General features: G+C 33.7%; 8 protein-coding genes across 12 annotated transcripts; 5 read left to right on the top strand and 3 right to left on the bottom strand.

The window, feature by feature from the left end:
- Positions 1–19,650: 19,650 nt before the first annotated feature.
- Positions 19,651–22,408, bottom strand: SmF (small ribonucleoprotein particle protein SmF). The gene is made up of 3 exons (XM_072533035.1): positions 22,251–22,408; positions 21,863–22,171; positions 19,651–20,275 (listed from the first exon to the last, which is right to left on the bottom strand). The coding sequence occupies exons 2-3, from the start codon at positions 22,035–22,037 to the stop codon at positions 20,184–20,186; spliced, it is 267 nt and encodes an 88-aa protein (XP_072389136.1). The 5' UTR covers positions 22,038–22,171; positions 22,251–22,408; the 3' UTR covers positions 19,651–20,183.
- Positions 22,409–23,064: 656 nt separating this feature from the next.
- On the top strand, positions 23,065–79,498 carry DPCoAC (dephosphocoenzyme A carrier). Of its 2 annotated transcripts, none has more exons than XM_072520948.1 (7): positions 23,065–23,225; positions 45,843–46,038; positions 56,224–56,403; positions 60,595–60,727; positions 62,470–62,602; positions 75,435–75,609; positions 79,034–79,498. In XM_072520948.1, exons 2-7 carry the CDS (start codon positions 45,863–45,865, stop codon positions 79,191–79,193), a joined length of 957 nt encoding a protein of 318 aa, XP_072377049.1. In that variant the 5' UTR covers positions 23,065–23,225; positions 45,843–45,862; the 3' UTR covers positions 79,194–79,498. The 2 variants fall into 2 exon arrangements, with proteins under 2 accessions (XP_072377049.1, XP_072377048.1); XM_072520947.1 differs by lacking the exon at positions 23,065–23,225 and adding an exon at positions 41,636–41,793.
- Positions 23,917–41,482, bottom strand: LOC140432823 (uncharacterized). Its single transcript, XM_072520949.1, has 4 exons — positions 41,344–41,482; positions 41,256–41,286; positions 28,814–28,944; positions 23,917–24,591 (listed from the first exon to the last, which is right to left on the bottom strand). Exons 1-4 carry the CDS (start codon positions 41,344–41,346, stop codon positions 24,307–24,309), a joined length of 450 nt encoding a protein of 149 aa, XP_072377050.1. The 5' UTR covers positions 41,347–41,482; the 3' UTR covers positions 23,917–24,306.
- Positions 79,499–92,232: 12,734 nt separating the features above from the next.
- Positions 92,233–96,133, top strand: LOC140441997 (uncharacterized). The gene is made up of 2 exons (XM_072533023.1): positions 92,233–92,553; positions 95,217–96,133. The coding sequence occupies exons 1-2, from the start codon at positions 92,352–92,354 to the stop codon at positions 96,029–96,031; spliced, it is 1,017 nt and encodes a 338-aa protein (XP_072389124.1). The 5' UTR covers positions 92,233–92,351; the 3' UTR covers positions 96,032–96,133.
- A 3,892-nt stretch (positions 96,134–100,025) lies between these two features.
- Positions 100,026–133,678, top strand: LOC140432821 (signal transducer and activator of transcription 5B-like). Of its 3 annotated transcripts, none has more exons than XM_072520946.1 (14): positions 100,026–100,048; positions 102,022–102,150; positions 108,080–108,247; positions 108,359–108,527; positions 110,801–110,882; positions 111,663–111,948; positions 112,023–112,235; positions 118,652–118,905; positions 120,987–121,198; positions 124,641–124,897; positions 124,956–125,080; positions 129,822–129,977; positions 131,114–131,258; positions 131,413–133,678. In XM_072520946.1, exons 2-14 carry the CDS (start codon positions 102,032–102,034, stop codon positions 131,522–131,524), a joined length of 2,298 nt encoding a protein of 765 aa, XP_072377047.1. In that variant the 5' UTR covers positions 100,026–100,048; positions 102,022–102,031; the 3' UTR covers positions 131,525–133,678. The 3 variants fall into 3 exon arrangements, with proteins under 3 accessions (XP_072377047.1, XP_072377045.1, XP_072377046.1); XM_072520944.1 differs by lacking the exon at positions 100,026–100,048 and adding an exon at positions 101,524–101,682; XM_072520945.1 differs by lacking the exon at positions 100,026–100,048 and adding an exon at positions 101,531–101,672.
- Positions 133,679–143,075: 9,397 nt separating this feature from the next.
- Positions 143,076–206,338, top strand: LOC140432820 (signal transducer and activator of transcription 5B-like). 2 transcript variants are annotated; one of them, XM_072520942.1, is made up of 14 exons: positions 143,076–143,228; positions 143,523–143,654; positions 159,358–159,531; positions 163,573–163,741; positions 166,081–166,162; positions 166,770–167,055; positions 167,119–167,331; positions 168,017–168,273; positions 170,328–170,539; positions 174,143–174,399; positions 175,101–175,225; positions 175,306–175,461; positions 177,823–177,958; positions 191,058–206,338. In XM_072520942.1, the coding sequence occupies exons 2-14, from the start codon at positions 143,536–143,538 to the stop codon at positions 191,176–191,178; spliced, it is 2,307 nt and encodes a 768-aa protein (XP_072377043.1). In that variant the 5' UTR covers positions 143,076–143,228; positions 143,523–143,535; the 3' UTR covers positions 191,179–206,338. The 2 variants fall into 2 exon arrangements, with proteins under 2 accessions (XP_072377043.1, XP_072377044.1); XM_072520943.1 differs by lacking the exon at positions 191,058–206,338 and adding an exon at positions 178,916–179,333.
- A 17,878-nt stretch (positions 206,339–224,216) lies between these two features.
- On the bottom strand, positions 224,217–243,579 carry LOC140432819 (solute carrier family 25 member 44). The gene is made up of 5 exons (XM_072520941.1): positions 243,177–243,579; positions 242,879–242,971; positions 230,865–231,049; positions 229,963–230,146; positions 224,217–226,673 (listed from the first exon to the last, which is right to left on the bottom strand). The coding sequence occupies exons 1-5, from the start codon at positions 243,370–243,372 to the stop codon at positions 226,354–226,356; spliced, it is 978 nt and encodes a 325-aa protein (XP_072377042.1). The 5' UTR covers positions 243,373–243,579; the 3' UTR covers positions 224,217–226,353.
- Positions 243,580–250,391: 6,812 nt separating this feature from the next.
- Positions 250,392–262,888, top strand: LOC140436917 (uncharacterized). The gene is made up of 3 exons (XM_072526085.1): positions 250,392–250,537; positions 255,942–256,283; positions 262,433–262,888. Exons 1-3 carry the CDS (start codon positions 250,425–250,427, stop codon positions 262,824–262,826), a joined length of 849 nt encoding a protein of 282 aa, XP_072382186.1. The 5' UTR covers positions 250,392–250,424; the 3' UTR covers positions 262,827–262,888.
- Positions 262,889–288,358: the final 25,470 nt, after the last annotated feature.

The following is a 288,358-nucleotide window of genomic DNA, read 5'->3' as shown; positions in this document are numbered from 1 at the left end:
CTAAATTTATGTTTTCACTCCATTGCCTACAAAATATCAAGTTTTTGTTGAAATATTGATATCAACTAAACAAAATTTAAATATTAGGGCTATATGTCATTTACAGTAAGTTAAGGTTGGTACAATGTAAACTGTTAACTGTATTTACTTTTGGAACAAAATAAAGTCAGTCTACACTATAGACCAGTGGTTCCCAACCTTTTTCCCATGATCGCCCCCTTAGACAGGTTTCACCAGTTATAAATACTACAATCGCCCCCCCACCCAATTAAATTGAAACAAATAATGAATCTATACAAAAGGTAAGTATCCATATTTATTTATTTTTACATTTCGTAAAATGATAAATGGTTATATGTGTGTAAAAGAATTGTTAATGGCTTCCTTGGGCCTGGTGTCTCTCATATAATTTCTTTATGTCTGGCTCAATGTTGGTTAATAACAACCTCAAATCCCCTCTTTCTATTATGTCGAGCCTATTTCTTTGTCTGTTTTTTAATATACACACAGAACTAAAACTTTTCTCCACTAGATATGTTGTGGGGAATGCCAATAATAATAATTTGATTGCATTCCACAAGATTGGATACACTTCTTTTATCCGCGGCCAAAATCTTTCGTACCCACACTCCCGAAACAAACTTTCAATTTCAACATCATGAAGAGAAGAACATACCGTTGAAACTTCCACGCTGAAAGGATTAATAAACCAAGTTGGCACTTTCAGACTAGCCAAATCTTGGATTCGGGATGCAGATCTTCTTTCAGTGTTTGAAGGTGGAGGCAATATGTTTGAAGATTCTCCGAATCACCACAAGAAGATTTCACGTTGGGGAATTTGGTGCATATTTTCTTCTCTCTCTTCTCTGCATATTTTCTTCAAAAATAGATAGTTTGTCAATGAATGCTCCGACTACTCCCTTCGCTTTGGCCATATTTATGTTCTTGCCCTGTAGTTGCAGGTTCATTTCCTTTAATTTTTGAAAAATATCTGATAAGTAAGCGATGTCATTTCGCTTCTCTTGTAGTTCTGTACTCAGTGTGGGGTCAGTAGTATTAAGAAATGCAATAACAGTATCCATGAGACTGAAGAACCGCCTTAAGCAATTGCCTTAAATATGTGTAATGTATTAAATATCTCATCATTTTCTTCACAAAGTGTACGAAATATTCCATCATTCTTTGGTTTTGCTTTAATTTTATTTACCGCATCTATGACAAGTCGAAGAGAATCGTGCAACCTCCCACTCAAATTCTTGGCTGCCAAATGCTCTCTGTGAATGACGCAGTGAACACACAAAATTCCAGGTACTGCTTGTTTCAGATGTGCAATAAATCCTCAATGGCGTCCTGTCATTGCTGCTGCATCGTCAGTAGCACAGGCGATCATATTTAATAAGGGAATCTCTTTTTCCTCAAAAAATCTCTTAATGACTTCAAATATGAAAGATCCTTTTGTATCAGTAATCAGACTTCTAACAAATAGCATTTCCTCGGCCATTTCTCCATTGTCGTCAATGAATCGGACATATGACAGCAGCAAAGCTATGCTGTCACTCAGGGTACTCTCGTCAAGTTGCACAGTAAACTCTCTGCTTTTCAATTTGTTGCAGAGAACATCTTCGACATTCGCTCCCATTTCATCAATCCTTCTGGAGACAGTATTATTGCGGAGAGGAACTGCATCTGTTACTTGGCTGGCCTGACTGGGTACCAACATAGTATCAACTATCTCTTTGACAGCTGGGAGGATGAGTTCTTCTCCAATTGTGTGCGGCTTGCCACTTTTTGCTATTAAGAATGATACCTTGTAGGAAGCAAGTAAACCCCTGTCGTTTTTCTTGGTAGCTTTTGCAATCAATGACCCAACAATAACTCGCCTTTCATACTTTGCCTTGAGCTCCTGTAAACGAAAGAAATACACATTCACTTTAATTATTATAAGTAATGGTAATAAAGTTTAAAAAAGGTTTTCTTTCAGTCTGACTTTTGGTAATAGAAAGTAAAAATAATTATAATATGTTGATACCTAGGTACAGTTACGATCACTAAATAGTTTACACTTTAATTTTTACATTGTAATACTTTTGACGTAAAAGGAGCGTTTAAACGGGGTAAAAATTAAAAAAATAGGCTCCTAAATACGTAAGTCTGTAAACTATTCAATGATTGTAATTGTACATGGAAAAATTACATCCTACAAACAAAAGAGACTTTTACTCACCGCAAAATATTGGACGGGTCTGTCTGACTTCTCTGGATGAATCCTCTTCAAGTGATCCATAAGACGAGGCGGCTTCATGGATTCGTTTGACAAAGATTTTGCACAAATAAGACACAATGGTAGATTCTTATTTCCTGGTAATTCAATGAATCCATATTTCAAATACTCCGTTGAGTACTGCCGGCACTTTTTTTTAGGTGCTGACATTTTGAGAGCAAAACAAAAGAGTAATTAATTACAACTTATTGAGAAGGCAAAGAATAAAAACACTATCTTGCAATTCTCAATAAATAATTATATTGCCACGCGTCGACATCTCTGTCCGAATTCTAACATTGTGACTAATAATGATTCTAATATTGTGACGCCTCGTGTTCGACAAGATCTGTGACTAGACGAGATGTTTGTGTTATTATTACCTGCATTGGTATACATATATTTACTTTTTATTATCCTATGGATATCCGATCGAAAGTATTATATTTTTTTCTCTTTTCTTATTTTTCTCAATTACCCATTTCTCGTTTTCCGGATGCTAAACGCCCCCCTTATCGCTCCCTTTTCTCTGTCGCCCCCCATATCGCCCCCTTCGCTCTATCGCCCCCCTGAATATCTCAAATCGCCCCCCGGGGGGCGATCGCCCCCAGGTTGGGAATCACTGCTATAGACCACACTGATTCGTTTCATTTAAAAGTTTTAACCGTTTTATAGTTCAAAAGCATATTTTTTAGTAATCGTATGCCTTACGTCCTATAAAGGACGTAAAACTACTTCCCATCTGAAACCGAAACCGTAAAAACATTTTCCCTTTTAGATTTTATTCCCATAGAAGGATTAAAAGTTCCCAAAGAAACACATATTTTTGATAGCGGCATTATCTAAAGCATAATGTCACCGAGTTTCTGTTAATTCTGTCACTGTAAAAAAAGAAATAAATTCAAACTAAGAAGGTCGTGTCTAACATAAAATAAAGAAATAAAGGTCAATGGCATTATCAGCCGATGAATCTCGACGGATAATAAAAATCGATTGCGGCACGCCACTGGCAGTTGCGTTTTTCCTGACTCTGCAATAAACTTATACGGAACAACGTCGGGAAATAAAGCAAAATCGAAGTAGATGTCTGACTTTGCATTTTGTGCAACTAGTGTTTATTAGTTACCCTTGTTTTAACCGGCAAATGTAAATGCACTATGGAATATTCAAATTCTCATAGGTAAACAAAAGAGTTGTATTCCTACGTTTTATTTTTGCATCTTAGCATGTCACAGGGGGTTGCCGTTATGTTCGGAAATAAATATGTATAATCTCTTGCTCTTGTTTTTTAAATCTTGAATTTTTCTAATCTTATGAAGCATAAACATCGTCTTCTTTTTGCTTCTATTCTTGAACGTATCTTTTTTATATCCATTATTGAACGGAATTTATATAAATAATAAAGAATAATACAAGGTTAAGAGATTATTTAGAACTAAATTAGGGATACAAATTTATTTTCAGAAAACTCTACGAGTATTTACAGGTTTTTTAGTTGTCATGTCATCCGATTATCTCATATTGTTGCTATTAATTTTGCTTAATATAGGGGAGGCCTGGGAGACTTTGGACAAATTTTAGATATACTATCAAAACAAGGATTAGAAAATTAATTTAAGCGCATACTATATTTTACCAAATACATTACATATTAACTAACGTCTAGGCAGTTTTTCATTGTGTTAAATTGAGTCCTTGTGGGAGATTATAACTCACAGAGGTGCTTCTGTCCATAGTCTCCTTACCCTCAAGGAGACTATCTTCTTCTTCTTCTTCAAGTGCCCTGTCCGTTGCGAACGTGGGCTATTAACATGGCAATTCTGATCTTATTTGCGGCGCTTCTGAATAGTTCGACCGATGTGAGCCCGAACCACTTCCTCAGATTTTGGAGCCACGAGTGTCTTCTCCTGCCTGGCCCTCGCTTACTGTCTATTTTTCCCTGGACAATCAATTGCAGTAGACGGTACTTATCGTGTCTCAATATGTGGCCTAGATATTCAAGCTTTCTTTGTTTAATTGTATTCACGATTTCTTTCTCCTTTCCGATTCTTTGGATTACCTCTGTGTTGGTGACATGTTCGGTCCAGGATATACGAAGAATGCGTCGGTACACCCACATTTCGAATGCTTCTAGTTTTCTCGTGAGCGTCTCCGTCAGCGTCCAGGCCTCCACACCATACAGTAAGATCGGAAAAATGTAGCATTTAACTAGACGTAGTTTTAGGGGAAGAGACAAATCCCTGCTTATGAGGAGCTTTTTCATATTGCTAAATGCTGCTCTAGCTCGTTCTATTCTCGCCTTAATTTCTGTGGCCTGTTCCCATTTTGCATTTACGTTGGTGCCAAGGTACACATAAGATTCTACATGGTCAATTAGTATGTTACTTATCCGTAACTGTCGAGCAGGCTGTTGCTTCCTGCTTATCAGCATCCACTTTGTCTTCTTGAAGTTGAGGCTCAGGCCGTATTCCTCACTAATTGAATAAACTCTTTCCATTACCTGCTGTAATTCGTCTATGGTACTGGCAAGGATCACCGTGTCGTCGGCATATCTTATATTGTTCGTTAACTCGCCGTTTATTTTTATGCCCTCATTTGCATTTTCCATACATTTATTAAATATTTCTTCGGAATAAATATTGAATAGAAGTGGGGATAATATACAACCCTGACGGACACCTCTTTTGATCTGCACACTTTTAGTGAGTTCGTTGCCAATTTTTGCTCTTGCTGTTTGACCCCAGTATAGGTTTGCCACAATTCGAATGTCCTTGTCGTCAATACCTGTCTTTCGCAGAATATCTATCAATTGTTCATGATTGACATTGTCAAATGCTTTTCTAAAATCCACAAAGCACAAATACACGTCCTTATCAACGTCTCTACACCGCTGTATAAGCACCTGGAGAGCGAAAATTGCTTCTCTAGTTCCAAGTGCTTTCCGAAAGCCAAACTGCGATCTATCAATATTTGACTCACATTTATCATATATTCTTCTATGAATGATCTTAGTGAACGCTTTAGTGACATGATTAATCAAGCTTATAAGCCGGTAGTCATCACAGATCTGGGCATTTGGTTTCTTCGGGATTGTAATAAATGTTGACTGCAGCCAGTTCTCCGGGATTTTACCGCTATTATATGTTGTTAAAAAGTTCAACTAGATTATCAAGGAACTGTTTGTCTGATTTACATAGGATCTTTAATATTTCGCAGGGTACATTGTCCGGACCTGCTGACTTATTGTTTTTTAGTGCTGCAATGGCATCTTCTATCTCCGATTTAAGGATTGAAGGTCCTGTTTCTCCTTCTCTATATAGGTGATCATCAGTCCTGTCAGATGCAAATAATTTTTCTATGTATGATTTCCATGTTTCTAAGATCGTTGATGGCTCCGAGATAAGATTTCCATCGCCATCTTTTATGCTGTTGGGTGACTTATTGAATTTCCTCTTGTTTGTCATTGATTTTATTTTTTTGTGCATATTGTAACTGTCGTATTTTCGTTCGTATTGTTCTATTTCCTTGCATTCGTTGGAAAACCATTTTTCTTTGGCTTCTCGAATTTTCGTTCTTATGATTTTGTGGATCTGCTGGTATTTTTCTTCATTTTTATTCTTGAATTTACGTCTTTCATCCATCATATCCATTATCTCATCAGACAGGAGACTATGGCCAACCATAAAGGAGATAATGGACAATGCATTTCGCCAAGACAATCTTTATTTTTAAGAAAAGCTAAAAAACTATTATATATTCAGAAACGCTTACAAAATCGATATAATACTAATAATTAATGTAAATTGTATTGTAATAAATCTGTATTAAAATAAAACATTCCATCAGATCTTGCTCTATTATCTTTAATTGGAGGGAGTAGAACTACTACAATGTCACTAATACTCACTATAGCTGTAGGCTCAGAAGCGAAACTGAATCTATTTGATGGCATATTTTTCTTTAAGAATCTGACCTCACAATCATTTTGATCCACATTATCAACTACTGCCACAAAATTTCTAACACGTTTTTCCCAAAAGCTTTGGTAATAATGTAATCGCCCTTAGAAATTTCTGTATTTCTGTAATTCTGTATTTCAACGAATTATCGTTGTACTCTACTTCATCACTCTCGGAGTCCGATGATTCCTCCTGTAGGATTTTCTTCTTAACTTGTTTCTTTTTCGTATTTGCGGCTATATTTTTTCCCTTCCAAGTTTCCTCAAGTAGATTTTTCTCCGGTGTGTCGGTTGCAATCACACATCGGCCTCTTTTCCTACCTCTATTAGAAATTTTTCTAGCAGACGCTTTTGGATAGGGCTGAATAAGTTCTGGAGATATAAAATTATGTGTACCTTGTAATGAGTTGTTTTTAGGTGGTGGCGGATCTGAAATTTCCTGATCTTGAACCTAACTTGTAGATGCAGAAGCCATATTGTCAGGTATAGGACGATCTGTGAGAGATGAAGATAGAAAATCCTCTTCAGAGAATATATGTTTATCAAATGGAACAATCCCTGTAGATCGAAAACCAGGTTTGATACTAACTGAATTAGACTGTCCCAAGACTGAAAACACATCAAAGGTAGATCGTATATGCTTAGGGTTTGTCCAGGATGAGAAAGCATGCATGAATCTGCTGCCTGATTAAAAAAGTTTTAAATGGACCAAAAACAGTTCGATCCAAAGGTTTGAGTTTATTTGAGGTATGCGGGGGAAGCTTAAGAATTACGATTCCGTTGGCTCTGCAAAACTACACGGCCTCCAAGGATATATGCGACTTATGGTTGTCCATTACAAGCAAACCCCGATTTTCTGGGGAACATTTTAAAACTTGAATAAAGTTTTCACGTGTCATCCAACCGCTGGGATACGCTAAACCTGAAGGTCCGTCATCAGGAACTGACTTCATCATTCTGAAAACATCAAATCTTAGCCGCGAAAAAATCCAAACTGTTGGTAAAGCATTCCCATTTGCACAAATAATACGACTTTTCCTATTGATGTTCACCTTTTTGCCTACTACCTTTTGAACACGCTGGAAAGTAGTCAATTAATTTTGCGCTCTTGACGTAAATTGCTAAGCGGCTTTTGGTCACCCCATAGTGCTTAGCGCTCTTCCTGATACCCAAGTTATTTTTTATTACAGCCTCAACGGCTTGTTTCATAATTAAGGGGTCAAAATCTCTATTAGTTTTTTTGTTGTAAATGTTTGGCATTTTTAACGGACTATCTATCATTTGGATTACTTTAATACTGTTCTTGTCATTGCATCTTCAGATGTTTCTTTTTGAACTACTGATCTACTGATCTTTTGGCCTGCACTTTACCTTCCAATATGATTTGGAGTAATTCATATCTTCCAACACAGCTTCTTGTCTAAATATAATCCATGTATTTAGCAGAATGTGCAACAGTAGGCTGGTACCGTTCTTTTTTATTGATAATGTTAACAAGAGCCGATTTTTTTATACAATCTTTTATTTTATATACTAAAGTCTGCAGTTTATGTGCAGCTTCTATATAATTTTAGTCCATTGATAATACAGCTTTGGTCTGCAAATATCACTGTTATATCTTCTTCCAAGTGAGGGAGACCATTGGTGTATAAAAGGTAAAGTATCGGCCCCAATACACCACCTTATGGTACTCGTGTCTTTTAGGTCTGGCTATACGTCCTCTTATTTGAGTCCAAACAAATCTATTTTAGATGTAGGATTTTAGTATTTGAAATATTCTTTTTTATTTATAAATGAAACCATTATGTCATAATCTATCAAAGACTTGCGCTTTATTCATTAATATGGCTGAACCGAGCATTTTCTCTTCTAGTGCTTTTTCTATTAGATATGTTATTTGAACGTTGTCTATAACAGTGGAGTAACTTTCCTATTAACAATAAAACAAATAAGATAAAACTTCAAAAGAGAAGATTACTATTGTATGTTTTGGTAAAACAAATAAGTACCAGGAAGAATTAAAGCAAAATATTTTTACAACCCTTTGCAAGTACTGAAATTTAATTTCTTATTCATCAAACTATCAAACTATCATCTTATCAAACTACTTTGATCTACACTCTTTTGGTAGAGTAGCCTGAAGTTATTTTTTATCAAAAATGTAATAAACAATAGCTGAATCCTCTGCCACTGGAAGTCAAAAAAGTTTTCCCGATCCGAACGTTACCTCATTATCGAAAACACAAAACAAATACTCAATTATTTGTTCACAATTAAAATTTCAGGCACATTAACCCTTTAACCTAACATTTGTTAATCCCGTATTTGGACAAAAGGGAAAGGGGTGGGTCGGGGAATGGACGCCGATGCTCGTTCCTCACCGACGCCGGCGTGAATGTGAATCCGGCTCTAATTAGGAAATAGTTTCCATTGTATTTGTTCAAACAGAAGTAAAATGCACTTGACTGCAATAAATGCGGGAAACGTTACCTATTTCGATATTGAATATGTTATTCGTGGTATATACTGATATTTCGATTAACCATTTAATAACTGTTAAGAAATTAATTTTAAAAATCAATCTCAAGTGCATAACTAAAGCTAAAATATTTTAAACAAATTCCAAAAAAGGGTGTAATAAAGGAGGCGAAAATCTGGAAGACAAACAAGATGTAAATCGAAACAGTTCAAACATTTTTAAAAATATATACCTACAGAAAATAGTTTGAATGCAGTGCATGAAAGAAATATTAGGAGATAAGTATAAGGAGTGTGAAGACGTCTAAATCTGTGGAACTAAAAATAAAATAATTGAAGATAGGAAACTGCCAATCGATATTTAGAAGTCAATTGGAATTAATAATGCGTCCGAAAGGATTTTAAAAGTAGTTGCAAGATCTAATCCAAATAAATCACGTCAGATAAACATAATCTGTTGCGGAAAATGCCCTATTTAGGCATATCAAACAATATTACACTTTACGTGTTCAGCGGTAATATAACTCGTTTAGCTGTAATATTGTACCTAAAATAGAGCACGTGATCAACTTAGAAAATGGAAAAAAAATGGAACAATTGTTACATACATACATACAGTTTAGTAGAAGTAACATAATATGAGTGGCTCAGTCCCAGATGTGCCTATCCAACATAGTAATTTTTAAGTTCAGTGCACCTCTGCAAATTATATTTTTTTCTAAACAAAAGCCACACTTGCCTATACTTTAAATAACTTTAGAACCCGTGTTGCCATCTATTAAAAATATTGCAAAACACGAATATCACTTCCGTTAACCGCCAGACGAGCCTATACAGCATTCAAGATGGCCGAGCTGTTGAGTGATGTTGATTCTTTTTCCGATTTTCATGAAGAAGAAGAGTATAAGCCTAGTGAAAGTGATAGTGAGACAACAGGTATGTACTTTGTATTATTAGCGACCAGACCAAATGATTTTTTAATAATATTTCTTTAAAAAACTGTATTAATACCTATATTGTTGTATAGGCTATTCTGCCTCTACGTTATCATGAATTTTTTGAAGAAATTAGATGATTCACGATAGGCTTTAATTTAATAATACCATTTTTTTATTTTATTTTATTTCAGATAATGACAACGACCGTGTGACATCTAAAACGCCGTCCAACACTCGAAAACGGAAGTCAAATCCTAAGTTGTCCAAAAAGTTAGTAAGAAAGCAAAAAGTTATGAAGGGGGAACAACATGTTTCAGATAAAGGTAAGACTGTTTGTCCAAAAATATGCAAACCAGGAAGTTGCTGTAGAACTTCTAATGCAAAGAAACAATGGAAAGGAAATAAATCTAAAAAATTTTGTGTCTAGACACAGTTTTTCAACTTGTGATCAAAATTTTTTTGTCATTGACAAGGAAAAAAAATATCAAGAAAATGTATTTATGCCAGACGACTGGATAAACGTAATAAACATCTCAAAGAAAAAGGAGCCTAAATTTTGTAATTATAAAATGGAAAAAAATGATTTTTTCAGTACCAAAAAATTGGAGCACGACATTGTAAATAGAAAGAACGCAATTACAGGAGAAAAAGTAGAATGGCTAAAAATATCCTGGATTCAGTTACGACAATCTGAGTCGAGCAAAATGTATTTTAAATATACATAACTATAACACTGATAGTTATTTTTCTGAAGTAGACTTCATGAAAAAGGTACGTGGCCGTCCTTCAACAAATCCATACATGAAGTTAGATTTATTATTTCCCGAAGGAAGAGGGATAACAGTAGAGAAAAAGAAAGATCTAATATCATTGTTAAAGTACGTGCCTCCTATACACCACGACTAGTTTAAAACTCTCAACTGTACCAATGAGATGGATACAGGTCTAGCACAGATTCAAGAGGAAGAGGAAGAGACAGAGTAATACTTTTTTTTCCGGTTCACAATATTTTTCAGTTTTGTTAGTGCGAAAAACGCATATTATACAACATTTTTTTCCTTTTTACAAAAACCCCAAAATGTAGTTATGTTACTTTATTTAGAAATTTATATAACCGATTAACTTTACCCTCAATTATCTTAAAAGAGTGAATTTGTTGTATAGTCACCTCAGGTTCTGAGCCACTCATATATTCTAGAACGCTTTAAATGCAGCGACGTTTGATACCTTCTCTTTCACAACCGACCGGTTGCGTATGCGAAGTGTTTAGAAAGCAGTTCGTTTGTAAAGTGTAGAGTGTTGTTTGCTGAAATTTAGTTATTTTGAATAGCCGTGTGGCGTCTGTGGGACAATGTGGTTGAAAATATTCCGTACGATAACAACACTGATTCTGAAGAAAGTGCCAGTGTCAGTGCCGGTGTGAATGTAATTCCTGAAAGAAAAGTACCCGTAAAGAAGATTTGAATGCTTTTAAATTGAAACACAGCAAGTAGGGGAGACCGGGGCAGCGAGGACCAGCTAATCAAAATGTCTATAATTTCTGTTTATTGTGGTATACTTATAAAAAAAATACTGTGTAACTCTATGATATAAATATTTTATTCTGTTACGAAATGGAAAATAAATTTTAAAATCTGTAAGAAAAAAAAATAATAAAATTGTTCCATGTCTCATGTGGTCCTCCATGCCCCATATGTTGGGGCAAGTAGATCCACCTTATTAAAAATAAGTAAGAAGGTAATGGAGATGGTTAACATAAACACCATTCACAGATGAACTCATTATCGTCCTCTTCTGCCTCCGCACATTCTTAATAGTTATAATCCATCCTTCGCCTTGTTTGCTTTCTATGTAGGTGCTATGACAAGAAATGCACAGGCAATCGTCTTCATTGTCGCTTTCACTATTGCTCCTTTGATCACTTTTCTCAATCATTTTTCCACTTTTCTTCCTCCTCATTATTTTATTTGTGTTTAAAAGTGGCTTCTTAAAAATATTTGCTAAGCTTTTTTCTTTTTTGGAGTAAGGCAAGAAATCAGATTCTTCGAAAACATCCGGGTTAAATAGATAGATGCCACTTCCTTCAAAATTTTTGGCAGCTTTATCTACTGCCCCTTTCTGGAATGCTCTACCGTTTAATTGAATCACGTCGAATATTGTGGCGAAATAGATCAGTTCTCCTTTATGGCTTGTCTGTCATGTAGAAATCGCATTCACGAGCATACTGAGCCTTGAATAGCCAAAAAAATGTTAAAACAAGTGGCTGCATTCGGTGACTGCAGTGAGGTGGGATAGTCAGCATTACTATATGACTTTATCTGGCTTTCAACAAACCCTCAAGCTGCTCATGGTAAATCTGGCCGTCCAAGTTTAGTAAAACTAGCTTTTCCTTGCTGATATAGACCCAGGAAAATGATCAAAAAATCTCACAGGCTTTTTGTGCCGTTTTTCTTCTGGATCCTGGATTTATTCAATGATTGCTGACAACTAATTTAAATTCTTCAACAATGGAAGACTATGAATCTCTTATTTTTTGTAAATCTTTTAGAAGCCCTGATATATTTGTAATCTCCATATCCATAGTTATCTGATTGCACTGTAATGTTTGACTCCTGTGATTTACTGCTGTTAAAATTTTAAACCAAATTGATGACATTAGTACACATTCAATTTGTTAATGTATTTTTTATTTGGTTTAAATTTATTTTTAATTTTGCTGTTATATTTAAATTTAAACATCTTCTACATCTTTATTAATTTCAGGTAATTTTTGTGTTTAGTAAAAATTAGTTCTTTGGTCTAGGAGAGTGGTCCACAGTGAGACGGTTTTTAGTCATTTAAGATTTTTTCACAACTTTTTCTATATAATATACTGAAAACACACAAATAATCCTGTAAATTGGCCTTTATTTTACAAAAATACACAACAGAAATAGATTTGAACTTAAAAACATAAGTGTAAAAAAATCTTTTTGACGTTACAAAATGTCTCACTGTGTCCCACAGTGGTCCACAACGAAACATCGTTCATTGAACATGTAGTGCGTCCAAATCCACTTCGAATTGAACACAATTATTTTGCCTCTATGGTTTTTCATATAACACTGGTCCAGGTAAAATCATCACTACGTCTTGCGATAAAACACTAACAACTTCAGGAACGTTTGGATAAAAGAACTTGTTCGACTTATTTTTTCTGCTCAGGTAATTGATCTCATATTCGAAATCATCGGAAAGATTAGTCAAAACTTTGACAACAAAATATTTTACTGACTTTTACAAGAACATAGTCATCAATGACTGCATTTCTATCCAATTCTTTGAATCCTGTTATTAGAGCATCAAAGTCGGCATCATATTCAGATGAGATGTTCAGGGATTCTGCTTGGTCACTTAAAGAACTATTTTCGGATTCGATAAATCGTTTTTTTACTGTCTTAGCTCTAGCTTTGCGTTTTTCGGCGTTCTTTGATTTAAGTTCAATTTTTTCTGGAGTGTTTGTTGGAATGAAACTCTTTCCGCGTTTTCTCTTCTGCACCCGTTTTCTTGGAGCGGCTTTGGGGTAGCTTCGCAACTCTTATGGTCAATAGTAAGTGTTGTTATCACAGTATCAAGTTTCGAAGTAGGATCCTTTTCTCCATGTTTGTCATTTGTGCAGGAATCTGAAACTAGAGATTCGACAGTATCATTTGAAGATATTGACTGTTCAGGCCGATCTGCGACGGAACTAGGAAGAAAATCTTCTTCTGCAAAAATATCCCGATCATAAGGGAAAATACCCGATTTATGGAATCCTGATGTTATATTAATAAGAGTCATTGAATGCTGAAATGCTCTCGTAATACGTTCTGGTGTATCGTATATGGTCATTGGAACTCTGGGCTGGTGCATGAGTCAAGACTCGACAGCTCTGTTATAGTAAGCCTTAAATGAAAAATAAACGCCAACATTTAATGGTTGTAGTTTATTACTGCAATGGGACGGAAAGGTTAAAATAGTCACTCCATTGGATTTGGCTAAATCTACACATTCAATTGAAAGAGGACTTTTGTGGTCATCGAACAACAGGATTGTTGGATTTTCGATTGAGGAATTACACTTCGGTATCAGGGTTATTCCTTTATTTCTTCACGTATCTGAAATAGAAAGATTATTGTTTATTTAAAAAATAAAATCTTTTACGCGAAACCTAATCAATCCTCATTTCCTTTATAATCTACCGTGCTAAAGTCTGAAATGACACCCCCTTCAGTTCTGCTGCTTTTCGCAATGAAAATCCTTCTTTTGTAACTAATTCCACAGCTTCTCTCATTTGACTGTCAGAAAAAGAAGCAACGTTAGTCTTTCATTTTTTCTATTCCTTGCCATGATCTACAAAAAAAGAAACAAATAGTATGAGTTTGTATTATCCAACTAACGTCCTCGATGGGGTACAGTGAGATAAGTCTCAGTCTGCCCTACTAAGGATTGTCTCACTATACCCGACAGGTACAATTTCACCAAAGTGTGATATTATTTGAAATAAAAATAACATCGCTACGTAATTACATGCAAAAATACCTAAGCTTTACTTACCATCAATATCAAAGTACTAACTCAATGCACAACCGAATAATATAGGTCGATGTGAGGAACAATCGGAACAATATAATTACTTTAGGGAGCAAAAATCACACTACCGGCTGACACGCAAAAGCAAACAAGCGAACTGAAGGTCTGAAGCTCTGAAGTCTGAAGCTAAGATTTGCTGGTAGACTCTACGACGTGTTGAGACCACATTATGGCGGGGATAAAATGCAAAACGCTGTTGACATGTCCTCAGAAAATGTTTCACTGTGGACCATTCTCCACTAAGAGATAAATATTTTTACTTACATATTTAATTACCAGAACAACCAGCTCCCGCACTATATTTTAAAGCAGAACTATCAAAACCTACAAATCTAAATGTTCTAGTATATTTGTTACCACAACTATATCAGTGGCTAATGCCCTAGCTGCAACCAATACAGAGAAGGGGCAACACTTATATAAAAACCACGCCACTAGTGGCATTTTTGCTCATTTATACTTTATTTAATTTAAAAATATAAAACGTAAATCTAATTTGAAACACGGTTAAAAAAACTGCTTAAAATTACAACAACAAAATTTTTTTTTGTTAATACACATATAAATACATTTTATAATTACGAATAATCAATCTATATATTGTTATTTGCCTATTAAAGCCAAATATCTAAAAAGCAAGTGCTGAAATATTCTGCGACAATTTATATTGACTCTTGCTACGATAGGTATAATACACCCTTGGGGTCGCAACACAAATAATGGTTGTCATTCGGGGGAGATTAGCTAACAAGTCAACATACTGTGCAGCATTCAAACTGTCGTAATAATGATCATATTGTTCTCGTTGGAAATGGAGATTCTCAGGATCATGCTATATCCCTTAATATTAAATTCGATATTATTAAAATGAAAAAAATGAGTTTAATTTATTTGCATACTTATAGGTGTAAATATGTGTTATCTAACGCAGAAAAGGGCATAAGAGCAAGAAAATATTATTGAACATTGGTTAAAAAAACATATAATATGCTATTTAACTAAGATCAGTCTTGTTTAAAAAAATTTAAGTGGATATTTAAGAATTTAAAAAAATAAATCGTGATAAGTATTTCTTTTCTTTCTTCTTTTTCTTTTTCTTCCAAGATCTCGCTTTCCAAATATTTTTCCTTGCAGGATGGCTAGAAAAAGGGCATATCTGGATTCACTTCACTTACTGTGTCCGAAGTCCAGTGGCTTTCCAGATTTGATAGTGTTCAGTACCTCTAGGCTTTTCCTCATTATTCTGCGAACCTCTTCATTTATATTTCGGTCAATTCACGGAATCTTGAGTATTCTCTTATACAGCCACATCTCAAACGCTTCCAATCTCTTATCTATATATCTGTACATATCTTCGTTCAATATCCACGATTCAACACCAAAAAACAGAACATAGAAGACGTAGCATCGCAGCATTCTTACTTTTTTATCTCCTGGTTGTTTGACAATTCTTGGTACCGAGGTAGTTGTAGTGCTTCACTCTTTCTACTGTGATTTGGTTGACGTAAAGTTGACCTAAATATTCTTTCAAGATAGATATTAAAGATTAGAGGAGATAAAATGCTGCCTTGCCTCACTCCACGCATGATTTTTACGTATTCGGTGTGCTCACCTTCAATTCTGACACTTGCGGTTTGATTCCAGTAGAGATTTCGAATTATTCTCACATCTTTGTTGTCAATTCCTGCTTCTTTCAGTATTTGCATCATCTTTACGTACGGTAGTCGATCAAACGCTTTCTGGTAATCAATTTTTGTTTAAAATTCTAATCAACGTTATTAATTGTCCCCCGTTATTGTGATGTACTGTTTTAATGTACCTACAAATTTTTACTGTCTAATTGTTTATTTGTTATTGTTTTGATGTGTCAATCTATACTTTTTACTATTTGTTGTATTTTATTACCGTTGAACTAAATAAAATAAGTATACATCGCAATTGACGCCTCTGCGTTTTTGGAATAAAACCTGTACTGAAAACAGAGCCTCTCTCGTACCAACAGCATTTATGAACCCGAACTGGTTGAGGGAAATTTGACTCAGCTTGTAAATTTTAATATGAATTATCTTTAGGAAAAGTTTAAGGTGATGACTCATGAGTATTGCTCAGAGTTGTATATGTTATTGAGAAGCTTTGTAATTGTTGCTATTGATTCGTTGTCCACTAATTTGAGTAGTCCTGCTTGTATATTATCGGGGCTTGTTGCTTTACTATCCCTTAACTGTGTTATTGTAAAATGAACTTCCTGCTGTAATATTCTTGGCCCATAACTTACCTCCTCTTCTAGATCAAAGATGTTATCTCTTTGGTCTTCAAATAGTTTCTCTTCGTATTCTTTTCATATTGGCCTTTTATATCTTGAAGGAATTTGCCCAATAAGATTAATTACGGAAAATGTTTGAAAAATAAGTTACATCATCACTACATTGCTTTAGTTTCCTTATTAATTCAAAAATCATTATAGTATAGTAGTAAACTACATTCGTTTTACATATTCCCATCCGTCAACAAACGCACGTGAAAGCCAACCAGGGTCGTACTGAGGTATATATAAAATGTGCTAAAATAAAATATTCATTAACTGAGAGATACATAACAAAATAAACATTTTGAATAAAAAAGCAACACGCTATAATTTGAATTTAAACAGACTGGCAAGTTTGGATCTGTAACATGAGAATCCTTCTGGCTTAAGGCAATAAATTATATTTAATAGCCTTTTGACGAATCAGAGGGTGAATATCAACACGTGCTCATGTTTACAGATGGGAATTTGCTAAACGAATAAACTTTAGTCTATAAAATTCGAGGATTTTGCTTATTATTAAACCCTTAATTGCTATTTAAATCTGTTCTAGGCTATAAACCTCTAAGATACTGTTCATGTCTCAAGTTTTTTTTTCTGGGTTTCTTTCAACAGTAAGTAGTAATGTGTAGGGATAAGATACGGGATAAATTATTCCTTCTGAAGAATATATTTTTAATTTTATGTGTGCTGTCTTGTTTTTTTTTTCGTCCAAAAACCAGAAAACAGCTATTTTTTTATTTTTCCTATTCTTGTATTCACTATACAATAATTCTACATGATCGTCCCATTATGGTATGGGTATATTGTTCTGAAGCTATTTTCTTGTGGCATTTTAATAATATTTGCTATTTTTATTGCTATTTAACTACAATTTAGTGTAAAAAAGTTTATTTTGATGTTTCAATTTCCACTTCGGAAATTGTCTTGTTGGAGGTCAAAATAAACTTATTAAAGATACTTTTAAATAACTTTATTGACATACATAGTTTTCATTCAAGAGACGTATGTGGATAAAGAGGACAAGCTGAAGACAGGGGGGAGAAATATAATATCTCCCAACTCATTTATAATATATATATATATATATATATATATATATATATATATATATATATATATATATATATATATATATATAGTTAAATATCTAAGATCTAAAACATTTTCTATAATTTGTAGTTACATATTTAATTTTGTTATTTATATTTTGTTCGGTCACTAATAACCTTTTGGTGGATGCAACTTTTTTTTTTAATAAAAAAAAAAATAAAACAAAAAATGACCGAAATAGTATGAAGAGGCCCCTAAAGAAAAATATTTCAAACTTGGTAAAAAAAAAGTTTTAACCTTATACTGAATACACGCTCCTCAAAATTCCGCATATTGAAATAGAAAGTATGAGACGGACTAAAAAATTTTTCTGATAAAATAAAATGCACTACTATTACAAACACTGATTTATTAATTATTTTGCATGTTATACCGTTCAATCAACGGTTATACACATGCATTACAAATATTTGTACAATGTTGTAAACACATATATTTTCCACATTTAACACATGAATAATTGGTCGGAAAAGTCTTTTTTCTGTCGCAGTAACTGTAGCGTCCCTGTAACTGTAATTCTTAATTTCATTGATGATGGTAAAGAAGAAAGAGTAGCAACAGCATAAAGGTGATTATCAACTAATTGTCTAGCTTAACTTTGTAAAAAAAATCTTCTGCTGGTTCCATTACCGAGATTGTTGCAATGAAAAATGACATTTGCATTAATACCTGCAATATTTAGCATCGAATAGACAACTACCATTGGCCATCTCCTGGTATTTCTTACAGTGTTATAGGCAACATACAGTTTGTCCATGGTATCAACACTTCCTTTAGTATTGTTATAATCCATTATGATTTCGGGTTTACCTATTATTTCATCATTTTATTTTTGGAGTTTAAAAAATAATTTTTTCTGTTTATTTCATATATATTGAAATTTCTGTAGGTGATGTATCTCTTTCACAGGAATAATTGGGTGCAGTTGGAGCAATATGCTGATTTGTAATGCTTCCACTTCAATATCCGAAATATCTTGTTTGCTCACTGAATTATCACTTCTTTCTTCTACATAATCCTCTTCTTGGTGATCATCATCATCATAGAAAGGTTTTTCTTCCTCATCATCTAATAATGCTTCCTGCATCAACTTTTGAAGGCGGTTCTGCTCTGATTCGTAAGACGCCATCTGGAAAAAATAAACTTAGTCAACAATTGCCTTACCTTCTAATTATTTACAAAGATTATTTGTTTATAAAAAGAAGTGATTTTGATTGTACGATTATGCAGAAAAAGATTAATTTACGCATGAATATTATGGAAATATATGCTCACATACTAACTAGAATAATAGAGAAGTTAAAAAAAAATATGATCTTACCTTTTGTTAATTAAATACTCCAATAAACTTCTCAGTCTAGGCTAACATAAAGCTACAAGCAGCTGAGTGGATGAAAACTTACAAAGCGGCTACAGAAAATAGTGGGAGGTATGCGAGAAATTATATATTTCAATCAAACGCGAACTCTCAGTCCGCGTGCGTGTAGTGGAAGGTTAAGTACCTAGGAGCAGTATTATAGAACAGAAGTGAAATAGATGGGGATGTTTTTAATAGAGTAGAGTGCATAAAATGGAAGGATATGAGTGGTGATTGGTGTGTAAAAAAATCCAATGAAATTTAATAGACTACAAGACTGTGTAAGGCCAACTATGCTGTAAATGTTTAGCGGCTAAAAATAAAAAACAGCAATAGATACATGTAGCAGAAATGAAATAAGAAAATGTATATTCATGAATGGGTGCCAAAAGAGGATAAAATTGTAAATCATCTTATTAAATTAATGCCAAACAGACAGAGGATAGGTTAAGATGATTAGAGCATTACTAAAGCAACATGGCTATAGAGGCAAAGATAATGATAATGATTGTAATAATCTATATTCATATGTTGTAAGTTATTTGGGAAATTTTGATACATGATTTTAGATCTCCAAAAAATCTATTTTCTATTAGTCTTAAAAACACGAATATAAAAAAGAAACAACCCTTACTTACTTAACTATTTATTTCACGTGTAATTGATATTATAAAAATATTACATTTTTAGGTATAGAAATAAAAACTTCCAATTTGAAAATAATGTAATCATAAACATACAATACAAGATATAGTTGAAATACCAGCCTGTTCCCCAATACGACAGAGGAAAAGGAGTCCCTGCAGTCTATTTTGTATTATATGTCTATGAATGTAATACAACCTTACCTAACCTAAATTAATCTACATATAAAATATTACAAATACATATCTGCATATTAACATGTCTTCTTCTTAAAACTAGGTAAGAAAAGGGGTATGTAAGGACTATTACATTTTAGTTAAGATAAGGCCTGAACATATTTTATATTTTCAAAACGATTAATCATAAAAACAGTTAAGAACAGAGTTATTAAATCTACACAGTACACCAACGTTCTTTGTTTCATCCATACATTTATAAATAATAAAAAAATGTTTTGACATTTCAATATGAAAGTATGAGTGTGATTAAACTATAACTTATACACAATAAACTACATATTATTCCCTCATTTCTCCCTCTTCATCATCATCCTCTGCACCTCTGATATATAAAATATTGTTACACCTAACAAGTACTTCCCCTAAGGTACCTAAAAATATATATATTATTGAGTAAAATGGCAAAAATTACACAAAACTGAAATTTAACAGTAGATATTGAAACAAGAAAAGATTGATAACAAGGATGTAAGCTTTTACCTATCTTATTTCAAATATAACTTAAACATATCAAAAACTAAAATTCTCTAATGTATGCGTACTACAAAACCACAAAGCTCTATATTATATAATCCATTTGCTTAGCTCGGGCATATTTTGACAGATTCATTGTAGGAAACCTACAACACAACAATTCCTACTTCTCAGTATTAATAGCTCAAGTATACTACTATTGCAGACTTCTTTCTTTGAAAAAAGAAGAATTATTCTAAATAGTGGAAGTGTATACTAAACCCATAACATTTTGGGTAGTATATATTTAAAAGATATATTTTAGTTGTTATAATTTAACATAACTATTTATTATATATGGTGCAAATAAATAAATATTGATTGTTGGTAATTTGTAAAGTTCTATTTTATATACTATTTAGTTTGTTTACTATTAATATTAGCTATAAGTATGTGTGCTTGGTTGTATAGTAATTTTCAGCCACCCGAGTCTGTCAAAAAGTATCTAACTTCAAAAAAAATTAATTACTAAATTCACTAGACAGTTCGGACTGGAGATAGCGAACCGAGTATATCAAAGCATACTACAATCAAAAAGTCGATTTTCTCACAATCCTTTTATTTTGGTTGATGCAAATAATTTCAGGTTCAAACTCCTTCCATTGATCTCCATACTAAACAACATACTTCCAATTTGTTCTGGCTATTCTTTTTGTCATCTACCCATCTCGTCTATGGTCTTCTTCTTTATCATCTACCTTTGTAAGGTCGCCAATGTTGTATTGTGGCATTCCAAAGGCCAAAGGATTAAAAAACATCCTTTTTAAGTGATATTTAAAATAAAAAACTGGACAATCAATTAGGAACTGAACACTAGACATAGTAATTAAAGAAATAATACTGAAATATAGATAACAGAGACTAAAAGGCTGTTAAATGATATTGTATGACACAAATATTACATAAAACAAACAAAAAAGATAATTATATACTCTACAAATAAAGTTGTTAAGGGGTCTGATGAATAAAGTCCAAAAACGATAAATATGCTGTCAGCAAAACAATGAACTGTTAAACACAATTAAACTGATTCAGAAAACAAACCAATTCATAATCAAAATTAAAAAAAAACAACAAATGAAACAAGAGGAAAATGCCATAAAAGTTGAACACACTGCATCCAGATATATTCAATAATGCTAAAAGGACCAAAAATAAACTCGATAACACAGAATCCCAAACCAAATTATAGACCCACAATTAAATTGGCTATTTTTATCTCTTTCCATCTAGTATTTCAATCTTCAAATGAGCATTTATCCATTTTTGTATCTAGGAATTATTTGCCATATAAATTATAAGGCTTTTTAAAAAAATTTTATGATCATTTTGGACATTAGCACATATTCTATAAGGTTAACAAATAAAAAGTGGCGAATAGACATAGAAAAAACACAATAAAGATAATTTTGATAGGTACTGGTACTACATTGAATTCACTGTACCTGTAGGTTTTCCTTCAATATATTCTTCAGTATTGGCCAATTGTAAATTCATATATCCATCAGCCGAAACAAGGTAGCCTTTATATTCGTGGCCCCATTTTAGTTTTACTATGACTGCTTTTCCTGTGAGACCATTAAGGAATGGTTTTGGATTTATTGGCATAGCAGCAGACATCTTGATGTAAATTAAGTAACTTTCACCTTAAAAATACAATTGAACTAAATACCGGTAGACCTTTGTGTTGGTGTTACCCTCAGCAGTGAAAACGCAATTCTTTAGTCTAATTCCTTAACCAAACGTTTGGTAACCTAAAAACAACGAAGTATTTAAGTTTATTACAAATACCAAATAGTACTTTGATCATTTTTTGTGTGTAACGATACCTACTTTTGTCAAATAGGAAATGGACAATATATTATAACAAACTGTACACTAAAAAATCCGCATTAAATCTTTCTGTTTAAAATTCAGAGGTTATGTGTACGAAATTGGTAAGAAACGAAGACCAACGATTATAACGTATGACATGACGCTCTTCGTGGATAGAAATCCACAGAACACCAAATTAATGACAATGCAGTGTCGCCACCCATTGAACTACCAGAATCGAATTTCAATCACGAAATTAGTAAAGAAATTTGTAAACAAATTAAGTAAATAGGTAAATAATTTTTAAATTAAAATAAATTACTTGAATTTGAAAAAAAGGTTTTTAAATATACGCATATATAGATGAATATGAATTGGTTAAAGGAGTGTTGACCGCAACATTTACCAGTTCAAATTCAACATTTCTCTTTCTTTTTATAAGCCCTAAATAAAAATTATAAATTTGATTATTAATAAAATCTAAATCCAATTTAATTGTTCCCTACTCGGTGGACATCGCGTAATCTACGCTCATCAAAGAATCACAGAATAAATATTATTCTTTGAAAGAATATAGAAGGTTTATATTTTTACAAACTGACGAGATTTAGACAAGCGGCGAATAGTTTCACTACTTAATGTAATTAAATTCAGCAAAATCACATAAATTATTTTGTAGCTTCTAATGAAATATTAACACTTTTAATACTTTTAATACTCTTTGTTACTTAAAATAACATTTTTGAGATGTTTATTTATCCGTGCGGCGTTTCCTTAGTCATTTTTTCCATTTGACAGCAAATCCTTGACATTTTTTTGCGTTTTTTGAGTAATTTTGCACTTTGTACAAAATCATTTGCGAATTTAAATGTAATATAAAGCATCGAGTTTTCAATTTATATTTTATTTTACGATAGTAATTAAGTTTAAGAGTATAATGTAACAATAAATAGTAAAGTCCTGTTTTTTTATTAAAGGAAGATCTAGAAAAAGGTAAGATCACTTCTATATTTAAGATTGTTTTTACTTTAGGATTATTCTGGATTATAAGAAAAGGTATTGTTTATTAGGCAATTATGGACGATTTTCACATTTGGTCCCATTGAAGATAGCTACAATTGACTGTCAATTAAAGTTCATAGAACGAAATGTTGGCGCTTGACTGTGTTGCCATGTTTTTTTAATAAATCGGGAAATAGCATGTGATTTATAATTAATAAAAATCCAATAGAACGCTAACAAACTAACAGTAAAAAAGAAATTCTTTCAAAAAATAATAAGAATAGTATTCAGGTACTTTCCACATACATCTAGTGACCATCTGTAACAATCTGGCAACTGGTGGTTTGAGGATTGCCAAATCTATTAGCTTATTATCAAAGACAAATGCCAAAAAAATGTTGTAATAATTAACTTCAATTAATATGAGAAGAAACGAGTATTTATTCGTTCGTGTTGTGTATAAAAAAATAAAAAAATTGCATAATTCATACAATAATATAATAAAAATGTATTTTTGAAAGCTTCTCTATTTGTAATTGAAGCCTACAACATATACATTATAAAGACATGACAACACAGTCAAACGTCAAAAATTTGTTTTGTGAATTTAATTCACAGCTCCTTTGTAGCTATCTTCAATGGGACCAAATGTGAAAATCGTCCGGCAATTATTACTACCAAATATATTTAGAATTGTTTATTGTAAAGAAATATAAATATTTTTAATACTGACAATCAAATTGAAAATTTTTTAAATGATCTAACAATTATTGCCCTAGGAAAATGGGTTCCTAATACAATAATTTGTAAACCACTTAAGTAAAATATAAATATAATATTTGTACCCACTAGTCCCCATATTAAAATTATAAGCCTTAAATAGATGTTATAATATTAAAAAATCCAAGGTTATACAATGGAAGATGATTAAATACAAGGACCTTGCTCTGATTTAACAACTTAAGTACATTTCATAAAAATAATAATGTGCGAATGATAGTAAGCAAAAATAATTTTAGCTACTTTTAAGTCCAGTAAACTAAATGTAAAGGTATGTTTATAATTTTATCATCTAATAATAATCTGGAACTGGAGCACAAGAAATCTTTACAAAATCTTCATATCGCACCATGCTATTAGCTGTAACATTGGCTTCTCTAAAAATCCTATCTACTTCTTTTGGTGACAAGCATTCTCCCCAGTTTTGTAGTAAATAGCGCAGTTGTTTTGCAGGGATTTTTCCAGTATTTCCAGGGTCTGCAGCTTTGAATGCATCGACAACTTCTTTAGGAATGTTCTCCACCTTAGAGTGAATGTACATTACTTCCAAAAAATCTGGAAAGGACATTTTTCCTCCCTTAAACAAACACATAATTATTAAAAAAATAGGAAATACAGTAAGGAAATGTTTCTATGACTCCTAAGTTTGCGTCTTTGCTAGATATCATTGACTAACATATAGTTATAGTTCGAAAAGTTTGTTTTAGTACTTGTTTTAAGGAGTATATAGACATTTTTTCTAAATACCCTTATTTTTTCTTTACCAAGTTTAAAAAGTGTCATCTTTATGTGACGTTTCTACTGTGTGTATGTACATTGCTTTATTAGCTAATTTGTAGCAATTTGCACAATGTTGAAATTCAGGACCTGCTAGTAAAGTTGTGTTTTCTTTTTAAAATCAAAATCAATCAAGGCACTTTGGTGCTTATTGCTGATATGTATGAATTTAGTACATCGACAAGTTGTGGAAGTAATTTTGATGATTTCTCGATAAAACCATTTCAGATTCAATCTAATCCATACCCACAAATGAAACTCTTGACATATTTTGAGTGATTTCTTTAGGAGCTAAATTTTTGAAAAATATTTGAATGTAGTGAATAACATAACATAACAATATCTTTATTTTTAGAAAATAATATACATTCCGTGAACATAAAATTGTTTAAAAAAACAGTGTCACAAATGAAAATATTTACTTATTCCTAACCGTTACATATACAAATAGTCCTCCACAGAATATGGCTCAAGAGCTACCAGTAATTTAAATATTTGATGTTTATACAAACTTAATCTTTCCTCCCTTTTAATAGGTTCAGGCAGTTTATTAAACAATTTGATGCAGCAATAAAGAGCGTTTTTTTCTGTTATACTTAACCTGTGTATTGGAATTTTATAATTATATAACCTGGTATTTACTATACTATTTTGCTCAAAGTTCCTAAAGAGTATTTTATTCTTATATAGAAACAGTAAGCATTCTTGAATAAATACAGCGTAAACTGTTAAAATATTATTACTCCTAAAATGCCCTCTACATGATTCCCTACTTTTTAAGTCAAACATAACTCTGATTATTTTTTTCTGAACCAGAAATACATTATTTATGTCCCTACTGTGGCCAAAATTTATTAGACCATATCTAAATTTTGCTTCAAAATTAGCATGATACACTGTTTTTAATGAGTTACTATTCATGTATTTTTTTAGAACTCTAAAGCTGTAAATCACTTTACTCAAAGACATACATAACTGGTCAACATGTTTATCCCAACATAAAAAACTGTCAATATATAATCCTAAAAATTTGGTACTGCGGCTAATATTTAAAGTGTTATTATTTGCAATAATACTGTTTGGCATATCTGAATGTGCATAATTTGTCTTAAACAAAAGAAGATCTGTTTTATTTTGATTTAAAACCAACCTATTCATAGAAAACCAGTCTTTAGCTTTCTGGAACTCTAAACTAGCATTAATGCTTAGAACAGACATGTCTTTACCACTCACTAAAATGTTTGTATCATCTGCAAAACTTGTTATGCTGGAAGTAGTATTAGCCACTAGACCATGAAGATCATTGATATAGATCACAAACAGTAAAGGACCAATCACACTTCCTTGTGGTACTCCAATATTGATAGTGCTTTCAGATGAGATGCCTATTTCAGTGTTTTTATGTATTTTTACTAAATGTCTCCTATTTGCCAAGTAGGACTTAAACCAGTTCAATGCTGGTCCACGTATACCATATTTCTCCAATTTATCAAATAATAGGTCATGCACTAAACAGTCATATGCCTTTGATAGGTCCAAAAAGAGACCCAAAGCCATATGACCAATCTCAGTACATTTCAAAATATCCCAGACAAATTGAAAAATCGCAGTCTGAGTTGATTTTCCCTGTTGATAACCATGCTGATTTGCACTAATAATATGACATTTTGTTAAAAATTCTGTTATCCGCCTATACATAGTCATTTCTAAGATTTTTGAAAAGGAACATAGAAGGCTAATAGGTCTATAGTTATTAATTAATTTAGGATCACCCTTTTTGTAAACAGGTGTTACTATGGCAGTTTTCAGGCATTCAGGAAATACACCAGATTTTAGTGAATTATTTATGATTGTAGTGAGAGGATTCACTATCTCCTTTATACAAAGTTTAAGGATTTTAGTGGGTATTTCATCAATTCCACAACTCATTTAGTTTTTTAAATTTTTAGTTATATCCATAATTTCAGTTTCTGTCACAGGTGCGACAAACACTGAATTTATGTTACTTGCAATGTTGTCTTTATATTCAGTGTATTGTAATTGAGATAAAGTGTTATTTAAAGTAGTATTTAAGTGGATCATGTATTTATCAGCAATCTCTTGAGGACTACCCTCTACTTTTATTGAATTTACACTTTTTAATTGACCATTAATTTCACTAACAATTTGCCACATGCATTTATTTTTGTTGGCAGCTTCAGACATCATGTTTTCATATAGCTTTGATCGTTTTGTTATTAGTTTCTTATTATATTCTTTTTTTACCTGTCTATAGGAATCATAGAATTTATGGTTAACTCTGCTCATTGTAAACAAGATGTCTAAACGAGTCTTACATTCTATTATCTCTGGATCATCTCTTTTATTAAGGCCTTTTTTACGTTGCCTAGAATCTAACTTTTTAAAAGGAAAGCACTGATTGAATATATACAGAAACTGATTTAAGAATGTATTCCATTGATCATTTACACATTTGTAACTTAAATTAAGCCAGTCATGATTATGTAATTTACTTATAAAGGTTTCAATATTATTTGTACTAAAATGTCTTTTCATTTCAAGAGTATTCGTTTCTGCTTCCTCTACCTGAAAAGTTAATTTTTGGGCAGAATGATCAGAGATTCCAGCGTGCAAGACTTCTACTGACACATATGATTGCATATTTGTTAGTATGTTATCTATACAAGTTTTATAGGTGGCAGTTACTCTAGTGTAGTCTTCAATTAGGTACATGACAAATATTATATGAGTTAATTAACATACAAAATTTTACTTTATCTAATGTGTTATTCTTAAGATCGATATTGAAATCTCCCCCTATAATTATAATTGTGTTTTCTATCATAATTCTTCCCAGTATAATATCAAATTTGTTTAAAAAAACTGCCAGATCGCTACCTGATGGTCTGTAAACTGATGCTATAATGAGTTTGTTATTACCTATATTAGCTTCGCATACAGCACACTCTATTACCCTATCTACTGATAACTCTTGTATATCCTTTCTTTCCTGGCCAATGATGTCTTTACTAAGATATATAGCTGTTCCTCCATGTTCGTTCACATTATTTCTACAATGACTAGCTGTCAGCACAAAATTGTTAATTCCATATTCACTTAATTCTTCTTTAGTTTTCCAATGTTCTGTTGTGCACAATATTTTACAGTCACTGTTGTTTGTTAGAAGTTCTTCTATTTCATCAATACAATTTCCTATGGATTGGAGGTTCTGGTGGATGTTACTTATATTCTTTGCTCGTGTGACTGTGTTTTGTATTTCAATTTCCTTGTGTTGATGTGTCTTGTGCTCTCTATTTTCTCCTATGAAATTGGATGAAATGAATATTATATGCTTTCTTTGTTAAAGGTTTTTTCTGAATATAACAGATCAATTATAAACAAAAAATTCACTGATATAAATAGGTAAGATGAGTACTATAGAAATATGTGTGATCAGAAACGAAAACACTCAAAGAGTGTTGTTAAATGGTTAAAGTATTGTCAACATAAGTAGGTACCTGTACCATTTTTTATAATATCCAGTGTGCGATAGCGTAGAGCAAGAGCCAAACAATCTAAGAACAAATGTATGCTGTAGTGGTTATAAAGTATTAAATTTTTAACAGAAAGACAGTATTAGAATTAGTAACAGAAAGACATTAAGAATTTTTATTGTAATGAATGCCATGTGGAATGCAAATAGATTCCCTTGTCAACTAATTCTTCAATCTGCCTGGTTTGCAAGTTGTAGAAAGCACAGTGGTAAAAATTTGAATTTAGTTTCGCCAAGTAGGAAATCTTAGGATCCCTAGTGTTGTTATTAAATTTTTTTTTTGTAAAAAATATATTAAGTACAACTCTTTTTGATGTAGGTTCGCCATATCAAGCATTATTGAATATAATTATTACTTGTGGGATTTCATCACTGAATGGGTGAAATTTTCCATTACAGATTATAAAAAGTTTTGCTAAGAATTTTAATTAATTTTTTAAAATATGGTTAAAAAGAAATTTCAAGTTACCTTTTGTTTTAAATATCCACTCATTTCAGACTTAGTTGGTGATAATCCCAAGCTTCTCATTATGACAGTTAATTCATCTAGTGTTTTTATAGTTCCAGAGCGGGCAAATAAATAAAAGCATTCTCTGAATTCTAAAAAAATATAAAATTTAAAGATTATATGTATATTAAAATTATTATATATTAATGTCAGATTTAGGGATTTTATTTATTTTTATTTAGCGTATGGACTTTCACAGTACGATAAATATACAAATACAATAATATATACATATATATTAAATATATTATTTAAACACTAAAGATAGAATGAATGACACTAAATATTAATGTCCAATTTACATAGCCATTTAATTGCTTATGGGGAACATTCCGCAAAGTCCTGGAGGTTTCCACGGTAGGCTCGATTCAAGCAGTCTGAAACACAATGGCTTATGGTCTGTCTAGATTGTCCGCAATCGCACTGTGGACTTTCTGCACGACCCCACCTGAACAGCGAATCAGCACATTTACCATATCCGGTACGTATACGATTAAGCCTTGCCCAAGTGGACCGGGGCAGATTTGATCCGGTGAAACCCTGAGTTGGGGTGGATATCTTAATATAGTCCGATTCTACTGTTGGCATCCATCTTGTTGTCCATTGCCTGTGTATATCATAGGAATTACCAATTTTTCGGGCAGATCGTATTGGAGGATTTCTAGATCTCAGTCGCTGGTGCTCTTTTGAGATGTCTGGGATATCTTGATGTATTGGTAATTGTACGTTGGCTTCAATTTTCTGGTACTCTCTCACTAATGCTGCTGTGCGGCGTAGATCTGGTGGAGCAATATTGCTCAGAGTAGGCAGCCATCTCACTGGCGTTGGTTTTATTGTTCCAGTGATTATTCTCATGGTTTGGTTAAGTTGGACATCGATTTTGCTTGTATGTGCACTATTTAGCCATACTGGTGCACAATATTGTGCCACTGAAAAAACCAAAGCTAGAGCAGAGGTCCGAAGAGTATCTGCAGAAGCACTCCAAGTTGTTCCAGCAAGTTTTGATATTAAGTTATTTCTTGTTCTTAGTTTACCGGCTGCGTTTGTAAGATGACTTTTGAAGGTGAGTGTTCTATCAAGTGTAACGCCTAGATATTTGGGGTTGTTGTTATGTTTGATAGCTGTATCATTTAGAGTTACATTGAGAGTATCGCCCGCAAGTTGATTCGACAGGTGAAAGAGACAGGTTTCAGTTTTGCCTGTGTTAGGACGTAAGCGCCAGTTCTTAAAATAGTTACTTAGTGTAGTTAAGTCCTCGTTTAGAGCTCGTTCTCCTGCTTCTTTACTATTATCTTGGAAGCCAATGGCCAGGTCGTCAGCATAAGCAAATTTTCTCGATTTTGTTTCAGGTATATCTGCTGTATAAAGGTTAAATAATAAAGGAGCTAGCACTGAGCCTTGAGGTAAGCCGTTGTTAAGTTTTCTAACGCTACTCTGTGCATCATTCATATATACCTGAAACAGTCTGTTAGTCAGTAGATTGTCAGTAGATTTAGGGATAAGACCACTGTAGACTTTTTAAAAAATCGATATTTTTTTGTTATTGGCTTAAAATATCCTTCGTTGACTGAAAGACTTTGGTCAATGTCTTTTTGGTATAGTATCAATAAAGTATATTTCTCTCTCTATCCTTTGAACTGTTTAGAAGAAAGGATAAAAGGATTATACCTCTAAATGTTATACTTTGAACTTGCAACCTCTAAAAGACATGAAGTACATACTATTTAATTGAGAAACCACATTTCCATTATCACTTTACACTACAGCTAACAAAACTTCTCAGCTTTTCAAATATCTTAAGTTGTCTATACCATTCCGTATATTTTATAGTTGCTTTTTTTGTCGTTTGTTACTCCATCTATTTATATAATTATTTACCCTTTAAGTTAGGTATCTATTTCTTGCAAGATATTATTAACAGCAGAAAAGTAAAAGAGAAATGGTTATGAGAAAATGTCAAGAGATAGAAGAAGAAGAACAAAGACATGATATAAAAAGATTAAAGAGTACTTATACTTACAAGAAAAGATAGCTTAGATGGTTAGTAGACAAGAGCAGCAAACTTGTAGACAAGGAAGAACAGGTACAGACATGAGAAATTTATTTCAACAATTTTTTATGGATTAAGTAATGTAAGTAAACCAACGAATATTCTTGAACTTCATCGACCAACTCAAGTACAAATCAGGAAATTTATCTCATGTTTATAGGCATCCATTAAGCGATTATACTGTACCTATTAGTAAATTACTCCAGGAATTAGCAGGAGAAGCAATGTTCCAAATAAAAGCAGACAATAAATTATTACAACCATTTTCCATCAATAAACATATATGTTGTAGTGTTGTTTCCCACAGACTTTCTTTAAAATATACATTGCAAAGACACATGGGAAATTTCAAAAGAAAATAAATGTAAGTAAATGGTTGTGTACCTTTGGGGTATTAATGTACATACTTTATAGTTTGTTGATGATCAGTTTATCAGAGCTTATGACAAAAATGCCCTTGATTATATGCTTACAAAACAAGAGGAAGAACTTAATATAAATCTACAGGAAGGTAATGTTTAGGAGTCCTAAAGAAATCTTTTTTCCTGGTACGATAATTGTGTACATCTGAATTTGATTTCAATCTATAATATTACCTTTTGTATACAGAATACTTCTGTATATAAAAATTGAGGGAACAGTGAGTATTTGATATTTTCTAAAATGCTCTCTACACGTATGTCTATATGGTAAATTAAAAATCAAGCGAATTATGCGCTTTTGGGCTATAAAAACTTTCGAGACATTTGTTGCACTGCCCCATAGAACAATATTATATGACAAATGTGAATAGATGATAGCGTAATAAACATTAAGTATCTGTTCCGTTGTAAATAAGTATTTGAGTTGCAAAAGAGCATAGTATCCAGAATTAATTTTTGAACATACATGGTTAATATGTACCTCCCAGCTCATATTACTGTTTAGATGTAGTCCTAAAAACTTTGTAGTGTCAGATAAAGTGATAAAATCATTGTCGACTTTGACAGAGAAATTTTCCTTTATTGCAGTTTTTATATAAAATTCCATACATACTGTTTTACTCGAATTTACTATTAAGGACTTTTTTTCGCACCAAGACGTAAACTCATGGGCTAAGGTATTGAGTTTTAACCTCAATTCCTCAGCATTTTCTGCAGATGCCACCAAAGTCGTGTCATCAGCATACAAAAAAATATTTTCCGTACTCATATATTTAAGCATATCATTGATATAACAAAGAAATAACAAAGGACCCAGTATTGATCCTTGTGGAACGCCAAGATCAACGTCATACAAATCTGATTGATAATGACCGACCTTGACATACATCTGTCGATATTCTAGATAGGATTGTAACCATTTTAAAAAATTACCTCGAAATCCAAGTCCGTTTAGTTTACAAATTGCTACATTTAAATTTATAGAGTCAAAAGCTTTAGTTAAATCAAAAAAGAGGGCTCCAACAAATTTCTTTTGATCTAATGAACTATAAATGAATTTAAAAAATGTTGTTGATGCACTCTCGGTTGATTTACATGGAAGAAACCCATTTTGATATGAACTTATTATGTTATATTTACTAAGAAATGACAACATCCTTTTATGAATGCATTTTTCAATAACCTTACACAAGACAGTTGGTACGGTAATCGGTCTATACTTTTCTAACATAGTGTTGTTTCCTTTTTTAAATATTGGGGAAACGATACCAATTTTCAAATCAGTGGGAAAATACCCATCTCTACAGATTTATTTATTAAATCAGTTAACGGTTGAATAATGTACACTCTCATATGTTTAACTAGCTTTTTGGAAATGCAATCAATACCCACTGAAATTACATTTTTTAAGGATGAAATAGCTTCGGCAACATCGTTATAGTCAATAGGATAGAAGAAGAATGTTTGGTCAACATTTAAGGTCGTATAGTTTTTAAATTGTGCATTTCCATATTTGGCATTTAATGCATTTTTTGAAAATGATGAAAAGAATACACCGAAAGCATTTGCTATCTCTTTTTTATCGTTTATGAAACTTCCTAAGTGTTCGATTTTTTCTATGTTTTTATACTGTCCTTTTTTTCCAGTTTTGATATTAACTGTTTTCCAAATAAATTTTTGCTTTTGATGGTTATTTTTGTTGTGAAAAGTATTCTGGAAACAATGCTTTTTTGCTTCTTGAATTTTATCAGTATACTTCTTTTTGTCTTCTTTATATTTTAATTTTACATCAGGGTCTGTCGAATTTTTTGTCAACCAGAAAAGGTTTTTTAAATCAACTCCCATCTTTAAGATTTCGTTAGAAATCCAGTTGTTAGTATTATTTTGACTTGATTTTTTTACAACCATAGGACAACATATATCAATATGATACAATATAATATTTACAAAAACAGTATAAGCAGAGTCAATATTGTCGAGATTTTCATAAACAACCTTAAAATCCTCATGATTCAACCTTGTTTGCAATGTTGATATACTTGGTTCAGACAAATTTCTAAATGTTATAGTATTCGTTATGTCATTTGTGTGGTGATTTGCTATTGAATTTATATTTGGTATTATAAGTTCCAATCCACTATGATCTCCAAGATGAAAATCTCTAACTGTTTCCTCATATGGTAGGGAATAATATGGTTCCTTTGATTCATTTTAATACACAGATGGACTGTGTTCCCTCTTACAAAACACATAAGTTTATGCGGTTGGATCCTGAATGCAAATCACAAAACGATAGTTACGTAAATGGTTATTGATTCAAACTATTATAACACAAAATATTGATGCTGAAACCTTTGGTTCTTTTTTTTTAAGTTTGAACCTTAAATATGCCAATATAAGCAATAATATCAAATTTTGTATTTTGGTAGTTGCTTTCTTCTTGCATAACTACGTACATGTGTCAAACGACGATCGTTTTTATTTAAAACAAGTATTTTGAAAACAGCTGTTATCTGTAAGTCAAAACATCAATAATAACTTGTTTACTTTATAATTTATGTTTCATTTCCAAGAGATATTTAAAAAAGGAAGTCCATCCTTTTTATCGAAATACTTGTTGAATTAAACGTGACTCCAGCACGTTTTTAAGATCGCTAAGTAGGTATCATTGGTTCTAAAAATTTACAAACGCAATAAAGCTAAACAAAACTATTCTAATGATCATGTAAGAGAGAAATAAATCTGATAGAACAAAGATGAGAAGTTAGAGATTATTTTAGAACACACTAAATTTTCACCCAATTTACCGTAAAAAAAATAGAACTATTTAATAATATATAACATTTTCAATCATAACAACTCAAAATTAATTTCATTTGACGTCAAAAACCTTTTCCCTAGTATTCCTCCTTAGAACAGAAACTTTAGTTATAGTAAAACACCTTTTTTAGACCATAACCTTAAAAATCCAATCATTACATCTAAAATTTTACTTCTTCTTGAACTTGGCATAAGCCAGGACTACAACGAACACACAATAAATACAATTTTAAATCAAAGACTACATAAGAAAGCCCTGAAATTAGTATTTCCACCACCAGAGAAAAACCCAGTACCTTCTACTCGATTACATATACAGGCAAGATATCAACAAAAATAGCCAAACACATAAAAAAATAAAAACTGGCTGGACCCTGGTCTTCCTGGCCTGAAAGGCATACGACCGTAAGCGACTCCACTGCCCCTACGAGTCCGACACCAAATGAAGGTAGCGCTATGTATAAAGCATCGCGGCGCTCCACCCTCCCCGTAGTACCTGTGTTGCGATTACTCACACCCATCCGTTAGTCCCCCCGGGGCTGAAAGGTGATGCAGGCAGAGGAATTCCACCTCGCACGTAGACAGGTCGCCGCCGAGGATCTCCTCTACCACTCTTAAATCTCCAAGGTGGGTACGTGCTGAGACACCGGCGCCCCTAATGGTGGTGCGGGCCGAAAGAGGTGCTTACGGGCTCAGCTCGTTCAACCTCACCTGGTTCTTATGGAATGAGAGTAGAGTGGTCACACGAGATAGAGAGTAGAGTGGTTCCAAGAGAGTCTCGTCTCGGATACTAGGAGTGTAGATCGGTGACCGTGACGTCTAAGCGCCCCGAGTGCGTTTCTACAGACCCGATACCTCAAGCGACGGCTCTCCACCTCTCGATTCCTATCCATTAGTCGCCTCTTACGACAGGCAGGGCTTTCTGGCCTCGGCCGTATTCTTATCTCCACGAGCCGAACGGAGAGCTTTTAGGACAAACAACAACTTAGGTAAGTATATTAAAAACAACAAGAGCCAAAATAAAAAGCTCTTACACAGTGTTGTGTACAAACTTAAATGTGGCGACTGCTCAAAAACTTACATCGGTCAAACTGGTAGAACTTTTAACAAACGTATAGCGGAACATAAAAGCCTTTCAACAAAATAGGGATTCACGTATTGTTGGGATAAGTGACTGGATCTAGAGGTGCACAAGAAATTGGCGCTTGTTTAGCATCATGGATGAAAATTGAGTGGATTCGCCATTCACAATACTCTTTAAGGAGACTCTTTCGGATGAAATACCATTCTTTGAGCTAGACCTAAAGCCGGAATCTAAAAAAGGACGATTAGTATATTTAGCTAATATATATTAAACAAAACTATACAGCGGACCTCGACTGTGACCAAAGAGAAGAAAAATGATATGAAAGACTTTTATCATCCCTATTTTGAGAATCTGTTTACTTCAGAAGATGTACAAGACATAGAGACACTACAGTTGAGATGTCAATATAGAAGATGAGTAAAAAACTATGTAAATAAAGCGTTGTTAACTACAATATTAAATTAATGTTAAATAAAATGGTTAATTTTAACAAACCTTTCTTAATACATATACGAAAAACAATTAATTATTGTATTACTGAATTTTTTATAACAGTATTAAATGTATGTTAAATAAAATGGTCATATTTTTATCAGTAATAAATAAAATAAACTTTCTTAATACATTTTCGAAAAAAAAACTTATTTATATAAAATATTATATTGCGGGTTTTTTTATAACAATTCCAGTAAAACATTACATAACTCAAAACAAGATTAATGTGAGTTACACCACTTGTGCTTTCCGAAGATTATGACAGATCCGTCACGACGGTGTCTGGAATTCTATTGTTGTCAGTTTGACAAACGTCATTGAGGCGTAATCAATGTTGGACAGATATAATGAATCCAGACGAAACATCAAGATTTGCATGCCAATCAGGCGAAGAAATAAAAAAATTGGTTTCGGAAATCCGGGGCGAGAAATGCTTTTCAAAATGTGACAGTATTACATTACAATCCAATATCTCACTGTAATGTTCCTTATGGAGGTTGAATCTACACCCTAATTGTAATCCGTTTTTATCTATAAATAGACTATTACTTTTTTACATTATTATGTATAAAATGTAAACAAAAAACATTTAACTACCCATTGAGATGCATATTTTTTTCAAAATTAAATGATTTACGGTGTATAAATGATAATGAGAATAAAATTAAGCGGAGTAAGATATCATCGCCTGTCTTAAAAAATCCTCTTATAAGTGAAAAATGTTGGTTTAGTATCTACAGATGTTATCAATGCGTGAAAACTTCCCGAATATATCCGAACGATTAAACATAAAAAGCTTGACAAGCATCAGTCAGATTTGACAAGTTTGTCAAAGTGAATTTTTGTTTGTCAAAGATGCCACGTCGGTTAAGTCATTTTGATAAAACGAGAATAATTTCAAAAATAGAAGATGGTTGGTCTATTCGACAACTGGCTCAAGAGTTAAATAGAAGCAAAACCACAATCCACAACATTAAAAAAATGGGAAAACGAGCAGACTTTGGATAGAAGGAGAGGGAGTGGGAGACCAGTTATTACTACAGCCCAACAAGATGAAACATTAACTAATTATTTAAGAGCGTATCCCTTCCATACGGCAAGGCAAGCAAAAATTAATGCTTCTATAACTACAGCATTAAGGAGAATTAGAACAGATTTAAAAAATTGTGCAGCCGCCCGAAAATACAAATTTAGCGAGAAACATAAACAAAGTAGACTCCTATCTATCTATCTATCTATACAGCCCTTGCTGTCCAATTTTGGTCATATGATTCCTCTTCCTTCTTCCACGCCTCTCTAAGTAGACTCCTATTTGCTTTAAATTACGTTTTAAATGATCCAGTCAATTTTTGGGACCGTGTAATTTTTACTGATGAAAAAGTATTCCAGTCTCATTATGATGGCCATATTAGGGTTTATAGACCGCCTCAAAATACGTTTAACGAAAACTATATTTTATCAAGTGATAAGTCCGGACGGTTCTCTGTTTGGGCTTGGATGTATAGACGAGGTTTACGAATGTGTTGGAGAATTGAAGGACGATTCAATACTGAAACCTATTTACATATATTAGATAATGTGATGTTGCCATCGGTTAGGGAAATTTTCCCCAACAATAATTTTATTTTCCAGCATGCCAACTGTTCAATTCACACAGCCCACAGTGTACGGAATTACCTTATGGAAAATAGCATTGAAGCTCTTCCATGACTCTCTAAAAGTCCAGATATTAATCCAATAGAGAACGTTTGGGGACTTATGATCAACAAAATACAAAAATTAAATGTAGTTCCCCAAAACAGGGATCATTTATGGACCATCATTGAAGAAACCTGGAAAAGCTTGGCCGAAGATGAAAATTTGTCACTAAATTTAATAAACTTAGTTCCCAGAAAATTACAAGAAGTGATTAATAATAATGAAGCTATGACAAAATATTAACTTTTCGAATTGTAATACATATATTTAAATTCCACACTTGTTCACTGCAAAAATTATTCTTTTTTATTAATTTAAAATTTTTCCAGTGGGTTTTATTTACTGTGGTATTCCACAGCTCAATACAGTTTTGTGCTACACTTTACGAGAAACCAATCACACCTCTGGATTTGAAATTAAACATACTAATTTAAAGTCATGTCTAGATTTATTATGTATCATTATTTTTGAATTGAAATATTTTCATAAATTATAATAAAACACGAATCAATGTATGGGTACTGAGATAATGGAAAATTTCAAAATTAATAGAATTTTTTAAGATGTATGTTTAAATAAATGTTTAAATATAAATGTGACTGACTGATCGAGAATGCTCGATATTGTTTTAGTTTTTAATATACTAAAAACTTGCGACCTGTCGCGCAGCCCTGCTTTTAGCTGGTTTGATATAATATTTTCGTTGAACTGACAACGTTGCCTTCGAAATTAGAATGACACATGTGAAAAGCTCAACTTACACAACTTGAAAAACACGATTTTCGGTTATAAGAGTTGTACCAGTTTTTTATGACGCGAACGGTACTACCATAATGGAACTAGCAAAAATTCCCGAGTGTTATGCCTTTAACATAAAAAAAGGCAATGGCGAAGACTATAAAGAGTCGTCTGCAAAGTTAATGTGGAATAATACAGCTAAATGGTACAAGAAAATATTTTACGGAATACGGCATAAAAAATCGACCCTTTCACAGATATATCTTTCAAATGTGCAAGATTGGCCAGAGATACCAAGCGAATGCAGCTTCAAAGTGTTCAAGAAAAAAGAAAACTTAGTTCAAAAGTATTATCCACCGAAGAACTATTAAAAATTATCCAAAGCTTTGCTCATTTGAACTTGCTTGGAGAGGCAATGAGGTCATAAACTGCAAGATTCAATTTTTCCAGAAGGAATTTGATGTTACAGGCCGAATTGAATACAACAGCATTTTTTCCAAAACAAATCAAGGCGGTTCGAAAAGTTTGGCAAGCAGCAAATGGCTGGTAAGAAATTCATCAAACGAAAATTTATGCCCAGTTAGATTATTTTTGAAATTAATGGAAAAAAGGGAACCAAAGATTTTATCAGACAGACTTTTTCTTACCGTTCACCCCAATTGGAAGGATGGATCTTTGTTCAAAAACTGTTCACAAAAATGTCAGCTGAAAAAATTGGAATAGACACAAAAAAACATAAAATAACAAACCATTCTCATCTGGGCAAACTACTACAGCTTATAATAATAATTGTACATTTAATATTGTTAAGAAATAAATTAAAATGGGACAAGAAATCACCTCTCCTTTTCAAACAACAAAGGGACTAAGACAAGGCTGCTGTATGTAGACACATGGAAATAACGGTGGAAGAAAACACGCTATATACACTTTTCTTTGCGGATGACCAGGTAGTAATTACCGAAGACAGCTACGATCTTAGCTGTATGGTAAGAAAACTGCAAGAAGAATATAAGGTGGCAGGTCTAAACATGAATATGACAAAATGTGAATATCTCTCAGTGGGAACAGATGAAATATGTGACCTAGTCTTGGAAGACGACAAAATCAAAGGCGTGCGATCCTGAAAATATTTGGGGGTCATTTTCAACAAGAAGGGAAATAGCGCAGATGAAATCAGGGAAAGAATAAACAAGGGCAGAGCAGCGACCCGTGCCTTAAACTTTCTTCTCTGGCAAAAAACAATTCGACGAGAAACCAAAACACATTTACGGTAGTATAGTCCAAAGTATTACACTTTACGGTTCGGAAGTATGGGACGTCACCAAAGCTAATAGAAACAAACTTATGACGACAGAAATGGATTATCTGAGACGAAGCTGCGGTAGATCGAAACTCGAGAGAGTTAGAAACGAACAAATAAGAAACGAAATGAAAATGGAGCGAAATATCAATGATGACAGAATGAAAACAATTAATCTGGTTCGGACATATTAAAAGAATGCCAGAGTACAGATGGCCTAGAAGAGTACTGAAATGGATCCCTCCTGAAAGAAGAAAGAGAGGACGACCACTTAGAAGTTGGCGCAACGATATTGATGAAGCAATGGCGGCAAGAGACTTAGAAGAGGCAACTGCATATGACAGAAAAATATGGAAATTGGGGGCGGAGAAGCGGCGACAGCCGTAATCAATCCGTTATTAAAAAAAAAAAAACAAATAAATAAAGATTATGTTTCGTTGATGGTGCATTAATTGTCTTGTCGAATTACATTCGAGAGAAAATTATTTACCGGCAAAGTGTTCTTCTCGTTTTATTCAAGTTGTTGCCTTTTGGTAACTTTCGCTTATGAAATTTTGACGAAATCACTCGACTAACGTCTCGTGATTTAACTGTCAAAATTTAATTCACGAAAATGGCCAGGCAACAAACTTTCATACCAGTCGAAAATATTGCCGGCAAAATTTTCTTTTTTATGATATTATCCAACGACAAATATTCTTTGCCTTATTTACTTCTCATTTAATGTCTGTATTTTGTTAGTTATTTTTTATACAGTTTTTATTTTAAACCTACTTAGAATAAATATATCATAACTAGAAACGAATTGATCGAGAGTAGTGAATCGATGTGACGACGCCATCTTGTGGCACTAGTTTCGTGACGCTCGCCTCAGCATTTTACTACGGAGAAAAAAGTAATACAATGCCAGTATAGAAGCTTTGTTTCAAAAGGAAAAGAACCGTATAAACAACAACAATGTTTCCCCTCAAACAAAGCCAAAACCACCACTGGAACCAAGGCATTGAGAAATGACGAAAAAAAAGCATTACATGAACACATTCATGAGAAAACAAACGGACTACACAGGGAAAGAATAAAATAAAAAGAGCTGGTCACAAAGGCGTGCACATATTAATCAACAGTTCATCTCCTTTTTAACAGAATAACCAATTCAATGTGAAGCTACTTATCGGTGTGCAAATATATCGTTGTAACACTATCCTTATCTGTCTGTGCATCCCGGAAAACTTAAATTTTGTCGCTCTGATATAAACAATTTCCAGTTATATAATATATACACTAATTTAATACCCTGTATACGAGACCGGAAATAAAATAACTCATCTTCAACTAACTGTAAAGAACAATAATTTGTTAAAACCAAATTACCTATTTTACATCATAAAGGAGAAAATTCGGAAATCTATAAAGTAAGTACCTATCTGTTACTGATAATTTTATCACGACAAATCGTTCAATTATAGATAATTAGGTCATTGACGAAAATAGTCCTTTGCATTTAGTCTTCCTGCATTTTATGAACAGAAAACATTGCAACTGTACTGTCAGCTTTTTAAACGGGTTTATTGTATTAAATACAATGGCGACTTCATCTCTGAAGAGATGAAGAACAACACAATTGTTTTTAATAAAACTATTAAAATTGCAATTAGACTAAAAGAACCTTGTTAAAATTAAAAAGTTTCTGATCCATACAGACTTATATATAAGTATATGCCTATAATACCAAAGAATCGATTTTATTGTCGATATTTATATCCACAGTTAAAATGTTTGTATGAACTTACCGTCAATATCCTTTTCTTTAAAATAGTGTGCCTAGAAAGAACGATTTTATTAATGATAAATAATAAACAATATAAATGAAAACCGTACCATCTTTTACTTCAAAAGAGGCAGACTCCACTATTATTTTCAACAGAAAGATGTCTGAATGAAACACGTCAAACGATCAAATGTAGATAACGGAGTCGAGAGTACAGGTAACCAAACAGGTGTAACAGCTGAGACTGTTTAGTACATCTGCGCAATAATAAATTCAACGATGATCGGCGAATAAAATAATTATTACAATGTTTTATCATCGCACGGTTATCTACAGCTATTTTATTTTTTTAGTTAGTTGTTTACATTATGTAAGGTCACTAAAAATGAAGGATATTTTAGTTTAGTGAATAACAGACGCGGTAGATGGTATATTTTGACCAATAATGATATAAATTTAATTGATAATATTAGTGATTGCTTCGTTTTAGACTTGTACTTTGTTATTGCAATATTTGTGGCGGATACAAGTGTTTTAGCGGTATCATAAGGTGTACGAAGGTCAGTATTACTTACATATAGAAGACACTTGTGGAATTATGGTCACTAAATGCATACTTTTAATGTGTAGAAACTTGATTTTATTGTGGAGAGTTACTCTTCCTCTATTTGAATATTCATTTTTCTATAAAAGTTTGTTTTAATTTAAATTTAAACTTTGTTTAACTTCTGAATTGCATTTTAGATTTCTTTATCATAAATTATCTGTATTTATTAATCGCCCAGTCTGGTTAAAAAAAGGTCGAAACATTTTTCGCAGATATCTGAAGCGTTTAAGGCATAGGTGGGGGTTACTAGATGATGAATACATGAAAAAGTACTCGTATTTTTACCTTGCGTTTTTTTTTAAACAATAATTTATGGTCACTATTTGATTTTTTGTCCTAAAGATTTTTCCTAAAATATTTTACATAAACAATATTTATATCATTTTTTATATCAAGAATATCTTTATTTTCCCTTTTTTTAAATTAAAATTGATAAATAATTTACGGAGATATTTGCAAAAAAGCAGTTTTTTTACACTAATTTATAAATTTTATTAATTTTTTTATTAACAAAATAAAATGTTATTAATACATTTGAACATCGATCAATTAAGTACCGTCTTTTAAATTTGTGCGAAATTTCCCCCCGATCGCGATCGGTCAAATAGTTTAAAAGTTATTTAATTTATTTATCCCTGAGGCTAAATATTTAAACTATTGAACTTGCTCTATTAATGATGCTAGACACATTTAGCAAATTTTATAGGATTCTTTAAGACTTAAACTATCTCAGAAGTTAAATGCATATTGCGTTTTCATCAAAATTATTTACAAAATAAACGTTTGAAAAAGGGGTATGTTTTTTACTGATAAACAATTGTAATAACTTCTATATTTTTCAAGCTACAGACTTGTACGAACAACCATTGGATACCTGGTAAAAAAATTCACATTAAAAAAAACCTTCTATAACCAATAGGAATGGAGTTAGGGACTATTTTTAAAAAAATCATATTTCCATTGTTTATAAACATTAAGAAGTAAAATTTGCGCAAATTTTGAATGAAAATCTAAACTTTATATTGAAACTTATAGCTATAAAATTCATCCAATTTTTAGAAACTTACAGCCCTTCGAAACGAAGGTACTTTCGAAAGATCGACATAGAAAAGTGGAGGGGATAACTGTTTCAGCTCCGTTTTTTTTTCGAGATCGGAACTTCAAATTGAAACGCGTAGGAAAAATCTACATTATCTCGACTTCCATTGCAGCTAGAAGCCTCTTTTTTTTTAATCTGGAGTAGCTCGTCGAAATATGAATAACTACATAGTTTTCACTGGCCGGGAAATATGGGAAACCTCGAAAAAATTAAGTCCGTTTGAAATTCACCGTAAAAACTTACTTTTTTTTAATTTGGCTGAAATAGTCTGTGGTAGTATTAATAATGATGACATAATTTTCAACCGTCCCCCCCCCCCACCCACCCCCAAAATCTCGAAAAATCCCGAAAAATCAACGTATTATATTTTTTTTTCATTTTATATCAATGATGTAATAATACTTATATATTTTATAAATTAAATTTCAGGTAATTTTTTACACATTATATTATTATATTCCTTATATTAATTATAATTATGGAAAAACGGGAAAATAAAGATATTCTTGATATAAAAAATGATATAAATATTGTTTATGTAAAATATAAGGGAAAAAACTCAAATCAAATTGTGACCATAAATTATTGTTTAAAAAAAAACGCAAGGTAAAAATACGAGTACTTTTTCATCTATTCGTTATCTAGTAACCCCCACCTATGTCTTAAAAGCTTCAGATATCTGCGAAAAATTTTGCCGTGAAATTGATGATTTTTGCATAACCAGACTGGGCTATAAATATTTCCCATCTTAATGTTGGTTTCCATATGATTTTGTTTTCTGCGTTTTTATAGTTTTAACGACATTTCTTCTTCTTTCGTGTACGTGGGCTTTAAAACATGTTTCTTCTTCAATATTAGCCTCCTAAATTGTTTAAATTATCGCACCATCTTTTTCTTAGTCATTGCCAATACTTCTTCGTCCATTTGGTGACTTTTCTCGTCCTATTCGTACAATCCTTTCCTGTCATTCTACTAATGTGTTCGTTCCACTCCTGTTTCCGTATTGTCACCCATCCATTTATGCCTTCTATATTGCATGCTCTTCTTGTTTTCTCTTCTCTCCCTATCCAACAGACTTTTCCCTGATATTCGTCGAAGTATTTTCATCTCTCTTGCTTCTAGTAGTCGTCTCTATGTGTCAGGTCTTGTCTCCGCCGTGTATGTTACTATATGTCTAATTGCTGCTTTATAGATTCTTGTTTTTGTGTTTTGTCTTAGGTGTTTGTTCTTCCACATTGTATCATTAAGAGATCCCGCCGCTGTACTTGCTTTTATGAATTTATGTCAAATTACGCAGAAAGAAAGAGTGCTAGATTCGGCGTGACCACAGAAGTTCAGCTGGATCTGTTTAGTGTTGCGCATAACGTCTCTCTAGCCCACTGTGTTGCCCAAGATCTTGAGATGACTAAAGGAATCTCATCTGTATTCTATAGGAAGTTCGGTCGTTTGGACGAGTTAAAAAACCAGCAGCCTAAAGTTGGAAGAGTACTAAGATTAGAAGATGGTTCTCGATCTTTGCTGTATATGGTGACCAGGAAGTCGTATACAGACAGGGCAACCTACGAGGATATATGGCGTGCTCTAACTAATTTGAAGAAAATTGTGTGCAATTATGAAATCAAGAGTTTGGCCTTACCCAAGATAGGCCATGCACTAGAAAGTCTGGACTGGAAGATTGTCAGAAGCATGCTTGAAGTAATCTTCCGAGAAACCGGCGTACGCGGTTCTAATTTATATAAATATATTTACTCGTATTTATAAGTTTACAGTTCGATAGTATCTTATTAACTAACTCTACTCTTAACATCGTTACATATATATACCAAAAGTATTGTTCTAGAATCATCTTGAGTAGTACCACCTCTAATTCGTTGTTTGACGAGTCGACCTCTCCGGCACTTGAGACATCTGTCGAAAGTTCTCGGCGCTTTCGAGATGCAACCGTTACATGGGCCACGCCGAATTCATGTTCGTAACATTAATAATATTCGACGCTGTAGTTTTAGGAATATTAATTTTATCCGCCACTTCAAGGATTGTTTTACTGCGGCAATAATTTTTAATCAACAACTCACGCATTTTTGAATTTGTTGAGCTACCAGGCACCATTTTATTAAAATAATACAGCGATTCACTCAATTTGACAAGATCTTAATTTTAGAATACAGTTTGACGTTTGCTAGAGTGCCCCACTGCATTATTTTCGCAGCCTAATTCTCTTATCTTGTGTAGGCTTTAGCAGTTACTTCATCCTATCCCATTATTTAGTAGTTACTAATTTTTACATATTTTGATTATCCTTGTGGCATTATAGGTTATATATGCTGTGTAAAACAATATTAATTACGTTTTATGATTATATACCATTTAAAATATTGCTTATTTAGCATTATTACCATAACTATTAAAAGAAGTAATAAATTAACAGTCAAACGCCTAAATTTGTTGTATAGTTTAATTTGTCCCATTATATAGTTGTTAGGGCTCATTAACAAAGATTATAGGAGTATAATTTTACAAAAAAACCAAATTGGTTCTTGTATCTGTTACATCGTGTAACACAGTACTAGGTCTCTGGGTATTCAAACAATCGAAAACACTCGAAATTCTTCCGAGCCTGCTGAGGTGACTCAGGAGATCTTTTGCAAATTAGAGAGAGGACAAAAGCATTCTCAACTGTTGGAACCGTATCCTATGGAGCAGTCTGTGGTGGTAAAATCCACGGTATATATACTCCAGTCTCTCGATTTGTAGATTATATCAAAAAATATTTGTGGCCACGACAAATAAAGTAGTTGATAGTTAAAAAAAACTTTAATCGCTATCTAAAAACATTTTATTATTTGTAATAGTCATACGCCTGATTATTAGCGTGTATATTTAACGCATATTTTTCTTTACAGATAAGATAACAATTGCCTTGATGTCCAGGTCTTCCAATATGGTATCTGCGGACAAAAGTATTAAAAGTCATACTGATCATAGTCTAAGTAACACACACCTAGTTATAACTAGTTTTACAGCGGGTGCAATCGCTGGTGCTTTGGCAAAAACAACAATCGCACCCTTAGATAGGACTAAAATTTATTTTCAAGTAGGGTAAGTATTATTTTTATATATAAATGAGATAAGACACATCCGTGTTAAACACCATCGTTAGTATTTATTTCAATGGTGGCCGTAATCGTTATCCACTTAAAATAAATCGATTTGACTCTACTACGACTTGACTTTACGATTAAACTGTATATTTTAATAGTTCACCGGCGATTTACTAATTGATAAACCTTCTCCAGCCTACAATCAAGTTCATTATCACCTAGATCGTTAGCTAATTTCAATTTAATACCGCGGAGAATGAACAGTTTTTAACACTGTTGTTGTTTACTAAATTTCATCATTGTTTTTGTCTACATAATTGATTCATTCGCGAATGCCAACTCAAAGTCAAAGACCCAGTTTGCATTTTATGCTATAACGCAGGGCTCACCAAACTTACTCGTACTGTGACGCCCTTGGGACTTTGCTATGTTTTTGCGACGCCTCCTCAACCTAACCCCCAATAATACTTATCAATTTTAGTACTAGCCTAGTAACAGGTTATAGTTATAATAAAAACACTATTTGAACATTTATATTTTTTATTACAAATTAAGAACGAAATCAAAACATAGGCACAAAAATGAATTGATGTAACTGGCTGGTTAATGTGAGGAATGTGCTTGCTTTTTTAAGCACAGCTTATGAAACCGGGGCTCCCGTTTGGAAAATGCCACTCTAATTTCTTTTTCCAAGTTTATGTTTGACCTGTACTTGTTTTTAATTATTGCAATTGCAGAAAATCCCATTTCGCACAAGTACGAAGTCGCAAATGGTAATAAAACCTTTAATGCAGCAGTGCTGATGGGATGATATTCATGAAAAAGTGAGCTCCAAAATTCAAACAGTTTGTCCTTGTCGTATTGAAGCTTTAGGTTGGAATCACAGGACAATTCTGTCAGTTGTTCTTCCTCTGTTGAAAGTGCCGATGGTGCGGATGACAGGAAAGGGTTTCTGACCCAGTCATATTGCTCCATATCTTCGGGAAAATGTTTCTTAAAGTGTTCGCTCAATGATAACATGTGTTGTGTAAACATATTTTTTAAAGTGGGAAATTAGGGAAACAGCAATTTCTTGATCTTCTAATTTTCTCTTCCATAAAAGCAACTTCTACTGAAACCCAGTAATTTTATCTGCCAATTGCAGGATATTTTTTCCCTACAAAGACTTATCATCATCATCAGTGGCATTACAGCTCGTTATGAGCCAAAGCCTTCTTCAGAACAATCTTCCATTCGCCCCTGTCTCTGACAACTCTTCTCCATGCTTTAACTCCGATGGATTTTAAATTATCCTCTATGTTATCTTGATACCTAAGTTTGGTCTTCCTCTGGCTCGTCTTCCGACTGGTCCTCTTCGGTCGAAAATTTTTCTGATCGTTGCATCTTCATCTCGCCTAATTACATGTCCTATCCATCGAAGGCGTGCTAATTTAATACATTTTACAACGTCAGGTTCCCGAAAACTTCTGTATAACTCAACACTTAATTCAGGTGTAACGTTGTTTGCTGCTAAGGCCTCTCTATGTACGAGACAATGTGTCCATTTGACACTTGGAGTCTTGGTTTTGATGAGAGCTTGTAGTCTTCCATACTGTCCAGACATCGCTCGGGCACCATCCGTACACTCCTACACAGTTATCCCAGTTAATATTATTTTCAGTCATATATGTTCAAAATCTCGAATAAATGAATAGCTTTACAACTTTCACATATTTTTATGCAAAATAACAAATCCTCACATATATTTGTTTCCTGTATGTACCGTACATAACATTTCAATTGAGAATCATCATTACTATCAGTCGCCTCGTCCAGTTGAATGGCAAATAAACCTGAAAGTTTCTCCACAATTTGCTCATTAATATCTTCTGCCATGTCGTGAATACGGCGACTAACCGTATTGTTTGAAACACGTACATTTTTTATTTCTTTAGCTGCCGATTCTCCAATCATCACTGTTACCATATCAACCGCTGCAGGTAAGATCAGTTCCTCATCGATCGTATGTGGTTTTTTACATTTGGCAACACGGTAAGATACCATGTAAAAGGCGAGCAATGCTTTGGTAGGAACTTATGCTCTTGAAACCAAAGCCGTGGTGTGATGTCTTAGCTCTAGCAATTTTCTTACAAAGAAGTCTTTTGGCTTACCTTGTAAATGACTGAGTTGATTCCAAATGCCGTTTTAGTTTATTAGGAATCATACTTCCAGCTGCCAACTCTTTGTGACAAACAACACTTTGTGGAAGTTCTATATTCCCTTAAGTAACAAAGGTAAATCCAAAATGCAAATATTGGTCATCATATTTCCTATATTTCTTCTTTTTACTTAAATTAACATTACTGCTCTCGCCTGATTCTTTACTTCGTTTTCTATTCTTTTGAATATAAGTATCCATTGTTGATAGCAAAAAACTCCGCGTGCGTACTAAACAAAACAACAGCTACTGCTGACATAACATAAGCTGACTAAATGACATAACACGCGCGACAGTAGGGAACACGGGGACGGGGGAGCCGACCGGCGAACAAAATGCGCCTGGCGACCCGGCGCTCACTCGACTCCAGTGTTGCCAATGTCCGGATAATTATCCGATTTTCGAATAATTTAGTGGACCTGTCGGCAAGGTAACCAATCACGACAAAGATTGATATTTTGGCCGGCCAACCACAGCGCTCGTTATTAACTGCGCCGTCATTGGCCTCTCGGCGGAAGTGTGCTGAAAATTCTCAAACACGATGTGTATAAAAGAGCAGCACATCTTCCGATCGGAAGCCAGTCGTCATACACTACTAGCCCCGTAAGACCTTGTTGGTTCGGTGCGCTACCAAGCTACCTTTGAGTTTTATTAATTAACCAATATCCTGCTATCGTCGAAGACGTCAAAATTGAAGAATAGTTATCCAATAATGGTTATCCAATTTAGAAGTTAAATCATCAAGTGTACAAAAACCGTCGTGTCGACTACAAACGCTTCCTGACAGTAGAACACGACTTTCTGAGATAGAAAAGACTTAGATCTATTTCAAATCGTGTCGAACTGACCACAGCGTTATTTGAGCCTGTCACGGTAAAGAGCGAATGAAAATGAAAGCCCCGACGGGGACTTGTAATTGCTTTTCCGATCAGGTTGAGCTGCAATAACACTTCGTCTCCGAAACCTTATGTAAATATTAACTATAAGAATTACTGTTAAAAAATGGTAGCTATACGAAGCGACTGGCAGCATGAAGAGTCGACATTGCCGGCATTCTTGTACCTCTCTCGAGGAGAGGAAACGCGGCTACACGAAGTGAGAAGGCCGACATCTCTGTGGAACTTGAGGTATACACCACGTATCAGAATTCTAACACATATTAAGTCATTGTAAGAATATTTTGTCTGTAAGAAAGCTCGAACTGTTAGAGAATTCTGATTACCGGTGTCCCCTCACCTACCACAAAGGCTCGGCGGAACTTCTTGCCCGTAGAGGCCGGTATCTCAATTTAACTCCTTAAAACGAAGATGGACTCTCGAAACTTGAGATCCTCTTCGAGAGCGGCGGTCATAGATCGTCCAGAAACCCCTGAAAACCAGGAGGACGCTACGGCCGTACGACAGACCATCGGATAATTTTCGTATTGAATAATTTCGGATAGTTCAAGGGTCTATCGACTTATATATTGTCTGTACTAAAAGTTAGCGCTGACACGGGACGACACTGAGACAACGCAGCGACGCCCCATGACGTCGCGACGCACAGTTTGGGAAGCCCTGCTATAACGATTCCTTTTTTTGCATTTATTACACAGTTGCCGTACGTATTTTACCACTATTCCATTCTACTCTTTTATTTCCTTGCATCTACGTCGTATATCTGTACTTTTATCTCTGTCCCATAGTGTCTTACCATCAATTTAATAATTATATTCACAAGAAACAGAACACACCACGCCTAAGCAAATATAGAATGTGGAACAAATAAAAATACGCAGTGTTGAAATTGTTACGATTTTTATTGCAATTTGTATATAAGTTTTTAAATACCCTGTACAACATAAAACAACTTCATATTTTTGCAACGAGGAAGTGAATCGGATGTTAAATTTAAAATAAAATACAGGGTGTTTCAATTAAAAAGACGTACGTTACGGAAGACCGTGTATATTTGTGATGTATGATTTGTGAAGTAAATTTTGATATCTCCTACGATAATAGATATAACGAACTTTGTCACAACAGTTAATCACCCTGTATGTAAATTTTTATCGTCAATTTTAGTTGTTTTCAGAATTTCAAGCAGTGAAAAATAAGACTTCTTTGGTTTTTAGTTCATTTCTAAAACCAAATTGTATGCCAAATGTAATTGTCGAAGTTTAACAAATTGCTTCATAAATATTGTTCCAATGTATATTTTCTAACATGATTTCGTCAGATTTTCTATTGGCTCACGTCCAAATTTGTTAAAACAACATACTGCTTCATTTCTTTCTTATCTATCTGCACTCAAAATAAATAATGCAAAATATCCAATATGTAAATATCTATCAGCAACTCATTATCGTGTAAAAATAACACAAACATCTGAAACAAACAATAATAAAATTTGGAGGTAAACACTTTATAATCAAATTATTTAAATTTACCAAATAAATAATGCACGGCATATCTACGATAATAGATGTTTATTATATATTTCGATAGTTTATTAAAAGAATGTTCTTCTTCTTCCTCTTTATAAGCAATTCTGCTTGTTCATTGGTCGATTAATACCTCTATGGAAGGTTGTCACTTCATCTTTTGCGCGGTCGTTCGTTACTTCTTCTGCCGATTGGTGACTTATCTCTTACTATTTTGACAACACTGGTCTCCTCCAGTCTACTTATGTGGTTATTCCATTCTTTTTTTCTATTTTGTGACCATTTATTTATACACTGTACGTTACATTTTCTTCTAATTCGATCTCCCAGCGTATTTCCTGTAATTCTTCTCAGTAATCTCATCTCTGCAGTTTCCAGTAGCCTTTGCGTCTGTGTCAGGTCTTGTTTCTAAGGCATATGTCATTATTGATCTTATACTGGCTTTATAAACTCTTGACTTTATCTCAGTGTTAATGTGTCTGTTTCGCCATATAGTGTTATTAAGGCATTCTGCCAGTCTATTTGCTTTTTGTACTTGATCTCCCACTTCTTTGTCCAGGTCTCCATAGCTAGACAGTGTAATTCCCAGGTAGTTTATTTTCATTACTTGTTCAATACTGATGCCATCAATTTCTATTTTACATCTGGTTGGTTCTTTGCTGACTACTATAATAGTGTTTTAGTTTTCTGAGATGAGATTGTCATATTAAATTTTGTGGACCAGTCTTTGCAGACTATCTTCATCTTGGGCTATCAATATTGCGTCGTCTGCGTAACAGAGTATTTTTATTTCTTTGTTTCCCATTCTGTATTCTCTTCCTTTGTTAACGCTTTTGATGATTTCATCAATGATCAAATTGAAGAGCATGGGGCTCAATGAATCCCATTGTCTTATAATAATATAATATAAGGTAACATGGCCAGTGCTACGCTTCAACCGCCTATTATTACCCCTGCTTTTACCCAAGGTACTCATTTTATTCAGGCTGAGTCGACCTGGGGCCTATAGACATTTTTAAAAATGTCTAGTTGTTCTTGCCGGCGGTAGGATTCGAACTCCGGACCACCGGCATGCGAGGCAAGCATCCTACCGCTTGCGCTACATAGGTCCTCCCATTGTCTTATTCCGCAGCCTATTTCTGTAGGTTCTGTAAGTTGTCTATCTATTCTCTCTTCCATTTTGTTGTTTTGGTAGATGTTTTCGATAATTTTTATAATATTTAGGCGAACTTTTCTATTATACAAAAAGATGGATTACATCTTTGAGTCTTACTCTGTCAAACGCTTTTTTTAGGTCTTTTATAACGAATATTGCATCTGTACACGATCTTCCACTACGAAAACCCTATTGTTCATCTGCTAAACTTTTCCTCTGATTTATTAGCACTTGTAAAATTTTAGTTTTAAGTTTTAGCGTAGTATTTAACAAGTTTATGCCTCTGTAGTTTTCTGGCTGTTTTTTATCTCCGTTTTTGAATAATAGAATTAGTTCGCTCGTTCTTAATTCTTCCAGCATTTTATTGTGTTTTCTAATTTTATTAATTAATGTTGTTAAAATTGTTCTGTCATTGCTGCTCCAGCTATTTCAGTAATTCGTTTGGTATCCCGTCTTTACCTGCTGATTTTCAGGTTTTCAAGTATTTTCCGAACTTCCTATTCATTTATATTAACAGGTTCAGTGCCATAGCGGTCAAATAGGCTGCTTGTGCGACTATCCCCACGCGCAATGGCGGTCATATAGGGCGCTGCGTCATTTGACAATAAATCTAGCAGAAACACTATTCTGACCGCCGCTTCCATTTAAAATGCACGTGAAATGTGACTGCTTGGCGTGTACGACTATATGAGTTTCCATATTAAATTAATAATTTTACAACATTCCTGGAAATCAGGCAAAACATAATAAATCAATTTTTATTTAAAATAACACTGCGTAACAAGTATTATGGTCAATAAAAAAGTAAAAGTAAAAGAAACATTTAAATTTAAACAGAATGTAATGCATTAATTTTTTAAATGTTTTGCATTGAAGCGGGGAACGTGGTAACCTTTTTTACTCTGGTTTTGGGTATCTCCCTCTCCCTCTAACTTTCTTTTCGTAGCATCCTCTACAATATTTTCTTACACCAGCAGCCACTCCTTCCTTTTTCAATAATGTATGGTTTTTTATACTTTTTCTTGTAATCGGTTGCCGTGGGACATCAGCATGTCTATTAGCTTCTAAATCCCCTTTTAGTACGTTTGCGACACCAATCTCACGAAACTTGCTTATTGTAATGTTTGTATTAGATAGTTCTTTGAAAATTATATGCGCATTTACAATAGTTGTGCCCAGTATGATTTCCATTGCGATCTTGCGATACCACTTTAGTGAACGCCGCAAAGCAGAATTATAACTGGTCAGACAAATCGATTGAAGCTTTGCCAGCATTGTAGTCTATGATAGCTTCTGGTTTACTTATAGGGCCCGTGAATCTTTCAATAATTTTAGAACTGTCAGTATGCTTAGTTGATAAAATCAGTACATCACGCTTATCATTCCACTTAATGATACAAATACCCCTGTCATTTTCTTTAGCAAAAATTTCACCCTTTTTAAGTTTTTTACTTAGAACGTCTTTAGGGTTTCCTCTACGGTTTGCCCTCAAAGTTCCCAGCAAATACGTACGGTTATCTAGAAGAAGGTTAGCCAATTCAAGGCTTGTATAAAAATTATCGGTAATAATTGTACGACCTACATTTAGAAGGTTTCTTGAAAGATTCATTACCACATTTGTAGGAACTGAAGCTCCCCTGCCCCTCTCTTTTCCAGCGTATATCTGAAAGTTCCAAGTGTAGCCTTTCCCGCAACACAGCTTGAATAGTTTCACCCCATATTTGTGTGTTTTCTGGGATATATATTGTTTTATGACGAGTCTGCCTTGAAACGGGATTATACTCTCGTCGATGCAAAATACTTCTCCCGGAGTATAAATTTCTTGATATTTTTTGATAAACAAGTTCGATAACGACCTAATTTTGTGTAAGCGGTCTCCTTCTTCGCAATCGTTGTTATTAGAAAAGTGCCACATTCTAATCAAAAGCTCAAAGCGATTTCGGCTCATGGAACTTGGTGCAATATCATTACGGAATAAAGATTCTTTACTCCAATAATGTGACAATGAAGGCATTCGAACTAAGCCCATGTATCCAAGTAGGCCAATAAATTTCAACATTTCCTCCCTGTTCGTAGGTTGCCAGTCATGTAACCTTGATTTTGTGGAGACATTTATTGAAAGCACTTGTTGCGTTCATATAAGTTTGTTTGGTCGACCATCAAATCGATAATATTGAAGTCAAGAAATGCAAAAACAGGAAACCGGTGTTACTTGATCTAAAGAAATAGCTGCTGCATAATTTGGATTGAGATCGAAAGTATTATCAAATTTGAATCGTTGGTGATTCCGACTGGGTTCGTCCATTGTTGCTGATTAGTGATTTCATTATCTTGAGTGTGTACTGGATCTTCCAACAAAACATTTTCAATATCCGTCTCATTATCAGACATGATTTTCGTGAACAACAACACTAGTTTCATTTTTTCGCGTAGTAGTATCTTCGTCTGATTGGTGATTGCCAACTGGGTTCGTCAATTGCTGCTCATTAGTGACTTGATTGTCTTGACTGTCTATTGGGTCTTCAAACAAAACATTTTCAATATCCGGCCCGTTATCCAGACATCTGTTTTCATGTACAAAAGGCACGGGTTTAAATTTTTCGCACCTTCTTTTTTGGAGTAGTATCTTCATCTGAAGTAGACGATAAATCAATATCTTCTGAACTTGAAGGTACATACAAGTCTTTCTCAGAATCCAATGTGTCCGAGTCGTTACCTTCCTTGTCAGTTTCTAAAATAATTCTAACCTCACTTTCAAGCGCTAGTAAATAACAAAAAAACTTACCGTTTTCTTGTAGTTTTTCCCTTGCTGATCGTAATAAATATGCACCACGTGAATTTGGCAGCATTTTCAATGAATAATTCCTCTAAAAAACCTATGAAAACCGTAATAACACGCAACACAACACGTGTACTACAACACAAGTGCGTAAGCTCTAGGTAACTGCTGAACCTGTTACCTGACCCGTGACCGCTCGGCGTACGAGGCTATTATCCACTGCTGGCGCCGAAGCGGTCAGATCGGCCGATTTTGAGTTTTGAACGGTAACTTCTTAATTTTTTTGTGGAAATTATTTTGCTTTTGTAAAATATTATTTTATTGTCTCCTTATTGCAATATTCACTTTGGCGCCAGAGAAAAATTTTGCGGGGCCGGGAGCTACTTCACTAATTACAGTTGTCTATCATACTAGTATATAGCTAAATTATTTAAATACTTTGGGACTTTAAATGTCAATAATTGTCTTACAAATATAAATGAAGGGCTCGGGTGTAAAAAATGGTATGTGACATTTTTTAAATGTTAAAGGAGACACTCATGTTTTACACATACCATTATTTACGCAAATTCGATGTCACTTAGCTGCCATTTGCAACTTATTTACAGCGCCATCTGTTAAACTAGTAACGAAATATCAACAGATTCCCGTTTAGAACTGCATATATCATTGTTTTCATGCAAAAACTTAATTTCGACAATTTTGTCAGATACCGTTATTTACACCCGAGCCCTTCAAATATATACATTAAGGTAAGTGTGGCAACTGCGCTTTATTTATAAGTTATTGCAATGCAGTTATAAACCTTTGAATGATTTTATCGTGGGCTATGTCCACCGGCAAACAAAAATGTATTATTCTAGAATTAGTTAAGCACAAATAGATAATTCATTTAAAGAAATTGAAAGAAATTTAAAGAAATTGAATTGTATAAAACTAGAGATGGGAACAACAATTATATAATTTTTAGTCCAAAAATGACATCAGTAAAAAGTCAAAATGACTCTTATTTATAAATAATTTACTTAAAAACCTAACTATATACAAAAGATAGCCACTGTCTTTAATTAACAACAGTAAAATTTCAGATTCTAAGGTGCCGATTATCGCATTTTAGGCTATCGCTTAGTGTGATGGGATATTGGCATGGACTAGGGAAAGCGCAGTTGCCACACTTACCTCAATGTACAGCGTTACCTATGTCCAGCTGAAAGATTTACGTAGTGTATGATGCAGCTTCATAATAGCCCTCAGGCTACACTTTTGAATAACAGTTCGCTCTTCACTTTCAGTCCTTCATCAAATTTCGAACGATTTATAAAATATTTGTTTCATAGCTTTAAAAAATATATTTTTTTAAGTACTTTCGCGGGCCATCCTTTGGAACCTCCTGATTAAGATCGTTCTGCAGATGTAAGTCATTATTCAAATAAAACTGCAGTAAGCGAAATATTCGAGTATTGATTTGAGAATTATAATTTGCACGAAAGAAACATCGACCAACTAACCATAATTTTTGTGGTTTATTCCATGTATACAATATTCAATAAAAAAACAGACCATAAGGTCCATAGTAACTTTTGTATTTAAAATTGTCTAAATCTCATTCGATTTTTTTTTCATTTCCAGACATAAACCTTACTCAACGAGGAAAGCTTTTAAATTTATTTTGAAAACCTTACGGACGGAAGGAGTCCTCGCATTATGGAGGGGGAACAGCGCTACCATGGCTCGAATAATACCTCACGCCGCAATCCAATTTACAGCTCACGAACAATGGAAAAGAATACTCAACGTAGATCACGGAGGGTAAGTAATTTCAAAACCAAAATTATTTGTATATCTTTCCGTTTAGTACAAAGTTGGCTAATTTTAAAATTGCTTATAATGTAACTTTACGTTACTTTTGCGAGCATTGTTTTCTTATCGCGGGCTAGGGACTGGATTGCGCACAAGTATGAAAAAAATAGAAGTGACTGAAACGATAAAATGTAACGATCGCGCGACCATACACTACATGGAATAGTAAACGCAGTCCCGTGAATAAAATAAAACAAATTAAAATAAATCTAATCGAGTTGAATTGAATTAAATTAAAAAATCATCGCGCCGTACGTAGACCATAAGAAAGCTATGCTTCCCCTCCTCGGATACTCCTGGAGTGTCACAGTGGAGTTTTGTAATATTTAAAACAGTGGAAACGTTTTAATTTTGTGTGTTAATAAAGGAAAAATGGAGGATTTCTAATGGAAAAAAATCTTCAAAGTGTTATTCGGACTCTGCTCATGAATCCCATTTTGAGTGCCGGACTAAGGCTAAAGTGGGCCCTAGGCAACATTGTAATTGCAGGTCTACTTTTCTGTCATGACACATACTTTGGGTTTGGTAGTTTATTTTCAAAGCATATAGTATGTAGTTCTATTAATTGTCGGATTACTGATAATTACTGAGAATGATATTTCACTGCTTGCATTGCTTATTGGATGGATTAGAGCGCATATTAAAAAAGTGGTCAAAGTAGAAATCTTTGGGACTAAAGTGGGTCAGACTGAGTGTGTCAGACTGTGGGGAAGGAGGAAATGCTCGGCTGGGAGTGATGCCGTACTAGGAACGATGAAGGTTCCACGCGCTACCTGGAATGGGATTCCTCTCAAAAAAAGCCACTTTTTGGGACAAAAAAAGGGAAAATACTAGACGCCTCCTTGCTGAGAGTCTGTGGATAAATGCAGGTAGTGCTTCAGAAGTGATGCTCAGCATTACAGCGGCTATTCCGCTTCCGAATCGCTTAATGACAGAAGAGGGTCTGGTTTAGCAGGTAGGCGTTCGCCGTAGACTTGAGGACGAGAAGACGTTTTAAAGTACATCGGAAACTATCTCCGGGACTACGAAGAACGAATCCTGTACTAAGTCAGTTGGGCGACGTCCTGGACTAAGATGTTTTATGAAGATTCCAGACTCCCCTCTATAAAGATGAAAAAAAAAAGATATTAAAGGGATCCAGATTATTGCAGGATTTCTTCTCTTAACTTAGGCAATGTGATGCAACCAGCACAATAATATATTTTGCGTTTTAAAATACGATTGCTGGTATTTGTGAGAAAGTTGTGGGTTAAAAAAATATAAAAACTGTACTGTATAATTTTTAATTTTATACCCAATATCACTTGGTATTAATTATATATAACCTTGAACTGGTAATTACTTCCTTAATAATTACTTCCTTATATACGTAATAATATAATATAATATCTCCTTGTCACGGCATATCTTTAAAAATAAACCAAAATATTGTTTATAAATAACAAATGGATATTTTTGTACAAATATTTTAAACCATTTCACCGGATTATTTTATTAATAGGTTTGACAGTTATTGATACATGGTTATAAAGTGATGATGATTTTTTTTAAATACTATTACGAATAACACTCAACTAATTTTGTTTTTAATACTATTTCAATATCTCTAGCTCGATAAGAAAGATTGTGAAAATTAAACAGATTTTTGATTATTAATTTTAATTAAGAGATAATGTAACATGTTTTCCGATTTATTAACACGTTAAGTGCCGGTGATGTAAAGTGTCACACTCCATTTTGTTCTTAAACCTCCGCAACACACATGCTATGTCGCGCTTCTAGAAGATCTAATTTATAGTGCAAGGAAATATATAAAGAAAGTGACTCGGCGAATTACAAAATGAAATCTTTCAGCTCTTGTTTGAACGATGGATCCTGAAACGAATGTTTTTCGACATATATGAACGATGTTCGCTCCGTGCGTGACCATGGTAGGGGTACCTTGAAACGATGCCAGCGTGCGTAGTGGCGAAATATGACAAAATTGGACCTTCTTTCTCTGAATCTTTTTACGCACAGATTTTATCAAAAATAGGTGCAAATACATGTTGCGTATTTAGTTGTACTAATAATAGCAAAAATAGTAAGTGTAGTTTTTATAGGTTCCCAAAGATTACATATAAATTAGAGAAAAGAAAAAGATGGATCCGTGCTATTAATATGAAAAAGGAAATATCACGTAACCTCATTTTTATGCAATTGAAATATTTAAATAATTTACCTTAAATGATATTTTATAAGGCTTCAAGCTAACTGCAGAGTGCCTGTTGACTTTAGCTTTTATATCATAACTTTTACTTTTACTGTTTTTAATTATATGCTCTTTCACGTGAAAAACTTGGTTTGCCAGTACTAGATTTTTAACTTTTCTTTTCCGTTTGGGCTTAAAAAGATATATTATGATGAATTTTGAGAAACCCAGTTTTTAATACTACATTTATTTTGTACATAAACTGAAAAAATATAATTAAAAAGTTAATTATTATTAATTGTCAATTTCGCCTGTATTTAACAATGTCAAACATATGTCATTAATGTCATATGTTTAACCTGAAAATTGGTAGGTCCAAAACTGTCAGATGAAGGCGGTAGGTGTCGCGTCAGTCACGCACGGAGCGAATATGGACATCATATCTGGAGGAAAATGTACAAGGTTACCATTTTGAATGACATGTATGATTTGACATTTTTTTGTGAGAAAGTTATCTAAAAATGGTATTCAACGTGTTTAGACTATCTTGCTTTCTTTGAAATTGCATTTTAAAGAAATCAAACAAATGTATATATTGTCTACGAAAGGTTATGTTAATTTATTTTGAATGGGAGTGACTAAGCATCCAAAAGAAGGAATGTTGATTCCATGGCCTATGTCAATTATGATTTTTTTTCGACACCGTGTTATATAACAATTACTAACACGTAGCAGCTGGTGGAAAAAACGTGATAACTTTTATAAAACACTATTTAACGCAAAAAATTTGATTTACGAGGTGTGTTAAAAAAACATCCGGAATTTTATGTTAAAAAAATATTTATTTATTCGTCTACATTAATGTTGTCATCTTCAAAGTAGTCCCCGTCAGATATTATATACTTGTGCCAACGCTTCTGCCAATCCTTGAAACACTTCTCAAACTTGATCTTTCGGATAGCCTTTAGTTCTATCAGCGATGCGCTTTTAATGTCATCTATGCTTGTGAAACGATAGCTCTATTTCTCTATTTTTGTAAATAAAAAGTCACACGGGCCCATGTCTGGCGAATATAGAGGCTGTGGCATCATTACAGTATTGTTTTTGGCCAAAAATTTACAAACAAGCAATGAATTTTGAGCTGGTGCATTATGGTGATGCAAAAGCCGTGAGTTATTTTTCCACAGATCCGGTCTTTTTTTTCGGATTGCTTTTCACGTAAACGGGATGCCTCCACTGGGAAAATTGAACCTTGGTTTCGCCGTCATATCCATAAACCCATGTTTTGTCACCTGTTATAACCCTTTTGAGTAAATCTGGGCTTTTGTTTATGTCATTTAGGATTCCATTCACCGCTGTTTTTGTTTTGTCATGATATGAGCCAATTCATATGCCAACTTCATTAGCGACTTCCCTGATTATGATTCGGCGGTCGCACATAACTATTTCTGTCACTTTTTACGTTTTAATCGGTTCTTGATGTGCTGGTACGTTCGGGGCGTTCATCATCTTCAACGTCTTCACGGCCATCTTGGAAATGCTTATACCACTCGTAAACACTTGTTTTTTTCATAGCATGTTTACCGGAGCCTTTGTTATAATTTCACACACTTTGTACATTTTTATGCAAAATTTAATTCAAATTCTTTGGCTCATAAAAACTGTCGAATCTTAGCGGCTGCCACAAACAAGGTAAACAAACTTATCAAAAAAAATTGACGATCTAAACCCGCGAAATTTCAAAATTCCTGGTATTTTTTAACACCTCGTATTAACTGTTTTCCTCCATTTTTTTTCGTGTTTTTTGCAGTTAAAACGATCTTCTTGGGCACATTCTGAAAACTTACAACTTTTGTATTATTTGTACATTGTCAGCTATGGAACGTGCAGCGTACTGATACTTTTATTTGTCGTATTGTCTGATATTTTAATTCATCTTTACGTTGTAGGAGCACGCCTGTTCGACTATTTTTAGCCGGTTCTCTTGCCGGAGCAACATCACAATCTATTACCTACCCACTTGATCTTGCTAGAGCCAGAATGGCCGTTACTTCTAGGATGGAATACTCGACATTAAGACAGGTTGGTTAAAGAGTAATATTTTTTTTAACTTATTTATGACTACTTAACTTTATTTATTTTTATACTTTAGACATTAAAAATGCAACATTCAGTAAACGCAGTATATTTTTTTGATAATAAAATTTGTGAGACAGTGTGACGTCATTGTCGGTAAGCATTGAATCTTAGTCAAGACCGGAAACATTTGTTAACTGTCGGTCAGTCAATTCATCTTCGTCTGTCAACTGTCAATTCTTCTTCTTTGCCGTAGCTAATGTCAGAACGAAGCTACACCGACGCTGGGGATATGACACAAGCATGACAGACATATTTGATGTTTAACGATTTGAGACTGTCACACGTGTGGAAACCATAACAAGTTGCATACTATATTTTATCTACAACGAACAAGTAATTCATTTTTAAAGTTGTTATTGTACTTCCGGTCTCTGGCAAGAAATATGTAGTTCATAGACGGTTCTTTGATAGCCATCACGCAACAATTTCCCTTGATTATGTTTACAAAATATACGGAGTGCGGTGTATATCTGATTTAAATGACATACTTCTTTTCGGTGTATATTATATTTAATAATAATAATCTCATTTCGCATGTGTGGATTATTTAAAACGTGGGAACACCCAAAAGTTAGAGGAAGCTAAATCTGGCGAATTGGTTGGATGGTGCAGCAATCTGTACTTTAATTTATTGCTTTTCGCAGTAGCTTTTTGAGTCGTGTCAGAGAGTGTGTTGGCTTGATGAAATAATATTTTTTTCTCTGAACCAAATTCATTCTCGACAATTTTTGCATTCAGCTGGTCTAAAAAGTAATAATAATAGTCTGAGTACCAGTTATAAGCTAATTCGTGAGTAAAATTTCTTTTATATTCCAAAAAAATATATATAATTTGGCCAATTTCTGGACGCTACTTAACTTTTTAGTAGAAGTTTACATCATGATTGGCCTCTTGTCCTGATGTTGAATCATGTTGGCAGACCTGAATGTTCCAAATGTTGCTGAGAAAGTAACGAATGCGGCAACAACTATGTTCGCAGCTCCCTAAAACCTGTCTGTCTGCCCATATATGTTAATTGGGAGAAAGGTCTGATGATCTTGCTTACCATGGAAGAACGGTGACGGAGAAACAAGTGGCATCTGCTGTGTAAAGCCTGGCGTTATCTTGCTGGAAAATAGGACTTACTAGTTCTTTCAGATGGGGCACTGTAACGGGTTGTAAGATATTATCAATCTTACCATTGAGGTTCCTGTTTCTTTCCAAGTCTGGTAAGCGTTGACTCACGTTACATACAAAAGTCAAGTTCTTACCTTTCTGTGCATCTTCGGCCATCATTGACTTACAAACAGAGTCACACTCTTCGTATTCTTGGCACCACTGCAGTCTTGCTGACTTATTTCGTTCGATTAAGTGCAAGATGAGTGAGATAGGATTGAAGACCAAAAGCCGTTATTCTCCTGTAAATTGATCTCATACTGAGCTGTCCTATTGACCATGCATTGATTACCAATTAATCTAGTGGTGCTGAAGCGGTTGTTAAGAGCATTTGTTCTTATTAAACGTCCGTGTTTGTATTCTTCAGTCCAAGTATTCTGAATATTTGTAATGTTGTCTTTTTTTATGTAGTATTTTTTCACTTGTCCTCACATCCACCATGTTTTTTGGTTTACTTCTTATTTGATAACTTGAAATCGTATTAGTTTCTACAAAAATTTACATATCACTTTAATCCTTTTTTGTTTTAGGTATTCTTTAAAATATATTATATTGAAGGAATGAAACATTTTTATCGAGGATATATACCTACAATTTTAGGAGTAATACCATATGCTGGAGTCTCATTCTTTACCTACGACACTTTAAAAAGGCTGTATAGAGGTTAGTAGCACTCTACTTAATATTAATATGCCACGTTACGCAACGACGTGACATGTGACCTCACGTGATCATTATTTTTGACTTTAGATCGAGGTATGTATAATTTCAGTGGACTTTGACCGCCCTTGTCGATCGACGGTAAAAAATTATACGCAGTCAATTTAGTAAAAGTTGTGAAAAATAATAATTTAACATAAATAAACTTAAGCGAAATTTCATAAAGTGATGATTAATGTGTAAACTAAGGTACAAATATTATAATACTATCCAACAAATGGGGGTAGACCCATTTTCATAAACCGTGTCTAAAGTAAAAAAAAATCAACGTTTCTTTTCTTTCAAAATTTTCTTTATGCAATATAATTCATCGGGTATGAAATTTATGGTTATGAAACAAAAACTTCCTTTAGCTTATTGCAATATGTTATGATATACAGTAGACTCCCTCTTAACCGGTCCGGCAATAACCGGACGTCGTATTAACCGGTCACTCCCCCTTCCTATTGTTTTGCGTACGAGACGATTATCAAGCGCCGCTTGGGAGGAGGATTGAATTCGTCTTTTGCGAAAGTGAGTGAGAAGCGTAAACTTGTGGTTGTGACGATGGAAAAACGTCTAAGTGTGCTTAAAACGATTGACAAAGGTGAATCGGTAAATAAAATTTGTTCAGAGTTGAATGTAGGGAAAAGTACAATGAATGACGTGCGAAGGGATCGGCGTTCAATCGAGGATTTCTGTGCCCAAATGGAATCAGATAACAATCTAAAAACTAGATGCACTAAAAAAAACGAATTTCGAGATAGTAGCTGAAGCTCTTTGGTTGTGGTTCCTTCAAGGGCGGCAAAGGGGCACACCTATTAGCGGCCCGATTTTAAGAGAAAAGACTTTATGTATACACAGCAAAATTATAGACGGAGGCGAATTTATTGCAAGTGAAGGTTGGCTGACTCGCTGGAAGGCACGTCACGGAGTTAATTATGCACACGTAAGTGGAGAAAAAATGTCTGGTGACGCTTCAGGTGCAACTGATTTTACCTCCAAGTTTGTAGAAATTATAAAAACGCAAAAATTAAAACCCGAACAAGTATGTATATAACATGGATGAGACGGGTCTCAATTTTAAAATGCTTCCAGAAAAAACTTTTTTGGAAAGTCATGAAAAATCGGCTTCTGGATTTAAAAAGAATAAAGAGCGGATTACAGTTGCTGTTTGTTCAAATGCAGCAGGAACACACAAAATTCCTCTGTTCGTTGTTGGTAAGTCCGCTAAACCGCATGCATTTAAAAATTATCTATCGTCCCTCCCCGTATTCTACAGATCACAAAAATCAGCATAGATGAGCGCTGATCTATTCAAAGAATGGTTTGAGTGTGAATTTGTTCGAGCTGTCGAGTTGTTAATAGCGGAAATCTTCCCACTAAAGCAGTTCTACTTCTGGATAATACTCCAACTCATCCTGGAAACCTAACATGTGAGACAGATGACATAAAAATTATCTTTCTTCCTCCTAATGTCCGAAATTTTACAATGCGCAGAAAGTGAAAAGTGAAGATCTGAGTCTTATTGATATCATCAAAAAATTAACTTATAGGACGTAATTTTACATGTTAGCTTCCGCCTTCCAAGAAATTTCTGCTTCTCCTTTCGTTAAGTCTTGGCGAAAACTTTGGGCCAATATTGAGGAACTTGTTGAGTGTCTACAATCACACGAAGAAACGAAAATGTCCAATTGCAAGCCGAAGATATTGAAGAATGGATGAACTGTGACGAGGAACTTGAAAACGAATTTTTGGCAGACGACGAAATAATTACACTAGCAACACATGAAGAGCCCTATGAAAATGAGGAGCCTGATGATGATGATGTTGACGGAGAGGAAAAGGTCGGCCAAACCGAAGCGAGGGCTGCAATGGAGGTGGCATTGAAGTATATTGAACAACAACCTGGGTCATCTTCAATAGACGTCTTGTTTTTAAAAAATGGAGAGATATAGCTTTCAAAAATTCACTTAATGTCAAGAAACAGAAGAAAGTTACCGATTTTTTTAAAACAAGTTTGTACAATATTTAAATATGTATATGTATATGTACATAGAAATAAATAGTATTTTTCAACTGTATACTCCGTGATCTTTATTAATATACATCTTCCTGTACATGTGTTTGATATATCTATGTATGTATGTACAGACTTGATTTTTCTCATGAAAATGCCGTTCACATCGGATTAACCGGCCATTTGGTCAACCGGACAGGCTCTGGTGACATAAAAAGAGTGACTTCAAATTGGATTCAGATGGCGCAAAATCGGACTAAGTGGAAAAGCATGCGAGAGGCCTATGTTTAGCAGTGGACGTTAGAGGCTAGTTGATGATGATGATGATGACAGGCTCTGGTCCCGAGGTGGCCGGTTAAGAGGGAGTCTACTGTAGTTTAATTTTAAAGTATCAATTTGAAATGGTGAAAATTAAGCTAATGTGAAATTGCATACACGTGATTAATTATATATTTATTAAATAATTAGACAGTTGTGCTTCTAAAATAATAGTTTATGTAGACCTTTTTTTATAAAAATTCATTTTAAATTCGTCAGAAACGCACCAGATCAATTGCATCCTTGGTCTGCCCGTGATCTGCACCAATTTGATATTGAATTTAAAGGAGTCTATTTTCCCTCTTTTTAACACTTGCACGTACCAGTTCCTCTACTTAATTCTATTTTCTACCCATTTTTGTATTATAATATTATATTATTTCTATTAAAAGCAACTCCAAATCTATTTTGAGATCTATTTCGTCACTTGCTGTGCAATTTTTTCTATATAATTTGTAAAAAGCTTCTTTAAAATGTAAAACTATAAGAAAGTGAAGTGTATTCGTTTATAATATTCATAAATTCCTCACATAACGTGCTTTAAAATATTTTTTGCTTGACAGATATATTTATTTTTATGTATTATTTATTTTTCTTTAATTTCTGTTTTCTTCCGTTTAATTAATCTTTCGAAAAAGTCTAATATTTATTTTTGTAAAATATCTAAAAGTAGTTTCAAATGTACTACTTTGGGAATAACAAGCCACTCAGTTACGTCCTGCCTTAGACAAGGAAAGAGAGAGGACAGGTAACGTTCATTTAATAAATCTTCGCAAAGTGAGTCCAGTTTCGATGTGACCGCCATGTTTTGGTGCCTGTACGTTGCCGATTACTACCTCTCGCAGGGTTACCAGGTCTACTGATTTTTCAGTAGATCTACTGATTTTAACTTCTATTTACTGATTTATTGAAACACTATATCGATCTACTAAAAAATATTTAATAATAAAATCATTTTCAAAAAGTGATCATAATATCATAAAAAAGTTATAAATTTTGAAAAAAATCTATTGATATATATCCATTATTCTCAATCTACTGAAGAAATAAAATATGACCTGGCAATCTTTCTGGTGCCGGTTTAGGCTTCAGGCAATTCCATACGATTACACGTCCCCTCTCGTTACTTGTTTAAGCTTCCTCCACATATAGCTACAGATGTAACCTGACCTCGTACAGCAATCGACAATTGAAGACACAGGTGCAAAAACGGGATATCCATTTTAGCAACTGTTTGACTACGAATTCTTGGTGAAACTCTAGTACTTGATATACAGGGTGTTTCAAAAAGGTATGTCATAAATTAAATCACGCATTCCGGGGACAAAAATAAATTGATTGAATCCAACTTACCTTAGTACAAAAGTGTACACAAAAAAAGTTACAGCCCTTTGAAGTTACAAAATAAAAATTGTTTTTTACATTATCTCCTAAACTACTTGACATTTTGTAATAAAAATGGACACGTTACTTTCTTGTTCTGAAAGAATTTTTCATATAAAAGAAACAACAAAATCTAAGCGCACAGAAAAATTTTAAGGGAAGTGTGCAGCCCTAAATCCCCCCAACTTTTGAGCACGTTCAAATCAAATGAATTTTGTGGCATCATTAGTTTAACACATTATTTTTAAAACTTTTTTGCCTCATATCACTTTTTCGAAAAATAGTTTTTATTGAGTTACGGCCCTTTTCATTAACCTTTAAAAAATTACGTGCAACTAAATAAATGGCTTAAATGAATTAACAAGTACAAAAAATGTCTATAACCTCTATAAATATGATATTACAATAAATGTTCAAAATGTCCCCATTTTCTCCAATACACATTCGGTATCGTTTTAATAAGGAAAACCCAATGCGCTGAAAAATCATTTTTCTGACAAAATTGATTTGCAGCTTCAATTGTTCTAACCCTCAATTGTTGTTCGTCCTCTATTGTTACAGAATACACTTTTTCTTTCATAAACCCCCAAAAGCAAAAGTCCATGGGGTCAAGACCTGGACTTCTGGGTGGCCAAGAAATAGGTGCGTCACGACCCCTTCCAATCTACCGACCAGGATACTGCCTGCAAAGGTATTCCCGTACTTCATTACCGTAAGGCGGTGGAGCGCCATCTTGTAGAAACCATATATTTTGCCTTATTGCAATATAATATATACTGCATTTGCTATACTGCTATTACAATATCATCATCCAGCCTCAAGAGTCCACTGCTGAACATAGGCCTATTCCTCATGTTTCCAACCCCGTCTATCTTGCGCCGCTCTCATCCAGTTTTTATCGAATCAATAACCTCTTTGTCCCTCGCCCATCTGTCATTCTGGCTATGTGTCCTGCCCATCTCCATTTTAGTCTGGCTATCTTCTCGATGATGTCAGTCACTCCGGTTCTTCTCCTGATGTCTTCGTTGGTTATTCTGTCTCGCAGAGTTATTCCTAACATGGACCGCTTCATTCTTCTCTGCGTGACTCTCAGTTTGGTAGCTGCTGCTTTTGTTAAGGTAAGTGTTTCTGCTCCGTACGTCAAGACTGGGAGGACGCACTGATCAAATACCTTTCTCTTTAGGCATGTGGGCAGCTCACTTTTAAAAGTTTCTCTCAGTTTTCCAAATGCTGCCCACCCAAGGCCGATTCTTCTCTTCAGTTCATGAGTCTGGTTATCCCTGCCAATCATAATTTCATGTCCCAGGTATTTATATCTATCTACGAGTGTGATGGGTAGCTCTTTCGGGGCAACAGACTCAGTAAAACACAGGTTTGAAATAAAAATAAATCTATTAAGTATATATATATAATAAATAAAAACTAAAAAAAAGGAATTCTACGTTGTATACTTATAAAACAAAAATAAAACGAATTCTACGTTTCCGGCTGGGTCCCGCGATGAATGAATTTCCCGGCAAACGTCTATAAAAGAAAAGAAACTAATTAGTACTACTAATATACTCGCTTTCGCTTCAATTCAGAGAAAGCTCCGTATATGCTCGCAAACAAAATATTTAGCTGTGCAGACCCACGGCAATGTTCAATACACAATGCCGACGGGTTCCGCTTGGCTAAGGACAGAGTATGATCCTCAATACGGAAATCTCTGTCCCGATTGGTTCTGTGCAGATCCACGGTAATGCTCAATACGCAATACCGATGGGTTCCGCTTGGTTATGGACAGAGTATGATCCTCAATACGGAACTATCTCTGTCCAGAATGTCTCGCTGGTTCACTACACCGGCGAGTCAGGGAGCCTAGAGCGCTAGCTACAAGACTGTCTAATTCCGCTATTCACACGCCTTAAATAGCCGTTTGAATCCCACTACGCCTTCACGTTGTAGAAGTGGATGCGCAAATATTGACACTCCCACGGTTCGAACTGTTAAACGATCAGAGCGTCGTTACACCCCCTTCTCTTTGAGAAAAAAAAAGTAACATACCTTTTTTTTTGTGTAGATGGTGTCTACAGCCTCGTGATGCCATCTATCCCTCTCGGTATCTTTATTACAATCTTCCTCCCATTGGTTTTAAATCTTTTACATGCGCCGTCATCTGCTTGCGGCTACTACTATCGGCCAATTTCAGTTTTACTATTACTGGTGATATCACTGACGTTACTATGTATGGTCCTGAGTACTTCGGCGCTAGTTTGCTGGTGAAAGCTGCACTAGCCGATGATAGATGGTGTTCCTTTTTCATGACTCGATCTCCTGGATGTGGCCGAGAGTCTCTTCGTCTTAGATCGTAATGTTTCTTCTGGTCCTCGAAAGCGTGTTCCATGTGCACTTTTGCTAGTTCTCTTAACGCTTCTAACTTGTTTAAGTTTTCTGCATACCCCTGTATATCTTGTCCATTTGTCGCCTCTGTTGTGTCTAATTCCCTTCCGAAATTAAGAAGCGCTGGTGAAAATCCTGTTGAATCGTGTCTTGACGAATTTATGGCGTAGCAGAATTCTGGTATGAATTTGTCCCAGTCTTTATGGTTATCCTCCACGTAAATAGCTATCATCGTTTTCAGTACTTTGTTCGTTCGTTCTACTGGATTGCACTGAGGTGAGTACGGCGGTGTTAGAATGTGATTTATGTTATAGGACTTTAGGAACGCCTTAAAATTTCCGCTTGTAAATTGCGCGCCGTTGTCCGAGATGATTTTCTTCGGGATACCGAATTGCATGACTACTTTAGATCGTAGAGTGTCGATGATTGAGTTCGTAGATGCTGCTCTTATTGGCTGGGCGACGACCCATTTGGTAAACCGGTCTTGCACGACTATTAAGAAAATGTTTCCTTTTGCAGATCTTGGGAATGGTCCCATTAAATCAACTGAGACAGTATGCCAAGGCTTTTCTACAGTGGACGGTTGCATTTTCCCGGCTGGTTGCATTTGAGACGGTTTATATTGGAGGCACTTCGTACAGGCTCTAACGTAGTCTGCAATTTGTTTAAACATCTTAGGCCAATAGTACTTTTGCGCTATTCGGCAAATTGTTTTTGCAATTCCTAAGTGGCCTGCTGTGGTCGAGTCATGATTTTCCTCCAAAATATCTTTCCTTTTATATCTTGGTACGCATAATTTCCATGGGTTATTAAACTCTGGGTCGGCTAAATTACGGCTGCTCCAAACGTGTTTATATAATTTCCCGTTTGATATTTGTAAATCCGGGAAATCGTCTGGGTTCTGGAGTACATTCCTATATAAATTATCGTACCAACTGCATGATTCCAGTTCTGATGCTAATAATTCCGACTCTGGTTCTTCGCTCTGGTTTTCTTGTGGTTGTCGTGACAAAGCATCTGCTACCTTGTTGAGGACTCCCTTTCTATATATTACCTCGAAATCGTACTGTTGCAGTTCTAAACTCCACCTGGCTAACCGACCTGACGGGTTTTTAAGGTTCTTCAGCCATTTGAGGGACTGATGGTCTGATATGACCTTAAAATTGTATCCTTCTATATACGGCCTCATTTGCTTTAACCCGTACACGATGGATAGACATTCTTTTTCCGTTGTGGAATATTTTGTCTCGGTTGGTGTGAGGGTTCGACTAGCATATGCAATTACTTTATCCTGGCCGTCGTATTTCTGTGTTAGTGCAACTCCAAGTCCACAGTTCGACGCATCTGTTTGCAGGTAAAATGTTTTCGAAAAATCGGGGCATGCTAATACTGGGGCCGATGTAAGTTTTGATTTTAGCTCTTCAAACGCGTTTTCCTGCTTATCGGTCCATTTCCATCTTATCTTCTTCTTCAGAAGCATGTTTAGCGGTCCTGCTATTGTCGAATAGTTCTCTATGAATCGGCGGTACCATGATGTTATTCCTAGGAACCGGCGGAGTTGACGCACGTTTCTCGGTGCTGTAAGTCCGGTTATAGCGTTGGTTTTCTCCGGGTCAGTTTTTATTCCTTCTGCTCCAACCACATGTCCTAAGTATCTGAGTTCTGACTGGCAAAACGTGCATTTTTCAAAGTTCAGCTGTAATCTGGCTTCTTTCAGTCTTCGGAAAACTTCATGTAGGTGATTTAAATGCTCTTGGAGCGTTTTAGATATTACTACGATATCATCCAAGTAGGCAAACGCGAATTCCATATCGGGAGGTATTACCTTATCCAGTAGGCGTTGGAAAGTGGCTCCTGCGGAATGCAGTCCAAATGGGGTGGTTTTGAACTGAAAATGGCCTTTTCCGGGTACGCTGAATGCTGTCACTGGGCGGCTTGTTTCTTCTAGGGGTATTTGAAAATATCCCTGCTTCAAATCGAGGGTCGATATAAAATTTGCTTCCTTAAGTCTATCCAGAATTTCCGATATTCTGGGTAACGGATATGCGTCCTTATCTGATAGTTCGTTGACTTTTCTAAAGTCAATGCAAAATCTGTACGAGTTATCCTTTTTCCTAACTAGTACAATCGGTGAACTCCAACCACTTGTGGAGGGTTCGATGGTTCCTTCTTTTAACATCTTGTCCACTTCTTGGTTGATGATCTGTAGCATTGCGGGATTGTGCCGCCTGTAAGGCTGCTTGACTGGATCGCACTTTTTCTTCAATTTTATTTCGTGTCTTATTAAGTTGGTGGGTCCTGTTATGTTCTCAAACTCCCTTAGTTCTTTTCTTAGGAACCTTTCTAACTCCGTATTTTGAGTGGAGTCTTTTAAAGTGTTACAAGCCTCTTCTTGATGTTGTATGTATTGTTTGGTCGTATGTTTATTGAATTTAAGTTCGATAGAATGGTTCCTGAGGAATTCCACTCCTATTAATGCATCTTCCGTCAACCCTGGCATTACTATGAATGTTTGTTGGGTTTGTAACTTATCGATCTCGCATTCAATTGTCAACTTCTGGTTAAGCTCAATTGACGCTCCATTTGCTAGTCTTGTTCTCCCGCTGTAGCTATCTAGAGAGTCCTTGTATATCTGAGCTATTCTATCCCCGACGTAATTTTTAGTAGTTCCTGTATCGATGAGCGCTCTGTATGTTCTTTGCCCTATTTTTAGTGATGCGAACAGTCGAATGTCATTGCTTGCTGGCTGTGTAACGGCGAAAACGAATGGAGTCGAATCTTGTTTTACAGACTGGGACGACTCCTTGTTTCTCCAGTCTGTAATTCGTTTCCCTGACGCCTGAAACAGCAGTCGCTGCTGTAAACTCCTTCTCTGCCGCAACGCGAACAAAACTTTTTCCATGGGTTTTTGCAGTTTTTACGGCTGTGACCTGGCATCTTGCATCTAAAGCATGCCGTTTTCGCATCGTACTCTGCTTGGTCCGTGCGTCTCCAGTTTCCACGGCAAATCTGATTTGCTCGGGTCTTTTCGTCTTCTAGAGCTTCGTATTCTTGGGCTAAATCCTGTAATTCGGCTAAGTTTCCGAAATCCCGACGGCGAGCATAAAGCTTATATTCTGGTAACAAATTTTTGTATATCCTTTCGAGTTCTTGGTTTTTAGAAAAAGATCCTTCTCGTCTGATTAATGTTTGAATCTCCGTGATATATCTATCTACTGGTTCGTTCTGTCTCTGTTTTCTGTTTCGGATTTCCTCTTCTAGTTGTAGCAAATATCCCCTGGGATAGAAAGCTTTTTTAAAATTTTCGCTGAAATCTGTCCATGACTTCCAATTTTTGTTATTGTTTCTGTACCATAACAAGGCGTGGTCTCCTAATAATTCTGGTAATGCTCTTAGTAGATCTTGTTTATCGATCTCGTAGGCCAAACTTAATTCGTCTATCCTCTCTAAGAATTCTATTGCATCCGAATGTTTCTTGTCGAAGTGTGTGTTCCACTTTCGTACTTGATTTAGCAATTCTGGTTGCCCCATTTGTTTCGTTATTGTTAATTCCTGTAGTTGTCTTCGGATGCCCGAAATTTCCTGGGCCAGTGTGTCGGATTCTGTTCCCTTGGAAGTTTTTTCTTTTGGGATTGTTCCTGTAGCTTCCTCGCGATTTTTAAAATAGGTTCTGAGTCGTGCTCTCAATTCGTCGACGGTTCCCTTGGGATCTAGGCCGTATTTTTCGGCCTCGCTCTGCAATTCCTCTTTGCAAAGTCGGTTTATCCACGACGTACCTGTTACTGAGTCTGTGTCTTTATCTGTCGGCATTTTATTAATTTTTGCTCGGGCGCCAGTTTGTGATGGGTAGCTCTTTCGGGGCAACAGACTCAGTAAAACACAGGTTTGAAATAAAAATAAATCTATTAAGTATATATATATATAATAAATAAAAACTAAAAAAAAGGAATTCTACGTTGTATACTTATAAAACAAAAATAAAACGAATTCTACGTTTCCGGCTGGGTCCCGCGATGAATGAATTTCCCGGCAAACGTCTATAAAAGAAAAGAAACTAATTAGTACTACTAATATACTCGCTTTCGCTTCAATTCAGAGAAAGCTCCGTATATGCTCGCAAACAAAATATTTAGCTGTGCAGACCCACGGCAATGTTCAATACACAATGCCGACGGGTTCCGCTTGGCTAAGGACAGAGTATGATCCTCAATACGGAAATCTCTGTCCCGATTGGTTCTGTGCAGATCCACGGTAATGCTCAATACGCAATACCGATGGGTTCCGCTTGGTTATGGACAGAGTATGATCCTCAATACGGAACTATCTCTGTCCAGAATGTCTCGCTGGTTCACTACACCGGCGAGTCAGGGAGCCTAGAGCGCTAGCTACAAGACTGTCTAATTCCGCTATTCACACGCCTTAAATAGCCGTTTGAATCCCACTACGCCTTCACGTTGTAGAAGTGGATGCGCAAATATTGACACTCCCACGGTTCGAACTGTTAAACGATCAGAGCGTCGTTACACGAGTTCTATTTCTTTTCCACCAATACTGATGTTCTGGTTGGGTACCAAATTGGTCATGATTTTTGTTTTCGAGATATTTATATTTAAACCTACACTTTCTGTAGCCACAACGAGTTCCTGTACCATCTCTCTTGCCATACCTAGATCTTCAGCTATGACAATATATACTGCAAATAATTATCACCATTTAAATTGTTGGAAGGAAATACTGGACCTATTAGATTGTTATCCACAATTCCTGCCCAAACATTAACTTTGAAAGTCCTTTGGTGATGAGTCGCTTGTTTGGCGTGAGGATTTTTGTCGGCCCAAATGTGCTCGTTATGATGGTTTGTTATTCCATTTCTACTCAAGGTAGCCTCATCGGTAAACAAAATATGTCTAATAAAATTAACATTTCGAGTGTTTTCCATTAACAACCAATCGCAAAATCCAATCCTTTTCGGATAATCTTCAACCAATAACTCTTGAACCCTTGTTAAGTGATAGGGTTTAAGTAGCTGATCCTTCAAATGCCTCCAAACCCTTACGTGAGGAACATTTAGTTGAGGAGCTATTACCCTTGTACTTGTTCCAGGGACTTCTTCAATAATTTCTAAAATGTCTTCATCAGTTCCATCCATTATTGGACGACCACTATTGCCAGCAACTTCCGGTTGGAATGTACCCGTTTCCCGTAAACGACGATCAATGGTCAGAAATAATCGTCTATCGGGTGTATTTCGATTGGGGTATTTTACTGCATAACGCCTTGCGGCTGCTGCACTATTTCCTATGTTCACTATATATTTCACTATTTTCCATTCACCTACGATATTCCCGATAGTTTATTGAAATCATAATTTAATCTGATCCAACTTAGCCAAAGTTAAATGCATATCTGCCATTTTCTGAAATGTGTAGGCCATTGTAATATCAAAATTTTTAATATTAATCTTATTCACACAATATATGATAGCTTCAAATTATTGACTATTATTGACGGAACTGTTTCTAATTATTGTATCCGTAGAAACTAATTGTAGTTTTATGGCCAACTAGGAGAAAACTAGTTTTTCGAAAAAGTGATGAGGCAAAAAAGTTTTAAAAATAATGTGTTAGACTAATGATGCCACAAAATTCATTTGATTTGAACGTGCTCAAAAGTTTGGGGGGATTTAGGGCTGCACAGCCCCTTAAAATTTTTCTGTGGCTTAGATTTGGTCTCCGGAATGCGTGATTTAATTTATGACATACCTTTTTGAAACACCCTGTATAATATACTCATAAAATGAGCTTATTGGAAATTTCATTGGCTAACAATATAAAAGAGAGAAGTTTGGAACTGTTTACTTTTTGCACTAGAGAGCAAAACAATGTCAAACACAAATGTATAAGCAATTAAAAAAATACTATCTAGAATAATAAATTGACATAAACTATCATCCGTCAAGCTATTTTCTTCTGCCTGAATAGATTTTTCTTCTCCTTGATACTTCAGCTAATTATAAAACCACATAGAGGTAGAAGAGAGATATTTTATGATATAGTCGACATTTTACAATTAATTTATTATTTGGCAAATTATAGCTTTCACACAATGCACATAATAAAACCGTGAACTGAAAACATTTAATAATGTACTAAACAAATATAGCATGCTAGCTGACAGGACGACGTATTTCAAAACGACGACAAAACGCTATAAAAGAACTAAAAAACGGTAGATCTCCGGGACCAGGAGGTAACGCTGCTGAACTGATAAAATGTGGAACAGAAAAACTTTTTGAAGCTCTCACTTGGTGCATAAATCAATACTTAACAACCAATGGAAAAATGCTTATATATCATTTATTCATAAAACATTAGATAAGCGCGATAAGTAAGCGAACTATAGAGAAACAACCAATGGAAAAATGCTTATATATCATTTATTCATAAAACATTAGATAAGCGCGATAAGTAAGCGAACTATAGAGAAATATCAGTGACCTTACGGACGATTAATTAGAAACCTCATTGAGAATGATTACGAAGAACAAGAGGAAGAAAAGCAAGCCGGTTTTCGTAAATGAAACTTTTTCTGCTTGAAACAACGTACATATAGAAACAATTTAAACACAAATCAAATATAATTTCCATGTTTCACTAAGACGGTGTAATGTCAATACCAGTCTTGAAATTTCAGAACATATAGAAGACGTGCCAACTCCTCCGCCTATCGCGTCGTTGTTGTTCGGTGCCGTAGCAGGGATGTTGGGACAAAGCTTCACTTATCCTTTGGACATAGTTCGAAGAAGGATGCAAACTGATACTAATGGACGATATCCCACTCTTTGGACAACTCTCACGTATGTTTATAAGTAAGTTACTGAAATTATATACATTTATACTCCGATAGATAAGAGGTATAGGCAAATACATTAGGATTTGATTTTTTTGGAATCGTGTTTGCCACTTTTGCTGCAAGTTAAATGGTCTAATAACCCTTTCACCACTGAATTCATTTTTACATGTTAAGGATGGATACTATTTACTTTTGTAATCAGAATAATTAATTTTAGACGCATTATGTACAGTCCCTGCTCAATTTATTAGACTTACCATAAAAATTTCAGTTTTTTTCATTTCAATCGCACTGAAAGTATGTTCATTTGGATACTAAGGTGTTGAATGGGTTGCATAACTATTGGGAACTTAGTTACGTAGAAAATGGTATAAATTTTTCTTAGAATTGTTAAAATGTTCGTGTGTTGGATATTATAATAATTATTCAGTGACGCGTACGAAATACAAATTCTGAGTTTCTATTGGTCGCCCGAACAAGGTGAGTTTGGGACTGATAGATGCGATGGATACGGCAAGTTATGAAATAATAACCAGTTTGGAATGGAGCTCTTCACTTATCATATTGATTTTTAAAAGCACGCTTCTTCTAATAGCTCAGATTTCAAATAGGCAGTGATACTTATTTATGTATTAACGGGCAATTGCCCAATTAAAATACAATGTAAACATTATTGATAAATTACAGAAGATTCTTAACGTAACCTGCTTAAATTAAATTTAAAATTTTTTAATCATACAAAAAATAAAAGTAGGAACAGTAAATAACAAACATTCACAAAGAATGTACAAAACACAAGGACATCAAGCTAATACACACAGTTCTTAAGCTGAGCTTTAAATTATTTTGGAATACTATAACAATCCAACCTTTGGGAATATTGATTAGAAAACCTTGGTGTTCTAGATGTGAAGGAATTGAGTCCGTAGTTTGTGCGATGGGTCTAACATAAAAGGGTTGATTTATCCTTGTTTGTCTACTGGGAATATGGAGATTAATTTTTTCCAATAGTTGAGGACCAAAAATAATAAGAGTGCAGTATACTATAAAACATAGTGATCTTTGTGCATGCGTCGGATTTGGAGGAAAATTATGTTGAGGGACCCTTCCATATTTGAATAGTTAATGTCTTCCATCCTCTGGTTTTGTTTAAATGCAACAAATATTAAGAATTTGTGTTGAACTCAATAGCTTGAGTATGGGTGTTATAGTGAAGAGACCAAACACATGAACAGTAATCTAGGTAGGGTGAACAAGTGAACAATAGAAAATTTTTATGGATGGGATATTTATAAAGTCTTTAGCACAAGGTTTGATAAACCCTAAAAGTTAAAGTGATTTTGAGACAACAGATGAGATATGGGGGATTTAGGATAAGCTGGAATCGAGCACAACACCTAGGTCTTTTATCTGAGATACACAATCTAAAGGGCAACCATTAATAGTATAGATATGATTTGTAGGAGTTTTATTCCGACCAAAAACCATTAAATGACACTTATTAACATTAAGTTCCATTCCATTGCTGTCACACCAATAGCTCAACTGATCCAAATCAGACTGTAGTTTTTGATAGTCACCATCATTCTCAATTTTCAAATCTAATTTTAAATCGTCAGCAAACATTAGGAAGGAAGCAAAGAGGAAACAGGAGGCAATGTCATTAACATAGTTATTGAATAGAAGAGGTCCTAGGTGTGATCCTTAATCGGAAAGTACCTTAATCTCAAATGATTGAAAACCCTGAACATGTACTATTTGTATTCTTTCAGTTAGGTAGGATAACAACCATTCTAAAAGTTCACTCTGGATACCCAGACTCCTCAACTTATTGATTAAAATCTTGTAATTTACCCGGTCAAAAGCCTTTGTAAAGTCTGTCTGTCAGCATGAACCTGAAAGCCATCTTCAAGAGATTCTATAAGGAAATCAGTAAATGTCAATAAATTAAGTTAAGTGGAGCGGCTAGAGAGAAATCCAAATTGCTGGTCGATAAAACAGCCTTTTAAAGTTGCTGACAAATGACAGACAAGGCTCTCAAAAACTTTGGGAATACAACTTAGAATACTAATAGGCCGATAATTGTTCACTTGAGAATTATCTCCAGATTTTAGTATTTTGCTAATAAATCTAGTTTTTCAGTAGACCGGGAACATTCCTGTCTTTAATGACAGGTTAAAAATGTGAAAAAGAGGTCTAAAAAGTAAAAAGCTAAAGTGTTTAAGAAAAGAAGGTGGAAGACCATCTGGACCTGACCCTTGTTGCTCTCCAAAATGGAAAGTTTTTCATATATAGACGAAATAGAAATGCTTATTTGTGATAGGTTGATGTCTCCTGTTAAAAAGGTTTCATCCTGCAAATCAAAATCTTGATCACTATAAGTTTTAGAAAAGTATTCAGCAAATAAATTGACAATCTCCATGCCAGAAGAGCCAGAAATATTATTATAGTGCATAACAGAAGGAATATTGTTCTTGTTTTTATACTGTTAACAAATTTCCAGAAATTTTTAACATTATCTTTCATAGAGGATTCAGTTAGAGCAACATAATCAAGATAGCATTGTTCTTTCAGTTGTTTACAGTTAGCTCGTAATAAAGAAAACTCATTATAGTCAGCAAGTAATTGAGATTTTAGATATTTTTTATGCATTTTCTTTGCTCTGGAGAAAACCAGACAGGAAACTTTTTTGCTGAATACTTTTTCAGGGGAGCAAAAATATTAATTGCAAGGTAAATAACATCATAACACATGTTGATCATATCATCAAGACTTTTATCTTTAAACAAATCATCCCAGTTAAATTGTGAAAGAAAGTTTGTTACTTCCCGTACACTCATTGAGCGAAAATCTCTATAAAAGCCATCTCCAATCAATCCTGACTCATTGAAATATTGAGATTCGCATTTAAAACCCAAATGAGAGTGGAGGATGATGCCTATCCTCTGGGAGTAGGGCACTCTCAGATATCTCAACCTCTCTAGATACCTCAACCTCTTCACCTTGGACCATGACTAGATCTAATAAGGAGTTGTTTTCATTTTTAACAGTGTTTACTTGATACAAATTATGAAAGGAACATAAAAATGAGAGGAATTGAACGGATACGATGCATTTTCCATTAAATTGACATGCCTACGAACATTATTTGGGAAATTTGGTATTATCGTCTCGATAAACCATGATTCAAAATATGCGGCATCGATTTACGCTGTGTGTCAGTAAGGAAACCTCCTGAAAAACCTGCGTGCAATAAAACATATCGTGAACCTCGTTTGGTAGGTGCTTCTAACCAGTAATTTTTAATTTCTAATTTTTGTTGCTGTAATGTTTTGTTTTTCCCGAAAGTCCTAAATTTCTCGACTAATTGAGGACTTTCGATACACTTACTCTGTCGCTTGCGTAAAATTTTGATTAATTTATTGTTTTTTTGTTTTTAGGACTGAAGGCTTGATAGGTGGTTTGTATAAAGGTCTTTCAATGAACTGGATCAAAGGGCCCATAGCTGTCGGCATTAGTTTCGCAACATACGATAATACAAAAGATTTCTTGCGTAAGGTTGTCGTAAAATATAAGACGAAAGTATTACACATAGAGTAGATATTTGGAGTTGTGCGAATAGACCGAGTAATTACCTGCAAAATATATTTTTAACGCCAGAAGCAGGTGTAGCTAGTAAAGTTGTAAATTATTTTTAGATTTATACATCGATGTTGCAGTTTTAGAAGATATTTACCGTTTTAGAATCATATAAAGATTTATGTGTCAATTTGATGTTTATACAAAGTATATTTTATTCATTACTACAGTCAGCACAAATTATTGTTGAGAAGATTAATACTGATTTGAAATTTATATAAAAAAATGTTTATTTCACGTTGGGATATTAAAACTGAATTAAATAATTGTAGAAATATATGGCATTTATGATAGAGTAACCAAAAAATGATAAGATCGGATTTATTTTACTTTAAATTTATTTGATAACTATAAATAATCACTTTGTGTTTAGTATATCCATTGCCAATTGCACCGATAAATAAAACGTACGCTCTACTGGGTGTATTTTTCTGTAAAATGATTATACTCGTAGCAAGAGCATCCGTTTACGGTGTTAAGGGATTCTTCTTTTATAAATGAGCCTCCTACATATTTGACAGCTACCAAAATACGTTTCTTTTAATTTATACAATCGCTCAATTCTTTCATAGTCTGAACCGTTCATCCTGTCCAAGGTCCAAATAATTAATTGACTAAGTACTTAGACTAGTCAAAAGTTACAGTTTGTGTTATAAACGAAATATAATTGTTTTCCTTTAGTTTTGTGCTGTTCGTCCGTCAGTCCGTCCGTGGCTTAGTGCAGCCAAAACTGCAACAGATACAGAAAAACATTAATTGTTGATTATGGATTGGAGGAAGTTTTTGTTCGTTGACGAAACACTTAGCTATCTAGTAATTCTTGGAGGTTTTTTTCCAAACGACAACTGATTACGTCCGAGGAAAATTCGATATCGTTAATTGAAGAACCGTGTTTTTTTTAGAATAAATTGTATTTATAGCGCAAAAGATATTTGAAAATAAAACATTTTACAGGCGGCTTTGAAAATGGCCGCCCAAACTCGTCCAATTTGGTGGTGTCATCATTTCTTGGAAACGAATCATCCGAAAGTAAAAAAACAAAATGGTTTCATATTTCGTATCGACTTTGCTATTTACCAAAACAACACAATAAAAGTAAAAGTAAAAGATGAACTAGACTGACCATATTGAAGCTGGCAATGGGATAAGATAAGGAGATTCTCTGAGTCCTTTATTGTTCAACCTGATTATCGATGAAATAATAAAAAAGTAAGAACTAAAAAAGGATACCAAATGGGAGAAAAACAACTTAAAATAATGTGCTATACAGACGACGCAATATTACTCTCTCAAAGAGCTAATATAACCGCCAGAAAATTGAATATGTTAATTTCCCCGAAAAAAGACAAAATATTGTTCTGAAGCTATTTTCTTGTGGCATTTTAAAGTAGATACTATTTTATTGGGAATAAGCCACAATTGAAGGTTAAAATAAGTTTATTGATGTTTCAATTTCCACTTCGGAAATCGTTCTCAAAATACAGATATTAATGAATTAAAAAAATGTTGTTTTTCGTTACTTACAGAAAAATTCTTCTACTAATTTAATTTTATCTGACTCATTTATATTGACAATTCAGACATATATTATACATTTTAAAGTAGATGACTTTAAAATGATATTGCCAATATTGCTGAGTTACGTTCCTGGGACGACTTTATTTTAAGATAAGTTCATTCGATTACATGAAATCAACTATAACTTGAGAGTATCCGTCAGAACAAAATCATAGCATGTAATTCGTCTTTAAAAAGACAACCACATGTCATGATGACAGTAAAATTCTCCTGTTAATGATTCCTAAATCATGAGGAAAAAACCTCATTGTACTATCCCGACATGGTAAGGATTTGGTCTTACATCTAGTTTACTCTCAATAAATATTAAATAACAAACATATAAAAAAGGAATTTGGTGTTTATTGAGAGAAAACTAAATGTAAGACCAAATATACGGAATAACACAGTTAAAGGATGGCAAAGCGGCAGACATTGATAATATACAAGCAGAACTACTCAAACTAACGGACAACGAATCAATAGCAATAATCGCAAAGATATTTAACAGCATATACAACTCTGGAGAAATACCGACAGAATGGCTGGAATCTGAGTTTATTGCACTTCCAAAAAAAAAGGAGCCAAAAAATGCGAAGATTACCGTACTATAAGCCTCATGAGTCATCTCCTAAAATTGTTCCTAGAGATAATTCATAAGAGAATCTATAAGCTGTGTGAAAGTCAAATTTTCCCAACCAGTTCGGGTTCACAAATGCGGTTGGTACTAGAGAGGCTTTGTTCTCAATACAAGTCTTATTCCAGAGATAAAAAATACTAAAAGAAACAGGAATTAACAACCAAGATCTGAAAATAATTAAAAATCTTTACTGGAATCAGACAGCAAATCTCAGAGTTGAAGGTGAACACACTGACTATGTGAAAATCATGCGTGGAGTGAGGCAAAGGCTGTATTTTGTCTCCTCTAATCTTCAATCTGTATTCTGAAAGAATATTTATAGAAGCTTTGCACGAAACTGAAAAAGATATTCTACTAAATGGTTACCAGCTAAACAACATCAGATATGCAGATGACACCATAGTATTTGCGGACAACTTAGAAGATCTACAAGTTCTTATGAACAAAATCACGTATTACAGTCAACAATATGGACTCAATATAAACGTTAAGAAGACGAAGCTTATCATAATTAGGAAGAAAAGGATAACAGAAGGTTAACTCTACGTCAACCAATCCCTACAGAAAGAGTGACGCACTACAACTACCTCGGCACCATAATAAATGAAGAATGGACCAACAACCAGGAGATTAGAGCACGCATCTGAAAAGCTAGATCCACCTTCAATCGGATGGGGGCCTTCTTCAAGAGTCACAACCTCTCTCTTGATACAAAAGTAAGAATGCTGCGATGCTACGTCTTCTCGGTCCTTTTTTATGGTGTTGAATCGTTAACCTTGAACGAAGATATGTGCAGAAAACTGGAAGCATTTGAGATGTGGCTATATCGGAGAATGCTTAAGATCCCGTGGACTGATCGGGTCACAAATGAGGAGATCCTCAGAAGAATGAATAAGAACCGAGAGGTACTGACCACCATCAAATCTTGAAAGTTACAGTTCTTCGGACATATTATGCGAAATGAATCCAGATATGCTCTCCTTCAAGCCATCCCGCAAGGAAAAAGATTTGGAAAACAAAGTCCAGGAAGAAGAAGAACATCTTGGTTAAAGAACCTCAGAATCTGGTTCAATACAACATCTGTGCAGCTTTTCCGCGCTGCTGCCGATAAGATAAAGTTTGCCATGATGATCGCCAACATTTGTAACGGATAGGCATATCAAGAAGAAGAAGAAGACCAAATATTTACCATGTCGGGATAGTATTATGAGGTTTTTTCCTCATGATTTACTATGGAATCACTAACAGGAGAATTTTACTGTAATTGTGGCATGTGGTTGTCTTTTTAAAGACGAATCACATTTAAAATTATTTGAAGAATTTTTCACCAAGTAACAAAAAACAAAATGTGTTTAATTTATTAATGTTTGTATTTGGAGAACGATTTCCGAAGTGGAAATTGAAACGTCAATAAACTTATTTTAATCTTCAATTGTGGCTTATTCCCAATAAAATAGTAATTAAGATTCTCTCTGAACAGTCTTTCTTTAAGTTTCTCTTCCATTCTTACAAAGGCCACGATCACCAGAAGGAAGACAGTTCAGCGGCATCCACAACTAGTATCAGTCAGCTTAGAAAAGTGAATTCTAGAAGAGATAAATCCTTACACCATGCATGAAAAAGTCATAAAATAATGCACTCTGTGAAAGACCTGGAAACTTTGATATTGACTCAAAAATCTCTAAACTGCATAGACATCTTTAAAAGATATGTTCTGAGACTTATCCTAGGCCCTAAAATGGGAAAAACAGCTGGCAAATCAGATACAATTATTATGAGCGTCTTCAATTCACAGCCCATGTGTTTAGGATGGAAGAAAACAAGCTTCCAGAAAAACTGTTGAATGCAAGAATGTAGGGGAAGAGGAAGCGATGGGAGGATGATGTGGATGAGAAAGGCAGAAATCTCCTTACTAGTCGATCGTGGAGGAGAATGGCTACAAACCGAAATGAATAGAGAAGTTTGCTGAGGGATGTCAGGACTCCAATTGCGCTGTAGAGCTATAGGATGGATGGATGAAAAAGAAATGCTTATACAATATGTTGAGGTCTCTGTTGGACTATTGATAATTGAGGTAATGATAGTTTTTGCTCCCAATACATCACTTATAATGGGAAATAGAACATTTACAGAGAAAAATAAATTAGAAAGTATTTGGTTACTGGCTTACTACTCGTGCTATAACTAGACACTATAATAGTCCAATATTAAACTGTTACAGCAAACACCAATTATGCTAATGTATGCGAACAAGTTCTAAAAGTGCCTGTTTTACGGCTGTAAATGGTTGATTGCTTAAGTAAATAGTAGTACAGAATTTGTCAGAGATACGCCACTGAGTGAATGGCGAACTTCCAATCGTTTCGCTTGTGGGAACCATCAGCTTTACCATACTTGATGTTTGCTGTAGATATGATATGGACGGTTGTAGCCATTTTCAAATTGCTATTTATAACTTTTGTTAAAGCGTAATGCATTTTATCGCTAGCTGTAGAAAAGTAGGTATTCAAATGAAACAGCTGCTTTTTTATTTTACGATGAGACTTTATTCAGTTTTACAAATTTTAACTGCTGTTGTTGGATTGTTGAAGTTTTTGTTAATAAAATAATTATGAAAATGTGTTTTTTTTTTAATCAGAATATCTTTCATATAAGGAATCAAAATGTAAATGAAGAATGCCAGACAGATATAGACTCCTACTGGAGCGGAATAAAAGAAGACATTGAAGCAGCAGCGAAAGTGGAAATCATTGGTTTGATGATGAATGCAAGAACAACACAAGAAAAAAATGAAATCTACAGAGATATGCTTACCCGACGAACTAGAACAACTATAGAGAATTACTAGACAAAGAGAAGAGAAGAAAAGACGATACACAAAAGAAAAAAACGAAACCACCTAAATGAGGAACTTAAATATATAGAAAACCTCAACAGAGAAAAATAATTCAGAGCATTCTAGAAGAAAGTTAACATCAACAGAAAATAATTCAAGGCAACCACAAGACAACGCAAAAGTCAGAATGGCGACCTATTAACAACAAGGAAATATGTATAATAGATGGATGGAATACTTTAACCAGGCGCTTAATATAGAGGAAGAAGAAAACCTGGAAGACGAAAGAGATGAGGTAAGGGGAACAGACGAGAGGCAAGAGGAACCACCAACGATTCTTGAAGTTGCAGTTAAAAAACTAGCTGCAAACAAAACTTTGCACCATGCACAAAAAAGGAGATATCTTTGAATGCTCTAACCGAGGAATTACGCTTCTAAATGCAGCGTATAAAATATTTTCCATAGTACTATATCATCGTAGTATGGTACCATATGCAGAACGGATATAGTACGTCCACTCTATCTTTTCCCGTGCGTCATGATTCATTTTCAAACAAGTTAAATCAAAATATTAAATGAAAAGTTACTTTTTGACAGACTAGAAGTGGCTGGAAATTACTATACAACCAAGCGCACGTGCTCATAGCCCATAGATCTCATAGCCTATTTCGTTGACTATTTTGCAAACTTATACTAATATTCCATTATTCCTACCAGAAACTAGTTTTGGACGACCCGGGATTTTACTTTTTTTTTATCTAACGTACTTTATTATGTGAATTATATAACACAATATTGAGTACGTTTTGTGATTATATATCATTTAAAATATTGCTTATTCAGCGTTATTTTTATCACTTTTAATAATATAAAACTTTAATATAACGATAATATTAAACTTTATTCGTTTATTGAAACTATTCTCAAGAAACTCGAGCTAAATGCTACCACAAACTTTAAGTTGGTTGCCTACATTTGGCGCAACTTAACGATATAAACTAAATTAGCCTAACTTCTTTATAAAATATATTTTTTTATATATAATAGAAACTTACTTTCTTCGAAAGCGAATTTGATTTTTGACGCTATCATTTAAGTCAGTCGTTAATTTCCTTTTGCGATTTTGCTTCTTTAAAGTGAGGGTTGTATTAGGCCCAACTTTATATTTACGCACACTTTTTTCTGAGACTTTCAGACATTTGGATGTTAACTGAAATGTTTTTGTTATTAAGAACATTTGTAACATTTAAATAATTCGATAAATACATAATAAATACAATGATCAACTTACCTCAACAGGGTTTTTATTCGGCAAATAATTTAAAAAATGATAGGCATTTTGAGTAAACCTTTGTACAGTTTCATTAATATTGTTCTGAAGCTATTTTCTTGTTGCATTTTAAATTAATTACTATTTAAATGGGAATAAGCCACAATTAAAGGTTAAAATACGTTTATTGACGTTTCAATTTCCACTTCGGAAATCGTTCTCAAAATACAAATATTAGTTTGTATTTTGAGAAACATTCACTAATGTTTGTATTTTGAGAACGATTTCCGAAGTGGAAATTGAAACGTCAATAAACGTATTTTAACCTTTAATTGTGGCTTATTCCCATTTAAATAGTAATTTACAGTTTCATTACCTTGTAATTTAACAGCATCATTACTCATCTAACAATATTAACTTTTAAAGAACATTTTATCATATTTATTAAATAAAAACTTACCAAAGCATTAGCTGATGGAACAAATGGAAAACTTCCATTTGTTGGAATATCCATAATAATAAAATTCAAAATAAAACTAATTAATTAACTAAATAGAACTAACAAAAGAATTACACAAAAATAATAAAACTATATTAAATAAAATAAACAACGCGAATAATACAAATATTTACTACAATATGTTAAAATGTAACAACTCAAATAATATATTTTAAATATACAGGGAAAATTTTATGGGTTTAATATATACTTCCACTATTTATTTCTTCTTTTTTCAAAAGAAGACGTCTGTAATAGTAGTATATTTGAGCTATTAATACTGAGAAGTAGGAATTGTTGTGTTGTAGGTTTCCGACTATGAATCTATCAAAATATGTATGAGCTAAGCGAATGGACCTTACATTTGTTTTTCCTGTTTATAAGTTGAAATGACAATGGTTCAAACATCGATTGTCTTATCGGACTTTTTTTGTTTTGGATTTCTAAACCTAACGGGGATTCCCCTTAGATTGATGGAAAGAACCACAGATTTACACAAACACATACGTCAATACCGATGAAATAAGTAAATTATAATGGAATTTAGCAAAATTCTTCCTAAAAGGTAGGCATTACGATATGGTATAGCAGATCAACTGCTTATTTTTCGACTCACCCATTCGACAACAGTTTATTTTTTATCAGTCACAGTTTTCTAGGCTTCCGATTGGATGGTGAAATATTAATTTTGACCATGTGTTCAGATGTTTACAAAAGTCATAATCAGAAACCGGATGTAAATGATGTAATAATTTTACTTTATACAGTGTATGCAAGTGTAGGGCTTTGCTGTGGTTCACTAAAGTTATAATAGTAAACAGTTGTTGGAAAATTGAAAATTAACAAAAAATACAGTATAATAGCAATATTATTATAAATATAATAATAATAATTACACTGCCGGTAAGTTTTGTTTTATGTGTGTAAATTAAAATTATTAGCTATACTTTTACTGTACGATTGCATTCGTCATTAAATAAACTTATTACAAAATATTATTTCCGTTACCAATCACTTCCATTTATCACGAACCGCGAGCCGAAGGCCAGAGTTAAGTAGCATTGCTGACTAAGCATAAAATGCTGTAGATAATAGGTCGCGGGCACGTCGCGGGGGGGGGGTCGACGGTCGAGTACAGTGGTCAGTGGTAGTTGTAGGTACAGTGTAGAGTACAAGTAGAGCACAAGTAGAAAATAGAGTACTCAAGACGATGAGTTGATAGCTGATATCTCTAAACGACGTAATACGTTCATATTTTTGCTATTAAGCCGCGGCCTTATTTTAAGTTATAGTTACTGTTTACATTAGTTAGTTCTATATTCCTGTAATTTATGAGTTAAATAATAAAGTGTTTGTTTTAATTCGAATCGACCCGTGGCCATTTAATTAAACCCTAGACAATAAGAGAAAAACCCTACATTACCATTATACATATACTCTCAAGTTTTTTCTTGGAATATTTTGTGACATTTTTTTGATCTTGTTAGAAAAGATCATATGCAAAATCTACACCTTGTTGTTCATTATTTATAAGAGTGCTATTAGTTAACTGATTTTATTACATTATTACAACGATCTACGATTTGTAAGATTAATTTTTGTGATTTTATTTAATTAGAAAATGGTTGAACGCTCAAGATGCGCTCGTTTTGTAAATTTACCCAAAGCCACAACCCCAGACGAACTAATACAACATATACAGAGATTTCTCCCAATAGCCTACATCGAAAAGGTTTATATGAGTGAGGATTGGTATGCACAGAAAATATTCGCATATGTCATATTTAAATGTCATTATGAAGCAGCAATGGTGGTTAGTCAATTAAACAAGACGAAATGGAAAAATCTTTGCCTAAATGTTGAAACCATTAGTCCAAATGTCACATATACTAAGTACAGTATTGAAGAGGAACCTCGCCTTAAAAGATCCTCAAAAAAAAAGGCCCTGCAATCAAAAGAGAAATAGATCTAGAACAATATGATTCAGAGGATGATATGGACGATTTCTATGGAAGATAAGAGGATGATATGGACGATTATCGACCTACTTATCCGACGTATCATTTCAAGTTCTAAGTAATAAGGTCAGACACAATTCAATGTAAATCAAACCAAATAATATTTCAAATATAAAAACATTTATGTAAGTATGACATTCTAATTTATCTTTTCTATGTACTATTTGATACATTGTATTTGTTGTGAACAAAGTGATGTTGACCTGCAGAAGTTTCTTTTGTCCAGTCCTTTCTTTTCTAGTTATTGTATTATTTTTTTCTTTCTTTCCTAGTCCCGGTGCTAAGGTATAAGATACCCGCGTGCAAAACTAGTCCAGGCGCCCTTCGTTTTTAATCTGTTTAATCTTTTGGCAATCGTACAGTCTAGTAGGGTAGACTACCCAGTGATTGGCCTTTATTGGATCTATTAAGGGATTAAATCATAGAATTATGTAATAAATGTTTATCAGTAGGAATATTACGTTCCTCCCAATAAAAAATCAGTTGTAGTTTATACAAAACCAAACATTTCTAGTCTAGAATTAAATTTAAGTTCCAAAAAATCTTTTATAATACCTGTCTGTCAAAAATTAGTTATTGGTATGGCTCCTCCAGTGATTGGCCACTAATTTGTCAGTTATTGGCCAGGACGGATTATGAAACTTCTAGTGATTAGCCACCAATCAATCAGTTATTGGCCGAAAAAGATAATCAAAAATTAAACAGGCTTAGGTATTAATTAAAATAATAATAATGTAGTATTTATTCACAGTAAAAAAAGTACACAAAATTAAAATAATCCCCTATTAATATAATTCTCTTTTAATATAAAAGTAAAAAATGATACATACGTACCTATAAGACTTAAATAATTTTATGTTTGTTTTTTAGACATATATTGCAGCTAAATATTTGTGAATTTGATTTATGCATATTAAGTCTTTTTTGGAAATTTTGCTAACTGTAAAAGCCTTCTTTTCCAAACGTTGTCTTTTTCTCTCCTCCTTCTCTGCAGCAATCTTTTTTTTATTCCTCCTCCTCAGCTTTTCTTTTAATCCACTGGGTAGATGTAATTGCGTATGTCATTTTTTTTGGTGTTTCTGTTTCCTTTTCGTTTAGGTGTCTTTGCAAACTGCAAAGTCTCATTCAGATTTGGAGGCCTTTGTTCGTTTGTGTTTTCAGTGATAGTTCAATTTGCTCCGTGCCTGTAGGTTTAAAGGGCATATCTTGGACGTTAATAATTTGAATATTTTCATCCAGCAGTCCATCTAATATTTGATCGTGATTTACAATTACAGGAATCTCATTAATGTTGAAATCGGAAGGTTCAGACTCTTCTGTATGGGCAGTGCTATCGGTAGGCATATTAAAAGTTTGCTGTTCCACCAGAATCACTTCTATGGCCTGAGGAATGTGTTTCCTTGTAACTTTTCCATAACTTAAACAATAGTGGTTGTTTATTTTCTGTGACATCATTGTAATCATTGTTAAATTCTTCAATAATGTCATTTCCTACTATGCGAAAAAAATCTTTGTAACTTAAAAATGTGTTACTTAGATTTTCTGACTTTGTTTCGGATTCAACTGTCAATATTTTTTGTCCTCCAAGACACTTGGAATAATCTAAAGCATTTGGATTCCAAGGGTATAGTCCGCAAGCCTTGAATCCACTTTTTATTGTTTCTGACTTTCCAGTTTGTTCCACGGTAATTTTCAGAACATTTGCAAAATGCTCTTTTGATAATGTCTCTGAAGGATGATCTCGTCTCCATTGTATAACAGCCTTCTTCCATCCACTTTTGATAGACTTGAAAGCTGACACATCTGCCGGTTCAAGAAGTCTCGAAGAGGTAGGATATAGACATATTAAAACAATATTTAGTTTTTTACACAAGGTACTAAGGTTGTACGTCATGTCTGTTCGATGGCCGTTTAAAAACAAAATGATCGGAAAAGACGTATTCACCTTTTTTAAATGCGGATAAAGTATGTTTTCAATATAATCACACATTAATTCTGCTTTCATCCAGCCCGTATCAGAAAGGCCAATGCCCCATTCACCAGGAACAGACTTGGCGATATTCACAGGAAGCCGCTTATATGGATACACGACCATCTGTGGTGTTATTCCTCCAGATGCTGTGAACAAATCCCCTTCGTTGGCTCAGTGAAGATGTTCGTTCAGTTGTAATGGAAACACCAAATAATAGTAGCAGAGTTTATTGTAGAGACGTACACTATGGGTGTAGACCCGGGATTACTTTGAGTAGAGACTGATGAAGTTGATCGTTGAAGACTATCAAGTTCGTTGAGTGAATATTGATTGAATGCCTCTCTAGGCAAGAGATCTTAGTTTTATATAAACTTTAATTGGGTCAATATTTTCGCGGACCTCGCGTGACATGTGTATTTAATTTATGTAAATAGTTTAACTTTGTCAGCACTTTTGACTGATGTCCAAATTATATTATTGATAATTGACCAAATGTGTATGTAACCTAATTAACTACGTGTGTGTATTTAATAACAAATAGATTCATTCGGTCTACTGGGTGATAAAATTATACTGTCCAATTTCGGATATGAATTCTAAAGATTTGATATTGGACATGCTGTAAAAGTAAACATCACAGTGATGGTAGATTTAGACGATGCATGTTCCACTTCATAAACATTTGATGCCCCCCTAGGCGCTAGAACTTTACTGTTTTTCGGGCACAGATTAAAACATGTCTCATCTGCATTCATAATACGATAGGGGCACTGTAACACTTCCGTAAGTCTCGGGATTTCTTCGAAGGAAAGCTTTGTACCAAGTTGCGCCAGGACGATTGTTAATAAAAGGATTATCTCTGGGATTGCTATCAAGAAACTGCTCCTGCACATCTTCCTTTCGACGTGGAAACCTGTCTACCTTGTCTAATAGAAAATTGTACAGGCCTTTTCCAGTGCTATTAGTTACTGGAAAAAATCCAAGAAAAAATTTTAAAATACCTACCTTATCATTAGTAGTTTGGAAACACCTAACTCGAACGTGTCAATGTGTGTAAACAGTAGACAATAAAGGGCTGCTATGCTATTGAAAAAATGGGACGTAGGTATTTTGATCTTTTAATAACTTATGATTTTATGAACTTATAATGAAGTAGTTTTGTTTTGAGAAATACGTGAAAAATTTGATTTTTTGATTGATTTATTGATAGAAATAGATACGGCCTGTGGCTGCCATTTGTTTTGGCCGCCCGCGTGTGATGCACCAACTGCTAGACTCGGCCCTGAAACCAATATCAGCAGCTTAACTAGGAAAAGAACCAAATTAACATTCAGAACAAAGACCAGGCTCATCAACAGCGAACAGAAAGAATATACAAGCTGTCCACAACGGAGTACTAGGAGAACCAGCGAACGTCCCTCTGTACATAGCAGAAAGATTCCTTTTCGGAGACACCCAACAGATAAGAGTATTAGACCAGACGGATGACATTGCCAGAACGAAATTCGCCGAATTAATGGACCATTCCAACCACATTCTGTAAAAGATCATAAGATATGATGTCTTCCACCAATGGAAACAGAAGATCCAAATAGCATCTACTTGACAATGACTAAGAAGAGATAGCGTGTAAGTAGCTCTTCAATGTAATGCTCTACCAACTCCAGATTATAAAAAGTATTGTACCCCTCTTTCTTCTTTACTTCGACCTGATCCAGTTGTCGGATCCAACTAAATTCATCATTCCAAAAGTCAAAATGAATTGGTTAACATTTCTACTAACTACAGTTAGTTTTTAGTATTTAATGAAACTAGACTTTCTTGTTCAAAATTACCACTCTTTTTGTTTCTTTAGCTATGTTGTCCTTATTTAAGTTATTTGGAATTAATATGTTTTGAAACTATTTTATTACAGCATTTTCTTAAAAATGTACTTTTTCAAAGCTTCCTCTCAGTACATTTGAAGCATACAACCTATACATTACAAGGACATGGCAACACTGCCAAACGCAAATATTTCGATGACAAAATATTTGTTCCTTTGTTCATTGTGTCTCTATCTTACATCAAGTAAGTATAGTAGCATCTCGTTTTGGTCGGAAGAGAGAGAGGAAAGTTTCAATTTCAATGCACTAGAGAGAGAGACAAACAAACGCAAAAGATGTTATCGTTACTGCTCGTTCTGAACGCACCCAATGTTTTGACATTTACATTTTACAAATAAAAAAAGTAACAGTATGTTTGAACATGAACACCTGATTCTCGTATTTTAACTATTTTCAATTTTTAATTTATTTTTCTGGTAGTTTTTAATCCCGTATAAGGTTATGGAGTCTACAGATGTGGTTTCTTTCGAGCAACTGGAGTTGGCGCAAGACAATGTAAGGGATATTAAGGTTGAAATTAAGGAAGAACTTGAGGAATATGATTATCAATTAACTAGTACAGACATAAGATACATGCAGAATGAGTTATCCAGAGAAGTAGATATTGAAGATATTAAAACGGAAACAAATGAAAATGACTCAGGTGAGACTCATAAGAAAACAGGATAATTAAATTAAAAAAGGCTAACATTAGTAAGGTTAGCCGGATTAGTTCTTTTACTTAATACCTCATGCAATGAAGCATAATGAAGTTACTGGATTAGTATTGCAGTTATACTTAGCACTGTGATATACTGTAACTCTACTACACATTCGAAATGAATTCTTAATTTTCCATCCCTAAATTTGATCCCTAATTGCAATTATGTCATTGTTGCCACAAAATAACTGAGGAAACAATGACATAATTGCAATTGGGGATCAAATTTAGGGATGAAAAATTTAGAATTAGAATTTAGTTTTAAAAAGAAAAAATTAGAATTTAGTTTTAATGATAAAATTTCCACAGACATACTCATTTTGTAAAATTTTTTGTTACCTAGCTATATAATTCTCAGTTATAAACAATACCATTGCTATCACAAAAAACAAATGCCTTGTATCCCCATTTTTTGGGTTTGTTCTTTATATATTGTTTTAAAGAATGTGCCCCTTTGAATGGTATCATTTGTTCATCAATACACAATTTTTCACTCATTGGAATACTCTGAAAATTTTGAACTAGACCGTTGATGAATTGTCTAATTTTATATAACTTATCATTATTGTTGACCATATTTTCGTTATTATTGAAATGAATTTTAGTTTTTATTTCTTCCCAGCGATTCCTAGATATAGTGTCAACTATTTGAGCAACACATGTTTTCTTCTGTCAAAATGATCTTGTCCTTGGCAAGCCATATATTGACATCAGGAGAACAGATCCAATAAATTGGTTTAATTCTGCTAGTGTCATATTCAATGGTTTATTTATATTCTTTTGCAGTGCATACAAATTACTTTGTTCTACTGTTTTCCAGCATATTCGTAGGTATCATCTTTTTAAAATAATGTAGAGGGGATTCCGGTTCTAATAATTTGCATGTCAGTAAATTACCTTTCCATTCTGGAATTGGAAATACTGTTCGGGACCACTCTTCCGCTGAATGTTTTTTTCTATCATTTTTGACCTTTTGAACACATTTTGTTCAGTGTGTTTTTCTGTTTTACCGGTATCATCTTGATCTTGGTCTAAATCTAAATTCGTATCCTGGTCTAAATTTGCTTCGTACAAATCATCTTCATTTTCCATTTCATTTGATCCTGGATCGATTGATATCTGAGTACCTATAGAAAATTCATTATCACTCTCTTTAAAGTCAGAGTCTTTGGATTCCTCGGATTTGTTGGGAACTTTTACAAACAATAACGGATATTTACTGCTTTTCCCGTAGAACGTTTTTGTATCCATCCTAAAAAAATAATTTAAAATGATATGGTCCAGTGTGGATTCAAAACAACATACCTGTTTTTTATCACAGTACTGAAACAACACAATAAAATAAACAAGTTTCAACGGCAATCAATATCTAAATGCTGATATAATGCCATATAATGTGTTTTTATATAAATTGTACACAATTTATAACAATAAATCACGATCGAAAATACAAACTAGTAAGGCAGCCATGTGCATTTGACATACTGTTAAAAATTTCTATATAGGTTTCGTCATAGGTTCATAGATGGCACTAAGTGTATTAAAATGTATAACCAAATGTTGACTGAAATCAACAGAGGGCATCTTAGAGTCGGAAATTGTTTTAAAAAAGTTTTCTGCATCAAAAACTCCTTTGTTGCCTTGAGTACACACGGGGCTATAGAGGGTTAGAATTCTTTAGGCTTTTCTTCTTTTCTTTCAACCAATTATCCACATTCCTTTTTCTTTTTTTTTCCTTCTTGACTAAGAGAGCATTACCAAGTGTTGGTGTTTGGAGATCTTGGTGTATATTTTACTTACTTAAAATGCACTTATTTCAATGTTGCCTCACAATAAGGAAAAATCCAGATGAAAAATGACACAGAATACAGTTACGTCAATGTTTCCACGTATTTGTGAAAAAACCTTAAAGCAACAATAACATAAAATACAATTGCGTCAATGTAGCACCGTAGATACAAGAACACACTCGACCTATCGAAGCACAACTATACATTCTGTCATTGTTTCTCCGAGATCGGCTGATTTTTCAAATATGACGCATCTGCTCCCTGGTGGCTAAAAGCTGAACAACACGTCTGATAGTGATCTGACGAATAGGGTAACCAAGTTTGGACCCAATGACGACATAAACTCATTTTCGATAAATTTGCAGTTACGTCAATGTTCCACCAGGACAGCGATATTTTGACATAAACTTCAAACTGCATCCGCCATTACATCTGCTGTCAATGGTAATGATGTGGGTATGCGTCGTGCATACTTTTTAAACCAATGTTGCCACACTTTTCAAATATATTGTTTATTGCGAAAATATAAATTTTCGAGTACCTTCATAAAGGAATAATGATAATTAGTATCATTTCAGTTTCCTGTTTCTAAGGGAATCATATAACTGTATTTTATTTGTTAACTTATGTTATTATATATAGATTAGATTTAATTGCTCTCGTTTAGGATTATTATTATCTTTTATTTATGTTTAATTTCTTCATTTTGATTATCATTATATTTCATTATAATGGATTAAAAAAAAAACAAAACACATATAAACAACGATCAGATTTGTTGTATACTAGTTCCTAAAAGAAAAATTTTCATTTCAGAGTTTCTTCAAGAAAATTCTTTAGAAGAACAGTACAACCCGTCTGTCACGGGTGAAAACCATTTTCAATGCGATGTTTGTAATAAGCAAGTCTCGAGCTTACAGTCTTTTAAGAAGCATATGCGAATCCATAATGAAAAAAAAAGTTTAAAGTGTGCATATTGTCCTAAGAAATTTTTATCTACGATTAACTTAGATAATCATATGATATTTCACACTAAGGAAAAACGTTATGAATGTGAAATTTGTTTAGAGCAGTTTTCGTACTGGAGTACGTGGAACAGTCATATGAATCGACATCGTGGGCGGAAACCTTTTAAGTGTGAACTTTGTTCAAAGAGGTTTTTACACAAGATTAGTTTGAAGGGTCATATGGAGTGGCATTCTGGGGAAAAAGCTTTTAAATGTGACCTTTGTTCAAAAAGATTTATGAGGATGAATGTTCTAAAAACTCATATACGAGCTGTTCACACTGGGGACAAACCATTTCAGTGCTATATTTGTTCTAAGAAATTTTCTATGAAATCTGGTTTACAATGCCATTTGCGAACGCACACAGGAGAGAAAAAATTTACTTGTGATATATGTTCTAAGTCATTTAGTGGAAAAAACTCTTTAAAGTATCATAAAGGAACACACGTTATAAAATGTAAGATTTGTTCTGAGCAGTTTTCCGAAAAAGATGATTTTAACAATCATATGCTATCGCATAACGAAGAAACGCGTTTCGAGTGCCAAATTTGTCTAGAGGAATTTTTAACCAATGATCAATTAAAAAAGCATATGAGATTTCACACTGGAGAAAAACATTCTTAACAGTGTGTTGCAACGTTGCTAATTAATGGTTATTTATGAATGTTTATTAGAAAGTGTTATAGGTGCTGAAATCGTAATATAAGTTGATTATTTTTATAAAAATTTTATTTGATAAATCCTTACACTAACCTTTAAATGAACCGTAATTGATTGTAATGAGAATTATATTTTACCTAAAAAATTTGACGTGTCGATTTCCACTCCGGAAATCGTTCTCAAAAAAGATTATTAAATACTTTAGTTTAAAAAACGTTGTGTATAACCACCAAGATTGTTAACACGGTCAGCATATTCACGGATCTCACAACTTACGACATTGGAAAATAAATACGAACCTCTGATTGGTCCTAATTTAAACGTCGAATCACCCTAACCTGAAATTTTTATGTTTTGTTATATATATACAAGGATTTCCACAGTTTTCACTGTATTCCTTCACTCAACCGTTTTCTCCAATTTTTCCTGTTTAGCCAGTCCCCTTACTGTAGGTTTTTTCTACTCATTGCTTCGTCCACTTCATCTCTGAAAGATCTTCGGGGTCTGCCTCTCTTTCTTCTTCCTATCGGGCTTCACTCTGTTATTCTATTTATTCACCGATTTTGGTCTGCTCTTCTGACATGTCCGTACCAGGTTAACCTCTTCTGTTCGATGTAGTCTATTATGTCGGAGTTCATTCCCATTCTCCTCTTAATCTCCATGTTATTTATTCTATCTCTTCTTGTTACTCTGCAGCTTCTCCTTAGAAATTCCATCTCTGTTGCTCTTATTTTGTTTTTGGTTTTCTTATTTATTGTCCAATTTTCACACCCATAAGTGAGGATACTTCTTGTCATGGTATTATATATTTTTTTCTTTGTTTTCATGCTGATGTTCTTATCCCATAGTACCGGGTTCAATTTTCGTATGCAGTCTCTTGTTTGTCCTAGTCTATTTTTTATATCTTCCTCCGTTGTTCCTTTGTTTGATATTATGATTTGTTTATGTTTTGTTTATTTTCTAATTATATTGAAATAGTATTACTACTAGTACTACTTGTCGGTTTATAACGTTCTCCGCCATTTTCCGACTTCCAATCGTCACTTAGTCCGGTTGTTCCATAGGTCTTCTTCTATGGCCCTCTCTCTCAGTTCTTTATTTATTCCTTCGCTCCAACTTTTTCTCGGTCTACCTCGTTTTCTCTTTCTTTCTGGTTGCCATTTTAATATTTTTTTTTAATTCGTTGTTTATCCATTCTTTGTATGTGTCCGAACCAGATAAGTTGTTTTGTTGTTAGGTCATCTGTGATTGTTCGTTTGATTGAGACTCTCGAAAACGAAATCTGACACCGTAAATGGTTCGAGAACATTCATATTTCCAAGGTGTTGATAGTAACTGTCATCGTGTTGGATAATGCATCTTATCACAGCTGCCTTGTTAAACACATTACAACCATCATTGGAAAAATCGCCACGCGGAGCTAACTACGAGAAAAATGCATTCCACTTACAGAGGATATGGCCAAAGCAAAATTAATGACATAAAAATCAAGCAGTATCTGAATAGATATCGTCAATATATTGTTGAATTCAATTGAACGCTCAATTGAAAAGGTTGGAAAATACATCTTTGCTTGCATTGGCTTCCCGACTTTTAATAATAATACGCCGGCAACAACTGCGTACAGCTAATAGTAAGAAGAAAAAGATCAGACACCTTTGGGCTCGCAGGTGGCTCTTACGAAGAAATAGTGGACGGGGCGTACCAAATTTAGTGTTTATATTATATCAAATTAAAAATAATTAATAAAGAAACTAAACTAAAATTATGACTAAGAAGACTATAAAACACTAAACTAAGAATAAAATAAACTAAATACATATTAAAAGAAAAATACGACACAATAGCACATATTAGATAATAGGCTCAATATCAATGCAACAAACAATAAATAAATAAAGGATGTTGTCTCTCGGTAAGGAAATGTCGCTGAATTGACATAATGCAGTCACACTATTATCCTAATACGCTGATCAGCTTAAGTCACTAACTTCCTAATGTCCTAATCAGCTTAAGATGGAATACTGGTTACTGTTATGACATTGTGAAGTCACACTCAACTTCTAATACGGTGATTGGCTTGGGTCACTAATTGCCTTATATGGTCACGAGTAGTTCGGTGATGACACATAAATACAGCGGAACGAGAGATAATAATTTGGTGTGATTTAATGATGACGATTGTGAACGAGTTTGATTTAATTTAATAAAATAGCTATATTTACGTAAATACGTGTTTTAACTATTTTAATAGACGATACTATTTTAATAGACGATAATAAGAATAAGGCGCGATATTTAAATATGTTGGTGTTACTTGTATTATTACCGAAAATCATATGATTTTATCATGCGGAATTCTCCGCATGTCCTATTCTCCTGCGACAAGCTATGACGAGCCGCATGACAGTGGTTACGACAAATCACACAGTGTAAACATGTAAATTTCACTCTATGACAAATCACATGATAAATCATGTAGCGTAAAGTCGACTAGGTTAGATTTGGTTTGTTGGTTTACATTTTTATTTTTAATAATAGAAATATGAAATTTTATGCTAATAAATATTGTGGGATTCACAGAGTAATTTATGTATATATAATACATATAGTATTTCAAATAAATCAATATTGGGTGATTCATTTCTTGTTTGTTCGTCACGAAAGGAAGATAAAATGGAGTGTGGTGGGTGGAAAGTTTCGCATTTTGTTTGAATAACGGTAGTGCCCTAGATTTTATGATCAAACACGGTGTTATTAAAGACAAAATGGTGTGTCGGTTAGGCAACGAGTTGCGAATTGACGCCAAAGGTAGGTTTAAATGTAATAAAGTTGTCCCAAGACAAAAAAAAAACGGGTGTGGCAGTCCAGTGGGACTGCCGGTGGAAGTTACACTTCTATACACGCATTCGCCGTTACAAATTTATTTGGGAGTCAATCTGTACAATCATTACATATGTAAATTTATAGGTAAGACATAGCAGAAAGAGAAACAGAATTAATAACAACTTACTAACAATGAAGGATTGAATCAATATTTTGATGAAAATGTATATTTTTATTTTCATATATGTATGAAAGGAGTTGAATGCAAAATTTTTTTACACAGACTCTGCAGTAAAATTCATTGTTTATTTTGTTATTAATATAATAATACGATAAAAATTAAACTGCAATATTCATAAGTATTTAAAAATGACAATAATATACATAAAAAATACACTACAGTACAGTGCAACATAATTCCATATATAATAATACAATACAAATTAAAATGCAATATCCATAAGTATTTAAAAATGACAATAATGTAATAACATTAATAAAAAAGTTCTCCCCGACTGGGAATCGAACCTCGGTCTCCCGCGTGACGGGCGGGGATACTGACTACTACACTACCGAGGACATAACACAAATGTATTTCAAAATTGACAGTTCTGGATCATACAGTGATTTATTGAGATTATTATTTTGAAATACAAAAGAATAATATAATTATGAACATTTAATAAATAATACAAAACATATCACATAAATAATAATATTAATAAATATTTTATTATATGTATAATATTATATGTATATATATCTTTATATATACAAAAGGAACATTTTTATATTCGAGAGAGGAAGAGAGAGAAAATATATCTTCTGTCTCTCTCTTACTCATTATCTTACATATGTAATGGTTTCACAGATTCACTCCCATACAAATTTCCAACGTGGAGGGCGCGTATAGAAGTATAACATCAAAAACACAAAAAGTGTGAATTTAGTCTATCGGCAAAGAAAGAGACCTATTTGGAAGCAAGTAAATTGCCGGCAGAGAAAATATTTATGTTGGTGGCAACTTTATTATATTTTTACAGCCGCCTAGGCAAGAATTCGTAAATAACGAGTTCGGGATTTCTTTGAAGACGATGGTTAACTGGTACTCGTTTTGCACGTGGTTATTAAGATTGCATCCACCTGTTTATTAAGGTAAGTAGTTTTCATGAAATTTTTAGATCTTTTACAGGTTAAAACTGGCAACAATGTCAAATGTACATAAAATTTAACTTCTGCGCATGGCCGCCATATTGTTTTGAAATATTAAAAATCTTGATTATTTTAAACAATTGTCCGCATTTTTTCATAATTTATCAGTAAAAAACAGTGATATTTAATATGTTTTAGTTATGTTTTTATTAAGACATGTATATATTCTTTTCTTTGCTTTTTATGTAAATTTTTTTGGTTCATAATACTTTTTTTATTTTTTCTGTATTTTTGATTATTTGGGCACTTTTACTAGTTTATCGCAAAGAAAACATTAAAATTTAAGGTTTTTTCACTGTGGACAGAAGTCCACAAAAAATTGGGCATTTTTGGGGAGTTCCGGCTTACCAAATAATTACCTTTTTGTTTAAGTCATAAATTTTACCGCAAAATAAAATATAATATTTCTTATTCTGTATTTTTACTGTTTATTCTTTTGCGTATCCTTTATCCAGTATATTTCTCACAATCGGGCAACGTCGCATAATTTTAGTTGTGTTGTATCTTGCATCAGAGAACAGACGAACAGACCAGGGCTGCCAGGTCTAGGGATTTATCCCGAATCTAGGGATATTTCAGTATAAAAGGGACAAAGGGATTTTTTTGATATTTAGTGTATAATCTAGGGATTTTTGACCGGCTCAAATATTTACCTACATAGGCCTATTGTAATAACATTTTCTTTAATTCATGTATAAAACCACTGCGTATTACCAGTATTAAATAAACGATCTTTCATTACAAATAATTAAGCTACCAGTAAACTACTTGTATTGAGGATTTTATTATCAGATGTCGCTAACTGTCCACGTTCTGGGAATCTTCATTTTATGCTACCAAATAGATTTCTGCTAAAAATAGATTCCTATATATTTTCAGAAAGGAGAAGCAAATTCTGGAGCAGGAATTAGGGGATTTACAAAAATCTTAAGTTTTATAAAATAAATAATTAGGGGATTTACAGTAGGAATCGGGTGAATTACAGGATTCGTTGAAATATATAAATAAAATTCTATGCTTCACCTTCTCATTTCTCTTCGAAGTTGTATTTTGTATTAATTAGATTAAGTGAATAATACATAAGAATATAATAAATAGAATATTCAAAGCCAAAAATAAGTACGTTATTCTGTTTTTGTTAAATTTATTCAAATCATCGCTATTGTACCCTATAAAAATTTAATGTTTTTGAAATAAAGGTATAAAACAACAATTATTTTTTTTATATCCATGTTAATATATTAGGCAACCATCAATACATCCCATCATTTTATTCAGAATTAGGCAACCATATATACATTTATTCCAATCTAGGGATTTCTAGGGATATTTTAATGTTCAATCTAGGGAGAACAAAAATTTTCACCTGGCAACCCTGGAACAGACTTGTGTTCGTCTGTTCTCTGCTTGTATCGTCATTGGTCATTCGTCTATCGTCTATTCGTCTCGTCACCTCGTCAGTAGGCTGTCACTGTCTGTGAGTGAGTGTCAGTAGGTTGTCAGTAGTCAAGTCAGTGCTGTTTTTTGTGTCTATATTCGCTAGGTTAATTGCCGTTTTGGTTTATTGGTATGTGGTGGTAGGTTTATTATTGCATTTATTTTTATTTATTACTAACTAAAATATGAAATTACACGATTCTTAATAACACAATGTTGTAGAACTACTTCCAGTTTGAACGTTAATTTTAACATACGATTTTATAGATAAACGTTTATGTAAACAAATAATTATTGTATGCACCTATGCAATATTTAAACAAGTAATATGTAAATAATATGGGTTAGGCTCATCGATAAATAGCATTGGATTATTTAGTATCTATGAAACTGATATATGTATTTTCAAATGTTATACATTTCAACAATTTAAGGAGGATTGAAGGTTTGTTTTATGTATATAATTTTTTTCATTTCAGAACAGACAAGATGTCACTTTGGGCTAAAGTACAACAACTTCCACCAGTGAGTCTACAACAAATTTATGGCGATGTATTTCCGATTGAAGTGAGGCACTATCTAGCTCATTACATTGAAGAAAAGTTTTGGTAAACATTGTTTTTTAATATTTCAATAATGATTCATAAATATTACCGATTTTGTTCTGTTCTGAATAAATCAAATTTTAATACAATCATAAGAGTGTTAAACATGCTAACAAAATACATGACATGTTTCAATTATTATATCATTATCATACAAATATGTATACAAAATATATGAATTTTATAAGAGTAATTACATAATAAGGATTATTAAATTATAAAGAAAATAGGAACAGTTGGAGGGTTCAGAATCTATCAATCAACAAAGTATACATGCAAAAATAAATATTATGTGTTCAGGTATATGCAATGAAAACATAGTTTGGTTTCACATTACAATCTGCGAAAGAGGTTAATTTTTATAGATATTATAGGGCTTTTTTTTAAAACATTGCACTATTTAGTATCTATAATATGCAGATATCTGTACCAGCCAGTACAGTACATAATAATTTGTATTTGTTATTTCCTGACCTTGAAGTGTCAATAAAACTTTATGTAAAATTCCTGGGTTTATCCACCTGGGACTAATAATGTTGGGTTTAACTGTCTGCAATTATAAAACAATTTCAGATGTTTCAACTACTTACAATATTAAATATATTTTTTAATTTTCTACATGTCTTAAAAATTTTAATTGCAGTGACGGAAACACCACAAGTATATCATTGGCTTATAGCCAAAACCGCCCAACTTTAATTATTTGTTGATTTTTAGTTAAGTACTCCTTTGGACTTAAAATTTCTCAAAGAATGCACTGACAAAACAAAATAGATTTTAAATGTGAGAATAATAAGGGTAAAAAAAACTAACTCCAATAATGACACTTTTATTAAGCAAAAAACAGATATGCGCAGTTGTCTATTAAAATAAATAATATGTTATTTGTCATATCATTAGGTTATGATTACGGTCACAGGGCTCTAGGCAGATTAGTAATGATTTATCAGTTTTCTCAACAATTACCAGGTTACTAAGCCACTGCATAGGACCATCAACCTTTGCTATGATTCCTCGCTTTTCAAGATTACTTAGTTGATTATTTTAAGTTTATGCTTCATTGTAAGTGGGACTCTACGAGGTGGCCTAACCACTGGCACTGCATTTTCTTTAAGCTTTAAACTACATTTTTTCTGAAATTTACATAAACCTGAAAAAACATCCTTATTCATTTCTACAAATTTTTCTTTAGAATGTAGTGTTATGTTATCAATTTTATTAATTAAATCAAGCTCTATGGTAGAACATAAACCCAAGATAGGTGTTGATCTTTCCTTTACTACAACAAAATCTAATAAATGATCAATATTTTTATATTTACAGACAAGTTCTATTATACCTAAAGGAATGATCTTAAAACCACCATATGTCTCAAGTGTGACCTTAGTTTCTTTTAATTCATCCATTTTGCAAACTTTTTCAACAAAAACCTTGGGTAAAAGGTTAACCTGTGCCCCTGTATCTATTTTAAAAGGTATATCAATGTTATTAATTTTTAAATTTTCCATCTGGTCTTTATTATTTTTATTCTTAATTTCATTAACAGTGATTGATGAAATCATGAAATTGACTACTTCATTATTTTCACTTTCTTCCACTTGTACCTTTCTTACTAACCTACCACGATAACACACTTTACCAAAATGCCCATATTTACCACATTTTCTACACTTTTTTCCTTATGCTGGACACCTTCTTGGTCCATGGACACTCCCACAGTTTCTGTAGTTAAATTCACCTCTAGAAGAACTTGCACCCCTGACTGTTTGGACTGAATTATGCCCTTGCTTGACTTTACTTCCAATTGATTCAATTTTCACCTTCTCTAAGCTGTTTTGAACTCCTTTTATTTGAGATTGCGATACTTCATGCATTTTACATATTTCAATAGCTTTAGTTAGATCTAAATTAATTGTTTTTAACATGCTTTGTTGTGTATCCTTACTATTGGTGCCTAATACTATTCTATCTCTTACCATTGAAAATGCTTCAACACCAAACTCACAATTTCTTAAATTATTTTTTAAATCTGTTAAAAAGTGGTCAAAAGGCTCTCCTTCTTCTTGAATGCGCTTAGAAAACAAATATCTTTCATAAACCACGTTTTTTCTAGTGGTGACATAAGACTCAAATGCTTCCAATACATCTGCTAGCTTTCCTTGTTGGACCTCTGTTAATTCCAAACTGTTATAAATGCCAATGCCTTCTCCAATTAAATTGAGTAAAATTTCTACTTTAACTTCATCACTTTTTCCTGATGCCATCAGTTATATTTCAAAACTTTGCTTAAATTGTTTAAAATTTTTGGCCACATTGCCTTCAAATGATAATGGATTTGGTAACCTTGCTTCCATGATTTTCATTTAATTTCCACTAGACTGCGCCAAGTAATAATATTTCATTGTGTTTAATACATTTATTTAAACATTCTTTTTAACAAAATCTGCAAGAATCAGCAATATCCAAAAACCCATGTTCTAACAATGATCTCTGACAAGTAGTGACAACTGACGAGTCTCTATACATTGTGCCTAGAGCCCCGTGACTGTAATCATAACCTACTGATATGACAATTATTTGCTTATTCTAATTCTGCCAAAACAAGACAAGTGTCAGTTAGGTTATTTTCACTGCACTATTTTGGTATAAATGCAAAGATTTCATGTTATGACTGTACTTAGTCCTCAACATAAGACGATCTTACAACGCCACTAAAAAAAATTGTAGAGATTTATTTCTTAAAATTATTTTAGTACTTTGATATATTTCCTCTATCATTTCGATCATCATAATTGAAATTTTGTACTTTGAATTATTTGTTATTTGAAGTCACCTATAATTACTGTTAAACAGATTTTATATTTTTGCATTGTTTCCATGGTGTCTCTATAAATATGTACATTGTCCCTATATTGTTTATATTAAATAGTAAAAATTTAGTACTGAAAATTATTATTTTTCTGAAAGTATGTGATATTATTGTGATTTAAGTGGAGGGTTAAGGAAGATATGATTAACATTTTAAAAATATTTAACTACACATATCTATAATCTTTACAGCAGATAAGATAAGAAGATTTACACAATTTGCACCAAAAGCAATATCAAAAATATTAACTAAAACATACAATTTCGACAGTAGCTATGATAATATTTGAAAATTTTGTTTGTAAAATTGTGTATTAACTTTGTAAAGGAGTTTCGCATTATTTTTATTGCAAAAATATTTTTAATTTTGTTATATCTCGATTAAAAAATGTAATTTTTGGCAGATTTCAATATTTTATGTATCATCTGTAGTTCCATATAATACATAAATTTTCTTCGTTTACTACTCTTTTTTACTTGCTTCCGTATATTTTTTTATTACACTCAGATGCAAAAAAATGCAACAGAAAATTTTGGTCAAATTCAAAGTATTTCAGTTTTTTATTTTGAGCCCTATTTTGATAATTTTTTTAGCACAATGTGTAGAAATTTATAAATTTTAATTTAGTATAGTGAGGTTTTTAATAAAATTTTGTATTTGACTTATTATACAGGGTTAATCGAAAGGTGGTTTTTTATCTTTACTTTGAATCATCCTGTAAAATAATTCCGTTAGCGGATTTTCGCAAGACCTTGTTTTTCGGTTGCAACCATATCTTCTAAGTATTATGTTTTTTGTTTTATGTCAAAATATGGATTGGTTCATTTTTAGGAACGAAATGACTTTGCCACCTACAATTTACGACTTTTCCTATTATTACCATTATCTTTTGTATTAATTTGTAAAGGAATGTCATATCGACATTCCAGGAGCACTGTATTTAAATAATGATTACAAGCAACGACATGATCTTGGTTTTAATGAACAATGATAACAATAACAAAACATAAAAAATACAACTTAAATGTAACTTAACCTAAGTATGAAAATAACAAAGAAAAACTACTAAAAATAACTTAATACTTTGTATTGCGTCCCCTAGCCTCTATAACTACCTGTACACATCGGCTCATGCTGTCTATGAGGTTGTGAATATCATCTTGCTGAATGTTTTGCCATTCCTCTCAATATACCGGTGTGCAGTCAACAAACCCTCAATAAATACCAATTCAGTGTGCGCCTCTCGGGATATTCCTGTCCATACCATAATACCATCACTGAACCCCCTCCATGGCTAATGCGGGGACTGAAAGCGCACTCCACAAATCCCTCTCCAGTTCGACGCCATACTCGTTCTCTTCCATCTGATAAGTGAAGATAGTATCTCGACTAAAAGAACATTACTCCATTGTCCTAAATTTAAATGTAAATGTTCTCTGGAAAATTGTAGTCTACCGACTCTGTGCCGTGGAAGTAATTTGAGCCCAGTTGCTGGTCTGCAACTTTGCAAACCAAATTCATGTAATCTTCGACGAACTGTAAATACACTTAAATTATTGCCTCGAACCTCTTGAAGCTGATTTCTTGTTTGCACCGCTGTTAAATGACGGTCCCGCAAAGCGTTGACTCGTATAAAACGATAATCTAAAGCGGTCTTCTGCTGCTTACTATTCTGATGAAGAAAACTCCTACAGCATACACTTACCTATAAATTGTAGTATATTCACAGGCGAGACCACAGCTATATTAAACGAGTTAAACTAAATATTTTTTTAAAACGAGTAATACGATGAAGTATGAAGATCATCATTACAAATTCACTTAATAATGCGTTATTGAAATTAATGCAAATTTATACAACAAATCCCATTGTACAAGCTATAAAAAATGAATTAGAAACACGTCATTCCATGGGAAAGGACACAGTTTTGGGGAAATGAAAAAGCAGATCAACTAGCAACTACAAGCCATATCAACTTAGAAGATACTACAAAAATTACAAAATATCCTTATAGTGACATGAAACATCTGATTAAAGACCATTGCAATAACTGATAATAATTTGGCAAAATTACTTAGAAAATTCAGTAACTAAATTAAACCCAATATGCCCAAAGGTGAACAGCTCTTTTAATAACCCCCCAAGTAGACGAGATCAAGTAATCATAAACCGGAAAGAAAGGAAAAAGACAGTTAAGATTTGATTTCACGTATAGTGCGTCTGTATATCCGCTTATACGTATTTCACCCTAAACGGGATCTTCAGAACGGCTATTCACAGACGCTCTGAACGTGAAAATAAATCTTTTCTGTCGTTTGTGATATCATGATTTTCAAATATTTCTAGTGCATTTTTCCACTTGCAAAGAGGGTGGATTACAAGCTGGCCGCGCCGCTAATGGCCCCCTTTACCTTCATCAAGCGAACGTCTCATTACGGTGCAAACTGACTTAGAATATGACAAGCAGAGGAATCTTTCTATGCATTTTATTTGAAAGCAAATTTAGTTTTGTAGAAATGGTAAACTTTCTTTAAGTAGAATCCAAGGCTCTTTTATTTAAAATTTGGGCATTTAGATATTCATCCTCGATTTTGTCTTGATTCGCATAAATTTACCAAAATAAAAAGATGATGTATTAAGTGAGCTGGTACACTGCTGCTGGTCTGTTCCAGGCTAAATCAAGACTCAGTAGTGGTAGGCATGAAACAGTCAGGGAGGGGGGGCGGGGGGGTTTGAACCACCGACACGTTCCCTCTGGTTTCGCCAGTGATATATATTGCACTCTTCATAAAATTATAGAATTCTGTAAAAAACTGTGTTTTTCTTTGTAATTTTTTTTTATTTTATTCTGTCGTTTTTGGATCCTGTGCTCTAGTTGTATTTTCGGTTTTCTACTTCCACGTGTTCCATTTCTCGTAAAAAAATTGTTTTAAAATTTCATTAGCGTGGCATCTAAGACAATAGACTTCTATCGGTTATTTAAATATTTTTTAGAGTTAATCTATATAATTGAACAATCTTATTAATAATTAAAAAATAACGTAATGCGTTATTTGTTTCAGTTGTGATATTGATCCAGACAATCCACAACATGAGCAGTACATTTCAAGCTTGATCAACTCTTTAATTAAAGAGATAGAGGACAAAGCATCAGTTGTAACTGATTCAGAATATTTCCTTACAAAACTAAAACTTGCTGAAGCCGCAAAATTATTTAAGGAAAGATACAGGTTTGTATAATTTCATGTTCTGTAACATAATTACTGATCTGTCGTCTTAGTTGGTGAACATAATTATTAGAACAATTAATAACGAATATTAATTAAAAATATCTATTTCAGTTCTTGTCCAATGCAACTTTTTACCCTCATTCGTAGCTGTTTAGCCGCTGAAATGAGACTGCTCCAAGCTGCCGGTGTGGGAAATTTCAATGGTTTTTCAAATCTGATGATATCAAACAGCAGTGCAGAAGTTTTACAAAAGATCAATGTTTTAAGAAATAGAACTCAGGTAAATAAATCTTTGTATGGAGTAAGAATTGTTTTGGTTTTTTAATTTTCACGAAATGCTGTTTTAGCATAAAACGAAGGAGTGGTAGTTATTTTGTGGTATTTTTTCCAGTCTGCAGATCATACAAATTTCCTCTATGGCTTTATTTAATATTTCGAATTATCTAAATCTAAAAATCTTCGAAAAGAAGCACTTTAAGAATTGCGTCTTAAAATTTCAGACGAAAATTAGCATAATCTAAATGTTTATTTATAACTCTATGTATTTCTTATGGGATTTTACATTGAAAATTACGCCGAACTGTTGCTGTCTAATTACTTAGCCCGCTTAATATCCAATATCAAAGAACATTGCGTGAGAATCGAAACATATTGCAGGCCGATGCCGCTCAAGATTCAACGTCGTAGAATATTACGTTTGAATTAAATCGTTGAATGAAAACAGGCGGTAGGGTGGGAAAAAGGAAGGTTAGGAGAATTAGTATCCCAGCGAGAAACTTTTCACTTTACTTTCGATTTTGGTGCACTTTTTAATTTTTTTCTGCTTTTTGACGTGACAACGTTTTAAATTAGGTTGTGGCTCGGAGTCATTCATGAAAAAGTGTAACGCCCGCTCACGTCTGTTACAGTGAGTCACCGAACAAGAGAGAGGCCCGCCGGACCGGCGAATGCCTTGCGTCTCTCTCCCACTCAAACATGATCGGTCCGCTGCGCGCGCAGCACTAGAGAATTAGGCGCGTTGAATCGGTGCATGCTTCCGTGCTTGTGTCTCTGTCAGTGTTGTTCCGTCTACCGATTTTTCGGTAGATCTACCGAATTTTATTCCTATCTACCGATCTACCGAACTGCCCCTTGAATCTACCTAATTTTAAAACAAATATCACAATGACTTGAAAATAAATTCGGATAATACAATTTATCTTTTTATTTCTGTTACCATCAAAAAACTTTTCAGTGTAACCTAATACTTGGTATTTTTAATACGTTTGTATTAAAATTCATTTGATACTTCCCTATAGTGTTTAAAAATATATTTGCAAAGATGCAAAGAAAGCGAAATACCCCGAGATTCAAGTTCGTAATTTTATACCTAATAATAACATATTGTATAAACATCATTCCGTAATCATAATCATTCACACACGTCTCTTCAATTCTCAAAGAATCTCAAGTATCAAGTGATAAATTATTAGCTAAATGACGGTGTGTGTGCTGTCGGTTTTCTTTGACTGCCGACTTAATCCATTAGCAGATAATGGTTGTTACATCTATTTGAACCAGAACGTTTTAACTTTCTGTAAATATTATGACCTATAACTATTTCTCAAAATATTATTAAACCTTATTTGTATCATAATAGCTGATGTGAGCATTTGGTCCCAATAATTTGATTCTTTATTTATTAAACAAAATTCAATGAATTATGGTTATTTCTAATAATTAGTTCAGCATAATTATTTAAGGTCTTTAACTTTTGAACCATTAAGTCGCCACCATAATGGGAAACTTTTCTATTTTTAGTTTTATGGAAAAAAGTTATTCTTTCTAAAAAGTTCTGAATGATCTAAAACTTAGAATACAATCATCAGATATTAAATTTTTTTAGTAATATAGGCAGTTTATCAAAAAATATGAATTTTATGTTCATATTTTTTGACAAACCTCGTGTATATGGCTCAAAAAATTTAATTGATGATTGATTTTAGGTTTTAGGTCATAAAACTAAAAAAAAATTCCATTATGGTGTTCACTTAATTGGACGCACTGTATTATAATATATATATATATATATATATATATATATATATATATATATATATATATATATATATATATATATATATATATATACGTCATTGCATATGATCTACCGAAATCTACCGAATTTTGCCGAAGGCATCTCCCGATATTGGATAAGCTCCACGACGGAACATCACTGGTCTCTGTCTTTCTCGAGCGTTCTTGGCGTTCAAGACACATTACAGCAGAAACACTTCCTTTCATTTCATATTTCTCCTATCATCGTCCTATCCTCAACAAAATCACTCAAATAGAAATTAGTTAAGTTTAAGTTTACATGTACAATGTTTTAGTAAACAAAATATATTTCTATAGTTAAAATTTGTGCAATTCTTATTTTCATTCAATTCCTTGTTCCTATTGTGCAATTTAATAATATTCATATCAATAAATATTCTACCGAGAAAAAGACGTTGTCACGTAAAATCTTCGCCCGTAAAACCGACTTTACAGGCAACCGATTTTTTTTTGTAGAGTACAGCAGAAGACATAAGAAAAATGGAGGAAGAGTTGGAGTCGTTTGCATTACAATATCACGAATGTCAGAAAATTACAGGTGAGTCTATATATTTATGTTTTTATTTTATTAAAGTCTTTCTCTATCTTTCATCTATGATCACATTATAGTAAATTTTTAATTTTACGCAAATAACTGTTTAAGCTAACCAAGCAGATGCACTTTTTTTTTCGAAAAAAAAAGTTATTTTGAACCAATTTTTGGAAAACAAATTCCAAGTGTAGTTTGAACAACGTTGGTTATCGGCAACATTTGAAGTTTGTATAATTTCTAATAGTTTACTTATTTGGGACACTCGCTACTTTACTAAGCCAACATATAGTTTTGTTTCTTGGTTACAGAAATTCTCTGCTAATTATTACAGTTGCTTTTGTTCACTTTTTGGAACCGTAGCTTTCTTATCGTGGGCTACGGACGCTATGAAGCTATGAAAAAAATAAAAACGACTGACACGATAAAGTGTAACGTCACCATCGACGGTATAAATGAACCGTCCGCCCAGTAGCAGTAGTGCATTGATCAGTGATCAGTGTAGTAGTGTCTGGGGGCTCGGGAAACTGAGACCTCGAAAGCCCTGAAGAAGACATCAGAGAGGATGTCGAAAGCTCGGCGTAGTCATAATCGACGCGGTTAAATCCGGAAGGCTGTTGAGTTTAATATATCACACAACTTTTTCTGCAACAATTAGAATGCCACCTCTCACATCCAAATGTAGTCGTTTTTTTCACAGATCCCCCTGGTCTATGTATTGACTATAAAAATTGCTAATTAAAAACTGTATACAAATAATAGTCTTTTTATTTTTGTAAATATTTTCAGCACATTTACAGCAGATGATTACCCAACAAAACTCCCAAATACCTAACAATAATGCTACAAAACTTCAAAAACAAAAGGAGGCAGTAGAAGCCAGTCTCAATCAAAAGTTGGCTGCTTTGTTGCAGTTGAAGTTAGCTTTGGGCGAGAAACTAAAAGAAACATTTCAATTAGTGGCCCAGTTGCAAACGCATGTTTTGGACGAGGAGCTCATTAAATGGAAACGAGATCAACAGTTAGCTGGAAATGGAGCTAACTTCAAAAGTAATTTGGACACTATACAGGAGTGGTAAGCCAATTCGTTTTATTGTTTTCAAATTTTACAGAAATTTGCAATATTTTATATAACAAATATTTTTATAGGTGCGAGAGTTTGGCCGAATTAATTTGGTTGAATCGGCAACAAACTAAAGAGGTGGAAAGGTTGAAGCAGAGAGTACCTATGGTAGATCCCCCTGTAGTAGCCGATGTGCTACCACACCTACTCCAGGAGTTTACACAGTTGCTGTCAACGCTAGTTACGTCGACTTTTATCATCGAAAAACAACCACCACAAGTTATGAAAAAAAATACGAGGTATGTAAATTATTTTTTCTGAAAGATCATTTCATTGTTCATCAAGTTTCACCATGTTTCAGCAACATTTAACTTAAGGTTGATCTGCACCCCCAAAAGACAAACTCCAAATTAAAAAAATTTGAGAAGGTATATGTGATGACTAGAAGTATTTTGACAACTTTTAAGCAAACTTCAAGTTTTCGTTTTTGAAAAAACTCAAAAAAACTACTTTTTTCCAAGTATAAAGCGGAAAAACCAAACATAGGATTTTGTTAATTTTTTTACAGCATCAAGATATAGTTATAAGAAATACTTATGAATTTTTTGAAAATTTTTGAATTTACAGTTTTGTCCCAATAGGAAAAAATAATGTTTCGGCTTATAATAAAGTTACCGGTAAGAAACTGAAAATCTTTTTAATAACATATAAAACTGTAAAAGTGGAAAGTATTTGCAATAAAACGTTAAATATTTTTTTCTAAATATATGAAAAATCTCGTTAAACAAGAATTATGTCTTGAACTGCCGCCTTCAAATTGTAATACAGGAAGATGGCTCCATCTGAAACAATGGTAGTATTTATCATCGATAGATAGCATTACGTTCGGCTTCGAAACGCTTCAAACGAAACGTCATACTAACAGGGTTGCCATATCAATTACTTTGTACAACACTTTGGTAGATTATAACAAAATTTAATATAAATGTTATCGGTTTGAATTTTGAACCGGTCATGCTGAAACTTACAGAGTTACACAATAGTAACTTTTATTTTGAAAGTACGATATTATAAAATTTACACTCTATAAGTAATATATCTATAAAAAACATATTTAGTTTTACAAAACTATTTAGACGTTTTTAGTTAATTATTTTAGTATTTATAAACAATAGTGCTCCTTGCATAACCAGTGGCGTACTCACAATTTTTCTGAGGGTTGGGATTTGAAATTTTTTTATGCTACCTCCATTGTGAGTCCCTAAAATTTGGGTTTTAGTTTAATTTAAAGTACTAAAGATAGCAGTGCCAAAGATTCAGGTATTTATTATCTCGCCTACCAACTAAAACCACCCTCACTTACTTGTGTGCATTTGACTGTCGCACGTACCGTACTCCGAAAGGGGTGTGGAGGCACGTACCGTACTCCGAAAGAGGTGGGGAGGTCACTGTAAGACTGACGACACTCACTTTTTGGAACACTCCCTTCTCTTATCTAAATCTTATCTATTGTTCTGAAGCCGTTTTCTTGTGGCATTTTAAAGTAATTACTATTTTAATGGGAATAAGCCACAATTTAAGGTTAAAATAAGTTTATTAACGTTTGACATTAATCTAACTTGTAAATACAATACATTTGGAGACGGCTATCGCCGTATTCCCGTTCTTCTCCGCCAATCCTGCCGGTTTAAGGCATGCTCCTCATCCAAATCTTTTGATTCCATCGCTCTTCTAATTCCTTCATTCCATGAGCGTCAAGTTCTATCTCTTTTTCTTCTTCCAGGGGGCTTCAATTTGTGAAGTTTTTGGGGCCAACGTTCGTCAGGCATTCTCAATAGGTGTCCAAACCATTTTGAACCTCTTCTTTCTATTCTGTCAATGACCGTTTCTGTAGCATTCATCTTATTTCTTATATATTCGTTGGTCTTCCTTTCCTGCCTTGATGTTCTAGCACTTCTTCTCAAATAATCCATTTCAACGGATAACAATCTTCTCTTCAGGTCTGCATTAATTGTCCATACTTCAGAGCCATAACAAAGAACTGATTCAACCATGGTTTGCCCTATTCTTTTTTGTTCCTTTTGGAAATGTTGCGATCCCACCAGTTCAGACATCCTACAATTTTACGTCCCTGATAACTTCGGTATTTAATTTCGGTTTCTCCCAAGCCGTTCTTAGCAATGAGTGCACTTAAATATTTAAATTTTTCCACTTGTTTGATTTCCACGTCCTCGTCGATAAACACTTCGGACCTTGCATCTGAATTGATAACTAAATATTCTGTTTTTTTCATGCTGACTTGTAACTCCCATTTTACAAATTCTCTGTATAGACGCTTCATCATAAATTCTAGATCATAAGAATCTTGAGCTAGGACGACTTGGTCATCTGCAAAGTTCAGGGAGAACACTACGTCATTTCCTATGTGGATTCTCATTCCCTGGCAGTGATTTTTCCAATTTTGGAGGACTGCCCCAATATATAAATTAAACAGTAAGGGTGACATACTGCATCCTTGTTTTAGTCCTTTAGTTACTTTTATTGGTTCTGATCGTAGTAAGAAGCCTAAACAAAATTAAAATAAAAATACAATCAGTCCCATTAAAAATAACTGATACGGAAAGCGAATCAAAAAGGATTTTTTGTTTACGGACTGTAAATTCAAGTAAATGATTCATTGTAAAATTCAAGTAAAATTGCTTGCTATTTATATTATGAACTAATTTGATGAAGAGGAAAACATAGTAAAATGTATTAATCCATAAAGACTGAGATAGTATAAATATTACATAATACCAGATCATTTAATTTTTAACTATCAACAAAAATGTAATATAATATGATGTACCAATTTAATGGTAATATGATATTCACAGATAAAGCCGCAATAATTTCTTTGTCGATAAAATTGTTTAGATAATTATTATATTCTGACTGACACAGCAGACCAGTAAAGTATTATACATAAAGATAGTGTTAAAGATATCTTTGCTTACTTGGTCTACTAGTATTATAAGTTATAGCATAGGTATTTGAAAAAATTACTGTTTACACAACTTGGCAACTCAGCCAATTGATATAATGATAGAAAACTGCAATTTTTGTTAGGGTTTAAAAATATTACAGTCATCATGTAGAAATCTACGATTAAGTTAAAAAAATTACCACAGTAGTATTCCGCAGTAGAGCCATCTCTAGGATCAGAAACAAATTAATCGAGGGTGAAGACCAACCTTAAATATGCAGGGGTCAGGGGAAAAACAGTTTCTCAAATTTTTATTTTTTTTGAACTGACAATGCAGTCTAAAAGAAAAGTGCCGTATCTGTGCTCTGTAAATACAAACAGGGCTATAACGTCTAAGGCCACTGAGTTGTGTAAAAATAACGTATGTCCGAATCGTTCCGAAAAAAAACCAGCCTTTGTCCATAATCAATTGACTGTCTTCTAAGCAAGGGATACACCAGAGAAGCAGAAGAAGAATGGACAGTGACATTTTAAGGTTTTTTTAGCACAATGACGAATAATATATAGGCCCAGCAGCCGGCTATTCTTGCTATAATATAATCGGGTATCATAGATAGATTCTATCGCTTGTAAGTTGAAGATATGTTTACTACAACAATGGCGTCATCGTCTATTTTATAATGAGTTTATATTTAGTTAGCAAGACCTAACAATTGTCATGGGTGACTTCAACGCCAAAGTTGGGGCCAGCAAAACATCATCTGCAGTTGGACCATTTGGACTAGGAAACCGGAACGATCGGGGAGATATAATAATGAACACCTGATTAAGCTACACCCAAGGGAGGTGTACACCTGGAAATCTCCACAGGATTCTGTGAGAAGCATTGTAAGAAATCAGATTGATTACATGCTAGTAAATGAGAGGTATAGGAACAGCTGTACATCTGTCAAAATATACCCGAGAGCAGACATAAATTCTGATCATGTACCAGTTTCAAGTAATTTCAAAGTCAGAACAAAGAAGGTTATGAGTTCGAATACAAAGATGCTAAAATGCAGAAATGCAGGAACTATAGAGGAAAGTCTGACCATCATACAAGAAACAGTTAGAGAAATAAAAGAACAACACCTGAAGAAAGATACAGATATAAAAGAATACATACCATCGTCAGAAGAAAGATAAGAGAAGCCAAAGAGAAACAAAAAACAGAACATTGTCAAGAAATAGAGGAGTATCAGGGTCGGTATGATAACTTTAATGTCCATCAAAAGCTGAAGGAAATAGCTGGAAAGTTCCGTAAACGCAACAGCGGAAAAATAACAGATGATAAAGGCAATCTTGCCATAACCAAAGAAGATAGAAGACAGTATGGAAAAAATACTTAGACAAACTTTTCCACGACCTTAGAACAATACAAGAACCCATCATTGAAGAAAATTCAGGTCCTGAAATCCTACCAGAAGAAATAACGGCAGCCGTCAGACAAATGAAGGATGGAAAGGCACCGGGACTTGATGAAATTCCTACAGAACTGCTGAGGCTATTAGATGCAGAACAAATAAAAATAATAAATGAAATATTTAATGAAATATACATGGCAGGAAAAATATCAGTAGAGTGGCTCAAATCGAGGTTCGTACCAGTGCCCAAAAAATCAGGAGCAAAAGTTTGTGAAGAAAATAGGGCTACATAAGCTTAATGAGCCATCTGCTGAAGCTGTTTTTAAAAGGCATCCACAAAAGAATTTACCTGAAATGCGAGGAACAAACTGTGCCCAATCAGTTTGGATTTGTGAACGCCGTTGGTACGAGGGAAGCTTTATTTAGCGTGCAGGTATTGTTTCAGAAATGTAGAGATGTCAGCTGTGATGTTTTTGCATGCCTGATTGACTACAAGAAGGCTTTCGATAGAGTCAGACATGAACAAACGATGAAAGTGCTGAAGAGGACAGGAAGCCTGACGGAAGAGACCTAAAAATAATAGGATGGAGAATATACAGATCAGGTCAAAATGTTAAGGAGAGTGAGACAGGGGTGCATAATTTCACCACTGATATTCAATCTGTACTTGGATCACATTTTTGAAGAGGCTCTAAAAGATATTGATGAAGGCATCTCAATAAATGGAGTCAAGCTCATTAAACTGCGGTATGCATATGATACAATAGTGTTTTCCAATACCATAGAAGGGCAAAACTTAATGAACAAAATAACGGAAACAAGTAGAACATATGGACTGGATATAAACACCGGCAACACCAATCTAATGATCATCAGCAAGGAAAACATAACTGGAGCAAATCTGTATGTGAACCAAATGAGAATTGAATGTGTCTCACAGTACAACTACTGGGGAACTATAATCAATGAGTCGTGAGACAATACCCAAAAGGTTAAATGTCACATCGGAAGGGCAAAAAGTGCATTCTTGACTATGAGCTCTGTGTTCAAGAGCGATGACCTCACCCTAGAAACAAAAATGAGGCTCCTTGAATGTTACGTGTACTCAGTGCTTCTGTACGGAGTAGAAACGTGGACATTGAAGGCGGAAACTCTATAAAAACTTCAGGCTTTTGAGATATGGTTATACAGAAGGATCCTGAAGATACCATAGACAGACAAAGTCACGAATGAAGAAGTACTACGGACATAATATAATGTACTTGGGGCATATAATGAGAAATCAAGGCAGATATGAGTTACTCTAATGCATTTTGCAAGGTAAAATTTAAGGAAAAAGGGCCTCAGGACGAATAAGAATATCCTCGCTAGCTAACCTGGGAGCATGGTAAACTCCATTCGCTTATCTCGGGCATATTTTGACAGATTCATTGTCGGAAACCTACAACACAACAATCCCTACTTCTCAGTTTTAATAGCTCAAGTATCCTACTATTGCAGACTTCTTTCTTTAAAAAAAGAAGAATTATTCTAAATAGTGGAAGTGTATACTAAACCCATAACATTTTGGGTAGTATATATTTAAAATATATATTTTAATTGTTATAATTTAACATAACTATTTATTATATATGGTGCAAACAAATAAATATCGATTGTCGATAATTTGTAAAGTTCTATTTTATATACCATTTAGTTTGTTTACTATTAATATTGGCTATAAGTACGTGTGCTTCGTTGTATAGTAATTTCCAGCCACTTCGAGTCTGTCGAAAAGTAACTAACTTCGGAAAAAAATAATTACTAAATTCACTAGACAGTTCGGACTGGAGATAGCGAACCGAGTCTATAGATAAAAAAAAAGCTAGTTAAAAAAATTAATTTTTAATTTTTATTTTTTAAAAAACAAAACATTTAATTTAAATTGTTAAGGGGTTACATAGGTCTTGTATTTTAAAAAAATTGATATCCATATAAAAGTATAGTACTTAAAGAGTATTCACACCAAATTTGAAGTAAATTCTAGCAAAATTACCGGAGAGAATTAAGGAAGTCACACAGCGTTGACGAAATTATTTCCTTCGCTGAAACATTAATCGTAAATCCGTAAAAGTTGTACTTCTTTAAAGCTTAAAAACAAATTCTCGTGGAAGCATAACAACATTTACAACCAACTTTATAATAGTGTATTATGTTATGGTATATAGTATTATTTTTTATTATTTTCTTTTTAACTTAGTATATTAATATATATATATATATATATATATATATATATATATATATATATATATATATATATATATATATATATATATATATATAGTTATAATTCGTTGTTTTTCAGATTTACCGCTTCTGTTCGCCTCCTGGTTGGAGGAAAACTGAACGTTCATATGACGCCTCCGCAAGTTAAAGTTACGATCATATCAGAATCGCAAGCGAATATGCTTTTAAAGAATGACAAACTAGGTAAAAATGAAAGTTCAGGAGAGCTTTTGAATAATATAGGCACAATGGAATACCAACAAAGCTCCAGACAACTTGCAGTGAGTTTTAGAAACATGCAGTTGAAGTCGATCAAAAGAACCGAAAAGAAGGGTAAGGTTTTTTACTCGTACCTTAAAAATTTATTAAGTTTTTCTTTACTATATTATATAAGGCAACTTTTACAGCTCTTGCCACCTCTTCGTCTACGTTTCTACGTTTTTTTCTTCTTGCGTCTCATGGTGCAAAAAGTCAAATAAAAGACTACAAGAGATTATGAGAGATTTCCGAATTCAATTAAGATAGTCAAGCTGTTTTTCTTTTTATTATTTTCATTTCCAGACGTAGGAGGTTCTAACGATCTTTTTAAAAATGTATCCATGTCTATAAAATAGTAAAAACTAGCGGACCAACTCGACATCGAGTTTTTTAAATGAAATTTTTATTTTTCGAGAAAAATTAAGAGATCAATACAAACAATATACGCAAGAATATACATAACATTCATCAATAATAATGCAAGTAAAAAGTGTATTAAATATCACGAAATATTTCGTCGAAAACAATGTTTTTTGTTACAATGTCTCCATTTTCTGAAAATTTTTGCTTGGCACCGGGAGTTATGTAAACTTTTACGCCATCAAATGAGCGGGATCGAGACATTGCCACATATAGCTGTCCATGGTAAAAAACAGGATTTGGAAGATAAATCCCAACCTTCTTCAGACTTTGTCCTTGTGCTCTGTTGATGGTCATCGCAAAAGCTAATTTCCCAAAATTTGTGAGAAAAGGAGTAATTCAAATTTTTTTAAAATAAAATTTCAAGCTAATTAAGTGAAATAATTAATAAACTTAATAAGAAAATAAAAGTCTTAATAAAAAAAAGTTTTATAATTTAAAAAAATCGACCGGAAGTAAAAATATTTTTATCAATAACTCAAAAACTATAAATGATAATTTCGTGAACTTACATTTTTGAACTCTACGTTGAATTCTCTATCGATTTGACTAATAAAAACGAAACCGGAAGTCGACCTCAAAACCGGAATGCAATTTTTAGTTCATCAAATGTCTGTTTTCAAAACAGTTATCAAACCAATATGGACATATGGCATAGAGCTATGGGGCTGTAGTAGTAAATCTAATATTGCTATTATGGAAAGATGCCAATCAAAAATCTTAAGAGCAATTGTTGATGCACCCTGGTACGTAACCAACCAAATAATCTATGAGGATCTCAATATCTTAACAGTGAAAGAAGTATACCAGCAAAAGAAATTACAATACATCCAAAAAGTGAACACACACTCCAATCCATTAATCTCCGCAATACCTCAACATCGAGTTATCAGAAGACTAAAGCGACGTTGGCCAACAGACCAGTAACATGGACCCGTGATTCTCTCACTGGAGGGGACCACATCACGCCAGAACCAAGGGACAGTACCTAAACTCATCACATTAACTTATAGAATACATTGTTTTATTCTGATTGTTAATTTATTAGTTATAATAAAAAAAAAATCAAATGTCGACATGGATTTCATTTAGCAGTTAATTTTGCATGCTGATCACGAATCCGGTGTCAGATTTGCTCTATCTTGACGTTTTATGCGCGTTTCGGGTCACTTCCGGTGTCGGATCGCAACCGGAAGTACATATTTAGATTCGTCTCGACGAGACCTTTCGATCCATATATACATTGTGAGGTCTAAAACTTAAAGTAAATTTTAACTTCCGGTCATCTCAAAACCGGAAGTGAATTTTTGTACCAAAAGTATATCTTGACAATCTCATACGTAATACTAATAATATTCCGAAAAAATATTTTAATTATCTAATATGGTTTTTGAGTAAAGTGGTGGACAAGAAAAGGGCTTAGCGTTTTAGTATATAAGATAAAAAAAAACAACGTAATATGAATAACTTATGTAGCGCATTCTCTTTCAAAGAAACGTAAGAAGAAAAAATTGTGTAACTGGCACATAGATGGCGCAAGTAAACCATTTTTCTCTATTTAACAACTGTACCAAATCTTAGACGGCGTATTAGATCTTTTCTTTGATTTGTCCATGTTTTAAATGACGAATGAACTAGTCTAACTAATTTTGTCAAGAAGTTTGGGATCTCTTTGGATAACACTGGCTTATTAGGCTAGGAATTTGTCATTACATCCCCTTATTTATATTTTTTAGGGTCGGAAAGTGTAATGGATGAAAAGTTCTCGCTACTATTCCAGTCACAATTTAGTGTCGGAGGAGGAGAATTAATGTTCCAGGTGTGGACTTTGAGTTTGCCAGTTGCGGTTATTGTTCACGGTAATCAAGAGCCGTATGCGTGGGCAACTGTTACGTGGGATAATGCTTTTAGTGAATCCGGGAGAATACCTTTTGCTGTACCAGAAAAAGTAAGTTTTATTTATATCTTATTATAATAGGTAAATTTTAACGATCTTTTCTTATGCCGTAACCACGTTTGATTTCGATTAATTAGTTGCAATCGTTCATATTATAACGGAATTTTAAGTGCATGGTTCGATTTATATTGGCTGCATACAAAACCTGTGAGAAACTTGTAGTAAAAGACACATTGATAACTCATCATAGAAGGTTCAGGAGTACACCATGTTCCATTACCTCATTTGAAGCTAATAAATACTGTTTGACTTAAAATAGATCCTTATTCGTTTTTGGCCAACTACTTATATACTTGTGCAAGAGAACAAGCAAATAAGAGACTTAATATCGCGATATATAGAGATAATTTTATATCCTACTTAAAATCGGGTTTTAGTTATTTTGGAATGATTGATTATGTAGGAAAAATTACATTTAGCCGGTTAATTAAATAAGCCGTAAAAAATTAAATGAAAGGTTTTCGATTTTAAATAAGAACAAAATAATCGATTGGCATAACTCATAAATTATTATAAGCACAAAAAACCCACTTACCCCTTTTGAATTTCGTAGATGTCAGGTCAGCTAAGAACAACGTCGAATTCTCGGCGAAATCCTGTGCAGTGCCGGGCAGTAATGATATTTCGACTTAATTGCTATCCCGCTGAGAGGTGTGATTCCACTTAAATAGGCCGATCGTCCGAAATATACAAAATCGCGTTCTCAACTTTTTGAGACTCAATAAATTTGAAGACTCAAGAAGTTAATATATATATATATATATATATATATATATATATATATATATATATATATATATATATATATAAACAGCGTTACAGGCCTTCTTGTAGGCCCCTGACTTCTAAAAACTTGGTTATTTCCCTCCATTTTTTTCGGTCCCTTGTTTTCTCTCCAATTTCTCACGCCTCTGACAAGTCTTGCTTTACTGCTTCCAACCACTTCTTCTTTGGACGTCCTCTTCTTTTTCACCATTTCTCCCTCCTTCAGTATTGTTTTAACATTTCGATTCTCTGGCATTCTTATAATTTGACCAAGCCATCTAGTTCTTTGGGCTCGTATTTTTGCCGTAATTGCTTGTTTTCCATACATCCTCATTATTTCTTTATTCGTTCGTCTTCTCCAAATGTTCTCTGTCGTCTTTTTTCCTCTGAAGATTTTTCTGAGTACCTTTCTTTCCCATATCTCTACTTTCTTTTCTTCCTGCTGGTTCATAATCCACGTTTCACTGGCATACATCAGTGTGGGTCTGATTACTGTCTCGTAAACTCGCAGTTTAGCTGTTCTTGACACATTTTTTGCTTTCAGTAATGAATTTAGTGACCCTATCGCTCTGCTTCTCTTCATTAATCTTTTGTCTATCATATTTTATTAATCTTTTCCTAATAATTTTTGCAAGTATTTTATAGACTACTTCTAATAGTGCTATATCTCTATAGTTTTCGCACTCCGTTTTGTCTCACTTTTTATAGATAGGACAAATACGAGCACTATTCCATCGTTTCGGCATTTCTTCCTTTTGCCAAATTATTAGTGCCAAGTGAAATATCCTTTCCTTCAATCTTTCGCCATCATCCTTAAAAATCTCAGCTGGAATACCACTTTCTTCTGCACTTTTGTTATTTTTTAGGTCTCTTATTATTTCTTTGACTTCAATCAGAGTTGGTTCCTCGCACATCCCTTCTTCATCTTCTTGCCAATTCTCATTTCCCTCAAGTTCCTCTTGTTGGTCTGTATTTAATAGATCTTCGAAATATTCCGTCCATCTGTTGTTTCACCTAGAAGTAAGCCTTCTTTTCTGCAATACTGTGGATTATTCTGTAGTTTCTCTGGATTTCTTAACTTCTTGGTAGAAATTCTTTGCCTCTTTGTTTATCTAGACTTCTTCTATGTTTTTCAGTTGCTTTTCTAGCTGTTCTTTTTTCTGCAAATTCTTTGCAGTTCTCTTCTTCTTGCCACATAGTTTTTTATCGCATTTTGGGTATTTTCTTTATTATCTCTTTGTAGTTTTGCCCTGTTTCTTCTTGTCAAAACCTTCCTACATTCTTCATCGAACCAGTCTTGCCGTCTTTTTATATGCTCTCTTCCTATACACTTTCCCGCTGCTTCCGACATGGCTGTCGTCCAACTTAGGAGATAGGATATTTTTTATCTCGATGAATGACCCTTATTTTTTTTTAATTGTAAATTCAAAATGTTTTATACGACTTCATACGACGTTTAACAAACGTTATTTAATGTTTTTGTAACTTTTTTTATAATAAATCGAGAACGACTGAATCGATTTGGCTTATTTTGGTTTTGAAATAATTATTTGAAATCCTAGGAAGGTCTAATAGGTGAGAAAATATGATGAAATTATAAAGAGAATAGTAGAAATAACGGTTTTATTTTCTCAAATAAACAGTTACATTATACCCTTATACAAAATGTTTTAATAAAACTCTACCTCTACTGTGGTAGTTCATTTAAACGTGTAATTCACATTTTACATTATTATCTCCTTTCACTCAACATGAGAGGTCACTTTTTGGCCTCTTTTAATTCAAAGAAATTTACAAATCCTTCTAAGAGAGTATTACTCTTGCAGATATGAACTGACGCTGTTTTGTAAGTACAAAACGAAACGTTTCTGCTAATATATGGAATTGTTAACATCTAGCTTATTTCTTTTCGCCTCTTATCTGACTGAGATCTTCATTAGTTACAGCGTGAAAGGGACTCCAAATTTTTCCATTGTTTTATCACTGCTTAGTGAGTTTGGCAGTCGTTGTTCCTTATGGATTCTGTTTCGAACGTATATCACCTAATACGAACTAATACATAAAGTACGAACTCCATATGAGTGTATGAACTGTCACATAACCTCTGAAATACAAAAAAGAATATAATTTTGTTTACCAATTTTATTTTTAGGAAGTGTTGTCACGTTTAACAAACGTCATGTGTATTTACTTTTTTAGTTTCGCATAAACTCGAAAAAAATGATGAAATTATAAGGAAAATAGTAAAAGCAGTTTTATTTTCCCATACTCACAGTTATAATATACTGATATATACCTTATACCATCAGATATCAACTTTTATTACTTGTATATGAAGTGTTTTAAAAAATGTGATTTTTACTCGAGAGTAAAATATTTTTATTTTGAGTAATATGTAAGATTAGAATTTAAAATAATTTTAAAATGTTCAATATTGTTTATTTACAATAAAAAACGATTTTTCAACATTTTCTCTACAATAAAGTTAAAAATGTAAGTTTGTGTATTAATTCAATACATTTTAATAATTGTAAATTTAATGAAAGAATTCTAAATAAACTTAAGTTTTGAAATCTAATGAGAATGTTAAAAAATGTAAAATCTAATTGAGTATACTAAATTCATAAAATTTTCTACTTAACAACTTTTCACTAATGGTATATTGTAGGTACCGTGGAGTAAAGTAGCAGAAATGCTATCCCTTAAATTCCGAGCCGCCACTGGAAGGGGATTAACTGAGGACAACTTACGATTTTTGGCAGAAAAGGCCTTCAGGGGTAATTACAACGAATCGACGAATTCTATGCTAAGCTGGTCACAGTTTTGCAAAGAACCATTGACCGACAGGAATTTTACTTTCTGGGAATGGTTTTTTGCTATCATGAAACTTACCAGGGAACACCTAAGAGGACCATGGGCCGATGGGTAAGAGTGTTACACCGATTGTTGTCGTTAGCATCAATTGAATTTATTTTTATTTCAGTGCCATCATGGGTTTTGTCAGAAAGAGGAAAGCTGAGGAGATTCTGTCTTCGCGCGTTCAAGGAACATTTTTATTAAGATTTTCGGATAGTGAGTTGGGAGGTATAACGATCGCTTGGAATTCCGGTAAGTTTTTTCACGTACTTCACTTCAATGCAGGCGAAATATACCGCGTAATTTTGTTGATAAGTTAGCAGGTGGTGTTGGAAACATGATAAGTTATTGAAATGTTTTAATATAACGTATTTTGTTTAAAATATAATAAATAAATAATAAAATTACTTTATTCAATTTTAAAACCACCATCCACAGACAATCGAATAAATGAAAAAGGCCCAGAAATAACCAAAGAAGAAGTGATTCATGCAGTAAAATCTCAGAAAGATGGAAAAGCCACCGGTCCAGATAATATCAATGTCGAAATACTTAAACTAATTTCAGATAACGAAAGTAAAAGCCTAGATTTAATAACAGCACTATTCAATAAGATATATGACACAGGTAAAATACCAACAGACTGGCTAAAATCAACATTCGTAGCTTTACCAAAAAAATCGAATTCCTCACAATGCGATGATTATCGAATATTAAGCTTGATGTCTCATGTCCTTAAAACTTTTCTCAGAATTATCCATACACGAATTTACAAGAAGTGCGAGTTCCAGATGAGTGACACTCAATTCGGATTTCGAAACGGATTGGGAACACGAGAGGCTCTTTTTGCTTTAAATGTGTTAACGCAACGATGCAGAGACATGAATGTAGATGTATATGCATGTTTTATTGACTATCGAAAAGCATTTGACTGCGTTAACCATCAAAAGATGATCGAAATTCTGAGAACAACTGGAGTTGACGAACAAGACTTGCGAATTATCTCAGAACTATACTGGCACCAAACGGCAACAATTGAAATAGAGCACACAACATCCGAAGACATACAAATCCGACGAGGAGTGAGACAGGGTTGCGTCTTATCACCGCTACTCTTTAATTTGTATTCGGAGTCTATATTCAGAGAAGCATTAGACGAGGTCCAAGGCGGAATTAAGATTAACGGAATCAGCATAGACAACATCAGATATACTGATGATACCGTCTTAATAGCAAGCAACGCACAAGAACTACAAAATATAATAAATGCGGTAGTTCACCACAGCGAAATGTTCGGTTTACATCTAAACGTTTCCAAAACTAAAACTTTAGTATTTTCAAAGACACCAATAAACGTACAGGTGTATGCCAAGGGTCAAATAATAGAACAGGTAAATTCCATAAAATATTTGGGAACAAATATCAATAGTCAGTGTAATCCAAAAAAAGAAATCCTATCAAGAATCGAACAAGCAAGGAAAACATTCATGAGCATTAAAACATTTTTTACAAGATCAGACCTTAGTCTACAGCTTAGAATCCGAATGATCAGATGTTACGTTTTTTATATCTTACTGTATGGCTGTGAAAGTTGGACAATGGACTCTGAAATAGAAAAAAGAATAGATGCCTTTGAGATGTATATATACAGACGAATGTTGAGGATTCCATGGGTACAAAGAGTTACTGATGTTGAGGTACTTCGTCGCATGTATAAACAAAAAGAATTACTAAGAATAATCAAAGAGAGGAAAATGCAATACTTGGGTCATGTGCTGAGAGGCGAAAGATATGAATTACTTCAAGTTATATTGGAAGGAAAAGTACAGGGCAAAAGATCAGTAGGAAGACGCCAGAACTCGTGGCTGAAAGACCTAAGGAGATGGTTCGACCGCTCATCCGCAGAGATCTTTCGCGCAGCAGTTTCCAAAACTACAGTTGCCATTTGGATCGCCAACCTTCGAAAGGAGACGGCGCAATGAGAAGAAGAATTTTAAAAGTATTTAAATTTTAAAAATACAGAAAATATGTATGAAGCTTCGCGCTAGTTTACAGTACCGCCTCCTGTACTACCTTTTTTTTTATTAAACAAATCAATTAGGACGTACAAAAGTATAGTGTTAAGCACCATTGCAATTACATAAAACAATGTCTCAAAAGTGCAGCAGAAGAAGCCCTGCGTAAACATGAAAAAAAACTAACGAAGGAAGCCATATTGGTGGGATGAAGAAATCGGAAGAAAAAATAAAGATTAAACGAGATAAATACCGCAAAAACTTAAATATACTACTGTACTAATCAGACGACCGGTTTCGCTTTCTACAATATGCAAAGCATCTTCAGGTCACGATACAAAGTTAAATAAATGCTGAAAATAATAAACCCATATTAGGGTGTTGTCTAATAAAGATAAAACAAAGATAGGTGATATAAATTATATAAATTACAGTAATTATGCCAATATTACATGTCTGTGGTTTTTCAAAATGAATAAAATGTTTAAGCAGACAAGGTAAGACCCACAAATTGGTAAAATAGTCTATTAAACTGTAATGAATTAATAAATAAACAAATAAATAAAACATGAAAAAAAACTAACGAAGGAAGCCATATTGGTGGGATGAAGAAATCGAAGAAAAAATAAAGATTAAACGAGATAAATACCACAAAAACTTAAATATAAATACTGATCAAAGTAAAAACGAATATCGAACAGTCCAAAGAAAGGTACGAGGTGCGATAAGTAAGAAGAAAAACGAAAGCTGGGAAAGAAACTGCTCCAGAATAAACACTTACTTGAGGGGTAGCAGACGCGCCGAAATCTGGAAAATACTTCGATCTCTTCGACAAGATAAGACTAAAGACATCATCTCACCGATCAGCCTAGATAAATGGGACGAATACTTCGCAAATCTACCGGCGGAAGAAAAGGCAGAATATGTGCAAATACCTCAAACATAATCAGAGGGGCAAGTACATACAATTCTTCTTCTTCTGGTTCCTATCCGTTTCGGATGTTGGAAATCATATTGGCAATCATGACCTTGCTCGCTGCGGCTCGAAACAGCTCCGTTGAGGTTTTCTTAAACCATGTTCTTAAATTCCGCAGCCATGATATTCTCCTTCTACCGGGTCCTCGCTTACCTTTGACTTGACCTTGCAATATAGACCGCAGCAGGGAGTAACGGTGCTGATTTCTCATAACGTGTCCCAGATATTGCAATTTTATGCGTTTGATCGTAAACACAATCTCTGGTTCCTTCTTCATTTTTTCTAGAACTTCCTTGTTCGTGATCCTTGCTGTCCATGATATTCTCAGCATTCTTCTATAAAGCCACATCTCAAATGCTTCAAGTTTTTTAATAGTGGTGTCTGTAAGCGTCCATGCCTCCGCCCCGTACAACAACACAGAGAAAACATAGCATCTCAAATGTCTCATTTTTGTATCCAGTATCTCATTTTTTTGCTATTGTATTGTACATACAATAGCTTCCTCAATTAGGATTGACGACAATGAAGTAACACGAGTATAACAACCATTAAAGAATAGAAAACCTGAGCTACTCAAGTACGGTACAGCAAATTTTATAAGCACTTAGCCAGCCTTTACCAAAAATGTATTAACGGAGAAAGTATACCGGAGGAGTGGAGGACATCGTTTTCAAGACAATACATAAGAAGGGAAGTAAAGATGTATGTGACAATTATCGAGGAATCTTAGTCCATAGCACCATCTCTAGAGTTTACGGGAAACTCATCAAAAAGAGAATGGAAGATGAATTCTGTGGTATGGAGGCCGAAGAACAGGCCGGCTTTAGAGCAGGTAGATCAACTATTGACCATCTGTTTACTGTCACCCAGCTAATCGAAAAAAAAAGTAGCACGAAATCAACCAATACATCTCCTCTACGTGGACTTTAAAAAAGCTTATGATAGTGTGCAACAACAAAAACTCTGGGAAGCTCTCGAGAAAATGAATATTAGTTTAGAGTTTAGAGTTTTGCAGACGACCAGATAGTGATGGCCCAAGACTATCAAAACCTCGAATATATGACCCGTAAACTTATTGAAGAATACGAACTATGGGGGCTAGAAGCAAATATCAAGAAAACTGAATGCATTTGTATTGGGGAATTCAACAAAATCTAATCTTGGAAGAAATCATCATCATCATCATCATCTTGGTGCTACAGCCCATAGAGGGCCTCGACCTTCTCAAGCTTTCTACGCCATTCTGTTCTGTCCCTTGCTTGCATTTTCCAGTTGCCGACTCCGATCTTATCGGCATCTTGTGTTACCTCGTCCATCCACCTCAGCTTTGGTTCCCCCAACCCCGTCTTCTCATTCCCACGGGTTGCGCTGTTAGAATCTTTCTTATCATGTTCGATTCAGGGGCCTGCGCTACTAAATTTTAGTTTAGATGTTATACTAACAGTAGATCCTTTTTATTGGAATAATGATTAGACCAATTTACTTTCATACTTCTACTTGCACAGTAAAATATTCGTTGTCGCAATAATGCAAAACAGTCGTATATTCGTGGAATAACCTATACTCTATTTGTTGTTATTAGGCTTATATGATTCTTCCATTCTCCTCTTCTATTTCTTACCTAGTCCTTTTAACACAAGTAAACCTAATCGTGTATCAGCAACAATATCCATACTATGTTATTGTTGTGTTACATGTCTCTAATTGTGGTCCTATGTTTTGGTCCTCTGATTCGGACACCGTCGTCCGCTTCTCCTTCTCCTCTGAACAGATGTTCTTATTATATAAGCCGCTGAGGCTGCCTGTGATTATTCAGTATCAGGTAATTGTATTGTAAGCGTTATCAGTGCGAATTGTAAGCGATATTTGTAAATATAATTAACAGGTCTGTAGGTTTTGGAGTTATTAAGCCGCGGCCGGACTTATTAAAAATAATGTTAGATGTTATATCTCGTTTATAAAATGTTTTCATTCTCATTACAATTGGTTTCTAATTTTTTAGATTCTGGAGAAGTTTTCAGTTTGCAACCTTTTACATCCAAAGATTTTGCCATTAGGTCTCTGGCCGACCGCATTGCAGATTTAAATCACTTGGTATATCTGTACCCAGATATATGCAAAGAGATTTTATTTGGAAAATATTACACACCATATCAAGGTACGTGATATAAATATATAGTTTAATATACAGCAATCGACAAAATCGGAATTAACAATATGATCAAATCACTTGATAATCTTGACATGTTGAGTAATGTGATATGGTACTATTACCGCCTAGAATGCTAAAAAAATGTATCTTATTAAGTATATATGGCAATTAAATTTTTATGTTAATATTGTTCTGAAGCTATTTTCTTGTGGCGTTTAAAATTAATTACTATTTAAATGGGAATAAACCACATTTCAAGGTTAAAGTCAGTTTATTGACGTTTCAATTTCCACTTCGGAAATCGTTCGAAAAGAAGTAGTAATGGTGAAACGACAAGAGAGAGTGAGAGGGATTTTAAAGAATTATTTTTGAAAATCGAAGGAATAAAAATGTAAAAAATTGATATTAGAAAATTCTAGACCGTGGTAGTGTCACCTCGGGGGAACAAATATGGGTCTAACCACCTTCTGATATCCCCGGGTGCTCTGTAGAGGGCTTCGGAGTAAACGTCGTGAGCTCCTCTACTTAAGTCAATTTTCGGGTTATGGACTCGGAAAATATTTATATCTTCGGTGTCTTGCCTTGAAAAAGGCAAGATATTTCTTACACAACAAATTCCTCGTCGAAAATGGTACATTAGGTTGTGGTCTTCCGATGGCTTGTCTTGAGAAAGACAAGATATTTTCTTACATGACAAAGGATTGTCGAAATAAAAACACCAAGTTAAAGTTGAAAATAACTCTCAGCCACAGAGTATGGAAAATAGAACAGGAGCAGAGCCCCGAGAGCACTAAGCTCTCGGAGAGCCCGCGAGGAACTGACCTGGCTGACCTGAAAATCGCCAATATTTATATGTGCCGTTCGAGCGATAAATAGGGATTTCCAGGTCAAGAGCCAATGGGAAAATTTGAGGCGGGGCGATGCGCATCAAAATGCGCACTAGTCCACAGACTATGGCATTCGATGACAGTAGTACCTTAAAATTGTGAAAACTATTTTTGGGAGAATTAATTCAAAATGGTAGATATTTAACAAAATAATTATTAATGACTATTGCTTCTATATACATTTCTGAAATATCCCTTGTATATTTGCGCAATGTATGTAAAAATCACCGTTGTAAAACTGGACTAATTTTTCAGATAACCCTCCATCGGCAAATAATGGTTATGTCAGACCAACACTAGTGACTCAGATTCCTGGTTTTACTTGCTTTCCTAATTCTTACCCCAACACGCCACAACACGATTCCGATTCCCCTCGTCATACACCGTCGGTAATTAGCAGGTGAGTTCATTTTTTTCCTATTTCTAATGATGTATATTACATGATTGACGTCACCAAAATTAAAGGTTAAATCAGAACTTTATATTATCACCAATCATTGTTGTAATAGAATAATTACTTTTTTTCTTACTATTTAATGTTTGTTTTTGTGCAGTTGTCCTGGATCTGTAGCTTCGACGGTCCCCAGTCACATAAACGGTCCCGTGGAATATCTCGACCAATTTGAGGACATAAATGGATTAGTCAACTTTGAGATGATGAGCTAGAGGGAGCAAAGACAAAATTTACAACTGTGAAACTGATAGATTTATATAAACGTAGGTTTTATGTTTTTGATTGGACGGACCTCATTTTAGTGAAGGTAACAAACCAATCTGTGATAATTCCTCAATACAGTCATAACGAGTTGTGATATTGTATCAAATGACTATTTTTTATAACATTTTCATTGGACATTCAGACAAACAATAGATCCTGCACATAAATTCTATCAACGAATGACTTACAGTAGGATTAGTTATAAATAATGAAACATATCGATTTGTGACATTGCTTTGAATGTGATTAATTTTATTGGGAACCACTTTAATGCCATCATAATGCAAGTGCAATATATCATCAATTTGTTATATAATTCAACTGTTTTTAGTATTTTAGTTTTGTAATATTTTATATATTTTAACACGAAACTTTTTTGTTGTAATTTTATAGAATACTTAATAAAAATAAAATTTGTTACTTGTAGTACTGCATCACACAACTAAGTAAATTCCTAACCTGAACATTTGCGTCATTAACTTTGTTTTCAAGACAAATCAATAGTAGTATTGCAGATTAAAAATGCATCGTAATCAAGAACAATCGACAATATAACATTATCTTCATCGCGGTAATCTTATGCTATTGGAAACCATTTTCTATTATATTTAGACCTTAATATTCACTTGTATGTTAGGCCAGCAAAAAAAACTATGCAATATGAAACTTATAGTAATATTTAATATTAGAACTTATTCAGTTTCCGGTTTGGACCTCGTCGGATTTTGCTACGCCGAGCTTTCGACTTTCTCTTTGGAGTCTTCATCAAGAATTTCCGAGTCATTCCTCTTTGTACTTTAGTAACGTCGATTAAGACTTCGTTCCATGAAGTGATGTTTGGTTATAGAGTTATAAAACACCGTCCACTTCGTTTATCGATCAAGCTTCAAATGTCAGCGCCACTCCACACATCAATATTGATAGTATAGAAGTACAAACTCAGAATAGAAGCGGCAATAGTACAGTGAAGTGTGCGCTAGTGAATGATCTGGGGACTCAGGAGAGAGACCGGGACCCCTAAGTCCTGATGAAGACTCCTGAAACGGAGTTGAAATAAATGAAAGGTAGAGGGAATCAAATCTGGTGAAAATTGAGGATGTTCCAACAATTTATAATCCCTCAAGTAACAGATGGGGGACATTAACATTTTTTTAATTATTTTATTAACAAGTTTTTGATGAACAAAAATAGCTGTTGGACTTGGTTCGAGTGTGCCAATTACCTTCCAAAAAACAAAATATTTATTGCGGAATGGCATCATAACCTAATGTAAATACTGTTGTCAGCGATTTAAAGATAGCAGATTGTGGCGATTTGGTCCCACGATAACTAAAATACGTCTATATTTTTTTATGCTCTTACTTAATTTCCCCATTTACTCTCGCAACTAAAACAAATCCAATCGACTTTTATTCTATTTTTCGTTAGCACGGGTCCTTCAACTTATCTACATATATCAATTGTTTCCACATTTATATACTTTTGTATAGGAACTGTGGACACTTTTTGCCAATATTTAATTTTGACGAATAGTGATGTGAATCTGAGTTGGCCCTTTTGCATTATGATGTACAGCTTTGTCTGACCAAATTCACGTTTGAAATTTACTTTACCAGTGTGCCAACGTAACAACAGGGTAATTTTACTTGTAGCAGTGCCATCTATGGGCTGGAAAGAGCACTTTTAACCATGCCCTTGTAGAAATAATCATTTTATTAAATATTTAGTTGGTAGTTTATTTAAGCTTCGTGCTGTCGTTATCGTAATAGCTTTATTTTTTAACAACGCATAATGTGGCCTCTGCATTATTCTATTTACAATCTGTTATTAAAGTACGACACAAATTCTGTGATTGGTTGCAGCAGAAAAACTTGTAGATATGAGGTCAAAATAGGTAAAGCTAAAATTGCTATAGTTTTACGATGTTTTAACGTATCGGTCAATTAATGTATGAATAAATCTTCTATATTGTAATATTTTTTATTAAAAAGGTACAAAAGTTTATATTATGTAAAATTGTTTATAATACACAATTGTTTATAGATAATAAAACAAAGACAAGAATTGTTAAAGCATGAATGAAATAAAATATTTAAATATTATATTACAGTGTTTTTTTTGCGTAAATAGTTAAATTATAGGTAATTTGACCTATGGAGGCGTTGCCGATAGGGCGTTGCCGATCTCTAGGGTAGGTAAAAAACTGAAAAATAATTGGGGTTTACTTAGTAAAAAATTTTTGTAACGCCATCCGTTTTCAAGATACAGGGCGTTGAAGAAAAACAATTTTACGCATTTTTTACGATTTTGCCGAAACTACTGGCAACATTGTAATGAAATTTTATACGAATATGTTTTGGAAGCTGATACATCCCATGAATTTGTTTTTATATCTGATTCTCATAGAGGGCGCTAGTTACACGGATCGTACTAAGTATTAGTCAATATAACTTTTTTAAGAGTATAATTATTAATCAAAATTTCAAGTAACCTTAAACATCATTCAATTTTAAACGAAAAAGGTACTCTTGGTAAAACTCGATACTGTGTACCGTTTTCGGAATATTTTGATTTGAAAATTATGAAGTAATAATTGATGCTGGTAGTAATGATAAAGTTCTAATAGGTATACCTCTATTTTCTCCAAGTGTGCCATGGAAATCTGACATTTATTGATTGTTATGACGATAAATCAACAATAATTAGAGTTTTGAAACCTTGTTATTTGTAAAATCAAATCAAAATGTACTCAAATGTTGAATACACTGACATGTTATTAACCTTAGACGAATGTTTAGGATGTTCTAGTGCAGCTGTGACACGTAATGCAGAAAAGTTTCCTAGAAGAAACTTACCAAGTAAAAAAACATTTAGAGCCGTTGAACGACGTTGTCGAGAAACTGGGAATGTGAGACCAAATAAAATAAATTCTGGTAGACCAAGAACAACAAGAACAATTAATAAAGAAAATAATATTTTAAATTTACTTGATCAAGATCCAACAGTTAGCGTAAGGAATATAGCAAGACAAACAAATACTTCTTCTTTAAGTACTTGGCGGATACTGAAAGAACAGCAATTACATCCTTATCATTACAGACAAGTCCAAGAGCTCTTGCCAGATGATCTACCGGTTAGAGTGGATTTTTATGAAACATTGCAACAATGGGCAGCCCACAATCCAAATTTTTTAAAATGCATTCTTTTTACGGACGAGGCCACCTTTACGCGACAAGGTATGTTTAACTCCCATAATGCACACTATTGGTGTGATGAAAATCCACGAGTCAAAAGCGTATCACATTACCAACACTCATTTAAAGTTAATGTTTGGGTAGCAACTTTAGGTAACAAATTAATAGGTTATCATATTCTACCTGGAAATTTAAATGGTGATATGTATCTTGATTTTTTAAACAATTCCTTATTCGAGATGTTAGAAGATTTAACGCTAAACGAGCGAAGATCTTTATTTTTTATGCACGATGGAGCTCCACCACACTTTGATAGAAGGTGTGGTGTGGTAATTGGTTAAGTAATCATTTTCCGAATCGATGGATTGGTAGAAGTGCAGAAGCTCTGATTCATTGGCCTCCTCGGTCATGTGATTTTAACCCTTTGGACTACGCAGTTTGGTCGTATATTAAGGAAAAAGTCTATGCTACAGAGGTAAATTCACGCCAAGAATTGGAAGAAAGAATTCAACGTCAATTTAATGACATCATAGCTGATTCCCTACCGTTTAGAAGGTAAATGGAATCTTTAGAAAAAAGAATAGACTTGTGTATTCGCGAAAATGGAGGGCATTTTAAACACTTACTGTAATTGAATTTTATTTTATCTTCTTAGTCATTAACTTAATTTTCTTCTTGTGAGTTTTGTTTAATTACTAACTATTTTATACCAGCATCAATTATTACTTCATAATTTTCAAATCAAAATATTCCGAAAACGGTACACAGTATCGACTTTTACCAAGAGTACCTTTTTCGTGTAAAATTGAATGATGTTTAAGTTTACTTGAAATTTTGATTAATAATTATACTCTTAAAAAAGTTATATTGACTAATACTTAGTACGATCCGTGTAACTAGCGCCCTCTATGAGAATCGGATATAAAAACAAGTTCATGGGATGTATCAGCTTCCAAAACAAATTCGTATAAAATTTCATTACAATGTTGCCAGTAGTTTCAGCAAAATCGTAAAAAATGCGTAAATCTTTTTTTTCTTCAACGCCCTGTATCTTGAAAACGGATGGCGTTACAAAATTTTTTTACTAAGCAAACCCCAATTATTTTTCAGTTTTTTACCTACCCTAGAGACAGGGTTACCTTTTTTTGAAACACCTTGTATTATCATATTTTAACAATTATGCAGAACAGCAGATATGAAAAAATAATAATTTTATGATAAATTTGAAGTAACATAATATAGAAAAAGTCCTACGATACTAAGATTATTATCGACATGGAGGCTAAAGGGTAAACTTTTGTCCTAAAACCGAGAAATCAGTATGGAAGGCGGATATAAAAATAGGCAAAGGTATAAGGATGCAGAAGGCAACGAACTACTGTGTTAAAGATTAGTAGAGTACCTCTAGTACAATTAACATGGCTATGACAAATCACAGAACAGAAGATGTTACTGATCACGGGCATTGGATACCAAGATCTGGCAGAGAAGGATAATCAAAAGACGTCAAAGTCCCGTTCATCAAAAGACGAAATCTTTGCCAATTTAGTGCGAATAAAACATCAAAATCGGCATATGGAATGTTAAAACATATGAGGCAGGTAAGAGATATCTACAGAGAGAAAGAAAACCATTATTTTGACGAAGTTTTGGCAAGGTCGCACTTGGCATTGAAGTCAGGTAGTGACGCTTCTTGCTGATGCTTCTAATAGACTGTCTACTTGCCTAATGTCCCGGCTTATAAATATTAACTTTGAAAATTAAAGGCAGATATCGAGCACAGTTTTATTAATTAAATCTTGCCCAAGTACTTTCGCTCCATAGAGCATCTTCAGGGACATTTCGTCAATTTTGGGCTATCCAACAATCGCAGAATGTCATAAACATAAAACTAAACATAAAGTTGAACATAACACTACACTAAACAAGGACAAACAGTTTAAAATCATTCAAAAGTCGAAGCTACATTCTGGTCGGCAACAGGAGAGAGAAATGTAATGTGAGGAGAGAGAAAAATAATTTTAAACTGTTTGTCCTTGTTTAGTGGCAAGATTTAATTAATAAAACTGTGCTCGATATCTGCCTTTAATTTTCAAAGTTCATTTATTCGAGCATTCAACCTTATGTTATGGTTTTATTAATTCTTCTAATTTATTGTTTTCATTTATTTATTAAAGGTTCTATTTATAACACTTACAAATTTATTAAAGTCTTTATTATTAATTTATATTACACGAACAATTATACAATTTATAATACGGGCGTTAATTTTAATTTACGCGACGCGATCTTCAAAATTAACTAACTGTCCTTCTAAATAAAATGTCCCATTTATATACATAAAATGCTGTTATCTAGAAGGATCGATGACCTCCTCCATTAGAACGGGACCCCATCGAATAGACTGGTATTTCGGCGAAGGGACTAGAAGGCGGTCGACGGCTGAAACTGGTTTTTTTTAACTGAGCGCCGAAATAACTAGAACAGAAAAAAATTAGTCATAATATATTTACAGTTTTATAGGCCATGATATTTATCGTAACACTTATATCAAATTATAAATATTAGTGCGGGGGTAAGCGAAGTAATAAATTATATTCGGATAATTGGTACAGCAAGTACTTATGGCTTACTGGGAGTGAAAAAAAATTTTTTTTGTTTACCTTGCTTCTTATTTTCGACAATTAGGGCCAAACATCAAAATCCGTGGCGTGAATCTGGTTACGATAATTTAAAGGAATTATTCAGGGCTTTACATAAACATGATATTTCGAAAGATCATACATACAGCCAGATTAAATTAGATTTATTTGGAAAAAAAATATCTATGTCTTATTAGATAATGCTCAACGTGAAAATGCTATTAAACATAACGAAATTGTAAAAAATAATCACACAGTTTTACGTCGTTTAATTGAGAAGAGCTTTTAGAGCGTTTAAGTTTTGCAGACGATCAGGTAGTGATTGCACAAGACCAAGACGACCTCAGCTACATGATGAAGAAACTACAAGAAGAATATACCAAGGCTGGCCTAGATATTAACCTCGCGAAAACAGAGTACCTATCTACAAGTGAAGAAGACATAGAAGATCTACAGATTGATGACAACGTAACAATAAAAGGAAAGGATAAATTCAAATACCTGGGGTTTATAATCACGAAAAAGGCAACAACAGAGGAAGAAATTACACAAAGATTAGGACAAACAAGAACAGCAATCCGACAACTTAACTCAGTATGGTGGGATAGACACCTAAATATGAAGACAAAAACGCAGATTTATAAAACATTTTTTTTTTTTTTTTTTTTTAGCCCTTTTTTCTATCCGAATTGTCGAATAAAGGCCTCTCCCATTTCTCGCCATTCATCCCTGTTGTGTGCTAGGCGTTTCCACATTGGTCCTGCGACTCTTTTGATATCGTCGCTCCAGCGCATTTGAGGTCTTCCTCTTGGTCTCTTCGCATCGTACGGTCGCCAGTTTCCGACTTCTTTGTTTTAAAACATTAGTGCGAAGTATTATGACATATGGGGCTGAAAATTGGATCATAAACAAGAAAAACAGCAGTAAGATAGTAGCAACAGAGATGAAATGCCTGCGAAGATGCTGCAGAGTAACAAGAATGGAGAGGAGAAGTAATGACGAAATAAAGCAAAGAACATCAATAGAAACAGACATACTAACATATATAGAACAAAAAAGATTAAAGTGGTATGGACATGTAAGAAGAACTAGCGACAGCAGATAGATAAAGAGAATAACCGAATGAAGCCCCATAGGAAGGAGGAAGAGAGGACGACCCCGAAAATCCTGGAGGAACGAAGTAGACGACGCCATGAGTAAGAGAGGCCTAAACGATGGAGAATGGAACAACAGAGATAAATGGAAACGGTTGAGCGAGGGAAGGCAGTGAATACTGTAGAATCCCTAAATATATATATATATATATATATATATATATATATATATATATATATATATATATATATATATATATATATATATATATATATATAATCGAGAAGAATTGAATTGAATTAATTAGCTATATTTTGAATAATGTTATTGAATCTGAGATACAAGAAACCATTTGCCTTTCGCCAGAAGTAGATGAAAATACCGATAAATATATCATTTACAATTATCAATTATCGTTCCATACGCGTTACGTGGTAATATTTATGGCGTTTAGGTTTTACAGATTAAAGTCAGTTAAAGCCATAAGGCAGAATATATTTTTGGTGTTTTAGAGCACAGATTAAAATTTTTTGATATCAAAAATAATTAAAACTATTGCACTGCAAACTTTATTTACTCACTGTCATGAGTATATATAATAAATTTAGTTTTGCAGGATACGTGTAAAAAAAATTATAGAATGTTGTTTTTTTGCCGGTTTAAGCGGATTTACTTCATTTTTCTCAAGCTCGCCTAAACGACTAATGTTTTACAAAAATTTGTTTCAGAAAAAATACCTGAATTTTAAATCTGATGGTTTTCACTGTAGCAGATTTTCGTGAACAGCTTTTGGAAGGGATTGATTTTATTATTGAAGGCGACGATTTTGAAAGTGATGATAATTCGATCCGAAAAGCAATCGGTTTGAAAACTTTATTAAATGATTACTCTTTTAAATATTTTTAAGAAAGTGTTTACCCAAACCGATTTAATATTTAATGTGGTTTAAAATCAGTCAACTGACATTGTTTATTCCAAAAATAGAATAACAAAACTGGTGCAAAAACTCAGAGATTTTCGTGATGACATTTTGGACCCCCTTGATATTTTCGAAACCCCAAAAAAAGACACAGTCATGACACAGACACAGATCTCGAAAAACGAGTATATTTTAAAATTTTGGAAACTATTATTATGCAAATAGATACTCGTTTTTCGAATTTTGAAGATTTGCAAATTTTTGAGCTCTTCAAAACCGATTCAAAATTTAAAAGTTCCAAGAAAGTTCCACGTCAAAGAATTTCCAAGATATCTATACTTCATCTAATTTACTTACCGTTGTACGTCATCCCGTCATAGCCCGTGATAATACGTGTTAATACCAACACGAAATATTTAGGCGGTAGGTGTGTTCTTTTTTAGAATCACTTTGCCGAATACACTGGCATTACAGCCACTAGACATATTTTATTATATATGCGTAGAAATAATATTTAAAGATTTCTATTAATGTTAACTTAAAGAAATACACAAACGTTTTTATGAAGATCATTTGTTCGGAACACACTGTAACTGTAATCGAACGAAGGTGATATTTTGACATAAATTGTTAACACTTATTTGACAGTTGCGGTGTTGACTAATGTTAATAAGTAATAAAAAAAATGTTGTTTTTTTAAGTATTCCATTTTACATCTTTATACGACACATACAAGCAGCTCAAATTGTTTTTAACAAGATTATTTTTTAACTCTTGTTTTGTTTCTATTTATTTACATTAAATATTAATTTGTTTTGTTGTATAATCCACTTTTGCAATAATTATGTGACCTCTTTAATTTAAAATGGATTCAGGATTTTTTTATACTTTGGCAACTATGTCAACTTCGATCTCTGTCAATGATAATGATGTGCAACGGTAAGTAAATTAGATGGACTGTATTATACAAGTTAATTAAAAATTATCCATCATTGTCTAATAAAATAAAATTAGAAAACGAATTAAAAGTTTTATATACTGATCTAAATATTTTCGGAAGGTGGGATAAGTTACAAGACATGTATAATTTTATATAGGTAATGCAATTCATTACAAGAAACTGTTACCGAAATTAATAAATTATTGTCAATAATTCTCTCATTACCGCCAACTTCTGCCTCAAATGAACGCGATTTCTCGTCTCAAAAGAATCAAAACGTATTGTCGAAACACCATGAGACAAAAGAAAATGTCAAGGTTGTCTCAAATGTCAATAGAAAAAAAAAAACTTATATCTCTAAAACTCAATAAATTTTAAGATGATGTTATAACCCATTTTGCTACTTCCAAACAACTTTCAACAATTTATAGAAAAATAAAAACAAAAGTTTTAACAAACACGCTCAATACAGGTTATATGTCAAGAGCTGCTTTACAAAACACATCCTGGTGTATTAAGCAGTGCAGAAATAATACATTATTATTAGTATTTTCTTAACAAAATATTCCCATAAACTCCACATTCCTGCCTTACTCTGCTTACATTACATAATTTTTCTTTAGACAAGTTTAACTTTGAAATACCCCTCAAAACAAGAATCAAATATTTTTTTCCTGTAGTTTCCTAGGGTTGCTAATTTTTCGATAATATTAAACTCTTGATCAATACCTCTAATAAAAATCAGCAGCTGGGCAGTATAGCTCACTTGCTCTCGTCCATGGTTATTGAAAAGTATTCAAAGCTTTTACATTTTTTCCAACTGTGACGATAACAACTGTACATCGATACCGTCAATTCGATCAGTTATCTTCCTTCGTGATAAAGTTAAAGACTGAAACTCGATACTTTTTCTGGACAAATAACGTTGCTGATAGCTACCGTGCATTCTTTTACGAATTCACCATCCAATTTGCCAGTGTTGCAGCCTTGTGACTATAAGATTGCTTCGTAAACATGTTTTGCTGTCCACGTAACTTCTCGTTTTGTCTTTCAACAGAAGATTTTCTCTCTGCCTCTGTTGTACGCTTATACATATTTTGAATTTGCATGTTTTTTAGAGAAGTGTCGAGACAAATTAAAATCTTTAAAAACTGCAACTGGATCATTACAAATAAGGCACAAGTTTTTCTTTAAATTCTGTGAAAAATATTTCCATGACTATTCTTTCTTAAAAACTAGACACTTAGAATCAACTTTGCCTTTTTTCGTCGTTTTGCTGCTGTAACAAAACAATAAACCAATAGGTATCAATATATCGCTCAAACAAGCGAATATTACTTCCGAAATGCCACTGTCTGTTAGCAGACTGTTGTAGTACGTTGTAGTTTCGAAAGTACGAAAGAAATTATACTACATATTATAAGTAGTATGGCAAGAAAGAAATTATACTATATTTAACATGTGATTTTAAGTAAAACAAAACTCCGAATTTTAGCCGGATTTTAACGGAGATGGCCCGCGGGCTGTAGCTTCCCCATCCCTGCCTTAAACAGAGAATGGCAGATATGCTAGTTCCTGGGAGAAGTAGGAGAGGAAGGCTAAAGAAGATCTGGGGGAAACGCTTAGACAGGTCATGTCGGAAAACGAGGTGGTTATCGGTATGGCCCAAGATATAAACTAATAGAGAAACTCAATAGGGAAGCCAACTCAACACAGGAAAAAAGGCAAAGAGGATATTGCTGGTGATCTTTCTGTGAAGCTAAAATGTAATGTTCATTACTTTATTGTACGAGATGGAAAGCTTTACATTAAAGATGAACCATTTCTGGACGCTTTTCAAATGTAGGTACATGGAGTACCTACAATTTTAAAGATTCGATGGTTTAAACGAGTTATAAATGCCGAAGTGTTGAGACGTCTGCAAAAAGGACTACCTATAAGTTCATAAAAAGCATTGAAGTAAAAAAGCTGAAGTATTTGGGTCATAGCATCATTGGTGAGAATGACATACCTACCTATATATTATAAAAGGAAAAAATTAAGGGTAAACGAATGGTACAATTCAGCAGATGTTGTTTCTGCATTCCGTCTTCCTATTATTACTATCCATTCTGCATTTCTAAGTGCCAAAATCTGAAAAAACACAAAAAAGTCTAGACCACTTGGGCTAGCACAAAAACGTAAGTATTAAAACTGGACATTTCGATCGACGGATCAACAATAAAATACATTAATGATCTAAATAAACTAAAAACTATTTCGTTATGAGTGCGTCTTTAGGCAAACAGGAAGTAAAAGTACACAATACTTTTATTACCGGATACTCCTATGAAAAATACACAATGAACCAAGATAAATGTTTATTCTTCAAAAATTAGGACTTAAGTGAAAACCGCATAATTATTTATTTCTAGAAATAACAACTGCAATTATTATTTCAATTAACTCACAAAGAATATAGGTTTTTCAAAAATAAAAAACCTCATTTGAAATTGATTACTTTTTGGGAGTATCGCATCATTATTAGTACATAATTACATTACATACTAAATTACTATTTAGCATAATGTTACATATTATATAAGGTCGTTATTTTTTTAACATAATCCTCAAAATATTCCAACGTGCTAGTTTATAACGTACCGCGTTGTGCGAGTCTAGACATATTTTCAGTTATTGCGTATCTAATTTTGTCTAACTTCTTGAATACAGATTCCACAGATCTCCTTATCTTTCTTGGATACCGTGCACCAAAAAAGAAACAAAGCATCGTTGACAAGATGACACTTGACACCGACAGATAACGAGAGAAGGATAAGGATATAATGTTTTGGTTGCCATGTTGTTGATATGCAGCGCTAGGTAAATTGTTCAGTTTTTCATTATTTCTATAAGATTGTCAAACTATAAAATTAAACTCAATATTCCCTGGTAATATTTACCATTAGGGAAGTTTGCCCAATTTAAATCTTAATTTTAATCTGTCATTTAACAGTCATTTCTTTATATAAACAATTTTGCATAAATGGACGGGTCCCGCTCAACGACGACCTTGAGAGTTTCATGTTTAGAAAGCTGATAATTTATTTTTAAATATTTGTTCAACTTTTTTAATAACATAGGGAGTTTTATTAACATATATATTTTTAATTTTAGGATATAGATAACAATGGCACTTTGGGCTAAAGCACAACAGCTCCCCCCAGGGAGTCTGCAACAGATATATGGTGATATATTTCCTATTGAAGTTAGGCACTACCTAGCTCAGTATATTGAAGAAAAATTCTGGTATGTAAATTAGCCTATGTTTAAGAATTTACGATCTATGAATTTTAATATATTTTTAACTCAAACCCTTGGTTAATTTTAGATGACAGACAAAACTTTCTAGTATGAAGTAATATTTAGTTGAAAGAAATTTATTGAGATTATGTATAATTCGACTGGTACTTATTATTTTCACCTGTTACACTCTGAGAATTGCTAAAATCTCCAATTTTGTTGTAGCCTTAGAATATCCACATTTAATAAATTGGTTTTTTATGTTAAATTGTTTACATATTAATTTATTTTCTTGGCTGTAATAAGGCTGTAGATTGTTATCTATGAATAGGAAGAGCTTCAGTTAATTCACATAGTAATTCTATACAAATATATCTGTTTGATATATTTATTTACTAACTAACTCAGTGGTTAGTCACCTGTGTAATGATTTATTTTAACATTTCAGATTAAAAGAGAAAAAAAGATTCTTTTAGTTTCTAGCAATTTGATGTAGATAGTATGCTTGACATTATCATTCACTTTTTCACAACATTTTTTGGGACTACATATTTGTCCATTTAATAATATTCCAGATACTGCATGTAAAGTAATTCTGGAATCTTCTTAGGGTTTTCAATCTATTATAATACCAGTAGTAAGTGGTATCAAATCTAAAGAAATTAATACACATGGCTCCTTTCTTTATTCTGTCCAACATATTAGTTACCAGCTTCACTGTAGGTGAAGTTGTGCTCCTACAAACATAATCCTTCAATTCAGTTGTTTGAAATTTTCATAATATTCCTTTGTCAAAACAAAAATCCTTTTTTTCAGTTTGCCTGTGTTCTATTATTTGCCACACAAGTACTGAATCAATTCTTGCTTTTAATGTTTTTAATATAAAGAGTTAAAACTGTAAGAATACATTATCACATGTTGGCGGATAAATTTTCAGCATAGACAGAATTCCACCTTATTATCTAGTTTATATTTTTACCCATTACAATAAGTAGGTAATTGCGAACATGTCTGCCATACACAGAATTTTATGTTAAACAAGTTCTGGGTTGCTCAGGTTTCACAGTGTCCAATTTTTAGTTTTTATTGATTTCTTTTGTGCATTTTTTTGGGAATCAACCTCAGGTGTAATTGGAAATCAACTATTTCCAAGTATATACTTTTTGATTCCCAAAAAATGCAATAATTCATTGTTATTTATTTCATTTTCTTAGAATTATTATCTCACACAATTTTTTATTATTCTAGTTCTTCTTTTAAAGTCATGTTTGAAAGTATTTTTGTTTTGATATGTATGTTAGTTAATTCATAAACAGTCACTGGAAAATATTTACAGAGTATTTCAGATACATTATTTACATAGTTAACTATTATTATTATTATCAACGCATTAACTAAATAGATGGGTACTATTAAATGCCTGTATTTACTTACTATATGCATATATTTACCAGTAAATGTATAAATTTGCCAGGTATTTTAGTTACAGCTTTAATTGAACAGAAATATATTACTAAATGAATATAGTTAATTATTTTTAGTAAACTAGTAGTAAATGGATCTAAATAATGGTAAATGTGTGCATTTACTACCAGTATGTTAACCATATAATTTATTAGCAAAATGAACACCATGGGTTGTAAATGATTGTACCAATGTTAAATGAAAGAGTAAATTTAAAAGAAAATATTAATTGAATACTAATATGTTCAATACAATCCACTGTAAAAAATATTAGCTGAAATAACCAGACTGAAAAACAACAAGTCACCTGGATTAGACAATATTAGCGCAGAATTAATAAAGGAAGGTGGAGACTCCCTATTGAATGCGATAGACGAACTAATAGTGAACATATGGAATAATAAACAACTGCCACAAGACTGGAATACTGGAGTAATTATTCCACTACATAAAAAAGGAAGATTAGCTTAAATGTAAAAACTACTGGGCAATAACACTACTGACTGTGGCATATAAAATACTGTCAAATATTGTGTATGACCGATTGAGACCATATGCAGAACAAATAGTTGGGGGATATCAATGTGGTTTCCGCAGGCAGAAGTCCACAATAGATCATATCTTCGTCTTGAGGATATCTTGGAAAAGACTAGTGAATTTAATATAGACACACATCATCTTTTCATTGACTTTGAGAGTGCCTATGATAGCACCCATCGAGAATTTCTGATCCATGCACTGAAAGAGTTTGATATTCCAACTCAACTCATTGATATCATAAAAGAAACACTTAAAGTACAAAGCAAAATTCGAATTCAAAACGAACTAACAGATACAATTCATGTGAGAACGGGCCTACGACAGGGAGATGCCCTATCCTGTATTCTATTCAACATCACATTAGAGAAAATAATTAGGGAGTCAAAAGTCAACACCAGAGGAACAATAATAACAAAAAGTGTACAAATATTGGCATTTGCAGATGATGTTGATATCATAGCTAGAAGCGAAAGAGAGATGATAGAAGCATTTAATGCTATAGAAAGAGCGGCACAAAACAGTGGCCTAAACATTAATGAAATAAAAACCAAATACATGAAGGCCAGTAAGTCGACAGGCCAAAGAAACCTACAGAATCTGACAATAGGAGACTATAACATCGAAAGCGTGAAAAATTTTACATACCTAGGTTCACTAGTTACCGCAGATAACAATGTCAGTGAAGAAGTTAAGAGAAGAATACATATCGCTAATAAAACATATAATGGGCTAATTAAACATCTAAGATCTAACAACATCACAAGAAACACCAAATGCAAAATATACAAGACCCTGATAAAACCAGTCCTTGCATATGGATCAGAGACATGGACACTGTCAAAAAGCAATGAAAACCTATTAGGCACATTTGAACGAAAAATCCTTTACATACATTTATATAAGGGGGTAAAGGAAAATGACATATGGCGCAGAAGATATAACTTTGAACTATACACAGCATACAATGAACCCGAAATCATAACATCCATAAAGATCGGACGTCTGCGCTGGATGGGCCATGTTGAACGAATGTTGGAGACTGAAACACCAAAACATATTATGAGGCAAACACCAGCAGGAAGGTCAAAGGGAAGACCCAAACTTAGATACATGGAACAAGTGGAGCAAGATCTGAAAACACTTAAGATTACCAACTGGAAAAACAAAGCAAGGAACAGAACAGAATGGCGGAAAATCCTAGAACAAGCCAGGACCCAGAAAGGGTTGTCGAGCTACTGATGATGATGATGCCATTAATTTTGATACCACATTGAATGCCTTATTGAAAACGAATTCTGATTAAATGTTAAATATTATTGGGGACAAAATGCATCCCTGTCTTACTCTTCTTCGTATTTGAAGCTGTTCAGAATTATCCTGACCAATCCTGATGTTCGCACGCTGATGCCAGTAAAGAGTTTTAATGATAACTAGGTCTTTATCATCATCAATACCTAGCTGCTAAAGAATGGCTATATTTCAGTATGTTTTACTGGATCAAAGGCCTTCTCAATGTCAATAAAACACATATAAACCGGATGGCTGACATCTCTGTACCATAACCTAAATACTAAATAGTGTTTTTCTGTTTCCAAAGCTGGAACCCAAACTGTGTGTCACTGAGTTGTTTTTCTATTTTTTTTAATATACCAATAATATATTCTACCAAAAGCATATACAGATGACATAGTTCTTATGGGAAGAGACAAGGAAAGATTAAAAGAAGCAGTAATAATCCTAGCAAATGAAGCACAGAAAAGAGGTCTTGAAAATAACGAAGAAAAAACAAAATATTTACTCTATTCTAGAAGAGAAGATAACAAGACGAGAGAAATTAAGATAGAAAACTACACTTTTGAAAGAGTTCAACAATTTAAATATTTGGGAGTAATAGGGAATGGCAAAAATAACATAAGTGAAGAAGTAACACAGAGAATACTACTAGCAGGTAACAGAACGTACTGCTGATATCATAGGCTAATGAAGGATATGAACTTATCCAGAAATACAAAAGTGAAAATATACAGAGTGGCAATCAGACCAGTAGTTACATACGCAGTTAATACAATGTGCCTCACAGATAAAGATGAAGAAAAATTAAGGATATTCGGAAGAATGGAACAATCACATCAATCGCAGACATAAGAGTTGTTAAAATAGCAAGGGAGAAATCATCAAGTGGTAGAAGAATTATCGGTCGACCGCGCAAGAGATAGAGTGGCAATATTCCATAGAGGCATTATCCTGCCAATTCTTCTTTAAGTTCGATCTTCTATCGAAGGTTGGAAATCATCATGGCTATGCAGACTCTATTGACTGCTGCTCTAAATAGTTCTACACTACTGCGTCTCAACCAAGTAAGCCACGATATTCTTTGTCTTTCCACATTTCACTTTTCTCGAATTTTGCCTTGCATAATAAGCTGCAACAATGGGTATTTTTGCCCTCTCATAACATGGCTTAAGTTCTTAAGTTTTCTTCTTCTGTTGTTATCCATCAATATTACTGTATTGTATGAAAAACGCAAGTTATTCAAAACTTCTCTATTGATAGATATACCTTCTATTGAATCTGAGAGCGCTTCTTTAAATACCGCTTCACTGTAGACATTGAATAGTAGTGGTTACAGTTCGCAACCCTGGCAGACTACTCTCTGTATTTTGATATCTCGGGTGTTCTGGTTGTCAACTCTTACCTTGGCAGTTTGATTTAAATATAGATTAGATATAATTTTCATAGCACGACTGTCAATATTTTTGCTTTTTAATATATCTACAAGCTTTTTATGCTGAACCTTATCAAATGCCTTCAAAATCTACAAAACATGAGTATATGTCCTGATTCACATCCATACATCTCTTGGCCAGCACATTCAAGCCGAACAAAGCATCTCTTGTATGTCAATTGTGTGCCACTAATTTCATATTCAAGAGTTTTAACAATTCTGCTGTGTATTATTTTCAAATATGTTTTAAGTATGTGACTAATTAAAGCTGTTGTTCAGTGATCTAAGCAGGATATTGCACTTTTTGGGTATTGCCATAAAGGATGATTGCAGCCATTGTCTGATGATTGTGGCAGTGTGATATATTAGATTAAAGAGTTCAACCATTACGTCAATAACATCTTCATCAATTAGTTTTAATAATTCGATGGGCACATCATCTGGTCTGGTAGCTTTGCCCTCTTTTGTGTTTTTGATGACATAGATAACTTCTTCCCTTCCCGTAATATTGGTGGTCCGGTATCCTCTGTGGTTTCTACTAATAGTTCTTCTCTTTCATCATTAAATAGGTTTTGGATGTAATTGGTCCAGTGACACAATCTTTCCTTCATATCAGTAATAATATTTCCTTTATCATTTTTAAGAATATTCTTTCTTGTGCTTTTTCTAGAATCTGTCATTTCTTTGATTTTTTTTTGTGTAAATTAAAGCTATCATACTTTTTATCCAGATTTTCTATTTCCTTGCATCTGTCGGAGAGCCACCTTTCTTTTGATTCTCGAATTTTTTTTCTGATGTTTTTCTGAATTTCTTTGTATTTATTCAGGTTTTTTGCTTTGTTTTCTTCGTTCTTCGATAAGTTCAAGAATTCCTACTGTCATCCAAGGTTTTGTTTTTTCTCTAGGTGGTTTAAGGGTTTTAAAATAATTACAAAAAGAAGATAATAATTAAGAGGAATAATTTTCATACATAGGTTTAATGTATCTGAAGGTTGCAGATAGAGATATTTTTGGGCTTTTATTATAATTTTCAAGTTGTTCTATTTTTCATGATTTCCTTGTTTATCTTGTCAGGAGCAGTATTCTTGTGCTTAGTTTACTCTATATTTTTTTATACTTGTGAACATTTAAAAATATATGTTGTCATTACTAAGATAATTACTAGTTGAAAATGTTTTACCAGTAATTATTATTGATTAGTTGAACATATTGCAAGGTCTGTAGTGTTTATAGGTACCATCGTAATAAAAATAAAATGATACTAATAAATTTTCAAATCAACATGTTAATTATGTACTTTAATTACCACATAATGCTAAATGCGGTGTAACACAAAAAAGTATGATTGATTTCTATAACATACAATTTCTAAAAATAAATTTTAACTGTTTTTTTTCTTCTACTTTGTAAATAAGTCATATTTGCCTATAAAAAAACTGTATTCACTGGTTTATGTATCGTTTGATCGTTTTTTTCGTGGAGTTCCCCTTTGTCTTCTTCCAGTGGGAGATTTAACTCCCGCTATTTTTGCTGTCATGCGGTTTATGTGAAGTCATATGCTGACTCTTACTTATTTTTCCTATCCCTAGCCAATTTGCTAATTCGTTCAATTTTTTATGTGTGTATTGACCTTTATTTATTTTTTTTTATTTACATAATCGCATCGAACAATTGGCCATTAGCGACAAATTCATAGATTACATAAGTTTATTAAATTGTGTGGTACTTATTAATGTATTTCGAGAAATTTATAATATTGTTGAAATTACAGTCTGCACCTAAGTCTTGTAGCAGTGTTGCTGATATCTTGTTGTTACTTTGTTGATTATTATAGAGGGGACATTCACACAGTATGTGTTTTATTGTTGGTGTGGTATTACAAGTTTCACACCGCAGCGATTCGCACTTTTTAATTAATTAATCATGCGTTAACCCAGTATGACCGAGTCTGAGACGCGGTATATACGAGGGTGGATTGATATAAAACTAGCCTTTGATAGAAAAACCAAGTTTTTTGCATTTAAATCGATTTATTTCTCAACATAGTCCCCTTTTAGCTCGATACACTTAGTAAGACGATGTTCCAATTTTTTTATCCCATCCGAATAGTACTTTTGCTCGAGCTCTTCAAAAGAGGCCGAAGTTTCAGCGACGACTTCATCATTTGTTGCGAAACGGCGTCCTCCAAGCCATTTTTTTAGGTTTGGAAACAGGAAAAAATCGCTGGCGGCAAGATCTGGGGAATACGGTGGGTATTCAATCAATTCATAGCCCAATTCGTATAATTTTGTCATGGCGACGGCCGATCGGTGAGCCGGTGCATTGTCTTGGTGAAAGAGCACTTTTTGGCGTTCCAAACCGGGGCGTTTTCGACGCAATTCGGCATCAAATCAATCCAATAATGCTGCGTTGTACTCACCATTGATTGTTCTTCCTTTTTCCAAGTAGTCGATGTGGATGATGCCCTTCGCATCCCAGAAAACAGTCGCCATCACTTTGTCGGCCGAATGTGCACTCTTTGCCTTCTTCGGCGGCCTTCGCCGCGTTTGCGCCACTGTTTCGACTGTTCTTTGGTTTCCGGTGTATAATAATGCACCCAGGTTTCATCAACGGTGATAAATCGGCGAAAAAAATCCTTCGGATCGCGCCTTATCATCGCCAATAGCGTCTCCTAAGTGTTCACACGTTTTTGCATTTGATCGATTGTCAGGAAACGCGGCACCCATCGCGCGGATAGCTTTTTCATGTCCAAATGCTGGTGAATGATGTTGTGTACGCGTTCGTAAGAAATGTTTAGGGCCTCTATTAACTCGCGGAGATTAATTTAACGATCTACCATAATCATGTCATGGACTTTGTTGATCATTTCCGGCGTGGTAACTTCATTTGGCCTCCCGGGACGCTCATCATCAAAAACACTCGTGCGACCACGAACAAATTCAGCTTTTCAAAATTTTACTGTTGCTAACGAAAGTGCAACCTCACCATAAACTTCGTCCAGGTCGGCTTTGATTTGCACATTCATTTTACCCTTTTTGTGGAGGAACTTAATCACCGAACGATACTCGACTTTTTCCATTTCTCCGAAAACACAAAATTTGCTTGCTTTTGACGGCTGTAAAAACCACACTAATTGTTTTTAAAACTTAAAATTTTGACAGACGTCATGTCATGAACGGCAAATGTCAACACCGAAACCAATTCGGTATCAAGTAGCGCCATCTATCAAAGGCTAGTTTAATATCAATCTATCCTCGTATATGCTTTTTCAGTAAAATTGTGTCAGTTTTTCACATAATTAACGTCACCTTTAGTATTTAAAATCAAATAGCAAAATTACATTGTTTATATATTGTATATCACAGCGACATTACCCCCAGTTTTGATCTACATTCGGACCACAGTCCCATCTTGATTACTTTAAGTACCAATATAATTTGGAAAACTCTTGCACCAAGGCTATGTTCCAGTAACACGAATTGGGTTCAATTCAATGAAGAAATCAATGAAAAAATATCTCTTGACATTCGACTCAAACACAAAAACGATATTGAAGAAGCTGTAAAATATCTAACGGAACAAATACAACAAGCCGCTTGGAAAGCTACTCCTGAAAAGGAAAAAACCATTGATGAAAGGTATAGTATACCCCTCCACACTAGAACACTAGTAGAAGAAAGAAGAAAAGCCCGTCGCAAATGGCAAAGAACAAGAAACGCGATAGATAAAACAAATCTAAACAGGCTCACACACAGACTTCATTCCGCTATCCAAACAGCCAAAAACGAATCTTTTGAAAGATATGTCACAAACCTTTCTCTTGACGACAACTCTCTTTGGAAAGCCACAAAGAAATTCAAAAGGCCGGTAGTAATGAAATCACCAATTCGGAAAAATGATAGAACCTGGGCTCGTTCAGATATAGAAAAATCCAACAGATTTGCAGAACATCTATCAACCGTCTTCTCCACCCCACAGGCCAACGATATTAACGACGGGAAAATTAGAGACTTCCTTAATGCACCCTGTCAGCTATCATTACCACTAAAATACTTCTCACCAAACGAAGTCCGTAACGAAATCAACCTGCTTAACCCTCATAAAGCTCCAGGATTTGACTTTATAACTGGCGAAATCTTAAAAAAACTCCCAAGAAAAGGTGTCGTCTTAATAACCATTATTTTTAATAGCCTCCTGAGACTCTGCTATTTTCCAGTGCAATGGAAGTATGCACAAATTATAATGATACCTAAACCTGGTAAATCTCTAACTGAAGCCAGTTCGTACAGACCAATAAGTCTCCTTCCGACTTTATCAAAAGTCTTCGAAAGGTTAATCCTTAACAGAATAGAAACAATAATACCTATAGAAAACCTTATCCCAGATCATCAGTTTGGTTTTCGGTCAAATCACTCAACCATACAACAGTGCCATAGATTAGTCAACAAAATAAAAGAGAGCCTAGAAGGGAAACAAATCTGTCTATCAGCATTCCTTGATATACAGCAAGCATTTGATAGAGTGTGGCACGAGGGTCTTCTCTATAAAATAAAAGCTCAGCTAACTGACCAAATCTACCTCCTCCTTAAATCATACTTGTCCGACAGATACTTCCAAGTTAAATTCGAAGGTGCTCTATCAAACTACCACCAAATAAAATCCGGAGTACCTCAAGGCAGTGTGCTTGGCCCATTCCTTTATCAAATCTTCACTGCTGATATTCCTATTAGAGAAAATACACTAATGGCAACATTTGCGGATGACACTGGTATACTAGCATCAGACATCAACGAAATATTAGCATTTAACAAAATGCAAAATCATCTCAATGAACTAGAAGACTGGCTTAAATGCTGGAAAATAAACGTCAACACAAACAAGTCTTGTCAAGTAAATTTCACAAATCGAAGAATTAGATGTCCACAACTACACCTAAATAATTCACCTATACCTATAAAAACAGAAGTAAAGTACCTGGGCCTTCATCTAGACGAAAAACTTACTTGGAAATCATATATTGCAGCCAAACGACGACACCTCGACCTAAAAGTTAAAAATATGAGCTGGCTAATCAACAGAAGATCGCAACTTTCATTAGAAAACAAACTGACCATCTATAAAACAATACTCAAACCAGTGTGGACATACGGAATTGAGCTGTGGGGCTGTAGCAAACCATCCAACACCAAAATACTACAGACATTCCAGTCAAAAACTATTCGTATGTTAGCTAAAGCCCCGTGGTATGTGTCAAACCAAACCCTTCATGCAGACCTCAACATCCCCTTCATCAATGATGTGATTGCCGACCACTCAAGAAGATACATGAATCGCAGCGCAGACCATCCAAACCATCTCATAGACGAATTATTCAACCCCTCACTGGTTGACAGACGTCTAAAAAGACTTTGGCCAGAAGATCTAGCTGCTAGGTAAATTCCAGAGAGTCGTCAATGGACGACACCTGCCACAAGCCAAGAACATACATCATATTTACTTATTACTGTATTGAAGTAGATTGTAAATTAGCAATAAATAAATAAATAAAAAAAAAATATATTGTATATAAGTAAAAAATGACGTTTAATCTCTTGCATATTTTCATAATTACATATTGTTATCACCAAATTGATCAAAAGCAGTTATTAGATATCTGTATCAAAGTGTCACCAAAAAAACTGCTAAATTCTCCTATCTACTAAACACCGTGTTTAAAATGAAGATTCTATAGATATTCTTTATTCAATTAGAAGACGTTAACTATCATTACGGCAAAGATTTCATAATTTTCTGCCAATAAATTTTTTGTTGTCTAAATCTGTTCGGCTTTCTATCTTTTCGAATTAGTTGCAACAGTACTTGATGTTGGATTTCTCTCAATACATGACTTAAATAAGTTAATATATTACTGAGAACCAACGGGTTGAGCATGAATATCATAATTCCTTCCTGATTTTGGGCTGTAAAACTATTTAGTTGCAGATATAATAATCTTTTACCTGATAATTCCTAAAATCTGTTTACAATAGTAATAAGATCTACCAACACAGAAGACTTAACCTTCTGAAAACACTGCTGCAGTACTAAGAAGTGTTTGTCTCAAATTTGTCGTACATTGTAATAAGTAATAAAACTGACTGTTACAGGAACTTTGCAAATTTTTAGTAAAATGAAACATTTTATTTTTATAACACTCTCTTTACTTTCTTCCAAAGTAATTTCTTCTAACTTTAGGCTATCGACTATGTAAAAGAACATGGGTAAAAGGAATTCAAGGAATGTTGTTATTTCATATGGTCGATCGATCTCTTAAAATAATAAAATCGACGAGTATACTACCAAATAGAGCTTTGCGTTTTTGCGATCAAGGAAAATTTGTCCACTTATCGATTTTTTGGCTATAACTCAAAAAACTGTACATTTTTAATAAATATATACGAGATTTTTTGTAGAGAATAAAATTTACTGTCGAAATGGCATCTTTTAAAGCGTAGAATATATTTTTTTAACAAAATAAATCCAAAAAACAGTGTTGTCAAAAAAATTTGAAATTTTTTTTTTTCGAAAGGGTAACTTAATGTGAAAGCTCTCCAGGCCGAGAAAGCCCATGGCTTGGTTTACCATTATTTTTCATTCTTTCTCGTTTGCTGCTTTATTGTACCAATTTGGGATTTTAAGTTGTTCTTCTATCTTTTTTCCACCCGGTTTTCATAATACATTTCTTCATCTTTCCTTCTATTCTTCCCGTTAGGATTCTTTTGGGTAGTCTCGTATTTGACAACCTTTGGATATGTCCCAACCATGTCAGTCAGTTGTGATTTTATGATCCCTACGATTGGGTCTCCGTACATCTTCTCTAGTAATATATTTGGTCTTTTTATCCACATTCCGTTCCATAGCTTTCCTCCAAATATTTTCTTGAGGACTTTTCTTTCCCACACTTGGAGAACGACTTCTTCGGATTTGTTCATAGTCCATGTTTCACTGTCATATAATACTATAGGTCTTCGCTCACTGTCTTATATATTCTTATCTTAGCCCTTCTAGATATGTTTTTACTTCTTAATAACTTGTTTAGAGCAAATATACAACGATTACCAGCCATAATTCTCGCTTGGATTTCTTCCTTCATATTTGGTGTCCTGGAGAATGTCGCTCCTATGTAGTGAAATCTTTCTACTTCTTCGAATTTATATATTTTTTCTTCAGTGATTCTTGTCAATTATTGCCCTTGTGCATTTTCGTTCTGTCAATTCCATATATTTGGTCTTTTCTTCGTTTATGTATATCCCTTTCTTTCTCGCTTTGGCTTCTAGTCTTTTTAGTATTTATTTTAATTTTTCTTTACTTCTGGCTATCAATACTGTGTTGATTCCGGCTTCTTGACGACAATTTCAAGAAGGATACTGAATAACAGTGATGACAGTGGGCCCTCTTATCGCAATCCCTCACTGACTTATATGTTTCTTTTCCATTTATTTTAAGCCTATTTTCTGTTTTTCTCAGTGTCACTTTTATCATTCGTACTATTTTTTAACTAATTCCCAATTCACGTAGAGCCGTGTAAATTTCTCTTCGTTTTACTCTGTCAAAAGCTCTTTTTTTTTTAAGTCTTTGTTAGCAAAACTTATAACAACTTAATATTAAAGCATTTTCCACTAAAAAAAGTATGACAAACTGCTGAAAAAATACTCGTACAATGGTTTAATAATTAATTAAGGTCTTACAGATCTAATCTTTCTCTTATTAAACACATTACAGATGCCACTAAGGATCTCGATTTGTTCAAAGTATCTAAACAACAAAAATTTGAATATAATCGGCAATTACAAATTGCAAAAAAGTCAGCTCACTGTGATTTTACTACTAATTCCAATAAGAAACCTAGAGACTGCTGGAAAATAGTAAATGTCGAAAGAAACAACTCAAGATTCAGTACGGTACAACCTGATCTACCTCCAGACGAAATAAATCATTTTTTTACTACAATTGCAGAGAATATAATTACATCTCTCCCCACTATTAATGTCGATGTCCTCTTCGATTTTAGAAATGATCCTTCTCCGAGCAAGTCATTTTTCTTTCGTCCTGTTGTGGAAGAAGAGGTCTCTCAAATAATAATTATGGCAATATGGAATAATATCTTCTGCAATATGGAATAATTGTCCCGTATTTGATATCCGAGTCCATTCTCGAATGTTCCTCAACCAAGAAATCCGTTTCATTCCTACACCTCTACTGCCCTCTATTTTGCCTTGAAGAATCAGTTGTAATATTTTATATCGACGTCCCCTTACTATATGTCCCAGATAAGACATTTTTCGATGTTTAACAGTCTTTAGCAGTTCTCTATCTTTGTTGACGCTTCTTAGTACTTCTTCATTAGTTTTCTTTGCTGTCCAAGTTATCTTCAACATTCGTCTATGAACCCACATTTCCAATGCTTCAATTTTGTTCATGATCGATACTTTTAGCGTCCACACTTCTGCACTATACAAAAGTACGGACCAAACTTAACATTCTAATTCTAATAAAGTTTCTTAGTAATTCTAATTGTAGGGACGTTCACGAAATTAATAGCAAAATTGTAAAAGAAACTTACCAAATAGTTTTAACATCTTTCTGTCATCTTATTAATTTAATTCTATCAATTGGAGTATTTTCAGAAGTACTAAAATACTCAAAAGTACTACCTATCTACAAAAAAGGTGATTCTTCAAAAACTGACAATTGCAGACCCATATGCATTGTTTCTACTTTTAGGAAAGTGATTGAAAAGGATATCAAACAACAATTTTATTCCTATTTTCAGTCATATAATTACTTTAGTAACTGACAATGTGGATTCAGAAGTAATCATTCTACTACGAACGCGGTATTTAATTTTGTAAGCGAGGTGATTGAGGGGCTTGAACGCGGCAATCGCGTAGCAATTTCTCTTTACGACTTGTCGAAAGCTTTTGACTGCGTTTCACACATTTTGCTCCACAGATTAATTTACTATGGAATCAGAGGTATCTGATTCTTAAGATAAATAACTTCTTATTTATGTGACAGACTCCCGGCGTTAGTGTCTAAAGGTCATCTATCCGATTTTCTATCCGTAAAACATAGTCCCATGAGGTTCGGTCTTAGGACCTCTTTTGTTTATTATTTATGTCAACGATTTGTCTAAATTCATATCTCCGTACAAATCCATACAATTCGCAGATGATACGACATACGTTATATCAGGAAAAAATAATGATGATTTAAAAATGTGTCATGAGGAAGTTTTTAGTAAATCCAGCACATAATTTGCTGCAAACAAACTAAAACTTAACTCTGATAAAACGCAAAATTTGTTTATATCTGCAAGTAATTTACACAATGATCGAGATAACAAAGAGACTGGGAATAACCATAGATAATCGACTGAACTGAACTAAAGAAACAGCTATCAAATTCATTATTTTTTATTCGCCAACTAGCAAGGGTTGTCAACTTTGAAACATTAAAAAAGACATATTTTTCTTTATTCTACTCGCAACTAAACTATGGTTTAATCATTTGGGGCAATTCAATAAATCCACTTCAAAAAGGAAGCTATTTAAGCTAATGCTTTTAGCGAGGGTTAGTTATCTAGAACACTGCCTTTCTTTATCAAATTCAAATTTATGCAGCTATCTACTCTGTTGATATTTTAAGTTCTAACTAAATACTAAATTCACAGAAAACAGGCCCAGGTTCACAATACGCGAAACTGTCACTACTTACGAACAAGTCGCTGTAGGTTACGTCTTTCAGATAAAAATTGCCTTAATTATAACTATTAGAATATTTTACCAAAAGCTAAGCTGTAATAGTTTCGAAAAAGTTATACAAAGATATCTTCTGAAACATTTTACTGCTCAAAAGACTATATGACTCATTGCAGAACATCCACTGAACTGCTTGCCGCAACTTTGCGGCCATAAATCTTTTTCTGTGTAATATGTGTTTTGTTTGTGATATATTTAAGTTACGTTTTATATTCCTTTTTTATATACTATGTATTTCTTTTGATTTGCTACAAACAGTATTTGTATTTGTTATGTAGTTGAATAAATAAACTTTAAACTCTAATTTAAGTCGATTAATAGGGCCACTGCAGATTTCCCATATTCGTAGCTTTCTGTTTGTATTTCGCGCAGCTGGAAAATTTGAACTACTGTGCTACATGCTCTTTCTATGTCATTATCTATTTTTTGCGATATCTTATCTTTTTTTATACATACAGCAATTATTTTTGTATTATGCTGTTCCTATATTTCTTTCAGCAACTTTTCCAAATGCTTAATTAGTACTAGTCCTTCATATTTAAACAGTTCAGCTGTTACTTCGTCTTTTCTTGGGCTCTTATTTTTCTTTAGTTTCTCTATTACTATTCTGTTTTTATTTTATTTAAAAGCTTTTCGAAGTATTCTTTCCATCTATTCAGTATTTCCTAGTCACTTACTAAATTCTTCCATTTTGCTTTTGTAGAGTACAGGTTTTCTTTAACCTTTAACCTTTTTTCTCATTTTCATCCCTTGATATAACTTTTAATTTCTCTATTTTTAAAAGTTTCCTTTTATGAATTTCACTTTACCTTCATTGTAGTTTCTTTTCTTTGATCTTATGATTCTTTTGGCTCGTTTCCTTTATTCGTTGTTTTTTCTTCCTATCTGTGGTGTTTTTTGCACCATTTTAACCTGAAGTATATATTTGTTCTCGTCTTCCCAAGTCGCGTCGAATAATATATCGCTTGTACTATTTCGGCGACTTTTAAACATTTTTGGGTTATAAGCTATCATTTGACACCTCATTTATATGTTCTTTCTGTAACGGAGAAGTTGTGTTCACGGACTCACGGTTCAGACAGACTGACGGATATACAGACATGAGTAATTCAAGGTTTTCACCATTTTTTTGTTATAAACTTCGTGCAAACAATAAATTAATGTTACTTTATTTTTTTTAGGTGCGATATTGATCCACAACCAGATAATCCTCAACATGAACAATACATTTCAAGTTTGATCAACTCTCTGATCAAAGAGATAGAAAACAAAGCGTCAGTTGTAACTGATTCAGAATATTTCCTTACAAAACTAAAGCTTGCTGAAGCTGCAAAATTATTCAGAGAAAGATACAGGTTCGTATATCATATTCTATAGCATCATTCTAATTTTGGATAAAAGTGTTTTATTACTCGTTTCCCAACTAGTGAAATATATTATTAGCCAAAATCAGATCAGCCCCTATAAATATATGGATAATTAAATACAGGGTTATGCAATTGAACTGTTGCCAACTTCACATCGATATATATGGCAAATCGATAATGACAGCTACGTCAAAGTTGGCCTGATAACACTTCAGTATGTTTATAAGCGGTTAAAAGCATTTGCATTTAAGTTTTATACATACAACAAAAGTTATTTGCAATGGAATTTAAACGTAATAGTGTGATTGCGTTATATTTGGCTGTAAAATCACAACTAGCTGTTGTTCGTCAGCTCAAACACCTCAAAGTGAATAAAATGTTTGTGTATCGCACCATAGCTCGTTATAATGATACTGGTAGCATTGCCAAACGCTATGGTGGTGGACGAAAAAAAAAAACAGCAATATCACCTGAAATGATTCGGAAAGTGAAGGCTCGACTTGAGTGAAATCCACGTCGCAGTGGTAATCAAATGGCCAAAGAACTGAAAATATCCCATCGAAGCATGCAACGAATATTGAAAAAGGAGCTTAAGGTCAAGCCTTACAAGTTCCAAAAAGCACACAATCTTACACCAAAGCAAAAAAAGTTCAGCTTGAAAGAGCAAAGGAGTTGTTACGCCTGCGCTTAACTCTGTTCTCTGATGAAAAAAATTTCCCTATTGAGCAGTTCATAAACTCTCAAAATGATCGTGTTTACTTGACCGAACGCACCTACGAAAGTTTGAGCTTACGAACGGCCACACGAAGTAATTTCCCATCTCAAGTAATGGTATGGATGGACAGCTGTAACCGCCGATGGACGTTCTCCAATCGTTTTTATTGAATCTGGTGTCAAAGTCAACGCAACTTATTATCGGGAAAATGTTTTAGAAGCTGCTTTAGAGCCGTGGGCACGCAAACATTTCGGTTGTAGACCATCGACGTTCCAACAAGACTAGGCACCGTCTCATAAAGCTAATGTGAACCAAGAATGGTTAAAAAACTATGTTCCAGACTTCATTTCATCCACACAATGGCTTTCGAATTCGTCAGACGCAAATCCGATGGACTATTCCATCTGGTCCATTTTGGAGAGCAAAGTGAGGACTAAAAAATATGCCAGTATGGATGCGCTGAAGAAAGCAATTATACGTGAATGGGCCAAAATACCGGAAGATCACATTCGTGCAGCATCCAACTCGTTTTCTGATCGTTTGAAGGGCATAGTCAAGGCAAAAGGTGGCCACATCGAGCGATAGCGATAAAGTGAGTGGATTCTGCAATTTTGATTATTTTCACACATTTTTGTCATTTGAATCAATAAAAAATAATTTCACACAAAAAAATTATGGTCGTTTAAATAGAACACTTCAATTGCGTAACCCTGTAGTAACAGATAATACATCAGTGAGTTTGCTCATTGATTTTTAACCTCTTACAAATAGCCTAAAATGCCTATTCGCCAAAATGCCTATAGATTCAGCAAAGCCTTATATTTAGCCTCTAGTGCAGAAAAACTAAATAATATCCACCACCTATCCGAACGAGGGCACAGTTTTTTATTCTTCAACAGGTAGTTTGCCATCATATAGAAGAAAAAACGTAAAAGGAATACATTTATAATCCAAACCAAAGTATTCACTAGTGGAAAAATCCTGAAAAAAATTGAACGTCTAAATCAAGATGTGAAAGACCCACTTCAAAAGTTACTTAGATAATTTTTTTAAAAAAACTTTGTATGTAACAAGAAACCATTCGCCGTGTCTAAATATAAGAGGCTGATGCATCTTTGTATATGTAAATATCATCATTTACTTATTTTATAAAGGTTTCCGACAATTCAGTGTCCTAAAGTGTGATAGCTACTGTTTTTTTTTTAATGCGAAAGGCATTATTCACATTAATAACTGCAATAACTAGCGTATGCCGTGGATCTGTATTCGACCGTTTTCATTCCAATTTGAGGAAAAATGTCCTGGTTTGTCTCGCAAAAATCTTTTCCATCAAGATGAGGCATTCACTTACAATGTGACTGTTGTACAGGCAAAATTATGCTAATTGGATTCCAGATTAATCTACCACCCACCGTATTCCCGGATTCAGCTCCGTTTGACTATTTTCTGTTTCTAAACTTTAAGTTTAAGTTTTATCAGAAACTTCACATTATAGTAAAGGAGTTCGAATAAAATTACTTTCCTTAAGGAGTAACAACGTTGGAAAGGCGGTTTATCAAGTGTATCGAGCGAAAAGAAAACTATATTTAAAAATAAATGTGTTTGCTTATGAATAAGACAATCTACCTATCGAAAATCTACCTAGTATTATTTGTAAACATGCAAGAAAAAGTTGCATCTTAAACATATTTTTATTTTGTCTAGCATTACTGGTAGCGATTCTGAAACAGTTCACATTTCCCCACTTTTTACACAATTCTCAGGTTATTTTTAAATTATAAAGAAATGCCGATATTTTTATATATTATGCTGATTATAACTTAAGATTACTACATATTTTTGTGTTTATTTTATTACCTGCCTAGGCGATACATAAAAGTGTACATCTTACATTAATATATAAACAATTTGTTCATATCAGCACTCATTTTAAAAGAATTTTTATCTTGAAATGTGAGATTATCTACATAAAAATTCCTCTGTAATGTTTTGATAAATCACCCTTTTTAATTGAATACAGTGTGAACCATTTGTTTCAACCATTTGTTTTTTGGTAAATAATAAGTAATGGGAGATGTACACAAAATTGTTGCAATTGTTATGATTCCCCTTTTTCGGTGGTGTATTAACGGAGTGAGTGCAGTGCTAATCAATATTTTCTTAGAATTCTAACAATAAAACACTGAAACCTTTTGTTTTCAAAACTTCTACAAAATTTATTATAGTTTATTATCACTACAGCTGTTTCGGCAGAGTGCCTTCTCGAGTGATCTATTTTTGCCATGCGTTTACATTTTATAGTCTTTAACTGAATAAGTTGAGGAGGGGAGAACTTGTCTCAAGTTGGTCATTCAGAATTATGTATGTATTTTTTAATTGATTAATTTCCATTCTTCTTCTTCCTTTGCCCTATCCGTTTCGGACGTTGGCTATTAACAAGGCTATTTTGACTTTGTTTACGGCACCTCTGAACAGTTCGGTCGATGTTAGTCCGAACCATTGTCGCAGGTTATGCATCCATGAGTGTCGTCTTCTTCCCGGTCCCCTCCTACTGTCGATTCTTCCTTGGACTATTAACTGTAGCAGCCGGTACTTAGTATGCCTCATGACATGTCCGAAGTACTCAAGCTTCCGTTTCTTTACGGTGAAGATTATTTCTTTGCTTTTGCCTATTCTCTGCATTACTTCTACGTTAGTGATGTGGTCTGTCCAGGATATCCGAAGAATACGGCGATATATCCACAGCTCAAAGGATTCTAGTTTCTTCAGGGTGGCTTCCGTTGTGGTCCATGCCTCTGCTCCATAGAACAAGACCGGGAAGACATAACACTTGACCAGTCTTAATTTTAGTTCCATTGAGATTTTGCTTGTGAACCACTTTTTCATATTGTTGAACGCGTTTCGCGCTTTTTCAATTCGTGATCTTATTTAATTTCCATAGATTCTAATAAATCATCAGTAATAATCAGTTTTTCCATTATTGAAAGCCCTTTTGTGCCCGGCTTTCCGTTTGTTAAAAGTTCTACCAGTTTGACCGATGTAAGTTTTTGGGCAGTTAAGTTTGTGTACACCACTTTGTAAATGGTTTTTTTTCTCTTGTTGTTCTTAATATATTTGCCTACGTTGTTGTTTGTTCTGAAGACTGGTGTTATTCCTTTCTTTTTTACGTGTTTGGCTATTTTTGTTGATATCTTTCTTGCCTGTGTATATAATCGGGCAGAAGGTACTGGGTTTTATTGTTGTCGGTGATAGTTCCTTCCAAAAAGAAACAAGATAAATAAATCCAATCTGTAATTAAAATATCTCGTTTTTAGCTCGTGTCCCATCCAACTTTTCACCCACATTCGAAACTGTCTAGCAGCTGAGATGAGACTGGTTCAAGCTGCGGGCGTGGACAACCTTACCGGTTTACCGAATCTGATGATATCGAACAGCGGCGCTGAAGTCTTACAAAAAGTCAACGTACTAAGAAGTAGGACGCAGGTATGAGTAAATTAAGTTACAGAATCTTAGGTAAAGTCTGTCTAAAAGTATATCACCTTCTTGATTTGCCTCGTTTAAACGTTTTTTTCCTTATCACCATTATGATTACATAAACACAGATTATGATTAGAGAGAAAAATCAAGACGATAATATGCTTAAAACAGACTGACACAATTTATAATTTTTTGCTGACTATTGACCACTAAAATTCGACTGTAAATTACTATAGTTCATTTCATGGATTTTGTGGTATGAGCGAAATCATACTCGAGGAATATTTGGAGTTTTAAGTCAGCACCTAGGCAACTACATCTAGTTTCACCGATAATTAGAAAATATTCAATACGGAAGTCTTACTTTTCACATTCCTAATAGCCGTTATGTATGGTTGTCGTTTTTAAAGGATTTCTGTTTAAATTAAATAGCGGTATTAATGTTGTCTAATGTTGTCGTTCGTGGTTCGATCTGCATATCAATCTGGTATCAATGCTTCACATTGTTTCTTTGAACAGTATTTGTTTTTCGATTGGTAGGTTGCTAACCTTGCCAATTACCCTCCGTTTTTTATCCCGGCTTGAGACTGGCTATTGTAATCACGGGCCTACTCGATCCACCCCGCAATTACCTCAACAGTCATCAGACCAATCATGCCATACGCGACAGAAACACTATCCGACACAGAGAAGAGTAGAATGGAACAACGGTGCCGTCTACCTGATGAGGAGGAAACCCCGGCACTGACCTATGAGATCCTAGTGGCAGATACTGGATTCAGCCTTTATGCAACCGAGCTGAATGAAGAGAGTTATCCCTAACTTGTGGGCTTTCTGTTAGACCTTCTTCTTCTTCAAATTCCATCTTCTATCGAAGGTTAAAATTCATCATGGCTATGTGGACCTTGTTGACTGCCACTCTAAATACTCCTACACTACTGCATTTAAACCATTCCCTTAAGTTCTTAAACAAGGATATTCTTCGTCTTCCCACATTTCGCTTTCCTCAAATTTTGCGTTGCCTGATAAGTTGTCATACTGATGTACGGCCACAAGGTTACTAAAGTTCGGAACTGCTGGGAGAGCTCTGGTGGCAACATCGAAGACAAGTTACTTATGGGCCTAGTATAGGGATGATACAATGAACCTGCTTTAGGAGATCCTAAAAGTGTCTGAAGTACGTACAACTGGGCGCTGCCCAGATCTACCATAACCTAAATTATACTTCTTTAGTACAAATTTATTGCTCAACTCCTAGCAACAGAGTAAGACTCAAAGATGTAATCTATCTTTTCTTCATAGAGAAGTTCCCCTATTAAAAACTATCGATAACATCTACCAAAACAACAAAATTTAAGTCAGATTAGATGGACAACTCACAGAATCTATAGAAATAGGCAGCGGAATAAGACAAGGGGATTCATTGAGCCCCATGCTCTTCAATTTGATCATGGATGAAATCATCAAAACCGTTAACAAAGGAAAAGGATACAGAATGGGAAACAAAGAAATCAAAATACTCTGTTACACAGACGACGCAATATTGATAGCCCAAGACGAAGATAGTCTGCAAAGACTGGTCCACAGATTTAACATAAGAGCAAAAGAATTTAATGTGACAACCTCATCTCAGAAAACTAAAACAGTAGTAATCAGAAAAGAACCAACCAGATGTAAAATAGAAATTAATGACATCAGTATTGAACAAGTAATGGAAATAAAATACCTAGGAATTACACTGTCTAGCTATGGAGACCAGACAAAGAAGTGAGAGATCAAGTACAAAAAGCAAATAGACTAGCAGGATGTCTTAATAACAATATATGGCGAAACAGATTCATTGACACTGAGATGAAGTCAAGAATTTATAAAGCCACTGTCAGACCAATAATGACATATGCCTCAGAAACAAGACCCGACACAGCCACAAAACAAAGGTTACTGGAAACTGCAGATATGAGAGTATAAATGAATGGACACAACATAGGGAATAACCACATAAGCAGAATGGAGGAGACCCGTGTCGTCAAAATAGTAAGAGATAAGTCACTAATCGGCAGAAGAAGTACCGGACGATCGCGCAAAATATGGAGTCACAACCTTCCATAAAGGTATTAATCCGCCAATGAACAAGCAGAATTGCTTATAAAGAGGAAGAAGAAGAAGAAGAACTTCTAGCAAGTGTTCTGTTGCTGATGCTGTAGTTTAAGCTGTAGTAATTTTTTAAGAGTTTAAGAATGTTTTAAGTTTTTTAAGTGTTATTTTTACAGAAGTCTTCTTCAAAGTTCTCAAATTTATTCTTTTTGTACTCGATAAAAATTTAATTTTTTTTTATTTGTCTGTAGAGCACAGCAGAAGACTTAAGGAAAATGGAACAAGAATTGGAGTCTTTTGCTCTACAGTATCATGAATGTCAAAAAATTACAGGTGAGTTAAAACTTTGAGATAATCTTGAGGCATTAATTAATATCTCTCTATTTTTTGTACGAAGATTGTTTGAATATTCGGCCTAATACAGAGATAATGTGAATTTGGAGGAATCTTACTTAACTTTCTACAAAATCATTTAATATGTTAACTTTATTTACACAATTTTGGGCTCTTGATTTTAAAATGGGAGCTTTTATAATTATTATATTACGTTTTTTTTGTACACTATCTAAAACGACTTTTTTCATGTCTTGAAATAACTTCTCTATTATCAATTCCGCTTTCACAGTTTTCTAACAATTCCTTGTTACTATCATGTTCATATACCAATTACTATTTTCTGAAGTTATTTTTCATTATAACATACAAAATATTAAATAAAATATTTTGTCACATAAACGGAATCGTGCAGTCCCACAGACTAAATTGAAACTAAATATACTTGTAGTTCAAAAACAGAATAATTATTGTGAAAATCAGATAATATTAATTACTCGAGCAATAGATAAAGTCGCGTTTTAAGTTCGTGAGAAATTTTAAATCTAATTAGTCTCATAGACTGTACGTTACCGATTAAGGGTTAAGATAAACAAATATGTTTTAGCACATTTGCAACAGATGACTACGCAACCCAACGCTCAGATACCAACCAATAATGCTTCAAAGCTCCAAAAACAAAAAGAATTACTAGAAGCAAATCTCAACCAAAAGCTAGCAGCTTTATTGCAGTTGAGGTTAGCGTTAGGTGACAAATTAAAAGAAACTTTTCAATTACTGGCCCAGCTACAAACGCATGTTTTAGACGAGGAACTTATTAAATGGAAACGAGATCAGCAATTAGCTGGAAATGGAGCACATTTCAATAGTACTTTAGACTCTATACAAGAATGGTGAGATACTTTGTTTAATTTTTAAATTATTTGTAATATCTTATACAAAAATCAATTTTGTAGGTGTGAAAGTTTGGCTGAATTAATCTGGCTCAATCGACAACAGACTAAAGAGGTTGAAAGGTTGAAGCAGAGAATACAAATGGTAGATCCACCTGTAGTAGCTGATGTGCTACCACATCTAGTCCAGGAGTTTACACAGTTGCTGTCAACGCTAGTTACCTCGACTTTTATCATCGAAAAACAACCACCTCAAGTTATGAAAACAAATACACGGTATGTAAATTGCTGCCTATTTAAGTTTGAGATTAAAATTTAGTTGTGACTCTTAATGACGCACGGGTAAAGAACCATGGATTCAACTGTAGATTATACTCCTTTGGATTGACGTCACTAAAACCGTGCCTATCTTCACGTTTATTTACTTTAATACACGCAAATAATATAGACGCATACACGTGTCCGGTTTTAGATTTGAGGTTAATTTGTTATTATAAATAAATTTTATATCAATCAAGATGAGATTTTTGCCAACACAACGCTACAGCTATAACAAAACTTTTTGGTTTTAAAATTCGTTAACGTTTTACCTTTTATTATTTTAAATCTTATAAATGATTAAACAATTAATCAAATTAAAATGAAATAAAAATATAATGAAATTGTAAGGAAAATATTAAAAGCAACAATTTTATTTTCTCATACAGTTATATATACTCCTTTGGATTGGCGTCACTAAAACCGTGCCTATCTTCACGTTGATTTACTTTAGTGTCCGGTTTTAGGTTGAGGTTAATTAGTATAAATAAATTTTATATCGATCATCTATATAGTGGTATATTTTAATTTGTTAGTGTCCATCTTATAAAAAGTGTTATTTGTCCAAAAAATAAATATTTTACAAATTTTTAATAAAATACTCACCGATAAAATGTTATATAGATTTAAATTTTGTTTCTAGATTTACGGCTACCGTTCGACTCCTTGTCGGTGGAAAACTGAACGTTCATATGACCCCTCCGCAAGTAAAAGTTACAATCATATCGGAATCGCAAGCGAATATGCTGTTAAAAAATGACAAATTAGGCAAAAGCGGTGAGAGTTCGGGAGAAATTTTAAATAATACTGGTACAATGGAATACCAACAAAACTCCAGACAGCTTTCAGTTAGTTTTAGAAATATGCAACTGAAGAAGATCAAGAGAGCCGAGAAGAAAGGTAAGATCTTTTTTACCCAAGAAATTTAAACACATACTTTTATTCATATTCTAACTTATTCTGTGTGTTTCGTTAATATCTGTAAATATTTTGACGCGATTAATTGTAAATTATATTTCAAAATAATATGACGATTTAATCGAAGTCTTTCCCCAATTCCACCCATGTCTTATGATATTGTGTAGCTTCTTCTTCTTCCTTCTTGTATGTAGGCTTAAATTTTGTATTTGGATTTCTTTGTTTCCCATTCTGTAACCATGACCTTTACGTACTGCTTGTATTATTTCGTCCATTATTATATTAATGAGAAGTGGGCTTAACGAGTCACCCTGTCTTACTCCGCTTTGTACTGGTATACACTGTGTTAGTTTTACATTTATCTTTGCCTGTATTCGATTATGGAAGTAGATGTTTTCGATGGTTTGTATAATATTGATTGGTGTGTTTCTTTTATATAGTAGGTGTAAGACGTCTTCGACTTGGATGCAATCGAAAGCCAGGTCTATAAAACATAGATATGCTGGTTTATTGTACTCGATGGCCTTTTCTGTGAGTTGTCTTAGTACAAATATGTCGTCTACGCAGGATCTTCTGGATCTGAATTCTTGTTGTTCATCTGATAAAGTTGTTAGTTTATTGATTTTGTTGGTTAGAACTTTTGTGGTAAGCTTAAGTGCGGTGTTCAATAGATTTATACATCTATAATTGTTGGGGTCTTCTTTATCTCCTTTTGTTATCATTATGCTGTTTCTTCATGCATCTGGTATCTTGCAGTGCAATATTAGTTTTTGTATAAGTTTTCTCATCTCTAGGGCTATACTTTCTCCTCCGTGTTTTAGAATCTCGATCGGTTAGTCCGTCTGGTCCTGGTGACTTTACTACCTGGTGGTAAAAAGGATCATTTCTAGAAGCTTTGGACGAACGGGATCTGGAATTATGGCATGAAGATGACTCATAATCTGACAATGAATCTGATAACGAATCTGATGATAATTTTGACGATGATAGGGTATTTTTATCTTGCAAATCTAAAAAGAAAAATTTAAAGTCTGGAGAGACCTATAAATATATAAATACCTATATAATTAAAATAAAAAAAAAACAAACAATAATCCTTACAATTAGTGCATTTAAGAAAGTTACATTTACAGATGTAACCCTCTTGAAGCGGAATGTAATTACATGTTTTGTTCCATTTCGAATTGTCACCTTTATCCTTAAATAAAACTTAATGTCTACTTACTCTTAATTCAAATGGTTACATCACAAAATGCACCTCTTTTTAATCTTCAGCGTACACGGATTCTCGTTATATCACAAAATGTAACCTTCTTGGTGAACAAACTTGAAGCACACACTGTCAAAGTCAGTAACAAACTAAAATGGAACCTTGTTCTTGCGAATCGTAGCGCCATCTATGTAAATTCAGTATAGTTACAACTTCCATCTCGTGGCGTTTACGTGCAAACTCACTTGTACCCTTCTTTCTCTTAAAACTACAGTACATTTTAGGTACATTGAGATAAAAAAACAAAAATTAACATTTTTCGAGATGTAACCCTCTTCTTCCGGATGATCGATATGTATTATTCTTTCGGAGATATAACGGCAGTTATTTATGTTGTCTTTAAATTTTTTATGAACAAGTATACCTACGCCTGCTCGTGCTCGTTCTTTTTTCTTCACTCCACTGTATGCTAGAAAATATTGGTTATAGTCTCTTTGGCCTTTATCTTTCTTCTTGGTTTCTTGGATTGCACAAATGTGTATGTTTTTATTTATCAGTTCTTCTATTATCTCTTGGTCTTTGTTGTTGAAAGATGTAATGTTCCATGTTGCTAATCTGATTGTGGGCTTATTTTTCCGTCTCGTTTTCCTTTTCTTTGCGTGGTTCGTCATCTTAGGTTCCGTCTGGTTCCGAGGTTTTATATCGCTTGATTAACTGAAAACCTTGTATTTCATAAAGGAATAATATTTTGTCATAAGAGATTTAATTTTAACCGTCATATTGATGTCTCAGCTATATCTAACACATAATTTCATATTTTTTTAAGGAACTGAGAGTGTAATGGACGAAAAATTCTCTCTACTATTCCAGTCACAATTTAGTGTCGGAGGAGGAGAGTTGATGTTCCAGGTGTGGACACTGAGTTTGCCGGTTGTAGTAATTGTGCACGGCAACCAGGAACCACACGCTTGGGCAACAGTCACTTGGGATAATGCTTTCAGTGAACCAGGACGCGTACCGTTTGCTGTACCTGAGAAAGTAAGTTTCATTCATCTTTATTGAAAGATTATTAACACTTTCGCTGCATAAAAGTCCATATGGCTGCTTCTGCAGCGAAAGTGTTAAAATTAAAATGGCCCGACAATATTAACTTTTACGAAAGTTAATGAATCAAAATGAGTAACACAGTTTTTATTTATAAACTAGAAACCAAAAGTAAATTTTTCGTAGTAAATAAGATCCTTTGTTTCATTGTAAAGAAATCAATATTTTCACTCAAAAGTCAAAATCGTTATCATCGGAAGTAAAGTATAACATTTAGTGGTTTCATTTAGATGTTGAATCCATTATTAAAATTTCTCTAGCTGTCATAGTTTATGGGGAAACCAGGTTTTTTCTAGTTTTCACGGTTCCAGAAGAAAAACTCTAGGTTTCATAATTTCACCACATGTTTAATGCTGCATCTAAATGCGTCGTCAGTTTTTCTGTATCCGTTGCAATTTTTGGTTTCGGACGCACAAACAGACGGATTAAACAAGAAAAGTATCGATGTGTAATAATGGTGGAGGATGTTCTTCTCAGTGGTAAGTAGTTTAAGGAGATCAAACGTAGACTTCGTCGAGTAAAGATGTGTCGTTATTCTCCTTTAACTACTAACATTGAAAAGATAATTTTCCGCCGTTACAATAGCAGAGTCTATAAATTTGTACAAATTTGTCAAATGAGATTGTAAATAGCATCAGACAATAATTATATGAATATGAAAAAACAGACAGATGGCAACTATTCTATAGTATGCGAAAAATGTTAATGGCATTGACTACTTCATTGTTCGGTTCAGCAAAAATTTGCTTGTAGATTTTAGTGCTTCTAACCGATTTAAAGAAAAACGTTATGGTTTATATTGAATAAAGTTCTTTTATATCTCGATAACACATTCGCTCGGAGGGTGGACGTTGCGAAGACAAAATTAAACTACATTAATCGACCGCTCATTGTATTTGCCAGATTTAGTTCCGTTTGACTATTTTCTGTATAAAAAAATGGCTAGTGCACGCCGTTGCAATAAACGATGAAACTGTGGCAGCCATTTCACAATTTTTTACTTTTCGGAAGATATAAAACAGTTGAGAAAAGGCATCATCAGTTTTGAGGGAAAGGGAGATTCTTAAAAAAATGAGAAAAACAACAGAGAACCAGAAAAACGGGGAAAACGCTCGTAACGGAGAAAAAATTACACTACATTAATTGACTATCCATTGTATTTGCCAGATTTAGTTCCATGTGACTATTTTTTGTTACAAAAAAATTTCTTGTGTACGCCGTCCAACGGACAATGAAAACGTAGCAGAAACTTCACAATATTTTAAGAAGTTCGAGCAAAATCACTTTTTGGATGATATAAAACAGTTGAAAAAAGGTCGCTTATCAGGAGTTTTAAGCAAAATGAAGATTCTTCAAAGAAAAATGAGAAAAACAACACAGAACAAGAAAAACGCACGAAAACACACATTGCGAAGACATTACATTACATTAATCGACTATCCATTGTATTTGCCAGATTTAGTTCCATGTGACTACTTTTGCTACCAAAAATTGCTTGTGTATGCAGTTTGCAACGGACGATGAAACCGTAGCAGAAACTTTACAATATTTTAAGAATTTCGAGCAAAATTACTTTTTGGATGATATAAAACAGCCGTTAATCAGGAGTTTTGAGGAAAGGAAGATTCTTAAAAGAAAAATGAGAAAAACAAGGGATATCAAGAAAAACGCACGAAAACACACTTTGCGAAGACAACATTACAATATATTAATCGACAACCCATTGTATTTGTCAGATTTCGCTCCATGTGACTATTTTTTGCTACAAAAAAATTGCTATTGTTCTGAAGCTATATTCTTGTGGCATTTTAAATTAATTACTATTTAAATGGGAATAAGCCACAATTAAAGGTTAAAATACGGTTATTCAATACGGTTTCAATTTCCACTTCGGAAATCGTTCTCAAAATACAATTACAAATTTACTAATGTTTGCTTGTGCACGCCGTTTGCAACGAACGATGAAACCGAAGCAGAAACTTCACAATATTTTAAAAATTTTGAGCAAAACTACGTTTTGGATGATATAAAACAGTTAAAAAAAGGCTGCTTATCAGGAGTTTTGAGCGAAAGAAAGATTCTTAAAAGAAAAATGAGAAAACAACAGAGAACAAGAAAAACGCACGTTTCAAAGACAAAATTACACTGCATTAATCGACCACACATTGTATTTGCCATATTTAGTTCCATGTGTCTATTTTCTGCTTAAAAAATGGCTTAAGCATGCCGTTAAGAACAAGAAAAACGCAGTAAAAGAACTGATAGTAAGTGTCCTGTGACATTCAACTAATCCAGTTGATTTTGTAAAGCATTAGATAAAGCAAATGAACTCGAGAACTTAGAAAAAAAAAGAACGTGATTGAATAATATGAAATAGTGGGCGAAATTGCCCGCTGTCCATTAATTTATTCAGCGGATCAACGTGTTTGCCAATATCTACAGAGGACAGCCACCAATACAAGATTAAATAAACATTTTCGTATATAATAAACGCCTTTATTCTTAGTAAAAGTTTTTTTCCCTGGTACATACTGCTATTATAACTTTGATTGTAGTTCATACCGGTTCATCTAATGACTAATAACTGGCAGAGGTTCCATACTAAAGCTGCCATAAAAAACCATTGAACGGAAGGACACTGTCAACTCGACATGTTTGATCATCTTGATAACAAGAGATTAACCAGAAGTTAAGAAAATCGTAGTAGTTCCACACAAAAACTTCCAACTCCTCTCCCCTTACTTCTGGTGGGCGAACGAATGTTCCAGGACCAAAATCTCTAGATCGAGGTCGCTTTCCGACACCTAAATAGAAAGTAAAAAGAAATGTTCCTCTTTTCTGTTCCAAAACCTCTCTTTCCCAGGCCTATCGCCTGTTTTCATTGATTTAATTCAAATGCAATATTCTTCAACGTTGAATCTTAAGTGGGTTAATATTATATAAATAGACATTTAGATTTTGCTTTCTCGTTCGAAATTCTAAAACTCAATTCTTGAAAGTGTTTATTAAATAATAAAGATCTTATTTCAATTTATATGATATATAAAGTGGAAAAAAATCTACATTCTAATACTTTGTTTTATTTGATTTGATTCTTGTGGCATTTTAACGTAATTACTATTTAAATGGGAATAAGCCACAATTAAAGGTTAAAGTACGTTTATTGACGTTTCAATTTCCACTTCGGAAATCGTTCTCAAAATACAAACATTAGTAAATTAAACAAATTTTGTTTTTTTGTTCAACAAAAAAACAAAATTTGTTTAATTTACTAATGTTTGTATTTTGAGAACGATTTCCGAAGTGGAAATCAAACAAGTGTTTTGTTCAACAAAAAAACAAATTTGTTTAATTTACTAATGTTTGTATTTTGAGAACGACTTCCGAAGTGGAAATTGAAACGTCAATAAACGTACTTTTACCTTTAATTGTGGCTTATTCCCATTTAAATAGTAATTACAGTAAATATTATTGCGAAATTTTGAGAATTAAGTTGGAATTGAATCCTTCATTATGACTGTTAATTTTATATTCTAGGTGTCATGGAATAAAGTAGCAGAAACATTATCCCTTAAATTTAGAGCCGCCACCGGAAGGGGACTAACGGAGGACAACTTACGATTTTTGGCAGAAAAAGCCTTCAGAGGGAATTACAACGAATCGACGAATTCTATGCTAAGCTGGTCACAGTTTTGCAAAGAACCATTGAGTGAACGGAATTTTACGTTCTGGGAATGGTTTTACGCCATCATGAAACTTACTAGGGAACATCTAAGAGGACCATGGGTTGATGGGTAAGCATTATTGTTTATCCTTGATTATATCGATTAACTTGTTATCTACTATATTTAATGACAGTAAAACACGGTTTTAATTGAAAATACGTTAATATTTGACATTTAATTTTCCACATTGGAAATTGTTCTCCAAATACAATATAGAATCATTCCCTAGGTGGAAATATGTTGACAAAATAGGTTTACGAAATAACATATGATTTATAAAACCTCTAATTTTAACTACTCTGATGGGACTATATTCTATCTTCATGAAGCTGAAATGTTTATTGTTCCAAAATATATATTGTAACGTTTTTTACGATACTTTGGATTCAGGGATTAAGTGAATCAAACGTGGTTTAACTATTTTTATTTTCACTCCCAAACAAACACTAAATCAGAAGTATTATATAAATTCTAATACATTAATAATTATCGACTACAATTCACACGGATATCGCTTACAAAAAACTACGCAAATACTGGTAATCTAATGTCCAAACGGTGCGTTTCAACATTCGAGCTGAAAAGAGTATTTTCGGCTTCGCTAAAGCCAGGACCCCATTCAGGAGTCACAAAAGAATATAATTCTTATTAAGATGAAACGTCAAATATAACATGTTTTAAAAATATGATTTATTCACATTTAATACAGAAGATATAGAAATACTATAAAAAAAGTTTCAAAACCATATTAAACTTGTATTTTCTTCCAGTGCCATCATGGGCTTTGTCAGAAAGAGGCAAGCGGAGGAGATGCTCTCTTCGTGTGTATGTGGCACATTTTTATTAAGGTTTTCGGATAGTGAGTTAGGAGGTATAACGATCGCATGGATTTCTGGTAAGTTTTTTGTCAATTATGTTTCTTATTAACTAAATAAAAATCTTTACTTTTATTAAAATTTGTATTTATATTTTTAGATACTGGCGAAGTTTTCAGTTTACAACCTTTCACATCCAAAGATTTTGCCATTAGGTCACTTGCCGACCGCATAGCAGATTTAAATCATCTGGTTTATTTGTATCCAGATATATCCAAAGAAATTCCCTTTGGAAAATATTACACACCATATCAAGGTAAGCAACATGTACAAGTTTTTTTTTAACGAATAACTGTGTAGCAAGAAGAATTAAAGGATCGTGGTTTATATACAGAGCAACTTGGTTATAGCGTCATTGAAGGGTAGAGTAAAAACCCACATTTTGAACTTTCTCCACAATTTCTTTATCACTTAAAACTTGAAATGTTTTTACCTGATCGTGTACTGAAATGTAGGAGCCAAGATCAGTCCCAAACTCTCTCTGGTTTACATTAAATTTTTGTATCCACTCTGACAAATGCATTTCGTCATCCTCGTCAACATTCTGAACGTTAAGGGAAACTACAGTCAATTTAGCTTGACGAAAGCACTTTCAAATTGTCACTGACGTAACCTCACTCCACGCATTGTCTAAAAACTGAACTGCATCAAGGATGGTAATGTTCACGGGTTCCCCATTATCCATACAAAAAATCCTTTTCAACAGCTGTTTCCTATAATGGCACTTTAAACTTCTTATGACTCCTTGGTTCATAGGCTGAAAGACACTCATGCAGTTGGCTGGTAAGAAAACTAGGTTGATACTGGTCAAACCCAGAATAACAGCATGTAAAGACAGATATGGTTTCATAATTAGTGACAAAGAACAGATACTAAACAGGTGGGTGAATCATTTTGAAGAACTGCTTAGCGACAGTCGTGAAGAAGACCAAATAGAAATTTCTTTGCCTGAAATGGATGAAAACGCTCAAGAGCCGCCCCCCCACCGAAGAAGAAATTAGAGAAGCCATTTCAAAACTGAAAAATAACAAAGCCCCCGGTTTGGACAATCTTCCTGCCGAACTCTAAAAATGGTGGTGACACCCTTTTTAAACACATGCATAAATTAGTAACCGAAATCTGGCAACGGAAGGAAACGCCCGCGGACTGGAAATTAGGTGTAATGCACCCTCTTCACAAGAAGGGAAATAGGATGGTGTGTGATAATTATAGAGGCATCACCCTACTTAATGTGGCATATAAAGTATTGTCAGACCTAGTGTACAGAATATTGATCCCCTATGCTGAACAAATAGTTGGAAACTACCAGTGCGGTTTCCGACCCAATAAATCAACAACGGATCAAATCTTCACAGTCAGGCAGATTCTTGAGAAAACGCTTGAGTTCGGAGTCGACACCCGCCACATATTCGTGGATTTCAAAGCCGCATACGACTCAGTGAACAGACAAAAACTTCTACAGGCTATGGTGGAATTTCAAATGCCGCTTCATCTTGTTTAACTAACGGAACTTACACTCACAGGCGTAGAGAGTGTAGTCAGAATCCAAAACGACTTTTCAAGACCCTTCCATTGTAAAAATGGACTGAGACAGGAAGATGGACGGTCGTGTCTCTTATTTAACCTTGCACTAGAAAAAGTAATTCGAGAGTGCCATATTAATACGAATGGCACCATCTTTAATAAATCTGTACAAGTGGTCGGATATGCAGATGGCATAGACATTATTGCTAGGTCTACAGAATCTCTGATCGAAGCATTTCGATCACCACGGGCGTCCGCACAGAGAATGGGATTAAAAATAAACGCACAGAAAACCAAGTATATGTATTGTACTAGATCAGACAACCAGATACCTAGACTATTAATTGATGATCTGGAACTGGAAGGTGTGGACACCTTCGTTTACTTGGGCTCGCTGCTGACCGAAGACAACAATGTCAGCGAAGAAATTGAAAGAAGAATAGTGCTTGCCAATAAGTGCTATTATGTCTTGAGGAAACAGATGGGCCCAAAACTACCCAGAAAAATTAAAGTTACCATATGTAAAACACTAATAAGGCCGGTGTTAACATATGGGTCAGAAACGTGGTCACTTACACAGAACGACCAAGAATTGCTGAAACGTTTCGAGAGAAAAATTCTAAGGAAAATATATGGAGGAGTCCAAGAACAGGGTTTGTGGCGTAGGCGCTACAACTTTGAGTTATACAGAAGTTTTGGGGAACCTGACGTTGTAAAATGTATTAAATTAGCACGCCTTCGATGGATAGGACATGTAATTAGGCGAGATGAAGATGCAACGATCAGAAAAATTTTCGACCTAAGAGGACCAGTGGAAAGACGAGCCAGAGGAAAACCAAAACTTAGGTATCAAGATAACATAGAGGATGATCAAGCATGGAGAAGAGTTGCCAGAGACAGGGGCGAATGGAAGATTGTTCTGAAGAAGGCTTTGGCTCATAACGAGCTGTAATACCACTGGTGAATGAATTGGTCAAATTAAGCTTGGGACAGTTCGTTTTTTTTTTTTTAATTTCTGTTATTAAATTAAGCCATATAGCAGTTGAAAATTTTGTTACTGAAATTTTGTAAAGTCGGTGTATAAATTTTCCAGATAACCCTCCATCGGCCAACAATGGTTACGTACGGCCACAGCTAGTGACGCAGATTCCAGGCTTTACTGGTGGCCACAGTTCTTTCCCAAATACACCACACCATGATCCCACTCGAGATACACCGTCCGTGGTTAGGTAAGTGATAGTTTTGCTGCTCTTTTTGTCATTCGATACCTGTCGCCATTCTCTTATATTTTTTATATTACGTGGTTTAATTTAAATAAAGTTAGAAATGATAAAAATAGTACAAATAAATGCAGGTTTTGAAAAATAGGTTTTTACTTTATCAAGAATTTATGAAATAACATAAATTCTAATATAAGAAGCAGAAAAAAGACGATCGGACATGATTCACCAAAGATATGGTAAAATCGTTAAAGGTAAACCGAGATCATGAGATTTGATTCCCTTGGACTCTTTCTTATGGTAATTCACAGGTCCATGCGAATGAGCCACAAACCACAATAGCCGCTAAAACCAAGATAACTCATGTCAACTGTCAACTGTCAATTGTCAAATGTCAACCACGGCATGACTGAGTCAAATTGACTCATGTTGTTTCTGAAAATACCAATTCAACTGGCAATAAGAGTGGAATGGATAAATTAACGAGATTAAAAAAAAAAAAGAAATTATGAGAAATGCTTGAAATAAATCATGAGAAGGAAACCGAAGCATAGGCCATTCCTGACTTAAATCTGGAGCAGGCACGTCTAATAAGATGAAATAGGCAATTTAGATAAAATCAGGAAATAAGGAGAAGGCGCTTGTTTTATAAAGAAAGTGTTTCATTCGATTTTTTAATATACAAAACATTACATTACAATGCCTATTCCAATTATGCTGAAGCGGCCATTTGTCTGAAATATCGAACCGAGAAGACCGATACTTGATGAAAATCCATTATTTTACAATTATTATACAAAGTAATGCAAAAAAAATAAATTCGAATTGTATTTTTTAAAATTCTCCATTTGTTTTAACCTATACATGACATTTTTTTGTATACTAACCGTAATTTACATCCAAGAATGGTGACAGGTATATATATTTTTTAAGTGAAACATACATATATTTTCCTTCTTTCGCCAGCTTCCCAAATATGCTTGACTTATAAATAGCGGAAGAACAGGAGACGATAAACTATATCGACGCGAAAATATACATTGTTAAACAATAACTGTGACGTTTATGTGCTTTATATGTATTTTTATATATTTTTTATTACTTTTTCCTTATGTATGTAAGCTATACTTTTTATATACATTTTTATAGAAGATCATTTCGCTGGTATTCAAAAATGCAGCAAATGTTCTTTTTTATATATTTTTTACTGTTTTTTCGAATAATATATCCAAAAAAATAACACTTATTTTTTAATATTTCGTACTAAAGACACAGGGTACTTTTAAAAATCAAAATTTATTCGAATGTTAAAAATATTTTGTGATAAAATGTTGACTGAATGTTTACTAAAATGTAAGATCGACAAAATGTATTATTTTAAAAAAATATATTTCAAATAATATCCCACTATCGTTTTATTTCACTTCTGAAATCGGTAACAAGCACATAACGCAGTATCATGGACTAAATCGTATTTTCAAAATATCATACGCTTTTTTTTTAATTGATAGTACAGAGAAGTAAGGTAAAAGAGTACCCTATTGAGGACTTTGACCCGGCTACGTATCTGACAATTTTTTTGAGTTTTATGGACCTCAATAACTAAAACCTGTATGACTTGCAGTGGGTTCGGTTGATTTTTAAAATTTTTAACAGTTTAAACCCAAAAATGCACCCTTTTAAGTATCTCCGTCTACCAGAAAAACCGAAATTTCAGGTAACTGTCTGATAAAACACATTTAAAACGGCGATTTATGAATGTTGATTTACTAATTTGTTGCATATAAACTGTAAAAATTCTAAACATACTTAATTTTCAATAAATGTTAATAACTATTGGAAACATGAATACAACCGTGATATTGCGTGGAAAGTTGGGTATTGTAATGTTAAAATTATCTTTAAAATTTCAGGGTGATTCATCGCTTAGTTTAAAAGTTATTTAAATTGTTAGCAACTTTTGTTTTTGAAGTAATATAAGTCAGAAAAAAATGAACTTAAAATGATTACACGGGTACCATAAGCAAAAGGAGAATTCTTTTATCAAGAGAATTTTAAAAAAGTTAAAAAATTCCAATATGGCAAAATTTTTTTTTATTTATTTATTTTTTTTATCTATTTAGAATTGCCGCATCAACCATTAAAGGTTATTAATGGGTTTTACAGAATTTTACAGTAACAAAATATACTAATTACAAATTAAATTACCACAAATTGTATTACTACACAAATAATAAATTATAAATTACATAATAATAATAATAATATATATATATATATATATATATATATATATATATATATATATATATATATATATATATATATATATATATATATTAAATTTTATGTAATAAACGTATATCCTTAAGGAATAAGTTTATTTGCTTCTTCTGGTATGTTGTTGATGGCCGTTTCGTAGGAATGAAGAGGGCATTTAATCAATATATGCTGGACAGTTGTTATTGGACATTCACAGTAGGAATATTCAGGCGGTAGCTCTTTTGTTAAGATGCTGTGGTGAGTTAACGCTGTATGTCCAATTCTTAATCGGTTTATAATCACCCGTTGCCTTCTATTTTCTGGAAATTGCAGTTTAGTGTTAATTGTAGTTTTAACATTTTTAAGTTTAGCCGTACTAGAATTCCACATTTGTTGCCAATTTTTTACACAATGCGTTTAATATTGAGCTGGATATCACTGAATGGAATTGTTGTCATTATTTCAGTTTGTTCGTCAGTAACAGCTTTCTGTGCAAATTTATCCACTTTTTCATTTTCTGTGATACTTGTGTGCGACGGTACCCAAAGAAATTTAACCTTTGCATGTCTGTTTTGTAGGTGGTAACAGATAAAGAGTCAGTATTAAGGAGAAAGTTTGAGCTTGCATAACTCTTACATACATCTAATGCCTTTAAAATGACGATTGCTTCTCTCGTAAAAATGCTGCAGAATTGAGGGATACGAATTGCATATTCAGTATTTCCTAGTATAAAAAATTGATGCATCAGTAAAAATCTTGTTATAGCCAGTGTATTCTGATATCCGTTCTTGGTATAGCTTGTTAATCATTATAGGATTTGTGGTACTCTTTGGATAGGCCGGCTTGGATGTCAATAGAGGGAGAATTGGTAATCCAGGGAGGTATAGTTCTTTGTGTAGGATAAGAATGTGTCAGCTGCTCCAGCTCAAAACCATATCTCGTTAAACGTTCTTTAAGGGGTGGATATTTTAATTTTTGATGGCAATATCTAGGTGGATGTGTTTTGTAAAGAAGTGGGTAGTTATGCCAAAACTTGATTGCAACAGCATTACGATATTTAAAAACATTGAATAAGAACACTTGTTTCCTCCCTTTTTTTTCTATTTATTGCTATTTTACAGCATGGGTAAGTCAATTGTTATTATTGAAGTGGTCACACTATTTTTTCTGCAAAAATCAGAATCTCACACGCTACCTTGTGGTACTCCTGCCCTAATTTCTCTTAGATCGGAATAAGCATCTTCTTGCTTTATTCTGAAAGATCTCAGTTAAATAGGATTTATATAAAAACTACTATACTAGCGTGGTAGTAACAATTTTAACTTATGTTTTAGGCCTTTGTGCCATACTTTATACAAAACCTTGGTTACGTCTACGAAGACAGCCGAACATACTTCTTTCTTTTCTTTAGTGCCTTTTAAATTAAATTTGCGATTCTATTCACCTTTTGGAAGGTTTTGTGTTTTTCTCCAAATCCAAGTCTTTATGTTGTATTATAGGCTTTAATCTCTTCAGTATTTTTTCATTCAGAGTTTTGATATAAAAGGCAACAAGGATATGGACCGAAACGAGGTAACTTCTTGAAAATGTTTACCTGATTTGGATTATAACTTCTGCTGCTTTCCATAACTTAGGTAGGTATCTCATTCGTAAATCGGCATTGATAATATTGGTAAGCCGTTTCAAAATGTCCCTGGTGATGTGATCAAATCTAAGGGCTATAAAAAATTTGTATGACTTTATTACTATTGCTCGGGGAAAAATTATTTGTTTTATATTGGTAAAGCTGGCATTTTTTCACAAGTTAAATAAATTGTGCTACGACAAATGAGGCACGAAGGTAGTTCCTTTTTTTTAAATAGATGGCTGATTTGTTTATTTCAATTAGCGGCATTTGGAATACCCAAAAGATTTGAAAGATTTTAATGTAAAAAGTTTGGAAAATATTGCTGTTTCGTATCCCACCCAGAGATTTGTAAATATTCACGTTATATTCAATTTAAATTTTTAATTCGTATCTGTTAAACTGTATAATGTATTTTTTTTTATTTTTTTTTAAATTTATATTACATTTACAATCTATTCTATACACAGAGTAATAAGTAAACAGTCTGTAAGTAAATTAACGTGAGTTGGGTACCGTCCAAAGAGATAGAAAATATTACTCACATATATTTATCATATTATGTCTTTGTCCATTCACTTACGGTACTATTACCGCCTAGAATGCTAAAAAATGATGGTTACCTATTATACATGGCAATCAAACTTTTTTATATAATACAATTACTATTTTTATTGGGAATAAGTCACAATTTAAATTTAATTCAATTTAATTTTAATTTTTGAACATTTTTTTTTCAATGTTCCTGTATTTTAAAGATGGTGCCAAACACTTTTGGTCCAAAAAATACTGCCCCTTGCCCCATGGCGCACAGTGGAACTTAATCTCTGGAACGGCAAATCTGAAATATAAAATTCGAGAAGGGTTTTAAAAAAAGAACCCTTACGTGATAGTTTATCAGAAAAATAAAAATTCATAAAAAAAAACAAAATGGCGGACATTTGAAAAAATTGTTCAAAAATTGACCTTTTTTGGTCTTTTTTCAGTCATACAAATTTTATATTTATTTGTTTGGTCAAATTGTGGTAAACTATCACAGAGATCAAAGATTTTGAAAAAGAAACTACATTTTTAAATCTGGCCCACAGTTAATCTCCGGACCTAGCCCGTCGATTTTAATAAACCTTTATGGATTTTGTTTGTTTGGGTTCTCTCTATGATTATTTACTGCAATTTGACCAAAAAAAAATTTCGTTTCCAAAAAAAGATCCATTTTGCACAATTTTTTCTAATGTCCGCAATTTTGTTTTTTTTTTACAAAATTTTTAATTTTTCTGGTAAACTATCACGTACGGGCACTTCTTTTTTAAAACCCTTCTCAGATTTGCTTTTCCCGAGATTAACTGTCCGCCATGGAGCAGTAATTTTTTGAACGTAAAATGTTTGGCCCCATCTTTAAAATACAGACACAATGAAAAAAAATAATTTTTGTAATCTTCATAAGTTGTATAATAATATAAAAAAATACGATTGTCATATATAATCGATAAGATACAAAAAAAAATTGTTAAAAATTTGTCATTTTTTAGCATTCTAGACAGCAATACTACATTAAGGATCCAACGGTGATTCCGTGGATCTCCTGTCGGTTGTGGTCTGGGATTTGTCGTCGAAGTTTTTCTTTCGTGTACAATCGAATTTAACATGAACATTTAAAAATCTCTGTGTAGGGTATGCCACATTGTCTTGCGTAGTCGTTTACAAAGCTTCAAAATGTGGAACTCCAATTCGGTTAGCTTGGAGTAGTGGAGGGGAACTTTAAAATCCGTACTATCAAAAAATGAAATATCAACTTCAAACTCGTGCTATAACCTATATCTCCGGTTCTTGTTGATGTTGATTTTGACGTTTTTTTTTAATTGTGAAAAAATCACAGTTTTTCGAATAAGAAAAAATAATTTTTTCCTGAGCAATAGCAAAAAAGTTATTCAAAATTGTTTATAAGCCAAACAATTGCAATATTTTTACAATGTCCACTAATAACACTGCGTCGTAGATGTGGATTATGTTTTTTTTTTACTTTTTAAACTTCTTTTGCTATAACTCTACTCTTGCTTGTGGTACCCTTAGAATCATTGTAAGTTTATATTTTTCTAACTTAGATTATTGCAAAAGAAAGTTATGTGGGATAAAAAATTTAAATAACTTCTAAAGTAATCGATGAATCACTCTGAAATATTGAGGATATTTTTAACACTACAAGACCCAACTCTCCACGCAATATCAAGGTTGTAGGTGCATTTTTTTACAATAGTTATTAACATTTATTGAATATTACGAATTCTTAGGTTTTTTACAATTTTTTATGCAACAAATTCGTAAATGAACAATTATAAATCGCCATTTTGTAGCTTTAAACATGGTTTTATCATACCGTTACCTGAAATTTTATTTAAAATGCTTTACTTTTTAGTGGTAGACGAAGGTACTGAGAAGGGTGCAATTTTTGGCCTCAAATTGCTAATAATTTAAAAAATCCACCGAACACACTGCAGGAAACATATTTAGTTATTGAGGTCCATTGTGGTGTCGGGCTCCATCACTTTATAACAGAAAGACATAGTGAACTTTTTAGTTTATTGTATAACTTAACAATTGCAAACTTAACCCGTCGGGTTAACTTGGTCGTTGCTAAGTCGGGTTGCCTTACTACATTACAAAACGGTGTCAGCGATACTAGCTATTTGACTTCTGTCTATTTACGAATTGCGAGTTGCGTGGTGTGGAATCCTGGACGCTGACGGAGACGCTCACGAGAAAACTAGAAGCATTCGAAATGTGGGTGTACCGACGCATTCTTCGTATATCCTGGACCGAACATGTCACCAACACAGAGGTAATCCAAAGAATCGGAAAGGAGAAAGAAATTGTGAATACAATTAAACAAAGAAAGCTTGAATATCTAGGCCACATATTGAGACACGATAAGTACCGTCTACTGCAATTGATTGTCCAGGGAAAAATAGACAGTAAGCGAGGGCCAGGCAGGAGAAGACACTCATGGCTCCAAAATCTGAGGAAGTGGTTCGGGCTCACATCGGTCGAACTATTCAGAAGCGCCGCAAATAAGATCAGAATTGCCATGTTAATAGCCAACATTCGCAACGGACAGGGCACTTGAAGAAGAAAAAGAGTTGTGTTGTTTACACAAGGCCCCCTTTTAATATATACTGTATTATAATAACCATTCTGTGAATATAAATTCAAATCGAACACATGTAAAATCAAATTTAACTTGAATCTCCAAAATTTCCGTGCTTCCTATGTCACAGCATAAAACTCATGTCATATACCTGACCAGATCTAAGCCCTGAGAATAACTTATTTCTCTGAACTATAATGTTGCATATAGAAGTTCATATTTTACTTTTTAAAGTTGGTCCACTGGTTGCTGTTAAACGTTCCGTTTATTAATTTAACTTATCTACATCTACTTGTAGTAATTAATAGTATTGGATGGGAATCTGTGTCATAAAAATTTAACGATAAAACCAATATACTACTTAAAAAAGTAAAATGTGAATAATATAATCGGGTGAAACATTTTATGACTAGCATGCTGCAAAACAGACTTAACCAGACACATTGCAACATTTTGGTTGATCACGATAATCATTTTGATGTAGCTTATTGTTTGTAGACCATTTGCCAAAGTTCTCTTTCAGGAACAGTAAATTCATTTGTGTTTGTATCTCTTAGCTGTTTAGGTTTTTAATTTAACATGTCACACAGTTTTACATATATGAGCCCTGACAACTGTATCATGGGACAAACTAAAATACACGCAAAATTCAGATAATTGACAGTTTATTTTTTCGTAATCATATTTTTTAATGTATTAGTGTATTACTATGTAAGTATGTAGTTATTAGTGTATTACTAATAATATAGGTCCAATTATTTAATGTGCACCAAATGTTCCGACTTATTTAATGTGCACAAAAAACTAAAAAAAATGAGTAACATATTTAAAAAACGAGTTTCCTCTGTACTCGTTGACAATAATAACAAAATTATTGTAAATGAGCACGAAATAAGAAAAGAATGGCAGCTGTATCTATCAGAGTTGTTTAAAGATGCTAGGAATAATATTGCCGAATTCTACCAAAACTGTACTGACGGCCCAGAAATTATGAAATGCGAGGTAGAATACGCTATAAATAATGCTAAAATAAAAGACCTCGAAAACGGACAATATATTTCCTGCTGTCAGAGCTATGACTACTTGGGTGTTGCCTTTGACAATACAGGAACTGATACACGGGAAATAGAAAAACGAATCACTCAAGCAAAGAAAGTCTTAGGATGTCTCAATAGTATACTGTGGAGTAAAGAGATAACGAAAGGAAGGAAATTTAATATATATGAGACCATGATTAAAACTACTCTTCTTTATGGCGCTGAAACATGGAGAATTAGTGAAAAGAACAAAAAGCGAATAGAAGCAGTAGAGATGGATGCAATGAGAAGATCTTTAGGTATTTCCAGACGAGACCGAATCAGAAATGATGTAATAAAACAACGTATGGGAATAGAAGGAAATATAACTCAAGATATAGAGAAGAAACAATTAAGGTGGTATGGGCATGTTCAACGGATGCCAGCATCAAGACTCCCCAAAAAAGTAATAGAATGGCAACCGATAGGTCGACGGAAAAGAGGAAGACCCAGATTAGAATGGCAACACGGCGTAAACAAGTCCATGAGCGAAAGAAATTTAACAACAAACGACTGCGAAGATAGGAAGAGATGGTGTTTAGGTATCGGACAACGTCGAAAGACGTTCTAAACCGATGTATATAATATAATGCTAAAATTAGAAAAGCTTGTGGTCCAGATGATACACCAACTGAGTTGCTGAAACTAATAGAGGATGATAACATAAAAGTAGTAGTAAGACTTTTTAATTCAATATATAATACCGGAGGGATTGGCTTAAATCCATCTTTGTCGCAATACCTAAAAAACACAAGGCGAAAAAAATGCTCAGAATATCGATTAATTAGCCTAATGAGCCACACTCTTAAAATTTTCCTTATACTTCACAACAGAATTAGACGCAAATGCGAAGAAGATCTCGAAGATACCCAATTTGGTTTTAGAAATGCTATGGGAACCAGGGAGGCACTTTTTGCGCTTAACATCCTATTACAAAAATGCTGTGACCAAAGAAAGATGTATTTGCATGTTTCGTGGACTTCGAAAGGCATTCGATAAAGTACAGCATGTAAAATTAATGCAAATACTGAAAAATATCGGAATAGATGACAAAGATATTCGTGTCATTAAAAATTTTTACTGGAATCAAACTGCTATTGTAAAAATTGGAGATAACTACATCGATGAAATCTCCATACAACGAGAAGTCAGACAAGGTTGCATTTTGTCGCCAACATTGTTCAATGTTTACTCGGACCAGTTATTTAAAAAGGACTGAGAGACAACCATATGGAAAAGAAACCAAATCGAGAACGATTTCCGAAGTGGAAATTGAAACATCAATAAACGTACTTTAACCTTTAATTGTGGCTTATTCCCATTTAAATAGTAATTATATATTATTTTATATTATTATATATAAAATATTGCTTATTTAACATTATTATAACTATTAAAAAAAAAAAAAATTAACAGTCAAACGTCTGAACTTGTTATATATTTTAATTCATCCCATTATATAGTTGTTAGGGCTCGTATAGTGAAAAATTTGTAATCACAACAACCATAAGAGTAATGGGAAAATGATGGACTAATTGGGTAAATGTTAATGTGAATGTGATTTATTTTTTCGTTTTTAATGTACACACCATGAGGAACATATTTTTTAAGATTTTTGGTGCCTTATCATAATTTTAATCCCCTAAAAATATAAGGAAACGTTATAGATTAGTAGTGGGAACAGGTTGTCGTGATGGAGGATACAGGAATTCTCTTTCCACATTTCCGTCCTTTCTTTGCCAATTTTTTCTTGGAGTCTTCCTAAAACCTCTAAGTAGTAATATTGATTAACTCTCTGACGTTGTATGACCATTTCTTGTGAACTACACCAAGTGTATCCCAGAAAACGTAAAGAAAGAGTCTCTTTTCAGAAGTCACGATTTACCACTTTCTACCAAAATCGCTATCATCAGATTCTATGTATTTTCTACATTATTATACAGAGTAAAGGCATGGACGCTCTCTGAAGTTTTTTAAGAAAGGTCGAGGACTTCGAGATCGGCATTCGTGTTTAGGCACATCTTACGAATTTCATGAGTGGATCGTAGAATATCTTGGCCATGTTATGGGAAATGAACACAGATATGGCTTATTGCAACTCATTCTTCATTGCAAGGTATTTGGAAAGAGAGGACCAGGGAGAAGAAGAATATCTTGGCTTCAAAACCTAAGGAAGTGGTTCAATACGTCTACAATCAGACCATTCCGAATAGCTGCAAGTAAAGTTAGGATAGCTATACTGATCGTCAACATCCGGGACGGATAGGCACTAGGGATGTGTAGTTCACCATCGAAATAGTTCAAATGAACGATTCTTTCAACTGAACTAATTGAACTAGTTCATTAATTTTCATAGAACTAGTTCATTGCGAACGATTTGCATTATAAATTGTGTCTCAACTTCTAAAGAAGGAAATAATGAATGAATGTGATCATATATTTATTATTTTGTGAATGGGATGGACTGACTAGTTTAAAAAACGAAATGCCGATTAGCCTCAGATAACAGATAATAATTCTTATGAATATGACAATAACATAAACAGTCTTATCTTAATGTCAACAAAATGTACAAAATATACTTTGGGCTATTCTTTTCCAACAAATTGATGTATTTACTAAATATTGATTGTAATTGAAATATATTGGAAAATCTTTAAGATTATATTCAAATATGTAAAAATCTTTTATGTAAAAATTGGGCTAGTATGTTCATTATAAGTTATACTTACCCATTCACCTGAAGAATTTTGTCGACAAACGAACTGATCTAAGCATCCATGGAATATGTGGAGGTACTTACAATATTTATGTTACTAATAAATGATGATTAAAAGATGTACGAATTAAATATCGCGATATATGTTACGAAATTGTCGTATTTCAGTATGACCGAGCAAATGCTAATATTTTACCCGATATAACGATTAACTTCCCGACAATCAACGGTATACTAACAAATTTTAAGAATTCGAAATCAAGTGATTCATTAGACGAACATGTGCACTTTTTACTTATCGTGTACGCACGTACTGACTCATTTACCTTTAAATTTGATTTTGAACTCTCATCCATATATAGGCCAGTAAATAAAAAAAGCTGGGTTCTAAAATGTACAGGGTGCGGCAGATAAACGGCCAATTAGAAATATCTCGAGAACTAAAGATAACTGAATCATCAAAATTGGAATGAAGGAGTTTTGAAGAGTGACCTATTTAATGAAATCATTTTCATCTATTGGCTATTTTCGGTTGTACCGGAAGTTGCGTATAACTTCGTTTTTTAATGGGACACCCTGTATATTTTTTAATTATAGATATATTCACGTTATTCTCAACATTTTTTGTTAATACTTCCCTATACCTATTGTTTTTGAGTTATAATGATTTTTTTATGAAAATTACACTTTTCTACCATATATATATAAAGTTCAATATGCTCTGGTATAATTTGAATAAAAGTTTAAATTCTTTAGGAACTTATTAACCACATTTGATTTTGATATCATCGATATTTTAAATCTAAATCTAAGGGCCGGTTGTTCGAACGCTAATCAAAATTTGATTGTAATCAAATATTTAATTACAATCGAATACGTCATAGCAGCTGTCAAAATTATTCAAAATTGCTTTTTATTATTATTGATTTGTAAATAAAAGCATGAAATTAACATCAGAAAGAGTTTAATTATGGTTTATTTTAAATTTAAACGCAAAATAATAAAATTGAATAAAAACAAATCAGTCAACATAACCTCAAAATGTGACGTATTTTAATTTAATTAAATATTTAATTACAATCAAGTTTGATTAGAGTTCGAACAACCGGCCCTAAATCTGCCTTCTTCTTAAAGTGCCCTGTCCTCAATGGAGGTTGGCTACTACAATTTTAAACTCTTCTCTATATTCAGCTGTTCTTATTAGCTGTTCAAAATTTAGCCCTGTCCATTTTCGGATGTTTCTGAGCCACGATAGTCTTTTCCTTCTCTCTTTCCCTCGATTTTTCCTTTCACTATAAGTTGGGCATATTGGTACTTATTATTTCTCAGTATGTGGCCTAGGTATGATGTTTTTCTAACTTTTACTGTGTTAAAAAGTTCTCTTTCCTTGCCTATTCTATGCAGCACTTCTTCGTTTGAGGTATGCGATGTCCATGAAATTTTGAGTATTCTCCGGTAGATCCACATTTCAAAGGCCTCCAATTTATTTACGGTTGATGTTTTAAGGGTCCACGTTTCAACTGCATATAGAAGAGTCGACCAGACCTAAATTTACTAATAACAGGAATAGATCTGACAATACGTCAGCACCGGGGAGACTTCTAACTGATAGGCATCCATTACGGAATCTCTTGTTCACCATTATGTAATCAATTTGATTCGTTATTATGTTTCCTGATTGATCTTGCGGAGAGACCCAAGTATACAAACATCTTGGTGGTAGTTTGAAGAACGTATTTAGTATTGCAAATTATGAAAACATGTAAGAGCATAATATGTTAGGGATATTTCTGAATTTCATGAACCTTTGAAATACACATACCTGAAAAAAATCTTAAAAACATTAACTATTTTAATTTCATACTGAATTCAATATAAAGTATTAAAAACTACTGCTAGAAGGAAAACAATAAAGTCACAACAATTTTACTAATTCAAAAACTAAAGTAGTTTGACTCTGTCTTGCTATGAAAACGCACTGCAGACAATTAAATGTTTTCAGTAATGTCGGATTTCATAGTTTTGTTCGTAGATTGACGTCACCAAATGAGTGAATCAGTTTCATGAAATTTTGTAAGATCTATAAAACAGTTAGGGCATACATTACCTTTTTAAAAATGAAAGTTTTAATTACCTTACTATGGAGCAATGTTGTGGTTACAATTTTTTTTTAAATATCGATAACTAACGATTTAGAAACCTTGGCAAATGGTCTGAAACAATGTTATTTCACTTTTATTGGTAGTCTGTGTTGCAGTATGTAATGTCTGGTTGTGTCTGTGCAGTTGCGCTGGTTCGGTGGCTACGACGGTCAACACCCACATGGGCGGTCCCATGGAATATCTCGATCAGTTGGACGATTTGAATGGTCTGGTCAACTTTGAAATGATGAGCTACAAACAGTGAAGACGAAGAGTAGAACTGTGAAACTATTTTGTTTGTTTTTAAATGGCCATCCACTTTTTATTGATGTTAAGGTAGGATGTTTTTGTTTTTTATTTTTATTTATTAGGACAGTCCCTGGAGATTTACTTATATAAAAGCGGGTTAATTTTATTTTTTTAATGTACGAATTTCACTGTACAGAAGGCAATACAAATCTGTGATAACTCACAAATACAAACGTGACATGTTTTTTTATTTTATTAAGTTATTATTTTGTGCAATACTTTAACATTAATCTCAAAAATGTTAGAAAAGTAATTTTGTTCTAGCTAATCAAAATAGTATGGGTTTAGGCTATGACCTAATAGTTTATGGTAATCATCCGAGCTATTTTTTAAGTTTAGGAACAGGGAATAGTCACTCGGTGCTAAATCTGTCGAATGCCGTGGACGAACGATCAATTCGTATACCAGTTAGTGAATTTTTTTTGTGGGGAGGCCTTCTTATGAGCGGGACGTTCAGCAAGACTCGTATTGTCTTTTATTATTATTTAACCCAGTCGTCGGCAAACATTCATGAATTTTTTTAGATGTGATAATTTCTGATGCCATATTCTCTATCAATGTACCTCTGAATTCACAAGGAACCTTGTATAAATGCTTCTATGGATAATAACTTTTCGGGAGCGTTGCTTTACCCAGTTTTAGTATAACTGTTACATTACAGCGTTTAAATTCTCGTGGAATTCAGCCGGTCTGAATGATGTTCGTAAAGAAATATTTTAGCTTGGTTTTTACGTATTTTTGGCAATAAAATATTGAAGGGTTTATTCTTTATGGGATATAGTCGAAAAGCACTAGCGTCTTTAAGGGTATATTCTCTTTTTGAAGCTTTAAATGTTCCTTTACCTTTATATCTGGATACGTGCTCTTGATATATAGTCTACCGAATTTGGACTTGTTGCAGCTTGTTTTTTTGATAAAAGGGTTCTCCATCACCAAGTTTTTTTTATTTGCGTCCATCCTTTATGACTTGATGTTTGTTAGTTTTGATTTTCTGCAGTCTCGGCAGTGGCTTGTAGTTTCAAGCTTAACTGATACGCTTTTTTTACGCCTATCAGATGTACTAACTCGTCTTGAAAGTACGGAAAAATATAAACTAAAATCCGGAAATATACGTTTCAATTACTTCCCTAAGACACCCTGTAGACTTGACGATTACTTCGTCACTTTCATCTCTATACCATGTCAACTGTTTTTTCTCGATGTCATCGATAATGGTACCTTCAATCCCCGTAATTTCTTGAATGGTGTCATTTCTTACTTGAAATCCTGATCTTGATCTTGATCTTCGGATTGCATCCATTTCAACAGCTTCTAATCTTTTCCTTTGGAGATCCATACAAGATTCATACACATTTCTATTAAAGTTTCATGTATATTAAAGTTTTATTGCTTTTTTTATTTCTATTTGTTGCCCGTTCCAGCTGAGTCGAAACTGTGGTTTTTCGTCGCCACTATTCTTTTGGATGTTGACAGTAAAATTCCAGATTTTGTACTCTTCAATTAATTTACTAGTTAATGCACTCTATATTGTAGTATTTGATTATAGCTGTTTGGTCGTCGGCAAATTGTAAATTGTACAAGTAGATAGGTAGCCACTTCAGGACACTTTGACCTTTGGTCACATTTTTGATGGAGGTGTGTATTATGTCACGTTTTGTTGAATGTCACGTTTTACATCACACGTCACGTATTATGTTACGTTTTATGCCAGATGTCACGTTTTATTTCAAATGTCGGGTTTGATGTCACACCTTACGTATTATGCCACATTTTATATCAGATCTCACATATTATGACACGTTATAAGTCAAATGCCACGTAATATGTCACGTATTATGTCACGTTTAATGTGAGATGTCATGTATTATGTAAAGTTATATACCAAATGTCACGTTTTTTGTCACAAGTCACGTATTTTATCACGTATTATATAACAATTTACGTCACGTGTTGTGTCACGTTTTATGTCAAACGTGACAAAATGCCACATTTGACATTAACGTGACATCTGACATACAACGTGACATAATACGTGACGTGTAACATTTGACATAAAACGTGACATGATATACCTCTCCATTAAAAATGGCATCTCCACCAAAAAATAGAGTCCAAGTTTCCTGAAGTGGTTACCTATCTACTTTGATAATTGTTGTTTTATATTTTGAGCTTATAAATTGGGGCTGAACTCTTCTTTGTATGTATAACAATATTTACCTCAGACAATACGTATAGTCATTTTGAAGTTACGTTGAGTGTACTTATTTTTGAGCTACCAATAAATCGTTTACTCCACAATATCCGACTTCCAATTGTTTCACATCGTCGATCGAGAAGTTCGGACATATGGCATTCGATGTATATGCACTGACTATATTTGTATCACAATCTAATATGTATTATATCTAAATTTCACACGCAGGCAATACTTTACTAGGTGTGCTTTAATTAAAAATTAACAAACAAATAAATAAACACACCAAAGTATTCTATTAACAATGAGTGGGACTAGAACTAATTGGCAATACGCAGTCAATCACTAATTAAACATATCAATATTTGGCAATATGCAAAAACGTTGCTTAAAATGTTAAAAATTAATACATTTTATTGGGAAACGCCTTCTGTAAAATGAAACTCATTTAAAAGAAAAAAGTATTTTTTATTACTTTTTTGTGTCTCTCGGGACTGAGTTATTATGTATAGTATATTGTACATTATGATTTTATCGCAAGGTTTAGATTAACCATTGTTTATATTAAATATGGTTACAGTTTTTAAATTAGATTACCTAGATATTTTATTGCGTTTTTTTTGGACGATTGTGTTTTGTGTTGCAATGTTTTCCCTTTAATGTGAGTGTATATTCCTTTTTATTTAATAAAACTGATGATATTTATATTTTTATAAAACTGCTCCTTTTTAGTAACATTGTGGCTTTTGGCCCATTATAAATATAATTGTGTGAACTTATTGATATTGCAAGAACCTTCAATTTCTTGTTTATTCTTAAATGCAAGAAGATTGAATTAAATATATTTTTTATCAAATTTAAATATGTTTTTACAACACTTTCATCAATTCTGTACATTTTTAAATCTCAATTGCCTCTTTATGTCTCTTTATCGTTCCCTAATTATATCTCGCTAAATTATAAATTAAAGTAATTGCTAAATATTTCGACGTTTGTAAATATGTTATTATTAAAACGCTGAATACACTACGACATATCAACTTTCAATGGTTTTGTTTTTTTTTTTCATCAAGAATATTTCTAAAAATTAAAATACTTATTAATTACATAAATTTGTCAAAGTCGAAAAAATTTACCAACAATTACTACAGTCAACTGCCGTTTACCCGTGAGGTTGATTGGCGCCGATATCAAATAAAACCAAAAGATAAAAATTTAGTTTCACCTAAAGCTCTAATTTACAAAGTTCAATGTATACTTCCATTTTTTCTCTTTTTGAAAGTAGTCTGTCACTAGTGTCACATTTCCATCTTCTCCAATTGCTAGTTCTTCACAATTTTTGATGTTTGGTAACAATTCTTTCCATGACTTTACAATTGTTAAAGACTTTAAGACACCCACGCAGATGTAATTTCGTAAATACAGTCCAGAATTCCATACTGTTCTTCCATACTTCCATACTGTTGTAATATAATTCTTCAATTCATGAGCGAAGTAACTTTGTGCTGTCTTTTCTTTCATAGACGCATGGCGTTTTGTGTTGGTGACAAATATTTTGCAAACATTTTGCCGTCAGCAGACTTTAGCACGTGCTTTTCAGGATGTGAAGAGGCGTTGTTAGCTTTTTGTTGCAAAATGTTTGCTTTTCAACGGTTTCTTGACTTCTTGAAACCACCCTTGAAATATTTTTTATCCATCCACTCTTTCTTTTGGTTGAAGTAATCAACAGGTAGTTTTTCTGCTCTACTGCCCTTATAATATCTAAATTTTTTGGAAGACACTTTCAGAAGAGCTCTGTTTCGTCTGTGTTGTAAATATGTTCGTAGCTCAAAATCATTTGTAGAAAGGAACTCTTCTAACTCACTTTTAAATTCCTCAGCTCCCTGTTGATCACCGCTGAGCTTCTTTTCATGAAGTCCTATCTCGTTCCTCATAAGGCGTTACTTAAAGCGAGTCAACCACCCAGATGATGCATCAAAATCTCCTTCTAAGCTCAATGCATCAAAAAACTGTTATGCTTTTGCAGAAATTATCCACGTAAGATGAGGATTTCATTGCTTTTCTTTTCTTCATGACAGAAGAGCTTTCTGACGTTGACGCAAATGAAAAAGATTGTCGTTTTGTTTACGGGAAGCACCATTTTCAGTGTTACTGATGATTTATAACTTCTGAGTAATCGTCAACACGAACATTTTTTCTTTTCTGGGATATAGTAATAAAACAAATAATGAACTCTAGCTCAAAACACTACCAACACACGATCAATTCAATGAACTGCGAACTAAAGCTGAGTCTCAACACACGCACATTAACAACCCCTTACCACAACTGCAGGAAGTCACAATCAAGGTCTTTGTTTCACCAAACAGCAGACAAACAACTTATTCTAACAAACAAATAATGAAATTAGTCATCAAAATTCACGCGTCCTATTTGGTGAAAATTAGCAGGAATCACGTGTCAGTCATAGATTCTAAGAAATATGAAAGTTTATATTATTAGCGGCGCGCAAGAAAATATGTTTCTTTATTGATCACTTTACATGTAACAATAGAATAATATATTTCTGCTTATACCACATTAAATCAAGTTTTTTAAATACGTTTTCATTCTCATTAAACATTGTATACAGATTTTCGCGGGCGAACAGGAGTTGACTGTACTTGTCTTTAAATTTTATTAAAGCGATCACCACTTACTGTGATCAGTAAATTTATTGTACATTACATGTATGCCATAAATTGACAGTTTTGTCTGCTTTAGAGACCGCAATTCAGATTTATATATCTTCAATCCCAGTTTATAATTCATATCATATCTGTAATCCAGAAAAATACTTTTTATTATGCAATTATAAATATTTAAACTAAAAGAGTAGTCGGTTTTAGATTGTACACAGTTTTATTTGTACATATGACTTAAACAAAACTATTTTAGTTACACATACGTTATTTAGATGGCATCTCGATATTTTATTTTATACAACACAAGCACAATCTCCAAATCGTTCAAAAGTTTGCCATATTATCTTTTGTAATACATTAACGTTTTTGATATTTTGTAATTCTGATTGAAAACAGAGATGGAGAAATTAATTATGTTTAATACATTCTTATAATAAGACTACACAAAGAAAAATTGATTTTTAAACGTGTACTATGTATATTTGATTTAAAACTGTGTTATAATATACTATAGCACGCTTTATTTATATGTGCAATCTTGGAAAAGCGCTGTGTATGGAATAGGACATCTTTTGTTTCAAGATCTTTCATAAATGTGGTTTAACTAAATTTACTTATTTCAAAAACTCATTTCATTACAAATATTACAATTACTAATCACATTAATAATTATCGCTTACAAAACAACTCGGACTGATACGTCTTATCGACAATACTAGTGATAATCAAAGTCCGCCTCGGCTGGATTATATAAGGAGAACGAAATGTTCTGGAAAACCTTAGGCGTCGCTCACCGCGCGCCGAATATTCGGCGGTGAAGAGAGAATTCTCGAGTTCGCTAATAAAGCACAGGGCCGCAATCGGTGGTATGTGACACAACAATATTTTCTATTTGTTGTTTTGCTCTCAGATCTCAGAACAATTCTTTCAGGTAATTTTTGTGTGTTAATTTTACTTATTTCTTCGGTGTCTACAATTATTCTTTCTGCTCTTTTCTATTTTTCTTATTGATTTGTTAAATCTATTAAATATTTGTGTTATATGTGTTTTGTTTGTGATAATTCAATATTTATGCATTTGTATTTGAATCTGTTCATGTCATCAGCGAGGATGTAACTAGTATAAATTTCTTAAATGCAAAACTATGTCGTAATAACAAATTATGCAACTGTTGTCGTGGGAAATTATGTAAACAGTAGTATGACAGCGATTGTACATATATGGAAAGCGTTGTTGCATTGTAAACTTCTTACCAATATACGAGTGAAAAAGGGATGTTCTATATATACGTCACGATTAGAAATCAATTTTTCTTTTTTATAAATATTTTGAGTACAAACTTAGTGTCATCATCAAAGGAGTGCAATATACTCGTCGATTTGTTGTATAATTTCATTATTACTTCAATTGTTCATGGTGCTTTAGTATTGTAGATTTGTAATATTTGTTACATATTTTAACACAAACCTTTTTTGTTGTAATTTTATAGAGTACGTTATAGACCGAGAGCCCGCGAGTATTTTGGTATAGACCGAGAGCTTTGGTACTAAACGAATACTTGTCGTTTTTTAGGTCTATTGTTTTTGGTTATAGCTGATATATGTAATCCTCTATTTTTAGAAAGATATATGCTTTATTGCACTTTTTATAAAAGTTACGACAATCTCGACTATCTATAAATTTTACGTTTGGTAAACTATCGCAATTGTCAAATGAATATTTTTAGAAATTAACGAAAGAATGTTAAATATGTGTTACAAAAATCCTATAATATATTAACGAAATATTTTCAGGTATATTCTAAACCGCGTAGAGTGATAGTCTGTGTAAGAAACTTCTAAACTGTCGATATACGTATATTCTAAATTGTTGATATTAAAAAGCTAATATATACGTAACGATTTAATTTCTCGATATCCTACTGAGATTTATTTATTTTGACTACAATAGAGGAATATATAAACGGCACACAAAGTTGATTAGTATATAATATTGTAAGTGCCTAGTAATCGATAGGTTGTTATTGACAATGTGGTAGTTTACCAATATTTACTATTTACGTTTAGAGAAAAATTCGCCTGTTTTGTAAAATGCGTCTTTATTTCCCTTTCTTTAGATGTCATATTTCAAATTACTGCTATTTATATATAAAAGTAACCAAGCAATTTAATTTATTCTTACTTTTAACATAGGGCGTCCGTTTCTATGATCAGGATATTATGTATTACATTCAGTTGAAACACATACTTGTTAACATTATTTTAAATAATTTGTCGTGTCCGGAACATCAAATGTTTCATCTCCCAGGTATTAAAACACTTCCGAAGGTTAGTATGAGTGGATACTTGCCAGATCAGCCGTCCGGCTCCACATTCAGGAATCTGATGCAAAAAATATACTTTTATTAGTTTATAATAGCAAAGATGCCACAAGAAAATAGCTTCAGAACAATAGCAGTATCGATAAAGAATTAACGAAGATTTCAGGTAAAGTACATCTATTATTTCCTAAACCACCCTTCCACAACATCTTCGGCAATACCTTCATGGTTGTCACTGGCATGCTTTGATTCAAATGTTAATAGGCGTCCTTCTACAAAACGTTTTGAATTCCAACAATTTGATTAGTCATTTATTTTCTATCTAACGAATCAACGTTTACCAAATGCATCATCCATCTTCCACAAAAATTTTCTCATACTCATAAACTATGTATGGTCGATGTGGTTTTTACTTTGATAGGTAATTGTCAAACAATGCATATTATCGTATTTGAACTCTGGCAACCACTTTTTGTTATTAATAACGAATATGCGGGTACCTTATACACTTTTTTAACTTCTCGTAAATGTAGGTTTATGATAAATCATAGAATAGAGATAGATTTCGAGAGGTGGCCTTTTGGCCTATTTAACTGCGACCTTTTCATATCTATTGTGGTCCTCTTAAGTCCTAAATAACAATCTCTAGCCTGGTAGCTTCGAGACTGTACATTCCATGTCGCTATTTACCGGTGGGATTTCTTCTCCTAATGCAAAGAGCCGCGCATTTGCCTTACTGTCACACTGACATGGAATGTGCTATGCTGTTTCTTCTTCGATGTGACAGAATCTACACAGGTCATCATCTGATAATTCCATCAGCTTCAAGTGCCTATTCAGCTTACAGTGCCCTGTTAGAACACCTACTATGGCTTTGACTGTTTTCCTGTCTGCTTATTAGGTCTGCCGTAAATTTTGGCGAATGTTCTGTAATCAACTGTTTCGCCTGTCTTTGTCCTACCATAATGATAGAATGATAAACTATAAATAACGAAGAATTTTGTGACTAAACTGTTTTAAATTTACTTGTTTAATGCAGCTGTTAACACAACTGCATTTTTCTGACCGAATACATATGCATTAGTTGAAACAACTGCCCCAACATAAACGAGTAACATTATTTGTTTTTATTTTTAAATTATTTCAGCAAACCGCTAGTTACTTTTACTATAAACAGCAGGTAATTTGTATTAGTACTATCAGGGAAAGTTTAATGGGAACATTACCAAATTTTAGTGTCTTGAGATTGGACAGTGTTATGAGCACAAATCATATTCGGAGACGTAAGAAAATTTGTCATTTTTCTCTAATATTATCTATTGTATATTTCGAAAAGTTAACTTATCAAGTATTATATAAATTATATAAATAATGGCAGTTTTAGAAATCTGTACTTCTGAAATTCACATGATTTATTTCCTTTTTCCTAAATGGCAAAAGATCAGCGTTTCAATCATAAGTTCTTATCAATGTTCTGTTTGTGTAGAAAATATAAAATTGCCTGGCTAATTAAAGCTGTCAAAAATGTATGTGGTTGTAAATAAATTTCCACTTTCTGTGACCACTTTCCTTTTGTTGTAATTATAGTTGCAGGAAAAGTTTGTAATTCTAGTATGAACTGAAGAAATGCCATTTCGCTGTACCTGCAGTGAAGAATAGATGTTTCGCGACACGTGGTGGGAAAGATTCTGATGATCTTGGAATTTATGTAACGACGTGTCTTTTTGCCATCCCTATGCAAGGGGTAAAGTCAAGAAAACGCGTGGTTAACAGTCGAAGTCTCGGTTTGCAGCCTTATAGAAGTCATAAAAAATCAAAAAAGTTGCTACTTGGAACAGTTGAATAGAACTAAAATTGTCTTAGGTTTTTTAACGAACACATTTTTGTCCGCTTGGATTTCTCATTTTATGAAGCAATTTCTTTTTCTTTCACTTTTTAAAGTATGTGCTGGATATCCTTCTAGGAGATTTTCAACATTTTTTGATATATCCACATCTCAAATACGTCCAGCCTGTACAGTACTTACCCTTCTACAATATACAAATAGACCGACAAAACATAACATTTGATCATCAGTTTTATATGTCGCAATAGCTGTTAATTTTATTTTTTATGGAATACTAATTCCTGTTTTGTTTCTAAATCCGAATTTTGCTTCCCCGATTTCAACTTCTAGTTTTTTATATATTCCAAGATGGATGACTTAATATTTTCAACCCATAACTTGTCAGACTGATCTTCTCGGATCATTGCTTTGCTTGTAGCTTTAAGTAAAACTTATACATACAAGTGACATTTTTTATTGTACTGTTATTTTTGTATTCAGTCTTTCTGTTTACGTCCGTGGTGTAAGGGGATTTAATTGTCACAATATTGTACAAATCGCATTCTACGCGTAGTTGCCATATTTATTTCTCTACATAGTAACTTATAATGAACGCTCTATAGATTTATGTTTTGTTAAAAACTTGATGCAGATATTTTACTTGATAAGTTAATTGTCATCGATTATACTATAGAAGAGAATCGCAGCTCTAACAAACAGGAGAATGTTAAAAGTATAATTAAGGGTGGTTCTTAAAACTACTATAAGTGTTAATCTTTTTTTGTCTTTCACTCCACGGGCCGTATTGAGCTGTACATGTATTAATAAAATAAATAAAAAGCAAACAGGTAAATAAAAAAGAGAAAGTGTTTATTTATCATTTGATGTTCATTCTACGCCATGAACTAACATTTTAATTTGATTTGAATAGCTGTTCTTTACACAAGGCTTTTTTTTTCTAAATTCATCATCGAAGAAAACATATTTTAGATATAATTAGAGTTTAACAATAAAAAAATTACGTTTGTAGTAAAGCACAATAAAATATAGTTAAACATAAAAATCTATTGTAATTGTTTGAAGTGGTACCTTAAAAGCACCAAGCATGTAATACAAAGTATTATATACGAAGTATATCTTGATAAGTTTAAATATAGTTCCAACAATAGATGGGTTTAATTACTTCATCAAATTACCAAAAGATAACGACACACGTGGGCAGCAAGGTACTAGAGTTATATGCTCACCCTGTGTGCCTTCGAATCGACTAATACTGTTATTGTCCTTGATATGTGATCTCTAAATCCTCAATTAGTCTATGTTGACTAGGATCATCAGTATATCCTGACTAGCTATATGGCTACACGCCTTCACACACTCGAGAATAGAATTTGGAAAAATTTTGATGCAAAAACAACTTAATAATACATAATTTTGTTGTATACAGACAATCTTTTTAATTCTAGCGTGTTTTAAAGGCAGTCGAAAGCATTGCCTTCCATTTGCTTCGTCTTGAGAAGTTCAAGCCAACTGTAGCTTCTCTCTGGGTTTTTTCGAAGTTTTTAAACATTGGAGCTTTATTTAACTGCATTTATGATAGGAATTCTATGATACGATTATGAACAGTACCTCAGGATTGGTTAAGGTATTGCAGACTAACAAAAAGGAACATTTTTAACGGTTAGTTTTTGAAAAAATGGTTCGCAACACTATGCTTGTTTTAATCATCGAGTAATATGTTTAATATGGTCGTATTTTAATCCGGACCAGCATTACCAGCATTTCCTGTGTATTCTCTCCAGCAGTGTACTTGTACTTAAGCGATTATATTGCTTCTTGAAATATGATTCCTTTTCAAGTTCTCCAAAGGCACTGGATTAACGAAATAATTTTAACAGTAATTACTTCGTCTAGATCTGGCCTAGTTCTAGCCTTTAGAGAAGAGAACATGTAGGGGAGCGCCGGGAGGGTTTGGACAATTTTTTAATAATTAATTGTGGCGTGGACACGGATAACAAATATCTAAAATTTTGAAATCATACTGATTAATGTATGTCTTCTCACTATATATTTTCATAGTTTGTGTACAAATATAACAATGTGAATGAAATATTCGCATATACATATTTGAGGTAATGTATCCAAACCCTCCCGACTGACGATAAAAGAATAAATACAAAAATATTACTTAAGGTTTTTATTTGCCAAAAAAGCTTTAGATATCAATGAAATAAACAAAATATTTATTATTAAAATAAACTGTACTGGGAAAGGTCAGTGTTAAAATATATCATGTTTTTATATCTGGCACTTTGATCTGTCAAATGATTTGGTAACCTTACAATCACTTCTTCGTATGTTACAAATGTTGGAGGCTCTACACTAACTATAAACCGGTTGGAAGCAACTTGCCTTTTCAAAAATTTCACGTTGTAGCCATCTACAACTTCTTCAATTTTGGCGGCATAATGTCGAACCGATTTTTTTTCCAAACACCTTACAAACCACGAAACTATCAATTGGAAGTCTAGTAAGGTCCTCATACGGATCTTCTTCAATTTCCAAATCTAAATTTGAAGATGAGTCTTTGTAAATCACTTCTTCCTCATCGGAAGTAGACTCGCTTATTACTTTCCTCTTTACCATCTCTATGTGCTGTCTAATTTTTCAATTTCTTTTCTGCAATTGCATTGCATTCGGGTATGGTTTTATTTGGGATGTAGATAAGTAATCTTTCTTGTGCTCGCTTTGAACTAGAGTGTCGGGCTGTGACAATGCAGAAAGGCTGAATTGCGATGACACCTCCAAATTTTGATTAAGAAACATTGGGGTCTTTTGATGTTGAATGAACCATTCTGCCTGTTACAAACGAACATAGAAAGTCTTCTTCACCATAAATATTTTTATCCAATGGCCAAATTCCAGTGCAACGAAATCCAGATTTTATGTTGGAAGGAGTTGCAGATCGATCCCAAGCTTTCATACATATTGGTGTAAGGTCATAAATTGATAATGTCTTCCCTGGATGAGAGAACATCCAGTCATCTGCTCCTTGATTGAAACACCTTTTAAATGGTCCAAAAACAGTCCTATCTAATGGTTGCAATTTGTTAGATGTGTGAAAGAGTTAGAATTGTAATTCCATTATCTTTGCAGTAATCAATACCAGAAACAGATAAATGGGATTCATGATTATCCATTAATAAAATAACTTGGCGTTATCACTGGTCATCCATCCAGATGAATGCACTAAACTAGTTGCACCATACTCTTCTGGAATACCATTTAGCATTCTATGTTTGTCAAATTTTTTCCTTGGAAACACACTAGTGGAAGTGCTGTGCTATTCGCTCCAATAATACCCACTTGAGTAATCAGTTCTCCTCTCACGCGACGCACTTTACCAACCTTTAGTAGCAACTAAAGTAGTAGCAACTTTAGTCTGATCCGGTGAAGCTGTCTTTTTAAAAACCCCCTCAAACTTACCTTGAAATTTACCGACTGTAGATTTATTGAAACTGGAAATTCTCGCTAAGCTTGTATTCTCCGGGGTTCGTAAGGATAGTTCAGATTGTCGACTTAGAAATCCTGTAAATCAGTCCTTCCCAGCTGATTTGTTTACTTTCCAAGGCTCTGGAAATTTGACTTCGTTTTTTTCGGCAAATTCGTATGCTAATCTGCGAGTCGCTTTGGAGTTAAACCATGGTATATTTTAGAACATCCCTTAAGGTACAACGCAAGGGATGTTTCCATTTCATTAGAAAACACTTGGCATGTGACAAAATGTGGAGAGAATGTCGTATTGTCATTTCCTACTTCTCTAGCTGTCTTTACATATAAAGCTAGTGTTGATTTTTTAACTTCATACTGTTGAGCGCTTTTTCTGATAGAAAACTTTCCAGATAAAACATCAGCTGTTGCACTTCGCATAGCTTCTTGGGTATCCATACCCTATGGGTGTCTATACCCTTCCTCAACACAATTGAGATAAATAAATACAAAATTTATTAAAGCATCTTTATATATCGTAAAAATAACAACAAACTTTCATTATTTAGGCTTACCTAATAGTAATACTCAAACAGTAAGCAAAAACAAACAAAACCAGCTAATTAAAAACACCGTTTAAAATTTCTAAATATTAGAATAACAACATGGAAAATTTCGAAAATGGACGATCATCAAAACAAAGTAACCTGCTGGCTTGGCGTCTAGACAGATACTAAGAATACAGAAATGCACTTTAAGTCATATTTGTGGTTACGCTTGTTGTCTAGTGGAATGGGAATTATAAGAGTGTCCAATGCCTCTCGCTGTCCAAACCCTCCCGACGTTATAAAATATATTGCTTGAACGTTTCGTATTATAGTCCAATTTGGAAACCCAGGCATGAATAAAGCATTCTTTTAGCTGCATTATACCTTGCAGTTATCCTGACTGCTTTGGCTAAGGTAGGCTGTCATTCTGAGTTTGAATTACCCATTTGCTATCCTTTTGCGACATTATTACTTAAAAACTCTCATTTTCTTAATATTATCCCACAATTTATGCTTTTGGTAGATACATGTCAATATTAACCTGTGCTCATGAACGACTGCAGACTGAGCTTAGTTCCTCTGATTTAAAAAATCATTAAAATCTGCATTACATATGTTACGTGTGACTTCTAATATGTGAATTACTCCGAAAAGCATTTAAATATTTCAAGACTTTACAAATTTTAGAAACATATTGACATTATTGTATTATATAATTTTTCGTTATTAATATCTTTGAACTGATATAATTTTTTTGTCACCACTGTAGTTCAGTGGGTTGTCTAGGATTTCTTCAATGTGAATCGAATAGTAGGTTATTTTGGTATGGATTCTCACATCGAAGTTTGTCAAACTTTGAAAATCTGAATTGGAGCTGTGAATGACTTAGAATTCGCGGATAAATCAAGAGACAGAGTTTCATAGCTCGGTAACCTGTTGATCTATATCTTACTATTTGTACACAGATATCATAAAAACAATTCAGTAGATTTTTATTGTACTGCAAAATGAATTACACGAAAAATTAGTTTGTTTGACAACGTTGTTTAGCACAACATTTAAATTAATCACTACTACATAAATGTATTCCAAGTAGAACCACCCTATAAAGGAGTATACGATTTTAAGCTCCAGTTAGGTACATATTAGCTCTCCTGATTAAAAATATAGTTGTAGTTATTACGAAATTAAGTTTTATGGGGATACGAAAAAGAATTGATAGTATTGTTAAAATGTTTTTTTGATGTAAAGAGTTAAAGCCGTTTAAACCGTTCGATCTCAGCAAATTGCAAATCACAGCTTACTTTGTTCCCCAAGAAGTAATTCTATGAACTTGTTTTTCTGATCTACATGTTATCCAGCTTCTTTTGAGTCTACATCCCTTCCAATGCGTTTACATATCTGATAGATATCTCCAGCCTTTGTACATGACCATAGCATTGGTTAAATTCAATATTTTTTCGAAGTTGTAGGTATATTTTATAGTTTCAACGTGTTTATACTCATTTTATCCTTGTATATACAGTTCTTGCTTATTTATATTTGTTTTGGATAGTCTTCACTTTCATCATTTGCTGTCCTTTGTCCAAAAACATATACGCCTTAGAGATATTCAATTCGTAACCTTGTTTTTATATTACTAGACCAGTTTCTATCAAAAATATCAATATAATAAAAGTAGAAAGAGATCAATATCGTACCACAATACTCAACAGTAGTTTAAATAGAATTAATAAAATATTAGTACAAATTTAATGGCCGATATGGATCAAACACAGGCACATTCAGTGGGGAAATTTTTTCGACAATAAATATATCAATTCTTTTTAGATATTCCTATATGACCATTTGGATTTAAAAATTTAACATTGTACGCTTCTTCATGTTTGTTCTTTAGTATAGTGTGTTACGACTATTTCAACCTTGCAGTTAGCTGTGGATAAATCAAACTACAGCTATCTGATTTTGATTGTATGCCATACTACAATTTTAACGGTAACTGTATTTTGAGTTGTACATTTATTTTTAATTGGCAATAAATACTTTAATAAATGGATCTCGACTAATTGTTTTAATTACCTATATTCCATTTAACCTTATATGGTACCATTGAGTCTCTTGGCACGGTAAAATATTTATAAAAACTAAGCCAAATAGACAACTCTACCCCGTAAAAAAAAACATCGTTACGAGATCTACAGCTAAAGAAACCGGACGGAACTTACGACGACGACCAATGCAACGAAATAAGGACAAAGATTTAAAAATTTACACGTGGAATGTGCGGACACTTTATGAACCTGGAAATCTTAAAAAATTAATAGACATACTAACTCAATATAAACCACACATTACTGCTGTGCAAGAAGTAAGATGGACTGGCCAAGGAATTATCCAAAAGAGACAATGCGATATATATTACAGCTGTCACAAGAATAATCACGAATTCGGGACCGCATTCATTGTTAACAAAAAAGTAAAACATCTTATTATGTACTTCAAACCAATAAGTCCAAGAATATGTTACCTAAGAGTAAGAGGTAAGTTTTTTAACATCAGTCTCATAAATGTACATGCCCCAACCGAAGACAAAGAAGAGGATGTCAAAGATCAATTCTATGAGGAAGTAGAGACCATCTACGATAGATGTCCCAGAAACGACATCAAGATCATAATTGGAGATCTTAATGCAAAAATAGGGAAAGAAAATATATATAGTCCATACATCGGAAAATGCAGTGCTCATGACGTCACCAACGACAATGGAAATAGAATAATAGGATTTGCAGCATCCAAGGGCATGGTCGTTGGAAGTACCTTGAAGTTACCTTGAACATGAAAGCACAACAGATGAGAATTTAACAGCTAGCGAGCAATGGGATATATGTAGAAGAACAATTAAGGAAGCGGCAAACAACGTCCTAGGACCAGAAGAATCCACTCCACGAAACAGTTGGTTCGACGATGAATGTGAAGATATCACTAAAAGAAAAAATTATGCATATAAACTTATGCAACAAAGAAGAACACGGGATAAGGAGCAAATGTACAAAGATCTTAGGAAGGAGGAAAAACGCATACATCGAAGGAAAAAGCGGACCTTCGAAAACCAGATTATGCAAGAGCTTCAATCATTAAAGGGGCAAAATGAAACTAGAAAGTTCTATAATATCCTAAATAAGACAAGAAAAGAATTTAAACCACGGCTGACGATGTGTAGAGACAAAAATGGACATATAGTCAGTACCGCTGACGCAGTACAAAGCAGATGGGTTGAGCACTTCAAAGAACTACTTGGTACCGAAGTGGAAAATGATGCGCCACCCCAAAAACCAAGAAATAACACTCACGTAGAACCTCCTTCAATATTTGAAGTGAAAGACGCAATCACACGACTCAAAAATAGAAAGTCCCCAGGAGTGGATTGTATCCCCGCAGAGCTCATCAAACATGGAGGTAACAGCATTATGCACCAAATTCACAACATAATAGTCAAAGTCTGGGAAGAAAAACAAATGCCAGAGGAATGGTGCACTGGAATCATATGTCCACTGCACAAAAAGGGAGATTTGTTGGAATGTAAAAATTATAATGGTATAACTCTTCTGAATACAATGTACAAAATATTCTCCAACACCCTGTACAGCCGTTTAAGTACGTACGTGGAAGAAATCCTTGGGGAGTATCAAAGCGGTTTTAGGCCAGGTAGGTCAACAACTGACCAGATTTTTGTGCTACGTCAAATCTTAGAAAAAACCAATGAATTTAATATTGACACGTTCCATCTCTTTGTGGACTTGAGGTCAGCGTATGATAGCGTCCAAAGAGGTAAATTATACGAAGCCATGAATGAACTTAACATTCCCCATAAATTAATAAGGCTCGTAAAAACAACTATGAGTAAAGTGATCTGCAGAGTGCAAATACAAGGCGATATGTCACAAGCGTTTGAAACATATGCAGGGTTACGGCAGGGAGACGCGCTGGCGTGCCTTCTCTTTAATATAGCGTTAGAAAAGACTATAAGAGATGCCGAGTTACACAATAGGGGAACAATCTTTAATAAATCAACGCAGATTATGGCTTACGCTGACGATCTGGATTTGATCGCACGTACTACACGAGGACTTAAAGAGATGACTTCCACCTTCTTGACAGCCGCACAAAATATGGGCCTTAAAATAAACGAGGAAAAAACCAAAATGTTAGCATCTATTCCAAATAACAGAGATAGAGCTAGAAACGCCGAAGAAAACTTCAGTATAGACCAATATAATTTTGAGGTAGTAAATAAGTTTACATATTTGGGTTCTCTCATAACAAACGATAATGACACATCTGAAGAAGTAAAACGGAGGGTACTGCTAGCAAACAAATGTTATTTTGGACTAAGCAAGCAGCTAAAAAACAGAAATTTAAGCCAGAAAACCAAACTAATAATATATAGAACACTCATCCTACCAGTGCTGACATATGGGTCAGAAACATGGACCATCTCCAAAACAGACGCAAATCTTCTGCTCGTCTTCGAAAGGAAGATACTAAGAAGAATAATGGGCGCATTCTGTGAGAATGGTATTTGGAGAAGGCGATATAATTTCGAATTGTACGAGAAGTATAAAAAAATAGTAAATGGTAGAGATGTAATATCCTTCATAAAAATATGTAGGCTTAGATGGGCTGGACATGTGTCAAGAGCAAATGAAAATTACCCACCCAGACGAACTCTATTATCGGTCCCAGTGGGAAATAGGAGTAGAGGCAGACCACGACTGAGATGGAGGGACGGTGTGGACGAGGACGCAAGGAAAATCGGCGCGGCAAATTGGCAACGGTTGGCGATGAACAGAAACGACTGGCGAAATAGACTGGGGAAGGTCAAGGCTCAACTAGAGCTGTAGCACCACTGATGATGATGAAGCCAAATAGAAGATAAAAGAAAAATGGTAGTAGTAAAAAACGCAAGACATAAAGAGAGACAATTTCTGCAACCCAGAAACCTAAAAAGAACAATTAGACATAGATTAGGTAGAACAGACTCCAGAAATCTCAAGGCCCCATAAAGTTCTCTCTAAAGACACTCAGGTGAGTATACCTTCACTTCAAGAAGGGTTAGGTAAATAAACTCTAAAAATTAAACTGAAACCTCTATAGATCTCAACTCGAGACAAGAAAACTTGGGATTTTAGGGAAAACTGGCATGTGAAAAGAAGAAAAGAAGGGGTAGATCGGGACAAAGAATAATGGACAATAGTCAGTTGTATCGTATAAATCCAAATAATTCTACAGAAATTAAAAGATCTGTACAAACAAATGATGTATGACACTACAGATTAGCTTAGGACTGAGATCTGTCAAAGTGAACAAAAAAAGCCCTGAGACGGATACTTCGTATGCTTAGACAAGGAAAGAGAGAGGACAGGTAACGATCATTTAATAAACCTTCGCAAAGTGAATCCAGTTTCGATGTGACCGCCATGTTTTGGTGCCTGTACGTTGCTCATTACTCTCTCGCAGGTTTACCAGGTCTACTGATTTTTCAGTAGATCTACTGATTTCAACTTTTAATTGACTTTTCAACAATTAATTGATTTACTGAAACACTATAGCGATCTACTAAAAAATATATAATGATAAAATCATGTTCAAAAAGTGATCATTATATCAGTATTCAATTATAAATTAAAAAAAATCTATTTATTGATATTATATTCATTATTCTCAATCTACTGAAGAAATAAAATATGACCTGGCATCCCTTCTGGTGCCGGTTTAGGCTTCAGTCAATTCCATACGGTTACGCGTCCCCCTCTTTCCTTGTCGAAGGTCGTATGTTATTTGTACTGAAGACTCTGGAAATACTGCTGGATAGGCACGTATTTTTTTTTGCTGAATATAATTATAGACTAGCGGACCAACTCGACATCGAGTTTTGATGTAAGTTTTGCTGATATTTAAGAGGGGCGGAGTCTAACGATCCATCATTTCCGTCGCCTGGTGTAAATGTTCCAAAAATCCTAAAAATAAACTGTATCGACGCCAATTTTATTAAATTGAAAATCGATACAGTAGTTTTTTAGGATTTTCAGGAAGATTTACATTAGGAAACGGAAACAATATGATTGTTAGACTCCGCCCATCTTAAATAAAAAACGGAAGTAAAACCGGAAGTAACTTTTTTTTGCATATTTTAGATTGTAAAATGCCACGTTTAAGAAAAAGAAGTCGGTTTGAGAACTCTAACTAACTAAATTTATATTTAAATATTATTTAAATTTAAAAAATACAGAAAACAGTATGATGCTCCGCGCTAGTCTACACTACCGCCTACTGTTCCACTTTTTTAAGAATACGCCACAATTTTACTTTATAATAAGTTTATTTTTTATTTATTTAAAATAAACCTAATTTAAAGTAAAATTGTGGCTTATTCCCAACAAAATTAATAATATATTTCTAACTAATAAATTAAAAACAAAGTAATGCTTACCTCATTATTTAATTCTTCAAGTATTAAACTCAAAACGTAGTCTAAATCTCTAAATATCAATCACAACACCTCACACACGCTGCACTTGTTGGAAACAGAATACTTTTTGAGTGGTCATTATCGTTATTCCTTAAGTGGAAACACTTGTTGGTGCATTCCAGCATTCGAGAATTGACGCGTTGTTGCATTATGTATAATATTGAATGAGAAATGGATTTTAATATATTTATTATATATTATACAATTCTGAATTCAATCAGTAAGTATAAGAAAAAAGTAGACGCGGGCATATTTTAAAAATACATTGAAAATTAGGACTTTAAATTTTGAATAATGAAACCTGTAAAATTCCTATACTTTACTATAGGAAAAATTCATTTTATGGCCGCAATTTTTAAACCGGTTCGAATTTTTTAAATTTTAAACCTTAGGGGGAATCTACTCAACAATCTGTTTAATTATTCGAAAAAATGATTCTCCTATCTATCACCGTTTAGGAGGAGTATTGCGCACAAGAAAAGAGCTTAGCCTTTTAGTATATAAGATTTCTTTACTAACTCAGTGAACGGGATCGGTAAATACACATCAAAGGTTGAATTTCTGGTGGAGTAGTCATGATTAGGTCTTGCTGGAAAACATGTACGTGTTTACGAATTAAGCATACAGTTTCTGGAATGGAAATATACCTTTTTCAACACATTTTTTGGGAGATCTAAGAAATTTTTTATGGATAGTCACATCACTACTACATGAAGATTTGCTTTAGATACTATTGATTGTTTGGATCAGTTCAGATTTGTCAACTGGTCTTTAAAGAATGAATTCGAGACCTTTTTTTGAAATGGGGAGATAGGAAATAGGATCTTGTTGTGGCAAAATAGTTGATGTTATATTTTTACTTATATTAACGAAGTATTCATTTAGACTTTCAGGGTTTGGAATAACAAATGTTTGAGATGTGTTAGTTTTATTTCGAAGATCATTTATTATGGACCAAGTTTCTTTTGCAACATTTTTAGAGCTTCCTAGACGATTTTGATTTTTTTTTAGCTGTTTTGATAAGTTTTAGATAGGTTCTTCTGAACTTGGTGATATATTCAATGACAAAGACGTTGGTAGTAACTTTTTTTATGTACAGTAGTTAACGCATATTCTTGGCTGATATGCGGATACCTCTGGTTTATGATGTTTTGACTTAATTGTAATTAAAGGAAATGCCTTATTGAAAATACAGACAAGCCTATCAAAAAAATTACTGAATTCATAGTCCACGTCCACAGAGAGAAAGTGCCATCCAGAAGTCAAGCACAAATTTAATTTCGTTAGTCCATTCTGACAAAACAGAAAAGGATATGTACTCACATTACCTCAGATTGAGCTGTAAAACGAATCAACTGAACGTTGATCTTCTGTGCAGCCAATTCTTGGATATAGGAGGAATTCCATATTCAGCTAAGGGGAAATTTGATTGACTCGGGACTAACTGGGACATACTTAAAATTATGTCGGACTAACGGTAGACCGACATTGGAGTATGCTTAAGATTACACGTAAGATTTAACTTCAGACACATTGGAATCAACTTCGAACCCACATTGGAATAAACAGAAAATAGCAATGTAAAAATAGGCGAAAAAAAAAAAAGATAAAATATAAAGAAATACGAAAGGTATCAAAATAAATATCTTACCCTTTATAGGGGTCTTAAAGGCACAAGTCGAACTTCAACTACATATTTCAACTGCTTAGTGGAAAATGAAATTAGATAAAAAAATACTCCTTTTTACAGAAAGAATATTCAAAAGGGGGGTAACGTTACATTACTTTGTGTGAGGTCTGAGCGGTACAGAAATTCACTTTACTAACGGTTGTTTCGTTCGAACCTTCTAAGGGTTTAGTTACTGTATTTGGAAACAATGGCCGGTGGCAATTTAGCCAAAACATCAACGGAACTTATCATATCTAACGGCTGTTTTATACAGAGGATTTATAAAACACAGAATATTTTAGGTACATCTTCGGTAGAAATTGCTAAGGGATTATAAAAGAATATTATTTCAGTAAGCGGTAGTTTTGAAAAGGTTTTTATTATGGTATTATAGTAAGTGCTGTCGGACCTAACTGTGAGTCAGAATAGATAAGATAGTCTTACGAATTGATCTTGTGGGAAAATGTTTACTAAAATTGAAATGATGTACAGGGTGATTTGAAATTTAATAAAATAGTCAAATTTGGACTAAATGCAACCTATCGGACTTTTGACACGTTACACTAGTAGATAGACTACCTGTGTCTGAGCGCAACCCCTAAAATCGCAACCCCCGGTCGTAATTCCCCGAGGAGACGGGGAATATTTTGACACAAAAAACAAAGATGGCAGCATTGCCAAATGGGCGCTAAAACGTATCTTCGTTGCTATTGGCCTGATTTTGACGTATGAGGTGTCAAATGAAAGCGTTGGTGACACAGAAGCCATGCCAACGTTCAGTATGAACATTCTTCTTCTTATTTTCCGTACAGTGCCTAAGAGAACGTGACATTCGACGTAGAACGTGACATTCGACGTAGAAGGTGAAATGTCACCCGAAATGACGTGACATTCGACGTAGAACATAAAAGTTTTTCCGCTTATTATTGATGTTTGCAAATTTGATGGTACGCCTTGTGCTACTGGAAACGTTGGTCCTACTCCAAACCCATGCCATGCCACTGGATTATTTTCATGCACCGAAAGAACTGTGGATCGTCTACGTCACTGGTTTGCCAATAACATAATACCATTGTAATTTTTTTATATGTATAAATATATTAGAAATTAAACGCTTTTTTATTTAAAACATCTTTATTGATCGAGTCTTATATTACATGAAGATTCAAATTTTCTCTTTACAATTTCAAAAATAATTTTTAAAATTAAGATAAATACAGATGCTAATATTACACAGGATATTGCAAAGACATTGTCTATTTCACTTTTCATATACTCGCTGGTGTTGTTGCTGACAAACATGGTGTTGGTTGAATACGTCTTAATGGATATGTAGCTGGTGGCAGTTTTCTACAGGACCAGGTTTCTTGCTGCTGCTGCTGTCGATTCAACTCTTCGGGTTTCCACGTGTTGTTGTCAAAATGCAGGTTATCTAATTGTCTTAATTTGTTTTATATCCTTATATGATTTAATGTCTTTCTTTAACTGATCAAGTTTTCTTTGAAATGCTATTACTCTATGTATGTACTCGATGGGATTCATATTACTACTGAATATGTCCTATGTAGAATGTCACGTTTTATGTCAAGCGACGCGTTGTCACATAAATGTCACGTCCTGCGTCGAATATAACATAAATGTCACGTCATTTCACGTTCTACGTCGAATGTCACGTCCTGCGTCGAATGTCACGTCATTTCGCGTGACATTTCACCTTCTACGTCGAATGTCACGTTCTCTTAGGCACTGTACGGAAAAGAAGAAGAAGAATGTTCATACTGAACGTTGACATGGCTTCTGTGTCACCAACGCTTTCATTTGACACCTCATACGTCAAAATCAGGCCAATAGCAACGAAGATACGTTTTAGCGCCCATTTGGCAATGCTGCCATCTTTGCTTTTTGTGTCAAAGTATTCCCCGTCTCAACGAGCCCTCGTACGTCACGATCGGACCAATAGAAACAAAGATATGACGTAATGACCTTTTGGCATGCCCCGATGCGCACGGCACATACTGCTTTCAACCCCATTTTTCATCCCCTTTCCAACGAGCCCTCGTACGTCATCCTACGTTAAGCCGTTTGGAACTTACGACCGGGGGTTGCGCTCAGACACAGGTAGTCTATCTACTTACACTATGCTGATGATCTGGTAATCTTAGTCCGTTGCAAATTTAATAGCAGTCAGATTTCACTTTAAGGAAACGTACTGAACCCCACATCCTGATTTATATTATCTTTTTTATATACGACTTCTACTACTAAAAGTATATTGTTATTACTGCTTCTTGCTTCGTTTGTTCTAAATATGTAAAATCCTCCTTTAACTCCAAATTTCAAAAGCTTTATTCTTTTTCTTGGAAGCTTCGCTTCCTGTCACTGGTAATTCCTGGTAATTCTACACCTTAAAGTAGGCGAAAGTGGCCTAATTGTATAGATCAATAATATAATTTACCAATAACTCGTCTTTTATTACTACTAATAACAAATCTACATTTTATAAATTAATAAATAGTCTGTATATACACTTTTCTAATAAACTACATGCAGTTGGTAACAAAAGTAAAGTTCTGTCAACGTAAAATATAAACTTGGCAACCCCTTAACTATTTTATCTGGAGGACACACTAAATTTTAAATAGGCATCTACAAGTTAGGATAAATACTTCTATAAACACCACTAGCTGTTTTTTATACATACATATTGAGCATTTGCACGGTGGAAATTGATTGGGACGCAGTTTTTTTACAATAATTATAAGTTACCACACAGTTGGTTGGTAGCTTATACACAAACAAAAAATTTAGCAATGTCTTAAAATACTCTACCAAACCTAAGCTAAGCATAATATTATAAACACAAGCATATTCAGCTTGACCCAGAGACACATACCAAAACTATGATCCTGTTTGTCCATATAGACATGATTAGCTGTCAAATATCGACAACAAGACTGAGTGAATTAAAAGGCAATTGAATGTATGTAAAGTAGAATTATATTTTTATTTGGGAAACAGTTAATGCATCTCATTTTTTATTGCACATTCTTTGAAAAACTACATGGATATTGAAATAGAGGAATTCAGTAGAGTTGAAAGAACGGATAAAATCAAAGAAGACCTCTTACATTTCTATATTTTACACTTCCAACTTTTCCGTGCCCTCTCTTTTGATCTTATGCCCTGAATTTTGTATAGGACTCTTCCTATCAATCTGTCATTATCCATCTTCACTACATGAACACTTATCAGTCCATCGAGTTGTTTCTTTTAACAGTTCTTGATTATATCTTGAGTCAACATATCCCATTTCATTGAAAAATTAACTTTTACTTTGTTTTTTATTGTCATGTAACATACTTTTGGCCTAATGATGATTATATTTAACTTAATTTTTGACTTCTGGTGTACGTTTTTGGAACAGAATAGTGTGTAAGAGGGAAAGAGGCTTTGTTATCCTTCAATAACAAATTTTTTAAAATTTCTGCTCAACTTTTACATCTGTATAATAAATCCCTTCTAATATTGTATTTGAAATATTTACCGTCAAGTATATGTAGTAGATATAATTAAAAGTCCACAAATTGATAAAATGTTGACCAGAAATAGTTAAAACAATGTAAGAAAAGAAAATAACAACCTTCAAAGATATTTATTAACTGTATATGTGGATATCAATACTTCCAATGCATCTCATAAGCTCGTGGAGTAGATCAAAATAATTAAAAATACGTAAATTTAGGTAGTAAAGACAGTAGGAGGCGAGTCGTACCTTCAGATAGATCTGTTTCCTAATGTTTATCGGGATCTGTTCACGTGTAATAGTTTAGGCGTGCTTTTTCTGGACTCTGAATAGATTTTAACATAATATGCTAATACATAAATCTATTGGACAACAAATCACGTAAATTTCAGTGATGAGTCATTTTTAAGAATATGTCATCATTAATTAACTCAAGTACCCACATTGTGTGGGTAATTTTCATTATTAAAGGAATGTGGCACCCCATTCCTAATGAAAGTTTGATAAAATCGTGTAATTATGCAGATAAAACGTGTTATTGTCATTTATTCAAACATTTGAAGGAAAAATTCCATCGGATTTAATGCTTGGTACAATTTCGAATCTGTTACGTTAGTACTAGTGGTACTAAGAAAATCGTGAATGAAAATAACGTACATACAAAAAGACGCATCCTCATAGGTGCTACTATGTATATCAAAATACTTACGTAGCAAACATCTGTATCAAAGACCAAGACTGTGAATTATCTTGATAATTCCCGTTCTCAAGTATGTATCAGAAGTATGGAGCTAAATTGAATCCAATGAAAAAGGATACTACGCAAAATCCTTGCAGCAGTTTGTAAAAACGGAAACGGAACTTGGAGGCGTTGATGCAATATTGAACTATGGAAGATATACAAGCAAAGTTCGGTTGAAAGGAGATTCTGAGAAAGTCAGAAGTCCCAACAGGGAAACTCATGAATCAAGTATGGTAATTAGCTTGAGAAGGTAGGCTCCATCCAAAAGCTATAGTATCAGGATGTAGTACAGACAGACAGAGAAACATCTTGAAAAAAAAATAGATGGTTCAACGAAGAGTGGATCATGGTTTTACACATCGTCCTCATCATGGACGCCGGCAGCGGGGTGCATCTGCACCACCCTGTCCGGACAGATAGTACATAGCTGTACATGTATACAGGGTATGTTTTTTAATATTTCATATAAAAACTCATACCCAAAATCACATCACAGCATAGCTTTATTATGCTAGTCACTCTCTGTTTTAGTACTTGTTAATTGAATAGTCGCTAAAATTGTGTTTGCCTTGTCGCAACTAATTTCCACGCTAATATATAAATTACAGTTGTTAATACATATTTTAAAGACGGTTTGATTAAAAAAAATGTTTGGCTTTGCCACACAATTTTTCGTTGCTTTTCGGATGTAAATATTTACTTATCTTTTACAGAAAAATTCAGTCATTTGCAACGGGTATATAAACATTATTAGTTGGCTGTGTGTTACAGAGCAAGAGACCATGGTGAAATCAGGAAGAAGTTAGGTTATGACATGTTCTCGAACGTCTATGCCATAATACATATTAATATAGAACGAGCATATTAGCCATAAGATCTCTTGCGGTTGTTCGATCTCCAGCACATTGAAACTCTTCACTTTCTCTCTCCCACCAAAAATACTTACTTGATGAGAGACAGATGCACATCGAATAACGAAAAAAAAAAAAGATGATGTCGTCATTTAGCTCTACAGACTGCTCAGTCTATGTTAATATAAAGATCTATCATGGTCTGCGCATATTCTATTGTCATTTATAGATACGCTTGACAATATGCAACGTAGATCAATAACAAATGATCATTGATCTTGAGAAAAGCATATGATATAGTTCCTCGAGAGGTTCTTTGAGGAGTTCCCGGTGAGTATGTGAAGATTGTGAGAGATACATATGAGGGAAGTAACAACTAGTGTTGGGAGATATTGATAAATTTCATATGAAACTAGAATTGCACGAGGGCGTAGTGCTTATTTATTCTCATTAGTGTTGAATCAGATATCAGGCAAACTACAGTGTAACATGATCGGTATTATAGAGTAATACATAGATGGAGATACATGTAGTAGAGTTAGGACGGGATGGATGAAGTAGAAGGAAGCGAGTAGTGTGTTCTGCGGCAGAAAGATTCCAATGAAACTAAAAGGAAATTCTATAAAACTACCATAAAACCAGCTATGAAGTACGAAACTTAATGTGCAGTTTAAAAGAAATATTAACAACGAATGCATTTGACGAAAATGGGAGAACATCGATTACTGATTTAGTTCCTAAGGTAGTAGTAAGTAAGGAGTAGGAGAAGAAAGCATAATAAGACCTGGATGAAGACGCTTCAGCAGGACATGTCGATAAAGGGGATTGATATTGATTGAGTCAAGATAGAAACTTATGGAGAAATGTAATTGACGAAGCCGAATAAAGGCAAACATAATAATACTACTCATTCATCGATTCGATTTTCTCGCCAATTCTGGTCGCAAGTAATAATTCTACTGTTCTCCCTGAACTTTACGGATAACCAAGTCGTCCTAGCTCAAGATTCTTATGATCTAGAATTTATGATAAAGCGTCTATACAGAGAATATGTAAAATGGGGGTTAAAAGTCAGCATGAAAAAAACAGAATATTTAGTTATCAATTCAGATACAAGGTTTGAAGTGTTGATAGACGAGGACGTGGAAAAATTTAAATATTTAAGTGCACTTATTGCTAAGAACGGCTTGGGAGAAACCGAAATTAAACAACGAATTAATCAGGCACGAAAAATTGTAGGATGTCTGAACTTCTTAGGTGGGATCGCAACATTTCCAAAAGGAACAAAAAAAGAATAGGACAAACCATGGTTGAATCAGTTCTTTGTTATGGCTCTGAAGTATGGAAAATTAATGTAGACCTGAAGAGAAGATTGTTGGCAGTTAAAATGGATTATTTGAGAAGTGCTAGAACATCAAGGCAGGAAAGGAAGACCAACAAATCTATAAGAAATAACATGAATGCTACAGAAACGGTCATTGACAGAATAAAAAGAACAGATTTAAAATGATTTGGACACCTATTAAGAATGCATGACGAACGTTGGCCCCAAAAACCACGAACGTGGTTTTAGTTGGTAGGCAGGATAATAGATATCTGAATCTTTGGCATTGCTATCTTTAGTACTTTAGATTAAACTAAAACTCAAATTTTAGAGACTCAAAATGGATGTAGCATAAAAAAATTTCAAAACCCCCTCAGACAAATTCTGGGTGCGCCACTGTTTAGTGCTGCCATTCCGGTGTACTTGGATAAAAGATTCTAAGCACGAACAGACCTACGACTTAAATATTTTTGTTGTTATCATGTGACGTTACTTAATATCACGCGGATGACGTTCATCGAGATTTATACTGTACCAACTATATGTATATATTTTTAATACTACCAAGAAAATATATATTTAAAATGAAAGCCACAGTTTTTTATTAGTTCCACAAAATGATTAGTGTAATGTTATAAACAAAGAACAAAAAACGTTATGACAAACATAGGTCACATTGGTAGTTCATTTAGACCAGATATAAGGGGTCACATTTGACCTCTTCTGATTTGTGTTTAGCAACTTGCAGAATCTACTGTCCTTTTTCTAACAAATACGAAAATGAACTTTGATAAAATAAGTTTTATTAACTAAATCTTGCTCAAGTACTTTCGCTTTCTAGGGCATCTTCAGGGACATTTCGTCCATCTTGGGCTATCCAACAATCGCAGAATGTCATAAACATAAAATTGTACATAAAACTACACTAAACAAGGAAAAACAGTTTAAAATTATTTAAAAATCGAAGCTACATTCTGGTCGGCAACAGGAGAGAGAATACGAAAATATTTAAAGGTTGTTTTCCTCTTCTTTTACTAAAGTTATTCGATATAGAACTGGCATGATTGGCTGATTCAAAGTCATCTGTTTAATATAAACAACAGTCTTAGTATAAAATTACACCAAAAATGTAAAAAACTCATAGAAGACGTATTATGTATAAATCTACTTGACAGACAAGTATTATATCAGTACTTCAAGTTATTAATTAAAATATTTTTCAGTTTAATATGGAAAATTGACAAAATCCAAAAAGCAACGATATGCATCATTTAAGCAAATTAATTTTTTTACTAAGTCTAAGTGTCTTATATTGTATACCATTTTTCTATTCGTGTACTAGTTATCATTACGACCATCAATCTTTACGTAAATACATTGCTTAGACTAACCTCACTTCTTATTCTACTCTTTTCTATGTTATCAACTTTACCAAGTAAAAGATACATTTTTTGTATTAGTCTTATAAAATTTCATGAACCTGACTCACTCGTGACGTCAATCTACGAACGAAACTATGAAATATCCGACATTACTGAAAACATTTAATTGCCTGCAGTGCGTTTTCATAGCAAAACAGAGTCAAATTAGTTTTTGCATTAGTAAAATAGTTTGAAATATTTATTGTTTTTCAGTATGAAATTAAAATAGTTAATATTTTTAGGATTAATTTTTTTCAATCATATATAACATACTTCTTATAGAAAGCAGAGAAGATTATGCATCTAGAAGATACGAATATAGTCTTTTTGTCTTAAAGTATGTGCTTCAGTCGGACTAACATTTTTCATCCTCTTAGGACGTATAAGATAGTGATGTCATACACAAACTCGAACAGAGAAAGGCAAGCCCAACGATATAATATATTATTAAGGATGGAACACGTTGATAATTTTACATGTAGCTGATTAACGATGGAACTGACATCAAATTACTAGCTACAATGTGCTACGTGAATTTGACAGGTGATTAAGGTGAAAATAATTATCCCCAATATTTTAATGTTCGTTTAATTTTTAATATTTTACAGTCCATTGTTGTCAAAAGTATTGAATAAGAGTTGTATACACAAAATATTTAAAATGGTGGGTTGTTTTGCATGTAATACAGCAGATAATAAAAGATATCATTACGTTTCGTTTGTAAGTATTACGAATATGTAAGAAGTTAAGAATTATATTTTTATATCATTTTTGTTGTCGTAATATTTTTTAACGTCAACGTCACATCAGTGGCGTGTGATGCGCAACTGCGTAAGCAGTTTGTATTTTATACTGTGTCATTATATAAAAATTTAATCAAATATAAATAATAATTTTTTGATTCTACAATGTGACCCGTCATTATATTTAAATTTATTCAAATTTAAATAACAACGACAATATATAATTATTGTACATATTATGTACCAAAAAGAATTTTTTTCGTACACCACTGACATTCCAGAAGCAAGAATCAGCCATTGAGTCAGTGTTTATGCATAGGTTCCATTAGTAGTATATTATATCGTTGTGCAGGGCACTCAACCATATTTTGGGAAGGTTTGTATTGCAGAGATACCTAGTGGTTTCTATTTTCAGCCTTCCACAGTAGATGGCGAAACTTACTTGTTTCCACTTCATAGTAGGAGATATACAAATAATAGGGCAAAATGTCGTATCGGAACTAGTAACTATGTGGAATTTTTATAGTTACTAGTTGTTATCCAACATTGCACAATGTTACGCAACATTAGTCCGAACGCTCTTTGTTTGGATCTCGTCTTGAAAAAGACGAGATCTGTTGTTTACTATTGTAGGGCGAAGAAATAAAACAACAATGTTTGGTAAAAAAAACTCAGCCACAGAGTCTTTAGAAAATACGCTGAGCCCTTAGAGCAAAGTGCTCTAGGAGCGCCCGTGAAGGGCTAGGAAACTACTGACTCGAGATCCGAAATGTCCCATATTTAAAGGTGTTTTAACTTTTATGAGATTTTTGGATCTCTCGTCCAATCAAATTTAATAAAAGTTCCAGAAGGAAGGCCGATGCGCATCAGGGTGCGTATATGTTGCACCAGGATAACAAAAATATATATTGTGACCAAAACACAATGTTTCAGAAAAAAAGAACAGGGCATTGATGTTTTGTGAGAGAGAGTGAAATTACACTAATTGGGTTCTGGAAGATATAAAGATACTTTAACATACTTTTTCAATAGTCAGCGACTGTAATAAACAATATATTATTAAATTAATATTATTTATTATATAGTATAGTTAAGTTTATATATAAAGTTATTAAACAAAAATATGTTATTAAAAACGTGTCAATATTCTTTTCTGTATCATGCCCAGTAAACCAAAAACTTACTAAAAGTCAAAAATGTCTAAACAGAATTTTTATGCAGTGAACCGGTCAAAGTAACAGTAATGAAATTGAGTCAATTTTATCACACAAGTAACGTTTCAATAATGCAATAGAATCAATAAAAGGAGCGATCTAGCCCATGTATAACTGCAAAATGCCTTATTAACGATTGTGTTAGAAATTACTTAGTTCTAAAACCATCGTTATATATATTACAGCAGTGAAAAGTCCCTCTATTAATCAAACCAAAGAATATTTTATTAAGTACTCAGTAATGCTTTTTTTGGAACCAAATTGGTACAATATTCATTCATTTGCGGCAGTAGTTTGGATAGCTGATTAGAAGAGAGTTACATGAATAAGAAAATTGATGAAAACCTGACAGATAAAGACATTGATAGCTTGAGAAGGACTTTTGCAACAGAAACTACTATTCAAACTTAATTTTTATTTAATAATGAAGTTTCATAATGTATCAGTCGATTCAGATGATTATGAAAAACATAGTTTTTAATGACTTTCTAACTGTCTAATAATTAAATTTGCAATAACATACCTGTGGAACTATTCAACTACATGGTCTAAGCACCACTAGGAACAAAACGTCTACTGATACAATGTGAATAATACACGTATGTAATGAATGTGTCTAGAATTCTAAAAATACACATCCAAATCTTTTTCAAACGTCGAATAGGATACAAAGTACCACAACTGGAGAGCTCAAAACGCCCACCACCCCCACGCTGAGATTATAAGCCACGCCCTCAGGCGCCACAAAATTGCGGCGACATCTGTCATATCTGTGAAAGTGTCCCAACCTCTACTAAGATTGAGACCATAGACATATAATACCTAGACCAAGCGGTGCAATTTAGACCTGTTTCCCCAAATTGGACAAAAAAAAACACAAGTGAGGTAGCATCTTAAATATAACATATACATATTTGATTTAACAAGTCAAGTGGTATTTTTTAAATTCATATATTAAAAGAAATAAAAATAAAATTCTACTGTAAACATATTTTTTGTAATCAAATAAAATGTATTTAATTATTAATTTCTAATTATAATAAACCATTTTTAAAGATACACACATTTATTATTTGCAAAATTTACTTACAGATTTATTAATATCTAATAAACGTAGTATTGAATTATTAATTTATTAAAAACAAAAAAAGAAAAATCAGTGGAAGATTCGAACCCTGATTAACCAGGTACCAAAACAGAAACAATGCCGCGTAGCTACCGCTCAACTTGTTAAATCAAATATGTATATCTAATTAAAACAAGTGGAAATTAGAAAATATTATGGGTAAAGAAGGAATAAAAAAATATAACGAATAAGAAATGCTCAAATCTAAAAGACTTGGAAACCACCAAATAGACAGTTCTTCACACAGTAACATATTAGTAGAGGATGGGGCATTTTGGTCACCATCCACCATTCCCCTTCTCATGCCACAACGGCCACTTCTCACAACCTTTACAAATGTTAAAGAAATACGAAAATAGATCTAAAAATGACAGATAAAGATGTGGACGGCATTAAAATTCTTTTTAAACGTAAAGAAATAGGAAAATAGGACCCGTGAAAGGCTCAAAGGAGCATTACGTAGCAGAAATACAATTTAATATTTTCTACGGTTGGAATTTATTTATAAATATCTTAGCTTCTTCTACTCAAATTTCAACCCCACGTCCAAGCGCTACTCACTGCTAAATAACAAACGAAGCACTAACAACAGTAAAAGCTAGATAACTGCCAGAACTTAAATTGAGGAAATATAATTCCACTTAGAAGGAGGAAACCCCAACACAAAACATCTGGTCCTGTAGGTTGAGAGGTTGGGCGTGGAACCAACAATCCTATACCCTCTAAAAAATTCTTACGAACCACCCACTTGACCAGACCTGAATCCACTATGGGCTAGTAAAGGCATTGAAATTATAAAGAACACTCAATTTAATTAAGAGCAATGATGAAGAACAAATTTCCAAAGGCATTCTACCTTATTTAATAGCATCATTTACTTCCATAGAATAATGAAATGGCAGCTGCAATTTTAAGGTTACCTTGATAAAAATGAATTGAATCAATTAAAGTACATATAAATATTAAAGAATTACATATAAAGTAGAAATAAATTACCTGTTATTCAAAAATAACTGAGATTGTCTTATGTTAAATATATATTTACAGTAAGATCTGCTTCAAAACTACAAAGAATACATTTAAATTGAGTTATCTGTCTGTTTAGTTGTGATTGGTTGAAATATGACTTAACACAATGAAAACTGTAACTAAGATTGTCATTTGTAAGGTCAATTTTGTTGTTTTATATTTGTATGAAAATTAGTTTTCATTAGAAATAAATTATATTATTAAATTTTTAATATAAATTCAGTACCAATGTAACATAAAAACCATTTTTATGTCTTCTACTTTCAGCCACATTACGACGACTTCATAAGCTCTGCAAAGAACAAACATATTAAAGATTTTAATTAAAATCTAATACCAAACGAGCAACAATATTTGACTTCCATTTTATAGTAATGACTTAAATAGACACAAATAAGAAGTCGGTAAATTTTTTGAATGTGAATCAAACTTTTAAAAGCTGTCATTTGTAATTTTTTGTGCTTTTTCTAGTTTGTATTAATATATTTTTAATAGAAACTCAGTGCTAAGTATCAGTGGAAATTTTGTTAGGTTATGTTTTGACAAGGGCAGCCATGGAACGTTGCTGTATTGCAGCGCTCAGTCTATTTGTATTATTCGCGAGGAACCGCAAAGTGGGCGACGCCTGGTGGTAGATTTCAAAAGCATCCACTTCGGGAAAACATTGAAATTGTCATTAATTTGTATACATATTAGCGACCGGTTTATATTGTAATTAACAATGACTTTGACTTCAAAAAACTATTGCAGTGTTCCTCAATGTTCATCCTATTATAATTCACAAAAAAATTCCATACATAAGTTTCCGCTGGACGAGAATATGAGAAAAATTTGGCAGACCTATAACCAAGTACATGATTGTGCAGTTTACATTTTACTGAGAACGATTACTTTCCAAATAAGTGTTGATTAAAATATTATTTATATTTTAATATATTTATATCTAATTTACTTTATAGTAACACCTGAAACTAAATTGAGAAGACTGAAAAATACTGTTCCATCATGCTAAATTGCCCCAAAGGTCTCACGAAGTTATTAGTAGAAAACGTAAGGCGTAATTTACAAAATATAACGTGGCCATCTCCAAAAACTGCCTCACCCTCAACTAAAGGTCTCTGCCGACCTTACAACCACAAAACTAATTGAGATAATGTAAATTTTACTTTCCGTGTTCCAGACACTGTAAAAAAACAAACATTTAATTTTATTTTTATTCAGGATTTATATTAAACGTTTTATAGCTTCGAGATCAAATGACAAAATGATTTGTTTTCCCGAAGTTATCGTCCATCTTTGAAATCTTGAGCGCCCCCTGTCGGAATTGGCTATCGCGAATATGTCTATGGCAGCGTCAAAACATAACCTAAAAACAATCTGTATGTCTTTTATTTTCAGTTACGAACATTACGGCGACGTCGTAAGCTTGCTTTGTAAAGGAATATTAAAAATGTTAAAGATTTTAACTAAAATTTAATAAAAAATTATACGAACGAACAAGAATACTTGACTTGCAATTTATATCACATACAAGTCTTCTTCTTTTAGAAGCACGCGACAAAAAGCTACTGTGGTATTAGGAACATATTACCAACATAAAAAAGAAGAATTCGGCAACTTTTGTGGATGCAAATAAAACTTTTAATACTACTCTTTTTAGTTTTAAAACAGATCATACGATAATAGATGATAACAATATTCAAACAGTAAAATTTTCACATAAACTCTAAAAAACTACAAGCGTTTAAAATTTTATTGGTTTTACAATCGTTTTTGACTTCTCCGTTAACAATATAAGCGTACATTTATTCCAAACTTGCGGTGCCTTATATTATCCCTTTATATTTATAAAATCTCTAAGGGGTTGCTTTCAACGATAAAAACATAATTTACAATTCGATCACCACTTAACAAACTGTTTATATTCTTCGTTTACTGATATTCTTTTTATAGTTTCGTAACCAATTATTATACTAAAACTAAACGTAGCTGATTGGATAAGTCTTGCACTTAGTCCCTTGGTAAACATATGGATGCCTTCTTCTACCCACAGGTCTCTAAATGCAGTGCGCATCGATCCTATTCTTTGTACTTGCAATCTGGCCCTAACTACATCTAAAGGATTTGTTAAAATTGTCGTCGTAAATCCGCCTAAAGTTCCTGAGATACTTTGTAGCAAAAGGTGTGAGAACCAACTTGGCATCAAAACGTATAATTGGTCTAAAAAAGAAAATGTTAAAATTAGTCAAAAACATCTTAAACAATGTTGAAAGTCCAGTGTCACAGTTGCCTAAACAAGGACATTTGTTTAGGAGCTGTCAGCTAAAAATTAAAAAGTTCTACAGTACAATACAAAATGAAGCATGGCCGGTCATAAGTATCTCTCCTCATTGCGCACAAAATTCGTATCATGTAGAAAGGACCATTGTTTGTATTCTATTACTTGTGCTCAAGTAATAACTATATTAGAACAGTACTGTATTAAGATAATAATAGTCGTGAAGTGCAATATATAATGCCGCATCCTGTTGGCACTACTTAGCCTCCCCTACTCAATCCCTATCTTCACCTCCAATTTGGTACACCCCGGTAACCTGAGCAACACATCGAAGATTGGGATACTAGCTCTGAGTGGGAGCTTCAGGACATATCTGACTCACAAAAATAGGGCTACTTACAATCAGTAACTTCTTTCTTTTTTCAACTATTCATTGATGGAAATATTAATTATTATAATTAATGTGTATTCTAAAAAATCATCCGATTATTCATCAACTTAAAAAATCTTGCATGCAAAATATGAACATTCTCAAAGTATTAGCCAATCATAATTGGGGAGCTGATACCACACAATTACTAAATATATATAAAAAAGATTGGTAGCAAGCTAGATTATGGATCAATGGTCTACAGTTGAGCTAAAGATAGTTTATTAAAGCAATTGGACATTATACAAAATACCGCATTAAGGCTTGCACTTGGAGCCTACAGGACCAGTCCAGTAGAAAGTCTGTATGTAGAAGCTGATGAATCACCTCTTTCAATTAGAAGACACAGACTAACCCTACAATATGCAGCTAAAATTGGAGCAAACTCTAATAACCCTGCTTACTCCTACACATTTTCTGACAATTTTTATTTAATTTTTGAACAAAAACCCTTTCTTTCTGCATCATTTAGTAAACCAATCACAGGTTTCAATTTTCCGAAAGTTATTTCCAATGAAATAAACTACCCTCCTCCTTGGACCATAAAACTCCCCAAATGTAATACAAACCTTCTACTGTATCCTAAATCTGATACTTCATCACATATAATTCTACAACAGTTTCAAGCGATTAAAGACAAGTACAAAAGATATTACCAAATATATATAGATGCGTCAAAAACTTCTGAAATGGAAGCGGTAGGCGCAGCTTTCGTTGACGAAACAATTAAACATCAGTTCCAGCTACCTAAGGAGTATTCCATATATTCTGCCGAATTGTATGCCATATCTAAAGCCCTACAACATATATCAAACCAGCCCAAATTGGAAGCAGTCATTTTCACAGATTCTTTAAGCGCAGTACAAGGAATATTAAGGATTTACCCAAACCACCCAATACTATGCCAAATTAAAATTGATCTAGAAGAACTTTACAGTAAGAATAAAAGGGTAGAATTTGTTTGGATTCCATCTCATGTAGGCATAATAGGTAATGAAAAAGCTGATAGGGAAGCTAAAGGAGCCTGCTATACGAATAGACCAGATAAAGAGCTCCTAGAAATTCCTCATTCCGACATTCAAAACACCATTATAGAATTTTCAATGAAAATATGGCTCGAAGGATGGAAAAAACTTGACGACAACAAACTGCAACGCATCAACCCAAATTTGTCACCAAAAGGGATAACGCCACAAAAACGACGAGATCAAGTCATACAACACCGCTTGAGAATAAGACATACCAGGTTAACCCACCAGTACCGAAAGAAGAAAGAACAACAAAAACTGTGCTATGTTTGTGATATTTCTCTGACAATCGAACACATTATTGTTAGTTGCCCACTCTATCACCAGGTTCGACTTCAAAGTGATTTACCAAGTGCTCTGAACTATAGTAAATGTGATAAAGTGACTAAGTTTCTAAAACTAACTAAATTGTACAATCTAATAATATAAAAATAGACTTAAGTTCTCAATTGTAATTCGTTGTTATAAGCAAACATCTGATTTTATGTACAACTCTTCCCCGCCAATAACCTTTCATAGTTGACGCGGTTTACTTAAAAAAAAATCATTCAGATTAGTGTTGAATGACAGTGCTTGAATTATACCCAGAAAAAAACCCCAAAAAGAACCAGACATATAGCTTCGAAGATACATCATACATACATTTAATACGTTTCTTCAAATATTTCATAATAGAATAAACAAAAACTCTGCAAAATTTATCAGAAATACTCAGTACGGTTTTAGAAACGGATTAGGAACTAGAGACTCCACATTTTATCCAACTACTAACTCAGAAATGCTACTTTTGAGTGCATTGGTGTAAAATTACCCGTTATACACCAAGTACCTACACGGTTCGATTGAAAATAAAAGTATAATTTTAGCAAAAACTTATATTAACTAAAAAAAAACTGTTTCAAAAATAATATATAAAAGGTTAGTTATACTCGGAAAACAACGAAAAGCTTATTTCTTGTAGATGTCTTAATAACAACGTGAATAAAGAATAAAAATCGCGGCACGACATGTAATTTTATCCATTCACCGAGCTGTCAATTCTAACTCTCTCACTCTTCTTTTCGGACTGTAAAGACTGTTTCGGACCTTAAAATATTGGGTGTATACAACCAAAACTGAAATTAATAATTATTAAATGCTTTAACATTAAAACAACAATGAAAAATAGAAATACAAGAAACAATAATAATAAAAAACAAAATCTATCTCGTATACCCACACTTTACACCACTTCGCGTAACAATTATTTTCGTTTCGGGTACTCTGCTTTCAGACACTCCCGTTTCCGCGCTACTCTAGGCCATAGCCACTTTCGCATCTATTTCCTGAATGTGATCCTCGATTCTCGAGTGGAATTCTAATGGATAGAGACGTTGGACAATCACTACAGATTGCCGCCTATGCTGATGACATTAGCATTATGTCTCGAAGAACAGAAGAGGCGGCAGGAATATATTCACAATTAAAAATAGGGACAGAAGAAACTTCTTCTTCTTATTGCCCCTTACTTTCGAAGATTGGTGATCCAAATGGCAATTGTATTATCACTGTATATAGTGATAAGACATATTCACGCTTTATCTCCATGTTCGATAAAGTCGACTTGATACATTGAAAGCTTTTTTGTCCTTAACATACTGGGTGTATAAAACCGAAACTGAAAGTATTTCTAGCATTTACAGACTATCAAAAGACCGTTGACAAATTAAAGCACCAACATTCGCAGAACTACTACAAAAAATAAGTTATAATACATAAATAGATTTATCTTACCTTGGTATATATGATAAAATCCCCACCATAACGCTGAATTCGGAACATAGGCCGATAAACTTGCCCAATAGCCTCTGTAAAAACCGGCGATGCCATCCATTTTGAAAATGTGCTTCGATACATCAATGGTTATCGAAAATTTGCTTTGATTCGGTTTTAACTTCATCCCTAAGTGATTAAATTCCTAAAAAAAACAAATTCTAATGAGAAGACTTTATTTATTAACAGAATATTAAACAATTTTACAAAGATCATTCTTGATTATTCACCAGTTACAATAAAATGTTTTATTTATATTTGTAAATGCATATTTTTGAAAGTATTATTTTAGATACATCGGTTAATGTAGTAAGGGCACACCAAGTTGGCAGATAAGTAGAAAAGAATGGCGGAAATGTTCCACCTGATGGGAAAAGAAGTCTCTGCTTTACACTTCCTTAGGGATCAACATTATTAGCAACATCGACAAGAGAGTTTCGTCCAGTCTAATGGATATTGGCAGACGAGAGCTGAAGGCAGTCATAGATTTGGTGATTTCAAACTTTACACTGAGAAAACAACTCTACAATATAGGTAGGGTGAACCATACAATCGGACAGAAGATGTCCAATGTCCATAAGAAAGTACTGGCTTTCATCAAGTGCATAAGACACAGGAGTTTAGTGAAAGGATGAAGTTTGCTACAAAGATTTCACCATTAAGTGAAGATATTCATATCTCAAAGACGTCGAATGAGGTGGTCTCTGATAGAGACATTTTAATATAATACTATTACTATTAGGTATTATCCAATTAGGTATTGTAACTTCGCAATATCTCCTCTTTATTTGGGTGAACAATTGCACAAACCACTTTTTAGAGGCATTTTTTTTCTACTAGCATGTATTGTGGTATTTTCCTACCTGTTCTCCTCTACCGTTGACACCGATCATCATAAGGTGTTGACTAAGGACGTCAAATGGAACTATTATGGTTTGGCCTACTAATGAAGCACATCCTCCGGCAATAATTGCCCTTAAACTAGAATGAACATTTTTTTGGTGTAGTATATGTCGTACGCCTTCGTAGGTCGAGATGTAGAAAACGCCTAAAATAAAATTAGATGTATGTAGAAGAAATTTTTTATTAATTAATAAAACACCAATTATATTCAAGAACATATCAGTTGTGCTGGCAAGAGAATTTACCATAAACAGCTCCTCATTAAATATGTAAAATATTTATTCTTTTTCACAAAGGAACTTCATTTCTGCCAAAAATCTTTTGCATCCTTAAAGATTCCAATTTATTTTGATATAGATACGTTTTTTACTGTTAACGTTTGAATAAATAGTCCAAGAATTGAGGATTTGAAAAGGCATAATTCATTAATATTGTTCTAAAGCTATTTTCTTAAGAAAGGCATAATTCATTCACTTATTATCGCTTAGTAATATATTATCGCTTAGTAATATGACAATTATGAGGAGAACTATAATAGTATGATAGTAATGAGGTGGTAATCAATGATTTTGTTTGTATGGAAAACGGCGGCACATTTTTGTCATTTATCTTAAAAACTATTGATTTTAAGAAAACATTTGTTTATAAAAGAAGAAATAAAGTTAAATTTCCTAGAATATATTTATTTTGCAAAAGTATGGTGCGAATACAGGGGGTACAAAACGAGGGTTTTTAATTATGTATAGTATACCAAATAATAATATTGAAATTGAAAGATAATAACACCACCGAACGTTGGGGGCAAAAACACGCAGTTTTGTTACCTCCTGTCGTCTTCAGAAATTATAACAGTTTAGAACTTTTCCAATGTTATTACGGGAGAGCTTACATATTGTTTTTCCATTTCAAGTATCGACAGTAGTTCTATAATTTCACTAATAAATGAAAAAAAATCCTCATTTGTGTACTCTTGCCCCTATAAATGGGACAGTAGTACGCAAGTGCGTATTTTTACCCCAAAACGAAAATGTATAAAACCCCAAATAAAAGAGATGGTAGGCGTTTAAAAGAAACCAATCTTTATTGAAAAAAACCAAACGTTAATCCAAAAGAGAACTGTATTTGGCGAGGTCGTCAGAGAATCCTACTGAATTTGAAAATCTAAAAGAGCTGGTTTTTATTGGTTTTGAAAGCTTTAAAACAATATCGTCCTTTCGATAAAAGGCATCTTCCGTTGTCTCACGAAAACGAAATGTTTGTAATGTAAACAGCAAGGAAATAAAGAAGGAAAAAATTAAGAGGTAATTAGCCTAGTAAAGAGTAATAATTATTCCAAATTAATAAAGAATAAATTCGACACAGTTTAACGTATACATTTCAAATTAAAAACAAAACAATTGACCCAGTTTAACATAAGCCTGAATGTTTAAAAAATTACGACACTTAGACCTTGTTGGAAATTAATTACAAGGTACGAATTGTTAAACAAGTGAGAAGAATTGAGCTGACTAAGAAGTTTTTACATAGCGTGATCCAGTTTAACACATGGACGTGACAAAAATAATCTAAAATACGAGTTGGCGATACATAAAAAACGGAATGAAGTGGGTCAGAGGGTTCAGTAAGAGCGCGACGCCGGCGAGTGCCTCACGCGAGAGGCTCGGCGATCGGGCGCGCTGTTGTAACTCGACGGGATAGTGTGACGTATAAGTGTCGGCAACTGGAGATTCGAAGGTTCGCAATCTCAAATCCCTGTAGACTGGAGGCGTATTCCCTAGCTAGAGCCTAGATACGCGAAGGTAACTAAGATCTATATACTAACCCAAGGTATAACTAATAATACGGAATTGTCCGACCTTTAATTCCTTGCTTGTGTCTTCTCGTCTCCCTTCGCGCCTGATCGAACATTTTGGTCCTAACTGATAATTTGTAGTGTACTGTATAGTTAATACATCGTAAACTCGAAATTTGTTTTTGTTATTCCTAGCCGTTACAGGTCGAGACTAGAAGAGATACACATTTCGCTTATGCAGTGCTCCGGCTTCTAACGTAAGCCCATAGCCTCTCACTCTTTGCAGGACCTGAGACCGAGAAGTCCTTAATTCGCTTCCTTTCCAGAAAGATTTCCCTACCCTCTTGTAAATCCGCGAGGGCGGAACCAGTCAGTCCAGACTAGTGGAACCAGTAAGCCTTGCCCTGCTCGCAGGGATAAGTATCTCCTAAAAAAAAATTGTAGAGGCATTGATAAGGACATCGAGACAGACGTCTTCTACAATGGTGACAGCCTTTATCAGAGTGGAGACAATTCATTAGAGGGGTTTAGTCGATTCATCTACAGCTTCAATCCTAAATTATCACGCATAACCCCCCCAATTTGTTAGATGTTGTAGGCAGTCACTTAAAAAATACACCTTTATAACCATCATTTACTTGGCAGACTTTGGCGACAAATAATCTACATGATTTTTTTTCCAAAAACCTTCTCTACGACAAAGTCATCAGGTAAAATATTTTAGCACTTTGAGATTTGATCTTTTGATTCTTCAGTAATGCTTTCCTCTCCTTCTCTTTTTCTGCTTCCTTCTTTTCTTCTTGTTCTTCTAAAAGTCTTCAATAGGGTTAACTTTACTGGTTGACTGGTTCGTTTCCTTTTTATCTTAATCTTTGGGAACGGAATAATGTCTGAAGGTGAAATTATTGACTGTTCTGATTTTGATAACGGCTGGGACTATTTCGTGTCAGTAACAGTTTCTTTTTCCATATTTGAAGGACCAGGTACAGAAATTCTGACTTCCGATTTTGATGATGGCTGGGGCCCTCATCAGTAACAAGTTCTTCTTCTTGCTGAAACTGGATAAAAACATGACCTTCATTGTCTGAATTTTCACCTAAATCTTGCTGTTACTTTCGCTGGTATAAAATCTACGCCCGAAAAAATATTTTTATCTAGTGGGTAGATTAATGTAGACCGAAAGCCCTCTCTAGCTATATCAACGGTAACAGTTATTGCAAATGTTGTGGAAAAGAGACCAGCCACATGGTAAATGGAGAGAACCTGCTCTGGATGGGAACTGGTCCAACTGTCAGCGACGCTCTGATAATAAACTTTTAATGGTTTGCAAAATGCCCGATCGAGAGGCTGGGTCTTATGACTGCTATGTGGTGGCAGACTTAATAAATTGATGAAATTATCTTTTGCAGACGTTACCTACTGCTTGAAGACTTGTGTGCGATACATGATTATCTAGAATCAGAAGAACGAGGTTCTCCTCCGTTTTACTTGTATGTTTTTCAAAATGCTCCAGGTACTTGATAAACGTGGTACTGTTCATGTAACCACTATCAGTAACAGTCATGTCGCAGGCAGTGGGCCCGTCTTTGATTAGAAGAAGATTCATCCGTTTTAGAGCAAATAAGAAAAATGGAGGAACATGGTGACCAGTTGCACTCATACAGCAAACAGCCCTAACTGTTTGTCCTTGCTCGGCAGCTACAGCTTTTGCTATAACTCTCTTTCCAACTGGCGCAGCATGTTGGGGCAGATGGTTTAGGACTGTCTGAATGCCCGTTTCATCGACGTTATAGATACGGTTGGGAGGTAACTTATATTGTTTTATAGTGTTCTCCAAAATTTCAAAATACTAAACTAGTTGGACTCTATTGAAGCCCATGGTTCTAGCAATACTTGTTTTTCGTGGAACTCGTAAAGAGAGTCGGTTCCTTTTCATGAAATATCTAGTGAAGTCCCGACCAGCCAACTGATTTACAGGTGAAAATGGATGCTCAATATGGTTTCTTAGACAATAAGAGTAAATTAAAAAACGCAATGACTTCAGCGTCATTCCATAAAATCGTTCGTCGAGATCTTTGCAATGCTGAACTATTCGTTTTCTTGGATCTTGGTTAGAACTGCTTTAAATCTGGACATCATTTCCTTTTTTCAACCTTTGCCGTAGTGCCGCTTCATGAAATCCCACAGCTTTTGTTGTCTAACGTATAAAAACGCCATTATTAATAGGTCCACGAGCTTCGCACAAAATAACTTTTGTCAAATTCTTGCGCTCTGATTTTCTTTTGTAGTTCAATTGAATATTTAATTCCGAAAGTAGAAACAAAATTAATTTATGATAATGGGTAAAAAATACGCAAGTAGTTTTGCCCCATATCTCTCGCGTATTTAGCCCCATTCGGCAACACTGTCAAAACCATCTGTTGAGATTTTAAGGACCTAACCTCAATCGAAACTCTTAAAATAATAACCCGCAATCAAACCAAGAAAACACCCGAATAAACTAATTCAACGAAAAATGCCAATTTGATTTTATCACAAATTAATTTTGTTATGCCAATATTACAGTGTAATAGTAAAAAAAATAATATTTACCCATAGTTTGTAACCAATCCCTTGAATCAGCTTTAAACTTGGAACAACACATATGGCACACTGTTGCCAAACGTTTGTAACTAAAATCGGTTTCGGTGTTGACATTTGCCATTAATGACATGACGTCTGTCAAAATTTTAAGTTTTAAAAACAATTAGTTTGGTTTTTACAGCTGTCAAAAGCAAGCACATTTTGTGTTTTCAGAGAAATGGAAAAAGTCGAGTATCGTTCGGTGATTAACTTCCTCCACAAAAAGTATAAAAACGAATGTGCAAATCAAAGCCGACCTTGACGAAGTTTATGGTGAAGCTGCACCTTCGTTAGCAACAGTAAAATTTTGGAAAACTGAATGTGTTCGTGGTCGTACGAGTGTTTTTGATGATGAGCATCCTGGGAGGCCAAATGAGGTCACCACGCAGGAAATAATCAACAAAGTCCATGACATGATTATGGCAGATCGTCGAATTAGGCTCCGCGATTTAATAGAGGTCCTAAACATTTCCTACGAACGCGGACATGAAAAAGCTATCCGCGCGATGGGTGTCGCGTTTGTTGACAATCGATCAAATGCAAAAACGTGTGACCACTTCGGAGATGCTTTTGGCGATGATACGGCGCGATCCGAAGGATTTTTTTCGCCGATTTATCACCGTTGATGAAACCTGGGTGCATTATTACACACCGGAAACCAAAGAACAGTCGAACAGTGGTGCAAACGCGGCGAAGGGCAGCCGAAGAAGGCAAAGAGTGCACATTCGGCCGGCAAAGTGATGGCGACTGTTTTCTGGGATGCGAAGGGCATCATCCACATCGACTACTTGGAAAAAGAAAAAACAATCAATGGTGAGTACTACGCAGCATTATTGGATCGATTCGATGCCGAATTGTGTCAGCGATTTTTTCCTGTTTCCAAACCTAAAAAAATGGTTCGGAGAACACCGTTTCGCAACAAATGATGAAGTCGTCGCTGAAACTTCGGCCTACTTTGAAGAGCTCGAGCAAAAGTACTATTCGGATGGGATAAAAAAATTGGAACATCGTCTTACTAAGTGTATCGAGCTAAAAGGGGACTATGTTGAGAAATAAATCGATTTAATTCCAAAAAACTTGTTTTTTCTATCAATGGCTAGTTTTATATCAATCCACCCTCGTACATACAAATAATATAAGCAATAGATACGTGAAACCGAGTATCATCTTCAAACAGCGATCGGAATAAGGACAATAGTAGCCCCAAGAAAAATTTGATCAGAAAGCATCAATTGAGATTAAAACAGATATTAATAGATAGAATATTTGAACGATTATATAAAAATTCTTAAGAATAATACCACTTTTCCAATAATCTTTAAATATTTACTAACCTTTTCGTACGTAACACGAACGTTAAATATTTTTTTTATTCTTTCTCGGTAAGAACATTATTAGTTTTTCTCGGAAAATTCCCAAATCTGTATTTCAATAATTACATGCCACACTCTCCAGCTGACAAATAATATTCTATTTTTAGTAACCAAACAATCAATAATACATGACCTACCTAAGTTCTATTACTAATAGCAGTAATTGAATTTGTATAGTTAAGACCTCCCGTTATCTAAATAGTATAGAAGTAATTTAGTTTGCAGATAATTAAACCGATAATCAAACCGATTTTTAAGTATTGCAACAAAGATAATATATCAATATTATTCGTAAGTAGATAATATGATTAAAAACCATAGTCTGAAATACAATATTCGTAAATGACACTTTTTGTATGGATCTAATCATAAGGACAAAAGCAAAGACATTTAATGAATACGGGAACAAGGAATATACAGGTTGTTTGATTAGGATTTTCGAAATGTCGGGTTAATTAATTAAAATAATAAATATTTAAATAGCATATATGTAATTGTAAAATATCGGAAAACACTTGGCGTAAGTCATAAATGTTATCTGTACACAGAAAGGCATTTACCATTTGTCAAAATGTAAATTATATATAGCTAGGGCAGCACCTCAGCTCGGTGGCTAACGTCGTGATGTCCACAGTGGGACGGAAAGCGCGTGGTACCACCGCGAGGAGCAGTCATAGTAGGCGCGTAGTTGTGTTCATCTCGACCTCTGGTTAACTACTAAGTTCGTCTAGGGATAAAACTCTTACTTATAGATTTGAGGGTGTTCTCGGGATCGAATCCAGGGATCTGGCGCGAAGTACTTCGAAGAAATGGGCGTGCCATAATTAATTAAAGCCTTAAGCCAATAATTTCGATAAATGGTTCGATGATTCAATTACCGACAACTGTATTTCTTTATACTTATAAGTATACGACTGCGCCAATTTTACAATTTTTAAAAATATGAAGGCAATATGAATATTTAATATAAAATATTTGAGTAAATTCTACATACTCTTCTAAACACAAGGAGTACAACAAAATCAACCATTGTAGCGGAAATAGATAACTTGCAAAGGATGTGGTTATAATGACGGAAACAAAGAGAAAAGGCAGCGAGACAAAACAAATCGGAAAATGTTTGGAGTCAACTCCTGTTCATTCATTTTTAATGAAAATTAAAACGTATTCTATAAACAAGATCTAATGTATTACTTTTAATATTATAAGCACACATACAATAATTATAGTCACAGTGTAAAGTGAACAAGAAAGAAACATATTTTCTTACGCACCGCTCATGCGACTTAACTATTTCCGCGAATCGATGATTGACAGGTGATTCCGGCTACTTTTGACCAGGTTACTTGGGACGCCTTCGAATGATTATATCCCGACATGAAATTGGGGAAGGTGACTCATAAATGTAACTTGATCTACTAATTGTACGAGGTGCAAATAAAATACATTGTTTACTAATAAGAAAATCAAAATAATGTCGGTTTACAAGATTTTAATAGCTTTCCGTACATCCGTACGTTCCTTACACTGAGCCAGCTTTAACAACAGACGTATTCACGATGCCTTTTAGCAAATTAAAATTTAGTCAGCACAATTTATCCGAATTCTTAATTCTTTAGATTTATCAATGACGTTTCATGACGGCAACTTGTTAGAAAGTTTAAAATGTTTAAAAAAATTATTTTTCCGTCGACCATCCATTTATGATTAATTTTAACACCCTCAAAATCATTGATTAATGACCCCTATTAATGAATGATTTTCTATTAATGAACGATTTTATTATAGGCAACACAACATACATTGCTTGTACAATAATTTAACCACATTTAACGCTCTGTGATTGGCAGTGACCTGTGGTGTAGGCAACCATATAACATATAGGTACCTATTTATATTCCCACTAAAAAATTATTTAAAATGACATAGCCGCTGTAAGTACTGTCTGTCATTGTATGTCATTATTTATCGTTAAGTAAATAAAAATTTAAACTAAGATATTTTTATTTCTGAAAAGTTCGGTCGACGGAAAAGTTTTGTAACGAACTCGTGAATTAAAATGGCGATTAACAATCTCGAACATTAACGCACTCACTTCGCTCGCGCGTTAATATATCTCAATTGTTAATCGCCCTTATTAATACACTTGTTGGTAAAATAACTATAAAAAAATGAAAATAGGTAGATAACAATGTTATTTTAAATAATTTGTTTACATAAGTAATTTTTAAATAACAAATACACCGATTATTAGTAAAATCGATCTTTATTCTACTCAAATAGTCCTCATATGTATTTTAGAAAGTTAACTAAATAGTTGAATAAATATTACAAAAATGAAATTGTGGTTTAAATTATTTTAATCTATTAAATTATGAATGATTATTTAATGAATTATTTATTATTATTTAATACACGGGTAACAGCGTTCTCCCAATTCTTTCAGACCACATACTCCCTCATTTAAGCCCAATTTAATTAAATTGAATTCATCAACAGTATATTGACGATATCTACAATGATGCTCCTTGATTATTGTCGTTAATTATGTCTTGGACATATCCTCTGCAAATGTAATGTATTTTTCTCTCGCTAGGAAACCCAATAAAACACGGACTCCTTAACCATCAAGGAATCTGTGTCTACACAAATGGATAACGAGGATTCAATCTCCGGGTGGTGAAGACCGGGGACCTCCACACGTTGACGACCCAATACGCTACCGTTTGGGTAGAGTAGGTGCATAAAAGGTATTGCCAACTTCCGAGAGGAAGTCTATCCTATTCTGCCCCTGCGAGTCCGTCTCCAGCGAGGGTGGCACGATAGCCATGTCGTAGGGTACCACCTTCCCCGCAGTACCAGTGTTGCCGTACGTACCGCTGCCTTTGATCCCTGAAAAGGCAAACAGTTGCAGTTGCAATCTGGTGGGATAACGGACCACCAAGTAGGTTAGACCCGTTGACCAGTGTGACTTTTGGACTCGTCTCGCTTCCAGCAGCCCCATACCGACTACCGACCGCATTACTGTTCATACGTATGCGACGTAAGAACTAGATCGCACCCTGTACTCGTTGGTGCGATCCCGACACCTCACTACGTTCCATCCCATTGATCTACTTTTACGGTAGATCGGTAGGGACCCTAGCAGTATTCGGTTCCGAATAGCTACTTAAACACGGCCGCTGCTAAATAGCCGGACATCCCAGTGGTCGCCTCTTATGACTGCTAGAGACCAGCACCCTAGCGGTATTCTTTTCATCTATTCGCTCTTAGGACGCTACTAGGATTAGGCCGCACGCTAGATAGCCGTTACTTGTCGGCTTTTGACAGACGTTGGAATAAGTATGCCAACAATATTCAAGCACCACAGTGGACGGAAGAGTATGTCAGTTGCTGAAGGATGTGCAGAGGGTAGTATATCTTTAAAAAATGAGGTTTCAGGGATGCTCGCAGGCATACCTTCTCGATCTGGCCTTTTCTTACATAAACTTGATACTCATAAAATAAAACATGAATCAACATTTGCTGCTAGCAATCTATCTGTCACCGGATTTTTCTAAAATTGACAGTTTTATGTGAATTCCACTAAATAATGTTATGTAGTTATTTAAAAATCATTATTATTTAAAGGATAGGAAATAATACTGTTATTAAGTAGTTTTTCAGATCTGATCAGATAATTATTAGGAATACATATTCGTTTTGCACTTACAACGCAAATTATGTTAATAAATTGTTTTTTTATATTTGGGTTTTTATTTCCAACTGGCTTTTATGAATCTAAATGCAATATAGTAGTAAGATATAAAGCATGAATAACCCTGAGAACTTAATTAATAAAATTGATTATTTTTTTTTAACTTTTCTGTGATAAGCAAAATAGATGAAAATTTTAGTAAAATAACTTTACAATATATATATATAAATATAAACTATTCAAAATTATTTATAATAAATATATTTTAGAGAATTATACCACTCAAATTGAAATTGTTGTGACTACAATAAAAATATAAAGAGATAAGTCACAAAAACATGTTATAAATCATATGATTAAGAATTACTGAGGAATTTTATATGTTTTATCACTGGAAAATAAATGATGGTTGCTATTATTATAAACTATTCCATTCTGATAAATGAATAACATAAGTTAAGAAAACCAATCTAAGACTTAATCTTTGAAATAACGAAATTTACCGTAATATTTTCTCTTATGTATATGCATGTGAGTACTAAGGAATACTGAAATGTGTTTATTTGCTAATTTTTGCTGTAAATAAGTTTTATTATGGGATGGGCCACTTTTTCATTTAACTATTTCGGAATAAATGGCCCATTCTGAATGAAATGAAATTATGAATGATTTCAAACCCAAAAACTTATTCAAAAATACTTTGAAACAATCAAAAATATTTCCATTAAAAATAGCTATTTATTATTATCTTAATCACCATTTTCTTCCTCTGCAAATAAGTCATCATCTTCAGCTTGTATGTTATGTGCAAGATTCAAATAAAAACTAATAAAGAATATGATTAACAGGAGGAATGTAATCAAGCAATGATAGCAGATCTTTGTATTTAGCTTCTTGTATGATTTTTCTTCCAGCAAAATTCCTAATTCCTTCAGGTTTCAGGTTGCTTCATATTATAGCGAGGCCACTGTATTTGTAGCCATTTCACTTTATCATAATTTTCCGCAATTTTACTGTGAGTAATTTCTACACATTTAGCAGAAAAAAAATTGCAGATTCATATACGATGCTACTTCCTTCGCCATTCGAAAGTCCCCCATTCGCGGGAGCTTAATCGTAGCTAGGGCAATATCATCATCCTTGCCCTCTTGGAAGTGAGTGTCCAAGAGAGTCATTAGGGCTTCCTCGTCAGTGGAAGATAGACTTCCACTGGGAAGACACCCCTGATTAACCCCTTGAGTTGGATCTTTGGAGAGGGAATGCTGGAGCTTAGCTGTAGCAGACATGTGTTCTATGCTGTCACATTAGACTCTCCAAGAGCTCCTCTTTGACCTCTTAATCAGGGACTTGTATTAACTCTGAGCCTCCTTAAAGGAGTCCCAGTGGGCAGGCCGATCAGTCCTCTTGCCTTTGTTTAAGAGACTCTGAGTCAGCCTGTGCTGTCTTTCTACCTGAGTTGTCCACCAGGGAATAGCAGAACCAGCAGTTCTCTGGTCTACAAGAGGGCAGCTATACTGAGGTCAGGGCTCCAGATAAGTGATCCAAAGAGATCTCTATCTTCTCGGCTCAGCCTTGAAACCGGGGAAGACTCACAAGGTTATGGCTGAGCTCCTTGTGAAGGAGTTCCCAGTCTGTAGCTTGTGGATTCATATATGAAATATTCTAAAGCTAAAGAGCTTTAGAATAGTTAGTTTGTACAACCCCGAACAAATATAGCTTTCCAAAATTTCACCAGCAAATGACAGTGCTAACTCACTATAAAACATTAAGTTTTGCTTTCAGATGGCTATTAAGGATGTCAGAATAAAATACTATCTGGTTACCAATTTCAACAGTAGAAACATGGGAAAATTGTACTGGGCAAAATTAGTCAAAAACACTACGTAGTATAACTTTTTCTTGAGAAACAATACATCCTGTAAAGTAAGTAGGAACAACAAAAGACAAAAACAAATAGTGATTTGCTTGATTTATAAATAAACGTATGACACCAACAAGTACCAAGGTATTTGGACATTTTATATGACGACATTAAAATATTTATTTATCAGGTTATATAAATTTTAAATGCATTCTTTAGAAATAATTGTGTATCATAAAAAGTGCTGCTTTTACTTTCAAACTATCATTCTTTAAGAAATAACAGGACACGACATTTGCCACATAAACTTAAATCTTTCTATTCTAAAGCCATACCTCACTTTAAACTATCTGAAATGAACATGATTGAAAGAGCTAGGCTACTGAGGAAAGTATCAAGCAAAAGAAATATGCAATAAATACCTTACATACTAGTATAGTTTATAGTTTCTGTGGAATAATCCCCATAAGTGGAAAAATAATTAACTGTTAATACAATAAACACTTTATGTAACCATAACAAAGTTATTGTAAAATATCTGTGTTGAATCTAAGAAAATAAGTAATACATGATGATTAATAACCATATAAACTTACACAATTTATTATATGATCAAAAGTTGTACTTACCACTTACTATTTGTACTGAAGAAACCCAGAATCCCCTATAGAGACCACTAAATCCTTCATATTTATATATTTTTCCATACGCATCGAACATGCCTTAAACAAAATATTCTTTATATAAAAATCCATCAATATGTACGCAATTTTAATGAGTTAATTTTATCACAGCAAGAGATTCAAGGTTTAGGGATTATGTCTCTTTAAATTCTTAGAAGTGTCTCTTAAAAGATTCTTAGTTAATTCAAAACGTATTTTAACAAAAATTTGTTAATATAAATAGAGGAATTACGTAAATATTTACCTGTATATAAGTCATTGTGCTTTTGAATTTGTAATCTAGTCTTAATTAATGTCAGTGGATAAAGTGCACATCGGACACTAAATGAACTTAACATGGACAGAGGAAAAAACTTGGTTTTGTCCATCATATCCCATTCTATGGTTCTAATCATTTTATTATTGTCACTAGCATCCTCGGATCCTAAGTAAAATTCCATTTTGCTATATCATAAATTATATATTACCGCAATATTAAAACATCTGTATTAAGTGACATGATTTTTTGCATCTTTTTCTGTTGATGCATGATGTTTTAGATGAGAGACATCATTTTTTCTTAAGAAAACCACCTGCAACTTCGACTTTGGCTTTTAAATGTTGAGACTTCGTTCTTCATTATCATCTTATTGTCACATAGTCACATGGCTACTGACAGTAGTGACACTTGACTTATCGATTTTGACATTTGTCTATGATTCAATCAAATTCTGTCTAGGATGCCGACTCCGCGGTTTTGAGAAAAATAATTTATCTAATTAAAAACTTTCTCTGTCTTTAAATTTTTTTTCTTGAGAGAAAAATCGTGCTTATTATTTATACACTGTTAACTTGCTTTTTGTCCCCCGATGTAAAAAAAAACACTCGAAAATTCACCAGAACCACAAAATTAGTCTTCGGTGATATGCAGTGCAATAACTTAACTGTTTCTATACAATGTAAATCAATACAATTAAAGAGTCAGTTTTGATACTATGTATATTATTTATCTATGAATCAGTTTACTGAGATGTCAGGATTCACTCAGATTACTATTTTTTAACTTCTCGTGTCTTTTATGATTCTCATAGAGTAAATTTGAAATAGTCAGAAGGAAAAATATATGAATACATAGTTACAAATAATAATAATTACCACTACGTATTCTGCGAAAGTCAAATTTTTTATTAGATTTGCTTTAGATGAATATTCAGATTTTGGTCGACAAAAGAATGGTATAGGTGTTTGCGTCTACTAGTGCTCTATTTTTAACTTTGCAGAGATCAAATAAACGCATATGATAGATATTAAAAAGTATACCCTCGTTAGTAAGAGTGAAAAGAGAAAGTGACAGCAATTTATAGAAACATTAGTAACATTTTTTAAGGTCACCTCCAGGAAAACAATATTGAGCGAAATAAACCAGTGATGCAGTAGATTACTTTCCTAGAAAAGGTCAAACAGAAAAATTCTTTCCGGTTGCATTAGAACAAATACGAAAACTGTCAATTTAAAAAGAAATTAAAAAGTTTAAACAGGAGATAATGTTGTCAGAATCACTCTGGTTTTCGTTGTTCCACAACGGACAGCTTTGTACTGCCAGTTAGAGACTTCATTATGTTATTGTTGCGCGAGCAGTAAAGTCCGTCTTCTCCTTTTCCAAGCAGTCAGACTCATTCTACGTGGAGATGGTGATTTTCATTGTCGAATTTTGGGAGTAATGTTTCTTAAGGTTTTGTTGTTTTTTTGATCTAAATAAGTACAGTATATCTACATACGAGAAACTACGAAAATATAAATCGCATTGTTTTCACTTTTCACATGTCAGCGATCCGTTCAGGAGTTTGGTTAAGCTGGAGAGTAGCACAAAGTTAACTCTTTTCTTCACTCTTTCTATTTCTATGACCTTAACATTTTTTCTGACGCAAACTTTACAGACGAAAAATATAAAAAGTGTAACATGACATCGATAAATGTCATTGTACCCGAAATTGAAACCAACAAATTATTCCCCAAAGGAGCAGCTTCCAAGCTGATGGAACTACAACGTACTTGCTCCAAATTCCTTAACAAAGAGTCCATAAAACCATCGAGGCCATGCTCCAGGGAGACTTCTCCAAGATTTATGTCACCTTTTGCAATATCCCCTCTACCAATCTTAAAAAACATCCACTCGTGAACGAAAAGGTTCTAAATCACAAATAACTACCTCCTCTTCCTAAAAAACTGAATTAGAGTCTCTCGATAAAACTCGAAGCAAAAGACTTGATAGCGTAAAAAGAAAAGGCATATGGAAATTCAGGAAATGAGGGTTCAACATTGCCGAAAAAAAAAAAGAAAAATCCAGAAGAAATCAAAAACATCCGAAACCAGCAGTGAAGGCAGTTCCTTAGCATCTGAACAATTTTTCCTAGCTAACGATGATGTTGACCTTGAGAAAATTGGGCAAAACACAATAGACGATCAAGATGCAGAGTGCATATTTTGTGAGGGGCGATTTCAAGCAGACAGAAAGGAAGAACTTTTATATTCAATGCCTTATGTGTAATTTGTCGGCGCATGAACTATGTTGGGGAGATGAGAAAGATACTTACGTCTGCGATTTTTGCAAATGTTTTCAATTGATTTGTGTTTTACTAAGTTACTAAATTTTTTTTTTGGTTAAATAAAACATTTGTGTTATACCAGGAACCAGATATCGTACAATATATTAAGATAGGACGTCTAAGGTAGATAGAATATGTAATTCGAATGAAACAAAATAACCCAGCTAGAAAAACGTTCATTGATAGACCCATTGGTTAGAGAAGAAAGGGAAGAACCAGAACAAGGTTCCTTGATAACATCGATGAAGACATGAGAAATATGGGAATATGTGCTTGGCAGAGGAAGGCGATGGATAGGGATGACGTTGATTCAGCCTGTTGATGATGTTTTCTGTGATCCGTTCTGCAATTGTTGCGTTTCTCATCTTTTACATATTCCATTTCTTTCTAGCCATTTTATTTTCTTTGCTGACGTTTGATGTGATCAATCTGACTCGTTGTTCTTTCATCAGATGAAGTCCAGGGTACCTTCTGTGTATTTTTGTGTTCAAAATAGGTGCTAACGACTGTCATGTTTAATGCTGCTGTTACGTTTATCAGTCGTAATCCATTATCGATTCAGACGTTGTGTAGGCTATGCCTTTCTATAGTGGAGGTAAAAACTCGCTTTCGTTCTATTCTTGCATTCATGTCACCTAAACATTATCTTGTGTAATTTCTGGGATATCTTCTTCTAGTTTGTTATCAGTCAAGGTATATGCATTGATCAAACTGTAATTGAAGAATTTTCTTTTTAAGCGCAAAAAGAACATTATTCAGCTGTAGGCTTTAAAGTCCATAATAAGGCCTTTTGTTTTTGATTTACAATAAATTTCACTCCATCTATCTGTTGACATTCATTGCAGCTATAATATATGGAATAGGTTCTCTCGTCAAGAGTGTCGATTTCCGTCCCTTGCATTTCTTGCAGTGCCAAAAAATCTACTTTGTACGTGTTCGCTATATCTAGTCAGAATTTTAGTGCTCCAGCTCGGTACAGGGTTCGGGTATCAGGTTCCTAATCTCAGTTCCATTTTTCGTTTGCAGAGTTGTTGTCGTAAGTTCCGTCCAGCTAATAGTTCCTGATGTTCAGTAACATATGCTTTTTATAGGAAGAGGTTCTTGGCCTCTAGCACAACCTCCATTCTGGAGGGCCAGGGACTCTTCTGTTAGGGTTGTCATACCTTCGTCTGTCTTGGTTCGTGGCTTATATTTTATTTCCCACCTACACATTGGTCCTAGAACCAGTTAGGGAGTTTTCCTATCCCTAGAGTAGCGTCCGATGGGAGACAGAACTCCACACGGAAGAAAAAGGCTTATTAAATGCAATAAAATATACCGCGTGATTATAGGAGGTGACTTAAATCCTAAAATAAAAAATATATCCATTCCATAAGCAGTGGCAATAAACGGAGAACGGCACTTAAATGACAGCGGGTATTACTTATAGCTTAGAAGTTATATCTTTGGGTTGAGTTTACCGAAAGTACAAGCTGATTATAGCCACAAATGTTAAACGTGGAACAAATAATTTCGGTATAACAGTGTTGGCATGTTTTTATAATGTAGATGCTGTATGCTTTTTTGATTTATATAAAACAACAATGAGTAAATATTTGTTTCTTTGTAGATTAATTGCAGTTAATTATTAGAAATTTTTTTAGCAATTACCCTTTGATAGATTAGAGGATAGATTTGGCAATCGTCAAATCAGCAGTTGCCAGATTACAACAGATGTTTACAATTAATCTCGAAAGAGACAAATATTTACTCGTTATTGCTTCATATAAATTAACAATTGCAGAATTCATAAAAGAGTATAATCAAAATGTACTTTTTAAAAGCTTTATCTCTTTATATTTGAAGCATACAACATATGCATTATAAAAACATGCCAACACTGCCAAATCGAAATATTTTTGACATTTGCGGCTATATTCAGCTTGTACTTTCGGTAAACTCAACCCATGTTTGTTTTGATTATATTACTGTTCTATTCTTTTATATTATATTCTTTATCTATGTTGATCACCTCCATAAGTTCTGGCACTGTTGTATAGTGAATTTCATATGATGTTTGTTCTGCAGAATGAAGTCCCATTCTGTACTACTTTTAAGGTTATACCTCACATTCTTATAATTGTGTATCCATTCTTGTTCTTTAATGACTTGTTGAGTAGTATCTTTTTCTATTCTATTCATTTGTTTTATTATATTGCAAGCAAAAGTTTATCTTCCATGTAAATCATTTTTAATTTGAATAATATACTTTTCCCATGGTCGCTGATGTGTTTGATTTGAAATTGATAAAATTCTATGTTTAATTTAATTAAATTTGTGCAGAAGTCATAAAAAGTTTATACACGGGATGAAAGGAAATTTTCATTTCAACCATAACGGGTGAAATCGATATTGTACGAATATACGGTATGATTCTACTTTATGAAGTTTTTATTTTTCGACAAATTTTTAATTCTGTATAGTTGTACTACAAAATAGGGCACCATAAGGATATGCGAATTAAAAAAACTATTAATTAACTAATCTTGGAAGAGCCAGTTGTAGCCAATTTTTAAAATTACAAAGAAACAAAAAAAAACAGTGAAATAAAGAGCACAGTTGACAACGTCAAATGTTTTCATTGAACACTAGAACGTTTTATTTAATTTTTCATTAAACGTTTAATTTGATATGGAAATGTGAGAAAAACAGATCATACAAGGTGGATAGCAAAGATTTCGGATTGGAGCCCGATAAGAAGGAGGGAAAGAGGTAGACCCCGAAGATCATGGAGGGATGAAGTGGACGAGACCATGGAAAGACGAGACCTTAGAGATGGAGAATGGCAGAACAGAAAGGATTGGAGACGTTGGCTGAAAGTTAAAAATCCTTCTATAGATAGATAGATAGAAAGTTTCAAGATCCGTGATGACTAAACTGTATGTTTGGCCTACTTGGCTGCAAGGCATGGAGTTAAGCACATCAAAGGCCACATTCTACTTTAACAAAGTTGAGACTTTCGAAAAGTAATCTTAACACCGAATTTTGGAAATAATAATCTGGAAAGCAAACTACGATATAAGAAAATATTAAATAGAACCTGCTCGGAAAATAGAAAACATTTTGAATTTATATAACTAAAAATTATTCCTTGTACAAGTATGCTATTCTTGTCAATAATTGATACTAGAAGGAAAGATAGAAGTAAAGAGGAATCTAGAACGTAAACACTTTTATGTCTGTAATATTCGCCAATGAAATGCTAGGCACTTCAATAAATGTGCACATCATCATCATCGTCATTCTCTTTGGCGTTATCCGTGGTCTTTATGCGGGGTCGCTTCTTTCCCGCTTTTGGCTTTCCTCATTGGTGGTTCCTTAAACTTCCCCTAATATGACTATCCTTAATTTTATCATTCTTTTGTCACTTCACTCATCATGTAAACCTTCTCATTTACGCTACATGCATTTATTTTTCATCTTTATTTTGAATTACCCGAAATTAAGTTTCCATCTATAAAAACTGGTCTTATGGCAGATTGATAAAATTTTCAATTTTCTTGGAAGCTTTCTGTTACTTTTCAAAATAATTTTACCATCAGTTATCCAGATAACCAAAGTTATCATTTTAGATGTAGTAGTAACCTTTTATTTTCCACGTGTTGGTGCCGTCCCTAGTTACTTTTACGCCTAGGTATGTGAGCCTTCTGATAGCCTCAATGTTTGCACCATGTATTGTTAAATGTTACACACCCATACTTCCCTTGGTTTCACAGGTTAAAAGACCTGTTAGATAACCAAAAAAGAGACGGATGGATGAGATAGATGAGGATGTCAAAAACCTTCTAAAAACACGAGCATGCAAAAGAACAGCAGTAGATCCAGATCTTTGAAGAAGTTTACTGAAGGAGGCAAAGTTCCGACTTGAGCTGTAGTGTCATTAAATGCATGAATAGTTTCTCTGGTATATTATTTGATTTACTTTTTTTATTTTTTCAAATGCTTGAGCAACTTCTTCGTTTGTTATTTTTATGACGATCCACACCCTCTATTCGATCGACTCATGTGTGCACTAAAATGACTTTCTCTATGTATCTCGTAATTTTTTATAGAAACCTTTTCTTTTATTTTTATCTAGGTAGACATCTGACTATCCTGACATGATTTTTGCAAAGGCTTCTATATTTTTTTGTTTTTATTAGATTTTATAGATCTGATCCCATCCATTCTTTATTATTGCGTGGTTAGGTCATTTGTAGTTTGCTATAACCGACATGGGGCATCTAAAATTGTATTCCACGACATATCGATTCACCTAGGTAAGAATCTTCCGTGAATTGGTTTTTTATACTCAAAATAAACAAATAAATAAAGATATAGAAAAGACTGTCTTTAACTGTCTTTTCTATGGTTCTGAATCTATTCGTTAATACTTTTTGTTTTACGCGAAGAATTTTCACTTTTTTCCCGTTTTTTCGCAAAAACAGTACAAGTAAACATTATTACGACTGTTACAAATGATAGTTTTAAAACCGATTTTACAGTAAACTTACAGTAAAACCAAAAACTGATTTTTTTTTAGTTTTTTTTTGGAAATTTCTGTTCACGTCATTTAAAAAATTGCGCACTTTTATATACATAAATATACAAATTTACCCATTTGTATCACTCTGTAATAAAAATCTCGGTCACAGATTATTTATTTATGAAAATTATTCGTGTTAAACTGGCGGATACGGATAAAAGTAAGAAAATAGGTCGATTTTCATTAGGGAAAGAAACATCACAACACGAAAAATATGAAACAAATTAAGATCTGCATGGCTAAGTCTATACACGCAATTTGCAAGATGAGCCTATAAATTCTAAACGTTTATTTTAATTCATCCATTAGTCGAAGTTCGTATCTTTAAGACAGTGTAACAAGGATGTGGCTTAAATTGTTGCTGTTGTTTGTGATGTGGTGGAGTGTCAATACGGCTGAACAAGTGAATGGAACCGCAGAATTGCCATTAAAGGATTGTCTCGATTCCGAAAATATGTAAGTTAACAAATAAAAAACACTTACTTGGCCTTATAGTAATTATACCATTACAAAAATGTGTATAATGGGATCAGGTATAAGTCCCATCTCGTGCAGAATTTTCCATAAAACTTTCCAAATTACACAGTCAAATAAGTCCTGATAATAGAAATTTTGAATTCTCGAGCTTTTTCAATGAGCTGTCGCTTCATTGAGAATTTGCTGTATCGTGTCCTTACACCTAACAAAACCTGTTTGTTTTTGTGGTATTTGTCTATAAAGGTATGTCTGCATGTGATGATTTTCAATAGAATTTTACTTGGGTGTCAAATTAATGAGATGGTTCGGTAGTCACTACATTTTGTAGTTACACCTTTCTTATGAACTATAGTAAATAGAGCAGTACACCAATCATTCGTTAATTTGCAGATTTCCCGTATCTGATTGCAGAGTTTCTGCATTAGTTGGAAACCAGGTAGGTCTAACTTTTAGTGTTTTATGGCTTCACCAACTTCAGTGGTATGATTAATATTGGACGTTTCTTTAGAGTTACTTTGAGTTCTGTGCAGTATTTCTTTAAAGTCTTCAAAATCGCATCCGTACCCTTATCAAATTACTAGTTTTATCTTCTATTGCATAGTTTTTAGATTTAAATTCCCGAACAAGCAGGTTTATGTTTATTATATTTATCTTTATCTTTGCGACATATTCGTTAAATTTCTCAGGAAAAGGTTTTAAAATAATTTAAATTATAGCTGCCAATTTTAAGTTGCTTCTTTGTTCTATAACTTTCCATATTTGGTTACTGTCGCACTTGTTGTCACCCCTCGTCGGTTTCGTATATCGTCGGATGTTGTGTGCTCTATTTTAATTGTTGCCGTTTGGTGCCAATATAGTTCTGAGATAATTCGCAAGTCTTGTTCGTCAATTCCAGTTGTTCTAAGCATTTCGTTAACGCAATCAAAACACATTTAGGGCAAAAAGAGCTTTTCGTGTTCCCAATCCATTTCGAAATCCGATTTGAGTGTCACTTATCAGAAACTCACACTTCCTGTACATTCGTGTATGAATGATTCTGAGAAAAGTTTTAAGGACATGAAATATCATGTTTAATATTCGATAGTTACCCGGTCTGTATTTTACCTGTGTCATATATCTTATTGAATAGTGCTGTTATTAAGTCGAGGCCTTTACTTTCATTATCTGTAATTAATTTAAGTACTTCGACATTGATATTGTCTGGACCAGTGGCTTTTCCGTTCTTCTGAGCTTTTACTGCATAAATAACTTCTTTTGTTATTTTTGGACCTTTTTCATTTATTCGATCATCCGAGGATGGTGGAGAACAAGGTCTATCATCGTCAAAAAGTATCTGATGTATTCTTTACATCTCTCCAGTTTGTCGTCTGTACCTATAATTATCCCGTTATTAATATTTCTTAATATTGTTTGTTGTTTCCTTCTGTATCTACCTGTCATTTCTTTCACTTTTTTATGGACATGAAAGGTGTCGTATCTTTCCTGAAGTTGTTCAATTTCTAGGCATTTGGTTGACATCCAGTTTTCTTTAGCTTCTTTGCACTTTTTTCTAATGATTTTATTGACTCGTTTGTATTCTTTTGGGCTTGTTTTATGTTTTCGTTTACGTCCATGATGTCCATGATCTCTTGCATAATCTATTCTTGTTTTCTATTGTTTTTCGTAAACCCAATGTCGTCTTCTTGTATCTTTGTTATTTTCGTTTTTAGAGCATTTCATGTTACTTCAACGTCTGTCTCTACCAAGTTTTCTAGCGTTTCTATTTCTTTCTCAACCTTGATACTTATTTCATTTTCCTTTTCAGAGTTCTTCAGTTGTGAGATGTCTATTTTTCTTAACACTTTTTCTCTTTTAACTTTAAGAAACCTTTTTAGTCTAAAATTCATTATAACTGGATTGTGATAGTCATGAATGTCAGCTCCAGGATATGTTTTAGTAGATTTTATGTACTTCTTGAAATTGTTATCAAGCAAAATGAAGTCAATTTGATTTCTAACAATTTTATATTTTCTGTCTGCAGGTGATTTCCAAGTGTATAGTCTTCTAGGATATTGTTTGAAGAAGGTGTTGGCACTAACAGGTTGTTCTCCAAGTAAAATTGCACCAGTCTATCTGGTATATCGAGATTGATTAGCTGTATCTAATAGGTATAGATAGTTTAAAATACCTCCAGAAAGTCAAAACATCTTCTTTGGGAGCACCGATTGTCCCACTTAATACCGTGCCTGTGTTTGATTGTTAAAAGTATTCGAAAAACAGCTGCTAGAAGTTGGTGGCCGTTTTCACACTCAACACCTGGACAAATTTTTGCTATATTACTAAGGACTTCCACCTTGAATTAACTATTATAAAATCCGTCTGATTCCTTCTTTAGTTCTGTCTACCGGAGATTTTTAAATGTAGAGTCTTCGTGGGTGGTGTTGGTAGTAGGCGTTCATTATAGACAATTTTCTTTGGCCGTGGAACTCAATAATTAATTCGTAGCCCCGTTCAAATCTTTCATCTAAATCAAAAGGATCAGTGGTTAATCTCATGTGGTGATCAAGATGGACTCTACCGATTTTAGCATTGAAGTCATGTATTACCATTACAACGTCTTGTTTGATATTTTGTTTTAGCAATAAACATTTTCCACACTTACATATCCAGACATGTACCTACTGAAGATCTCCAGGCAGTGTCCTTAAACATCTATTAATAATCACACTTTTTGTGGGTGTGCAATTTATACCTACTGCAAGTTGTCAGTTTTTTGTTCCACTCAGGAGTCCCTGCCACCATCTTGGTATCTCGGTGCTACCGAAGAGCATCACCCATTCTCAGGGAGCTGCACCTGACAGAAAAACTGACAAAAACTTCTTTAAAGATAATAGGGCAACAGGCCTATTGGTCCAAGATTTTGTGTACAACTATTCTTTATCTTAAATATTGTTTTTATATGAGTTTAAGCCACAATTGATTGTAATGAGAATTACATTTTATTGTTTGACGTTTCGATTTCCACTGCGGAAATCGTTTTCAAAAAAGATTAATTTAAAAAATGTACTAAAGAAATATAAACAAAAGTTAAATAAAGCAGCTACTCTCTATATCCTCCTATCTCTAGCATTACTTGTCCAGTTCTCCAAGATTCTTTATAATCTGTTATACTTGGTTTTGTAATCTATTTATTTGCCTTCCTATGTCTCTACTACTTAAAAGTTTCTTATAAAAACGTTTTGTATAATCTTATACTGCTTCTCCAAATATGGACCATTCGTCTTAACATCTGCGTTCTTATAAACCTTTTTTTGTTTTTGGTATAACATTGATATAAATCATATAATGTATTGTTTGTCCTTCTTTTCCAAACACCATTATTTGTCTTCTTTCCGTCATCAATTCTACCTAACACTTTAAGTTTCCATTTATCCTTTTTTTCCTACAGCTTTTATTTAAATGAAGGTTTTGCTAATGCAAGTTGCTTAATGTTGATATCACCGCGGTTCTATACAGCCTAATTTTAATCTCTCTTGAAATTACTTTTTAATTTTTATTTTAATTCGTTTTCATGACCTTTCTGATCATTTTCAATGGCTCCTAGATATTTTAATATTTTATACTCTTTATATTTTAATTTTCCGTAGATCTTGCTCCCTTTCATACTCAAAATGCTCTTGATTTTTTTTTAATAAAGACATATAAAAAACTAGACCCACAACTCCCACAAGGATAGTTTTTTTTATATTATACCAGCATTAGCACCTAAATTTCCAACAACTGGAATAATAATTATTTGGTGGTTTATTCTATAAAGATTCCTATTTCAATAATCCTTGTATTATTATTCTTTCTCAAATATGTCTTCAGAGAATTTTATAGTTTTCTGTTTGTAAAAATCACTTCTAGCGAATATACGTGCCTCACAGCGCTTCAATTTTACTTCTCGTCAACAGAGGTCGCCAGGCATACCGATATTTTAAAATATCTTATATTACTAAAGCTTAAATCTAAATACCTACAATATTAACTGTTAAAGTTATATTGAAGTCAAAAATTATTAATTTAAAATCAAAAGAAGTAAAATTTAATTAATGCTAAACTCACATTGTCTTATGTGATGTAGTCAAACATAACCATAATAATTCATTGGACGTCTTGGATACTGTCAATTAAACCAAGGAGCTCAATTCGAGCATTTGTTATAATTATGTTATTTGTTTGTCTTTAATATGAAATGACTTAAATTTTAAGAAATACGAGTACTGGTTTCTTTTACACTCTGTATACTGAAGTTTGAATGTAATGAGTTTGGTACGGTTGTACTCAGAAAATATGAGCTTTTAATTTTTTAGATAAAAATATGCCCTTTCTATTTAAAAAAAAATATCGATGACGTCACATTTGCTAAGGAAGTGGGGGTAAAAGTGATTTTTTTTGCAAAAAGGTTAAAAATCCAAAATAAAAATTGCACTGTCAGAGCTTTAACTTAGAAAATAATTTAGTCATGAGATAATACAGCGTTTCCACACTTTGTGAATGCACTGTATATTGGTATCAATATTAAATTATTAGGTACATGATGAACCGTTCTTCTTGTTTTTGTTTACTATTCTGTTTTTTACCGTTAAAGATGGTTTATATTTTTTTGGTTATTCATTATCACGCTTTCTAATATTCTTCAATTTTGTATGCAAATTTCTTAAATTTTCTTTTCGTAAAAACCTTCTACACTGTATTAAAAAACTAGAAAGAAAGAGATGAACTAAAAATGTACTTAGTTTATTTTTGCTAGTCGATAATAAAGAACAATATTAGAACTTTCTATCGTGCAATTCTAGATAAGGAAGACCAGCGACTATGTCGACATCCGTTTTTTAAAATGTTCATCAAGCGTAGCGATGCATTTAACTGATGTATCTTTTCAGAATCGCTATCTTTATCTTCAAGTTTAAATCGTAGATTTTGAATAATTATAATGATATACAGGAGGAATCTTCTTTTTCTTAGGGGACTTATCCATTTCGCTGACAATTAACAACAGAATATTAAAAATCGCTGTTTATTAAAAAGCATTAAAAAAGACCATACAACAAAACAAAATAAACAACATGAGGAATACAGTTTTTACTTTTAATTTTACATTTTCTTTGTTGTAAATGAAGGCAATCTTTATACAACTTAGATATGAGAATTTTAGTGATTTCATAGTACAGTTGATGTTAGAATTTCCGATAATAAGTTAAAGTAAAGAATAGTTAAACAAAGAGTAAAGACGCATATATGCGTCTACGTCTATATTCTTTGCCTATACGTTACCCCTATAACCTAGAATTCATTATATAAATACTATATAGTAAATCTAGTATTGTGAATTTAATTAACTTCATAATTTTATTTCTAGAGTGCCTTGTCTAGCAGAGAAGGCAGCTTCAGCATTCGAAAAGTCATTAAACAGCAACATCCATCTATTGGACGGACTGGAACTACTTAGAAACGACCAACGCATTAACCCAAGAAAAGCTAAATCTCTCGATGGTATGCAAAGGCTTTTTACAGCAGTCTCAGACTTCATCGACACTCATTCTTTTTCCATCGATTTGACACGTGGTCGCGCTTTGGATGACGATTATGAAGAGTACGAAACCGAAGAAGCGAAACCAAAAAGAGGAGGAGGAGGGGGTGGTGGTGGTGGTGGTGGGGGAATGTTCAGTATGAACAAAAAAGCTTTGAGGAAAGAGAAAAAGTGAGTTCCGATTGTATATAAATTTAGAAAATCTTTAAATATTTGATATAAACATAAAGACGGTCTTAGATGTAATTTCAGCGGATGGCAAATGCCCTGCACTGAAATTAAATTCAAGACCGTCTTTCTGTTTTAGTTCTTTACTGGGTTTCGAGTACTAGAAACTAAATTCACAAGGAATTTTTACCGTGATGAACGGCATGTGAAATGCATATTATAGATTCCCTTGTCGACTAATTTATCAATCAGGCTGCTTTGCAAGTTGTGGAAAGTGTAGTGATTAAGATTTGAATTTATCTTCGCCAAGTAGGAAATCTTAGAATTTTTAATTTGATATAAACTTTAATATTGGTCTATCTATCGTATTAAGTTCTTACTATAAAAATTATAAGTGTCTTAATATACTAACTAACCTAATTAACCTCGAAAATAGCGTCTAATAGGCTTCTTACATCAGACAAGACTTTTTTTGTCTCTGGAATTGGTTCGTGGCATATTTTAATTAAGCGTTACAATCCATAGGGATTATGGCTAATGCAATGGCGTATAAGATCCTATTCTTTTGTGAGGTGGATTATTCCTCTATGTCATTTATAGCTTGCTATGCCTTTGCTGCTGTTGTGACTCTTCTCCATTTCTTCCTGTCCTTGCACTGAACTTTCCAGCCTTTAACATTTTTTTTAACATTTATTTTTCTTATATATTTTTTACATCATCCAATCCATCTTTTTCGAGGCCTTCCTCTATTTCTTCTTAAGGTGCCCTCTCCATTTCTGAAGGTTGGCTGTAACTAAAGCAAATTGCTCTCTATCTTGAGCTGTTCTTAGTATCAAATACGTGTCCATGCCTGTCTAGTCTCTTACATTTTTCAGCCAGGAGCATTTTCTTCTTCCTGGACCTCTTCTTCCTTCTTCGTAGAATTCTCGTATTTCTCTTTCTGATTTTTCTCCTGTAGGAGCATATACTTGGATAAAGTTAATATTTCGAGGAGTGGTATAAATTTGTAGCATACCTACTCTATCAGATATAGGTATAAAGTTCTTTACACATTTACTGCTTTTCTCGCCAACTATAAATGCCACTCCGTTGTAATGATGAGGAACTAGCATAATATATCACATGGTTATCGATGTTTGTCTATCCAGACCCAAGCCTCGTAACTTCAATGACTCCGAGAATGTTGAGTCCTATTCTTTTCATTTCACTCACGATGTTATGAGATATTCCTGGCATAAAGAGAGATTTTGCATTCCAGGTTCCAATTGTCAATGTATCATTTTTGTTTCCCACTTTTGGGTGGTTCCTAGCATTTAACGTGGAGATTCTTAGCACTCCTTGACCATTTAAGGTCTTCCACGGACTAGGGGCCTTAAACCAATATCTGATTGTCGCCTATAAGTATCTGATTCCAAGCCTATTAGGAAGTCATTCTTTTCTAGCCTTGGAGTAAGTAATGGCATAGCTGCTGCCCTATACCATGTCCTCAGTTGATCCGCGGGTGCTTATTTGGCGAACCTTATTCGCATCTACAACATGGAATACGATTACAAGTGCTGTAACAGACATCATGAAAAACAACTTAGGGTACAAACGAAATAACAAGAGGCAAAAATGGATGACAGACGAAATACTATTACTAATGGAAGAACGACGAAGACACAAGAATAAACAAGATGGCAGCAATATGTATGAAAACATTAACAGACAAATAAAAGCAAAAATAAGAATAGCAAAAAATGAATGGATTAAGCAACAATGTATCGATCTAGAACATTTACAACGACAGCACGACGACCGTAATTTACATAAAAAGCTTAAGGAGACTGCTGGAATATACAGAAAACGAAGACCAACCACCATAGTTAATCAGGATAACCAGATAGTGCTGGGTGAAAAGGAAAAAATTGATATATGGGAAAATTATATCCAGGAGCTCTTCCATGACGAAAGACCCATGAGTGAAGTTTATACAGACGACCAGCTGACTGGCCCTTCAATCACCAAAGAGGAGATAGAAAAGGCAATATTCAATTCAAAAAACAATAAGGCACCTGGACCAGATGAAATCCCGTCAGAAATACTCAAATTACTGGATGAAAGGGGAATTTCAGCACTACACAAAATATTTAACTTAATTTATGAAACTGGCTGCTATCCTCAACAGTGGTTACGCTCTACCTTTATTCCCCTGCCCAAGAAAGTCAATGCAAAAAGATGTGAGGATCACAGACTCATTAGCCTGATGAGTCACACTTTAAAGATATTTTTAAAAATACTACATCAAAGAGTATACAAAAAATGTGAATGGGACATCAGTGACTCCCAGTTCGGGTTTAGGCAAGGTTTAGGAACACGAGAAGCAATAGTAGCAACACAGGTGCTGGTCCAAAATTGTTACGATCAGAAGAAGGATGTGTTCCTATGCTTTTTAGATTACCAAAAAGCGTTTGATCGTGTCCAACACCACAAGTTAATGCAGATCCTCAAGAAAGTTGATATAGACCAAAAAGACATAAGATGCATTGAAAACTTGTACTGGCATCAAACGGCACAGTTAAAAATAGACAATTCTATATCCAAACCCATACATATAAGAAGGGGCGTTCGACAGTGATGTGTGCTTTCCCCTCTTTTATTTAACATTTATTCGGAAGCCATATTTCAAGAATCTCTGGAGGATGCAAAGATGGGAATCAAAGTGAATGGAGTACTGATCAACAACATACGATATGCTGATGATGGTGTCTTAATTTGTGACAACATAGTCGATCTTCAACAACTTGTCACTATAATCGGAGAATACAGTAAGCGAATGGGATTAGAGATTAATACCAAAAAAACCAAATTTATGATCATCTCCAGAAACTTGGATGCACTTGAAAACTCCACCATAACACTGAATACTAAGTCCATTGAAAGAGTGAGTAAATTTAAATACCTGGGATCGTGGCTTTTTGAAGACTGGGCATCGGACAGGGAAGTAAAATGTCGCATTGAGCAAGCTCGACAAGCTTTCATAAAATTCAAGAAGGTACTGACTTGTTCAGAGTTCGATCTTCAACTGAGACTAAGGTTTACTAAGTGCTACGTGTGGTCAGTGCTGCTATATGGCGTAGAGGGCTGGACACTCAAAACGAGGGATATAAACAGATTAGAAGCTTTCGAAATGTGGCTCTATCGCCGTATCCTAAAAATACCATGGACAGCGAAAATCACAAATATAGATGTCCTTAAAAGAATAAACCAAGAACGCCAACTTTTCGAAACCATCAAGAAAAGGAAAACGGCGTATCTAGGTCACATCATGCGAAATGAAAAATACCAGTTCCTCCAACTTATAATCGAGGGTAAAATTGAAGGCAAGAGAGGAATGGGACGCAAGAAAATGTCCTGGCTCCGAAACATAAGGCAATGGACAGGGATTAACGACATACAATCTCTGATACATATTGCAAGAAATAGAGAATTAATGGAAAATGTGATCGCTAACATCCATTAGTGGATTTGCATCTAAAGAAGAAGATTCGCATCTATCCTATGTATAATATAAGTTAAGGACTTCCCCGTCCAGTCTGTCTTATGCGGAGTGCTGAAGAATCCCTACTTAGTTCAGAACTCTTTCTCCACAAAAGTTGAGACCGGCCACGGCCTTAGCTTTTGTATGTGTCTACACCTGAGCCATAGTGGTATCCAGTTAGTTATATGTCTAAATTTTTCTGGAATTCCAAGATGTTTTAGATCTTTCATCATTTTTGCCCGATTAATGGTATCAAAAGTACTTTTGAAATTTATGAATATTACCTGCATTTCTCTGTTGTATTCTCTTGAGGTTTGAATTATTTGCTCCACTGTATGTATGGAATTCATTGTCGATCTCTCGGTCTGAACCCGTTCTGATGTTCTGCTTAGATTGCGCTAAGGAGAATCATGAGAATCATCATCACTTAAATCATGCGCTGAATATTCGTTAATGATTTAAGTCTTATGTTTAGTATCTTTGCTAGAATTTTATATGTGGTATTTAATAGGGTAATCTGTAATTCTCGCACTCCTCCAGATCTTTTTTTTTATAATTAGGCATATAACACCTATGTTTCATTCATCTGGTAGTGTGTTTTTTGTCCATATTTGTTGTATTAATTTGTTTATTTCTTTGTGTAATTCTCTTCCTCCGTATTTAATTAATTCCATTGATATTTCATCTTCTCCTGCTGCTTTTCAGTTTGGAGGTTTTAATTTCTTTTTGTACTTCTTCTTCGTGGGAATTTCTGCCTCGTCGTTATCTTAAACCATTGGTCTTACTAACTTCATCGCAGTGTGTTTTCTCAGTAGTGAGCATAAGGAGTAGTTTAGCATAATATTCTCCCCATATTCTGCTGATCCGTTTATCTTCAAATATGGTTTCTCCTTAGCAATGCTATACTTCTGCTATAAATCCCTCTAAGAAGTCCCGCGCTTTCGATATAATCCAGTAACTATTTTACTCAAAGTTTAAGTATTTCTCTTGGCTCAATATTTACTTTACCAGTATATATCTCCCTGATGTCGTCAGTGTCCAGTTGTACCATGCACACTGAACTAATGAAGTAGGCTCAGAAACTTCAGGATACTGATACACTTTATGTATCGAATGTACTGTTCTTCAGTCGATGTAGATGATGGGTAGACTCGTTTTAGAGAAGTAGGGAATATGGAATATAGATATAGAGACTATAGAGATATAAACAAAAAAAAAACAAAAAAGAAACTAAACCAGTTGGTGCCAAATAAGTTTGAGCCAGTCTGTTGGTATTTGGTCAGAGCCTGGAGATTTACTAGTTCCGCTCTTAAAATACTACAATACTAGGGCCAATATTTGTATACATTGCGGTATTCAATGGTGAAATCGTAACCTGGAAGACTAAGTTATTAGTCCATTTTTCCTTTTCTTCGTTAAAGTCGAGAATTATTTTACCGTTGGAGTTTCTCATGAAGTGAGTTCTTTTTCTCTGAGTGTAGGTAATGTCTTTAAGTTTCTTTGTACATATTAAACTCATCATCTGTTCTTTGTAGTTTTTCTATTTCAGGATATCTTTGTTCCATCCAGGCCTCTTTTGCTCGCTTAACTTCGTGTCTCATTTGTCGATATATTTCTTTATATCGAGTCTCCTCTTTATTTTTCCACTTGCTGCTTTGTTGAATAAGGTCTAGTATTTTAGCGGTCACCCAATCCTTTTTCTTTATTGGGTATTTTTTGGTTTCAAAACTTCAATTGATATGGTGACCGTGACGGAATTCGTTATATCTAGATTTTGGCCAATATTTTCTTGTTCAGATCTTTCTAGCTGTTTTTTAATCTTACGATTTATCTTATTTCCGAACTCATCTGCTATTACGGCATTTTTTAGGAGTCGATTATGAGGTTCCTTCTTTATTAGAGTTATCGGAGCCTTTATTCTTTTTAGTTTTAATTTGAATCCAGCACAGACCAGATTATGGTTAGTTGCTACGTCTGCACTTGGATATATTTTTGCAGATGCAATACTGTTTCTAAACCTTCTATTAATGATAATGTAGTCAATTGTATTTCTGTTTATTTTTCCCTCTTAATCAGTTAGAAATTTCCAGGTATATAGTCGTCTTTTATGTTGCTGAAACAAAGTATTTGCTATAATGCACTTCTTTTCTTTGCCGAACTGATTAATCTGTGTCCCCTTTCGTTCCTTTCTCCAAGTCCATACTTTCCGGTTGTATCTTGTGTGATTTCGGCGCCAACTTTTGAGTTAAAGTCTCCCATAATAATAGTAGCTTCACGTTTTTTTTGTACTCCGGAGAATTTGGCTGTAGAATAGCTCAATTCCTTCATCTGGTTTGCCAACTGTTGGTGCAGAGACTTGTATCATAATATTTAGTAACTTATTTTGCAGCTGTTTCATCATGACGCGATCTTTGAAAGGAACGAAATTTTGAATACAGTTACGAATCTCTCCTTTGATAATGATTGTGACTCCATTACGTCTTGGTCCTTATGCGTTTTTCGAGTGGAAGGCAGAATAATTAATTTAGATTTATCAGGAATGAAAAGATACACATTATTATAAATAATATAGTAGATAATAATATATGTAGATGAACCAATATTTAAGTTTAATACATGTTTTTTTTTTTAGATATTACCAATACGCCTTTATGGTACTCTTGGGTATTTTCGGTCTAACTGGCCCATTGTTCATGAAAATCCTCGGCATCGTTGCAGCCAAGTCTCTTCTAGCCGCCAAAGCTGCACTTATAATAGTCGGAGGAGTAGCCCTGAAAAAGATTTTCGAAAATAGTAAACACCAACCCAAGGTGAAAGTTACCACGTTACCAATCCAGGGCCACGAGAGCGAAGAGGAGCATGACAGGTTTAGTTATAGCTTTAACCACATTCCTTACGGATATGGAGCTTACGGTAATAATCCGTATCATGATCCTTATGCAGCGCATTATCCTGTTTCAAACAGCCTTAGCGATAACGGAGAGTTTGCTCCCGTTTTCTACGGATCTCAGAAGTCAAAAAGTTAATACATATTTAGGACAGTTATATTTATTTGTTATTTATTTATTTATTATTTCAATATATATTATATTAATACTATATATACTATATAATACTATATATATTTTTTTATTCATCCTTGCAGATTATTTACATAATATAGGACATGTCAAAGTAAAAAGAAACGTTAAAGACTACCTATACAATATAAACATACACATAAATATAGAAACAACATACAACATATCTAAGACATAAATTCCGAGACATAACTATAACTCCAAGACTATAAAAACATGACTCGATGAGATAAGTCTTCAATTTATTCTTAAATCCCTATCATTATCTGCTTCACTTTTTAATTTGGATGGGAGCTGATTAAAAAACCTTACGCCGCTATAATCAGGGTTTTTTTCAAACATAGAAGTGTAATGTTTAGGAGTCCTAAAGAAATCTTTTTTTCTGGTACGATAATTGTGTACATCTGAATTTGATTTCAATCTATTGATATTAGCTTTTGTATACAGAATACTTCTGTATATAAAAATTGAAGGAACAGTGTGTATTTGATATTTTCTAAAATGCTCTCTACACGTATGTCTATATGGTAAATTAAAAATCAAGCGAATTATGCACTTTTGGGCTATAAAAACTTTCGAGACATTTGTTGCACTGCCCCATAGAACAATATTATATGACAAATGTGAATAGATGATAGCGTAATAAACATTAAGTATCTGTTCCGTTGTATATAAGCATTTGAGTTGCAAAAGAGCATAGTATCCAGAATTAATTTTCGAACATACATGATTAATATGTACCTCCCAGCTCATATTACTGTTTAGATGTAGTCCTAAAAACTTTGTAGTGTCAGATAAAGTGATAAAATCATTGTCGACTTTGACAGAGAAATTTTCCTTTATTGGAGTTTTTATATAAAATTGCATACATACTGTTTTACTCGAATTTACTATTAAGGAGTTTTTTTCGCACCAAGACGTAAACTCATGGGCTAAGGTATTGAGTTTTAACCTCAATTCCTCAGCATTTTCTGCAGATGCCACCAAAGTCGTGTCATTAGCATACAAAAAAATATTTTCCTTACTCATATATTTAGGCATATCATTGATATAACAAAGAAATAACAAAGGACCCAGTATTGATCCCTGTGGAACGCCAAGATCAACGTCATACAAATCTGATTGATAATGACCGACTTTGACATACATCTGTCGATATTCTAGATAGGATTGTAACCATTTTAAAAAATTACCTCGAAATCCAAGTCCGTTTAGTTTACAAATTGCTACATTTAAATTTATAGAGTCAAAAGCTTTAGTTAAATCAAAAAAGAGGGCTCCAACAAATTTCTTTTGATCTAATGAACTATAAATGAATTTAAAAAATGTTTTTGATGCACTCTCGGTTGATTTACCTGGAAGAAACCCATTTTGATATAAACTTATTATGTTATATTTACTAAGAAATGACAACATCCTTTTATGAATGCATTTTTCAATAACCTTACACAAGACAGTGGGTACGGTAATTGGTCTATAATTTTCTAACATAGTTTTGTTTCCTTTTTTAAATATTGGGGAAACGATATCAATTTTCAAATCAGTGGGAAAAATACCCATCTCTACAGATTTATTTATTAAATCAGTTAACGGTTGAATAATGTACACGCTTATATGTTTAACTAGCTTTGTGGAAATGCAATCAATATCCACTGAATTTACATTTTTTAAGGATGAAACAGCTTCGGCAACATCGCTATAGTCAATAGGATAGAAGAAGAATGTTTGGTCAACATTCGTATAGTTTTTAAATTGTGAATTTCCATATTTGGCATTTAATGCATTTTTTGAAAATGATGAAAATAATACGCCGAAAGCATTTGCCATCTCTTTTTTATCGTTTATGAAAACGTTTTTATTTTCATAAAACATTTTTTCTGGCAGAATGGACTGAACAATATTGTTCTACACTGCTTGATAGGCCGCAAGCGGTTCCGGTGTGCCTTATATGCAATAAAACTGTTGCCTTAGTTAAAAGTGGAAATTTGAAGCGACACTACGAAACAATTCATCAGCAGTTCCATAACAACAACTTTCCTCCTGGCAGTCAGGCGCGTAAAGAAAAACTTCGTGTATATCTTAATTCTTACGAAAAAAGCACAAAAATCCCAGTTCGATGCATGAGCGACCAAGAAAAAATCACAAAGGCAGCGTTATGTGTGTGCTGGATACTTAAAAACACCAAAAACTATTTTCTGATTCTGAGATAGTGAAGGAATGTATGCTGACAGTAGCCAACTCACTTTTTGAAGAAAAAAAATGTTGCCTCAACAATTCAATGCATCTCATTGTCAGCGCGAAGTAATACACGAAGAACGGAAATTTTAGCTGCGGTTATTCAAAACTCCCTTCTTAATCTTTTACAAAAGGCTACGCCATAGCACTTGACGAATCATATGACATTGTTGATGATGAACAAATGTCTGTTTTTGTAAGATTTCTTGATATTGAGTGTCGTATTGATTGAGTATTGATTTTTAGGGAAGAGTTGCTAGTAATATTGCCGACGAAAAGTAACACTCGAGGAGAAGATTTATTTAAGGTTATTGTTGAATTAATTTCTAAATCTTAAATCAGTTATAATAAAATGATTTCGCTTTCTAGTAATGGGGCCCCAGCAATGATTGGCAAAGAAAAAGGTGAAAATTAGTATGTGACCTGATACAAAGCGTGTTTGCTTTTCGTCGTAAGCTGGATATCTTTTGAAAAAGATATTGCGCAACAAGAATTCATTCATTTTCCAACTATTTGTGAATATAATAAAAATAAGGAGTACTCCGAAGGAGACATTAAAGTGTTCGTAAAATTTATGGGCGATCTTAGGAACGAATTTGCTTCAAGATTCCAAGACTTTGCACAAGTAAGCAAACTATCGTCATTTCTAAAATCATCATTTGAAGTTGATGCAGCGGCAGAATGGACAGATGTGGCTACTTAGCTGTTTAATCTGTCAAAAGCATTACTTCAAATTGAGATTATTGAATTACAAGAAGATTTGTCCTTGCACGTTTATAAATCGGTATCCGCCGAAGAATTTTGGGCCAAAAATGTGCCAGCAAAATATGAAAATTGCAGATAACTTGCAATCAATTTGGCCACTATATTTGGCTCAACGTATATATGCGAAATGTCTTTCTCAAAAATGAATTTTTTGAAAAACAAATATCGCTCCCGATTAACGGACGCCAACCTCGAAGATACACTTCGAATTTGTTGTTTCACTCGAGAACCAGACCACAAACAACTAGTTCAAGACCGTTGGTGCAATTTTTCGTGTTAATTTAAGGTCTTTTGTTTTATCATTAAAAATGTACCAAAATAATGAACATCTTGTCACTAAATGTTATCATTTGTTTTTTTTCTGGATCTTGTTCAAATTTTCTTCTAGTATCCGGACCCTTCGATACCCTACAAAAGATCCGTGTGTGTCAAAGGGCGATGGAGCGTGCTATGTTGGGCGTTTCACTACGAGACAAGATCCCAAATCGCCAGCTACGAGAAAGAACAGGAGTGGCTGATGCAGTAGAGAGAGTAGCAACACTAAAATGGAACTGGGCAGGTCACGTGGCTCGAATGACAGACAATAGATGGACAAAGCGGATACTGGAATGGAGACCAAGAGATGATGCCTACCGAAGTAGAGGTCGTCCACCAACACGTTGGACTAACGATCTAAAACGTTGTCATAGGAATTGGATGCAAGAGGCACAAGATCGAAATAGATGGAAAATTATGAGGGAGATCTATGTCCAGCAGTGGATAAGCGAAGATTGAATGATGATTGAATGATGATCCGGACCCTACATAAAATGACTTGCCGACCCCATGTCCTAAAGCTTTGATGGTGCAAATTTCCATTTATTGTTCCAGTTCTCGAACAGGTGCTTTATGAAGTAGCTTTTTAGATCCATACTTACAGATTGAGGTGATACGGGGATACTTCTGTCGTTTTTAGCTTCTTTGGCTTTTGGTCTTCTGTTTCGTTACCTGCTATTCCAACATGTGATGATGGGAGCCAGAGAAACTTGATGCTTGTATCTTTAGTATGCCGTTTATTTATTTTTTTCTTTATTAGTAAAGCTAATGGATGCTGTGTGTATATTTTACTGATTATTTGTAGTCATAACATAGAATCTGCACGATTAATATTTTGTTCTTATTATTTGCATTTGCGTGTAGTATCGCTTGGTAAATTGTATAGAGTTCTTCTGTTAATATAGTTGCAGTATCTGGAATTCTATGTTTGAGAATCTCTCTGCCGTAAATTATTGCCACTTCGACTCCATTTTCAGTTTTAGAAGCATCTATATTCTATACTGTGTAATCAGAATTGGAGTTAGTTAGATCTCTCAAGAGTTGTATGATAAGATAAGGGTTGGTGACATTTTTTTTGGATTGTAACAGACGGCAATTGACTGTTGGAATTTTTATAATCCAAGGTGAAGATAAAGATATACTTTTGTATTGATATAAGGGTGGAAGAGAAAGATCCTTCGTAAGTAATTTCAAGCAATTTTAATCGTTATATATATATATATATATATATATATATATATATATATATATTATTCTCAAACAAATTTCTTACAACTATGTCTCTTTCTGCAATGGCACCAAAGCTTAAATTGAGCCTTGGCCTCCTCGAAAGTTCGCCTCCAATCGATGCCTCTTTGAGCAGTTAATAGAGTTCATTGTTTAATAGGTGCAAATATCTTCCTTAAGACTTTTTTTTCAAAGACTTCCCCACCAGCTTTCGATTTCTGAAGTGAAAATTGAAACGCCAATAAACTTATTTTAAACTTCATTTGTGGCTTGTTCCCATTAATCAGTCATTGTTCGCTTGGTGAGCGCAGCGTTCAGTTGGAATTATTTTTAAGGTTAAAAAAGTATTCAGAAAACAACCGACATTCAGACTCAGTGTAATTTCTAATGGTAGTATGTAGGAGGCACTTACGTGTAAAAAATTGCCGGCAAGCATAAATACCCCACCACTAAATATTTATTTCTTATCCGGTCATAAGCTGAGCGGCGCTCTAAGTACGCGAACAACCATGGAAAAAATTGTTCTGTTTTAGTCGTGCTCTTTTAACATCACCGCGGAGATATAATACTACCTGCGATTTTTATTATGGATACAGCCCAAGAGGGACAGCTTTTGGGTGGTTAGATGAAATTGAAGCAAAGGAGAATGAAAATAAACCTGGTTTACAAGATGAAGAAGACAGTGATATAGACCATTGTGAAAATTTAGGTCATAAAACAGACTCCGAATTATCAGTAGATTATGATAACAATGATGTGGCTTCAGTTCGTCTTAAAGGTGATCCAGTTTACCTTGGAAAAGGATGGTATAACAAAATGGGCTGTTCATTCACAGCAAAAAACTAGTCACATACGTAGACGCAATATAGTTACTCGCCTACTAGGTGTAAAACAAATAGGGAAAAACATGTTAACACCAATTGAATGCTGAAAATTGTTTTTCTCTGACGAAAGGATAAACGAAATTGTGCATCATACCAATAAGTATTTGGTAAAAATGCGCAACCAATTTTCTCGTGAAAGGGATGCAGTATGTACTAATGCTGATGAAATTAGAGCACTATTTGGCTTGTTGTATTTAGCTGGTACTTTCAAAGCTTCTCAAGTAAATCTGGACGATCTTTGGACTGCAAATCAAACAGCTCCTGAATGTTTTCGGACAGTTATGTCAAAGAAGCATGACAAGAACTACGAAAGCATGACAAACTTGCACCTATTACAAAAGTTTTTGACGAGTTTTTGGAAAAGTGCATGGCTGGCTATACAGTTGAAATTTATTGCAGCATTGACGAGATGCTTAAATGTTTTCGGGGAAAATGTAGCTTTCGTCAATATATACCTACCCAGTAAGCCGGCAAAATATGGGTAAAAATGTTCGCACTTGTTGATCCGCGAACTTTTTATACAGTAAAGTTGAAAATATATGCTGGAAAGCAGCCAGAAGGCCCCTTTGAGATAGATAATAGTCTTAGCAGTGTGGTTAAACGTATTATAGAACCAATTGCCCATACTGGACGCAACATTACTTGCGACAACTGGTTTACGTCCATTCCACTGGCTACTGACCTGCTACATAATTAAAGAATAACTCTAGTAGGAACCCTGAAAAAGAATAAACCACAAATTCCTCCTCTTTTTGTAGCTACACAAAAAAACCACTAAATCGCAGCATATTTAGTTATGGTAAAGACTGTCTTTTACTATCATACATTCCCAAGAACAACAAACATGTTCTGATGTTATCTACGTTTCATGATGATGACACAATTAATGAAGAAATGGGTGAAAACTTTAATGCTGCAGGTTATAACCTTCTACAATACGACAAAGGGAGCAGTGGATGTTGTGGACCAGATGAAATGTAATTACTCCTTTTCTCGAATATAAGTTGCCGATGGTCACTTACAGTCTTTTTTCATTGATGAATATTGCAGGGACAAATGATCAGGTAATTTATTATTGCAATACTAATACTAAATTAAAACGCCTAATTATCTAAGAGAAATTAGTCCCTATTTAATAAGTCGTGTATCAATAACAACATTGCCAATATTATTACGACTTTAAATAAGACGCCAAGAAGGTCTTCCTGATGAAGAGACTTCAGTAGAAACTGCAGAAACTGAAGATATAGTCAAATGTTTTTAATGTCCTCAAAGTAAAAATAGAAAAACCACTTTAAGGTGTACAGATTGTTCAAGACCTCTTTGTGGTGAACATTTAATTACAATATGTCAAATATGCCACAATAAATGCTATGAGAGTGAATAAAGTGTTTACATTTCTTTTATGTTATAAATTTTTTCTATTTGTATTATTTCATTAATAAAAAGTACATACATTCCTGTTATTTATCACTAATAAAATTTTTAAAGAACCAGCAACCGACTAAGTTTCGTTATTTATTGAATATTCTAATAAAATACAATTAAATGAGAAGAAAATGGCGACTGAGCGCAGCGCTCATAGGCGAAAAATCGCGTCATTTCCTGGTACGCGAACAATGACAGGTTAAAACAGTAATTGATTTAAGATGCCACAAGAAAATAGCTTTAGAACAAAGAATTTATTCCTTTATAAATTCAATTACTACACAAAACAAAAAATGTACAGACCAAACCTTCAAAACGTTAACGTCCAATACATTCTTGGTGAATCACAAGATTGTATAGCTTTTTTACAAACTGTGTCAAATCAAATCTAAAAATAAAAAGAAAGTATCTACTTAAAAATCAATTAGTAATAACCAGATCCGCCTTCTGTACACTAACGAATTAAAATAACTGTAGTATTAGTACCGCCCATATTTTGATTTGGCCTGTTAAAACTGTTTGATTTTGATTTACCTACTGAGTTAGCAATATATAACGGATATGAATGTATGATTTCATAATATACAACAATACTACAACAATATAATAATATACGGGCAACAATGAAAATTGCTAGAACAAAATTCCAACCAAGCACTATTTCATTGATGTAGCATAAACTCAATATATAATTTCTGATTACTACCTTTGAGGGCTTTTTTTCTGAGTTTAGAGTTTATCTATTTAACTACATAACAAATACAAATACTATTTGTAGCAAGTCAAAAAAAAAAATATATATATTATATCAAAAAGGAATATAAAACGTAATTTAAATATATCACAAAGAAGAACACATTAAATAGAAAAAAAATATGGCAAAGTTATTACGGTAAGCAGATCAGTGGATGTTCTGCAATGAGTCATATTTTCTTCTGAGCAGTAAACAGAATGTTTCAGAAGATATTTTTTTTATAACTTTTTCGAAACTAGTACAGCTTACCTGTTTAATACTTTTTGATAAAATATCTATTTTATATATAGTTCGTTAATATCGTTAATATAGTATAATCGTTATATAAATAACGATTATTGCATTAGATACGGACTAAAAATAAATAAGAGAAAGACTAAATTTATGATTGTCTCAAAAACGCAACATGGAAATGAAAGATTAATGATAGAGCAAACCCAAATAGAAAAAGTAGAGACATATAAATATCTGGGAACCTGGGTTGATGACAAAAATGACCAAAGCAGAGAAATCAAAGTCCGAATTAAAACTGCAAGGCAAGCATTTGTGAAAATGAAGACAATGCTTACCAACAGAGACCTTCAGTTGCATCTTAGATTGAGGGCTCTAAGATGTTACATATTTTCTATCTTACTATACGGAATGGAAGCTTGGACATTGAAGAAACAACACATAAGAAAAATAGAAGCGTTCGAAATGTGGTGTTACAGAAGAATATTAAAAATCCAGTGGGTTCAAAGGATTACCAATGCTGAGGTACTACGACGTCTAAATAAGGAGTTAGAAATTATGAACAGCACAAAAAGAAGAAAACTAGAATATTTGGGTCACATAACCAGAGGAGAAAAATATAAGCTGCTGAGAATTATTATGCAAGGAAGGATCCAAGGAAGAAGAAGCGTAGGAAGAAGACGCATCTCCTGGCTGAAGAACCTTAGAGAATGGTTTAACTGTAGTTCACTACAACTTTTCAGAGCAGCAGCCAACAAAGTGACCATAGCCGTTATGATATCCAACCTCCGATAGGAGATGGAACTTTAAGAAGAAGAAGATAAAATATTGTAATAGTTATAATTAAGGCAATTTTTATCTGAAAGCCGTAATCTACAGTGATTTGTTCGTAAGTAGTGACAGTTTTGGGTATTGTGAACGTGAACCTCGGACTGCTCTATTAAATTGGACCGTTTTCTGTGAATTTCAGTTAGAACTTGAAATATCAACAGAGTAGATAGCGGCATAATTTTGAATTTAATAAAGAAAGGTCAACAGTGTTCTAGATAACTAATCCCTGCTAAAATCCTGATAGCTTTCTTTTGCATTCTAAAAATTTAAAGTGCATTTGTTACGTTGCCCCATATGATTAAACCATAGCTTAGGTGAGAGTGGAATAAAGAAAAATATGTCATTTTCCCACCAGACCAGTTCAGTCGATTATCTATGGTTATTCCCAATAGTTTAACAGTCTCTTTGTTATCTGGCTCATTGTGTAAATTATTTGCAGATATAACCAAATTTTGCGTTTTATTAGAGTTAAGTTTTAGTTTGTTTGCAGCAAACCATGTGCTAGATTTGGTAGAAACTTGCTCGTGAGACATTTTTAAATCATTATTATTTTTTCCTGATATAACGTATGTCTTATCATCTGCGAATTGTATGGATTTGTACGGAGATATGAATTTAGGCAAATCGTTGTGATTTAGGCAAATAATAAACAAAAGAGGTCTGAAGACCGAACCTTGTGGGACTCCATGTTTTACGGATAGAAAATCAAAAGAAATGACCTTTAGACACTACCGCCTGGTGTCTGCCACATAGATCAGAAGTTATAAGTTTAAGAGGGATACCTCTGATTTCATAGTAATTTAATCTGTGAAGCAAAATGTGTAAAACGCATTCAAAAGCCTTCGACAAGTCGCAAAGAGAAATTGCTATGCGATTGTCGCGTTCAAGTCCCTCAATCACCTCCCTCACACCATTAAATACCGCGTTCGTAGTAGAACTACCACTTCTGAATCCATATTGTGAGTTGCTTAAGGAATTATTTGACTCAAAATAGGAATAACATTGTTATTTGATAATCTTTTCAATCAATGTCCTAAAAGTAGAAACAATGCTTATGTGTCTGTAATTATCAGTTTTTGAGCAATCATCTTTTTTGTAGATAGGTAGTACTTTTGAGTATTTTAGTACTTTTGGAAATACTCCAGTTGTTAGAATTAAATTAATAAGATGAGTGAAAGGTGTTAACACTATTTAGTAAGTTTCTTTTAACATTTTGCTATTACTTTCGTGACCGTCCTTACAATTAGAATTACTAAGAGACTTATTATGCGAGAGACCTCTCCTTCCACAACGGGACGAAAAAAAAAAGACTTTCTCGAAGAAGGATAATTTCTGTAATTGAAGAGGACATCGACATTAATAGTGAAGAGATGTAATTATATTCTCTGCAATTGTAGTAAAAAATTGATTTATTTCTTCTGGAGGTAGATCAGGTTGTACCGAACTGGATCTTGTGTTGTTTAGTTCGAAATTTACTATTTTCCAACAGTCTTTAGGTTTATTATTGGAATTAGTAACAAAATCACAGTGAGCTGACTTTTTAGCAATTTGTAATTGGCAATTATATTTAAATGTTTGTTGTTGATATTCTTTGAACACATCGGGATCCTTAGCGGCATCTGCAATGTGTTTAATAAGAGAAAGATTAGATCTGTAAGACCTTAATTCATTATTAAACCATTGCACGGGTGTTTTTTCAGCAGTTTGTCGAACTTTTTTTTTTTAGTAGAAAATGCTTTAATATTAAGTTGATATAAGTTTCGGTAAGAAAGACTGTCAATAAATCAGGATCATAAAAATATCATAGAAAAAGTCCATCTTTCTACTAGCTAGCGCACGTTTAATCTCCTGTAAACCAGAAGAAATAATAAACCGTTGAAATGTTTGATTAGTGTCAACAACTTTATGCTCAGAATAAATAAATAAAAATTGAGCTCGATGGTCAGAAAAACAAGGTTCAAATTCGCCCACTCTGTAGATATTTTCAGAAAAATTTGTCATAATGTTGTCGATGCAACTACTAGACTGGGATGTGATTCTAGTATAATCGTTTATAGTTACTTTTAGACCAAAAGATGTTAATAGAATTTGAATATCAAAAGAAGGGTCAGATTTTATTTTAAAATTTATATTAAAATCACTAAGTATGATGAGTTGGTCTGCTTTACTAAGCAAGGACGTTATGACATTCTCAAAATTCACCAAAAACAAGTCAAACCCGATCTGTATACAGTTAAACTGAACTTTGCTCTATATTATATTCATTTACATTAAGAGAAGAATATATAAGATTTTCTTTTACATAAATTGCAACTCAAACCTTGTTTCTTTTTTACACTATAAAAGAAATTAGCTAATGAAAAGCCGGAGATGCTAATTCATTTTAAATTTTTTTCACCAGTGCTCCGAAAAACATATGACGTCATATACATTTTGATCCGCAAGAAAAGCATTGATCATATCGACTTTATTTAAAATACACTGCAAATTAACATGAAACATGCTTACCGTACCTTGTCGAATTAGTTTATTTTGATAAAAGTTTGTAGAAGCTTTTAAGTTTCTTCCTCCGTCTTCTTTGTGCTGAAAATTTCTTTTAGAGTCTCCTAACTGCAGCTTCTTTGGACCAATAATTAGATCTGTAGATTTCGTCCATTTTATCGAAAGGAAAAGATACCTTATATGTGGAGTATTTGTCAGTTCTATGCCATTCCATGCAGTTAAAAGTAATATCAGGTACCGTCTCTCCCAAGAATTTTAGATCATCGGCTTCAACACTTCCAATATTCGGTTGGTATTTGTTTTTTTTTCGATTGGGTATTCTAAGATGAGTGACCTATTTTTAGATTGTTTTTATTTTCTTTTTGTTTATGACTCATGTATAAATGAGGTCGCTTTGTGTTTTAGTTTAACGACAATTTAATGGGTTCTTGACTGGTAGAACCTGAGTTGCTCAGGCCTGCTTTATTATATTTACCTTTTTATTATATTTATCTTTCAATAACGACATTAAATCTTGTTGCTCCTCTGTACGTTTTTCTAAATGGAATGATAGTTTACTTACTGCTGCAATTTTACTTTTTATCTTACTTAGTTCCTTGTTTGTCTTTATCTACATTAATCTATACACTTTATCTATGAGTAATCACACACAATAAAGTCTAGATTATGTTTGACATTGAATACTTTAATATCTTTTTGCACTGTTTGTGTTAATCTATTAAGGTACTCTAATAACTAAGGAAAATAACCGGACAGTGGTAACTTAAAATTCACTATTATGACAATTAGTTCCTGCTTTTTTAGCTTATTTAGTTCCGCCGTTAAAACTGCGACTTGACTATCGGACGCCGTTTTGAAAAAAAAAAGGAACCTGTAGTCCCATATTATTATATTTTTGACCTATCAGTTCAGTTGTTAGTTTTATGAAATCTGTTTTTGCAAGAATACAATTATAAATGGTTTTCGTCAATTATGGCGGTATATGACAATCTTTGATTAATTTTTTTCATTAAAATATCAAGATTATAATACGAATTGAAAAATACCTAATCTCTGTTTGATATTTTAATTAAGAGTTATAAATTGAATGTAAGAAAACACAAGCAACAGCAAGTTGACACGTCCTCAGTATATTTTCTTTCATCTCCGCATTACCTTCGGACTGTCCAACAATCGAAACCAATTAGTGTGATTCAAATAAACGACCAAATGAATTTCTCATAGGTACCATTTCGGAGAAATATTGACGTCACATGCTCGGCCAGTGTCCGCTGGATAATCTAATTTGGCCCATTATCCGTCCTTATAACCCTTGGTCATCAATCGCCCTGATGGCCAACCCAAGAAATGCTAACATTGGATAGAGTAGCGAGCGATAATGAATAATACTATTTTTCAATCAGAACGTAGCTGAAGTGACGTTATTTAATTTATGGTGTAGCTAATGAAATATAAATCTTAATATTTTAAAATCCAAACTGGGATTTTGTTAATAATATACAAAAATACAGGTATTCATTCACTGTTTCGTATTTTTATGTTTATGTCAAATTAAAATTATAATAATTTATATGATTTAGAAAATTAAACAAAAACTGGTTTAAGAATGACCATAAACCTCTTTTTGCTGTTATTTTACTGTTATGGTAGTTGCAAATGTTTTCAAATACAGTAAAACTGTCTAATCGCAACCACCATCGGGGAATCAAGAACTTCGCATCGATATGTGCCCCCTTAAAACATCTAGGAATTTTTCTTTTGTTTATTATAAGTGATTCCTCCTTTTTACCTTCCATATTCCACAGAACAAAATTGTAATTCGTTGTTTTGCGGTTTTTTCTGCCAACAAGAGCACAATATGCATTTTTCAATGCGTATTATGCTCTTGTTGGCAACTCACGATGCAAGAGACACGTCTCTTAAATGCATTAAACATATCTTCTGTGGCATAATCCTTTAAAATAGTACACAGCTTTTGTTCACGTTTTCGACATTAACCCTTAAGTACTGACATATGAATATTGGAACTCCATTACTGACATGTAGTCTGTGAGACTACGCTATAGTGTATTTTTATGTATGAGAGAGTAATAAAACAATAAATTATGTATGCAAATCCCTAAACTGTTGATACGGGTGACTCAATGAAAAACAGATATTTGTCAACAAGTTTACAGAAGTATATAGGAAAACTATTTTAAATTGAGTATGACCACCAGGTATAAAGGTTGGAGCAGAATAGAATACAATAGTTGTGAGGGTTACTAATCCCTAAATAAGGTTGCCAGTGTCGGAGTGATGGAGGTTAACAGGTACTAATGAATTTGCAAGAAATGTAAGATGTTTATTTTATTGGTTATATATAACCAATAAAAGTTTAATAAGTACCTACCTATTTGCAAAATAAAGTTTAATTCTTTAGATAAAATAAAACGTTTTATTTTATCTATTTGCAAAATAAAGTTTAATTCTTTGGCTATTTGCAAAATAAAGTTTAATTCTTTAGATAAAATAAAACGTTTTATTTTATCTGAAATGAGTGCATTCCACGAAGTAAGGGTTTCGACAATCAAACATTTAATTCTTTAATTCCAGGAATCTACGGCAGTAATTGAGTAGATTCCACAGAAAAAGTAAACCCTAAACTAAAAGAAATAGGCTTCCGCTGGAAAAAGAATCCCAGAAAGTCTATTTTATTAGAAAGAAGCGATATTGTCATATGGAGAAGACATTTTCTAAGAACCATAAAGGAAATGAGAAACCAAAAAAGAAAAATATTTTATCTTGATGAAACATGGATCAACGAGGGTCATACACCAAATAAATTTTGGCAGGATGAAACTGTTACAAGTCAAAGGCACGCTTTTGTAAATAACTTATCTACTGGTTTAAACCCACCATCAGGAAAGGGACGCAGGCTGATAATAGTACACATTGGCAGTTCAGACGGTTTTGTTGAAGGTGGTTTATTAACTTTTGAATCAACTCGTACCGGTGACTACCATGAAGACATGAACGCTGATGTCTTTCAAGAATGGTTCGAACAAATGATAGATCTTCTTCCTAAGAACTGTGTAATAGTAATGGATAATGCAAGTTATCACTCCAGACTTATAGAAGGACTGCCCACAACCAAGTGGTTAAAAAAAGACTTGCAGAATTGGCTGAGTTCAAAAAATATTACGTACCATCCCGGATCTATAAGAAAGAAACTTTATTCGTTGTGTGCCCTTCATAAAGAAAAATTTAAAAAATACGAAATTGATGAAATTGCCAAAAATCGTGGAATGACAGTACTTAGATCCCCACCATATCATTGTGAATTAAACCCGATTGAACTGGTATGGGCACAGATAAAGAGTGAAGTTTCAAGAAAAAATACCACTTTTAAAATTCATGATGTTAAACAGTTGTTTTTGGAGGCCGTAAATAATGTAAAACCTGAAAACTGGGAAAAGGCAGTAAATCACACTATTAAAGAAGAGGAAAAAATGTGGAAGCTGGACAATATTACTGATAAAATGATCGAGCCAGTTATTATAAATCTTGGTTCTAAAAGTTCATCTTCTGAATCTGATTTGGATTTGTAACAAGTAGCTGTAAGTTTTATATTAATATTTTTATTCATCTATTTAACATACCTTAGACGGTTTTAAAAACTCTTTTTCTCTTTTGTAATTTTTAAAAATTAAAAAAAATGTGAATTTTTTAAAACCCTTTTTAATGTAGGCCAGTCAGTTCTAATATAGTATGTGATAAAAGAGGTCAGTTTTGTTTACATACACATAACACTTTATAACACTGAAATAATTCATTTATTTTTTACAATTATTCAAAGTAATTTTTCAATTAATCTTGAGCACGCCCATGGAGTGGTCGGAGCTACCAGTTAAAATTATGCTAATTACTCTCTCGTTCATAAAAATAAACTATAAATAAAAACAATTTTTTTGCATGTTTTTTTGTGAAATTCAGTTAAATACATTTTAAACGTCTAAATTACAATAATTTGCAATAACATATTTTCAATAAATATCAAAACCAACACAAAGTAATTGAAAATAAAGTTATTACTTTGGAAACCGAAAAATATAAACCAAGTGTAATACTTGAAAAGTTAACAGTAAAAAAAATTATAAATTATTATAAACCAATACAGATCCAGTATTTCTCAGGGGATATAACAAAATGTATATGAAGTAAACACACTGGACAAAGTAAATTAAACATAAGATAACAAAATGTCAAAGTACATTATTTTCTTTACTCTTTACTCATCTTGCGCATCAAATACACACTCGTTTTGTGCACTGGAGGCATATAGGTTTTTTTGCAATTATTGCAAAGGTATTTAGTCATTCGTCTTTTTTTACTTGGGCAAATCGAGCATATTTTTTTTTTGATGTAGTCATCTACAAGATCTGACGCAGTTGTTTCTTGAATACCTAATATCCGATGTATACAAATTTTTATTTCTCTTGGAATATAATACATGGTTTTGCGTCTTCGTATATGTGGTTCTCCTAACTACTAACTGTTTTGCCAATTGTTTTAGAAAATTAGATTTTTCCGATATTGTAGGATTGTCCTACAATAGATGTCCCTGGCATATGTAGAAGAATGTGCGGTAAGAATTGGGGACTTAACCCCAAAATGACTCTATGGTTATACACAAGGGGGACTAGACCCATGATAACCTACGGCTCGGTGACGTGGTGGACAAAGACGCAGCAATAACTGGGAGCAATAAGGCTGCTAGGAAATACACAAAGGCTAGCATGCCTGTGTATTACGGGGGCTATAAAAACAACTCCTACTGCATCGTTGGAAGTCCTGCTGAATCTACCACGACCACAGATCAGTGATGCTCAAATTATTCCATAGTCAGCGACATATAAGCCAGATGCATGGTACTGACAACAGGAAGCTAATCGAGGAGCTAAAAGTCGATATTGTGATGGGAAAAACTATAGATGCAACAGCTACGAGATATAGCTTTAACTATTATAGGGAAGACTGGAATAAAGGTGTACCCATACAAGCTGCTACTACCTGGTACACGGATGGCTCAAAAACATCGGAGGTTGTGGGAGCCGGCATAGTAGGGACAAATCAAGGGATACATTTCCCGGTAAGTCTATCTAAGGATGTGACAGTTTTCCAGGCGGAAATAACGGCAATCCATCACTGCGTGGAAGAAATAGAAAGGCAGGAAAGAACGTTCTGTTCAGTTGCCATCTTCACAGATAGTCAGGCAGCGCTTAAGGCACTTAATTCTGTAGAGGTCAATTCTAAGCTAGTATGTGATTGCGTGTGTGCTCTAAATAAACTAGGGGACCGTAGCAAGGTTACGGTAGCCTGGTTACCGGGGCACGAGGGTCATAAGGACAATAAAAAAGCAGATGAAATGGCCAAACAAGGCTCAGCAATGCCATTCATTTAACCGGAACCCTTCTGCGGCGTCGCAAAGTCAGTAACAAGAACGGCTACAAGGAAGTGGGTAGCTCACAAATCTCTGAAATGGTGGAAGAATTCACCAGGACAGAGACAGCAAAACAGTTCATAACAGAACATTTGCCAAAATTTACGGCAGACCTAATAAGCAAAGACAGGAAAACAGTCAAAGCCATAGTAGTTCTTCTAACAGGGCACTGTGAGCTGAATAGGCACTTGAAGCTGATGGGATTATCAGATGATGACTTGTGCAGATTCTGTCACCTCGAAGAAGAAACAGCAGAGCACATTTTATGTTAGTGTGACAGTATTGCAAATGTGCGGTTCTTTGCATTAGGAGAAGAAAATCCACCGTCAAATAGCTAAATGGAAGGTACAGTCTCGAAGCTACTAGACTTTATAAAAAGGGTCAGGCTAGACAATGTCATCTAGGACTAGAGTACCACAATAGATCTAAAAAGGTCGCAGTAAAATAGACCAAAAGGCCACCTCTCTAAATCTAATCTAATGCATTGCTGCAAGATATATTTACAATTCTAAAAAATATTTCCATTGACCATCTTTAGGTACGACGTCTGCAAGTACTTTTGGAATATGTCTCATCTAGTGTTCCTTTGGTCGTATTGTAGAACGATGCAACTTCTGATTTGTTCGTTTGCGAAACAGTGTCTTTACAATGGTGTATTGAGGATATAAGAATTGTAGCTTTTCCTTTTTTTCCTGCATATGACAGCAATGTCATCTGTTCAGTAACACCATATAAGGGAGATAGGCTGCCTCTTTCTATTTAATAGAGAAGAAGGAGGAATTTCCTTTTTATTTTTTTTCATCGTTTCCACGTAAGTCAAACCATTGTTCTTTAAAAGTTGCACTAACTCAATCGATGAAAACCAATTATTGGCGGTTACATTTCGGTTTGTTTTAAACAATGGACGAGAAAGTCGTAAAACAGATTGAGTTGGTTTCGAAAGTTTTTTTCCATCTTCTAATAGTTCACACACATCAGAGTCCTTAACACAATATATATAGCTATCATACAAATACCCGTTCCTAGCACCTGTGAGATATTTGTCAGGCTGTGAGAAAACTAACTAGCATCTCATCGACACATACAGTCTGGCCAACTGAATATACATTTTGACAATTTAATAAAAACTTGTTGAATATTTCTGATATTGGAGCAGTTGGATCAGCTTGTTGACGCTGTTTTCGGTCGTTGGGATTATCAAAACGAGGACATGCTCAGGACCGCAAACCGATCTTTACTCATAACACACCGAAAAATGTCTCTTCCGGTACCATCTGTAGCAAAAATGGTGCGAATACACTCATGATATAAGTTGAAAACGGCAGTAAAATCAGCATACTCAAAATAGCTTTCATTTTAATCAAATCCGTGTCACGAATTTTACTTCTATCAGTTCTTTTGTATTTTCCCGATAACTACAGATTTTAGCGTTGATCCAGTGGATAGTTTGCTCAATCATCTCTGTAGAAAACAGTAAATTCCAAACATCTAAAGCGGATGCATTATTTCCATGCGCACGATCAGAATTCTTTAGACCAGGAAGTTGTATAACTATATTATGTTTAAAAGTTCTCCTTCGTATAAGTACATCTTCTTGTGCCGTCCATTTAAAACGATTTTTGCCGAAAATATTACCTCGATTAGATGAGTCATCTTCCTCAATATTTTCGTCTTTCGATACTTTCGATAGCCCAATTATATTCTACATTGAAACAGAATTGTTTTGTTTTTGTATATCATTTTACAAGTTCTACTATGACTTTTTATCTTTCGACGCAAAAAATATGGTAAGATAAGAAAATTACCGCATGAGTAAACTTTTTAGATTATTTGAATATTCCTACACATCGACAAAATAAAATAGTAAATTTAAGATAGTCGGGATTGAATATTTTTTCCGTAAATTCTCTTTGAATACGTGTTGCTGTGGTTAGTCTCCACAAAATACATTTACATCACGCTGGAGCACAAATTACATTTGAATAGATAGTAATTGAAAGCTAAATGAAATTTAAAAAGGGCTTCTGTTCTTTTACTTATTGCAGTTCAATATTTCAGTTGTAAATAAATAAAAATAAATTTTTAATTTTTACCTTTATACAGCCAGTTCGTCATGAATAGTTTAGAAGGGAATAGTTATTTTTGTGTATTCAATCCTATGGAGTTAATTTAAGGCTAATAATTATACAAGTATGGGACGTGCAAATACATTTCCTAAATTTGATTAGAAGGTAACTCTGCTTGGGGTTATGAGCCCGAGGACTGGGTGGGTTGATGGGCCAGGTTAGCGTCCTAGCCACTGTAAAAGAAAACAAGTCTAAACTAAAAACTGATCTATTTCGAGTTGCTATGAAAAGAATAAGATAAGTCAATGTAGTCGCCAATATCACTAGAGGATAGTCAACTTAAGAAGAAGAAATCATAGTTGAGTCTAATTAACTTGAACATCTCATTTGTGTATAGTTTATTTTTATGAACGAGAGAGTAATTAGCATAATTTTAACTGGTAGCTCCGACCACTCCATGGGCGTGCTCAAGATTAATTGAAAAATTACTTTGAATAATTGTAAAAAATAAATGAATTATTTCAGTGTTATAAAGTGTTATGTGTATAACAAAAGTGACCTCTTTTATCACACACTATATTAGAACTGACTGGCCTACATTAAAAAGGGTTTTAACAAATTCACATTTTTTTTAATTTTTAAAAATGACAAAAGAGAAAAAGAGTTCTTAAAACCGTCTAAGGTATGTTAAATAGATGAATAAAAATATTAATATAAAACTTACAGCTACTTGTTACAAATCCAAATCAGATTCAGAAGATGAACTTTCAGAACCAAGATTTATAATAACTGGCTCGATCATTTTATCAGTAATATTGTCAAGCTTCCACATTTTTTCCTCTTCTTTAATAGTGTGATTTACTGCCTTTTCCCAGTTTTCAGGTTTTACATTATTTACGGCCTCCAAAAACAACTGTTTAACATCATGAATTTTAAAAGTGGTATTTTTTCTTGAAACTTCACTCTCTATCTGTGCCCATACCAGTTCAATCGGGTTTAATTCACAATGATATGGTGGGGATCTAAGTACTGTCATTCCACGATTTTTGGCAATTTCATCAATTTCGTATTTTTTAAATTTTTCTTTATGAAGGGCACACAACGAATAAAGTTCCTTTCTTATAGATCCGGGATGGTACGTAATATTTTTTGAACTCAGCCAATTCTGTAAGTCTTTTTTTAACCACTTGGTTGTGGGCAGTCCTTCTATAAGTCTGGAGTGATAACTTGCATTATCCATTACTATTACACAGTTCTTAGGAAGAAGATCTATCATTTGTTCGAACCATTCTTGAAAGACATCAGCGTTCATGTCTTCATGGTAGTCACCGGTACGAGTTGATTCAAAAGTTAATAAACCACCTTCAACAAAACCGTCTGAACTGCCAATGTGTACTATTATCAGCCTGCGTCCCTTTCCTGATGGTGGGTTTAAACCAGTAGATAAGTTATTTACAAAAGCGTGCCTTTGACTTGTAACAGTTTCATCCTGTCAAAATTTATTTGGTGTATGACCCTCGTTGATCCATGTTTCATCAAGATAAAATATTTTTCTTTTTTGGTTTCTCATTTCCTTTATGGTTCTTAGAAAATGTCTTCTCCATATGACAATATCGCTTCTTTCTAATAAAATAGACTTTCTAGGATTCTTTTTCCAGCGGAAGCCTATTTCTTTTAAAAGTTTTCATAACGTACTTCGACTCATTTCTGGGTAATCCTTATCATCTCGAACTGAGACAAGAACTTTATCCAATGTTGGAAATTCTTGTCTAAAGAAGAATTCATGCACTTTCCGTCGAAGTCCTTCTTTAAAATGATATTCTATTTGAAATTTTAGTTTCCCTGGAGCATTACGTGGCATTTGAAAACTACCACATTTCTCTTCTTTAATAACTCTGTAAATCGTAGATTTCCCAACACCAAGTGTACTGCTAACTAACTCAACGGTCTCATCAACACTTTCACATAAACGTTTGTCTGTAAATGATTTAAAATAATTAAATATTAATGTTTTTTCATTAACTGTTAGAGGACCAATTTTTCGGCGTTTACACGGCACTTCCAAATTTTCCATAACACTAGTATACACAATAAACTGCACCTTGCAACTGAAGTACCTACTTTTAGTGAACTGTTAAGAATTTTGAATACGTTACTTGGACCTTCCTATATACAAAATGGAAAAACCCACTATCACATTTTCTGTGGAATAAGTTTAGAAGGTAATTATCTAGTCAATTACTGTCGTAGATTCCTGGAATTAAAGAATTAAATGTTTGATTGTTGAAACCCTTACTTCGTGGAATGCACTCATTTCAGATAAAATAAAACGTTTTATTTTATCTAAAGAATTAAACTTTATTTTGCAAATAGGCAAAGAATTAAACTTTATTTTGCAAATAGATAAAATAAAACGTTTTATTTTATCTAAAGAATTAAACTTCATTTTGCAAATAGGTAGGTACTTATTAAACTTTTATTGGTTATATATAACCAATAAAATAAACATCTTACATTTCTTGCAAATTCATTAGTACCTGTTAACCTCCATCACTCCGACACTGGCAACCTTATTTAGGGATTAGTAATCCTCACAACTATTGTATTCTATTCTGCTCCAACCTTTATACCTGGTGGTCATACTCAATTTAAAATTGTTTTCCTATATACTTCTGTAAACTTGTTGCCAAATATCTGTTTTTCATTGAGTCACCCGTATCAACAGTTTAGGGATTTGCATACATAATTTATTGTTTTATTACTTTCTCATACATAAAAATACACTATAGTTAAGTCTAACGTGGCAGCAATGTTAAAGCATTTTCTAGTTTTTGCATATTTATCTGCTAAATAGTTTAATACTACAAAAAAGATATAAGTTTATAAGCAATAAAAGTCGTTACATAAAAGCTACTCTACTACATAATACTTTCAAATTAATCAAAAAGGAAGTTAACAAAAAGAAAGGTTTAGAAAAATAAAACTTAAAAAATGGTTAAAGAATAATAATAAACAATAATTGATCTTAAAAAGAGAGGGTAAGTGAAATTTTAGTTTTAAGTTCTTACTTAGTTTTTTATTTCAAAACTAATTTCTATGTACAGATAAATCTGTTTATATCTGTAGGGTTTTAATATTGTTACGATAACAATGTTACATATAATTTCTATCCTGTATAAATCGATGTGTTATTATTTCTTGCCGAAACTAAAATCGAAGACGAGCGTCGCAACGTCATACCATCAACTCGACGTCGACGCCGAGTTATGATATTAGGGAGGCAGCTACCAATCATAAATCCGGCTTATGAAATATCAGAAATATCATAAGCGGCCGGGGATTGGACGACGTAAGGTCAACGCTACCAATGAAGGTAAAATATGAAATTATATAGAGGAGGGAGAGACGCCTGAAGACGGCGAGCGTCGGCGCGATGTTTTTAAGTGGTGGAGAATATTCGGGGCGTATGAATATGTGTATAAAGTTTTTATGAGGAAAATATACATTGGAAGAAGGAAGGAGAAGAAAATGGTTAAGATAAAAAGAGTTGAGCTCTGATTAAGGCATACTATAAAACGAAGTTATATATAATGGAGAAAACACTAATACGTACTTTTTTTTTTATTTAAACAAATATACCCGCATTAGCCACTAAGGGTTATTAGCGGGGGGACATACACAAACAGTAAGATACATATTGTTACATAAAAAAATATTTTTTACAATCTGGTATATAGTTTAGTCATTTTAAGATAACTTAATAAAGACTGTAAATTTGACGTTAGTATACTTTTTAAATTATCACTAAGGGCACACGCGATTCTTTCGTTCTGGTACACTGGACACTCAACAATTATAAGTTTCACTGACAAGTGAGTGTTGCACTTGGTACACATCGGAGCAGCCTCCTTGGGGTTTCACTGTAATATGAATGTGCTGGCCATTAACTCTTTATGTGTTGACTATTTATTGTTGAGAACTTGATTCTTAGTCAGTTTCGTCAGTAGAAGAAGGACTGTTGAGAAGCAGTTTCTTCTTCAATCTGGTGATATTGTTTTTTAAAGTTTCATTTTGTATTTGAGAATATATAAAGTTTAAAATTTCTTTTATTTCTTGGCTTTCATTTGAATAATTTTTAACAATGCGTTCAGGATGTTTTGAGTGAAGGGAATTTGCCAGAAAATCACATATTTCATGAAAAGTAAGTGTAAAGGAAGGGTTTCTATTTTCAATTTTTTCTTTAATTTGATTTAGAATAATTGGAATATCTTCTTGGGTTTTAGGCTTTTTCTTAGGTTTTTGAATATCGGGAGGAGGTAGGTCATTTTCAAGAATTTCAGGAGAGGATATTTGTCTTTTAGTTGCAGGAGTAATTTCAGTGGTTTTTCTATCGTTTTCAATTACTAAGGAATTATCTTGGGATATTTTTGGTCGATTCAAAATTTGTAATTCATTGTTTGTTTGTGAGGAAGTGGTTTGGTCCTTTGTAGCTGATGCGTGATTTTGTATGGTATTGGGTTCTGGTTCCATTAATGTTTCGGTATTTTCTTGGTATTGGTTTCGTGGTTGATCTTGCAGCTAATTATATTTTTCATTGGTAGAGTTATGTATATTCACGTGGTGGTCAGTTTCCATTTGATTAATTGAGTTGCTTGATGATGATAAAGAAGGACAGTCAGAATCGTGATGTCCGACAATCTTGCATCTGGAGCAGTTTAAACCATCTATGGAAATGTATAGTCGATATGATGTATTGTCGAATGAGATTAGAAATGAGTCAGGAATTGATGCATTTTCTAAAGGACTTATGAACATTTGCCTCCTAAAGCTGAGTACGTGGCTGTATTCTGAGTTTTGCATGCCTACTCGTAGAAACATCATGTTGGAGGCGGTTTTTATACCCATAGTTTTTAAGTGCTCTTCAATTATGCTATTAGGTATAGTAGGACATACATTAGATATGATGAGTCTCTAGGCAGGGGTTATAAGTCTTCTTACTTCAATCTGGTTACCATCAATATTTATATATTTGTGGGAGCTAAGAAATTGATCAACTACATATTTAGAGGAGAGGTAGATGCAGACGCGGTTGTTTGCTATTTTGGATGCCCAAACAACATTTTTGGGCTGTACTATTGATCCAACAGCTTTTACATATTCGAAAACTTTTATTCCTTGTATGGTTGAAAGTATAATACCTTGGTCTTATGAAGGATATTTGAAACTGTTTAATGCATTGGAGTAAAGTATATGTGACGTAGTGGGTATATTTCGTGAGGTAGTAGCTGATTCCGGTTCATCCATCTTCCCGCTGAGAATTTATGTACATTGGCACAGAGGATCTGAAGTCGGACCTGGCCACTTAATAAAATTGAACAGCAGCCTAGCCTAATAATTACTTGTTAGAAGCAAGAACCAGCAAACAGTTGTTGTCGATAATCGATAAGTTGAATTGAAATCGATAAAATATTTTGCCTTTTAAACTTCTGATTTTAAGGTTATTAATAATGCAGTTTTGTACTCACAGAATTCTAAGATATTCAGTGCACAACTGTCACATTTAACTTTAAGTTGCAAACAGTATGAAAATTAGATTATATTTTTAATTTTAAGTACCTACCAGTATAATAATTTGTCACAACCGATATAAAGCTGTATGATCTAATACGTACTTTTCTTTCATTATATCTTTTAGATTAATTTAAAAAACTTAACACAAGGAAAAGATAACACAAATGTTAGTAAAGAAGAATTATTGAAACAAAAACAGGGTTGCTCAATCTAGTAATATTTTTTAGTTTTATAAAACTCATGAAAAGTATAATGAATAGGTATAATATAAGAGTATACCATTAATAATAGGAAAAATAAATTATCAAGCTTTTTTTATTCCTGCCAAAGTATTAAATTACATTCAGTTACCACTACAATCTTATACAATAATATATAAAAACTTTTAGAATACAAATATCAATAAAATATGTGCACATTAAATGCACCCAACTCCTGTTCTGACTCTAGCGTACAGACCTTTGGAATATTTGCATCTATACTTTCTAGGAATTGTATCTGAATGACAGTACCTTGGTTCTGGAACAATCTTAACTAACTGCTTATAAAGTAGTCTCTGAAATTTTTCTGTTTCAACACAAAGGAGTTTCTACACTCTATTCTATAACCGTGCTAAGAGATAAAACGAACACTCATTCTTTGTTGTCCAAACACTTTAATAATATGGCAAGAGTGACCTCAGCAGATAACAGCATAAGTTAGATGAGAATGAAAGTTACTTCGATCTTCTTCTAAAGGTGCCTATCTTCTAGTGATGTTGGCTCTAATGATTCTGTTCACAGCAGCTCGAAACAGATGAGTTGACGTTAAACCAGTCAGGATATACATCTACGTCCAGGGTCCTCTCTTTCACTCTATTTTGACGTGTAGAAACAACTGTGGAAGTCGGTATTTACTTCTGTTTTTTATGGTGGTAAAAATTTATTTGTCTTTTGTTAGCCTCTGGAGTGGTCTGGAGAATAGTAATGTTAGTTGTGTGGTGTATATATGAGATCTTTAATATACGTTAGTAGAACCACATTTCAAATGCCTCTAATCGTTTTATGGCATCTTCTGTAAGAATCCACCAAACGGTTTCTAAAATATATAAAGAGGGAAGAGTTAAAATGTCATGATTTTTGTAATTTAAAAATAACATTAGATTGGGCAGCTGTACTAGAATCCCAAAAAGGAAGAACATATCGTAG

The sequence above is a fragment of the Diabrotica undecimpunctata genome, chromosome 1, assembly GCF_040954645.1.
Source record: "Diabrotica undecimpunctata isolate CICGRU chromosome 1, icDiaUnde3, whole genome shotgun sequence".
Taxonomy (NCBI): Eukaryota; Metazoa; Arthropoda; class Insecta; order Coleoptera; family Chrysomelidae; genus Diabrotica; species Diabrotica undecimpunctata.
The sequence above is the reverse complement of the archived record's forward strand: the minus strand, read 5'-3'. Positions and strand labels throughout refer to the sequence as shown.

Coding starts and splice junctions, on each gene's coding strand:
- LOC140441997 (XM_072533023.1), top strand. CDS start 92,352: ATGGAGTCTACAGATGTGGTTTCTTTCGAGCAACTGGAGTTGGCGCAA. Junction 92,554..95,216: donor AACAAATGAAAATGACTCAG/GTGAGACTCATA, acceptor TTTTCATTTCAG/AGTTTCTTCAAGAAAATTCT.
- LOC140432821 (XM_072520946.1), top strand. CDS start 102,032: ATGTCACTTTGGGCTAAAGTACAACAACTTCCACCAGTGAGTCTACAA. Junction 108,248..108,358: donor TTATTTAAGGAAAGATACAG/GTTTGTATAATT, acceptor TATCTATTTCAG/TTCTTGTCCAATGCAACTTT. Junction 108,528..110,800: donor TTTTAAGAAATAGAACTCAG/GTAAATAAATCT, acceptor TTTTTTTTGTAG/AGTACAGCAGAAGACATAAG.
- LOC140432823 (XM_072520949.1), bottom strand. Junction 28,945..41,255: donor TAAAGAAAAGGATATTGACG/GTAAGTTCATAC, acceptor ATATTTTTTTAG/AATTCAGAGAATGCTTTTAT. Junction 24,592..28,813: donor GTGGATATTTAAAACAAAAG/GTAACTTGAAAT, acceptor TGTTTGTTTAAG/GGAGGAAAAATGTCCTTTCC.
- LOC140432820 (XM_072520942.1), top strand. CDS start 143,536: ATGGCACTTTGGGCTAAAGCACAACAGCTCCCCCCAGGGAGTCTGCAA. Junction 143,655..159,357: donor TATATTGAAGAAAAATTCTG/GTATGTAAATTA, acceptor TATTTTTTTTAG/GTGCGATATTGATCCACAAC. Junction 170,540..174,142: donor CGTTTGCTGTACCTGAGAAA/GTAAGTTTCATT, acceptor TTTATATTCTAG/GTGTCATGGAATAAAGTAGC.
- LOC140432819 (XM_072520941.1), bottom strand. CDS start 243,372: ATGGAATTTTACTTAGGATCCGAGGATGCTAGTGACAATAATAAAATG. Junction 231,050..242,878: donor TTCAGTACAAATAGTAAGTG/GTAAGTACAACT, acceptor ATTTTATTTTAG/GCGTTTTCTACATCTCGACC. Junction 230,147..230,864: donor TCAACGGTAGAGGAGAACAG/GTAGGAAAATAC, acceptor TGTTTTTTTTAG/GAATTTAATCACTTAGGGAT.
- SmF (XM_072533035.1), bottom strand. CDS start 22,037: ATGTCTGCTGCTATGCCAATAAATCCAAAACCATTCCTTAATGGTCTC. Junction 20,276..21,862: donor TATTGAAGGAAAACCTACAG/GTACAGTGAATT, acceptor ATATATTTTTAG/GTACCTTAGGGGAAGTACTT.
- DPCoAC (XM_072520948.1), top strand. CDS start 45,863: ATGTCCAGGTCTTCCAATATGGTATCTGCGGACAAAAGTATTAAAAGT. Junction 46,039..56,223: donor AAAATTTATTTTCAAGTAGG/GTAAGTATTATT, acceptor TTTCATTTCCAG/ACATAAACCTTACTCAACGA. Junction 56,404..60,594: donor CTCAACGTAGATCACGGAGG/GTAAGTAATTTC, acceptor TTTACGTTGTAG/GAGCACGCCTGTTCGACTAT.
- LOC140436917 (XM_072526085.1), top strand. CDS start 250,425: ATGTGGCTTAAATTGTTGCTGTTGTTTGTGATGTGGTGGAGTGTCAAT. Junction 250,538..255,941: donor TGTCTCGATTCCGAAAATAT/GTAAGTTAACAA, acceptor TTTTATTTCTAG/AGTGCCTTGTCTAGCAGAGA. Junction 256,284..262,432: donor GCTTTGAGGAAAGAGAAAAA/GTGAGTTCCGAT, acceptor TTTTTTTTTTAG/ATATTACCAATACGCCTTTA.